General features: G+C 51.0%; 14 protein-coding genes across 29 annotated transcripts; 9 read left to right on the top strand and 5 right to left on the bottom strand.

Annotated features, from left to right (window-relative positions):
- Nucleotides 1–4502: 4502 nt before the first annotated feature.
- Nucleotides 4503–9841, bottom strand: LOC116408025 (zinc finger protein 45-like). Of its 3 annotated transcripts, XM_031894735.1 has the most exons (5): nucleotides 9162–9841; nucleotides 8235–8391; nucleotides 7117–7278; nucleotides 6920–7043; nucleotides 4503–6187 (listed from the first exon to the last, which is right to left on the bottom strand). In XM_031894735.1, exons 2-5 carry the CDS (start codon nucleotides 8310–8312, stop codon nucleotides 4626–4628), a joined length of 1926 nt encoding a protein of 641 aa, XP_031750595.1. In that variant the 5' UTR covers nucleotides 8313–8391; nucleotides 9162–9841; the 3' UTR covers nucleotides 4503–4625. The 3 variants fall into 3 exon arrangements, with proteins under 3 accessions (XP_031750595.1, XP_031750594.1, XP_031750596.1); XM_031894734.1 differs by lacking the exon at nucleotides 9162–9841 and having other exon boundaries at nucleotides 8235–9151; XM_031894736.1 differs by lacking the exon at nucleotides 9162–9841 and having other exon boundaries at nucleotides 7117–7353; nucleotides 8235–8316.
- Nucleotides 9842–46699: 36858 nt separating this feature from the next.
- On the top strand, nucleotides 46700–57996 carry ntsr1 (neurotensin receptor 1). The gene is made up of 3 exons (XM_031894587.1): nucleotides 46700–47415; nucleotides 53205–53418; nucleotides 56456–57996. The coding sequence occupies exons 1-3, from the start codon at nucleotides 46725–46727 to the stop codon at nucleotides 56706–56708; spliced, it is 1158 nt and encodes a 385-aa protein (XP_031750447.1). The 5' UTR covers nucleotides 46700–46724; the 3' UTR covers nucleotides 56709–57996.
- Nucleotides 57997–77440: 19444 nt separating this feature from the next.
- On the bottom strand, nucleotides 77441–79973 carry LOC101732705 (E3 ubiquitin/ISG15 ligase TRIM25). The gene has a single exon (XM_031894515.1). The coding sequence runs from the start codon at nucleotides 79918–79920 to the stop codon at nucleotides 77914–77916; it is 2007 nt and encodes a 668-aa protein (XP_031750375.1). The 5' UTR covers nucleotides 79921–79973; the 3' UTR covers nucleotides 77441–77913.
- Nucleotides 79974–82366: 2393 nt separating this feature from the next.
- On the bottom strand, nucleotides 82367–85643 carry LOC105946032 (E3 ubiquitin/ISG15 ligase TRIM25). The gene has a single exon (XM_012955205.3). It carries the CDS (start codon nucleotides 85325–85327, stop codon nucleotides 83648–83650), a length of 1680 nt encoding a protein of 559 aa, XP_012810659.2. The 5' UTR covers nucleotides 85328–85643; the 3' UTR covers nucleotides 82367–83647.
- A 5090-nt stretch (nucleotides 85644–90733) lies between these two features.
- Nucleotides 90734–93675, top strand: mrgbp (MRG/MORF4L binding protein). Its single transcript, NM_001030510.1, is given in 5 exon segments — nucleotides 90734–90911; nucleotides 91362–91483; nucleotides 91607–91688; nucleotides 91830–91904; nucleotides 92845–93675. Coding segments are annotated over 5 exon segments (603 nt in total). The 5' UTR covers nucleotides 90734–90772; the 3' UTR covers nucleotides 93030–93675.
- Nucleotides 93676–94777: 1102 nt separating this feature from the next.
- LOC116407969 (opioid growth factor receptor-like) lies at nucleotides 94778–103345 on the top strand. Of its 6 annotated transcripts, none has more exons than XM_031894511.1 (10): nucleotides 94778–94985; nucleotides 99130–99201; nucleotides 99505–99574; nucleotides 100018–100096; nucleotides 100357–100423; nucleotides 100508–100656; nucleotides 100762–101411; nucleotides 102405–102666; nucleotides 102721–102749; nucleotides 102858–103345. In XM_031894511.1, exons 1-10 carry the CDS (start codon nucleotides 94875–94877, stop codon nucleotides 103301–103303), a joined length of 1935 nt encoding a protein of 644 aa, XP_031750371.1. In that variant the 5' UTR covers nucleotides 94778–94874; the 3' UTR covers nucleotides 103304–103345. The 6 variants fall into 6 exon arrangements, with proteins under 6 accessions (XP_031750371.1, XP_031750373.1, XP_031750372.1 ...); XM_031894512.1 differs by having other exon boundaries at nucleotides 94779–94985; nucleotides 102405–102461; nucleotides 102633–102666; nucleotides 102721–103345; XM_031894513.1 differs by lacking the exon at nucleotides 102721–102749 and having other exon boundaries at nucleotides 102892–103345.
- LOC116407970 (uncharacterized protein DDB_G0290685-like) lies at nucleotides 101418–103347 on the top strand. 3 transcript variants are annotated; one of them, XM_031894518.1, is made up of 2 exons: nucleotides 101418–102047; nucleotides 102111–102411. In XM_031894518.1, the coding sequence occupies exons 1-2, from the start codon at nucleotides 101426–101428 to the stop codon at nucleotides 102380–102382; spliced, it is 894 nt and encodes a 297-aa protein (XP_031750378.1). In that variant the 5' UTR covers nucleotides 101418–101425; the 3' UTR covers nucleotides 102383–102411. The 3 variants fall into 3 exon arrangements, with proteins under 3 accessions (XP_031750378.1, XP_031750379.1, XP_031750377.1); XM_031894519.1 differs by having other exon boundaries at nucleotides 101418–102173; nucleotides 102282–102411; XM_031894517.1 differs by having other exon boundaries at nucleotides 101418–103347.
- Nucleotides 103348–105622: 2275 nt separating this feature from the next.
- On the top strand, nucleotides 105623–110399 carry LOC105945219 (opioid growth factor receptor-like protein 1). Its single transcript, XM_031894586.1, has 8 exons — nucleotides 105623–105790; nucleotides 107161–107232; nucleotides 107542–107611; nucleotides 107827–107905; nucleotides 108194–108260; nucleotides 108339–108487; nucleotides 108599–109436; nucleotides 110094–110399. The coding sequence occupies exons 1-8, from the start codon at nucleotides 105677–105679 to the stop codon at nucleotides 110397–110399; spliced, it is 1695 nt and encodes a 564-aa protein (XP_031750446.1). The 5' UTR covers nucleotides 105623–105676.
- Nucleotides 110400–116731: 6332 nt separating this feature from the next.
- LOC101733404 (opioid growth factor receptor-like) lies at nucleotides 116732–124826 on the top strand. The gene is made up of 7 exons (XM_031894516.1): nucleotides 116732–116944; nucleotides 119541–119600; nucleotides 120913–120973; nucleotides 121632–121710; nucleotides 123551–123617; nucleotides 123697–123845; nucleotides 123951–124826. The coding sequence occupies exons 1-7, from the start codon at nucleotides 116855–116857 to the stop codon at nucleotides 124636–124638; spliced, it is 1194 nt and encodes a 397-aa protein (XP_031750376.1). The 5' UTR covers nucleotides 116732–116854; the 3' UTR covers nucleotides 124639–124826.
- A 1072-nt stretch (nucleotides 124827–125898) lies between these two features.
- On the top strand, nucleotides 125899–137363 carry ogfr (opioid growth factor receptor). The gene is given in 8 exon segments (XM_002943198.5): nucleotides 125899–126110; nucleotides 126113–126292; nucleotides 133435–133509; nucleotides 133838–133898; nucleotides 134421–134499; nucleotides 134812–134878; nucleotides 134970–135118; nucleotides 135230–137363. Coding segments are annotated over 8 exon segments (2307 nt in total). The 5' UTR covers nucleotides 125899–125927; the 3' UTR covers nucleotides 136743–137363.
- A 4012-nt stretch (nucleotides 137364–141375) lies between these two features.
- Nucleotides 141376–179942, top strand: col9a3 (collagen, type IX, alpha 3). The gene is made up of 32 exons (NM_001127025.1): nucleotides 141376–141521; nucleotides 146177–146245; nucleotides 156295–156330; nucleotides 156772–156843; nucleotides 157095–157148; nucleotides 157363–157398; nucleotides 158825–158848; nucleotides 159628–159681; nucleotides 159991–160044; nucleotides 161602–161643; nucleotides 161995–162051; nucleotides 165738–165791; nucleotides 165938–165991; nucleotides 166525–166578; nucleotides 166797–166850; nucleotides 167102–167155; nucleotides 167467–167520; nucleotides 168822–168875; nucleotides 169406–169459; nucleotides 170215–170259; nucleotides 170518–170571; nucleotides 171137–171190; nucleotides 172284–172337; nucleotides 172455–172526; nucleotides 172887–172922; nucleotides 173799–173843; nucleotides 174195–174227; nucleotides 174519–174665; nucleotides 178352–178406; nucleotides 178614–178796; nucleotides 178889–178966; nucleotides 179111–179942. Exons 1-32 carry the CDS (start codon nucleotides 141459–141461, stop codon nucleotides 179290–179292), a joined length of 2031 nt encoding a protein of 676 aa, NP_001120497.1. The 5' UTR covers nucleotides 141376–141458; the 3' UTR covers nucleotides 179293–179942.
- A 5-nt stretch (nucleotides 179943–179947) lies between these two features.
- tcfl5 (transcription factor-like 5 (basic helix-loop-helix)) lies at nucleotides 179948–184919 on the bottom strand. The gene is made up of 6 exons (XM_031894410.1): nucleotides 184287–184919; nucleotides 183674–183806; nucleotides 183430–183598; nucleotides 182759–182999; nucleotides 181607–181748; nucleotides 179948–180898 (listed from the first exon to the last, which is right to left on the bottom strand). Exons 1-6 carry the CDS (start codon nucleotides 184829–184831, stop codon nucleotides 180827–180829), a joined length of 1302 nt encoding a protein of 433 aa, XP_031750270.1. The 5' UTR covers nucleotides 184832–184919; the 3' UTR covers nucleotides 179948–180826.
- A 3764-nt stretch (nucleotides 184920–188683) lies between these two features.
- Nucleotides 188684–229505, bottom strand: dido1 (death inducer-obliterator 1). Of its 5 annotated transcripts, none has more exons than XM_002943196.5 (17): nucleotides 229301–229505; nucleotides 220078–220261; nucleotides 219273–219386; nucleotides 215579–216353; nucleotides 214443–214740; nucleotides 213712–213966; nucleotides 212497–212710; nucleotides 198306–198828; nucleotides 197564–197723; nucleotides 197254–197370; nucleotides 196605–196706; nucleotides 196373–196508; nucleotides 195770–196292; nucleotides 194835–194988; nucleotides 194302–194391; nucleotides 193939–194134; nucleotides 188684–192575 (listed from the first exon to the last, which is right to left on the bottom strand). In XM_002943196.5, exons 3-17 carry the CDS (start codon nucleotides 219352–219354, stop codon nucleotides 189358–189360), a joined length of 6843 nt encoding a protein of 2280 aa, XP_002943242.2. In that variant the 5' UTR covers nucleotides 219355–219386; nucleotides 220078–220261; nucleotides 229301–229505; the 3' UTR covers nucleotides 188684–189357. The 5 variants fall into 5 exon arrangements, with proteins under 5 accessions (XP_002943242.2, XP_002943243.2, XP_004918671.2 ...); XM_004918614.4 differs by having other exon boundaries at nucleotides 189358–192575; nucleotides 229335–229505; XM_004918615.4 differs by lacking the exon at nucleotides 219273–219386 and having other exon boundaries at nucleotides 189358–192575.
- Nucleotides 229506–233085: 3580 nt separating this feature from the next.
- Nucleotides 233086–264652, top strand: gid8 (GID complex subunit 8). 3 transcript variants are annotated; one of them, XM_031894425.1, is made up of 5 exons: nucleotides 233086–233197; nucleotides 261440–261562; nucleotides 262213–262409; nucleotides 262670–262867; nucleotides 263695–264652. In XM_031894425.1, the coding sequence occupies exons 1-5, from the start codon at nucleotides 233086–233088 to the stop codon at nucleotides 263866–263868; spliced, it is 804 nt and encodes a 267-aa protein (XP_031750285.1). In that variant the 3' UTR covers nucleotides 263869–264652. The 3 variants fall into 3 exon arrangements, with proteins under 3 accessions (XP_031750285.1, XP_031750286.1, XP_031750287.1); XM_031894426.1 differs by having other exon boundaries at nucleotides 233170–233193; XM_031894427.1 differs by lacking the exon at nucleotides 233086–233197 and adding an exon at nucleotides 242318–242402.
- Nucleotides 264653–271775: the final 7123 nt, after the last annotated feature.

The following is a 271775-nucleotide window of genomic DNA, read 5'->3' as shown; positions in this document are numbered from 1 at the left end:
CTGGGAAGGGGAACTACCCCCTCTACAACTTATTTCCCCCTGCTTCATAAATTGTATAAAATCTCCATTGTGCAGGGTTCAGAGGCAACCATTTCACTGCTGCATTCCAGACTGAATGGACCACATGATCAGTATGAACAATATGGATTCCGTGCGCGTCACATGATCAGTATGAACAATATGGATTCTGCGTGTGTCACATGATCAGTATGAACAATATGGATTCCGTGTGTGTCACATGATCTATATGGACAGTATGGATTCTTTGTGTCACATGACCAGTATGAACAATATGGATTCCGTGCGTGTCACATGACCAGTATGAACAATATGGATTCCGTGCGTGTCACATGATCAGTATGAACAATATGGATTCCGTGCGTGTCACATGATCAGTATGAACAATATGGATTCCGTGCGTGTCACATGATCAGTATGAACAATATGGATTCCGTGCGTGTCACATGATCAGTATGAACAATATGGATTCCGTGCGTGTCACATGATCAGTATGAACAATATGGATTCCGTGCGTGTCACATGATCAGTATGAACAATATGGATTCCGTGCGTGTCACATGATCAGTATGAACAATATGGATTCCATGCGTCTTAATTACCCGCTCTATAGACAACTCCCTGCACCCTCTTCCCTCCGAGCCCCCCCCCCCCCCGCTCAGCAAACTCCCGAATGCATTTGCTCATATTTCTGCCTTTATCTTGCCTTTCCCTTTACAGGCACAGCTGTTCCGACTCGTGAATTTCTCAGTAATCACTAGCTCCTCCCACAAGCACTGCCCCTGAGACTGAGCGCTTGGGGATTTGTGACCCCTCCAGTCGTCAGAAGCTCAGCAAGTCCTGTAGGGAACTAACGGGTATCATTCTAGCTGAATCTGTTTTGCTTGCCCTTTAAATTAACTCTTTATTTTAACAAGTGGAATTATCCACATAAGGCTTGGATTGAGTTTTGTTGTTTTTTGTGTGTGGGGGGGGGGGGGTTACGGCCTTTGTTCTGCCCCCAATTCTCTCTCGTTGACAGAGGAACGTTGCAGTCTGTTATTGGCGCCTGTGCAATCCCAGGCTTCTGATTGGTGCCTGTGCAATCCCAGGCTTCTCATTGATTGGCGCCTGTGCAATCCCAGGCTTCTGATTGATTGGCGCCTGTGCAATCCCAGGCTTCTGATTGGCGCCTGTGCAATCCCAGGCTTCTGATTGGCGCCTGTGCAATCCCAGGCTTCTGATTGATTGGCGCCTGTGCAATCACAGGCTTCTGATTGGCGCCTGTGCAATCCCAGGATTCTGATTGGCGCCTGTGCAACTTTGTACTTATTGGGTCCCAAAACCTTCTTCAAAACTGATTGGAAGGATTTTATTGGACGATGTACCTTCATTTCCTTCCACGGCCCAACTGGACTGGGGGTGGGTCTGTATCGCTTGGAGAACCGGGCTGTAAATCAGACGAATAGCGCTGAAGCCGATGACTGATGGTTTATGATTGGCCCATTGAGGAGCAAGCGGCGCGTCGTTACACACTGACCCCCTCGAGTGAATGGGGGGGGGGGATAGGTATCTGTACAGCGTTTGGTTCCACTTTGTGTTTCATTTCAACTTGGTTGCTATGGGTTACTTCCCCAAGGCAGAAGGACATTAGCCGTACACGACCCCTATAAGGAAAACATGGTTTATTACCCCCAGGTCTTCCAATCTGCCCTTTCTGGGGTCCAACATCCACACACGGGACTGGGAGACTCCGGTCCTGACGCATTTCGCCTCTGTATTGCTCCTCCCCCACTGCCTGCATTGTGTCACTCACCCGTGTCCTGTAATGGCCGCTCCCCCGCGCCCCTGTAACATTCCTGTTTGTGTCACTGACTGTGTAAGCCTGCAGGGGAACGGCTCCGTAACTCACAATAATAAAACCGAAGTACAAACTCGTATCTGTCGCGTCTGTTACTGGGGGGCAGTGTGGGGGCGCTGGGGGTACAGGGGCCTTAGGCCTATTGGGAATAAGCACATAAAGCTGTCCGGCCCACCCCCAACAATGATTGGGCGCTGCTATGTGTCCTGGGGCATTAAACCCAAAGTGGGCACCACGTTCATTCTGTCACTGTGTATAGTGTGCCTGGGGGGCAATAATGCTTGGGGGCCACATTGTGCCATGAAATGTTGCATCCAATGGAACAAGAGAAAGTGAGGTGAAAAGGCGGGGTTACACCATCACAGGGCGGGGCCTGTGCCCACCCAGTCCTGGTACCCTGTGCCAGCTGGGTAGGGGCCCTGCCAAAATGGTCCCAATGGGGTCCCCACAGTTTCTAATACCGACCCTGGAAGAACAAACCTGCCCCGTTCCTTGTTTCCTGGTGCAAAAAGGCAACGGGAAGCTGGGCTGCTATTTGGCTTTTGTCCTCCAGGGGGCAATAAAGTTTCCAAGCTTTGTCCAGCTGCAGGGATCACTGTAAGACCCCCTGTGCATTGTGGGTGCACCGTAACCTCCCCAAGGTAGGTCTCATTCATTGGGGTCACTTCTACCCAACCTCAGAGTTCCTGGCGCTTTAATGGGAACCCGAGGGGCTCTAGCTTCTTGCCCAGGGGCTTTGGAAAGAATGATGAGGTTATTTGCCCTCAGAGGCAATGGGACAATATCCAATCATTTCTGTGCCCTAAGGTTGGCAAGGAAAATGGGCCCCTGTGGCCCTTACATGGCAGCGGCTACTTACAAACATTTCCCACATGTTGGCATGGACACCCTCTCTGTTTTGTACTAAAGAACATGGGAGCCCCCCCCCGGGACCGTTATACTACCAACAAGGCATATAGGGGCCAATCAGGCAGTTTTTATCGACCTGTGTATGGCCACCCATGGGCCAATAAGCTGGTAGAGGCAGCTACAATAGGGCAACTTCTACTGGCTCTTTACTCTACGAGCCCCCTTACCCCCAGCACCCCCTAAGGGTTCACAGCAAAAAAACATGGATGCCAAACACAAAAAAATGAGGTTTATTCATTGATGCCAGGGATGATGTTCAGAAGTTATTGCTTGTCTGGAAGTAGGTTTAGCCTGACCCAGGGCCGGACTGGCACTCTATGGGTTGTAGCAAATGCCAGGGGGGGGTTGTAAGTGCTATTTATTGGGCTGGGGGTTCTGTTTGTGCCTCTGGGTACTGGGAATGCCAGGGGGGCTGTAAGGTGCCACAGACAGTCACTATTTATTGGGCTGGGGGGGGGCTGTTTGTGCCTCTGGGTACTGGGAATGCCAGGGGGGCTGTAAGGTGCCACAGACAGTCACTATTTATTGGGCTGGGGGGGGGGCTGTTTGTGCCTCTGGGTACTGGGAATGCCAGGGGGGCTGTAAGGTGCCACAGACAGTCACTATTTATTGGGCTGGGGGGGGGTGTTTGTGCCTCTGGGTACTGGGAATGCCAGGGGGGCTGTAAGGTGCCACAGACAGTCACTATTTATTGGGCTGGGGGGGGGCTGTTTGTGCCTCTGGGTACTGGGAATGCCAGGGGGGCTGTAAGGTGCCACAGACAGTCACTATTTATTGGGCTGGGGGGGGGGGGCTGTTTGTGCCTCTGGGTACTGGGAATGCCAGGGGGGCTGTAAGGTGCCACAGACAGTCACTATTTATTGGGCTGGGGGTTCTGTTTGTGCCTCTGGGTACTGGGAATGCCAGGGGGGCTGTAAGGTGCCACAGACAGTCACTATTTATTGGGCTGGGGGGGCTGTTTGTGCCTCTGGGTACTGGGAATGCCAGGGGGGCTGTAAGGTGCCACAGACAGTCACTATTTATTGGACTGGGGGGCTGTTTGTGCCTCTGGGTACTGGGAATGCCAGGGGGGCTGTAAGGTGCCACAGACAGTCACTATTTATTGGGCTGGGGGGGGCTGTTTGTGCCTCTGGGTACTGGGAATGCCAGGGGGGCTGTAAGGTGCCACAGACAGTCACTATTTATTGGGCTGGGGGGGCTGTTTGTGCCTCTGGGTACTGGGAATGCCAGGGGGGCTGTAAGGTGCCACAGACAGTCACTATTTATTGGGCTGGGGGGGCTGTTTGTGCCTCTGGGTACTGGGAATGCCAGGGGGGCTGTAAGGTGCCACAGACAGTCACTATTTATTGGGCTGGGGGGGGCTGTTTGTGCCTCTGGGTACTGGGAATGCCGGGGGGGCTGTAAGGTGCCACAGACAGTCACTATTTATTGGGCTGGGGGGGGGCTGTTTGTGCCTCTGGGTACTGGGAATGCCGGGGGGGCTGTAAGGTGCCACAGACAGTCACTATTTATTGGGCTGGGGGGGGGCTGTTTGTGCCTCTGGGTACTGGGAATGCCAGGGGGGCTGTAAGGTGCCACAGACAGTCACTATTTATTGGGCTGGGGGGGCTGTTTGTGCCTCTGGGTACTGGGAATGCCAGGGGGGCTGTAAGGTGCCACAGACAGTCACTATTTATTGGGCTGGGGGGGCTGTTTGTGCCTCTGGGTACTGGGAATGCCAGGGGGGCTGTAAGGTGCCACAGACACTCACTATTTATTGGGCTGGGGGGCTGTTTGTGCCTCTGGGTACTGGGAATGCCAGGGGGGCCCTGAGCCATATGAATAACAAAAGTAACCAATCAGTGCGGAACTTCCTTCCTTACACCGCGGGCGGTTTCTCGGCGTGGGCCTGTAAGTGCCGACAGAGATACCGCTTGGACCTGAAATATTTGCCACATTCGGAACAAGCGAACGGTTTCAGCCCCGTATGAATGGTCTGATGATCGACCAGATTGGAGCTGGTGGTGAAACACTTGCCGCACTCCAGACACGCAAACGGCCTCTCCCCGGTGTGGATCCTCCGGTGCCGGCGGAGCTGGGAATTTGTGGCAAATGATTTCCCGCAGTCCGTACAGGTAAAGGGCTTCTCCCCTGTGTGAATTCGCTGATGCGCCGCCAGGTTCGATTTGTGCCAAAAACTCTTCCCGCATTCGACGCAAATGATAAATTTCTCCGGCTTGTGGTACCGCTGGTGCCGGACGAACCTGGACCGGTTGGAGAAGCGCTTCCCGCAGTCGGCGCACGTCAGCTCGTCCTGCTTGTGGGTAAACTGGTGTTTGCTGAGATCCGAGTCGGTGGTGAAACAAGCCTGGCACTCGGGGCAGCTGAACGGATCCTCGCTGCCCACGGGAGCTGGCACAGCCATACCCTTGTTAATAACATATAACACAGGGTAAAAGGGTAAGGGCGCTGACTGTGCCGGATTGGTAAATGTGTAACTGTCTGAGTGCAGGAGATTCCCTCCTTGGCACCGGGGCACTTTGGCTGCAGTCTCTCCTGCATGGTGGTGCCCTCCTTGGCACCGGGACACTTTGCCCGCAGTCTCTCCTGCATGGTGGTGCCCTCCTTGGCACCGGGACACTTTGCCCGCAGTCTCTCCTGCATGGTGGTGCTCTCCTTGGCACCGGGGCACTTTGGCTGCAGTCTCTCCTGCATGGTGTTGCCCTCCTTGGCACCGGGGCACTTTGCCCGCGGTCTCTCCTGCATGGTGTTGCCCTCCTTGGCACCGGGGCACTTTGCCCGCAGTCTCTCCTGCATGTTGTTGGCCTCCTTGGCACCGGGGCACTTTGCCCGCAGTCTCTCCTGCATGTTGGTGGCCTCCTTGGCACCGGGGCACTTTGCCCACAGTCTCACCAGCATGTTGGTTCCCTCCTTGGCACCGGGGCACTTTGCCCACAGTCTCACCAGCATGTTGGTTCCCTCCTTGGCACCGGGGCACTTTGCCCGCAGTCTCGCCTACACGCCGGCCCAAGCTCTTTGCTCGTTTTTTCCGGTTGGAGTGTTTGCCAATAGGGGGGGGACTGATTTCTGGTTTTTCCTCCTCGGATTTGATGCCACCGCTCCCTGCTTTACCCTGTGCCATGTCAGAGACCACCTCACCTGTATCGTTTTTGGTTTCATCCCGCGCCCCCCCAGTAGCCACCGCCTTGTATGCAAAGCTGCTGCTGTCTGGTTTATCCTGCAGTAAGTCAGAGGGTCCCACAGGTTTATAATCCAGTGATGAAGTGGATATCCCCTCGTACCGAAGGTCGCTGTTCTCAGGTTTAATTGGTGCCAAGCAGGATCCCTCCCTGGTTTTTGTGCCGCTTCTGTTGCTTCTACAGTCCTGGGCCTGGGACATTGCCGACGTCTCATACTCACTGGGTGTGGCCTGATCCAAATCTGTTGTGAAAAGTAGCACAATTTTACACATGCAGAATATATATTCCCTTCAGGGAAGTATTCTCTAGCACAGAACACGTTGTCATCTGAGGGGCCCTACGTTGCCTGTGTGTGCCATACTCTGCCTGCCTGTGTGTGCCATACTCTGCCTGCCCTACGCTGCCTGTGTGTGCCATACTCTGCCTTCCCTACCCTGCCTGTGTGTGCCATACTCTGCCTTCCCTACGCTGCCTGTGTGTGCCATACTCTGCCTTCCCTACGCTGCCCGTGTGTGCCATACTCTGCCTGCCCTACGCTGCCCGTGTGTGCCATACTCTGCCTTCCCTACGCTGCCTGTGTGTGCCATACTCTGCCTTCCCTACGCTGCCCGTGTGTGCCATACTCTGCCTGCCCTACGCTGCCTGTGTGTGCCATACTCTGCCTGCCCTACCCTGCCTGTGTGTGCCATACTCTGCCTGCCCGTGTGTGCCATACTCTGCCTGCCCTACGCTGCCTGTGTGTGCCATACTCTGCCTGCCCTACCCTGCCTGTGTGTGCCATACTCTGCCTGCCCGTGTGTGCCATACTCTGCCTGCCCTACGCTGCCTGTGTGTTCCATACTCTGCCTGCCCTATGCTGCCTGTGTGTGCCATACTCTAACTGCCCTATGCGGCCCTAGGTACCACAGAAGCTGGCCAGCACCGGAGCAGAGCAACTGACAAGCAGTGCATTGGCACAGAAAGTGGCACTTACCTCGAGAGGCGCCCGAGTGGCGACTGTGCAGCGTTACGGCCTCGTACAGCTCCCTGTGCCGCTCTACGTACTCCCACTCCTCCCCGGAGAAATGTACAGAGGTATCTTCATAGCGCACAGGAACCTGCCACACAATCACACCGTCAGTACTGGGGATGCTGGGAAATCACTTTATACAAATGGCGGCGGGCACTTACCTCTCCCGTTAGAAGGCGGAGGATTCTGTTGGCGAGTTTCAAGACCTTCCCCTCTGTATCTACTGATGAACCTGCCGCTGATTGGCTCTTGGTCAGCCGATTTAACCCTGGTGGGCTGCGGGCAGGCGAGGCACCATCGGGGGTCCGTACAACTGTACAATCCTGCCCAATGAGAAGAACCATCACACCAGGGGGAGGGGGGACTGTGCCCCCCACTCATCACTGAGCCTCCCCTCCCTGGGTGGGACAGTTACAGTTGAGCCAGAGATAAATGGTCCCAGGGTGACCCCTTCATTAACAGACGAAACTGACACTCAGATCCCTAACTGCCCCCTGGCAAACCTCTAACTGCCCCCTGGCAAACCTCTAACTGCCCCCTAGCCATCTCCAACTGGATGAGCCAACGGCCCCTCAACCTGAACCCAACGCTCAACTGATCTTCTTTCCACATGAACCTGCTCCTCCCCCAATCCTGTCTCTCCTGATGGGGGGGCTCATTAACCCTGTCAGCTTGGCACATTGTCTGGGGGAGTCTTTGGCTCCTCCCTCCCCACTTTCTCTGACCCTATTAACTCCTCCCACTCTTTCTCTGACCATATTAACTCCTCCTTCTCCATTTCCTTCTATGACCCTATTAACTCCTCCCACTCTCTGACCCTATTAACTCCACCCACTCTCTCTGACCATATTAACACCACTGTCAAAACCTGTCACTTTTCCATACACAATATTGCCTAAATCTGTCCCTTTCTTTCCCAAGCAACAGCTAAACCTCTCCTACATGCTCTCACCCTATCCCGACTGGGCTACTGTAACCTGCTACTAACTGCCCCCTAACTCCCATCTCTACCCCCTACAGCCATACTGCTGCCAGACTCCTCCTACACTCACCCAAGAGCCCCTCCCCTTATCATGGCTTCCCATTAAACAAAGAATAACTCACACCCCCCCCCCCCCAGTACTGCTATTTCCCACCTTAACCCTTTCAGCCCGGCTCTGGAGAGAATCCCCCCTCAGTCACAGACTCCCCCACTGTAACCGGCAGCACTTAATACCCTACATTAACCCTGTAAATACCCCTGACAAGTGACTTTATCCCTTCCCAGCATCCCTCTCACCTCTCCTGTCAGCCAATAGATGATCTCCAAGGTCAGATGTAGGATCTCCGTATGTATCTGTGTCCTCCTGTCGATCATTATTGGGCTCTGCCTCCTGGGGGTCCCTCACTGCTCCATGTGGTGCCCGGCGAGGGCACAGGGTGGGCACAGGCTGGCACTGTACATGGCAGGCAGGGAGGGCAGAATCAGAGGTGCCTCTGTGATTGGCTCCCAATGTTCTGGTTAAACCCCATGGGGCACCAATATAAACAACAGGGTTACAGGACTCTGATTGGACAAAGCTTTCTGGGGCGTGGCCGGGAGCAACTTAGCGGGGGCATTCATTAAAGGGGGTAATGAAGTGTCCTGGGATTCTATAGGAATATACATGGTTACACTGCACTTACTAATGCCCCATATTTGCCTGTGTGTGACCCCCACATAACGCACTGACCCCCAATTAATCATATTGATAAGTGTGAGGCACATTGTACAATCTGATTGGCTGAATTCTAGCGCTACTCTCTGCAGGGTCTGTGATTGGTTGACAAACCCACCCAAATATCCACACTACATGGCAGTGACTAGTGGCCCCCACAGCACATAAAGGGGGTTAAGGTACTGGGGGAGGGGCTAATATTGAGGGGGGCAGTATGAGAGTAAAGGCAAAAAGGGCAGATAGAAGTCAGGGAGTAAATAGAATGATCTATATATTTCCTACAATGGAACCCCCCCCCCATTCTAATATAACACTACAACTTCCAGCATCCCAACAGCACCAAGGACATAGTATGGAATTCTGGGAATTGTAGTTCTGTAGCACAAGGGCTGCTTCCCACTGAGAGTAAGCGCAGCCCCAGGCTGGGTAATCCCCCAATACCCTGTGAGAGGCCGGGCACTGCCCAGGACTGACCCCCAGCGCAACCAACCCTCACACCCCGCTCTTACCCGCTCTGTGGGAAGGCACTTTCCGCTACAAGCCCACACTGCGCATGTGCAAGGAGCCCCGTAACCAAGGAGAAGCAGAAGCTTCCGGAAATGCTCGGGAAGTTGTGTGGCCGCCATTATCGATTCGGGAATGATGGCGCTTTATGCCAGTAGTTACTTACATTGTATGGAATTGCAGTACTGACGCACACGTACCAAACGTTATTCAACAAGTTAGTGTTGTATGTCATGTTATATTGTGATATGAGCAGGATGGTGGGATCTGTGTGTGCCGGGGGGCTCCCTACACCCCTTGCAGGTTGAATCCAGCGATCAGGGGCTGATGGAGCAGCAAATGCCCAGTAGGTGGCGCCCTTGCCATTCATTGGAAGCCCTGGCATGGTCAGCAAATCACAATTAGTTGCCGTGTTATAGACTCTCCGGTTTCTAAGGTCAGTGACACCCGGCAACCAGAAAGAAAGTTATTTATTTATTGTTACTGTTATTCTCCTGTGTGAATTCCTGCTGCACATTTATTCCCAAGTTTGGTGTCGGGGAGGGCGGTAAGTTACACGGGCGAATCTTCATTCAGAGAAGCTGTGGTGTCTCATCAGAACCTTCTAACTGGGCCCAATAGTGATATGGAGCAGTAATGTCTGTGTAATGGGGCTCTGAAACATTCATAGAATAATAGTCTCCATCCTGCCCCCCTCTTTTCATTTTATCCTACCATCTTGTTGCCCTACTGCCTCCATCTTGCCCTGCTGTCTCCATCTTGCCCTACTGTCTCCATCTTGTCCTACTGTCTCCATCTTGCCCTACTGTTTCCATCTTTCCCTACTGCCTCCATCTTGCCCTACTGTCTCCATCTTGCCCTACTGTCTCCATCTTGCCCTACTGTCTCCATCTTGCCCTACTGTTTCCATCTTTCCCTACTGCCTCCATCTTGCCCTACTGTCTCCACCTTGCCCCACTGTCTCCATCTTGCCCTACTGTCCCCATCTTGCCCTACTGTCTCCATCTTTCCCTACTGTCTCCATCTTTCCCTACTGTTTCCATCTTGCCCTACTGCCTCCATCTTGCCCTACTGTCTCCATCTTGCCCTACTGTCTCCATCTTGCCCTACTGTCTCCATCTTGCCCTACTGTCCCCATCTTGCCCTACTGTCTCCATCTTTCCCTACTGTCCCCATTTTGCCCTACTGCCTCCATCTTTCCCTACTGTCTCCATCTTTCCCTACTGTTTCCATCTTGCCCTACTGCCTCCATCTTGCCCTACTGTTTCCATCTTTCCCTACTGCCTCCATCTTGCCCTACTGTCTCCATCTTGCCCTACTGTCTCCATCTTGCCCTACTGTCCCCATCTTGCCCTACTGTCTCCATCTTTCCCTACTGTCTCCATCTTTCCCTACTGTCTCCATCTTTCCCTACTGTTTCCATCTTGCCCTACTGCCTCCATCTTGCCCTACTGTTTCCATCTTTCCCTACTGCCTCCATCTTGCCCTACTGTCTCCATCTTGCCCTACTGTCTCCATCTTGCCCTACTGTCCCCATCTTGCCCTACTGTCTCCATCTTTCCCTACTGTCTCCATCTTTCCCTACTGTTTCCATCTTGCCCTACTGTCTCCATCTTGCCCTACTGTCCCCATCTTGCCCTACTGTCCCCATCTTGCCCTACTGTCTCCATCTTGCCCTACTGTCCCCATCTTGCCCTACTGCCTCCATCTTGCCCTACTGTTTCCATCTTTCCCTACTGCCTCCATCTTGCCCTACTGTCTCCATCTTGCCCTACTGTCTCCATCTTGCCCTACTGTCCCCATCTTGCCCTACTGTCTCCATCTTGCCCTAAGTCTCGGACAGTTCCCCCATTGGCCACATTTGCCCCCTCCTGCCCCTCAGTGGGGTTTGGATTCCGTTCAGTTTGAGGCTGAATCTTTTGTGGAAGATTTGGAATTCAGACAGCGGTTAAATCCGTGGATTAGGCGGATGTTTCTGTGCAGCCGGAGAGTCAGCTCTGGGGGCAATTTCTGTACATGTTTTTTTTTTATTAAAAATCCTTTCATTTCCCTTAAACCGCGGGTTCATCTGAGCCCATTTCTCTGTGTGAGTGGAAGCGGCAGCTCGGGGCAATAACAGCTCATAATCTCTCTGTCGCCCCCCAGGGGCAGTGCTGTCGGGGCGCAGAGGGACACGGGGGGGGGGGGGGGGCACAGGGATCTCTCGCTGGGAAAGACAATCAGCGCCGGCAGCTGCGACTTGAAGTTGATCGGTGGCGACAATTATCCTGTGTCTGTGACTTGTGTGCTGAATCCCTTCCCCTCGGCGCAAAAAGTAATAAATCCCATAATAACCGCAGTGCGGGGGTAGGAGGCCGGGGAATATTGTATTGGGGGGAATGGTCTCATTTCTGCACAAAAGCCTCTGCTTCGTATCCAACGGAACCCACATTCACTTACTGAGTATCAATTAAATCCCATTAGGATTTAGGGTCAAGAAACACAGAGCTACTTAGTAGCAGCTACTTGTAAGGGCTACTAAACAGCAGAAAATCCCCTGCCATAGACAATACTGAGAATTCCCAGTAAATGATCAGCATTGTCTGTTTCTGTAGCTGCTACTTAGTAGCTCCGTGTGGCTTCACCCATAGAAAGGGGAGTCGCAGAGCCCACAGAACTGAATCAGAGAATGGACCAGTGAATTCGCTGCTTCCCCCCCAGCCCTGCGCCGAGGTAGAGAGAGGTGTGAAGCTTTGTGACAGCTCCGTGACAGCCTGTAATTACGGCTGCTAAGCACAACCACGGGCTAAAAATTCCAGGGAGGGAGGGAAATAGCGCCGGGAAGAGAGGGGTAAGTGGAGACACTAAGAGCTGAATCAAATGGAGCCCAACTGGGGAGTCAGGAGTCAGAACCAGCAGTGCAGAGAAGGGAAAGGGACAGACACAGTGACAGTTACACATAACTATAAACCCAGTGAGAATGAGGGATGAATGGGTATTGGGGAGTTGTATCAGGAGTCAGAACCAGCAGTGCAGGGAAGGGAAAGGGACAGACACAGTGACAGTTACACATAACTATAAACCCAGTGAGAATGAGGAATGAATGGATATTGGGGAGTTGTATCAGGAGTCAGAACCAACAGTGCAGGGAAGGGAAAGGGACAGGCACAGTGACAGTTACACATAACTATAAACCCAGTGAGAATGAGGGATGAATGGATATTGGGGAGTTGTATCAGGAGTCAGAACCAACAGTGCAGGGAAGGGAAAGGGACAGGCACAGTGACAGTTACACATAACTATAAACCCAGTGAGAATGAGGAATGAATGGGTATTGGGGAGTTGTATCAGGAGTCAGAACCAGCAGTGCAGGGAAGGGAAAGGGACAGACACAGTGACAGTTACACATAACTATAAACCCAGTGAGAATGAGGGATGAATGGGTATTGGGGAGTTGTATCAGGAGTCAGAACCAACAGTGCAGGGAAGGGAAAGGGACAGACACAGTGACAGTTACACATAACTATAAACCCAGTGAGAATGAGGAATGAATGGATATTGGGGAGTTGTATCAGGAGTCAGAACCAACAGTGCAGGGAAGGGAAAGGGACAGACACAGTGACAGTTACACATAACTATAAACCCAGTGAGAATGAGGGATGAATGGGTATTGGGGAGTTGTATCAGGAGTCAGAACCAGCAGTGCAGGGAAGGGAAAGGGACAGACACAGTGACAGTTACACATAACTATAAACCCAGTGAGAATGAGGGATGAATGGATATTGGGGAGTTGTATCAGGAGTCAGAACCAGCAGTGCAGGGAAGGGAAAGGGACACAATGAATGGATATAGGGAAGTATACAGTATATATATATTTGCACTATGGCAGCTCCACTCTCCCTATCAGTGAATACCAGTCGGGGGCACAGGCTGAACATCACAGATCTGTATTAATAACAACCCGACTGTATAAAGTACAAGCGTCATTCAGCTGTCGCCTTGGTTACTGATGTACGAGTGCCCCTTATTGTACAATAATGTCTGACTTGTCCTTCATCTCTAATCTCTCCCGTAGCCCCCCCCCCCCCTTATATATATTATATCCACTCCGGCACCGTGTTCCTATGGAAATGTCAATATGTACTGCCCCCCCCCCCCCCCCCGCACTGCAATGTATTGTGCTTAGTACAGGGGAATCCCTATGTGCCATAGTTTTATGGTATCTCTCTGTACAGGCTATGGGCAAACCTAGGGGGCTGTTCCTGCTGAATTGTGCTTAGTACAGGGGAATCCCTATGTGCCATAGTTTTATGGTATCTCTCTGTACAGGCTATGGGCAAACCTAGGGGGCTGTTCCTGCTGAATTGTGCTTAGTACAGGGGAATCCCTATGTGCCATAGTTTTATGGTATCTCTCTGTACAGGCTATGGGCAAACCTAGGGGGCTGTTCCTGCTGAATTGTGCTTAGTACAGGGGAATCCCTATGTGCCATAGTTTTATGGTATCTCTCTGTACAGGCTATGGGCAAACCTAGGGGGCTGTTCCTGCTGAATTGTGCTTAGTACAGGGGAATCCCTATGTGCCATAGTTTTATGGTATCTCTCTGTACAGGCTATGAGCAAACTTAGGGGGCTGTTCCTGCTGAATTGTGCTTAGTACAGGGGAATCCCTATGTGCCATAGTTTTATGGTATCTCTCTGTACAGGCTATGGGCAAACTTAGGGGGCTGTTCCTGCTGAATTGTGCTTAGTACAGGGGAATCCCTATGTGCCATAGTTTTATGGTATCTCTCTGTACAGGCTATGGGCAAACTTAGGGGGCTGTTCCTGCTGAATTGTGCTTAGTACAGGGGAATCCCTATGTGCCATAGTTTTATGGTATCTCTCTGTACAGGCTATGAGCAAACTTAGGGGGCTGTTCCTGCTGAATTGTGCTTAGTACAGGGGAATCCCTATGTGCCATAGTTTTATGGTATCTCTCTGTACAGGCTATGAGCAAACTTAGGGGGCTGTTCCTGCTGAATTGTGCTTAGTACAGGGGAATCCCTATGTGCCATAGTTTTATGGTATCTCTCTGTACAGGCTATGGGCAAACTTAGGGGGCTGTTCCTGCTGAATTGTGCTTAGTACAGGGGAATCCCTATGTGCCATAGTTTTATGGTATCTCTCTGTACAGGCTATGGGCAAACTTAGGGGGCTGTTCCTGCTGAATTGTGCTTAGTACAGGGGAATCCCTAGGTGCCATAGTTTTATGGTATCTCTCTGTACAGGCTATGGGCAAACTTAGGGGGCTGTTCCTGCTGAATTGTGCTTAGTACAGGGGAATCCCTATGTGCCATAGTTTTATGGTATCTCTCTGTACAGGCTATGAGCAAACTTAGGGGGCTGTTCCTGCTGAATTGTGCTTAGTACAGGGGAATCCCTATGTGCCATAGTTTTATGGTATCTCTCTGTACAGGCTATGGGCAAACTTAGGGGGCTGTTCCTGCTGAATTGTGCTTAGTACAGGGGAATCCCTATGTGCCATAGTTTTATGGTATCTCTCTGTACAGGCTATGGGCAAACTTAGGGGGCTGTTCCTGCTGAATTGTGCTTAGTACAGGGGAATCCCTATGTGCCATAGTTTTATGGTATCTCTCTGTACAGGCTATGAGCAAACTTAGGGGGCTGTTCCTGCTGAATTGTGCTTAGTACAGGGGAATCCCTATGTGCCATAGTTTTATGGTATCTCTCTGTACAGGCTATGAGCAAACTTAGGGGGCTGTTCCTGCTGAATTGTGCTTAGTACAGGGGAATCCCTATGTGCCATAGTTTTATGGTATCTCTCTGTACAGGCTATGAGCAAACTTAGGGGGCTGTTCCTGCTGAATTGTGCTTAGTACAGGGGAATCCCTATGTGCCATAGTTTTATGGTATCTCTCTGTACAGGCTATGAGCAAACTTAGGGGGCTGTTCCTGCTGAATTGTGCTTAGTACAGGGGAATCCCTATGTGCCATAGTTTTATGGTATCTCTCTGTACAGGCTATGGGCAAACTTAGGGGGCTGTTCCTGCTGAATTGTGCTTAGTACAGGGGAATCCCTATGTGCCATAGTTTTATGGTATCTCTCTGTACAGGCTATGGGCAAACTTAGGGGGCTGTTCCTGCTGAATGTCACATTTAGACGGGCAGTGAGTATTGGGTCTGGTTGTGGATAAAGCTGTGGGGGGGCCCTTGGGTGAGGTGGGGGTTTTTAATCCCATAAGGAAAGCCGCCACAGCCTAAAATTCCTCATGAGTCACAGCCCTGAGGCAGAAGAGAAATAAATCTTCACCAAAAAGGGAATTCATCATCTTATAACCCCCCCCCCCCCCCCCGTATGTTACTGCTGGGAATAAACAACCAGGGCTGCTGGGAAATGTAACTCATTGGGACCCTGGACTCCTGGACTGCCCCCGGCAATGCCAACCCATTCACTGGTGGCCCTGTGACTAATGGGCTCCTGAGAAAAGTTCCAAAGGGGCAAATGTGTGAGGGGGGCTCTCAGCCAATGGGAGTTAGAACCTTATGTCAGAGTCAGACTCACTGGTCCTACTGACAAGTAGCTCTGTTTGCCCCTTAGCTCTCATGCTCTGATCTGATTGGCTACAGTTTTGTTTGGGTTGGTCCAGCCCTGGCAATGTTCTAATGCTCTGATTGGCTACAGGGTAGTTTGTGCCAATCCCACAGTTGGGCTCAAACCAATGACAGCAGTAGTAGCCTAACTCCTCCCACTAATCCAGCCCATCCAGCAGCTCACGATCCTAATTGCAATTTGCCTACTGCATGGAAATCAATGGGGATCGTTAGCTAATTGGCTGGCAATGCCATGTGTGCCCATAACAATGAGCAATCAGCAGGGTTACCACTGTAGAGTCACACTGTAACTGCACAGGGCAGCCCCGCAGGGGGCGGAGTCACACTGTAACTGCACAGGGCAGCCCCGCAGGGGGCGGAGTCACACTGTTACTGCACAGGGCACCCTGCAGGGGGCGGAGTCACACAGCCGCTGCCTTGGAGACTCCTGAGTGCAGTTTTGTGGATCGTGCCCAAAAGGGACAGAAATGACGCACAGGAGTCCGACGTGGCAGAGGGGGCAGCCAGTGACAGGCCGTGTATGGGCATCTTAGCAGTTACATAAGGGCACTTGTGCCACTCTGCCCGGCTGGGGCTCTAATGCGTTGCCATAGTAATTGATCATTGTGGGGATTTTTTTAATACCTGTTTGTGACATTCGCTCTCTATCCGGCTAAACCGATGCCACGAGGTGCCAGTCTGACACCAACATGCCCAGTGATACGGGGGGATTATGGAGCAGGCACCGCTGTACTACCCATAATGCACCAGAACTAACTGGATCAGTGTGGGTTATAATCTCAGCCATAAAGCAGGGCAGGACTGCTGCTTACAATGGGGGGGATCAGATAGGATCTGTGCCACTGTGACAGAATGCTCTGTTATACAGATAGCTAGAATCTCAGCCATAAAGCAGGGCAGGACTGCTGCTTACAATGGGGGGATCAGATAGGATCTGTGCCACTGTGACAGAATACTCTGTTATACAGATAGCTAGAATCTCAGCCATAAAGCAGGGCAGGACTGCTGCTTACAATGGGGGGGGATCAGATAGGATCTGTGCCACTGTGACAGAATACTCTGTTATACAGATAGCTAGAATCTCAGCCATAAAGCAGGGCAGGACTGCTGCTTACAATGGGGGGATCAGATAGGATCTGTGCCACTGTGACAGAATGCTCTGTTATACAGATAGCTAGAATCTCAGCCATAAAGCAGGGCAGGACTGCTGCTTACAATGGGGGGATCAGATAGGATCTGTGCCACTGTGACAGAATGCTCTGTTATACAGATAGCTAGAATCTCAGCCATAAAGCAGGGCAGGACTGCTGCTTACAATGGGGGGATCAGATAGGATCTGTGCCACTGTGACAGAATGCTCTGTTATACAGATAGCTAGAATCTCAGCCATAAAGCAGGGCAGGACTGCTGCTTACAATGGGGGGGGATAGGATCTGTGCCACTGTGACAGAATGCTCTGTTATACAGATAGCTAGAATCTCAGCCATAAAGCAGGGCAGGACTGCTGCTTACAATGGGGGGGGATCAGATAGGATCTGTGCCACTGTGACAGAATGCTCTGTTATACAGATAGCTAGAATCTCAGCCATAAAGCAGGGCAGGACTGCTGCTTACAATGGGGGGATCAGATAGGATCTGTGCCACTGTGACAGAATGCTCTGTTATACAGATAGCTAGAATCTCAGCCATAAAGCAGGGCAGGACTGCTGCTTACAATGGGGGGGGATCAGATAGGATCTGTGCCACTGTGACAGAATGCTCAGTTATACAGATAGCTAGAATCTCAGCCATAAAGCAGGGCAGGACTGCTGCTTACAATGGGGGGATCAGATAGGATCGGGGGGGGGGGGTGAGGGGAGGGGCTAGAGAGGAAGTAGGTGAGTAGGGAGCACCTTGTGCCTGGTACATAGTCACCCTATGGCTGCACCTCGTCTGGGCACGTTGGGTTCCTATTGCTGTTCGGTTGCTCATGGCAACTGTGCCCCCATCACACAAGAGGGAAGTGTCAGGGCTGCGGGGGGAGATGATTTTCAGACACACAGGAATTACAGACGGCAAATAAGGAACTTTACCTTTAGGGGGATTTCACCTAAAAAAATGATTTTATTGGCTGCTAATTAGGTTTTTGAGATGAAAGTGTGTGAGGACCCCCAGCATGGAGCCCCCCCCCCCATACAGGCCAGACTGACACCTAGAAATGTGTTGCCCACAGGCCAATGGGGCTGCCGACCCAGGGCCCCCACACCCTCAGGGGCTCCCACTGTGGCCCCCACACCCCCAAGGGGCCCCTGCTGCAGCCCCCACACCCCCAAGGGGCCCCTGCTGCAGCCCCCACACCCCCAAGGGGCCCCTGCTGCAGCCCCCACACCCCCAAGGGGCCCCTGCTGCAGCCCCCACACCCCCAAGGGGCCCCTGTTGTTGCCCCCACATCCCCAAGGGGCCCCTACTGCAGCCCCCACACCCCCAAGGGGCCCCTTTTGCTGCCCCCACACCCCCAAGGGGCCCCTGTTGTTGCTCCCACACCCCCAAGGGGCCCCTGTTGTTGCTCCCACACCCCCAAGGGGCCCCTGTTGTTGCTCCCACACCCCCAAGGGACCCCGGTTGTTCCCCCACATCCCCAAGGGGGCCCCTGTTGTTGCCCCCACATCCCCAAGGGGCCCCTACTGCAGCCCCCACACCCCCAAGGGGCCCCTGTTGCTGCCCCCACACCCCCAAGGGGTCCCTGTTGTTGCCCCCCCACCCCCAAGGGGCCCCTGTTGTTGCTCCCACACCCCCAAGGGCCCCCTGCTGCTGCCCCATACCCCCAAGGGGCCCCTGTTGTTGCCCCCACACCCCCAGGAGCCCCCACTGTTGCTCCCACACCCCCCAGGAGCTCCCACTGTTGCTCCCACACCCCCCAGGAACCCCCACTGTTGCTCCCACACCCCCCAGGAGCCCCCACTGTTGCTCCCAAACCCCCCAGGAGCTCCCTTTGCCCACCCAACCCCCACGTTGAGTACGTTATGCGATCAGGGGAGGGATCAGGTCTGGGTCAGTGGGGCCCCGAGGGCCCACCATGTTTTTTCCTTGGAGCCCTGTCAGCCTCGCCCGACCCTGGTTGCCCATTTGTGCCATCTATGTGCCCGGTGCCAGTATGATACTGTGGCCCCAAGGACTTGGGGGTTCTGCCCCAGTGCTGATTACTAACAGAGTCTCACAGCCTTTAATCAGAGGTTGAGGCATCATCACAAGCCCCCCCAGGCAGCAGTGCTGTACGTATAAAGTGATGCAGCTGTGACCCAGGGGCTGTAGGTGGGAAGACGTCCCCGTAGCAACGTTATCTCTCCGCTCATTTCCTCCTTATCCCCCGTCTCATCCTCAGAACCGGAAGTTCTGTTATCCAGGGATCTCAGTCCATTTCCCGGCTATGTGCCCCCCCCCGGGGGGGAATATGTAAGCACCATGGCAACTGGACCTTCATTTTAATTAACTTGCAGCGTCACAAAGGGGTTATCTTGGGCCCAGTTATATCAGTTCTGGTTCTGATTTAATGATCCCACTTGGATCCTGGGGAAGTAAACACTGGTATAGACTGGGGGGGGGGGGCCTGCAGGAAACTGGGGACCAGTAAGTGGGGGCCCTTAGAGTAAGAACAGGCAACTCCCATTGGCTACAGTGGCCCCTTATATTGTGCTATTACTGTACTTTTTGTATCATTTGTGATCCAGATCGTAGATTGTAAGCTCTGCTGCACAGGAGCTCTGTGTCTCATACAGTTTGCCCCCCCCCAGTACTTTGTACAGCGCTACAACCTATGGCGGCACAGTAATAAACTACAATAATACATTTATCTTCATTTCTGCCTGAACTTTAAACTGTGACTTCAACGTTAATTCACTTTTGTTTTCCTGAATCGAACGATTTCAATTGCAAATGAGATAAAACGATAAATATTTATTAGCGACTTTAGTAGGAGACGTTTCTGGGTCAGGAAGCCAAATTTCTATCAACCCCCCCCCCCACGTTTCTGCCAGACAACCCCGGCCCCATTCATTACTCAGGAAATGTTTTATTCCCTCATTTATTCCCAGTTCTGCTGTAATGAAGCGACGGCCCAGGGGCAACGCAGGGTTAATGCCCCGATCTGTATTTAAATTCATGCAGCGGCTGAAGCCTCAGAGATTCAGGGATCAACAGGTTAATTACTGTCACTAACTACTGAAATGTCCCCATGCAGCTCCGGAGACTTCTCTATTCAATCAGACACAGAGTTATCCGATAGCTAGAAATCACTTACAGGCAGCAGGTCTGCAACTGATCCTGTGTAATATATACCCGCCCCTGTCCCGCCCCCAGCCCCGCCCACCCTCAGTGTAACCCCCATATATATATGCACATAATGTAACTGTATAATATATAGGCACAGATATACCCCCCATCTTTCCCCCCCCCCACTGTCACAGTGTAACCCCCATATCATATATGCACATAATGTAACTGTATATATATAGGCACAGATATACCCCCATCTTTCCCCCAGCCCCCCCCACTGTCCACAGTGTAACCCCATATCATATATGCACATAATGTAACTGTATAATATATAGGCCACAGATATACCCCCATCTTTCCCCCCAGCCCCCCCCCCCACTGTCACAGTGTAACCCCCATATCATATATGCACATAATGTAACTGTATAATATATAGGCACAGATATACCCCCCATCTTTCCCCAGCCCCCCCCCCCCCCCACTGTCACAGTGTAACCCCATATCATATATGCACATAATGTAACTGTATAATATATAGGCACAGATATACCCCCCATCTTTCCCCCACCCCCCCCACTGTCACAGTGTAACCCCCCATATCATATATGCACATAATGTAACTGTATAATATATAGGCACAGATATACCCCCCCATCTTTCCCCCAGCCCCCCCCCACTGTCAACAGTGTAACCCCCATATCATATATGCACATAATGTAACTGGTATAATATATAGGCACAGATATACCCCCCATCTTTCCCCCCCCCCCCCCCCCACTGTCACAGTGGTAACCCCCATATCATATATGCACATAATGTAACTGTATAATATATAGGCACAGATATACCCCCCATCTTTCCCCAGCCCCACTGTCACAGTGTAACCCCCATATCATATATGCACATAATGTAACTGTATAATATATAGGCACAGATATACCCCCCATCTTTTCCCCCCCCCCCCCACTGTCACAGTGTAACCCCCCATATCATATATGCACATAATGTAACTGTATAATATATAGGCACAGATATACCCCCATCTTTCCCCCCCCCCCCCCCCACTGTCACAGTGGTAACCCCCATATTCATATATGCACATAATGTAACTGTATAATATATAGGCACAGATATACCCCCCCATCTTTCCCCCAGCCCCCCCCCCCACTGTCACAGTGTAACCCCCATATCATATATGCACATAATGTAACTGTATAATAATTAGGCAACAGATATACCCCCATCTTTCCCCCAGCCCCCCCCCCCACTGTCACAGTGTAACCCCCATATCATATATGCACATATGTAACTGTATATATATAGGCACAGATTACCCCCATCTTTCCCCCCAGCCCCCCCCCCCACTGTCACAGTGTAACCCATATCATATATGCACATAATGTAACTGTATAATATATAGGCACAGATATACCCCCGATCTTCCCCCCCCCTCCACTGTCACATGAAACCCCATATCATATATGCACATAATGTAACTGTATAATATATAGCCACAGATATACCTCAGCCCATCTTTCCCCCAGCCCCCCCCCCCCACTGTCACAGTGGAACCCATATCATTATAGTGCAAGATAAGTAATGCTAATATATAGGGCACAGATATAGCCCCCCATCTTTCCCCAGCGCCTCCCCCCACACTGTCACAGTGTAACCCCATAAATATAATATTGTGATCTTCGCTAGTGATTGGTCTTACGTTGCCCTTTAAATGTCAGAAAGTTTTGTGGCTGAGCTGAAAATGATAAGATTCAGACTGGTATGATATTTGGGTTAAATGGGAGAGTTTAAGACGCCTCGGTTTGGAATATTAACTATTCTGGTTCCCTGAAGTATATCAGCTTCACAGCATTTAAGCAGCGCACTTGTCCATTCGCTCTCCTACAGTTCTCTGCGTAGCTCTCCCTCTCTCTCTCTTCTCTCTCTCTCTCTCTCATCTCTCTCTCTCTCTCTCTCTCTCTCACATGCTTCCTTCTCGTCTCTCTCACTCCTCCTCTCTGCTCCACGAACAATCTCTCTCACTACTCTCTGTCTCTCCTCATACAGATCTACGTTTATCTTCTCCGTTCTCCTCTCTCTCTCACTCGACTCTCTCTCTCGTCAACATGCTCTTCTCCGATCACTCTTCTCTCATCACTCTCTCTGCACTCACCTTTCTCTCTCACTCTCTACTCTCATCACTGTTTCGCCAGGTCTGGTGTGAGTAGTTTGCTCACTCTCTCCTCTTCCCTCGCTTCTCTCCTTCTCACCTCACCTCTTCTCTCTCTGCTCTCTCTCGTCTCCTCTCGCTTCTTCCCTCTCTGGTGCATCACTGCCTCGTCTCAAGCTCCTCTACTGTCATCTCTTCATTCTCGGGACTCCTCTCGACTCTCTTCTCGTCTCTCGCTCTCTCTCGTGCTCTCCTCTCTCTCTCACTCACTACGTCTCGTTTCTCTCTGCTCTCTCATCAACCTCGTCTCTCTCTCCCGATGCTCCCCCGACATCCTCTCTCTCTTCCCTCTCTCTCCTCTCTCTCGATCTCTCGACTCATTTCTCCGTCAGTCCGTCTTCTCTTATCTTCCTCTCTCTCCACGATCTCTCTCTCTCCACTCTCTCCTCCTCTGCTCTCTCTCTTCTCTCCTCTCTCCTCGTCTCCTGCCTCTCTCTCTCACTCTCTCATCTCCTCATCTCCCTGTTCAAGCTCGTGTTTGCTGCTCTCTCTCAGCTTCTCTCTCTCCGTCTCTCTCTGTCCTGTCTCTCATCACTCCTCACTCTCTCCGTCATCTCTCTCCTCTCTCAGTCACTCGTCAGATCTCTCCTCTCTCTACTCTCACCCTTCTGTCTTCGTCGTCGTCACTCTCTCTCGACTCTCTCCACTGCTCATCTGCTCTTCCTCTCGCCTCTGATGTACTCAGTCTCTCTACTCTCTCTTCATCTCTCACTTATTGGTGGGGTCATCTCTTTCTCACTCTCTCTGCTATGCTCTCTCAGTCTGCTCTCTCTCGTTCTCTCTCTCTCCGTCATCTCTCACTCCTCTCCTCACATCCTCTCCACATCGTCTTCGTCACTCTCGTCTCTCTCAGTCACGCTCTCCTCGTCTCGTCACTCTCTCTCTCGACTCTCTCTCTCTCACTGGGTCTCTCACTTTCGTCTCACACTCTCTCTCACGTCTCTTTTCTCACTTCTCTCATCGACTCTCGTCTCATCTCTTCATCTCTTCACTTCTGTCTCTCTCTTTCACTCTCTCTCAACCCTCTCTCTACCTCTCTTCGTCACGTCTCCTCTCGTCTCTCTCCTCTCTCGGTCACTCACGTCGTCTCTCTCATCACTCTCTCTCCTCCCTCTTTCTCTCTCTACTCTCTCGTCTCATCCTATCTTCTCCGTCTCCTCTAGGTCTCTTCCCTCTCTCTCCCTCTCTCCTTCTCGTCTCGTCTCTCGTCTCTCACATCTCTCTCTCTCATCTCTCTTCACTCTCTTCTTCTCTCCGCCTCTCGGTGCTCTGTCTCTCTCTCTCGTCTCACTCTCACTCTCGTTCACTCTCTCATCTCTCTCTCTACGTTCTCTCTCTCTCACCTCTCATCATCTCTCTCTTCGTCTCTCTCACTCTCTCTCGTACGTGCTCTCTCTCACTCTCTTTCTCTCTCACTCTCATTCCTCTCTTCTAATCCTGCACTCGGTTCTCTGTCTCCTCACGCGGTATTTTTTTTTTTGATTTGTGTGATGTACTGGTGGTGGTGTGTGTTTGATGTGCGCTGATCTCCTCTCTCTCACCTCGCTCGAGACCCGTCTCTCAGTCATCTCTATCTCCTCGATCTCTCCTCTGCTCTCCTCCTTCTCTCTCGTCACTCTCTCTCTCCTCTCTCACTCTCTCTCTTCTCCGGTCTCTCACTCTCTCTTCACTCTCCTTCGACTTCTCCTCTCTCTGTTCTTCGCTCTCCGGGTCTCTCCTCTCGGAGTTCTCTCGCTCTCCTCTCTCTCACGTCTCCGGTTCGTCTTTCTCGTCACAACTTAGTATGTCACACGAGTCTCTCGTCTCTAGCACTCGCTCTCACGTCTTGTCTCTCTCCCTCTCTACACTCATCTCTCTCACGTCTTCTGCCTCTCATGCCTCTCTACATCTCTCTTCTACTCTTTACTCAACTCTCTCCTTTCTCATCGTCACGTCTCTTTTCTCTCGGTTCCTCTCGTCGACTCTTCATCGTCTCTTGTTTCGTATCACTCTCGTTCTTCTCTATCTCTTCTCTTTCATGGTCGTTCTCTGTCGTCACTCTTCATCTCTCTCACGTCTCACTTTCTCTCTCGCTCTTCTTCTCATCATCGTCTCTCTCGTACTGCACTTCCTCGTTCGTTTTCTGACTCCACTTCTTCTGTCTACGTCTGTCTTCACCTTCGTCTCGTCATTCTTACCTTCATTTCTCTCTTCGTCTGGGTCTCTCTCGATTGACAGTCTCGTTGTCTCGTTCTCAACGATGTCCTGCTCAGCGTTTGTCTCTTCACTCATGCTCTTCGGTCGTGACTCAAGACATCTCTCTCTCTCTCTGCTCTCTCTCATTCTCTCTCGTCTCTCTCTCTCGCCTCTCTCGTTCTCTACTCGTCACTGTCTCTCACCTCTCTCTCACTCCTCCGTCTCTCACTCTTCTCTGTCTCTCACTCTCATCGTCCTGCTCTTCTGTCGACGTTTCTCTCTTCCTGCTCTCTCGGCTCTCTTCTCTCTGTCTCTCTCTCTCCTTCTCACCTCTCGTCGGTCACTCACGCTCTCGTGCGTCTTCGACGGTCTCTCTCTCTCTTCTCTTCACGTCACGTCTCTCTGTCTCTCGCTGTCTTCTCCTGCTCTTCACCTCTTCATCTCTGCTCGGCTCCTCTCTCCCTGCTCTCCTCCTCTCTCGCCTCTCTCTATCTCTTTTTCTCGATGTCACTCTCTTCTCTCTCTCGGGTCTTTCTCTCGACTCTCTCTCTCTCTCCTCTCTGCCGCGTCTCTCCTACGCCCTCTCTCCTCATCTTCCCTCCTCGCTCGTCATCTTCTTCACTCTCACTCTCTCTCTTCTTCTCTCTCTCTCTCTCTCTCACTCTCTTCTCTCTGCACTCTCACCTCTCCTCTTCTACTCCTCTCTCTCTCAGTCTTCGTTCCCTGAGTAGAAGGTGAGTTGCCCCGTGACTGGGATGCGGGGGGGGGAGGGTTGGTGGTGGGGGCATGTTTGTGAGGGACCGGTGGTGTGGCGCCATAGCGATTGAGCCGAGCCATGTGGGAATACACGAGGGAGAATGTGTAAGGTGGGGGTGTAGTCAGCTAGGATAAGATGTTCGGGTTTGTGTCTGGGGGGAATATCAAGCTAGCACGTTTATGCGAGTGCAAATCTGGTTGGGTGTGAAGAGAAGAGCTCGTAGGTCATTTCATGGGAATGAGACAGGAAGTGAAAGGGATGTCGCTGAAGATGTGTGAGACGGCGCCTGATATGGGAGGGAAGGTGTGTTAAGGCGTTCAGTGGGGTCAAGATGGAGCAAGTGGCGGGTCGATCAGAATGAGTTGAGGCATGAGGGCAAGATGAGAGACGGACGTAAAGGGGCAAAGACGTGAGACAGTAGTAGCACGAGGTAGGAGTTCAGTAGAGCAAGATGGAGACAGTGGAAGGCAAGATGGAGAAGTAGGGCAAGATGAGACGGTAGGTGTCTAAGATGGAGACGGTAGACAATGGAGGAACGGTAGCGACAGAGATGGAGACAGTAGACAAGATGGAGATCAGTAGGTGCGATGGATGGAGACTCGTGGTAAGGGGGAAGATCGGGAGAATAGTAGGGGCAACGAATGAATATACAGTAGGGCAAGATCAGACAGTAAGGGGCAAGATAGAGAGTTCAGTCACGGCATAGCAGTGGGACAGTGGCAAGATGGGACAGTAAGGGCAAGATTGGAGTGCAGTAGTGGTCGGCTAAGGATGGAGGGTGAATCATGGTTAGGAGCCAAGTGAATTGTGGAGTACAGTAGGTGGTCAAGAACTGGAGACAGTAGGGCAAGATGGAGAGTAGGTCCAGATGGGAGTGAGCTAGTGTAGGGTGGCAATGATGGAGAAGTGGGCAAGGGATGGGGATAAGTAGAGGCGGCAGATGGAACAGTCGTGAGGCAATGATGAACGAGTGGGCCGTGCGCAAGATGGAGACAAGTAGGACAAGATGGAGATCATAGAGGAAGATGGAGAAGTAGGCAGATGGTGACAGTAGTGCAAGATGGAGACAGTAGGGCAAGATGTGAGACAGTAGCCAAGATGGAGACAGTAGGGCAAGATGGAGACAGCGTAGGTAGCAAGGGTGAGACAGCTAAGGGCAAGATGGAGACAGTAGGGCAAGGAGTGGAAGACATGTGGGCAAGCCATGGAGACAGTAAGGCGCAAGATGGAGAAAGTGAGGAAAGATATGGAGATCGTAGGGCAAGATGGTGAGTACAGTAGGGCAAGGATGGATACAGTAGGAAATAGATGGGAGACAGTAGGACAGGATGGAACAGTAGGGGCATGAGACTGGAAGCAGGTAGGGCAGAATGGAGAGACATAAGGGACGTGACACACACGGCCTCGCCTCATTCAGGGGGGTGGGATGTCATCTTTTTCTGATACGTCTGCTATTTTACCCCTGATGAGACCCTGGTAACATGCTCAGGGCTACAAACTACAATTTAAACAAGCACTTATTTTTCCAAGCTGGAAATTGTACTTGAGTAGAATTACAAAGGCTCATTGGCAGCCCTGTGGTTTTTACCCCTTAAGGAACTGTGCCCCTCGAAAAAGGAGGACTGGGGGGTCGTGGAACTGCCCCGCTGCTCCATTTGGCTTAAAGTCCAACTTATGAGAATAAGAGCACAACCATTATGCTGGCAGCGCCGTACAATACAAGGAAATGTACATGACAAAGACTGTGCAATTGTGTAGTTTGCCAGGGGTTTGTTTATACAGGGACACTCGCTAACCGCTTAACAACTGCCGCGCGCGCTCCATTTGACCGCCCTTATGACCCTGGCTGAGGCGGCCAGATATGGTTTCTTGCATAGTTTTCTTGCTGCCAGATAAGGTGATGCGGGCAGCTGCAGCTTCAATAGGAATAGTCTGCGTCGCATCGCCGGCTACGCCGGGAAATGGTGCCTTGATCGAGGGAATGTGGTTCTGACCGTGATTGACAGATGGTCTGATTTATTTATTCCAGCTCGGTTCCCCCTCGGCAGTGCAATAAAGAATTTTTCACAAAGCAGGTAGACTGTGCCCCTCCGGGGCCTCTGCCAATTGCCCGTGCGAATCATGCGCCCCCTGCTGTGCCTGAAAAGACACGGAAGTATGATATGAGGTCCTCTGATCAAGATCTGAGGAAGAGGAGATATCCCCCGCGGGGGGCAATGGACACGGTGGGGTACTTGGCTGGGATGAAGCAAACCCTTAACGTCTTACTGGGAGGGGTAGGGGGGGTTCTATGTCTATATAGATGGAGCGTTCCCATTGTGCTGATCCGTCTCATTCCTGCATACTAGAACTGAAAAAATTAAATTCCATTGACGTCTGGGAGGGTGGGCAAACACGACCCCGGAGGCTACCACAGTCGCGGGTATTTGTTTATTAAAATATAGTGGGTCTGTAAGCAAACACCCCCGAGGCTGATACCAGTGCAGCGAACGGCTGCCCGGGGAATACGCAGCGCGGTAATTTGATATGAGGAAACTATAGGGGTTTTCTGATGCAAACAACCTCGCGCGAGTATGCCGGGTGATGCAGGATATGGCTGCTCTCCGGGCTACAACACGTGGAGATATTGTATGTTAAAATCTGAATTGAGTAAGGGGTGTCTGGTATTGATCAAACGACACCCAGCGGTGTTACCGGTGGGTGCAGGAATGGCTGGCCGCGCCTGGGGCTACACATGCGGGGTATCTTTGTTATGTAGAATTAGGTAGTAAGGGTTTCCTGTAGCAAAAACATACCGAGCGTTGCTACCGTAGTTTGGACAGGAAGGCTGCCCCATGGCTGCATCAGACGGGTATTTATATGATGAGCTATAGTAGGGGTTTGCTGTGAGCTAAACACAATGTACGAAGGCATGTGACCAGTGTAGGACATGGTTCTTGCCCCCGGGCTACATCCAGGGGGTAATGTTATATACAAGCTATAGTATGGTTCTGTAGGCAAAACGACTCCAGTGTACCAAGTGGCGAGGAATTGGCTGCCCCCGGAGGCTACAATCTACAGGGGGTATTTATATAAACTATAGTAGGGCATTATAGTGAGTTGTGCCAGGGCCCGGGAGTGTTTATATGATCCAAGGGAACCGCTAATCCAAACACAAGGCGGCTGCTGAGCGGGTCGGACAGGTTTAACGAGCAGCCCCGGTACTGTCCAATAACAACGCAGCTTTTTGGTTTATTTCGGGGGAGACAAAGTGCAGTTAATCTCAACATTTACCCATAAAAACTCCTATTCGTATAACAGGTATCTGTCCCATCTCCTAGAGAAACCTCTGCTCCCCTTAATGCCCAGGGGGTCGGGCTCAGCTCACAAGCAGGAAGTAGAAGGCCGAGGCCGAGGGGGGGGGAAGAATTCGGCTCATAGAGAATATAAAATTCTAGTTATAAGGAGATTAGAAACGGCCAGTGAGTTATTATTCCCCTTATTCAGGCCATTCCTGAGCGACTCCGACCCCCTTGGGGCAAACCATTGTTACCCAAGACAGTTAACTCTTTATCTGCAGGTTCTGCCCATACTGTTTTGCCATTGGGGGGGCAGTTTTGTGCCGACGCTGTGCCACTGGCAGGGGGGGTGCCCTGTTCCAGCAGATCCCTGGGCACCCAAACGGGAACAGACGAAAGCCACAAGTACTTTCTGTGATTGCCAGCTCCTCGGTCGCCCCCGGCCTCCGGCTGCCAATCACTGCCATTCTCTCCATTCACAAGGAACAGACGCCTGGCAAGCCGACTGGCACCCAATAGGGGAACAGACGGACTCATTGAATAAAGTACAATGTGGGGGTACGGCTGCCCCCCCCCCTCCCATTCAGCTGCCACTGAAATACGGAAATGGCTTCTTTAACCTTTTCAGTTTTTCTTCAGCAGCAGTTTGGCGTTTCAGCAGCTATTTGGTTGCTAGGGTCCAAATTACCTTAGCAACCAAGGAGCGGTTTGAATATGAATAGGGGAGGGGCTGAATAGAAAGATAAGGAATAAAAAGTAACAATAATAATAAAACTGGAGCCTCACAGAGCAATAGGGTTTGGCTGCCGGGGTCAGTGACCCCCATTGGAAGAAGAAGGCAAATAATTCACAAACTATAAAAAATAAATAATGAAGACCAATTGAAAAGTTGCTTAGAATTGGCCATTCTGTAATATACCAAAAGTTAATTTTAGGGTGAATCTAAATTAGCGGATAGTGATGGATTCGCGGCCAATTTCTGCGTTTCGCCATCGGCGGATTGTTTCGCAAAATGGATGAAAAAATTCGCCACGGAAAAATTCGCCGCACGTCCAAAAATTGTCAACAAAATAATAGCCGCGCAACAAAAAAATAGCCGCGGGCAACGAAACAATAGCCACGCGACAAAAGAATAGTCACAGGCGACAATTTTTTTTGTCGCACATTTTCGCCGTTTCGCGAATTTTTTTTGAAAGATTTGCAAATTTTTCGGCGAAATGGAACAGATTCGCTCATCACTATTAGCGGATAAATAAAGCCACGGTCAGTGGTTAGAATTTGCCTCGTTACCCACCATTTGCACCCTACAAAGCGTGGGAATGGGGGGCTGTTACACGCCGATTGGTCCAACCCCCCCTGCGCCTTCGCTCTCACCCCGGGGCTCATACATTTCTCATGAGTCAGTGCCAGCAGTGCACATACCAGTAAATGACACAATAAACTCATATAAAGGGGCACATTGGGCACATTAGTAAAGTCGCCCTGTCATTTAAAGGGGAACTAAGCAGCGAGGCTGTTATTTCTCTATTTGCTTCAATTCAGCGCCCCCTTAGGCTGCAATGGGATCCCATTAAATGTACAGACTTGTTTATCCAGAACCCTCTGTGCACCTAGTCCTGCCATGGGGGGAAATGCGGAATATATGGGGGTTCAGATGGCCAAGCTAGTCTGAGCATTAGGCCCCTGGGGGGGGGGGGGTAGATCTCCACTAACTCAGAAGCACAGGGCCCTATGATTAGAATGGTGTTTGGGTGCAGTACTGTTCCTTTAATATATGTGATGTCACAAGTAGTATAATGATGTGATTGTGACATCACACCTGTTATATAATAGTAGCAATATTATGTACAAGTTGCCCCATATAGGGGGTCTTCTCTGCATACACAGAGGCCAGCAGGACGGGGTTAAATAGGACATTAGGGGGCACTAAATGAGAGAATTTAGCCCCCAGGATATAAGATAAGGAGATAATCGGATGTGGAACTGCAGCTTTCTGCATGGGGTCAAAGGGTAACTAATCCCCAGATGTTTGTGTGAGAGCGCTGAGTGGGCGAGACTGGGGCTAATACTGGGGTACAATCAGACATGTTTGTGGGGGACGTTTAACCTGCTGTTGGGAATTTAATCTGCACCCCCCCAGCCCCTAGTCTAGTAAGGCCAATAACTTCTATCCCTTTTACTAATTGACCTGCCCCAATGTACCTGCCCCAATGTACCTGCCCCAATGTAGCCACCCAATCGTACCTGCCCCAATGTACCTGCCCCAAGTATCCTGCCCCAAGGACTTGCCCCAATGTACCTGCCGCAATGTACCTGCCCCAATGTACCAATGGTACCTTGCCCCAATGTACGCAATGTACCCTGCGCCAAGTTACGTGCCCCAAGTGTCCTGCCCCAATTGTACTTGCCCCAATGTACCTGCACCAAGTGACCTGCCCAAATGTACCTGCCCAATGTACCTGCCCCAGATGTACAAAGTGTCGTGCCCCAATGTACAATGTACCTGCCGGCCAATGACTGCCCCAATATACTCTGCCAGTGACTGCCAGTGTGACCTGCCCGCAGATGTAACCTGCCCCAATTGACCTGCCCAATGTACCGTGCCCGAATGTACTCTGCCCCATATACCGCCCCATGTACCTGCAAAAACCAATGTCCTGCCCAATGTACCAGCCCCAATGTCCTCCCAATGTACCAGCCCCAATGTACCAGCCGCCAATGTACCAGCCCCAAGTACTGCCCCACATGTGACCAGCCCATGTACATGCCCAATGTACCCTGCCAATTGTACCAGCCCCAATGTACAGCCCAATGTACCAGCCCCAATGTACCACCCCAGTAGTCCTGCCCAAGTACCCACCCATGAACCTGCCAATGTCCCAGCCCAAATGTACAGCCCCAATGCAGACATTGCCCAATGTACCAGCCCCAATGTACCTGCCCCAATGTACCAGCCCAATGTACAGCCCAATGTACCTGCCCAAGTACCAGCCCCAATGTTACTTGCCACAATGTAACCAGCCCATGTACAGCCCAATGTACCTGCCCCAATGTACCGCCCCAATGTACCAGCCCCAATGTACCCGCCCCAATGTACCTGCCCAATGTACCAGCCCCAATGTACTTGCCCCAATGTACCTGCCCCAATGTACCAGCCCATGTACCTGCCCAATGTAACTGCCCAATGTTACTGCCCAATGTACCTGCCCAGTTTTTGATGTACCTGCTCGCTCATTTTTGTTTTAAACTGCCCAGATGTACCGCTCCAATGTACCTGCCCCAGTGTACCTGCCCCAATGTACCTGCCCCAATGTACCAGCCCCAATGTACCTGCCCCAATGTACCTGCCCCAATGTACCTGCCCCAGTGTACCTGCCCCAATGTACCTGCCCAATGTACCTGCGCCAAGGTGTGTCCGGATGAGCCAAATTCTAATTGGTTGTTGCCATAGATACAAGCAAACAGTCAATACACAATACATTTTCTTTAAATAGATATGAAGTCGCCTCTGTGTTATTGAATCATTGGTTTCTGGTATAAACTCCATATGAATGATCCAAGCAAATGGCCGGTTGCCATGGCGACTGCAGTGGAGCAAATGGTGCGTCATATTCACAAGCAAAAGTGTCTGAAAAAGAAAAAATATTTCTATATATATATACAGGGTATATTACATCATCTGTCTGTCTGTAACTCATCCTGTTACCCCCCCCCCCACGCACAGCAGGATGTACCAAGTTGCCCCGGGGGGGGTATTTGTACTGTAACATCCGGGCTCAGGCTGCATGGAGGGGGCAAACGGCACGAGTCCCTGATCGGAATAAAATCACCAGCAAAGTGAAATGGAAACATAAACACACAAATTCTTATAGCTGTAAGGGATGTGTCTTATACATTTCCTAATTAATGTGTTAATTAAACATAGGCAGTTACATAAACATCATTGGAAATAGTCATTGGTTGCATTACAGCCACTCCCCCCCCCATTGGTCATTGGGTCATCACCCTCCTCCCCCATTGTCATTGGCGCTCTCCCTGCTCCCCCAACCCATTAGGTCATTGGGCTCTCCCTCGCTCCCTCCCCCCATTTGGTCCATTTGGGTTCTCCCCTTCCTCCCCCCACATCTGGTCCATATGGGCTTCCCCTCCTCCCCCCCCATTGGTCCATTGGTCCCCCTCCTCCCCCCCCCCATTGGTCCCATTGGGTCTCCCTCCTCCCCCCCATTTGGTTCCATGGGTCTCCCCTCCCTCCCCGCACTATGGTCATTGGGTTCTCCCTCCTCCCCCATTGGTCCAGTTGGGTCTCCCTCCTCCCCCCCATTGGTCCAGTTGGTGTTCTGCCCCTCTCCCCCATTGGTCCATTGGGTTCTCCCCTCTCCCCGCCCATTGGGGTCCATTGGGTTCTCGTCCTCCTCCCCATTGGTCATTGGGTTTCGTCCGCTCCTCCCCCATTGTCCATTGTTCTCCCCTCCTCCCCCCCCACTGGTCATTGGGTTTCTCCCCTCCTCCGTCCCCCCATTGGTCCATTGGTGGTTCTCCCCCTCCTCCCCCATTGGTCATTGGTCTCTCCTCCCCTTCCCATTGTCCATTGGGTCTTCCCTCCTCCCCCCATTGGTTCCATTGGGTTCTGCCCCTCCTCCCTCCCCCATTGGTCATTGGGTTTCTCCCTCCCCCCCCATGTGGTCCAGTTGAGGTGTGACATATTATCCAGTAAATGATACTGGTCACTGTCTGTCTGTTGCCCGCAGACCATAGTGCTGCTACTAAGTAGCTCTGTGTGTCCCTAATGGCAAATATTGTACTCTGGGGGGCGGAAAGCGGAGATTAAGGGATTCGTCGGGCGCGGATGAAACATCTCAGTGAATCCAACTCATAGGAAACACAAATCCCATGATTAAACGGTGCCGCAATCTGCCCCCCACGGACCCCCCCCCAGAGCTTCTCCTGCCCCATCCGGGCCCTGGGGGATTAACTTAACTCTGAAAGAAAACAGAGATTTTGTGTCCTGTTCCAGGATTTATATCAACATGAAAGAGGCAGAAGCTGCCTAATTGTCTCTGAAGTTCTTGCTTTCCTGCGCCCCCCCCCCCGTTACTGCACCCCCCCCCTGTTACTGGCCGCCCCCACCCTGGTTAAGCTGCTGGCCCCCCCCCCCCCATAAGAAACACAATGGATTTAGTGTTACTGACTACATCTCAACTACTCCTGCGTGCGAGCACAAAGTTCCTGCCTTGCTTCTAGTGGCGTGTTAGAAAAGTTAAGAAGTTAATGAACAGAGATGGCTGTATAGTACCTAACTGAGAGATAAGTCCCAGGCAAAATCAAGATGGGCTGAGAGTAGTATAGACTGATCATCGGCTGAGCCCGAAACGACTAAGATGGCTGAAGTTACCATACTGATTTAGTCTGCAGCCAGAATACAAGATATGAGCTGACGATACGCTACGGGATTGAAATCCAGGCACACAATACGGAAAGAAGTGGATGAAGTGGACTTACGATATCCAGCCCAAACCAAGCATGGCTGACAGTTTTAATTACTGATAACCAGCCAAAACCAGATGGCTGAAGTACTTACTGATATCCAGCGCCAAACAGAATGGCCTGAGTGACTAGATATCCAGCCCAAAACCAAAAAGATGGCTGAAGTATTATCGATATCCAGCCCAACCAAGATGGCTAAGTACTTTCTGAATTCCAGGCCCAAACCAAGAGTGGCTGAAGTTACCTACTGGATATCCGAGCCAAACCAAGATGGTGAAGTACCTTATCTGATATCCAGCAACCAAGATGGCTGAAAGTACCCTACTGATATCCAGCCCAGAACCCAAGATGGCGTAAGTCAACCTTACTGATATCGACAGCCAAACAAGATGGCTGAAGTACTTACTGATATCCAGCTCCAACCAAGAATGGCTGAAGTACTACTGATATCCCCGAAAAGCAAGATAGGCTGAAGTACCGTACTGATATCCATCCAAACCAAGATGGCCGAAGTACTTATGAATATCCAGCCCAAACAAGATGGCTTGAATACCATACTGATATCCCAGCCAAACCAAGATGGCTGAAGTACTTACTGATATCCAGCCCAAACCAAGATGGCTGAAGTACTTACTGATATCCAGCCCAAACCAAGATGGCTGAAGTACCTACTGATATCCAGCCCAAACCAAGATGGCTGAAGTACTTACTGATATCCAGCCCAAACCAAGATGGCTGAAGTACTTACTGATATCCAACCCAAACCAAGGTGGCTGAAGTACTTACTGATATCCAGCCCAAGGGAAAGAGGCTGAAGTACTTACTGATATCCAGCCCAAACCAAGATGGCTGAAGTACTTACCGATATCCAGTCCAAACCAAGATGGCTGAAGTACTTACCGATATCCAGTCCAAACCAAGATGGCTGAAGTACTTAACGATATCCGTACCCAAGGGAAAGAAGGCTGGAAGTACTACCGATATGCCAGTCTAACCAAAGATGCTGAAGTAACTTAAACTGATATCAGTCCAAACCAAGATGGCTGAAGTACTTACTGATATCCAGCCCAAGGGAAAGAGGCTGAAGTACTTACGATATCCAGTCCAAACCAAGATGGCTGAAGTACTTACTGATATCCAGCCCAAGGGAAAGAAGGTGAAGTATTTACCGCGATAATCTCGTCCAAACAAGATGGGGTGGAAGGTACTTAGCCGGATATCCAGTCCAAACCAAGATGGCCTGAAGTACTTACGATATTCAGTCCAACCAAGAATGGCTGAAGTACTTACTGATATCCAGCCCAAGGGAAAGGGGCTGAAGTACTTACTGATATCCAGCCCAAGGGAAGGAGGCTGAAGTACTTACTGATATCCAGCCCAAGGAAGGAGGCTGAAGTACTTATTGATATCCAGCCCAAACCAAGATGGCGTAAGTACTTAACGAATCCGTCCCATTAACCAAAGATGGCTGAAGTATTTACCTGGATATTCCACTAACAAGGGAAGGAGGCTGAAGTACTTACTGATATCCAGCCCAAACCAAGATGGCTGAAGTACTTACCGATATCCAGTCCAAACCAAGATGGCTGAAGTACTTAACGATATCCAGTCCAAACCAAGATGGCTGAAGTACTTACTGATATCCAGCCCAAACCAAAAAGGCTGAAGTACCATTGCAGGCAGCTGAAGTGTCCATCTCAGTTCCCATGTTTGTCTGTACACCCCACCAGCCCCACAGTAGGTTCCAACCTACCAACAGTAAAGCGTCTCTCTCTGGGCTGTGATGTTGACTAATAGAGTTCCTTAACAGCTTGCAACCTAAATCTGTTCCACAACCATGTTTATTCCACCATTTGCCTTCTTGTGCCCTTTATAACTTACCATGACAACCCTCCAAGGAGCTTCCATACTAATGGCTGCCATTCAGGCATTGGCCACTAGGGGGAACTACTGAATCATCAAAGATCTTTCATGCTGCTTTCCCTGACTGACACAGCCCATAGAGGAGCAATAAGAAATGCACCGAATTCACTATTTTTGGGTTCGGCCAAACCCTGAACCCTTCATCAAAGATTGGGGCGAACACCAAACCGAATCCGAATCCGGATCCAAATCCTGCCAAAAAAGGCAGAATCTCAAACCGAATTCTGGATTTGGTGCATCCCTAAAGAAATCTCGTATATGATGGGACCCGACCCTTTGCTTGGCCATGGGAAAGAGAGCAGCCCAGGTAGAGAATCAAAGCTGTACAGAGGTGTATACTCCGAATCCGGATCCAAATCCTGCCAAAAACCGCAGAATCTCAAACCGAATTCTTCAAAGAAATCTATGGCCAACCTACTGTATATGATGGGACCCAACCCCTTGCTTGGCCATGGGAAAGAGAGCAGCCCAACTAGAGAATCAAAGCTGTTTAGAGGTGTAATTGCTGGAAGCAGCTGGCAGGGGATGCTGAGATTTATAGTCCAACACAGACACACAGTAGCTAAGGCTGAAGAAAGCCGTATAAATATAAATAAATATAATTTCCCAGATTTCCATTGGAGCAGAAGCTTATTGGGATCCCTTATGTCTCCGTAATTGCCCCTAGTGCTCAGATGATGCTAATCTGTAATTAAATATAATAATGATGATGATGATGATGGAGGAGGAGGAGGATGGAGTGGCAGCAGCCGGCAGCGCTTATGTAAGGTCCCCTGGTTCCGCTCAAGGACAGCGAGTGATTGTTCCCCGGTGCCTCTCTGTTCCCCGTCGCTGCTCTGTTCTCTGGATGAATAGAGAAAGGCAACAGGTACCCGGCGGTATCCAAGCGATGGCACACGTAGCTACACAACCCCCCCCACCCCTGGCAGAGGAAGGGTTAATCTCGGTGCAAGCTCCTCAAAATGATGCCGGCGCTCTCGCTCGCTGTCTAATTGCGCTCACTTGTCATCTCGCCCATTGAGAGGCTTCTGATGAGAGACCCGTGCCCCCCTACTGTCTCCATTACGATTTGCTGCATTTCCCCATAAACCTATATATACTGTATATATATATATATATATAATAATTCCACTCTGCCATTTGCTGCCCCTGGTACCGTCGTGCCACCAGGGGGCAGCTCCTCACTGTGCCCAATGGCAGTACCGGCAATGAATTCTCGGTGCCCGGGGCCACAGCACTAAAGTTTGGGGGGACTCGGCACAGGCACAATCAGGGTTACTGCCCCAGAGACCCCCCCCAGGACCCCCACCTGCCCCCAGCGAACACCCACCCCAGTGGGGATTGAGTCAGGGGTTTTTCCCAGTGCCCCCCGGCCCAGTCTGACCCTGGGCACAATGACATTTCAGTATGTGTCATTGGGCAATATCCAAGGAATTGTGCCTAGGTTGGGGCAAACTTGCCCTTACAGGGAGAACTACTGTACAGGTATGGGACCCATTACCCAGAATGCTCGGGACCTAGGGTATTGGATCTCAATACCTTAAGTCTACTAAAAGATTATTTAACCATGAAATAAACCCAATAGGGCTGTTCTGCCCCAATAAGGGGTAATTATATCTTAGTTGGGATCAAGTACAGGTACTGTTTTATTATTACAGAGAAAAGGGAATCATTTAACCATTAAATAAACCCACTAGGGCTGTTCTGCCCACAATAAGGGTAATTAATCTTAAGTTGGATCAAGTACAGGTACTGTTTATATTACAGAGAAAAGGGAATATTAACCATTAAATCAAACCCAATAGGGCTGTTCTGCCCATAAGGGGTAATTATATCTTAAGTTGGGATCAAGTACAGGTACTGTTTTTATTATTTACAGAGATAAAGGGGAATCATTTAAACAGTCAAATTTAAACCAATGGGCTGTTGTTGCCCAATAACAGGGTATTAATATCTTCGATGTGGGATCAAGTACCGGTACTGTTTTATTATTACAGAGAGTAAAATAAAAGAAATCATTTGTTAAAATTTGAGTATAATGGAGTCTATGGGAGACGGCCTTTCCGTAATTTGGAACTTTCTGGATAATGGGTTTTCCCGGAGAGTGATTCTGAGTATGAAACGCGGGAAAGTGAATCACTTGGTGGAAAGGAATGAGTGAATTGGGCTCAGAAAGGAAGGAAATCAGTTTTGTGGGAGGTGCGGGGCAGCAGTGCGGTGGGGGGGTCGACACAGATTGAACAGGAACTGATCGGGAAGAGGAAGCATCAATGATGAATATTTTGGAAATGTATTGTGTGGGGGCGTGTCCAGTGCTGAAGTGCCAATCAGGAGGCAGCGCAGTGGGGCCATGGGGGCTCTTGATTTAATGTGTGGGGCATTCCAGTAATCCAGAGGCACAAACAGCCCCCAGCCCAATAGAATAGTGACTGTCTGTGCACCTTAACAGCCCCCTGGCATTCAGTACCGCAGCAGGCACAAACAGCCCCCCCCCCTACAGCCAATAAATAGTCGACTGTCTGGGTGGCACCTTACAGCCCGCCTGGCCATTGACCCATGTACCGCCAGAGGCACAAATGGCCGCCTACCCCAAGCCCAATAAATAGTGACTGTCTGTGGCAGCCTTACAGCCCCTGGATTCCCAGTACCAAATCAGATGGCACAAACAGCCCCCCCAGGCCGCAATAAATAGTGACTGTCTGTGGCACCTTACAGCCCTCCTGGATTCCAGTACTCACAAGAGGCATAAAACAGCCCCCCCCAGCCCAATAAAGTAGTGACTGTCTTGTGGACCTTACGAGCCCCCTGGCATTCGCATATCCAGAGGCACAAACCACCCCCCCCCCCCCAGCCAATAATAGTGACTGTCCTGTGGCCATCCTTGAACAGCCCCCTGGCTATTCACCAGTACCCAGAGGCAGCAAACAGTCCCCCAGCCCAATTAGAACTAGTGTACTGTCTGTGGCACCTTACACGCCCCCTGCATTCCAGTACTCAGAGGCACAAACGCCCCCCCAGCCCAATAAATAGTGACTGTCTGGCCCTTACAGGCCCCTGGCATTCCAGACCGATGCACAGAACAGCCCCCCAGCCATAAATTAGTGACTGTCTGGGCACCGTTAGCAGCCCCCCGGCATTCCCAGTACGCCAGAGGCACCAACAGCCCCCACCGAAGCCCAATAAATAGTGACGTGGTCTGTGGCACGGCTTACAAGCCGCCTGGTATCCAGTACCCGAGCACAAACAGCCCCCCAGCCCAATAAATATGTGACTGTCTGTGGCCCGTTGAAGCCCCCTGGCTTCCAGTACCCAGAGGGCCAAACAGCCCCGCCAGCCCATAAATAGTGACTGTCTGTGGCCCTTACAGCCCTGGCATTTCCCAGTACCGGCAGAGGGACAAACACCCCCCACCAATAAATAGTGTGTTGTGGCACCTACCAGCCCCCCTGGCATTCCCAGTACCCCAGAGGCCAAACAGCCCCCCCAAAGCCCCACTAAATAGTGACTGCTGTGGCCTTAAACCCCCCTGGCCATTCCAGTACCTAGAAGGCAACAAAACAGAGCCCCACCACCAGCGATAAATAGTGACTGTCCTGTGAGCACTACAGCACCCCCTGGTATTCCCAGTACCCAGAGACACAACAGCCCCCCAGCCCATATAAATGAGTGACTGTCTGTGGACACCTTAGCAGCCCCCTGCAGTCCCGTAAACATACCAGAAAGGGCACAAACAGCCCCCCCAAGCCCAATAATAAGTGACTGTCTTGTGGCACCATTTACAGCCCCATGGCTATTCCAGTACCCCAGAGGCACAAACAGCCGACCGCCCTCAGCATCAATGAAATAGTGACTGTCTGTGGCACCTTACAGCCCCCTGGCATTCCAGTACCAGAGGAACAGAAGCGCACAGAACAGCCCCCCAGCCAATAAATATGTGACTGTCTGTGGCACCTTACAAGACCCGATGAGTTGCATACAGCCGGCTTCCCAGTAGCCCCAGAGGCACAAACAGCCCACCCAGCACCGACTAAGATAGTGACTGTCTGTGGCAACCTATTTATCAGTCCCCCACCGGCATTCAGTACCGCAGAAGGGCAAGCAAACAGCCCCCAGCCGCACCACATAAATAGGTACTGTGTGTGGCACCGTTACAGCCCCCCTGGATCCAGTACCCAGAGGCACAAACAGCCCCCCAGCCCAAATAAATAGTGACTGTCTTGTGGCAACCTTACAGCCCCCCCGGCATTCCCAGTACCAGAGGCGCAACACCCCCCAGCCCAATATATGTGACTGTCTGTGGCACTTAACACGCCCCCCGGCTTCCCAGTACTCAGAGGCCAAACAGACCCCCAGCCCAATAAATAGTGATGGTCTGTGGCACCTTACAGCCCCCCGGCATTCAGTACAGAGGCACAACAGCCCCCCCCCCCCCGCAGCCCATAATATGGACTGTCCTGTGGCACTTTACAGCCCCTGGCATCCCAGTATCAGAGGCACAAAGGCCCCCCCCCCAGCCAATAAAATAGTGACTGTCTGTGGCAACCTTACAGCCCCCCTGGCTATTCCCGTACCCAGCAGAGGCAACAAACAGCCCCCCAGCCCAATAAATAGTGACTGTCTGTGGCCCTTACAGCCCCTCCTGGCATTCCCAGTAGCCCAGAGGCACAAACAGCCCCCCAGCCCAATAAATTAGTGTTGGGCTGTCTGTGGCACTTAAAGCCCCCCCTGCATTCCCCAGTACCGAAGGCACAACAGCCCCCAGCCCCTTACCCCGATTTGCAATGAGACACCTTTCATGTGCAGGTACAGAATAGGAATAACTGACATATCATTTTATATGAGCAGCTGCCACACACAGTGATACGCAGAGCTTACAATCTAAATGCCATGAAGGATTATGTGTGTGGGGGATGCAGATCTGTCACAGAGAAGTTACTTATATCTGTATTTAGTTTGTTTTGATCATCACTCTGCGCATAGATCCGCACCCAAACGCATTCATGGTATCCATGGAATATACTGTGCTCCCGTCACTTCTGCCTGCCCGACAGTAAGGGCCCCCCCCCCAACTGCCGGTCCCCTGCGCCGTACCGATGAATATCATATATATGCACATAAGTAACTGTAACAATGATATGGGCACAGATAAGCCCCCCATCTTCCCCACCCCCCCCCAATCGTCACAGTGTAACCCCATATCATATATGCAACATAATGTACTGTTAATATATAAGTCCCCAGGATATCCGCCAATCTTTCCCCCCCCCCAACTGTCATAGTGTAAACCCCATATAAATATGCCAACATAAGTAACTGTATAATTAGTAGGCACAGGATTACCCGCCTGCTCCCCCAGCCCCCCCCCCACTGTCACAGTGTAACCCCCATATCATATATGCACAAATGTAACTGTATAATATATAGGCACAGATATACCCCCCCATCTTTCCCCCAGCCCCCCCCCCCACTGTCACAGTGTACCCCCCCATATCATATATGCACATAATGTAACTGTATAATATATAGGCCAACAGATAACCCCCCATCTTTCCCCCAGCCCCCCCCCCACTGTCACAGTGTAACCCCCATTCATATATGCACATAATGTAACTGTATAATATATAGGCACAGATATACCCCCCATCTCCCCACCCCCACGTCACAGTGTAACCCCCATATCATATATGCACATAATGTAACTGTATAATATATAGGCACAATATACCACCATCTTCCCCCCAGCCCCCCCCCCCACTGTCACAGTGTAACCCCCATAATCATATATACACATAATGTAACTGTATAATATATAGGCACAGATATAACCCCCATCTTTCCCCCAGCCCCCCCCCCACTGTCACAGTGTACACCCCCATATCATATATGCACGTAATGTAACTGTATAATATATAGGCACAGATATACCCCCATCTTTCCCCCAGCCCCCCCCACTGTCACAGTTTAACCCCCAATATCATATATGCACATAATGTAACTGTATAATATATAGGCACAGATATACCCCCCATCTTTTTCCCCCCCCCACTGTCACAGTGTAATCCATATCATATATGCACATAATGTAACTGTATAATATATAGGCACAGATATACCCCCATCTTTCCCCCCGCGCCCCCCCCCCCCCCACTGTCACAGTGTAACCCCCATATCATATATGCACATAATGTAACTGTATAATATATAGGCACAGCATATACCCCCCATCTTTCCCCCAGCCCCCCCCCCACTGTCACAGTGTAACCCCCATATCATATATGCACATAATGTAACTGTATAATATATAGGCCACAGATATACCCCCCATCTTTCCCCCGCCCCCCCCCCCCCCACTGTCACAGTGTAACCCCCATATCATATATGCACATAATGTAACTGTATAATATATAGGCACAGATATATAGTAATATAACGGAGTAGCACCACCTAGTGGTCAGCACTAGGCATCGTGGGTAAAACAACATGGCAGCTTTTTCCCCAGACAGACTGCCTTTCTGTACAGACCCAAGAATAATAAATCACAGTTAAAGGGTTCAGTTATTCCCTATTCCTTATGCTCAGATTTGTTTCTATTTGCCCAAACCCCCAGCTGACGAGCTGTAAGTAATCTGCCCTCCCCGGGGCCCTTGTAATAATTTAATTACACATCCCGGCGATAATGGAATTTTCTGGGAGGAATCGGTGACTTACCCATGGGTGAAAAAATCATTAGGAACAGAAACCAGTAAAGTGCGGAGAGATACTGAGCCCTGATTGGTTGGGGCGTCGCTCCTCTGACTCTTATAAAATAATCAGCCTGTGTTGCTGCTTAGGCAATCGCTCCCCATGTTGGGCTTCTCTGTTACATTCTACAGCCCAAGAGCTAACGCTCCACTATTCCCATCCGGGGCAGAGAAGCCTCTCAGAATCCAAACTCACATCTGATTAACATCATGGCTACTCAGCAGGGCTGCAGACTGTACTGCATTTTGTGCCGACATGCATCTGTGTAAGAGGTTTATTTACCCTTTAACCTGAAGTCTGACAGAATCCTGTATGAATTCCAATGACAGAGGCCGAGTGTTTCCCTCAGTGGGGGGGGGGGGGGAGAGTCAACGTCGTCATGTTAAATATTTACATTAATTATCACTAATGTGTTATTTAACTGCCCCAAGAAATGCCCCAAATATAAAGCACTCGGGTCTGGGCGAGCTCTTACCCAATATATACAGCGCTCTAATATATACAGCGCTCTAATATATACAGCGCTCTAACTGCCACGTTGGTCTAGAAATATTTGAACCCTTTGTCAAGCTGGGCACTCTGTATGCACAGTGGGGTAAAATGGAGACAGTAGGACAAGATGGAGACAGTAGGGCAAGATGGAGACAGTAGGGCAAGATGGAGACAGTAGGACAAGATGGGGACAGTAGGACAAGATGGAGACAGTAGGACAAGATGGAGACAGTAGGACAAGATGGAGACAGTAGGACAAGATGGAGACAGTAGGACAAGATGGAGACAGTAGGGCAAGATGGGGACAGTAGGGCAAGATGGAGACAGTAGGACAAGATGGAGACAGTAGGGCAAGATGGGGACAGTAGGGCAAGATGGAGACAGTAGGACAAGATGGGGACAGTAGGGCAAGATGGAGACAGTAGGACAAGATGGAGACAGTAGGGCAAGATGGGGACAGTAGGACAAGATGGAGACAGTAGGACAAGATGGAGACAGTAGGACAAGATGGAGACAGTAGGGCAAGATGGGGACAGTAGGGCAAGATGGAGACAGTAGGACAAGATGGAGACAGTAGGACAAGATGGACAGATTAGGACAAGATGGAGACAGTAGGCAAAGATGGAGACAGTAGGACAAGATGGAACAGTAGGGCAAGATGGAGACAGTAGGGCAAGATGGAGACAGTAGGACAAGATGGAGACAGATAGGGCAAGATGGGCGAAACAGTAGGACAACGATGGAGACCAGAGGCAAGATGGAGACAGTAGGGCAAGATGGAGACAGTAGGGCAAGATGGAGACAGAAGGGCAAGATGGAGACAGTAGGACAAGATGGAGACAGTAGGGCAAGATGGGGACAGTAGGACAAGATGGAGACAGTAGGGCAAGATGGAGACAGTAGGGCAAGATGGAGACAGTAGGACAAGATGGAGACAGTAGGGCAAGATGGAGACAGTAGGACAAGATGGAGACAGTAGGACAAGATGGAGACAGTAGGACAAGATGGAGACAGTAGGACAAGATGGAGACAGTAGGGCAAGATGGAGACAGTAGGGCAAGATGGGGACAGTAGGACAAGATGGAGACAGTAGGACAAGATGGAGACAGTAGGGCAAGATGGGGACAGTAGGGCAAGATGGAGACAGTAGGGCAAGATGGAGACAGTAGACGTCATAATTTGGACTCCTAAACATTGTATAAAAGCACAACCCCTGGCACTGCCCCAGACCTGCCCTATTACCCTCTTCTATTCAGTTTCCACATGTACATTACAGGTAACCCACCTCCCCTTGGCTCAGCCTGGCACCAGTTCAGCCCTTGGGTTACCCTACCCCCTACTAGTGATTGGCAAATCTGGGCATATTCAGGGGCAGGTTCAGTCTAAGGTGCATCCAAGGGTGTATATAAGCACGATTTACCCCAGGGGTATAAGTATAGGGGAAACATACCCTGCGTCTGCTGAGGGGCACAGGAGCTAAAAGGGGTCCAGGGGGGACATTGACTAATAAACCAGTAAGTTCCAATTACACTACTCACCCCAGATTTGCCCCTTGCTAGTGGGGAGTAAATAAAGGGGGCAAGAGAGGCATTTTCAGTATAGGGGGGGCATATCAAGAATGTGGGGGTAGGAGAAGCAGGGCAAATGCAAGGGTAATCAGGTAGCTAGAGGGGCAGGAGAAGCAGGGTAATTATAGGGGGTAAGTGTATGTACAATATTAACCATAAAGTGCAAGAAGGAGCCCAGGCGCTGTGCATTATGGGTAAATACCCCAGGGAGGATAAACATTATATACACAATAAATATATATATAAATACATAGAGAGAAAGTGCCACAGTAGGAAGGAGGTTCCTGTCCTGCAGAGCTAACAATCTAAAGATATATAGAGAGGGCACAGGGGTAAAAGGGTAACTACAGGGGGTACATTTAAGGGAAAGGTGCAAGAGGAGGAGGGTAAGTGCTGGGTATATAGAAGGGAGAGGGGTAGAAGATTGCGGGGTATTGGGGCAAATGTAGCAGATGCTGTGCTTGCTGGAGGGCAATAGAAGAGAGCTGGGGCAGTTGGCAGAAGGAGGGTATGAGCTGGGAAATAAGGTCTCGGAATGAATGGGGAAAGGAGCGCAGACCGGGAGGGGTCGGTGCGGGTCGGGGGCAGAATCAGGACCGGCAGGAAGGCGGTGAGTACGGGGGGGCGGGATATGAGGGGTTAAAGAGCTGCGGGGGGGTGAATGGGGGGGTGAATGGGAGGCACAGGGAGGAACAGACTGGGAGGAGGGAAATCTCACACACAGGGAAGGGATTCCGGCAGTTTCTCTCTTCCTACCGAGGTGCCGAGTCCGTCACTGCCCGCACCGTCCCGGCTGCCTGACTGCCTCCCAGCCTGACTGCCTCCCAGCCTGACTGCCACCCAGACTCCCTGCCCGGTCCGACTTACCGGCACCTCCGATTTGTGCTTCCAACCTGCTTGGCACCTTACTGGCATCTATACCGACGAGGTACCCACCTGCCTGGCACCTTACTGGCACCTATACCGACAAGGTACCCACCTGCCTGGCATCTATACCTACAGGGTACCCACCTGCCTGGCACCTATACCTACAGGGTACCAACCTGCCTGGCACCTTACTGGCAGCTATACCTACAGGGTATTCACCTGCCTGGCACCTATACCTACAGGGTACCCACCTGCCTGGCACCTATACCGATAAGGTACCCACCTGCCTGGCATCTATACCTACAGGGTACCCACCTGCCTGGCACCTATACCTACAGGGTACCCACCTGCCTGGCATCTATACCTACAGGGTACCCACCTGCCTGGCACCTATACCTACAGGGTACCAACCTGCCTGGCACCTTACTGGCACCTATACCTACAGGGTATTCACCTGCCTGGCACCTATACCTACAGGGTACCCACCTGCCTGGCATCTATACCTACAGGGTACCCACCTGCCTGGCACCTATACCTACAGGGTACCAACCTGCCTGGCACCTTACTGGCACCTATACCTACAGGGTATTCACCTGCCTGGCACCTATACCGATAAGGTACCCACCTGCCTGGCATCTATACCTACAGGGTACCCACCTGCCTGGCACCTATACCTACAGGGTACCCACCTGCCTGGCACCTATACCTACAGGGTACCCACCTGCCTGGCACCTATACCTACAGGGTACCCACCTGTCTGGCACCTATACCTACAGGGTACCCACCTGCCTGGCACCTATACCTACAGGGTACCCACCTGCCTGGCACTTATACCTACAGGGTACCCACCTGCCTGGCACCTATACCTACAGGTTACCCACCTGCCTGGCACCTATACCTACAGGGTACCCACCTGCCTGGCACCTATACCTACAGGTTACCCACCTGCCTGGCACTTATACCTACAGGGTACCCACCTGCCCGGAACCCCTAAACTTTATCCTACCCCGGCTCCTCTGAACCCACCATCCAATTGCCCCTGTTCAGCCCTGTATTTGCCCTTTCCGCACCCAGCTTGGCAGCTTCCATGTATTCCCCCTGCCCCAACCAGCCCTGGTACCCCAGCAGCCCGGCCCCTGTAACCCACCCCCTCAGCCCCCCAGCCTGGCAGCACTGACCGACTGTACCCCCAGTCCCCCCCAATCTATCACTATGCGATTTAACGCGACCCCCCGACTCTCCCAGGCAGGGGGACCCCTTTACCCTGATGCCCAGGAGCTGCTGTTCCCCAGTAACCTGTCCAACGTTTCGGACCCCCTGCCCAAGCCGATCATGTCGGAGGACGAGCTGGACGTGAACACCGACATTTACTCCAAATCCCTGGTGACCGTTATTTACCTGTCGCTGTTCCTGGTCGGTTCCACCGGCAACTCCATCACCGCCTACACCCTGGTGCGGAAGAAGTCGCTGCAGAACCTGCAGAGCACAGTGCACTACCACCTGGCGAGTCTGGCGCTGTCCGACCTGCTCATCCTGCTGCTCAGCATGCCGATCGAATTGTACAACTTCATCTGGGTGCATCACCCCTGGGCCTTCGGCAACTCGGTGTGTAAGGGCTACTACTTCCTGCGGGACGCCTGCACCTACGCCACCGCGCTGAATATCGCCAGCCTTAGCGCCGAGCGCTACTTAGCGATGTGCCACCCATTCAAGGCCAAGAGCATCATGTCCCGGAGCAGAACCAAGAAACTCATCAGCTTCATCTGGGTCGCATCGCTGCTCCTGGCCGCCCCCATGATCTTCACTATGGGGCAGATATACGGGCTGGGCACCGAGCACCCCAATAACCTCATTTGCACCAGGATCGTGGAGATGTCCACCTTCAAGACTGTCATCCAGGTAAGTACTTGGGGGGGGGGGGGCTGAGCTGGGGAGAAAAAATATGAATGATATATTATATAGGGCAGGGGGGCCCCAACCTTCCTTACTGGGGAGCCACAGTCACATGTAAAGAGGCTTGGGGGGCAACACAAGCACCATAACAGTTCATGTAGGAGCCAAATAAGGGCTGTGATTGGCTATTAGGGGCCTCTATGCACCCTATCAGCTTACAGGGGCTTTATTTGGTAGGAAATCTTGTTTTTATTCAACCAAAACTTGCCCCCAAGTCAGGAATTCAAACATAACTCCCTGGTTTGGGGGCACTGAGAGCAACACCCAAGGGGTTGGGGAGCAACATGTTCCCCCTCAGCCACTGGTTGGGGATCACAGCTGTAGGGTATAGGCTCAGGAGCTGACGCTCTGTATGATGTCATCCGCTACCCTGTGATGCAACAGGCCGACGTCACTGAAGGTTTGGGGCAGATTTGCCCGTAGGCTCGGGGATTTCAGTGCCAGTCTGTGTTCCAATCCGTGTTAAAAAGTTATGAAATCTGTGCCCCCCGGGAAAGGAATTTGTTAGGCGAGGGGCTGGGAGTTGGGCAATAATGGGCTCAGTGGCGCTCTGTCTGGCTTAGGGACTCGGGAGAAATGGCTGCAACTGTCACCCCCCCCCCCCCCCACATCCCAGCGCAGGGAGTTGAATGGAATTTATCATTTATTTAAGGCACTTTGCCCCCCCCCATTATTAATAATGTATAATGTACAGCGCTGGATATACTAGTGGCACCATGTCCATGCAATTGTTATTGGGTCCCATTCTGTGCCAGTAAGTGTGCCAGTCTGTGTGTCAGTAAGTGTGTGCCAATCTGTGTGTCAGTAAGTGTGTGCCAATCTGTGTGTCAGTAAGTGTGTGCCAGTCTGTGTGTGCCAGTCTGTGTGTCAGTAAGTGTGTGCCAGTCTGTGTGTGCCAGTCTGTGTGTCAGTAAGTGTGTGCCAGTCTGTGTGTCAGTAAGTGTGTGCCAGTCTGTGTGTGCCAGTCTGTGTGTCAGTAAGTGTGTGCCAATCTGTGTGTCAGTAAGTGTGTGCCAATCTGTGTGTCAGTAAGTGTGTGCCAGTCTGTGTGTGCCAGTCTGTGTGTCAGTAAGTGTGTGCCAGTCTGTGTGTGCCAGTCTGTGTGTCAGTAAGTGTGTGCCAGTCTGTGTGTCAGTAAGTGTGTGCCAGTCTGTGTGTGCCAGTCTGTGTGTCAGTAAGTGTGTGCCAATCTGTGTGTCAGTAAGTGTGTGCCAATCTGTGTGTCAGTAAGTGTGTGCCAGTCTGTGTGTGCCAGTCTGTGTGTCAGTAAGTGTGTGCCAGTCTGTGTGTCAGTAAGTGTGTGCCAGTCTGTGTGCCAGTCGGTGTGCCAGTCTGTGTGTCAGTAAGTGTGTGCCAGTCTGTGTGTGCCAGTCTGTGTGTCAGTAAGTGTGTGCCAGTCTGTGTGTGCCAGTCTGTGTGTCAGTAAGTGTGTGCCAGTCTGTGTGTGCCAGTCTGTGTGTCAGTAAGTGTGTGCCAGTCTGTGTGTCAGTAAGTGTGTGCCAGTCTGTGTGTGCCAGTCTGTGTGTGCCAGTCTGTGTGTGCCAGTCTGTGTGTCAGTAAGTGTGTGCCAGTCTGTGTGTCAGTAAGTGTGTGCCAGTCTGTGTGCCAGTCGGTGTGCCAGTCTGTGTGTGCCAGTCTGTGTGTCAGTAAGTGTGTGCCAGTCTGTGTGTGCCAGTCTGTGTGTCAGTAAGTGTGTGCCAGTCTGTGTGTGCCAGTCTGTGTGTGCCAGTCTGTGTGTGCCAGTCTGTGTGTCAGTAAGTGTGTGCCAGTCTGTGTGTGCCAGTCTGTGTGTCAGTAAGTGTGTGCCAGTCTGTGTGTGCCAGTCTGTGTGTCAGTAAGTGTGTGCCAGTCTGTGTGTGCCAGTCTGTGTGTCAGTAAGTGTGTGTCAGTAAGTGTGTGCCAGTCTGTGTGCCAGTCTATGTGTGCCAGTAAGTGTGCCAGTCTATGTGGTGTGCCAGTCTGTGTGTGCCAGTAAGTGTGCCAGTCTATTTGTGCCAGTAAGTGTGCCAGTCTGTGTGTGCCAGTCTATGTGTGCCAGTCTGTGTGTGCCAGTCTGTGTGTGCCAGTCGGTGTGTGCCAGTAAGTGTGCCAGTCTGTGTGTGCCAGTCTGTACCAGTAAGTGTGCCAGTCTGTGTGTATATATCAGTGTTGCTGGGCAGAGGAGCAAGGAAAGGTCGGGCATTTAAGTTGGGCATTTAACCCCTGAATCCCTTGCCCACCTGAGTGCTCCCTTATGCCACTTTCTGAACCCTGAGGGCCAAACCATAAAATCCAATTTGTTTCTCAGTTGGAGTTTCCCCAATGCCAAGTCCCATCTTCCTTCTTGCCCAGTTAACCCCTTCCTGCCCAGCCCATTGAATGCGGGTGCTCAGAGGAGCAGTCACCTCCTGCTTCCCCGTTTGAGTGTGAGTGAGTGTGTAGGGGGAATAACTAAAAACGTTACTGTTGTTCAATGTGGGGGGAATATAGAATATTGCTTTTCCCTTTAGAGCACCATTGGCCTGGGGGGAGCAGTCTGTCCCCTGGATTAACTCATAGGGGGAGACTTGGTGTCACTATTTCAACTCCCCCCAAAATGTAACAATGAGTTGTAGCTGAGGCTCAGTCCGACAGTCCGACCTGGGGGGGCAGTGTTACCCCAATAATGAGGGGCCCCCGAGGGTTCCACAATCACCTCCCCCCCGACCCCAATCTGAGCTTTGTGTTGTATAACCAGTGACTGGGGGCACTGGTGTCACTTTGCACTCTGGGAGAATTCCTGTGCATCCTGGGAAATATGGGGTCCCTGTCCCCTTTATGTAGATATCGGGGGGGGGGTATAAAGAATATGAGGTTTTGCTGATAATGATATTCCGGGGGCCGCGGTGGGAATGTGATTGAGGGAAAATGTCGGCAGCGCTGGGACTTGGTATTTCCCTGACATTTCATTCCCGGATATTTGGTAACATTAATCTTTTAATAAAAAGGGGCTGTGAGTAACTGTAAGCTCTTGGGTCTAGTAAACAGGGACATAACAAATTGTGCAGGGGCAGTCACTGGGCCGGAGCTTGTTTCTTCCCTTAGTAACTGTGAGTAACTGTAAGCTCTTGGGTCTAGTAAACTTTCGGGGGACGTAACAAATTGGGTCGCGGCATCAAATTCCAGCCCCCCCCATGTTGATTTAACCTTGATGGACATGTGTTTCAACTGCAGCTACTAGGTCAGTGTGGGGGGGCCCCTCTGTGGCTTATTGCCTAGGAATAAATGGCCCCGTAGGGTTGGATCCCACTTCCACTCAATGGAATAAAGGGGCCCCGTAGGGTTGGATCCCACTTCCACTCAATGGAATAAAGGGGCCCCGTAGGGTTGGATCCCACTTCCACTCAATGGAATAAAGGGGCCCCGTAGGGTTGGATCCCACTTCCACTCAATGGAATAAAGGGGCCCCGTAGGGTTGGATCCCACTTCCACTTGACATGCCTTTGTTACTCAGACAAGGGCAAATCACACTCACAGGCCAATCATTACAGGCTCTGACCTCCCCCATGGACTACATTTCCCAGCATCCCCCGGGACACACTAACAACCCTGGCAACACAATTCACTATGCACAATAAATATAATTCCATCCGCATTTAGTGTTATAGCCAAAAGGAAGGGGGACCCTGCCCCGCGCTGATAATGTCCTGTATCTACCGAGAGGCAACGTGCCCGGGGTAACAATGGGCTCTGTAATAACAAAGGCAAATAAATATGCATTTACGTATATATATATATATAATATATCCCCAGGGACACTGTCATGCATTAACTTATATCATCCATTGCCTGCGGATATAATGGATCAGAGAGGCTTTAATATATTCTCCCCCCGTCCTATCTGTGTCATAATCTGCAGATTCCTCTACTTAGTCCCAGCGTGAAGAACTGCCCCCCCCCCCCCGGGGCCCACAGAGAGGAACTCGGCTCCGAGCCAACAGACCCCCCCAACTGGGCTGGGCCCCCTTAGCCCATAACAAGGTTACAGATATATAGAAACATTGGGGTAACAGTCACCCCGCTATAGTTCCAGGGGTACCCAGGGCACAAATAAGCACTCACCCCAAATCCCCCCCTAACTGGCCTCAGGCTGGGCCCCCCTTAGCCCATAACAAGGTTACAGATATATAGAAACATTGGGGTAACAGTCACCCCGCTATAGTTCCAGGGGTACCCAGGGCACAAATAAGCACTCACCCCAAATCCCCCCCTAACTGGCCTTCAGGCTGGGCCCCCTTAGCCGCATAAAGGTTACAGATATATAGAAACATTGGGGTAACAGTCACCCCGCTATAGTTTCCAGGGGTACCCGGGGCACAATAAGCACTCACCCAAATCCCCCCCTAACTGGCCTTCAGGCTGGGCCCCCTTAGCCCATAACAAGGTTACAGATATATAGAAACATTGGGGTAACAGTCACCCCGCTATAGTTCCAGGGGTACCCAGGGCACAAATAAGCACTCACCCCAAATCCCCCCCTAACTGGCCTTCAGGCTGGGCCCCCTTAGCCCATAACAAGGTTACAGATATATAGAAACATTGGGGTAACAGTCACCCCGCTATAGTTCCAGGGGTACCCAGGGGCACAAATAACCACTCACCCCAAATCCCCCCCTAACTGGCCTTCAGGCTGGGCCCCCTTAGCCATAACAAGGTTACAGATATATAGAAACATTGGGGTAAACAGTCACCCCGCTATAGTTCCAGGGGTACCCCAGGGCACCAAATAAGCCACTCACCCCAAATCCCCCCTAACTGGCCTTCAGTGGCCCCCTTAGCCCATAACAAGGTACAGATATTATAGAAACATCATGTGGGTAACAGTCACCCCGCTATAGTTCCAGGGGTACCACAGGCACACAAATAAGACTTCGGTGGGCCGCCTAGCCATAAACGGTACAATTATACCCCAAACATTGGCCCCGTAACAAGTGCACCTCCGCTATAGTTCCGGCTTTACCCGGGCACATGGAATAGCATTTTCCTGGCCCCCAAAACCAAACACCACCTTACTCCTTATCGTCTCAACTGTTTGCACCACCAGCTTCTAGGAGCAACTTGATCCACTTAATATCCATTAATTGCCCAGATAAAGTTTGGACAAGAAAAACTTATATCCCGGTGTGAAAACAGCTCTTAAAATAGGACGCAGGGAGGGGGGACAATCTGTGTTAATTACTTCCTCAGAGTGGCCGCGAGTGACTACCAACAAGTTACAAAATACATGGTGTCATATCAAATCTATCTCCACACTCATTCACAGAACGCATTTCCATCTCTCTCGTTAGGGCAAGATGGGACAGTAGGGCAAGATGGAGACAGTAGGAAAGATGGGGACAGTAGGGCAAGATGGGGACGGTAGGACAAGATGGAGACGGTAGGACAAGATGGAGACAGTAGGACAAAGATGGGGACAGTAGGACAAGATGGGACAGTAGGACAGATGAGACAGTAGGGCAAGATGGAGACAGTAGGGCAAGATGGAGACAGTAGGACAAGATGGGGACAGTAGGACAAGATGGGGACAGTAGGGCAAGATGGGGACAGTAGGACAAGATGGAGAACAGTAGGACAAGATGGAGACAGTAGGACAAGATGGGGACAGTAGGGCAAGATGGGGACAGTAGGCAGATGGAGGCAGTAAGGAAGACAGATATTCGGGAGAGTCCTGCTTGCCCACTAATTGCTGTTTATTGATTGGGGGTAAATGCCAAATTCCAGCCAATGTTTGCACCCAATTTCTTTCTGTGGGGCGGGGCAACATCTGTATCATTGTCAGCACAGCCATAATCATTGCTCTTTTTTGTTTCCCCCCATTTATTCCCTCTTTCCCCCCTTTCCCAGGAGTGGTGGTGATCGCCTTCGTGGTGTGCTGGTTGCCGTACCACGTGCGCCGCCTGATGTTCTGTTACGTTCCGGAAGAGATGTGGTCGGAGTAAGTAGCAAAAATCAGCATTGCCCCCCCCCCCCTTTATTCTGATAGAAATCATTGCGAGGGGGCAGTTTTCTGTTGCACACGAATCAGGAAGGGGCAATTTCCCAAAATGTCATTGTTATCATTCCCTCCCTTAGCGGCTGCTATCTGTGGCGGGGCATGAGGTTACTGGTGGGACAGAGACATCATGAGAGCAGGACTGTGCCGATTGGCCGATCGCTACTCTAGTTTTGACCCAGATAGTTCTCCCTGTCCGGGTCCAAACTGAACAGGAGGCAACTGTAACTCAAACCCACAGAACAGGCCTGTAATGGGATTCGGAATAAGCCCCCCCCCCCCCATTCCCAGTACCCAGAGGCACAAACAGCCCCCAGCCCAATAAATAGTGACTGTCTGTGGCACCTTACAGCCCCCTGGCATTCCCAGTACCAGAGGCACAAACAGCCCCCCCCCAGCCAATAAATAGTGACTGTCTGTGGCACCTTACAGCCCCCCTGGCATTCCCAGTACCCAGAGGCACAAACAGCCCCCCCCCCAGCCCAATAAATAGTGACTGTCTGTGGCACCTTACAGCCCCCTGGCATTCCCAGTACCCAGAGGCACAAACAGCCCCCCCAGCCCAATAAATAGTGACTGTCTGTGGCACCTTACAGCCCCCCGGCATTCCAGTACCCAGAGGCACAAACAGCCCCCCCCAGCCCAATAAATAGTGACTGTTTGTGGCACCTTACAGCCCCCCTGGCATTCCCAGTACCCAGAGGCATAAACAGCCCCCCAGCCAATAAATAGTGACTGTCTGTGGCACCTTACAGCCCCCCTGGCATTCCCAGTACCCAGAGGCACAAACAGCCCCCCAGCCCAATAAATAGTGACTGTCTGTGGCACCTTACAGCCCCCCTGGCATTCCCCAGTACCCAGAGGCACAAACAGCCCCCCAGCCCAATAAATAGTGACTGTCTGTGGCACCTTACAGCCCCCCTGGCATTCCCAGTACCCAGAGGCACAAACAGCCCCCCCCCAGCCCAATAAATAGTGACTGTCTGTGGCACCTTACAGCCCCCTGGCATTCCCAGTACCCAGAGGCACAAACAGCCCCCCCCCAGCCCAATAAATAGTGACTGTCTGTGGCACCTTACAGCCCCCCTGGCATTCCCAGTACCCAGAGGCACAAACAGCCCCCCAGCCCAATAAATAGTGACTGTCTGTGGCACCTTACAGCCCCCTGGCATTCCCAGTACCCAGAGGCACAAACAGCCCCCCAGCCCAATAAATAGGGACTGTCTGTGGCACCTTACAGCCCCCCCGGCATTCCCAGTACCCAGAGGCACAAACAGCCCCCCCCAGCCCAATAAATAGTGACTGTCTGTGGCACCTTACAGCCCCCCTGGCATTCCAGTACCCAGAGGCACAAACAGCCCCCCCAGCCCAATAAATAGTGACTGTCTGTGGCACCTTACAGCCCCCTGGCATTCCCAGTACCCAGAGGCCAAACAGCCCCCCCAGCCCAATAAATAGTGACTGTCTGTGGCACCTTACAGCCCCCCGGCATTCCCAGTACCCAGAGGCACAAACAGCCCCCCGCCAGCCCAATAAAAAGTGACTGTCTGTGGCACCTTACAGCCCCCCCTGGCATTCCCAGTACCCAGAGGCACAAACAGCCCCCCCCCCCAGCCCAATAAATAGTGACTGTCTGTGGCCACCTTACAGCCCCCCTGGCATTCCCAGTACCCAGAGGCACAAACAGCCCCCCCAGCCCAATAAATAGTGACTGTCTGTGGCACCTTACAGCCCCCCTGGCATTCCCAGTACCCAGAGGCACAAACAGCCCCCCCAGCCCAATAAAAAGTGACTGTCTGTGGCACCTTACAGCCCCCTGGCATTCCCAGTACCCAGAGGCACAAACAGCCCCCCCCCCCAGCCCAATAAATAGTGACTGTCTGTGGCACCTTACAGCCCCCCTGGCAATTCCCAGTGCCCAGACGCACAAACAGCCCCCCCAGCCCAATAAATAGTGACTGTCTTTGGCACCTTACAGCCCCCCTGCATTCCCAGTACCCAGAGGCACAAACAGCCCCCCCAGCCCAATAAATAGTGACTGTCTGTGGCACCTTACAGCCCCCCTGGCAGCACAACTGCCCTGTGAGTTACTGAGCTGACAGATATAATGCACATAAATATAAACAGACGTTAAAAATCTTCCCCCAGGCCTTCGGGCTTATTTTGCTCAGACTCAGACCCATAATCCCTTGCTAAACTGAACACGCAGGGTTAACTGAGACCATGTCTTCTACTGTTTATAACACATTCCGCAGATGTAAAATGTCCTTGTTTTATAGTCATGTAAACAAGCAGCGCAAACAGCTGGGGTGTTAAGTGTAGTGAGTGGAACTGGTCTGCAGCTCCATCTTGTGGTCGGAGGTGGTATTGCATCAATGGTGCCCCGTACCCCAATACAACCGTGGGCTGGTTGTGGTGACTGCACCTTTATACCCACCATTGGCTGTTGGGAAATGAATTACCTTCAGCCAATCGCTCATTGAATGGGGTCGTTCCCCTTTAAATTAACTTATTCTGAGACAATTTGCAATTGGTCTTTATTTTTCATTATTTGAGGTTTTTGAAATTTCAGCAGCTATCTGGTTGTTAGGGTCCGATTTAACCTAGCAATCAGGCAGTGGTTTGAAAGAAAGACAGGAATATGAATAGAGAAGGGCTCACATAGAAAGATAAGTAAGTCAAATAACAAAAAAACTGGAGCCTCAGAGAGCAATAGATTTTTAGCTGCCGGGGTCAGTGACCCCCATTTGGAAGCTGAAGAGGAAGGCAAATAATTAAAAAACCATAAGAATTAAAGAGTGAAGGCCAATCTAGAACATTCTAAAGGTTAACCTAAAGTTGAACCACCCCTTGAATATATAAGTGTAGGAGCCTCCCTCATCCTCCATATGAAGTTGGTTTTCCAATCAAAAGTCTCATCAATAAGATTTTGCCCTTCTGTTTTATGTGGTCGTGACTTATTCATTGTTTCCCTCAACAGTGAACTCAATGATTTCTACCATTACTTCTACATGTTGACCAACGTGCTGTTCTACGTTAGCTCTACCGTCAATCCCATCCTCTACAACCTGGTGTCTGCCAATTTCCGTCAGATCTTCGTCTCTACGCTCAGTTTTTTATGCCCACCCTGGAAAAGGAAGAAGAAGCGACCCGCCTTCACCCGCAAATCCAACAGCATCTCCAGCACCAACCACACCTTCTCCACCCAGATCACCAGGGAGACCCCCTACTGAGGTCCCTTAAAGATGAAAGCCAACAGGCAGCGCTACACGTTGTCTTAAGTCCACCATACCCAGGTCACCAGGAAGACTTCCATACTACTATTCCACAAGGCTTGTAATCAACAAAGTCTTATTGTTTTCAAACCACTTCACCAAGATCTTAGATACCTCCAAACAGAGGTTTCACAAGGATAATGATCAACAGGCAAAGTTTTTTTTTATCTTCTAACCTATCCACCAAGGTCTCTTTGGAGACCTTCATACTAAGGATCCACAAGGATGGTGATCAACAGACAAAGTCCTATTATGTTCTTATGATTCTACCAAGGTCACTTTGGAGGCTCATACTAAGGTTCCACAAGGATATTGATCAATAGACAAAGTCCTATTGTCTAACCACTCCACCAAAGTCTCTTTGGAGACTTTATTCTAAGGTTCCACAAGGATGGTGATCAACAGACCTATTATGTTCTTACCATTCCACCAAGGTCACTTTGGAGACCCATACTAAGGTTCCACAAGGATTTGATCAATAGGCAAAGTCCTATTGTCTAACCGCTCCATCAAGGTCTCTTTGGAGACCTTCATTTTAAGGTTCCACAGGGCTATTGGTCAACAGGCAAATTTCTGTTGTTGTCAAACCATCCCAACCATCAAGGGTTATACTCAAAGTCAACATCCATATTGTATCTACTGCTGTATATAGCCAGAATGTTTATGAGGGCATGAAGGATCTCTGTCATGTAAATCCCATGGTTGTTCATGTTTTTTTGAGATTTCATGGCAGGAAATGATTTCATTTCTAGTAGATATTGCACCAGTTTATGGCGCCGCCCCTTTGTTGAAAAGGAACGTTGGCTGATACTATTTATTATTATGGATTTGTTTTGCTACTGAAAAGACAAACAAGGAAAAATCCACTTAAAATTCCAGAAAGCAACAGTGGCTTCGATCTATAGAACATTGTTCTTCTCCGAGGTTGCGTTCAACATTGACGAAAATCTGAAAGACTATAAAAATGTCAATATGTTGTGATACAGAGATTAGTGGAAACACCGTCTTCTTCCACCCGGGACTATTTGGACAACCATTGTGACATTGATTAGCAAGGGTTCCTCAGCCGTGAAATAACCCATTTGTTGCCGTAACGCCGATCCCTTGGGAGGGACTTGCCATAAAGGGGGTCATTGATAGTAATTGCCTGTGATTGGAAATGACTTCCACGTCTGGTGTCGGAACGACGAAGCCAATGAGGAGGATCGTTCATCTGACTTGAGACTAAAGGACACTTTTTATCATTCCCGTTGTGTTTTGTGCCAAAATATGTGCAACGTGCCAACTTCTAGAGAAGAATCATAGCAGGGAGGGACGGGGAGTTGAGTATTAGTACTAATAGGGGGAGAAACAGAGGAGGTGGAAATACTGTAGATTAATAGATGGAAATACAAATTAACTGCCCCCATGGCAGATATAGAGTAGGAACTCATTTGCTGTAGAAGTGGTGAAGGCCCAGTGTTCCCCCACGTATATTCCATTTGTTCTGTATCTGTCCCATGATCTGTAGTGAACCCACTATATCTGTAGGTCCTCTGGCTGCTGGGGGCTCTGAGTCTGTCTGTAGTAAGTAGGTGTTACCCCCAACCCCACTGCCACCCCCCAAGCCTAACGTAGCCCCCAACCCCACTGCCACCCCCCAAGCCTAACGTAGCCCCCAACCCCACTGCCACCCCCCAAGCTTAACGTAGCCCCCAACCCCACTGCCCACCTCCCAAGCCTAATGTAGCCCCCAACCCCACTGCCACCCCCAAGCCTAACGTAGCCCCCACAACCACTGCCACCCCCTAAGCCTAACGTAGCCCCCAACCCCACTGCCACCCCCAAGCCTAACGTAGCCCCCAACCCCACTGCCACCCCCAAGCCGAACGTAGCCCCCAACACCACTGCTACCCCCCAAGCCTAACGTAGCCCCCAACCCCACTGCCACCCCCCAAGCCTAACGTAGCCCCAACCCCACTGCCACCCCCCAAGCCTAACGTAGCCCCCAACACCACTGCCACCCCCCAAGCCTAACGTAGCCCCCAACACCACTGCCACCCCCCAAGCCTAATGTAGCCCCCTATTTGTGATACTGAGAAGCAGGTTAGTAGCGATTGGGTAAAACACATGATCCTACCTCTGAACTCTGAGCCATATCTACATCATCCAACTCAAAATGGCTGCCATCACCATCTCCTCCATTCCCAGGGTTCATTCACTTTATTACCAGAAGAACCTTTATGTTAAACTACCAAAATATGTCATGGGTCCATTTCTTCAGAGACACGTAGACCAGAGACCACATTCTGCCCATAAAGTGGCTGCTATCCCAATCTGCTCCATCTTGTGTATCTTTCTACACATAAAATGGCCGCCAACCCCATTTTATTCATCTTTATTCCCATTACAGATAAAATGGCCCTAATGATAAAATGACTTCCAAATCAACCTCCTTCATCTTGTGCCAAAGTGGCTGCCATTGGATCTCATATGGGCCCTCAGGCTACTCACAAGTTGGCTGCCAAACCAAACTCCTCCATTTTGTGCTTCTGAGACTGAACCCAACATGGCGGGATCTACTCTTGTGTTGGTTATTAAACCTAAAACATGTCCAGGGGCTTTCATTAGAATCTATGGTGCACGTAGTACTTCCACTGTAACTGAAATATGGCTTCCTAGGGAATCTGCAGGGGTAGGAGGGGTAGAAAAACATCTGGAACATTCCCTGAAAGCAAAGCAAAGGCCTCCATCCAGGCCCGGACTGGCAATCTGTGGGTTCTGTAGGGTTGCCACCTCTGCCGTCTTCTTTCTCCGGGCAGGGGCGGCCGGTGACATCACTGGGGGCAGTGATGTCATTAGGGGTGGAGAATGGGACGGTCAGTGGGTGGGGATGTTGTGATCAGCCTCTGGGTACTTGGAATGCTGGGGTGGGGGGGCTGTAAGGTGCCACAGACAGTCACTATTTATTGGGCTGGGGGGGGGGCTGTTTGTGCCTCTGGGTACTGGGAATGCCAGGGGGGCTGTAAGGTGCCACAGACAGTCACTATTTATTGGGCTGGGGGGGGGGCTGTTTGTGCCTCTGGGTACTGGGAATGCCAGGGGGGCTGTAAGGTGCCACAGACAGTCACTATTTATTGGGCTGGGGGGGGGCTGTTTGTGCCTCTGGGTACTGGGAATGCCAGGGGGGCTGTAAGGTGCCACAGACAGTCACTATTTATTGGGCTGGGGGGGCTGTTTGTGCCTCTGGGTACTGGGAATGCCGGGGGGGCTGTAAGGTGCCACAGACAGTCACTATTTATTGGGCTGGGGGGGGGCTGTTTGTGCCTCTGGGTACTGGGAATGCCAGGGGGGCTGTAAGGTGCCACAGTCACTATTTATTGGGCTGGGGGGGCTGTTTGTGCCTCTGGGTACTGGGAATGCCAGGGGGGCTGTAAGGTGCCACAGACAGTCACTATTTATTGGGCTGGGGGGGCTGTTTGTGCCTCTGGGTACTGGGAATGCCGGGGGGGCTGTAAGGTGCCACAGACAGTCACTATTTATTGGGCTGGGGGGGCTGTTTGTGCCTCTGGGTACTGGGAATGCCAGGGGGGGCTGTAAGGTGCCACAGACAGTCCACTATTTATTGGGCTGGGGGGGCTGTTTGTGCCTCTGGGTACTGGGAATGCCAGGGGGGCTGTAAGGTGCCACAGACAGTCACTATTTATTGGGCTGGGGGGGGGCTGTTTGTGCCTCTGGGTACTGGGAATGCCGGGGGGGCTGTAAGGTGCCACAGACAGTCACTATTTATTGGGCTGGGGGGGGGCTGTTTGTGCCTCTGGGTACTGGGAATGCCGGGGGGGCTGTAAGGTGCCACAGACAGTCACTATTTATTGGGCTGGGGGGGCTGTTTGTGCCTCTGGGTACTGGGAATGCCAGGGGGGCTGTAAGGTGCCACAGACAGTCACTATTTATTGGGCTGGGGGGGCTGTTTGTGCCTCTGGGTACTGGGAATGCCAGGGGGGCTGTAAGGTGCCACAGACAGTCACTATTTATTGGGCTGGGGGGGGCTGTTTGTGCCTCTGGGTACTGGGAATGTTAGGGCCTATTTTGACTGCCAGTCCGGGCCTGTCCCCCAATATATTCTGCATAAAATCCGCACCCCCATCCCCTTCATTTTATTCGCCCCCCCCGCCTGATGCTGACAATATTTGCACTTTATCTCGTTCTATTGTTCTGTACATAAATCAGAATGTTCCGATGTTACAGAGCCTATTGTATAAATGATATATATATCTGTGTGAGTAATATATGTACCTATTTATGTCGCCCAATAAAGATATCACCTCCCTGTGACAAACCCATTTCTGACCCGATACTTGTGGTACCAGACAGACAGACATTTTGCAGCTTTTGTCTCTCAGAATCCTCCAATCAGGGCTCAGTATCCCGTTACCTGCGTTACATCAGCATCAGGACCCGAGTTCTACATTATGCCCCATCCGTGCAGCTGCAGCCAATCACAGGATTCTGATAGACAGACCCAATATACACACAGATCGGCCATAGCTCGTTATATACCAGGAATCATAATGAGGGCACATTGTGCCAGAGGAAACGATGCCCCACAAATTACCCATTGGCTGGTTCCGCCCCCGGGGCCCATGGAGACCCCCCTCCAATCAGCTGCTCAATGGCGGTTAATGCTAAACAAACACTTGGTATTTGTATCAATTATGATTAAGGCACCGCTGTGTCCTACTTTGTGACTTAATTGCATTTCGCATGATGTCTTAGATGGGAACAGATTCTCATATTAGACGATGCCAGATGGTTGGCAGAAGCCGAGCGCACAATGTTTTTTCGCCAGGAATATTGGCAGCGAGCGCACGCTCCCGGGGAGAGGTTTTTAAAGGAACATTATAACTTTACAACTGAATATATGGGCGACTGAGCGGGTCTGGGCATTGCTGTCCCACTTACACACGGGCAGGTTTGCGTGTCTCCCAGGGGAAAGCCGCGGCCATTTTGTTGGTTTGTTAAAGTTGCAGTAACACTTTCCTGCCAGAAGGTGTCGTGTTTTCACTAACACAGAATGAACTGCTGGGCCTTTCCTGTGAGTAGAAACATTCTATGGCTTATCTAGTATAAATACATTTAAAGCAACTGGACTTGTTTGGTAATCATTGAAGACGTTTCACTACTCATCCGAGCAGCTTCTTCAGTTCAACGGCTTCTATGGCTTCATGGTAGGTGGGGTTTAGCGCACAAAGAGGGAGGATAGGGTAACGGTTGAGCTACTGTCCCCATCTTGTCCTACTGTCTCCATCTTGTACTACTGTCTCAATCTTGTACTACTGTCTCCATCTTGTACTACTGTCTCCATCTTGTCCTACTGTCTCCATCTTGTCCTACTGTCTCCATCTTGCCCTACTGTCTCCATCTTGCCCTACTGTCTCCATCTTGTACTACTGTCTCCATCTTGTCCTACTGTCTCCATCTTGCCCTACTGTCTCCATCTTGCCCTACTGTCTCCATCTTGTACTACTGTCTCCATCTTGCCCTTCTGTCTCCATCTTGCCCTTCTGTCCCCATCTTGCCCTACTGTCTCCATCTTGCCCTACTGTCCCCATCTTGTCCTACTGTCTCCATCTTGTACTACTGTCTCCATCTTGTCCTACTGTCTCCATCTTGTACTACTGTCTCAATCTTGTACTACTGTCTCCATCTTGCCCTTCTGTCTCCATCTTGCCCTTCTGTCCCCATCTTGCCCTACTGTCTCCATCTTGCCCTACTGTCCCCATCTTGTCCTACTGTCTCCATCTTGTACTACTGTCTCAATCTTGTACTACTGTCTCCATCTTGCCCTTCTGTCTCCATCTTGCCCTTCTGTCTCCATCTTGCCCTACTGTCTCCATCTTGTACTACTGTCTCAATCTTGTACTACTGTCCCCATCTTGCCCTGCTGTCCCCATCTTGTCCTACTGTCTCCATCTTGCCCTACTGTCTCCATCTTACCCTACTGTCCCCATCTTGCCCTACTCTCTCCATCTTGTCCTACTGTCTCCATCTTGTCCTACTGTCTCCATCTTGTCCTACTGTCTCCATCTTACCCTACTGTCCCCATCTTGCCCTACTGTCTCCATCTTGCCCTACTGTATCCATCTTGCCCTACTGTCTCCATCTTGCCCTACTGTCTCCATCTTGTCCTACTGTCTCCATCTTGCCCTACTGTATCCATCTTGCCCTACTGTCTCCATCTTGCCCTACTGTCTCCATCTTGCCCTACTGTCCCCATCTTGCCCTACTCTCTCCATCTTGTCCTACTGTCTCCATCTTGTCCTACTGTCTCCATCTTACCCTACTGTCCCCATCTTGCCCTACTGTCTCCATCTTGCCCTACTGTCTCCATCTTGCCCTACTGTCTCCATCTTGTCCTACTGTCTCCATCTTGCCCTTACTGTCCCCATCTTGCCCTACTGTCCCCATCTTGCCCTACTGTCTCCATCTTGCCCTACTGTCTCCATCTTGCCCTACTGTATCCATCTTGCCCTACTGTCTCCATCTTGCCCTACTGTCTCCATCTTGCCCCTACTGTCCCCATCTTGCCCTACTCTCTCCATCTTGTCCTACTGTCTCCATCTTGTCCTACTGTCCCCATCTTGCCCTACTCTCTCCATCTTGTCCTACTGTCTCCATCTTGTCCTACTGTCTCCATCTTACCCTACTGTCCCCATCTTGCCCTACTGTCTCCATCTTGTCCTACTGTCTCCATCTTGCCCTACTGTCTCCATCTTGTCCTACTGTCTCCATCTTGCCCTACTGTCCCCATCTTGCCCTACTGTCCCCATCTTGCCCTACTGTCTCCATCTTGCCCTACTGTCTCCATCTTGCCCTACTGTCTCCATCTTGCCCTACTGTCTCCATCTTGCCTTTCTGTCCCCATCTTGCCCTACTCTCTCCATCTTGTCCTACTGTCTCCATCTTGCCCTACTGTCCCCATCTTGCCCTACTGTCTCCATCTTGCCCTACTGTCTCCATCTTGCCCTACTGTCTCCATCTTGCCCTACTGTCTCCATCCTTCCCTACTGTCTCCATCTTGCCCTACTGTCTCCATCTTGCCTTTCTGTCCCCATCTTGCCCTACTCTCTCCATCTTGTCCTACTGTCTCCATCTTGCCCTACTGTCCCCATCTTGCCCTACTGTCTCCATCTTGCCCTACTGTCTCCATCTTGCCCTACTGTCTCCATCTTGCCCTACTGTCTCCATCCTTCCCTACTGTCCCCATCTTGCCCTACTGTCTCCATCTTGTCCTACTGTCTCCATCTTGCCCTACTGTCTCCATCTTGTCCTACTGTCTCCATCTTGCCCTACTGTCCCCATCTTGCCCTACTGTCCCCATCTTGCCCTACTGTCTCCATCTTGCCCTACTGTCTCCATCTTGCCCTACTGTCTCCATCTTGCCCTACTGTCTCCATCTTGCCTTTCTGTCCCCATCTTGCCCTACTCTCTCCATCTTGTCCTACTGTCTCCATCTTGCCCTACTGTCCCCATCTTGCCCTACTGTCTCCATCTTGCCCTACTGTCTCCATCTTGCCCTACTGTCTCCATCTTGCCCTACTGTCTCCATCCTTCCCTACTGTCTCCATCTTGCCCTACTGTCTCCATCTTACCCTACTGTCTCCATCTTGTCCTACTGTCTCCATCTTGCCCTACTGTCTCCATCTTGCCCTACTGTCTCCATCTTGCCCTACTGTCTCCATCCTTCCCTACTGTCTCCATCTTGCCCTACTGTCTCCATCTTACCCTACTGTCTCCATCTTGCCCTACAGGTATGGCCAGGTTTGGGCATCGGTACAACTGGCACTGGCTGAACCCCCTCAGCTGAGCCCTGGGTGCCATGTGGGTGCTGTCTGTGCCCCCAGGTCCGATAGCCTGGAGATATTTATGATTATCTGCCTCAAGTCTCCCCGGAACAATCTGTACAGCACAGAGTAGGCTGGGGGTTACATTGTGGGGCACAGAGTGGGAATTACTGCCACGTTCCCCCTTTATCCCACAGGGGGCGCCGAGGGGGCACAGAGTGGGAATTACTGCCACGTTCCCCCTTTATCCCACAGGGGGCGCCGAGGGGGCACAGAGTGGGAATTACTGCCACGTCCCCCCTTTATCCCACAGGGGGCGCCGAGGGGGCACAGAGTGGGAATTACTGCCACGTCCCCCCTTTATCCCACAGGGGGCGCTGAGGGAAACGTAGAAATAAACCGAATGACTTGGTACTTTATGTTCCTCGTTGCTCCCTGGGAAACAGTAACATAGTAACCGGCGCCGGGGCCGAGGGTGGGAAACAAACATCCATCGCCGTAACGAGACGCAGGCAAAGTAGCAAATAAATCTGAAGCCATTTCCTATGAGTCGGCTACGTGCCAGGAACGGCCATTACATGCCAACGGCAGCAGCCTGGCACCTTCCCTGGGCATCCGGCCCTTCCTTGTACCCATCTCAGGTACCTGCCCCACAATTCCCTGTAGCTAGGCCCCCCTGTAGCTAGGCCCCCCCTGTAGCTAGGCCCCCCCTGTAGCTAGGGCCCCCCTGTAGCTAAGGCCCCCCCTGTAGCTAGGGCCCCCTGTGTGGCTGCAGTGAGAGGCACAGGTTGCTGGGCTAGTGGCCAATTCTAGTCTAGGAGCCCAGTGGGCCAGAGGTACTGCAGCTACAGAACCCGGAGCTCCCTATGGAATTCCTCCCCCGGCACCACCCTCACTGGTGAGGGTCTTTCTTTCCATGGTCCCACTAGGGAAGCCCCCCCCCCCCCGGTACCCCCTCTCCCCCCCCCCCGGAGTAGCACCCCCCCCCCCCAGGCACCCCCTGTCCAAAACTAGGCAGCGGGTTCAGCCTCTCAGGCTTCTGTATCACATGTATAATTATTCCCTGTCCCTCTCTCTCCCTCTGTCTCTCCCCCCCCAGCCCTTTCTCTCTCCCCCCTCTCCTCTGTGGATCTGTTCAGCCATGACTGGTGCAGTCTCGCAGAGATGTCACTTGTGGTTCAATTAATAGAAAGGATTGCATTTTAATATTTCATTACATGTTGGAATCAGAATTCTCTTCCTTACAATCTATTTCTGTAGTAAGAGAGTGACCCAACTGTCTCTATCTTGCCCTACTGTCTCCATCTTGTCCTACTGTCTCCATCTTGCCCTACTGTCTCCATCTTGTCCTACTGTCTCCATCTTGTCCTACTGTCTCCATCTTGCCCTACTGTCTCCATCTTGTCCTACTGTCTCCATCTTGCCCTACTGTCTCCATCTTGTCCTACTGTCTCCATCTTGCCCTACTGTCTCCATCTTGTCCTACTGTCTCCATCTTGCCCTACTGTCTCCATCTTGCCCTACTGTCTCCATCTTGCCCTACTGTCTCCATCTTGCCCTACTGTCTCCATCTTGCCCTACTGTCTCCATCTTGCCCTACTGTCTCCATCTTGTCCTACTGTCTCCATCTTGCCCTACTGTCTCCATCTTGTCCTGCTGTCTCCATCTTGCCCTGCTGTCTCCATCTTGCCCTGCTGTCTCCATCTTGCCCTGCTGTCTCCATCTTGCCCTACTGTCTCCATCTTGCCCTACTGTCTCCATCTTGCCCTGCTGTCCCCATCTTGCCCTACTGTCCCATCTTGCCCTACTGTCTCCATCTTGCCCTACTGTCTCCATCTTGTCCTACTGTCCCCATCTTGTCCTACTGTCTCCATCTTGTCCTACTGTCTCCATCTTGCCCTACTGTCCCCATCTTGTCCTACTGTCTCCATCTTGCCCTACTGTCTCCATCTTGTCCTACTGTCTCCATCTTGTCCTACTGTCTCCATCTTGTCCTACTGTCTCCATCTTGTTCTACTGTCTCCATCTTGTTCTACTGTCTCCATCTTGCCCTACTGTCTCCATCTTGTCCTACTGTCTCCATCTTGTTCTACTGTCTCCATCTTGCCTACTGTCTCCATCTTGCCCTGCTGTCCCCATCTTGCCCTACTGTCCCCATCTTGCCCTACTGTCTCCATCTTGCCCTACTGTCTCCATCTTGCCCTACTGTCTCCATCTTGTCCTACTGTCTCCATCTTGTCCTACTGTCTCCATCTTGCCCTACTATCCCCATCTTGTCCTACTGTCTCCATCTTGCCCTACTGTCTCCATCTTGTCCTACTGTCTCCATCTTGTCCTACTGTCTCCATCTTGTCCTACTGTCTCCATCTTGTTCTACTGTCTCCATCTTGTCCTACTGTCTCCATCTTGCCCTATTGTCTCCCTCTTGTCCTACTGTCTCCATCTTGTTCTACTGTCTCCATCTTGCCCTACTGTCTCCCTCTTGTCCTACTGTCTCCATCTTGTTCTACTGTCTCCATCTTGTCCTACTGTCTCCATCTTGCCCTACTGTCTCCATCTTGCCCTACTGTCTCCATCTTGCCCTACTGTCTCTATCTTGCCCTACTGTCTCCCTCTTGTCCTACTGTCTCCATCTTGTCCTTCTGTCTCCATCTTGTCCTACTGTCCCCATCTTGCCCTACTGTCTCCATCTTGCCCTACTGTCTCCATCTTGCCCTACTGTCTCCATCTTGCCCTACTGTCTCCATCTTGCCCTACTGTCTCCATCTTGCCCTACTGTCTCCATCTTGCCCTACTGTCCCATCTTGCCCTACTGTCTCCATCTTGCCCTACTGTCTCCATCTTGTCCTACTGTCTCCATCTTGCCCCACTGTCTCCATCTTGCCCCACTGTCTCCATCTTGCCCTATTGTCTCCCTCTTGTCCTACTGTCTCCATCTTGTCCTACTGTCTCCATCTTGCCCTACTGTCTCCATCTTGCCCTACTGTCTCCATCTTGTCCTACTGTCTCCATCTTGTCCTACTGTCTCCATCTTGCCCTACTGTCCCCATCTTGCCCTACTGTCTCCATCTTGCCCCACTGTCTCCATCTTGCCCTACTGTCTCCATCTTGCCCTACTGTCTCCATCTTGCCCCACTGTCTCCATCTTGCCCTACTGTCTCCATCTTGTTGCCCTACTGTCTCCATCTTGTTGCCCTACTGTCTCCATCTTGTTGCCCTACTGTCTCCATCTTGTTGCCCTACTGTCTCCATCTTGCCCTACTGTCTCCATCTTGTCCTACTGTCTCCATCTTGTTCTACTGTCTCCATCTTGCCCTACTGTCTCCATCTTGCCCTGCTGTCCCCATCTTGCCCTACTGTCCCCATCTTGCCCTACTGTCTCCATCTTGCCCTACTGTCTCCATCTTGCCCTACTGTCTCCATCTTGCCCTACTGTCTCCATCTTGTCCTACTGTCTCCATCTTGTCCTACTGTCTCCATCTTGCCCTACTGTCCCCATCTTGTCCTACTGTCTCCATCTTGCCCTACTGTCTCCATCTTGTCCTACTGTCTCCATCTTGTCCTACTGTCTCCATCTTGTCCTACTGTCTCCATCTTGTTCTACTGTCTCCATCTTGTCCTACTGTCTCCATCTTGCCCTATTGTCTCCCTCTTGTCCTACTGTCTCCATCTTGTTCTACTTTCTCCATCTTGCCCTATTGTCTCCCTCTTGTCCTACTGTCTCCATCTTGTTCTACTGTCTCCATCTTGTCCTACTGTCTCCATCTTGCCCTACTGTCTCCATCTTGCCCTACTGTCTCCATCTTGCCCTACTGTCTCTATCTTGCCCTACTGTCTCCCTCTTGTCCTACTGTCTCCATCTTGTCCTTCTGTCTCCATCTTGTCCTACTGTCCCCATCTTGCCCTACTGTCTCCATCTTGCCCTACTGTCTCCATCTTGCCCTACTGTCTCCATCTTGCCCTACTGTCTCTATCTTGCCCTACTGTCTCCATCTTGCCCTACTGTCTCCATCTTGCCCTACTGTCTCCATCTTGCCCTACTGTCTCCATCTTGCCCCACTGTCTCCATCTTGCCCTACTGTCTCCATCTTGTTGCCCTACTGTCTCCATCTTGTTGCCCTACTGTCTCCATCTTGTTGCCCTACTGTCTCCATCTTGTTGCCCTACTGTCTCCATCTTGTTGCCCTACTGTCTCCATCTTGTTGCCCTACTGTCTCCATCTTGTTGCCCTACTATACCTGCTACAATCCATTTTTCTTATGTACAAGTTCTTTTCTGCAGGTCCCCACTATATGGGATTGAGGGAATGTGCCCGTATTTGCACCTAGGGCAGCCCAGACAGACAGACAGAGAGAGAGACAGAGAGAGAGACAGAGAGACAGACAGAGAGACAGACAGAGAGACAGAGAGAGAGACAGACAGACAGACAGAGAGACAGACAGAGAGACAGAGAGACAGACAGACAGACAGAGAGACAGACAGACAGAGAGACAGCAGTATAAAGAGCAGATCACACAGAGCTCTCCCCGCACTGCATGATGGTATTTCCCACATGCCCCTCCCTGCCAGGGGAGTGTAATTGGGACGTTCCTGATTGGCAGTTGCACTAATTGCCCATTCAGCTAATTGTTGCTCCACTTGTCGCTCTGCCTGCGGTTACTTTGCTTCTGTGCTGCCTGCGCTCCCCGGCGTCTCCCTCATTCCACTAATTAAACTCCATGCGCTGCGCTCCATTGGCACCTGAGCCGCTGCGCCCACAGACTGGCACCTACTGCAGCCACATCACTAATCACTTTATATGTGTATTGTAACCCTTTCATTGCCGGTGTGCTCCACCTGTAACCCTTTCACTGCCGGTGTGTTGCACCTGTAACCCTTTCACTGCCGGTGTGCTCTACCTGTAACCCTTTCATTGCCGGTGTGCTCCACCTGTAACCCTTTCACTGCCGGTGTGCTCCACCTGTAACCCTTTCATTGCCGGTGTGCTCCAACTGTAACCCTTTCATTGCCGGTGTGCTCCACCTGTAACCCTTTCACTGCCGGTGTGCTCTACCTGTAACCCTTTCATTGCCGGTGTGCTCCACCTGTAACCCTTTCACTGCCGGTGTGCTCCACCTGTAACCCTTTCATTGCCGGTGTGCTCCACCTGTAACCCTTTCACTGCCGGTGTGCTCCACCTGTAACCCTTTCATTGCCGGTGTGCTCCAACTGTAACCCTTTCATTGCCGGTGTGCTCCAACTGTAACCCTTTCATTGCCGGTGTGCTCTACCTGTAACCCTTTCACTTCAGATGTGCTCCACCTGTAACCCTTTCATTGCCGGTGTGCTCCAACTGTAACCCTTTCATTGCCGGTGTGCTCCAACTGTAACCCTTTCATTGCCTGTGTGCTCTACCTGTAACCCTTTCACTTCAGATGTGCTCCACCTGTAACCCTTTCATTGCCGGTGTGCTCTACCTGTAACCCTTTCACTTCAGATGTGCTCCACCTGTAACCCTTTCATTGCCGGTGTGCTCTACCTGTTACCCTTTCATTGCCGGTGTGCTCCAACTGTAACCATTTCACTTCAGATGTGCTCCACCTGTAACCCTTTCATTGCCGGTGTGTTCCACCTGCTCCACCGCCAGTGCTGATGTGCCCACCTGATTGCCAGCTCCTCTGTTCCCATGAGAGGCTTCTGGGAGCCCCCGCAGTGAGCCAGTTCTGTGTAGGGGAAGCAGTATGGCAGCACTAATAGACTAATACAGACTAATAGAGGGCATGGGCGGCTGAGCAGGTCACATGGTAGGAGATAGGGATAATTCTATGAATATTAATGGCTGCTAATATAAAGCATGGGGGGGGTATCGGGGGGGGGTATAAGTGGCAGATGTGGGGCAGCTCCACGCACTTTGTGGCTAAACTGACACCCATCAGCGCTCCCGTGTGAGACTATTCATTATACATGATGGCTTTATGGAGTTATTCCCAGGCCGGCTGATGAAATCTCCTCGGAGAAGAAATATTGCTTAATGGCCTCTGCCAATGTCACCTTGTGGCTGTCACTTCCACACAGCCCCCCCCCCCCCCCGGCACATACAGAACCCCCCCAGCTGGGGCAGTACCTGGCCCAAATCCCCAGGGGCCATTAAACAAGAATTTCCATTAGGGGTCCCCCCCCCTAGAACTTGTCATAATGTCAGCGCAAAGTGCCCTTACTGGGAACTGTATCTGCCCCCCGGGGGGGCTACAGTGGGACCAGAGACTCCCATTGGTATCAACAGAAACAGAGCCCTTAAGCTGTGTATTAAAGGGGAAATACAGCCTGGATTGTAACATTACCTTAGATGGTATTTAACCCTTAACTGCCAGAGTTTCTGTCTGCTGCCCCAGTTCTGGGCAATTAAAACATCCTTTGTGTTCTTACCCTCCCTGTTCATTTGTATGTTAATAACTGGGAGTTCCCATTGTTTCCATTACAGCCCTGCAGCCCGGAGGCACCCTAAGAAGAATGAAGTAGAAGAGTGGAGGAGACAGAGTTAAACGCAACCCCCCAGCTCTACCAGTCTCGCTTCCCCATTGGGTAAAAGAGTTTTTATTACTCCAGAAAGTTGGCAGCCCCCTCTAGTGGTCAGTACTGCACAGACAGCTCAGGGCAGAACCCAGCACCCACCCCTGTGTGTAGAAAGTACCACTTTGCACTCTCTCTCATGGTACCACTGCTTGATGTACCCACCCCTTCCATAAGCAATGTGCCCCATGCCCAAAGCTCCGCCCACTTCTGCCTTCTATATGCAGCAATTAACCCCTCCCACACTGAAGGCCACAGAATTTTGATGGCGGATCCATTAGACAGACAAGAGCACAAGATTATTACTTTCTGAGAAAATTGTTCTCCCCAAACAGCTGAACTCTATAGGCCATGTCATATACTTGGCTCCGCCCATCAGATTCATTATCACTTCTGTGTCTTGTTTAATTATCTACAGTACATCTCTATGTGCAATTAGCCCCCCATTGTACCCTGTGCCACCCTCAGTGCCACTAAGAACAGTTAATGGGCTGAACGAACTGGGCCCCAATCATAACAGGGGGTGGGGCCCCAGCTTGGTATCTTTACCAGTTTATAAAACCAGATATTGATGCCTGGATGGGGGGGGGGGGGGGGTAATGCCAGGGGCAAAGCAATGAAGCCTGGGGTAGGGCCATGATATCAGGGGGCAGAATTATAATGTAGTGGGTGGAGCCTGGGCAGATAGGGGAGTCCCACCATCTTTAGAACAAGACCAGCCAACCAGGGCCACCCATGGGGGCTCCATGGACTCATAGTGGGACCCCCCCATCTGGCCAGTAAGTACCAAGGAGACCACAAGAGCTCACTCCATTGTCTCCCCCACAGTCACCAGTGCCCCACCATCAGCCCCCAGTCTATCTGGTTGCCAAGCCAACACGTGGGGAGAAGGTTGGAAATATCCGCAGGGAGAGAAGATATTTCTACCCATTATCTCAGCCTTACAGCTGTTGTGGCACCTCAGGGTACAGAGTTCTGGACCCCTATGAGGTTGTTAGGGCCCCCTGAACCTAAAACAGAATGAGTGATATGTGTAATAAAGTAAATTTCTGAAGGGTTGGGTTCAGTCCACAAGCAGGAAGCACTGCAGGGTACTGGTTATTAGTAAATACTGCAGGGAGATTGTTGCTGCCAATCAAATAATGTTTGCTGCAGGCGCTGAGGGTTAACTTCCCCTTGGGTAAGAGTAGGAAGCACAAGCAGTCGCCTCAATACAATAGGTAGGATTTTATTCTGCTGGCAGCTCAGCATGGGCTGCTCTCCTCCCACTGACAAGAGACAGGGAGAGCAGGGGGGACGTATTGGTGGAGCAGGAGCTCCCTCTAGTGTCAAAGCTGCAAACTGCATCTTGAAATCAACACTCAGTGAAACCCCCATAGAGTGAAGAGCAGAGTGTGAGTGTGAGTGACAAGGTGAGTAAGGCCTTTCCCCCAGTCCTATATACGTATATACAATGTCAGGTCTCTCCTAGAGTTTACTGTCTCTTTAAAGGGGCGGGTTCACCTTTGGGTTAACTTTTAATATGTTATAGAATTGCCTGCTCTTAGCAACTTTTCAATTGGTCTTCATTTTTTATAGTTTTGCCTTCTTCTTATAACTCTTTGCAGCTTTCAAATGGGGGGTCACTGACCCCGGCAGCCAAACCCTATTGCTCTGTGAGGCTCCAGTTTTATTGTTATTGTTACTAATTATTACTTATTTGTCTATTTAGGCCCCTCTCCTATTCACTGCCTGGTTGCTAGGTTAAATTGGACCCTAGCAACCAGATAGCTGCCACAATTCCAAACTGGAGAGCAGCTGAACAAAAAGTTAGAAAACCGCAAATAATAAAAAATGAAGACCAATTGGCAAATTGTCTCAAAAATATTATATATATATATATATATATATATATATATATATATATATATATATATATATATATATAAATAAATGCAGAAGAAGTGACCAATGAGAATGCTGATTCCCAGCACTGTGTCAGGCCCCTTGCTGGTACCTTACATATAGAGATAATGATGGCATTTTTCCCGTCATTATATGGCACAGGAATCAGACATGGGGATAAAGGGACAGACTTGTTCAGCTGGGATTCTCATTGGGGGATTTCTTGCATTTTAATGCAGTTTTATTGCGCAATATTGCTTTAAGAATACAACCCTGATGGGCAGCTCTAGCCTTGTAATGCACAGACCTTCAGATCTTCACTGGACTCCTGGGGATGGCAAGAAACATGGCGTTAGGGGTCCCCTCCTACTCCCATGTAACTGGAGGAGTCCCAAGCCGGACTTGGATTTCTTACTATTGAGTGCTATTCTGATACCTACTGGGAGCTGCTATCTTGCTCCCTTCCCATTGTTCTGCTGATCGGCTGCTGGGGGTGAGGGGGGGGGGATATCACTCCAACTTGCAGCGCAGCAGTAAAGTGTGAGTGAAGTTTATCAGAGCACAGGTCACATGGCTGTGGCACCCTGGGAAATGAAGAATATGGCTAGCCCCATGGGAAAAACAGATTACAATGCAGGATACTGCTGGAGAAGCTCTATTAACTGATGGGTTTGTAACAAACAGGTTTCCCCACGACAGGATTCCTCTCAACGTTTTGTGAAGCTAGGGGCATATTTACTATTGTGTGTAAACCAACATCACTGGTGATATTGCCCATAGCAACCAATCAGATCTTTGCTTTTGTTTTCTAACTTGTAGGTGACCATTCAAACCGAGCTGCTGATTGGTTGCTATGACCAACAGCACTGGTGGTAACGCTGGCTTACACACTATAGTAAATATATCCCCCTTTCACAAAACGTTGAAAGGGTTTCTCACATACAGTAATGAGACAGCTGCCAATCTGCGCTCCCCCCATTTATGTGTGATGCCGGGGCCCCTGCGCTCCCCCCATTTATGTGTAATGCCGGGGCCCCTGCGCTCCCCCCATTTATGTGTAATGCCGGGGCCCCTGCGCTCCCCCCATTTATGTGTAATGTCGGGGCCCCTGCGCTCTCCCCATTTATGTGTAATGCCGGGGCCCCTGCGCTCTCCCCATTTATGTGTAATGCCGGGGCCCCTGCGCTCCCCCCATTTATGTGTAATGTCGGGGCCCCTGCGCTCTCCCCATTTATGTGTAATGCCGGGGCCCCTGCGCTCCCCCCATTTATGTGTAATGCCGGGGCCCCTGCGCTCCCCCCATTTATGTGTAATGCCGGGGCCCCTGCGCTCCCCCCATTTATGTGTAATGCGGGGCCCCTGCGCTCCCCCCATTTATGTGTAATGCCGGGGCCCCTGCGCTCCCCCCATTTATGTGTAATGCCGGGGCCCCTGCGCTCCCCCCATTTATGTGTAATGCCGGGGCCCCTGCGCTCCCCCCATTTATGTGTAATGCCGGGGCCCCTGCGCTCCCCCGATTTATGTGTAATGCTGGGGCCCCTGCGCTCCCGATTTATGTGTAATGCCGGGGCCCCTGCGCTCCCCTGATTTATGTGTAATGCCGGGGCCCCTGCGCTCCCCTGATTTATGTGTAATGCCGGGGCCCCTGCGCTCCCCCCATTTATGTGTAATGCCGGGGCCCCTGCGCTCCCCCCATTTATGTGTAATGCTGGGGCCCCTGCGCTCCCGATTTATGTGTAATGCCGGGGCCCCTGCGCTCCCCTGATTTATGTGTAATGCCGGGGCCCCTGCGCTCCCCTGATTTATGTGTAATGCCGGGGCCCCTGCGCTCCCCTGATTTATGTGTAATGGCGGGGCCCCTGCGCTCCCCTGATTTATGTGTAATGCCGGGGCCCCTGCGCTCCCCTGATTTATGTGTAATGCCGGGGCCCCTGCGCTCCCCTGATTTATGTGTAATGCCGGGGCCCCTGCGCTCCCCAGATTTATGTGTAATGCCGGGGTCCCTGCGCTCCCCCCATTTATGTGTAATGCCGGGGCCCCTGCGCTCCCCCCATTTATGTGTGATGCCGGGGCCCCTGCGCTCCCCCCATTTATGTGTAATGCCGGGGCCCCTGCGCTCCCCCCATTTATGTGTAATGGCGGGGCCCCTGTGCTCCCCCCATTTATGTGTAATGCCGGGGCCCCTGCGCTCCCCCCATTTATGTGTAATGCCGGGGCCCCTGCGTTCCCCTGATTTATGTGTAATGCCGGGGCCCCTGCGCTTCCCCCATTTATGTGTAATGCCGGGGCCCCTGCGCTCCCCTGATTTATGTGTAATGCCGGGGCCCCTGCGCTCCCCTGATTTATGTGTAATGCCGGGGCCCCTGCGCTCCCCCCATTTATGTGTAATGCCGGGGCCCCTGCGCTCCCCTGATTTATGAGTAATGCCGGGGCCCCTGCGCTCCCCTGATTTATGTGTAATGCCGGGGCCCCTGCGCTCCCCTGATTTATGTGTAATGCCGGGGCCCCTGCGCTTCCCTGATTTATGTGTAATGCCGGGGGCCCTGCGCTCCCCTGATTTATGTGTAATGCCGGGGCCCCTGCGCTCCCCTGATTTATGTGTAATGCCGGGGCCCCTGCGCTCCCCTGATTTATGTGTAATGGCGGGGCCCCTCCGCTCCCCTGATTTATGTGTAATGCCGGGGCCCCTGCGCTCCCCTGATTTATGAGTAATGCCGGGGCCCCTGCGCTTCCCTGATTTATGTGTAATGCCGGGGCCCCTGCGCTCCCCTGATTTATGTGTAATGCCGGGGCCCCTGCGCTCCCCCGATTTATGTGTAATGCCGGGGCCCCTGCGCTCCCCTGATTTATGTGTAATGCCGGGGCCCCTGCGCTCCCCCGATTTATGTGTAATGCTGGGGCCCCTGCGCTCCCGATTTATGTGTAATGCCGGGGCCCCTGCGCTCCCCTGATTTATGTGTAATGCCGGGGCCCCTGCGCTCCCCCCATTTATGTGTAATGCCGGGGCCCCTGCGCTCCTCAGATTTATGTGTAATGCCGGGGCCCCTGCGCTCCCCAGATTTATGTGTAATGCCGGGGTCCCTGCGCTCCCCCCATTTATGTGTAATGCCGGGGCCCCTGCGCTCCCCCCATTTATGTGTGATGCCGGGGCCCCTGCGCTCCCCCCATTTATGTGTAATGCCGGGGCCCCTGCGCTCCCCCCATTTATGTGTAATGGCGGGGCCCCTGCGCTCCCCCCATTTATGTGTAATGCCGGGGCCCCTGCGCTCCCCCCATTTATGTGTAATGCCGGGGCCCCTGCGCTCCCCTGATTTATGTGTAATGCCGGGGCCCCTGCGCTCCCCCCATTTATGTGTAATGGCGGGGCCCCTGCGCTCCCCTCATTTATGTGTAATGCCGGGGCCCCTGCGCTCCCCTGATTTATGAGTAATGGCGGGGCCCCTGCGCTCCCCCCATTTATGTGTAATGCCGGGGCCCCTGCGCTCCCCTGATTTATGAGTAATGCCGGGGCCCCTGCGCTCCCCTGATTTATGAGTAATGCCGGGGCCCCTGCGCTCCCCCCATTTATGTGTAATGCCGGGGCCCCTGCGCTCCCCCCATTTATGTGTAATGCCGGGGCCCCTGCGCTCCCCCCATTTATGTGTAATGCCGGGGCCCCTGCGCTCCCCTGATTTATGAGTAATGCCGGGGCCCCTGCGCTCCCCTGATTTATGAGTAATGGCGGGGCCCCTGCGCTCCCCTGATTTATGAGTAATGGCGGGGCCCCTGCGCTCCCCCCATTTATGTGTAATGCCGGGGCCCCTGCGCTCCCCTGATTTATGTGTAATGCCGGGGCCCCTGCGCTCCCCTGATTTATGTGTAATGCCGGGGCCCCTCCGCTCCCCTGATTTATGTGTAATGCCGGGGCCCCTGCGCTTCCCTGATTTATGTGTAATGCCGGGGGCCCTGCGCTCCCCTGATTTATGTGTAATGCCGGGGCCCCTGCGCTCCCCTGATTTATGTGTAATGCCGGGGCCCCTGCGCTCCCCTGATTTATGTGTAATGGCGGGGCCCCTCCGCTCCCCTGATTTATGTGTAATGCCGGGGCCCCTGCGCTCCCCTGATTTATGTGTAATGGCGGGGCCCCTGCGCTCCCCTGATTTATGTGTAATGGCGGGGCCCCTCCGCTCCCCTGATTTATGTGTAATGCCGGGGCCCCTGCGCTCCCCTGATTTATGTGTAATGGCGGGGCCCCTCCGCTCCCCTGATTTATGTGTAATGCCGGGGCCCCTGCGCTCCCCTGATTTATGTGTAATGGCGGGGCCCCTGCGCTTCCCTGATTTATGTGTAATGGCGGGGCCCCTGCGCTCCCCTGATTTATGTGTAATGGCAGGGCCCCTGCGCTCCCCCCATTTATGTGTAATGCCTTTGGAATAAATATTCTTAGAGGCAGAATGTCCTCTCCAATGAGTTTTATTATAAACACAAAAACATTCCCCCATTACCCACAATGCACAGTGTTACACCAACGCTTTATAACCCCGTATACTGCCCTGGGAAAGTTTATTTACATCCGTGCTAATTGCTGAATCTCCCCAAACCCCGCCCACTTCCTGGTAAGTCCCATCCTTTTTGGGATCAGTGTTTTGCTTCAATTGGGGCATCTACTAACCCCTGGATTGGGGGGTACAGGGCCCTCCAGGGCTGCTGCACCCCTCCCCCCTAGCAACCCTGCAGGGCCCCCCACCCTACATCCTCCCCTGAGGGCACATGATTGAACGCATCAGGGAAGGAGCGGTAAGCGGGGGGAGCGCTGGCAGGGTCGGGTCTGGGCCCACCGGGGTTTTTCCCAGTATCCTGGAGGCCCAGTCCGACCCTGCCCGTGTCATTAGGGCGGCAATGATCCAGTCATAACATGAAATAAGGTCTCACAATTGCCCGGCGTGGGTCATTATATCTCCATGAGCCTTAATGATTCTCACCCAAGTGCCAATCCAGACACAGAATGCGGCATGAAGGGGCTCAGTGAAGGAGGCAGTGAAGGTGTGTAAGTGCCTGATTGGCTCACTCAGCTCATAGAAGGACAGGCGTCCGGCCTCATAGTCCAATGAGATCCTGATTCTCCTGCAGGGAAGGACATCGGATAAATGGTACCCCGTGCTGTTGTGTATCACTGTATAGAGATTGTCCAGTTTGTACAAACACCAGGACTTCTTGTTATTGCCAATCATGGAATGTTTCCCTCCCCTCTCTATACTGGGATAGGCCACCCCGACCATCCAGCCCCCTGATTCGCTCCCCTCCACTTCCCAGTAATGTTGCCCCGAATGGAAACTCCTGGTGCTCAAAACCTGAGGAATCAGAAATCTTGTCAGGGATCTTGGGCCCCACTGGGTTCTACGCAAGTAAGTGGCGGTTCTCCGGTCCGCCGATACCGATACGTAACTTCCAGCCGTGTTTATATCCAGTAACAAGTCTGCCGGGTTCTGTCCAAACACAGAGATGGACCTTGTGTCTATGGCGGAACCAGACAGGGGAGCCCTTTGGGGACCCGGCAACTGTGAGGATTTGGGGAGACTTTCAGAACAATGCGCCGAGTTGTGACTGACGGTTTGTTCTTGTTTGATGTTCAAAGGAGGAGTTTTTCTTTTTTTAGTCGATGGGGCGCAAAGCTCCGAGTCTTCTGCCTCAATGGATCTGCCCTCGGGCTGAGGGGTAACTAATACAGGTTCCATTTCTGTCTTCACTATGTGTAAAGCTTCCCCAGCCGTGTTTGTATCCAGTTCCAGCTCTGTAGCCTCCTGCCCAGGGATTAACTTTCCCTTTAGCCCAGTCACAATCCCAGCTAAGCCTGTGAGTAATGTCTCTGAGATGCCACCCAGATCCAGATCCCCTACAGCCAGGTCATTTATATCCTCTCTCTCTCCGCCCTCAGTATCTGCCCCCTCAGTACCCCCTCTCTCTCTGCCCTCAGTATCTGCCCCCTCAGTACCCTCTCTGCCCCCATTATCTGCCCCCTCAGCCCCACAAAAGGCATCTGATTCCCATTGTTCCTGTAGGACAGTGAGTGGATCTGCCATGTTGCACAGCTCCTCAATGTGCCGGATCTTCCTGGACAGCTCGTCCTTCTTTATTTCCAGCTGTTGGATCAGCTCAGTGAGTGTGAGTGTGAGCTCCTCTTTCTGCCTGGAGATGTCACTCAGGAGTCGCTTCTCTAGGGCTTCCAGCTCTTCCCTGATGCCCCTAAACAGGGCAGTGACTCTCTCTGTCTCAATGGCGGCTTTTTCCTCTAATTCTCCCCTGCGCTCCTGCAGCCTCTGGGCTTCTCTCTCAGTCTCCTCTCTCTCTGGGCTCAGTTTCTCCAGAACTTTCCTCAGTTTCTCTTTCTTCTTCTCAGAGGCCTCACTCAGCAGCTCCACCCTGTGGCCCCGGTGCTCCCCGGCCAGGCAGCAGGACGCACAGATAAAGGCCCCATCGTCACAGCAGTGATACTCCATGAACTTTTTGTGGGCGGAGCATTTTCTGTCGCAGAAGGAAGCGGTAGGCTCGGTTAGAACGTGCGTCACTGATTGGTTGTGAGCAGCGAGATGCACGTCACACATGGAGGTCTCACACTGCAGACAGGATTTAGCGGCAGGGACAGGGGAATGGACACAGTAAGTGCAGAGGATCCCCGTCCCATCATGCTCTGGGTGAGTAGAAAGGAATCGCTCCGCTATGTTCCCCAGAGCTCTGTTCCTCTGCAGGGCGGGGCGCTCCTGGTACGCGGCTCTGCATTCAGGGCAGGAATAATCTCTTACTTGTTCCTGGGTATCCAGCAGCCCCCCAATGCAGTCCTGGCAGAAGTAGTGGCCACAGGGCAGGGACACAGGCTCAGTGTAAATATTGAGGCAAATGGAGCAGCTCAGCTCGTCTCTCAGATCAGCAGACGCCATGGCTGGGAGCAGGAAGGAGGAAATGGAACTGAGTTAGGCTCCACCCCCCACACACTTGGTTTCTTCCTGTTAACCCTCAGTTTTGTTAACCCCTTCACAGCTCTTACAAAAGACTAAACAAAGTGAAGCCGGGGGAGGGGGCCCTATTATCCCCTGAATGGCGGCTGACTTGCCCCAAACTTTCGCACAGGAGCCAATCTGTTTGCTTTGCTTTCAGTTCCTGAGAGGATTATATTTATTTACCTGGGAAACTGTATATTGTTTCTCTCAGGAGATTCTCACCTTTCTATATACGGCCCAGTTAGTGTGGGATTCCATGTCTCTGCCGCCATATATGGCCCTAAACACCAAGAAATATGTGGAACAACCTGTTTTTGTACTATAGAAATGTTTTATTTGGTAATAATATTCATTTATGTCAGTGAGAAACAAACAGTTGGGAAGCCCCACTGCCCCCCAGTACCGCTGCCCCCCAGTAGCACAACTCCCCAGTACCCCTGCCCCCCAGTACCGCTGCCCCCCTCAGTAGCACAGCTCCCCAGTACCGCTGCCCCCAGTACCGCTGCCCCCAGTACCGCTGCCCCCCGTACCGCTGCCCCCAGTACCGCTGCCCCCCGTACCGCTGCTCCCCAGTACCGTGCACCCAGTACCGCTGCCCCCTGTACCGCTGCTCCCCAGTACCGCTGCCCCAGTACCCCTGCCCCCCCAGTACCGCTGCTCCCCCAGTACCCCTGCTCCCCAGTACCCCTGCTCCCCAGTACCCCTGCTCCCCAGTACTGCTGCCCCCAGTACCGCTGCCCCCAGTAACCCGATGCCCCCAGTACCGCTGCCCCCCGTACCGCTGCTCCCCAGTACCCCTGCTCCCCAGTACCGCTGCCCCAGTACCCCTGCCCCCCAGTACCGCTGCCCCCAGTAACCCCTGCCCCCCCAGTACCGCTGCTCCCCAGTACCCCTGCTCCCCAGTACCCCTGCTCCCCAGTACCCCTGCCCCCCAGTACCCATGCTCCCCAGTACCCCAGTACCTCCCCAGTACCCCTGCCCCCAGTACCGCTGCCCCCCAGTACCCCTGCTCCCCCAGTACCCTGCCCCCAGTACCTGCCCCCCAGTACCTGCCCAGTACCCCTGCCCCCAGTACCGCTGCCCCCAGTACCCCTGCTCCCAGTACCCCTGCCCCCCAGTACTGCTGCCCCCAGTACCCCTGCTCCCCAGTACCCTACCCTGCCCCAGTACCCCTGCCCCCCAGTACCCATGCTCCCCAGTACCCCTGCTCCAGTACCCCTGCCCCCCAGTACACCAGTCCCTGCTCCCCAGTACCGCTGCCCCCAGTCCCCTGCCCCAGTACCCATGCTCCCCAGTACCCCTGCTCCCTAGTACCCCTGCCCCCAGTACCCATGCTCCCCAGTACCCCTGCTCCCCAGTACCCCTGTCCCCAGTACCGCTGCCCCCAGTACCCTGCTCCCCAGTACCACCCTGCCCCCAGTACCCATGCTCCCCAGTCCCCTGCTCCCAGTACCCCTGCCCCCCAGTACCCATGCCCCCAGTACCCCTGCTCCCAGTATGCTCCCCAGTACCCCTGCCCCCAGTACCACTGCCCCAGTACCCCTGCCCCCCAGTACCGCTGCCCCAGTACCGCTGCCCCCCAGTACCTGCCCCCAGTACTGCTGCCCCCAGTACCCCTGCTTCCCCAGTACCCCCTGTCCACCCCCAGTACAGCTGCCCCCCAAGTACCGCTGCTCCCCAGTACCCCGCTCCCCAGTACCGGCTGCCCCCCAGTACCCCTGCTCCCAGTACTCTGCCCCCCAGTACCACTGCCCCCCAGTACCCCTGCCCCCCAGTACCCCTTGCTCCCAGTACTGCTGCCCCCCAGTACCACTGCCCCCAGTACCCCTGCCCCCCAGTACCCCTGCTCCCAGTACCGCTGCCCCAGTACCACAGCTCCCAGTACCCCTGCCCCCAGTACCCCTGCTCCCTAGTACCGCGCCCCAGTACCACAGCTCCCCAGTACCCGTGCCCCCCAGTACCACAGCTCCCCAGTACCCATGCCCCCCAGTACCACAGCTCCCCAGTACCGCTGCCCCCCAGTACCAGATATGCGCAGATATACAAGACTTAAGGTGGCCATACACGCACCGATAATATCGTACGATAATCGGTGCGTGTATGGCATGTCGGCGAGTCGACCGATGTCGCAGGAAGCTGCCGATATCGGACGACTCGCCGATCGGACCAGTTGGAAAATTTTGATCGGGCGCCATAGAAGGGGCCTGATCAAGATTTCCCTTCAGAGCTGAATCGGCAGAAGGAGGTAGAAATCCTATTGTTTCTCCTTACCTGCCGATTCAGCCCTGAATGGTGTGTGGCGGATCTGACGATGTTTCGTGCGACCATGTCAGATAGCCACGTGTATGGCCAGATTTATACAGATAGAAACCCAAGAGCAAATTAGCAATGTGAAGCAGCACAAACACTTTTATTTGAGACCATAAAGCCAAAACATAGTGTAGGTTCCAAAGCATTTCCCCACAGCAGGTATTTTTTAAAGGTAGAATTTACAAATATTGCCACTTAATTTACCACAAAAAAATGATTTTTAGTAGCTTTTTACCACATACAGGGGCCCTTATATCAAACTGTGTAAAAACCATTGAGCACATTCGCCGCTTGTAGGTTCCTGGCGTCGCTGCATAAAATCCGGTGTATTTATATAAAGCTCTGCAATGATTTTAGGTGATTGTGTGAAAAGTAAAAACTGTGCAGTAAAGGCGTCTGCCGATAAAACCCACAGCTTTACAAACAGCCCATTTATCTTACAGAAATGTCACATTTACATTGCCCCAAACATAAGTGCCCTGTGTATGAGCCATAAGGGGACCCGTAGTGCTCTGGCATTGTGTCCATGGCAACTGTTTCTATTTACGACCCAACTCAGGGACAATCTAACATTCCCCGGCCCCATTAATTATTTAGATTCACTAAAACTATATAACATTTATATCAATAATCAATCCTGTTTCCAATTTCATGAATAACAATCACCTTCATACATATACACCCCAATATATACCAATATAGATATAACTCACCCAATAGGGCAGGGGACAGAGATATACACACACACATAGCTGTCAGTATTCTGAAATGTGAAACTGCTTTGCTTTCATCTGCCCCAGCCACGCCCACTTGCACCCAGATATGCCCCCAATACACCTGGACCCCACCTAGTTTCCAGTAAGGATATCTCTTCTGGGGTCAGCAATTCAGGACTGCCTTGCCTAAATAGGAAAAAGCAGATTCCCAACAAAAATACTATCATGTGTCTACAAACGGCAGATTCCATATACTAAGGCCTGTGACTATAAGACATGTAGCAGCTCAGGTACAGTCGGATATAAGAGACAATCCTTAAATGTTACCCCTCCTGACTGCACATTTAAGTGCAGATCTTTCTCTCTATCATTTATTTATGTACTTTCTATCTCTGTATATCTTAAAGTGTTTAAATGAAAAAGTGGGACAATATGGCCACACCCCTTATGCGCCATAGTCACGCCAAGACACCACCGATTTTCCTGAAACCTCATCCATTTTCCAGCTCCACCCATTTGATTGTTGGTGCCAGGATCATTCATTGCAGCCTACAGGGACCCATCACACAAGGACCACATCAAGGTTTTAAAAGCAAGAAATGTCATTCTCCCAGGGAGACACTGACTAACCTAAATTACTCTTAATCTCCTTTCCAGAAATCTAAGTATGGGTTTTCACACTTGATAGTGTCATTAGTAATGAATCTCACCCATGACTGAGCTTCCCACCCTACACAGAATGCAGCATGAAGGGGCTCAGTGAATTTGGCAGTGAAGGTGTGTAAGTGCCTGATTGGCTCACTCAGCTCATAGAAGGACAGGTGTCCGGCCTCATAGTCCAATGAGATTCTGATTCTCCTGCAGGAAGGGACGTGGGGTAACTGGGTTATGTTTGTGCCATGTGTTACTGAATATGTATTATTCCTCTGTCTCAACAAACACCAGGACTTGTTATTGTTCCCAATGATGGACTGATCCCCTCCCCTTTCTATACTGGGATAGGCCGCCCCTACCCCCCACTCCCCTAATTTACTGCCCTCCACTTCCCAGTAATGTCGCCCTGAGGGGAAATTCCTGGTGCTTAAAGCCTGAGGGTACTGAAATCTTGTTGGGGCATAATGGTGATGCTGGTTTTTCATTGAGTAGGAGGCAGTTTTCCCGTCCCAAGATTCAGATACATTATTCCCACACGTGTTTATATCCAGTACCAGCTCTGTAGCCTCCTGTCCATAGATCCACCTTCCCTTTACCCCAGTGACAATCCCAGCTAAGCCTGTGAGTAATGTCTCTGAGATCCGACCCACATCCAGATCCCCTACAGCCGGGACCTTTATACCCTTTCTCTTTCTGCCCCCATTATCTGCCCCCTCAGTACCCTCTCTGCCCTCAGTATCTGCCCCCTCAGCCCCACAAAAGGCAGCTCCATGGGATTCCCATTGTGCCTGTAGGACAGTGAGTGGATCTGCCATGTTGCACAGCTCCTCAATGTGCCGGATCTTCCTGGACAGCTCGTCCTTCTTTATTTCCAGCTGTTGGATCAGCTCAGTGAGTGTGAGTGAAAGCTCCTCTTTCTGCCTGGAGATGTCACTCAGGAGTCGCTTCTCTAGGGCTTCCAGCTCTTCCCTGATGCCCCTAAACAGGGCAGTGACTCTCTCTGTCTCAATGGCGGCTTTTTCCTCTAATTCTCCCCTGCGCTCCTGCAGCCTCTGGGCTCCTCTCTCAGTCTCCTCTCTCTCTGGGCTCAGTTTCTCCAGAACTTTCCTCAGTTTCTCTTTCTTCTTCTCAGAGGCCTCACTCAGCAGCTCCACCCTGTGGCCCCGGTGCCCCCCGGCCAGGCAGCAGGACACACAGATACAGGCCCCATCCTCACAGCAGTGATACTCCAGAACCTTGTGATGTACAGAACATTTTCTCCCCATAAAGGAAGCTGTGGGCTCAGTCAGTACATGTTCTGCCGACTGGCTGTGCCCCCTCAGGTGCTTATTACAGAATGAAGCCTCACACAGGGCACAGGATTTAATAGCGGGCACAGGGGAGTCACAGTAGGAGCAGGGAACCCCACTCCCATCATGCTCTGGGTGAGTAGAAAGGAATCGCTCCGCTATGTTACTCAGCTTCCTGATGTTCTGCAGGGCAGGGCGCTCCCGATACTCGGCTCTGCATTCAGGGCAGGAATAAGCCCCAGACCCCCCCTGGGTGTCCCATGCTGCCCCAATGCAGCCCCGGCAGAAGTAGTGGCCACAGGGCAGGGACACCGGGTCAGTATAAATGCTCAGGCAGATGGAGCAGCTCAGCTCGTCTCTCAGATCCGCAGCCGCCATCGCTCAGAGCAGGAACAGGGAAACGAAACAGAAAGTTCTTCTTTTCTCAGAAATCAGTGGAGCAGGGGGAGGGGAGTTTGTTTATCCACGGGCCAAGAATCCACCAGGTGTGGCAGTAGCCAAAGAATGTGTTGGGTGGTATTATATATATTTATAAATAAACCCATAATCCTTCAGTGTCTCCCTCCCTTGTAACTGCAGAAAGAGCCTTTTTATACTCATAATATTATTGTTTTTACCCAGTGATTTTGTCCCTGCGGAAGAACCAGCTTCTAAAAGAGACAAGAGCCATGGGAAGGGTGAGACGGGCACTGTAAGAACTTTACTCTGAAAGACCCTCTCCCTCATTGGTTGTGCCGGTGGAGCAGTCGCTGTCATACAGACAGACAAGAGCCCCTCTGCACCCCCCATTAGCAATATATATAGGGCATTAACCCATTCTGTGCATTAAGCTGCCAAGCAATACCCACAGCAGGGACTGTTTGCCCATATATTGCAATATATTCTGGCTGCCCAACTGACAGGTATACATGTCAGGCCCCATCAGCCAATGAATGGGCAGAGTTCTGTTACAGTTAGAGCTGCATCACTTCCTGTCAGCTGATCTCTGAGGCAGCACTCAGCCCATCACAAAATGGCGGCCCAAGGGAAAAAATGGAAAAGGGCAATATTTACTGATATTAAGGAGATCTTAAGTCAAGAATGGTTCCAGGGCCCTAAAAAAATCTCCTGTGGAAAATTGCTCAGTGATATCATTTCTCGTGGGAGACCCCTCCTACCGTTGTCCAACAACATCTATTTCCCTTCCTGTTCTAAATGAGCGACTGAGGAGCCAATCAGCATTCTGCTTTCTTATGTGACCTGTAAACCAGGTGTCGGGCCCTACAGAACCCTGGGCCCATCTTAGGCTCTAAACCTGCTGCCAACCAATCATCAATGGGAAGGGGATGTAGAACAGAGAGGGGGTGCAGGGGATTATGGGGGAGACACATGGCTGCTGGGAAGATTCAGTTACCAGATAAAGTTTATTTGGCACAAACTCAGGGGATTCTGAGCTCACCGAGTCACAAAGAAATCACTATAGTAAATAATGTACCCCCTATTTTACAATATAAGGATATTATAAACTATTGATATCCTCGTATTTTTCAACAGGGGGTATATTCGTTATTATAATACGCATGTTTCTTGTTTATTATATGGGATTTTACATGGGAAGGAGCACAGGAGTGACGGGGAGTTACAGGGGGACAGAGACCCCCCCACAGCCCAGAGAAACAACAAACTGCTGGTTCTGCCCCCCAGGCCGGGCAGCACTGACCAAAGCTTGGGGGGGAGAATCCTTCTGGTTTGGGCATCACAGGGAGAAGAACAGAGGGAAGAGCCGGGGGTTTGTGCCACATCTAAAGGCTTTCATGCCATGCTGGGCACATGGGCACATCTCCCTCTCAGTCTCACACCCCCCTACAGAATGCCGCTGCTGCCAGCTGGTGTTTGGGTATATATTCCCCTGGCATTATTATTATTGTAGGGACCCATAGGGTTAAACTGCCCCTGGGCCACTTACAGGCACCCCCCTACAGAATGCCGCTGCTGCCAGCTGGTGTTTGGGTATATATTCCCCTGGCATTATTATTATTGTAGGGAACCATAGGGTTAAACTGCCCCTATGGCTTTAACCCCTACCTCTTCCTGTTACTGGGCAGTCCAGTATCTTATTGGTTTAGTTGGTTGACCACACCCCTTGCAGTCTGATATAAAGTTTAGCAGGGGGGTGTGTCTCCCTCTTTGTCTGCCTCTGAGTCTCAGGAAAGCCCCACTGAGCCTGGGGTCAGAATAGGCCCCACTAAAGCCTTATTGCCCCAGAGATTAACATCCACTCTGGTAAAGTCGGGGACAGGGACCCCGTGAATGAGGACTATCTAGAATAGCAGAATATCCTAATAGCACTCTCTAGGGGGGTGAGGCAGATAGAACTAGTTAGTAAGAGCAGTTCTGGCTCCAACCAGGAAGTCAGCAGGAAGTACCTTCCATACAGGCAATGTTGCCTCAGCCTAGGGCCACAGTTAAGATGTAGGATACAGGTCAGTGTAAATCCCTGCTCCATAGTCGGCTGTAGGACCCATACCAGCTAAAGGTATTGAACCTGAGGATTGGGGTAACTATCCAGACTGCCCCATAGTGGGGTCGTGCTGATAAGTGCTTTACCCTGCCCAGTCTCCCAAAGAGGTGGGATAAACCGGTGGAACCCTCTGTTATTATCCTCAGAATGTGTCTGCTGTATCTGCATTGATCTATCCCTGCGCTACTACAACTTGTCTTGGACAATAAAGAGTTAAATATTTGGTTGACAAGAGCTCCTGGCGTCCATCTTATCCTTTGATCTAAGCAATTACACTACACAGTGGCAGTGGGACGTGCAGTTCAGCAACATCCTCCAGTAGTTCCTTCCACATAGCGAAGGCCCATCCTGTTTAAGAGAGTCGCACGTACCCCATGCCCTATCCATAGCTGGTCAATTTAACTATTTCAGCCAAATAGGGGTTATATTATTATACATGGAATGGGGAGTGGCCTATTGTGGGTGGGGCATGGGAGAGGTCTATTGTAGGTGGGGCATGGGAGTGGTCTATTGTAGGTGGGGCATGGGAGTGGTCTATTGTAGGTGGGGCATGGGAATGGTCTGTTGTAGGTGGGGCATGGGAGTGGTCTATTGTAGGTGGGGCATGGGGGTGGTCTATTGTAGGTGGGGCATGGGGTGGTGGTCTATTGTAGGTGGGGCATGGGAATGGTCTGTTGTAGGTGGGGGCATGGAGGTGGCCTATAGTGGGTGGGGCATGGGAGTGGCTTACTGTAGGTGGGGGCATGGGGGGGGGTGGCCTATAGTGGGTGGGGCATGGGAGTGGCTTACTGTAGGTGGGGGCATGGGGGGGTGGCCTATAGTGGGTGGGACATGGGAGTGGCTTACTGTAGGTGGGGGCATGGGGGGGTGGCCTATAGTGGGTGGGGCATGGGAGTGGCTTACTGTAGGTGGGGGCATGGGGGGGGTGGCCTATAGTGGGTGGGGCATGGGAGTGGCTTACTGTAGGTGGGGGCATGGGGGTGGGCTATAGTGGGTGGGGCATGGGAGTGGCTTACTGTAGGTGGGGGCATGGGGGGTGGCCTATAGTGGGTGGGACATGGGAGTGGCTTACTGTAGTTCGGGGCATGGGGGGGTGGCCTATAGTGGGTGGGGCATGGGAGTGGCTTACTGTAGGTGGGGGCATGGGGGGGTGGCCTATAGTGGGTGGGACATGGGAGTGGCTTACTGTAGGTCGGGGCATGGGGGGTGGCCTATAGTGGGTGGGACATGGGAGTGGCTTACTGTAGGTGGGGGCATGGGGGGGTGGCCTATAGTGGGTGGAGCATGGGAGTGACTTACTGTAGGTGAGGACATGGGAGTGGCCTATTGTAAATGGGGGTGGGATGCTTAAAACTGCCTACAGGCTCCTGCGATGTACATTTAGTCCTGGCTTCTTCCCTGCCCCAGCAGGAACATCCCCAGCTCCTCAGGGGTTCCGCCCTGGGTTCCCTTGTAACCCACCCAAACCTGCGCAGCGCAGCGCCCCTTAAAGGAACAGTAACACCAAAAAATGAAAGTGTATAAAAGTAATAACAATATAATGTACTGTTGCCCTGCACTGGTACAGCTGGGGTGTTTGCTACAGAAACCCTACTATAGTTTATATAAATACCCCGCTGTGTAGCCCCGGGGGCAGCCATTCCTGCACTGGTACAGCTGGGGTGTTTGCTACAGAAACCCTACTATAGTTTATATAAATACCCCGCTGTGTAGCCCCGGGGGCAGCCATTCCTGCACTGGTACAGCTGGGGTGTTTGCTACAGAAACCCTACTATAGTTTATATAAATACCCCGCTGTGTAGCCCCGGGGGCAGCCATTCCTGCACTGGTACAGCTGGGGTGTTTGCTACAGAAACCCTACTATAGTTTATATAAATACCCCGCTGTGTAGCCCCGGGGGCAGCCATTCCTACACTGGTACAGCTGGGGTGTTTGCTACAGAAACCCTACTATAGTTTATATAAATACCCCGCTGTGTAGCCCCGGGGGCAGCCGTTCCTGCACTGGTACAGCTGGGGTGTTTGCTACAGAAACCCTACTATAGTTTATATAAATACCCCGCTGTGTAGCCCCGGGGGCAGCCGTTCCTGCACTGGTACAGCTGGGGTGTTTGCTACAGAAACCCTACTATAGTTTATATAAATACCCCGCTGTGTAGCCCCGGGGGCAGCCATTCCTGCACTGGTACAGCTGGGGTGTTTGCTACAGAAACCCTACTATAGTTTATATAAATACCCCGCTGTGTAGCCCCGGGGGCAGCCATTCCTGCACTGGTACAGCTGGGGTGTTTGCTACAGAAACCCTACTATAGTTTATATAAATACCCCGCTGTGTAGCCCCGGGGGCAGCCATTCCTGCACTGGTACAGCTGGGGTGTTTGCTACAGAAACCCTACTATAGTTTATATAAATACCCCGCTGTGTAGCCCCGGGGGCAGCCATTCCTGCACTGGTACAGCTGGGGTGTTTGCTACAGAAACCCTACTATAGTTTATATAAATACCCCGCTGTGTAGCCCCGGGGGCAGCCGTTCAAGCTGGAAAAAAGGAGAAAAGGCACAGGTTACATAGCAGTTAACTAGTAGATAAGCCCCATATAGTGGGTGTTTATCTGTTATCTGCTTAGTAACCTGTGCCTTTTCTCCTTTTTTCCAGCTTGAACGGCTGCCCCCGGGGCTACACAGCGGGGTATTTATATAAACTATAGTAGGGTTTCTGTAGCAAACACCCCAGCTGTACCGGTGCAGGAATGGCTGCCCCCGGGGCTACACAGCTGCTTATTTATATAGTAGCTTTTCTGTAGCAAAAACACCAGTTTTTTGCAGAGCAACAGCACATTATATTTTAATTACTTTAAAACACTTTAATTAATGTTACTGTTCCTTTAATACTAAAGGTAATATATCAGCTGGGTGCAGTTACCAAACGTGCCCACTGGGTGCCGCTGTGTAAGTGCAGCGCTTACTGTTCCAGCCTGATAGCGCTCAAAGTAATAACATGTTTGGCTGCCGCTGGCCACAGAGAGTCGCTATGGAAGCTGCAGATGCGCGCAGTGCGGTTGGGGAACACTAGGTGGCGCTGCTCATGTGTAACATCAGTCGTTCGCTGCGCTGTCGTTTGGCTGAGTGCAGTACTGCTGGTGAGCACTAGATGGCGCTATTGCACTAGGCACAGTGCCGCTGCTGGATACCGTTATGAGCGGAAGAGGCTGCTGCCCAATAGACGCCCCCTGTTGTGCTGCTATAGATATTGCGCTACAGTGCAACACCCATGGTGTCCGCTAGGAGTCGCTGTCCCCCGCAGTTTCCCCCCATTGGCTGCAGAGATGGGGGATTTAGAGGCCGGGGAAACTACTGTGGAAAAACCCGAGCCTCCCCCTGCCCCCCCCGCGGAAGAGCCGGTGCTGTGGAGCCCGGAGGTTGAGGTGTGTCTGTTCCATGCGATGCTCGGCCACAAGCCGGTCGGTGAGTGGAGGCCGCGGCCCATCCCCGGACTCGCGTAATCTGGGAACCCGGGAAGGGGGGGCTTCCGGTCCGGGTGGCGTCGGGACATGGCGGCCCGGGGCGGGATGAGGGGCTCTGGGTGTCTGTACCTGGGGGGGTAGGGGCACTATATCGGGCACTTTGGGGTTATTGTACCAGTGAGTGTAATTACACCGCAAAAGTAAAGTCCTGGGCAGTAACCTATAGCAACCAATGGGATCTTTGTTTCTATTGTTCTCTGCGGCTGAAAGAGAATCGCTGATTGGTTGCTCTGGGCTTTTGCTGCAGATTTGCCCCCTGTGTATAAATACATTCTATTTGGGGGGTATTTGGGCAGAACTAGGGGGAACCCTAATAACCATGTGACTACGGGACTCATTAACCCTTTGGCAGACGCAGGGCACAACTGACTCTTCTTTTTGCCCCTCGCAGGCGTGAACCGCCACTTCCACATGATCTGCATCCGGGACAAGTTCAGCCAGAACATCGGGCGCCAGGTCTCATCCCGAGTCATCTGGGAGCACCTGCGGAGCATGTACGATATGCAGGCCTTGGTAGGTGGCCCCGGGGAATGGGGGGGGCATTTCCTTACACTTCCAGGTGAGGTAGCCCCGCCCCCTGCTGTTTGCTCCACCCCTGCGCCCCCCTAACCTCCTGCCGTTACTTTCCCGTTGCAGCACGAGTCTGAGATTCTCCCCTTCCCAAACTCGGAGAAGAACTTCATTCTCCCGGAGGATCTGATTCAGGAGGTGAAGGAGGGTGAGTGTCAGCCTTTGGGTCCAGTTGCCCTCTGGGTACTGACCTAATGCTCTCTGTACCCCATTACTAACCTTGTGCCCCCCCCCGGGGCCCCCATACAGCCGGGCCCTAAAGGTCTGTGTCCCCTCCTCCTCTCTGCAGGGAAGGTGACGTCGGAGGAGGAGCTAAAGGAGGAAGTAAAGGAGGAAGTGGAAATACACGGCGGCTCGGATGAAGGTGGGAAATATTGGGCTGAGGAGCTTGCAATCTGTTATTCAGCTTCCCAGCCTCGGCCCCTGAGGAGTCTGTAGGGGCAGCGCTTAAGGGGGCGGTTCCCCTTTAAGTTAACTCTTAGCATGCTACACAATGATCAGTTCTAAGCAACTTTTCAATTGGTCTTTATTTATTTTTTATAGTTTTTGAATTATTTGCCTCCTTTCAAGTTTTCAAATGGGGGTCACTGACCCCGGCAGCCAGAAACCTATTGCTCCGTGAGGCTCCAGTTTTATTGTAACGTTTTTGTAACTTTTTTTTCTATTCAGCCCCTCCTCCTATTCATATACCAGCCTCTCATTCCCTGGTTGCTAAGGTAACTTGGACCCCAGCAACCAATTAGCTGCTAAAATTCCAAACTTAAATAACTAAAAAACTACAAATAATAAAAAATGAAGACCAATTGCAAACTGTCTCAGAATATCCCTCTCTACATCGTACTAAACGTTAACTCAAAGGGGAACAACACCCGAAGGTGCAAGTTTTGGGTCTTCCAGAACCGTTTCAGCCCATTTCCGGAACCAAAAATACACCTCTATCATTGTCTCTATTGGAACACGGCAGGGGGAGGGGAGACTTGACCAATTCTTCCAAGTGCATTGTGGGTAATGGGTGGTTTCTTGGTGGCTTCAGGGGGTCGGAACTTCATCTCTGTTGCCATAGTAACATTTCAGTCATCGATATCCTCATTGTCAAGGGGAGGAGCTTCCTGTACCTGTATAAGTGCATTTAGCAGGGGGCAAACAGTATAGCCACCTGGGGGCAGCAAGTTTAGCAGTTGCCCCAGGCAGATAACATAACCTGGGTGGGGGCTTCTGTGGGGTATATACGTGAGGAGGGGTAGATTTAAGGGGCAACAGGCCCTGCCAGATGCCTCACTCATGGGTATTTCCTTCCTCTGCAGCTTTTGTCAACTCTGGGAATTCTGGGAAAGGGCTGGACAAAGCCCCCGGGAAAGAGCGGACCCTCTCGGAATCCAGCTCCAAGGAATCGGGGGACAAGCGCAAGCGGAGCCGGCTCACCGAGAAAGTGCAGAACGCAAACAGCAACCCGTCCAGCCCGAACGCCAACAAGCGCAGGCGCACATAGGGGCGGGGCTGAGAGAAGGGGTGTGGCTTCCCAAGGGGTCAGAACCGGCCCGCGTGTAACTGAACTAATGGGTTGTGTGAGAGTCAGAACATTCTGCCCCGGCTCTGGGGCAGTAGCCAGTAGACTGTAGATCTCAAGGATGTAAATATTTTTAGGGGGTATGTGGGGGGGGGGGGTAGTGAATCTACATCCGCGGGGGCTGGGCAGACTGTGGCCCAATCAAACCCTCGTTAATCTACTGATGAATAAATCAATTCATTTCCCAACCCCTCTAATCTATTAGCCACGGGCTGACCATCTTTTTTATACCCCCCCCCCCCCAAAAATCAGCTTTGGAACGTTCCACTTTGCTCTTTCATAATGAATTAGGCACAGTCAGCAGCCTGGGGCCCCCCCAGAAGGTTCCTCCAGGGAATGGGGGGCTCTGGCTGTTCCCCACTATAGAGTCTCGGGGGCTGTCCTGCGAGTGATTCAGGGAGTTCAATGAATTTATAATGAACTTTCAGCAGACGGACAGGGGATCGATTCCCGCCGAAGGATGTCGGGATTTTACCCTACAGGGGGCAGCAGAGGTCTCTCCGGGTATTTAAGGCAGTTTTTATAATAATATTTTTAATGGATTTTATACATAAAGTGTTGGACAATGTAATCGCCTCCTGTTGTGATTTATACACATGAAATCGTTTGCCCCCCCCCGGGGGCCCCATTAGGGGGCATTAGAGAATTTCACCTTCATCCTATCAGTGTTTTGTTATTCTACATTCTGGGTTCAAATAGTAAAAATTCAATATCCAGTGAATTCATAATGGAAATCATCTCAGGGGCTTTTGGGCAGGGGTGGGGCAATGGGCAATAGCAAGCGCTGCAGTCATGAAAAGGATTTCAGCGGGGGCGGGGCCTGGGCTCTTACAGAGGTGGAGGAGGAGTTTAGGAGAGAATGTAAAAATCCCCCCTCGGTAATAAAGATTTGGTGACAGACTAGGATTTTGGCAGTGACAGTGGTCAGAGAAGGAGTTAATATGGCCAGAGGTTAATGAAGGGGTTAATAAATATATTAGCAAATTATTAACATACAGATATTATTGAAAGTCAAATGAGTGTGAAATGTAAAACCTGCATGTATAGGGGGAGCTATAGGGAGTTGTCCCACCCCTAGGGGATGCCAGTGATTGGCTATGGAGTATGAGTGACAGGTATGTGGCCCTATCTGCCTTTGTCCCGCCTCTGAGTAGCCAGACCGCACCCTCGCTGAGCCCCATAGAGACACACAGGGAGGGAATCTAATCCCCCAGGTGTCAGGATTTATATATATATATATATATATATATATTAATAGGGCGGGGCCTGATGGGAGGTGTTTAACCCCTTCTGTACCTGCCAGGAATGTAACAGCCAAACACAAACTGCTCTGTCCTGAGAAAGGTGCTGCCCCCTAGTGGCCGGTACTGGGTTTGCCCTTGGGCATAGCTCTTACCCCTAGTAGGGTTCTCTTCTGCCTCAGCTGGGGGTCACTTCCAGGCACCCACCTTTAGTTTTGGGGTTACCCTGTACTCACTATTGTCCCCCCTGATTATATTATATCATTTGCCAACTCAGCCCCAAATGTGCCAGGCTTATTGCCATAGGGGTCACAGGAAGTTGCCATGGGAACAAGCTCAATGCCACATTCCCAAATAGTCGGTAACTGCCCCCTGTTATCCCTCCGCCCGGTGCCAGGGGGCGCCCTGTTCCAGCCAATCAGATCATTGGGTTCCCTGTATCCCCGGCCCAGTCCGGTTTCGCTTTCATTTCCCTTCGCAGCGAAACCCTGGGATCTGCCCCGCACTGCGAAACTGCCCCGGTGTCATGTTGTGGGGTCGGGAAGAGCGGTGGGACCCCCAGTGGGACTCTACCTGGGAGGAGGAGGAGGAGGAGGGGGAGATCCCGGAGTCGGACCTAAAGGGAAACTCCGGGCGGGTAAGTAGTTCTGACTCCGGTGGGAGCTGCCATGTTGCTTCCCGCACAGGGAAAGGCCGATCCGATCTTTGTGTCGCAAGGTTTGGGGTTCATGTGCGAACTTGGGGTTACATAGGGGAGTTACTCTGCCCTGCCCTGTGTGTGTCGGGGTGCTAGTGTATGGGGAACCAGGGGGGCTAAACTACAAGTTACTGGAACCCCCTAATCTGTAGGAATAAGATTTTGTCCGATCATAAACTGCTTTTTGGTCAGTGTCCCCGGGGCCCTTGGAAGTTTATTCCCCCCCATGTATTAAAGGGACAGTAACCCCCCCCCCCCCTTGTGCAACAGGAGTGCAGTGAGTGCGGCTTGTACTGATCAGTAAAGGGAAAGTAACCCCTCCTGTTTGGTCCTTGTGATAATTAGGTTTTCTGTGGCCAAAAGTCTGGCAGGAGCCAATATGTAGGTTATTATTGCCCTTACAGCCCCCCCCCCCGGCATTCCCAGTACCCAGAGGCACAAACAGCCCCCCCAGCCCAATAAATAGTGACTGTCTGTGGCACCTTACAGCCCCCCTGGCATTCCCAGTACCCAGAGGCACAAACAGCCCCCCCAGCCCAATAAATAGTGACTGTCTGTGGCACCTTACAGCCCCCCTGGCATTCCCAGTACCCAGAGGCACAAACAGCCCCCCCAGCCCAATAAATAGTGACTGTCTGTGGCACCTTACTGCCCCCCCCCCCTGGCATTCCAGTACCCAGAGGCACAAACAGCCCCCCCCAGCCCAATAAATAGTGACTGTCTGTGGCACCTTACAGCCCCCCTGGCATTCCCAGTACCCAGTGGCACAAACAGCCCCCCCAGCCCAATAAATAGTGACTGTCTGTGGCACCTTACAGCCCCCCTGGCATTCCCAGTACCCAGTGGCACAAACAGCCCCCCCAGCCCAATAAATAGTGACTGTCTGTGGCACCTTACAGCCCCCCTGGCATTCCCAGTACCCAGAGGCACAAACAGCCCCCCCCCCCAGCCCAATAAATAGTGACTGTCTGTGGCACCTTACAGCCCCCCTGGCATTCCCAGTACCCAGAGGCACAAACAGCCCCCCCCAGCCCAATAAATAGTGACTGTCTGTGGCACCTTACAGCCCCCCTGGCATTCCCAGTACCCAGAGGCACAAACAGCCCCCCCCCCCAGCCCAATAAATAGTGGACTGTCTGTGGCACCTTACAGCCCCCCTGGGCATTCCCAGTACCCAGAGGCACAAACAAGCCCCCCCCCAGCCCAATAAAATAGTGACTGTCTGTGGCACCTTACAGCCCCCCTGGCATTCCCAGTACCCAGAGGCACAAACAGCCCCCCCAGCCCAATAAATAGTGACTGTCTGTGGCAACCTTACAGCCCCCCTGGCATTCCCAGTACCCAGAGGCACAAACAGCCCCCCCCCAGCCCAATAAATATTGGACTGTCTGTGGCACCTTACAGCCCCCCTGGCATTCCCAGTACCCAGAGGCACAAACAGCCCCCCCCCCAGCCCAATAAATAGTGACTGTCTGTGGCACCTTACAGCCCCCCTGGCATTCCCAGTACCCAGAGGCACAAACAGCCCCCCCCCAGCCCAATAAATAGTGACTGTCTGTGGCACCTTACAGCCCCCCCTGGCATTCCCAGTACCCAGAGGCACAAACAGCCCCCCCCCCAGCCCAATAAATAGTGACTGTCTGTGGCACCTTACAGCCCCCCCTGGCATTCCCAGTACCCAGAGGCACAAACAGCCCCCCCCCCCAGCCCAATAAATAGTGACTGTCTGTGGCACCTTACAGCCCCCCCTGGCATTCCCAGTACCCAGAGGCACAAACAGCCCCCCCCCCCCAGCCCAATAAATAGTGACTGTCTGTGGCACCTTACAGCCCCCCTGGCATTCCCAGTACCCAGAGGCACAAACAGCCCCCCCAGCCCAATAAATAGTGACTGTCTGTGGCACCTTACAGCCCCCCTGGCATTCCCAGTACCCAGAGGCACAAACAGCCCCCCCAGCCCAATAAATAGTGACTGTCTGTGGCACCTTACAGCCCCCCTGGCATTCCCAGTACCCAGAGGCACAAACAGCCCCCCCCCAGCCCAATAAATAGTGACTGTCTGTGGCACCTTACAGCCCCCCTGGCATTCCCAGTACCCAGAGGCACAAACAGCCCCCCCCAGCCCAATAAATAGTGACTGTCTGTGGCACCTTACAGGCCCCCTGGCATTCCCAGTACCCAGAGGCACAAACAGCCCCCCCCCAGCCCAATAAATAGTGACTGTCTGTGGCACCTTACAGCCCCCCTGGCATTCCCAGTACCCAGAGGCACAAACAGCCCCCCCCAGCCCAATAAATAGTGACTGTCTGTGGCACCTTACAGCCCCCCTGGCATTCCAGTACCCAGAGGCACAAACAGCCCCCCCCCAGCCCAATAAATAGTGACTGTCTGTGGCACCTTACAGCCCCCCTGGCATTCCCAGTACCCAGAGGCACAAACAGCCCCCCCCAGCCCAATAATAGTGACTGTCTGTGGCACCTTACAGCCCCCCTGGCATTCCCAGTACCAGAGGCACAAACAGCCCCCCCCCAGCCCAATAAATAGTGACTGTCTGTGGCACCTTACAGCCCCCCTGGCATTCCCAGTACCCAGAGGCACAACAGCCCCCCCAGCCAATAAATAGTGACTGTCTGTGGCACCTTACAGCCCCCCTGGCAATTCCCAGTACCCAGAGGCACAAACAGCCCCCCCCCAAGCCCAATAAATAGTGACTGTCTGTGGCACCTTACAGCCCCCCTGGCATTCCCAGTACCCAGAGGCACAAACAGCCCCCCCCCCAGCCCAATAAATAGTGACTGTCTGTTGGCACCTTACAGGCCCCCCTGGCATTCCCAGTACCCAGAGGCACAAACAGCCCCCCCCCCAGCCCAATAAATAGTGACTGTCTGTGGCACCTTACAGCCCCCTGGCATTACCAGTACCCAGAGGCACAAACAGCCCCCCCCCCAGCCCAATAAATAGTGACTGTCTGTGGCACCTTACAGCCCCCCTGGCATTCCCAGTACCCAGAGGCACAAACAGCCCCCCCCCCCAGCCCAATAAATAGTGACTGTCTGTGGCACCTTACAGCCCCCCCCGGCATTCCCAGTACCCAGAGGCACAAACAGCCCCCCCCCAGCCCAATAAATAGTGACTGTCTGTGGCACCTTACAGCCCCCCTGGCATTCCCAGTACCCAGAGGCACAAACAGCCCCCCCCCCCAGCCCAATAAATAGTGACTGTCTGTGGCACCTTACAGGCCCCCTGGCATTCCCAGTACCCAGAGGCACAAACAGCCCCCCCCCCAGCCCAATAAATAGTGACTGTCTGTGGCACCTTACAGCCCCCCCGGCATTCCCAGTACCCAGAGGCACAAACAGCCCCCCCCCAGCCCAATAAATAGTGACTGTCTGTGGCACCTTACAGCCCCCCCTGGCATTCCCAGTACCCAGAGGCACAAACAGCCCCCCCCCCCCAGCCCAATAAATAGTGACTGTCTGTGGCACCTTACAGCCCCCCTGGCATTCCCAGTACCCAGAGGCACAAACAGCCCCCCCAGCCCAATAAATAGTGACTGTCTGTGGCACCTTACAGCCCCCCTGGCATTCCCAGTACCCAGAGGCACAAACAGCCCCCCCAGCCCAATAAATAGTGACTGTGGCACCTTACAGCCCCCCTGGCATTCCCAGTACCCAGAGGCACAAACAGCCCCCCCCCAGCCCAATAAATAGTGACTGTCTGTGGCACCTTACAGCCCCCCTGGCATTCCCAGTACCCAGAGGCACAAACAGCCCCCCCCCCAGCCCAATAAATAGTGACTGTCTGTGGCACCTTACAGCCCCCCTGGCATTCCCAGTACCCAGAGGCACAAACAGCCCCCCCCCCAGCCCAATAAATAGTGACTGTCTGTGGCACCTTACAGCCCCCCTGGCATTCCCAGTACCCAGAGGCACAAACAGCCCCCCCAGCCCAATAAATAGTGACAGTACCCCAGTCCGGGCCTCATTGCCAGAGTTGTGTTTCTCTGCTAAAGGGGAAGCTGTGCCATTAGCTTTATCCCCCCCCCCCCCCATTCTCACCCCTGGGCTTTGTGTTTCCCTATATAGGGGGCAAGTCGCAGTGCCAGGGCAGCCAGGGACCTGCAGAACTATCGGCGTGGGTATCCGGGTAAAGATCGGGTAAGTTATTTATTTATAGCAGCAAAGTCCCACAGCTGGGGGGGCACTGGGGGCAGATGTAGAGTTGCTGAGTCTGATGGCTCCCTAATCTGCCCCGCTGGTTTCCCCTATGGTGCAGTTGGCAGCTGAGCCGGTGACTGGGGCAGAGTAATAACAAACCTCATGTGAATATAAGGGCCCCCCCACACTGACATGGGGCCCCACCCAGAGCTATAGGGGCCACAGTGCCCAGGTTTGCTCTCCTGTGTGCCCCCCCCCCCCAATAGGTTTGAGTAAGTTTTTTTATTTGTCTCTATCCCACAGGACAGTGAGTATCTGGAGTTTATGCCCAATCTGGAATTCTACCAGAACCGGATCCCCTTTCAGCCATATGGTAAGTCCCAAAGAACTGGGAACCAGATTAAACACCCATATTAGTTCCTTATCATTTGGGGGGGGGGGGGTGGTCCATGCAAGTTTTTTTCCAGTTAAATGGGTTAATGGGAAGCACCATTAGTGACCCGTTAGCTGTCACGCAGGGTTAAACCAGTGCATCCAATTTGTGCTTATTCCCCTCACTGAGATGAGCTCAGACTCCTTCTTAGCATTTCCCATGAATCCACTTACCCAGCCTGGTCATGTGACTCCCCCCCCCCCCCCACCACTGGGCTGAAATGCCCCTGTCTGGGTAAGTGCCAGCTCTGCAGATACCAGTGGCAGAACCCAGACAGCAGGGCAAGCACAGAACTCATCCGAGCAAGCAGTTCCCTTGTTGTGCTTAGTTCTGGCTCCCACTAGTGGGGATCGGAGGTAATGCAGTGTTTGTGTTATACACAGGGGAATATATAGACACGATGCTTAGCGACTGGAGGGGAGATTATGTCCGACTGGAAGAGAACCATTCCTATATCCAGTGGTGAGTATGGGGGAGACGGGTTTGTGGGTTCAGAATAAAGGGAAAGAAAACAACAAAGAAACCCAACAAAGTTATTATCAGTACTTATTGGCTGTTAGATTTGGTAATTGGACTTATGGTCCTGTACAGCAAGGTTAGTTGGGGGCCTTTAGCAATAAATGAATGATCCCCCCAAACAATTTACCAGCAGCAGGAAGGGGCAGCCATGACAGATACCCCCCCCCAATGAAGGGTTAATACAGAGATGTTATTTGCTGCAGGCTGTTCCCGCTGCGGGAGGAGGGAGTGAATCCATACGCTGCGCCACTGACACTGCGGGAGATTGAGGTACCATATTGGCTGGGGCCCCACATAGAGACCTTACCCCCCCCCCCCCGGCCCCTCACTGTATGGTCTGTGTTTCCCTTACAGGCGCTGAGAGCAGATCCGGACGCCATGAGGAGGTTCCGTGAGGCCTACAGGCTTATGTTGGACTTCTATGGCATAGAATTGAGGGATAAGATTACTGGGGAAGTTGCCCGGGCCCCAAACTACAAGGAAAGATTCAGTAATCTCAATCGGTAAGTTCCATGGTCTCTGAATCGGGGGCTTCTGGGCACTGAGAGGGAAATGGCAGGAATATTCCCAACTGTTAATAAGTTGATATTTGCCCCATTCCCTTGCAGCCGGGGGCACAATAACCTGCGGATCACACGGATACTGAAGTGTTTGGGGGAACTGGGCTATGGGCGCTTCCAAGCTCCACTCGTCCGCTTCTTCCTGGAGGAGACGTTGGTGCATAAGGAGCTGCCCAATGTCCGACACAGCGCCTTGGACTATTTCATGTTTACTGTGCGGGACAGAGAGCAGCGCAAGGAGCTGGTACTATTTGCCTGGGAGCATTTCCCACACAGAGAGGGGTTTATATGGGGGCCCAGGAACTACTTCCAATATAGAGCAGCAAAGAATGCAGAGAGCAGCGCTGACCAGGAAATCACACAAGAAAATAGTGAGACGCCAGGCGAGGGGGAAGGGAATTGTGGGAACTCAGGAAGAGGAAGTGTAAATGAAGGGCAGAAAGGGATTGTGAAGGGAGAAAATGCTGCTGAAGGAAATTCTAGGGAAGATCTGCACAGGGCTGGGGGAGCAGAGAGTAAAAACACCAAGGGAGCAGGAAGTTCTGTTGGAGATTATACTGGGGAAGAATTGCAAGGGGACACTGGCACACAAGGAAGTGCTGAAGGGGAAGGTACTTGGGGAGAGTTTCAAGGGAAGGGCTTTGTAGGTAAGGAACCTGAAGGGGGGAAGTTAAATGGTACAGGGGGAAGAGAGGCAGGAAGTGCTGAGGGCATGGGGGAAGGAGCTAAGGACACTGGGAGACCAGGAAGTGCTGAAGGAAGAGATACTGGGGGAGACGTAGAAGGAAAGGGGTCTCTAGGAGGGGAGGAAACTGATAGAGGGAAGTTAGACAGTACAGACAGTACAGAGACTGGGAGACCAGGAGATGCAGATAAGGAAGACTTGGGAGAGAACGAAAGGGAAGGAGAGGACACTGGGAGACCAGGAAGTGCTGAAGGAAGAGATACTGGGGGAGACGTAGAAGGAAAGGGGTCTCTTGGAGGTGAGGAAACTGATAGAGGGAAGTTAGACAGTACAGAGACTGGGAGACCAGGAGGTGCAGATAAGGAAGGCTTGGGAGAGAACGTAAGGGAAGGAGAGGACACTGGGAGACCAGGAGGTGCCGATAAAGAAGGCTTGGGAGAGAACGTAAGGGAAGGAGAGGACACTGGGAGACCAGGAGATGCAGATAAGGAAGACTTGGGAGAGAACGAAAGGGAAGGAGAGGACACTGGGAGACCAGGAAGTGCTGAAGGAAGAGATACTGGGGGAGACGTAGAAGGAAAGGGGTCTCTTGGAGGTGAGGAAACTGATAGAGGGAAGTTAGACAGTACAGAGACTGGGAGACCAGGAGGTGCAGATAAGGAAGGCTTGGGAGAGAACGTAAGGGAAGGAGAGGACACTGGGAGACCAGGAGGTGCCGATAAAGAAGGCTTGGGAGAGAACGTAAGGGAAGGAGAGGACACTGGGAGACCAGGAAGTGCTGAAGGAAGAGATACTGGGGGAGACGTAGAAGGAAAGGGCTCTCTAGGAGGTGAGGAAACTGTTAGAGGGAAGTTGGACAGTACAGAGACTGGGAGACCAGGAGGTGCCGATAAGGAAGGCTTGGGAGAGAACGTAAGGGAAGGAGAGGACACTGGGAGACCAGGAAGTGCAGATAAAGAAGGCTTGGGAGAGAACGTAAGGTAAGGAGAGGACACTGCGAGACCAGGAAGTGCTGATATCCAAGAGGGCATGGGGGAAGGAGAGGACACTGGGAGACCAGGAAGTGCTGAAGGAAGAGATACTGGGGGAGACGTAGAAGGAAAGGGCTCTCTAGGAGGTGAGGAAACTGTTAGAGGGAAGTTGGACAGTACAGAGACTGGGAGACCAGGAGGTGCCGATAAGGAAGGCTTGGGAGAGAACGTAAGGGAAGGAGAGGACACTGGGAGACCAGGAGGTGCAGATAAAGAAGGCTTGGGAGAGAACGTAAGGTAAGGAGAGGACACTGCGAGACCAGGAAGTGCTGATATCCAAGAGGGCATGGGGGAAGGAGAGGACACTGGGAGACCAGGAAGTGCTGAAGGAAGAGATACTGGGGGAGACGTAGAAGGAAAGGGGTCTCTAGGAGGTGAGGAAACTGTTAGAGGGAAGTTAGACAGTACAGAGACTGGGAGACCAGGAGGTGCAGATAAGGAAGGCTTGGGAGAGAACGTAAGGGAAGGAGAGGACACTGGGAGACCAGGAGGTGCAGATAAGGAAGGCTTGGGAGAGAACGTAAGGGAAGGAGAGAACACTGGGAGACCAGGAGGTGCAGATAAGGAAGGCTTGGGAGAGAACGTAAGGGAAGGAGAGGACACTGCGAGACCAGGAAGTGCTGATATCCAAGAGGGCATGGGGGAAGGAGCTAAGGACACTGGGAGACCAGGAAGAGGAAGTGTAAATGAAGGGCAGAAGGATGCTGGGGGGCCAGAAGGGGGTCGTAGGGGAGAGGTGGAAAGGAAGGGGACAACAGTAGGTGAGGGAACTAGTAGAGATACGTCAGTAGGTTCTGTGTGGGTGAAAGAGAACATTGGGGAAAAGAATAAGGAGAATGGAGCAACAGGAAGTGGAACAGATGGGCGGGGCTAGTAGGGTTTTTGGAAAACTTTTCAATAAATCAGCCTGAAACCCTACTGTATAAAGCGCATTCCCTCGAATATTGTTTTTCATACAATGTCCCCTTGAAAATATTACTCTCTACATCATACCAAAAGATAATTTAAAGGTAAACAACCCCTTTAAGGCCCAAGCTCCAATCTAGAGCCCCACCATAAGCTGTAAATGTGGCCCCCCAGTCACCCTTTCAGCCACCAGAGTCTACAGGGGCCAATTCCAACACAGACGCGCAGGGCGCAATATGTAATAAAAATGGCGTCTACGCAGAATTCTTTAGTTTGGTGTCTGCTGCGCCCAGTGACACAGGCCTCTGTGGGACGCTGGGAACTCAATGCCACGGAGTGCGGGGCCCACATTTCTATTTTGCAGGGGGCCCAGGTGGCTCCAGGGTCCCACAGCAGCCTATACACATCCATTACATACTGCACATAGGAAACCTATAACATGGGCTCTCCTGCCTGAAGGCCAATCTCCAGCCTGAAGGCCAATCTCCTGCCTGAGGGCCAATCTCCTGCCTGAGGGCCAATCTCCTGCCTGAAGGCCAATCTCCAGCCTGAAGGCCAATCTCCTGCCTGAGGGCCAATCTCCTGCCTGAAGGCCAATCTCCAGCCTGAAGGCCAATCTCCAGCCTGAAGGCCAATCTCCTGCCTGAGGGCCAATCTCCTGCCTGAGGGCCAATCTCCTGCCTGAGGGCCAATCTCCTGCCTGAAGGCCAATCTCCAGCCTGAAGGCCAATCTCCTGCCTGAGGGCCAATCTCCTGCCTGAAGGCCAATCTCCAGCCTGAAGGCCAATCTCCTGCCTGAAGGCCAATCTCCAGCCTGAAGGCCAATCTCCTGCCTGAGGGCCAATCTCCTGCCTGAAGGCCAATCTCCTGCCTGAGGGCCAATCTCCAGCCTGAAGGCCAATCTCCTGCCTGAGGGCCAATCTCCAGCCTGAGGGTCGCTCTCCTGCCTGAGGGTCGCTCTCCTGCCCCTGCTCAGTTGGGAGCGATAACACTGCGCTAATTCTTAAGAAAAGCTTCAGACAAGGAATCAGTGCCAGGGAGCCCCCTAGCGGCCAAGGTACAAACTGCAGGGGACAAACAGTATGGCAGCAATTCCGGGACTGGGAGGCGCTTCTGGGGAATGAAATTTACTCCCAGGGGTTGTTTCTGTGATAAATCTTTTAACCTTTTCCCTCAGTTCTAGTGATACTTACCCTTTATTAATTGCTTCCTGAGACTCACAGCTAATTAATATGCATATAATGAAGGGAGGAGGGCGTGGCCAATAAACAGATATAACAATTACAGGGGCTCCCATACAGCTTGGCCCTAAAGGTCCGGGTATTTAAGGCAGTTTTTATAATAATATTTTTAATGGATTTTATACATAAAGTGTTGGACAATGTAATCGCCTCCTGTTGTGATTTATACACATTAAATCATTTGCCCCCCCCCCCCCGGGGGCCCCATTAGGGGGCATTAGAGAATTTCACCTTCATCCTATCAGTGTTTTGTTATTCTACATTTTGGGTTCAAATGGTAAAAATTCAATATCCAGTGAATTCATAGTGGAAATCATCTCAGGGGCTTTTGGGCAGGGGTGGGGCAATGGGCAATAGCAAGTGCTGCAGTCATGAAAAGGATTTCATCGGGGGCGGGGCCTGGGCTAGGTGGAGGAGGGGTTTAGGAGAGAACGTAAACTATATGGAGTTGTCCCACCCCTAGGGGATGCCAGTGATTGGCTATCGAGTATGAGTGACAGGTATGTGGCCCTATCTGCCTGTGTCCCGCCTCTGAGTAGCCAGACAGCACCCTAGCTGAGCCCATAGAGACACCCAGGGAAGGAATCTGATAGGACGGGTTTAACCCCTTCTGTACCTGCCACAGGAATGTAACTGTAACTGCTCCTGAGAAAGGTGCTGCCCCCCTAGTGGCGGGTACTGGGTTTGCCCTTGGGCACAGCCCTTACCCCTATTAGGGTTCTGCCTCAGCTGGGGGTCACTTCCAGGCACCCACTTTTCCAGCAAGGAATTAGTTTTGGGGTTACCCTGTCACTACTGCCCCCTGATTGGGGGTTATATTATTTGCCCCAAATGTGCCAGGCTTATTGCCATAGGGGTCACAGTGTTACAGATTACCGGGCAGTTGCCATGGGAACAAACTCAGTGCCACATTAGCCCCTTCCCAAATAGTCCGTAACTGCCCCCTGTTATCCCTTCGCCCGGTGCCAGGGGGCGCCCTGTTCCAGCCAATCAGATTGCTGCTCACTGATACTCATTGGGTTCCCTGTATCCCCGGCCCAGTCCGGTTTCGCTTTCATTTCCCTGGGATCTGCCCCGCACTGCGAAACTGCCCCGGTGTCATGTTGTGGGGTCGGGAAGAGCGGTGGGACCCCCAGTGGGACTCTACCTGGGAGGAGGAGGAGGAGGAGGAGGGGGAGATCCCGGAGTCGGACCTAAAGGGAAACTCCAGGCGGGTAAGTAGTTCTGACTCCGGTGGGAGCTGCCATGTTGCTTCCCGCACAGGGAAAGGCCGATCCGATCTTTGTGCCGCAAGGTTTGGGGTTCGTGTGCGAACTTGGGGTTACATAGGGGAGTTACTCTCCCTTGCCCTGTGTATGGGGCACCAAGGGGGGAATAGGGGTTATTGGGGTAACATCAGTACAGGGGGCGGTGCCTATTCAGCAGGAACCGAAAGGGAAAGTGTCTGTGTGTGGCCCCTGGAGGCACATTCTCTGTACCCCAATGGCTCATAGCAGGGGCTAAACTAGGAGTTACTGGGGCCCCTAATCTGTGGGAATAAGATATTTTATAATCATAAATTGCTTTTGGTCAGTGTCCCCGGGGCCCCATATACTGCTGCAACAGTCACAGGGTTGGCTTCCTACAGGTAAGGCCCCCATCCGTATTAAAGGGAAAGTATCCCCCCCCCTTGTGCAACAGGAGTGCAGTGAGTGCAGCTTCTACTGATCTGTAAAGGGAAAGTAACCCCTCCTGTTTGGTCCTTGTGATAATTAGGTTTCCTGTGGCCAAAAGTCTGGCAGGAGCCAATATGTAGGTTATTATTGCCCTTACAGCCCCCCCCCCCCCCCCCGGCATTCCCAGTACCCAGAGGCACAAACAGCCCCCCCCCAGCCCAATAAATAGTGACTGTCTGTGGCACCTTACAGCCCCCCTGGCATTCCCAGTACCCAGAGGCACAAACAGCCCCCCCAGCCCAATAAATAGTGACTGTCTGTGGCACCTTACAGCCCCCCTGGCATTCCCAGTACCCAGAGGCACAAACAGCGCCCCCCAGCCCAATAAATAGTGACTGTCTGTGGCACCTTACAGCCCCCCTGGCATTCCCAGTACCCAGAGGCACAAACAGCCCCCCCCCAGCCCAATAAATAGTCACTGTCTGTGGCACCTTACAGCCCCCCTGGCATTCCCAGTACCCAGAGGCACAAACAGCCCCCCCAGCCCAATAAATAGTGACTGTCTGTGGCACCTTACAGCCCCCCTGGCATTCCCAGTACCCAGAGGCACAAACAGCCCCCCCAGCCCAATAAATAGTGACTGTCTGTGGCACCTTACAGCCCCCCCGGCATTCCCAGTACCCAGAGGCACAAACAGCCCCCCCAGCCCAATAAATAGTGACTGTCTGTGGCACCTTACAGCCCCCCCGGCATTCCCAGTACCCAGAGGCACAAACAGCCCCCCCCCAGCCCAATAAATAGTGACAGTACCCCAGTTCGGGCCTCATTGCCGGAGTTGTGTTTCTCTGCTAAAGGGGAAGCTGTGCCATTAGCTTTATCCCCCCCCCCCCCCCCATTCTCACCCCTGGGCTTTGTGTTTCCCTATATAGGGGGCAAGTCGCAGTGCCAGGGCTGCCAGGGACCTGCAGAACTATCGGCACGGGTATCCGGGTAAAGATCGGGTAAGTTATTTATTTATAGCAGCAAAGTCCCACAGCTGGGGGGCACTGGGGGCAGATGTAGAGTTGCTGAGTCTGATGGCTCCCTAATCTGCCCCGCTGGTTTCCCCTATGGTGCAGTTGGCAGCTGAGCCGGTGACTGGGGCAGAGTAATAACAAACCTCATGTGAATATAAGGGCCCCCCACACTGACATGGGGCCCCACCCAGAGCTATAGGGGCCACAGTGCCCAGTTTTGCTCTCCTGTGTGCCCCCCCCCCCCCCCCCCCCCATAGGTTTGAGTAAGTTTTTTTATTTGTCTCTATCCCACAGGACAGTGAGTATATGGAGTTTATGCCCAATCTGGAATTCTACCAGAACCGGATCCCCTTTCAGCCATATGGTAAGTCCCAAAGAACTGGGAACCAGACTCCCCCCCCCACCACTGGGCTGAAATGCCCCTGTCTGGGTAAGTGCCAGCTCTGCAGATACCAGTGGCAGAACCCAGACAGCAGGGCAAGCACAGACCTCATCCGAGCAAGCAGTTCCCTTGTTGTGCCCAGTTCTGGCTCCCACTAGTGGGGATCGGAGGTAATGCAGTGTTTGTGTTATACACAGGGGATGATATAGATACGATGCTTAGTGACTGGAGGGGAGATTATGTCCGACTGGAAGAGAACCATTCCTATATCCAGTGGTGAGTATGGGGGAGATGGGTTTGTGGGTTCAGAATAAAGGGGAAGAAAACAACAAAGAAACCCAACAAAGTTATTATCAGTACTTATTGGCTGTTAGATTTGGTAATTGGACTTATGGTCCTGTACAGCAAGGCTGGCAAACTCATAGAAAGATACCAGTCAGTTGGGGGCCTTTAGCAATAGATGAATGATCCCCCCAAAGAATTTACCAGCAGCAGGAAGGGGCAGCCATGACAGATACCCCCCCCCCCAATGAAGGGTTAATACAGAGATGTTATTTGCTGCAGGCTGTTCCCGCTGCGGGAGGAGGGAGTGAATCCATACGCTGCGCCACTGACACTGCGGGAGATTGAGGTACCATATTGGCTGGGGCCCCACACAGAGACCCCCCCCCCCCGGCCCCTCACTGTATGGTCTGTGTTTCCCCTACAGGCACTGAAAGGAGATAAGGACGCCATGAGGAGGTTCCGTGAGGCCTACAGGCTTATGTTGGACTTCTATGGCATAGAATTGAGGGATGAGGATTCTGGGGAAGTTGCCCGGGCCCCAAACTACAAGGAAAGATTCAGTAATCTCAATCGGTAAGTTCCATGGTCTCTGAATCGGGGGCTTCTGGGCACTGAGAGGGAAATGGCAGGAATATTCCCAGTAGTTTCTGTTAATAAGTTGATATTTGCCCCATTCCCTTGCAGCCGGGGGCACAATAACCTGCGGATCACACGGATACTGAAGTGTTTGGGGGAACTGGGCTATGGGCGCTTCCAAGCTCCACTCGTCCGCTTCTTCCTGGAGGAGACGTTGGTGCATAAGGAGCTGCCCAATGTCCGACACAGCGCCTTGGACTATTTCATGTTTACTGTGCGGGACAGAGAGCAGCGCAAGGAGCTGGTACTATTTGCCTGGGAGCATTTCCCACACAGAGAGGGGTTTATATGGGGGCCCAGGAACTACTTCCAATATAGAGCAGCAAAGAATGCAGAGAGCAGCGCTGACCAGGAAATCACACAAGAAAATAGTGAGACACCAGGCGAGGGGGAAGGGAATTGTGGGAACTCAGGAAGAGGAAGTGTAAATGATGGGCAGAAAGATGCTGGGGGGGCAGAAGGGGGCCGTAGGGGAGAGTTGGAAAGGAAGGGGGCAGCAGAAGGTGAGGGAACTAGTAGAGATCCGTCAGTAGGTTCTGTGTGGACGGAAGGGAACATTGGGGCAGAGAATATGGAGAATGGAGCAGCAGGAAGCTTTGGTGGAGTAGATGATGGAAAAGAGTTGAAACTGGAGATTAAACCAAGTAGAGCAGGAGGTGCTGGGGATGGAGATAAAGGAAAAGAGTTGGAAGAGGACAGAAGGGGAGAGGATACAGAGGCTGAGGGAGCAGGAGGTGCTGGTGATGGAGATCAAGGAAAAGAGTTGGAAGAGAACAGAAGGGAAGAGGGTGAGGAGGCTGGGGGAGCAGGTGTCAGGAACTATAGGGATTCGAACCCTGGACTTTGTGCGGAACTCCGGGTGCACATGCTTACTGAGCCACAGGGGGCTCTTTGAGCTACATGGGATCGGTTGCTCTAATGTCCTTTCTGCCTTTCCACCAGTTTCCCTGTCTATATTGGTCATCACATGTGTGGCTGCTTTGGTAATCACCAGACTATATAAACCCTCTCCGGGCTAGACACAGTGCTCCATCATCGTTCTTGCTGAGCCTGGTCTTGCCACTTCTGATACCTGATTCCTATGTTCCCTGCCTGGTTCCTGTTTGGTTTGTGATATTGACTTCTGCCCGACTTTCTGGATTTGCTTGAACTCTGCCCGGACTGACCCCTGCCTGACTAACGGATCTGATAGAACTCTGCCTCAATCGACCCTTGCCTGATTATTGGACTTGCTAGAACCCTGCCCGGACTGACCCCTGCCTGACTAACGGATCTGATAGAACTCTGCCTCAATCGACCCTTGCCTGATTATTGGACTTGCTAGAACCCTGCCTGGACTGACCCCTGTCTGCCTTTGGATTCACCTGTTACTGGACTCTGTATTTATCACAGGCTTGTACTTTACTTTTATTTCCATTCTGTTTGTATTCATTAAAACTCCTTTGTTCATCTAACTTGGCTGTCTGGCCTTTTAAGGGAGTTCTGGGTTATCAGCACATAGGCTCCTACCTGCCAGCCACTCACCTGTGGTTGCACCTGACAGCAGGAGGTGCTGGTGATGGAGATCAAGGAAAAGAGTTGCAAGAGGACAGAAGGGAAGAGGATACAGAGGCTGGGGGAGCAGGAGGTGCAGGTGATGGAGATCAAGGAAAAGAGTTGGAAGAGCACAGAAGGGAAGAGGGTAAGGAGGCTGGGGGAGCAGGAGGTGCAGGTGATGGAGACCAAGGAAAAGAGTTGGAAGAGCACAGAAGAGAAGAGGGTACAGAGGCTGAGGGAGCAGGAGGTGCTGGTGATGGAGATCAAGGAAAAGAGTTGGAAGAGACAGAAGGGAAGAGGGTACAGAGGCTGAGGGAGCAGGAGGTGCTGGTGATGGAGATCAAGGAAAAGAGTTGGAAGAGAACAGAAGGGAAGAGGGTACAGAGGCTGGGGGAGCAGGAGGTGCTGGTGATGAAGATCAAGGAAAAGAGTTGGAAGAGGACAGAAGGGGAGAGGGTACAGAGGCTGGGGGAGCAGGAGGTGCTGGTGATGGAGATCAAGGAAAAGAGTTGGAAGAGGACAGAAGGGGAGAGGGTACAGAGGCTGAGGGAGCAGGAGGTGCAGGTGGAGTCAATAATGGGAGAAAGCTGGAAGAGAAGAAGGCAGCGGGATGTGGGGAGAGTGGAGGGGTATTAAGTGAGGGAGCTGGGGCAGAAAACAGCATAAAGCCAAATGGAGCAGACTGTGGGGTTAATATATTAGAGGGAGAGACCAGACTCGAGTTGCACCGTACGGAAAGGAAAAGTCAGAAGAGAAGCACTAGGTGTTCCTGTCGGCTCTTATGATGGTTTCCTCATAGACTTGAAGCTCAATGAAGGCGGATGATCCGGTGCAACTGTGGGAATATGGGGCGGGAATATGGCGCAGGAATATGGGGCGGGAATATGGGGCAGGAATATGGGGCAGGAGTGGGGGCAGGAATATGGGGCAGGAGTGGGGGCAGAAAGGGGAAAAGGAAAACAATGTGATTTGGAGATTTTCTCCCCAGTATGAGAAACTGGGGGGCTCTTTCTCTTGGGGGGGCACAACTCAGGGTAATTGGAAAGTGTGGAGCATTTAGAGGCACAGGGTGTTGGTTGGGGAATGGAACTCATTCACCCCAGTGTCTCAGCATAAATGTAATGGCAACGACTCCTGGTTATGCACCGCCCCCCGAGCCAACGTCCTCCCTCGGCTGCCTGTGCCCCCCTAAACAGTGCCCAGCCTTTCTACCCATGAGCCTCACTAGCCCCGAGCCCTATTACCTATGAGTCTCTCTAGCCCAGAGCCATACTACCCATGGGCCTCTCTAGCCCAGAGCCCTACTACCCATGGGCCTCTCTAGCCCAGAGCCCTACTACCCATGGGTCTCTCTAGCCCAGAGCCATACTACCCATGGGCCTCTCTAGCCCAGAGCCATACTACCCATGGGTCTCTCTAGCCCAGAGCCATACTACCCATGAGTCTGTCTAGCCCAGAGCCATACTACCCATGAGTCTCTCTAGCACCTATGAATTCCACTAGCCCACGTGGTGATGAGGAGACTGCACCAATAACCATTAGCTGTACCCCCCCACCCTCACTGAATACAAAGGGCTGATTAGCAGACAGGGGGCAATAAGCTGGTGTTTCTGTGGGCAGGAGGGGTAATAAGCTGCAGCCTCTGATCTCCTGGGTAGTTGGACTTGGAGCTGGTACTTCAGGGAATGTTCTGTTTGTTATGTTTTTGGACTAAATAAATAAATTGAGATATTCCCAGAGATTTCATGTTATTCCTGTACATGGGGGGGGGGGGGGGGGCACAGAACCAGGTCACCCCCATGGTTATCAGGCCTCAGGGCTGTTTGGTCTCAATGCGCATTTGCTGGGCATGGTAATGGGCTACCATCCTGGGTTCAAAAGGTTCCCCCAGTCCCACCAGAGAAGCCGCCTGGCTAGTCAGTTGCTGGGCATGGTAATGGGCTACTATCCTGGGTTGAAGAGGGTGCCCCAGTCCCACCAGAGAAGCCGCCTGGCTAGTCAGTTGCTGGGAATGGTAAATGGCTACTATCCTGGGTTGAAGAGGGTGCCCCAGTCCCACCAGAGAAGCCGCCTGGCTAGTCAGTTGCTGGGCATGGTAATGGGCTACCATCCTGGGTTGAAGAGGGTGCCCCAGTCCCACCAGAGAAGCCGCCGGGCTAGTCAGTTGCTGGGCATGGTAATGGGCTACCATCCTGGGTTGAAGAGGGTGCCCAGTCCCACCAGAGAAGCCGCCTGGCTAGTCAGTTGCTGGGCATGGTAATGGGCTACCATCCTGGTTGAAGAGGTGCCCCAGTCCCACCAGAGAAGCCACCTGGCTAGTCAGTTGCTGGGCATGGTAATGGGCTACTATCCTGGGTTGAAGAGGGTGCCCCAGCCCACCAGAGAAGCCAGCCTGGCTAGTCAGTTGCTGGGCATGGTAATGGGCTACTATCCTGGGTTGAAGAGGGTGCCCCAGTCCCACCAGAGAAGCCGCCTGGCTAGTCAGTTGCTGGGCATGGTAATGGGCTACCATCCTGGGTTGAAAAGGGTGCCCCAGTCCCACCAGAGAAGCCGCCTGGCTAGTCAGTTGCTGGGCATGGTAATGGGCTACCATCCTGGGTTGAAAAGGGTGCCCCAGTCCCACCAGAGAAGCCAGCCTGGCTAGTCAGTTGCTGGGCATGGTAATGGGCTACCATCCTGGGTTGAAACGGTTCCCCAGTCCCACCAGAGAAGCCGCCTGGCTAGTCAGTCGCTGGGCATGGTAATGGGCTACCATCCTGGGTTGAAGAGGGTGCCCCAGTCCCACCAGAGAAGCCAGCCTGGCTAGTCAGTTGCTGGGCATGGTAATGGGCTACTATCCTGGGTTGAGAGGGGTGCCCAGTCCCACCAGAGAAGAAGCCGCCTGGCTAGTCAGTTGCTGGGCAATGTAATGGGCTACTATCCTGGGTTGAAGAGGGTGCCCCAGTCCCACCAGAGAAGCCGCCTGGCTAGTCAGTTGCTGGGCATGGTAATGGGCTACCATCCTGGGTTGAAAAGGGTGCCCCAGTCCCACCAGAGAAGCCAGCCTGACTAGTCAGTTGCTGGCCATGGTAATGGGCTACCATCCTGGGTTGAAAAGGTGCCCCCAGTCCCACCAGAGAAGCCGCCTGGCTAGTCAGTTGCTGGGCATGGTAATGGGCTACCATCCTGGGTTGAAAAGGGTGCCCCAGTCCCACCAGAGAAGCCAGCCTGACTAGTCAGTTGCTGGCCATGGTAATGGGCTACCATCCTGGGTTGAAAAGGGTGCCTCAGTCCCACCAGAGAAGCCGCCTGGCTAGTCAGTCGCTGGGCATGGTTAATGGGCTACCATCCTGGGTTGAAAAGGTTCCCCAGTCCCACCAGAGAAGCCGCCTGGCTAGTCAGTCGCTGGGCATGGTAATGGGCTACTATCCTGGGTTGAAAAGGTCCCCCAGTCCCACCAGAGAAGCCGCCTGGCTAGTCAGTCGCTGGGCATGGTAATGGGCTACTATCCTGGGTTGAAGAGGGTGCCCCAGTCCCACCAGAGAAGCCGCCTGGCTAGTCAGTCGCTGGGCATGGTAATGGGCTACTATCCTTGGTTGAAAAGGTGCCCCAGTCCCACCAGAGAAGCCGCCGGGCTAGTCAGTCGCTGGGCATGGTAATGGGCTACTATCCTGGGTTGAAAAGGTGCCCCAGTCCCACCAGAGAAGCCGCCGGGCTAGTCAGTCGCTGGGCAAACAGGGAGTTGTTCCGGTGCCAGAACTAGAGCAGAAGGGGAGTTTCCTCTCTCTGTTTCTAATGAAGACAAAATCATGTGACTTTGGACCTTATAAAGTTTATAAAGACAATTTCTGATTGATCCAATTGATCTGGTCCTTTGTTCCAGTTCTAAATCCAAGTGATCGGTTGGTCAAGATGAACTTTAGAGATGCTTATTGCATGTTCCCATTCCAGCGCTGCCTGGTTGCTAGGGTAAACAAGACCCTAGCAACCGGATAGCTGCTGAACAAAAATCTAATTCCCAAACTACAGATAATAAAAAATCAAGACCAATTGCAAATTGTCCTAAAGGATAAATGAAAAGAAAACCTTAACCCTAACCCTTTGGGCTAAACATTAACCCTATCTGTAATAATGACAGGGTCCCACAGCGGCCTATACACATTATACATTACATAGGAAACCTATTACATGGGGGTATATATATATAATATATTTACCCCTGGGGTTCCTGCCTCAGTTCGCTCAGTTGGGAGCGATAACGCTGCTAATTCTAAAGAAAAGCTTCATAGAAGGAATCAGTGCCAGGGAGCCCCCTAGCGCCCAAGGTACAAACTGCAGGGGACAAACAGTATGGCAGCAATTCCGGGACTGGAAGGCGCTTCTGGGGAATGAGATTTACTCCCAGGGGTTGTTTCTGTGCCAAATCTTTAAAATGTTTCCTCATTTCTAGTGATACTTACCCTTTATAATAGACAAATATAACAATAACAGATGATTATATAAGAGCGAGTTACTGCCCCAGCCCCATTATTAGCCAATCAGGTGACAGCCCCGCTCCCCTTTCATTTTCACTTTGAAACTCCCTGGCGACTTGGGCTCCGTCCTTCTACCCGGAAACTTGCCCCACATACCCCTCTACCTGCCCCTGTACCCGGAAACTTGCCCCACATACCCCTCTACCTGCCCCTCTACCCGGAAACTTGCCCCACATACCCCTCTACCTGCCCCTCTACCCGGAAACTTGCCCCACATACCCCTCTACCTGCCCCTCTACCCGGAAACTTGCCCCAGGTACCCCCCTACCTGCCCCTCTACCCGGAAACTTGCCCCAGGTACCCCCTTCTACCTGCCCCTCTACCGGAAACTTGCCCCAGGTACCCCTCTACCTGCCCCTGTACCCGAAACTTTGCCCCACATACCCCTCTACCTGCCCCTCTACCCGGGAAACTTGCCCCAGGTACCCCTCTACCTGACCCTGTACCCGGAAACTTGCCCCACATACCCCTCTACCTGCCCCTCTACCCGGAAACTTGCCCAGGTACCCCTCTACCTGCCCTGTACCCGGAAACTTGCCCCACATACCCCTCTACCTGCCCCTCTACCCGGAAACTTGCCCATATACCCCTCTACCTGCCCCTCTACCCGGAAACTTGCCCCAGGTACCCCTCTACCTGCCCTGTACCCGGAAACTTGCCCCACATACCCCTCTACCTGCCCCTCTACCCGGAAACTTGCCCCAGGTACCCCTCACCTGCCCCTGTACCCGGAAACTTGCCCCACATACCCCTCTACCTGCCCTCTACCCGGAAACTTGCCCCAGGTACCCCTCTACCTGCCCCTCTACCCGGAAACTTGCCCCAGGTACCCCTCTACCTGCCCCTCTACCCGGAAACTTGCCCCAGGTACCCCTCTACCTGCCCCTGTCCCGGAAACTTGCCCCACATACCCCTCTACCTGCCCCTCTACCCGGAAACTTGCCCCAGGTACCCCTCTACCTTGCCCTGCTACCCGGAAACTTGCCCCACAACCCCTCTACCTGCCCCTCTACCCGGAAACTTGCCCCAGGTACCCCTCTACCTGCCCCTGTACCCGGAAACTTGCCCCACATACCCCTCTACCTGCCTCTACCCGGAAACTTGCCCATATACCCCTCTACCTGCCCCTCTACCCGGAAACTTGCCCCAGGTACCCCTCTACCTGCCCCTGTACCCGGAAACTTGCCCCACATACCCTCTACCTGCCCCTCTACCGGAAAACTTGCCCCAGGTACCCCTCTACCTGCCCTGTACCCGGAAACTTGCCTCCACATACCCTCTACCTGCCCCTCTACCCGGAAACTTGCCCCAGGTACCCCTCTACCTGCCCCTGTACCCGGAAACTTGCCCCACATACCCCTCTACCTGCCCCTCTACCCGGAAACTTGCCCATATACCCCTCTACCTGCCCCTCTACCCGGAAACTTGCCCCAGGTACCCCTCTACCTGCCCCTGTACCCGAAACTGCCCCCACATACCCTCTACCTGCCCCTCTACCGGAAACTTGCCCCAGGTACCCCTCTACCTGCCCCTGACCGGAAAACTTCCCCACATACCCCTCTACCTGCCCCTCTACCCGGAAACTTGCCCCAGGTACCCCTCTACCTGCCCCTGTACCCGGAAACTTGCCCCACATACCCCTCTACCTGCCCCTCTACCCGGAAACTTGCCCATATACCCCTCTACCTGCCCCTGTACCCGGAAACTTGCCCCACATACCCCTCTACCTGCCCCTCTACCCGGAAACTTGCCCATATACCCCTTACCTGCCCCTGTACCCGGAAACTTGCCCCCATATACCCCTCTACCTGCCCCTCTACCAGAAACTTGCCCCATATACCCCTCTACCTGCCCCTCTACCCGGAAACTTGCCCATATACCCTCTACCTGCCCCTCTACCCGGAAACTTGCCCCAGTACCCCTCTACCTGCCCCTCTACCCGGAAACTTGCCCCACATACCCCTCTACCTGCCCCCTCTACCCGGAAACTTGCCCATATACCCCTCTACCTGCCCCTGTACCCGGAAACTTGCCCATATACCCCTCTACCTGCCCCTGTACCCGGAAACTTGCCCCAGGTACCCCTCTACCTGCCCCTGACCCGGAAACTTGCTTCCCAGGTTACCCCTCTACCTGCCCCTGTACCCGGAAACTTGCCCATATACCCCTCTACCTGCCCCTGTACCAGGAAACTTGCCCCACATACCCCTCTACCTGCCCCCGCCCCACAGAGACTGGCAGCGCTGCCCGGGACATGGCCGGAGAGTGGGACCCGGAGTGGAACTCAACCTGGGAGGACGAGGCGGCACTGAGGGAGCGAAGGGGAACCGTGAGCCCCGACTGGGTACGTACCGCCCGGTAACACTGACACCTGTGGGGCTGGAACTGTGAGTCGGGCCCCCGAACTACTTTCCCTGGGGGGGGGGGGGGGGGGGGTGACTAACAATTCCTATCCCATTCCCATCAGTCCTGCCCAGTGAGCTTACAATCTAAGGTCCCTATCCCATTCCCATCAGCCCCTGCCCCAGTGAGCTTTACAATCTAGATCCCTATCACATTTCCCATCGAGTCCTGCCCCAGTGAGCTTACAATCTAAGTCCTATCCCATTCCCATCAGTCCCGCCCAGTGAGCTTACAATCTAAGGTCCCTATCCCATTCCCATCAGTCCCTGCCCAGTGAGCTTACAATCTAAGGTCCTATCACATTCCCATCAGCCCCTGCCCCAGTGAGCTTACAATCTAAGGTCCCTATCCCATCCCATCAGTCCCTGCCCCAGTGAGCTTACAATCTAAGGTCCCTATCACATTCCCCATCAGTCCCTGCCCCAGTGAGCTACAATCTAAGGTCCCTATCCCATTCCCCCATTCAATACAATCTAAGGTCCCTATCACATTCCCATCAGTCCCTGCCCCAGTGAGCTTACAATCTAAGGTCGCCTATCACATTCCCATCAGTCCCTGCCCCAGTGAGCTTACAATCTAAGGTCCCTATCACATTCCCATCAGTCCCTGCCCCAGTGAGCTTACAATCTAGGGTCCCTATCCCATTCCCATCAGTCCCTGCCCCAGTGAGCTTACAATCTAAGGTCCCCTATCACATTCCCATCAGTCCCTGCCCCAGTGAGCTTACAATCTAAGGTCCCTATCACATTCCCATCAGTCCCTGCCCCAGTGAGCTTACAATCTAGGGTCCCTATCCCATTCCCATCAGTCCCTGCCCCAGTGAGCTTACAATCTAAGGTCCCTATCACATTCCCATCAGTCCCTGCCCAGTGAGCTTACAATCTAAGGTCCCTATCCATTCCCATCAGCCCCTGCCCCAGTTGAGCTTACAATCTAAGGTCCCTATCCCATTCCCATCCAGTCCCTGCCCCAGTGAGTTACAATCTAAGGTCCCTATCACATTCCCATCAGTCCCTGCCCCAGTGAGCTTACAATCTAAGGTCCCTATCCCATTCCCATCAGCCCCTGCCCCAGTGAGCTTACAATCTAAGGTCCCGTATTCCATTCCCATCAGCCCCTGCCCCAGTGAGCTTACAATCTAAGGTCCCTATCCCATTCCCATCAGCCCCTGCCCCAGTGAGCTTACAATCTAAGGTCCCTATCACATTCCCATCAGTCCCTGCCCCAGTGAGCTTACAATCTAAGGTGCCTATCACATTCCCATCAGTCCCTGCCCCAGTGAGCTTACAATCTAAGGTCCCTATCACATTCCCATCAGTCCCTGCCCCAGTGAGCTACATCTAAGGTCCCTATCACATCCCATCAATCCCTGCCCCCAGTGAGCTTACAATCTAAGGTGCCTATCACATTCCCATCAGTCCCTGCCCCAGTGAGCTTACAATCTAAGGTCCCTATCCCATTCCCATCAGTCCCTGCCCAGGAGCTTACAATCTAAGATCCCTATCCCATTCCCATCAGTCCCTGCCCCAGTGAGCTTTACAATCTAAGGTCCCTATTCCCATTCCCATCAGTCCCTGCCCCAGTGAGCTTACAATCTAAGATCCCTATCCCATTCCATCAGTGCCCTGCCCAGTGAGCTTACAATCTAAGGTCCCTATCCCATTCCCATCAGTCCTGCCCAGTGAGCTTACAATCTAGAGTCCCTATCCATTCCCATCAGTCCCTGCCCCAGTGAGCTTACCAATCTAAGGTCCCTATCCCATTCCCATCAGCCCCCTGCCCCAGTGAGCTTACAATCTAGGGTCCCTATCCCATTCCCATCAGTCCCTGCCCCAGTGAGCTTACAATCTAAGGTCCTATCCATTCCCATCAGTCCGCTGCCCCAGTGAGCTTACAATCTAAGGTCCCTATCACATTCCCATCAGTCCCTGCCCCAGTGAGCTTACAATCTAGGGTCCCCTATCCCATTCCCATCGAGTCCCTGCCCCAGTGAGCTTACAATCTAGGTCCCTATCACATTACCATCAGCCCTGCCCAGTGAGCTTACAATCTAAGGTCCCTATCACATTCCCATCAGTCCCTGCCCCAGTGAGCTTACAATCTAAGGTGCCTATCACATTCCCATCAGCCCCTGCCCCAGTGAGCTTACAATCTAGGGTCCCTATCCCATTCCCATCAGTCCCTGCCCCAGTGAGCTTACAATCTAAGGTGCCTATCACATTCCCATCAGCCCCTGCCCCAGTGAGCTTACAATCTAGGGTCCCTATCCCATTCCCATCAGCCCCTGCCCCAGTGAGCTTACAATCTAAGATCCCTATCCCATTCCCATCAGTCCCTGCCCCAGTGAGCTTACAATCTAAGGTCCCTATCCCATTCCCATCAGTCCCTGTCCCAGTGAGCTTACAGTCTAAGGTCCCTATCCCATTCCCATCAGTCCCTGCCCCAGTGAGCTTACAATCTAAGGTCCCTATCCCATTCCCATCAGCCCCTGCCCCAGTGAGCTTACAATTATTGCTGAAATATTTTTATTTCTTCAGGGATCTCCCAGGGCAGATCTGTGTAACTACCGGCGTGGATATCCGGGCAAAGTGGAACCGGTAAGTTATTCAGGCTCCTCCCACTACTGCAGGGGGTTATTGCAATCAAGGTACAGTAAGTCCCTTTTCAGTAGCCGTTTCACAATATAATAACATCCAGTCAGTCCCTCTGGGAGTAGCTCTGTGTTTCCCTGAATATTCGGTTCATACTCAGGGGCTGCCGCTTGTGCCCCTACACCTAGTGGGGCCCCCAGGGGAGCAGCTGTAGTTGGTAAGGGCAGGGTGGTAGCAGGGAGATACTTACCATATAGAAACTTGCATCAAAATACAGTGACAGAGCCGAAAGGGGGGGTACCTGTCTCTTCTGAGATTGGCACAGTGTAGCGGGACCCTCACTAAGCACTGTGCCCTCACTAAGCACCAATGGAAAGGGGCAACAGACATTAGGGAAGATGGAGACAGTAGGGCAAGATGGAGACAGTAGGGCAAGATGGAGACAGTAGGGCAAGATGGAGACAGTAGGGCAAGATGGGGACAGTAGGGCAAGATGGAGACAGTAGGGCAAGATGGAGACAGTAGGGCAAGAAGGGGACAGAAGGGCAAGATGGAGACAGTAGGGCAAGATGGGGACAGTAGGACAAGATGGAGGCAGTAGGGCAAGATGGAGATAGTAGGGCAAGATGGAGACAGTAGGGCAAGATTGAGACAGTAGGACAAAATGGAGACAGTAGGGCAAGATGGAGACAGTAGGGCAAGATGGAGACAGTAGGGCAAGATGGAGACAGTAGGGCAAGATGGGGACAGTAGGGCAAGATGGAGACAGTAGGGCAAGATGGAGACAGTAGGGCAAGATGGGGACAGTAGGGCAAGATGGAGACAGTAGGGCAAGCTGGAGACAGTAGGGCAAGATGGAGACAGTAGGACAAGATGGAGACAGTAGGGCAAGATGGAGACAGTAGGGCAAGATGGAGGCAGTAGGGCAAGATGGAGACAGTAGGACAAGATGGAGACAGTAGGGCAAGATGGAGACAGTAGGACAAGTTGGAGACAGTAGGACAAGATGGAGACAGTGGGGCAAGATGGAGACAGTAGGGCAAGATGGAGGCAGTAGGGCAAGATGGAGACAGTAGGGCAAGATGGAGACAGTAGGACAAGATGGAGGCAGTAGGGCAAGATGGAGACAGTAGGGCAAGATGGAGACAGTAGGGCAAGATGAAGGCAGTAGGACAAGATGGAGACAGTAGGGCAAGATGGAGACAGTAGGGCAAGATGGAGACAGTAAGGTAAGGTGGCACTGCCAGTTACTGTGCCCAGTCCTACGCTTGGTGCCCTGTCAGACCATTCCCACTGAGTTTATATCCCTATCCCACAGGACAGCGAGGAGATGCCGAACCTGCAGTTCTACCAGAACCAGTGCCCCTTTAAACCAAATGGTAAGTGCCAGATATTTGGCAATGAGTTTTCCTCAGCAGCCTGTTACTAATACCCCCCCATGTGGTGCCCACTCTGACCAGTGTAAGGAACGCCTGGGGGCCACTTCCTACCCATTCACAGCCAATGAGAAACCGCCATTGACACTCATGAGTAACAAAGAATCCAGGGTGTGGCTATGCACCAAGGCTCTGGGGGGTCACATTATACAACTATGCCTGTGTGCCAGGTATCCCCGTGCCAGCGGCTGTTACTGACAGATACTGGGTACAGATGCCCGGCTGCCATTTTCCCTGCAGTTCTCTTGTTTCCCCAACTTTAGAAACCTGCAGAGGTCCTGCCCTCTAGCGACACCCTCAGTCTGGGGCCTAGGGTTGCCATGTGGCTGGTATTGTATCAGCCTGGTTGGTACAAATGAGCCTTAAAGGAGAAGGACAGGCATTTGGCATTTTATTTGCCACATTAGTGCCACCTGGAACTTATTCTGCAAAAGCTTTACCTGCCTGAGTAACAGCCCTAGAAGCTCCCTCTGAAGAACATGTGACACAAAAGGAGACAAGTAACCCTGTGTTTCTTTTGATAGTTGTTTATGGCTGTATTTTAGTTTTTACCTTACCTTTCCCCCCATAATCCCTAATGGAGTGTTTGTGTTGTACGCAGGGCTGCGCATAGAGGCGGTGCTGAAAGAATGGAGGGGGGATTATGCCCGGCTGGAACAGAATCATTCCTATATCCAGTGGTGAGTGTGTTTCTGAATTCTGCAGCAGTAGGGGGCACTTTTGTTACAGTAGGGGAGTAATGTACCCCCTACTGTAAATGATAAGGATATTAGAAGTCACTGAGGGGTTCTGTGCCCCCCATATAAAGGCACAAGGCTGCAGGCTGAGTTATACAGGGAACTCTGAGTATCACTCATGTATTATAAGGGATACTGTACCCCCTACTGTAAATGATAAGGATATTAGCAGTCACTGAGGGGTTCTGTGCCCATATAAAGGCACAAGGCTGCAGGCTGAGTTATACAGGGAATTCTGAGTATCACTCATGTATTATAAGGGATAATGTACCCCCTACTGTAAATGATAAGGATATTAGCAGTCACTGAGGGGTTCTGTGCCCATATAAAGGCACAAGGCTGCAGGCTGAGTTATACAGGGAATTCTGAGTATCACTCATGTATTATAAGGGATAATGTACCCCCTACTGTAAATGATAAGGATATTAGCAGTCACTGAGGGGTTCTGTGCCCATATAAAGGCACAAGGCTGCAGGCTGAGTTATACAGGGAACTCTGAGTATCACTCATGTATTATAAGGTATAATGTACCCCCTACTGTAAATGATAAGGATATTAGCAGTCACTGAGGGGTTCTGTGCCCCCCATATAAAGGCACAAGGCTGCAGGCTGAGTTATACAGGGAACTCTGAGTATCACTCATGTATTATAAGGGATAATGTACCCCCTACTGTAAATGATAAGGATATTAGCAGTCACTGAGGGGTTCTGTGCCCCCTATATAAAGGCACAAGGCTGCAGGCTGAGTTATACAGGGAACTCTGAGTATCACTCATGTATTATAAGGGATAATGTACCCCCTACTGTAAATTATAAGGATATTAGCAGTCACTGAGGGGTTCTGTGCCCATATAAAGGCACAAGGCTGCAGGCTGAGTTATACAGGGAATTCTGAGTATCACTCATGTATTATAAGGGATAATGTACCCCCTACTGTAAATGATAAGGATATTAGCAGTCACTGAGGGGTTCTGTGCCCCCCATATAAAGGCCACAAGGCTGCAGGCTGAGTTATACAGGGAATTCTGAGTATCACTCATGTATTATAAGGGATAATGTACCCCCTACTGTAAATGATAAGGATATTAGCAGTCACTGAGGGGTTCTGTGCCCCCCATATAAAGGCACAAGGCTGCAGGCTGAGTTATACAGGGAACTCTGAGTATCACTCATGTATTATAAGGGATAATGTACCCCCTACTGTAAATGATAAGGATATTAGCAGTCACTGAGGGGTTCTGTGCCCCCCATATAAAGGCACAAGGCTGCAGGCTGAGTTATACAGGGAACTCTGAGTATCACTCATGTATTATAAGGTATAATGTACCCCCTACTGTAAATGATAAAGATATAAGGATCTGAAATGGTTTCAGACAGGTCATGTAGCAGTAGGTGACCAGGGTTGCTTCTGGGCCTGACCAATTACATAATTACAGATGCGAGAGGATTCACCAATGAGAATGCCAGATACAAGTAATAGTTAAGCCATCTTGATAATCTTACATGCAGAGGTTATTGTGTCATTTTGGCTCCAGTTGCAGGAACAAATAAAATGGAGCCAGATTTACACAGATAAGGTTGCATTCTCATTGAAGGATTCTTTTGGATTTTAATCAAGCAATGTTGTTTAAAAAAAATACAGCCAAATGCTGCTGAGCTACAGCTCCCAGAATGCTTGAACCCTTAAGAACATGGTAAAGCATGCTGGGAAATGTAGTCCAGCAACAATAAATATATGTTTAGATCCCCTTCAATAGGTAAATGTTTGTGTTATTTGCTGCAGGCTGTTCCCGCTGCGGGAGAAGGGAGTGAATCCATACGCTGTGCCACTGACACTGCGGGAGATTAAGGTACCATATTGGCTGGGGCCCCACACAGAGACCCCCCCCCCCCCGGCCCCGCACTGTATGGTCTGTGTTTCCCTTACAGGCGCTGAGAGCAGATCCGGACGCCATGAAGAGGTTCTGTAAGGCCTACAGGCTTATGTTGGACTTCTATGGCATAGAATTGAGGGATGAGGATTCTGGGGAAGTTGCCCGGGCCCCAAACTACAAGGAAAGATTCAGTAATCTCAATCGGTAAGTTCCATGGTCTCTGAATCGGGGGCTTCTGGGCACTGAGAGGGAAATGGCAGGAATATTCCCAACTGTTAATAAGTTGATATTTGCCCCATTCCCTTGCAGCCGGGGGCACAATAACCTGCGGATCACACGGATACTGAAGTGTTTGGGGGAACTGGGCTATGGGCGCTTCCAAGCTCCACTCGTCCGCTTCTTCCTGGAGGAGACGTTGGTGCATAAGGAGCTGCCCAATGTCCGACACAGCGCCTTGGACTATTTCATGTTTACTGTGCGGGACAGAGAGCAGCGCAAGGAGCTGGTACTATTTGCCTGGGAGCATTTCCCAGACAAAGGGAGGTTTATATGGGGGCCTAGAGATCTCTTGAGGCGTAGGGCAGAAAGGGGCTCAGAGAATCACGGTGCCACAAATGTCGGTCAAGAAAGGGAACAAGTTGCAAGGGTTGCTGTGGGCAAGGAGGCAGGAAGTCATGGGAATCTGGCGAGTGACAGAAAAGGCAGAGAGCATTATGGGAAAGAGACGCGTGATAAAGATGAGGGGATCAGGGGACGCAGGAATGGAGAATCTTTAGATGTAAAGGATGAGAGAGACAGAGAGCAAAAAAAGGGAAAAATAGAATTCTTAGAATGCCTGCCCTGCACAGGAGGAAAGAGAGGAAAGCACTTACATAAAAAGGATATTGGGGGGCAGGAGGGGCATTTGTCAGTTAAAGGGGGACGGGAAGGCTCCTTCAGGGACAGACTGACAGGAAAGAGCACAGCGAAGAAAAAGCAGAAGAAACCGTGGCGGTAAATTTACCCATTAGATCTCTTTAGTTAGAGACACAGCAGCCATGTTGCCTAATCTTCTTTGGTGCCTGAGGCCTTTAGTCCCGCCCCTATCAGGGTAACTGTCTTTGATCTAGGAAGTGGTGCTAGGAATTCTGGGAGTGGTCCACATGTGTTTACTCTGGGCCAAATAAATAAATACATGTACAGTAACATGTTCCTCCTGTAATAATTGCGGTGCTGCTGGTGAATCCGCTGGCTGGAGATGTGGGGAGTCTTACAGGGTGGGGTCACTGTATAAGGATGTTATTGGGGGGCTGAGGGAACATGTAGCTTCGTATAAATATATGGGGAAGCGGAACGGTTTTACTTTAGTAACATTTTATTAACTCTTTGTGTAGCGCTTTCTCCACAGGAAGTGACTACAAACAGGTCTGTGCCTGTCGTTATGGCGCCGTGTGGTGATGGTGCCACTTTCACAAGTTGCTGTAAAGGCGGCCATACATGCAGGGTCGGACTGGGGGGTGCAGGGCCCACCGGGGCTATTGCCCTAGGAGCACTGCCCCCCCCAAGGTGCCTCCCCCCCCCCCCCGTCCGACGTCCTCCCCTGAATGCGCATATATATGTGAAACGCGTCAGGTGAGGACATTGGAGGCCAGAGGAAGCGGCAATAGGGTCAGGTCTGGGCTGCTGGGGTATTTTCCCAGTGTCCTGGCGGGTATTTTCCCAGTGTCCCGGCGGGTATTTTCCCAGTGTCCCGGCGGGTATTTTCCCAGTGTCCCGGCGGGTATTTTCCCAGTGTCCCGCGGGTATTTTCCCAGTGTCCCGGCGGTATTTTTCCCAGTGTCCCGGCGGGTATTTTCCCAGTGTCCCGGCGGGTATTTTCCCAGTGTCCCGGCGGGTATTTTCCCAGTGCCCGGCGGGTATTTTCCCAGTGCCCGGCGGCCCAGCCTGACCCTGCATACATGGGCAGATTTCCGCTGCTGATTTCCTTCAGATTCATGTATGGGCACCCCCGACAGGCCTCGCTGAATTGTTTTTGTTCAGCCAAACCCTTTGCACATTAGGAATGGGAAACAAGTAGTTTATGTGGGGAATTCCTCACATGTAGGGAATTGTTCCCTCACAGATTCAACTGTACCATGTGACACAGATTAGCCAGCAAGGGGGTGGGGCCTGTGACGTTTATTTGTGTTTAGAATCCAATGTACCATGTGACACATACACACAGACTGATGGGTAAGTGGGCGGGGTCTATGTGGGGTTTGGGGGCGACTAATTGGGTTCAGATACACAATTGCCCCCCAAAAGGAGATGCAGCGGATGGGCGGGGCTACAATTGGACTGTTTCGGCAGATTGAGACACGTTTCCATAGCAACAGCGGCCTGCGTGATGACCTCACTTCCCCTCGCTTCCCGGTAAGGCTCCGCTACTTCCGCCCGCTTTCAGTTTCGGTTCCTGACACGGGCGGAAAGTGGGCAGCACCCCGCACTCTGTGACTCGCCCTGTGGCCCTCGGCACCCTGCTGCCCTGCCTGGCCTTCCCCCGCTTCTGGCTGCCCAGTGACAGCGGGAACATGTCCTGCGAATGGGAAGAGCGCTGGGAGCGGGAGTACGACTCCACCTGGGAGGGAGAGGAGCAATTCAGGAGCGACTGTCCGGAGAGAGAGGCCAGGCGGGTAGGTAACGGGTAACCATGGCAACTGGGGGGGATGGGGGGGGGCTGAGCTTGGGGGACATGGAACAGTAAAGGGGCCCTTCCCTATTCCCCAGGCAGGAGTGAGAGAGCCCAACCCTTAGTATTTATCCCCGAGCATTAATACCCGGGAAATGGTTCCACTGTGCCCCGAGCATTAATACCCGGGAAATGGCGGCTCTGTGCCCCGAGCATTAATACCCGCGGAAAAATGGCGGCCTGTGCCCGAGCATTAGATTACCCGGGAAATGGTTCCACTGTGCCGCGGCATAATACCCGGAAATGGCGGCGCTGGGCCCCGAGCATTAATACCCGGGAAATGCGCGGCTCTGTGCCCGAGCATTAATTACCCGGGAAATGGTTCCACTGGCGCCCGAGCATTAATAGCCCGGAATGGTCCACTGCTGCCCCGAGCATTAATACCCGCGAAATTGGCGGGCTCTGAGCCGCCGAGCATTAATACCCGGGAAATGGTTCCACTGTGCCCCGAGCATTAATACCCGGGAAATGGCGGCACTGTGCCCCGAGCATTAATACCCGGGAAATGGTTCCACTGTGCCCCGAGCATTAATACCCGGGAAATGGTTCCACTGTGCCCCGAGCATTAATACCCGGGAAATGGCGGCTCTGTGCCCCGAGCATTAATACCCGGGAAATGGTTCCACTGTGCCCCGAGCATTAATACCCGGGAAATGGTTCCACTGTGCCCCGAGCATTAATACCCGGGAAATGGTTCCACTGTGCCCCGAGCATTAATACCCGGGAAATGGTTCCACTGTGCCCCGAGCATTAATACCCGGGAAATGGCGGCACTGCTGCCACGGAGCATAATACCCGGGAAATGTCCACTGTGCCCCGAGCATAATACCGGAAAATGGTTCCACTTGCCCCAGCATTAATCCCGGGAAATGGCGGCTCTGTGCCGCCGAGCAATTATACCGGGAAATGGCGGGCTCTGTGCCCGAGCCATAATACCGGGAAATGGCGGCTCTGATTGCCCCAGCATTAATACCCGGAAATGCGGCTCTGTGCCCCGAGCATTAATACCCGGGAAATGGTTCCACTGTGCCCCGAGCATTAATACCCGGGAAATGGCGACTCTGTGCCCCGAGCATTAATACCCGGGAAATGGCGGCTCTATGCCCCGAGCATTAATACCCGGGAAATGGCGGCTCTGTGCCCCGAGCATTAATACCCGGGAAATGGCGGCTCTGTGCCCCGAGCATTAATACCCGGGAAATGGCGGCTCTGTGCCCCGAGCATTAATACCCGGGAAATGCGTTCACGTGCCTCCCGAGCATTAGATACCGGGAAATGAGTTCCACTTGTGCCCCGAGAGCATTAATCCGGGAAATGTTTTCCAACTGTTGCCCCGAGCATTGAATACCCGGGAAATGGTTTCCACTTTGCCCCGAGCATTTAATACCGGAAATGGCGGCCTCTGTGCCCCAAGCATTATACCCGCGGAAATGTGGCTCTGTGCCCCGAGCATTAATACCCGGGAAATGGCGGCTCTGTGCCCCGAGCATTAATACCCGGGAAATGGCGGCTCTGTGCCCCGAGCATTAATACCCGGGAAATGGCGGCTCTGTGCCCCGAGCATTAATACCCGGGAAATGGCGGCTCTGTGCCCCGAGCATTAATACCCGGGAAATGGCGGCTCTGTGCCCCGAGCATTAATACCCGGGAAATGGCGGCTCTGTGCCCCGAGCATTAATACCCGGAAATGCGGCTCTGTGCCCGAGCATTAATACCGGAAATGGCCCGGCTCTGTGCCCGCAGCATTAATACCCGGAAATGCGCTCTGTTGCCCGGCATTAATACCGGGAAAATGGTTCCACTGTGCCCCGAGCATTAATACCCGGGAAATGGTTTCCACTGTGCCGCGGCATTAATAACCCGGGAAATGGTCCCACTGTGCCGCCGAGCATTTAATAACCCGGGAAAATGAGTTCCACTGTGCCCCGAGCATTTAATCCCGGAAATGGCGGCCTGTGCCCCAAGCATTAATACCCGGAAATGGGTGGCTCTGCTGCCCGAGCATTAATACCCGGGAAATGGCCGCTCGTGCCCCGAGCTTAATACCCGGAAATGGCGCCTCTTGCCCGAGCATTAATACCGGGAAATGCTTCCATGTGCCCGAGCCATTAATACCCGGGAAAGGCGGCTCTGTGCCCCAAGCATTAATACCCGGGAAGATGGTGGCTCCTGTGCACCCGAGCATTAATTACCCGGAATATGGCGGCTCTGTGCCCCGATCATTTAATACCCGGGAAATGCGGCTTCTGTGCCCCGAGCACTCTAATACCCGGGAAATGGTTCCACTGCTGCCGAGCATTAATACCGGGAAATGGCGGACTCTGTGCCCCGAAGCATTAATTACCCGGAAATGGCGGCTCTTATGCCCCGAGCATTTAATACCGGAAATGGCGGGCTCTGTGCCCCGAGCATTTTAATACCCGGAAATGGCGGCTCTGTGCCCGGAGCATTAATTACCCGGAGAATGGCGGCTCTGTGACCCCGAGCTATTTAAACCTGGGAAAATGGCGGCTCTGTGCCCCGAGCATTATACCGCGGAAATGGCGGCTCTGTGCCCGAGCATTAATACCGGGGAAATGGTCCACTTGTGCCGCCGAGCATTTATACCCGGGAAATGTGGCTCTGTGCCCCGAGCATTAATACCCGGGAAATGGCGGCTCTGGCCCCGAGCAGTTAATACCGGGAAATGGCGCGCTCTGTGCCCCAGCATTTATTACCGGGAAATGCGGCTCTGGCCCCCGAGCATTAATACCGGGAAATGGGCTCTGTGCCCCGAGCATTCAATAGCCCGCGGAAATTGCGGCTCTGTGCCCGGACATTAATACCCCGGGGAAATGCGGCTCTGTGCCCGAGCATTAATACCCGTGGAAAATGCGTTCCACTGTGCCCGAGCATTAATTACCCGGGAAATGGTTCCACTTGTGCCGCCCCCGAAAGGGGCATTAATACCCGGAAATGGCAGGCTCTGTGCCCAAGCATAAATACCCGGCGAAATGTGGCTCTGTGCCCAGCAGTTAATAACCCGGAAATGGCGGTTCTGTGCCCCGGCATTAATACCGGGAAATGGCGGCTCTGTGCCCGAGCATTATACCCGGGAAATGGTTCCCACTGTGCCTCCGAGCATAATACCCGGGAAATGGCGACTCTGGCCCCCGAGCAGTAATACCCGGGAATCCGACTCCTGGCCCCGAGCGATTAAAATACCCTGGGGGAAATGTGCGACTTCTGTGCCCGAGCATTAATACCGAGGAAATGGCGACTCTGTGCCCCGAGCATTAATACCCGGGAAATGGCGACCTCTGTGCCGCCGAGCATTTAATACCGGGAAATGGCGACTCTGTGCCGCGAGCTATTATACCGAAATGGCGACTCTGTGCCCCGAGCATTAATACCTCGGGAAATGGCGGCTCTGTGCCCGAGCATTAATACCGGAAAATGGGGCTCTGTGCCGTCCGAGCATTAAACCCGGGAAATTGGCGGCTCTGTGCCCCGAGCATTATACCCGGGAAATGGCGGCTCTTGTGGCCGCCGAGCATTATATACCCGGGAAATGCGGCTCTGTGCCCCGCAGTCATTAATACCGGGAAATGCGGCTCTGTGCCGAGCATTAATACCCGGGAAATGGCGGCTCTGTGCCCCGAGCATTAATACCTGGGAAATGGCGGCTCTGTGCCCCGAGCATAATACCTGGAAAGGCGGGCTCTGTGCCCCGAGGCCATTAATACCTGGGAAATGGCGGCTCTGTGCCCCGAGCATTAATACCTTGGGAAATGGCGGCTCTGTGCCCGAGCATTAATACCTGGGAAATGGTTTCCATATGTGCCCCGAGGCATTAATACCCGGGAAAATTGGTTCCATTGTGCCCCGAGCATAATTACCCGGGAAAGGTTTCACTGTGCCCCGAGCATTAATACCCGAATGTGGCTCTGGCCCGAGCATTAAGACCCGGAAATGGTTGCCACTGTGCCCCGAGCATAATACCCCGGGAAAATGGCGTCTTGTGCCCTGAGCTTAATCCCGGGAAATGGCGGCTCTGTTGCCCGAGCATTAATACCCGGAAATGCGCGGCTCTGTGCCCCGCAGCATTAATACCTGGAAATGGCGCTCTGTGCCCCGAGCATTAATCCTGTGGAAATGGCGGGCTTCTGCTGCCGCCAGGCATTAATACCTGGGGAAGATGGCCCGGCTCTGCTGCCCCGAGCATTAATACCTGGGAATGGCGCTCTGTGCCCCGAGCATTAATACCTGGGAAATGGCGGCTGTCTGTGCCCCGAAGCATTAAATACCTGGAAATGGTCCTATTGTGCCCCGAGCAATTAATTACCCGCCAGGAAAGGTTCCATTGTGCCCCGAGTCATTAATACCGGAAATGTTTCACTGTGCCCCCGCAGCATTGATCCGGGAAATGGGCTCTGTGCCCCGAGCATTAATACCCGGGAAATGGTTCCACTGTGCCCCGAGCATATATACCCGGGAAATGGCGTCTGCCCCGAGCTTACATACCCGGAAATGGCGGCTCTGTTTGGCCCCGAGCATTAATACCGGGGAAATGCGGCTCTGTTGCCGCGAGCAGTAAACCTGGGAAATGGCGGGCTCTGTGCCCGAGCATTAATACCCGGAAATGGCGGCTCTGTGCCTCCGAGCATTAATACCTAGGGAAATGGCGGCTTCTGGCCCGAGCATTGATCAATAACCCGGGAAATGTTCCATGTGCCCCGAGCATTTAATACCCGGGAAGGTTTCAACTTGTGCCCCGGCATTAATACCCGGGAATGGTTCCATTGTGCCCGAGCATAATACCGGGGAAATGGTTCCGATTGTGCCCCGAGCATTAATACCGGAAATGTTTCACTGTGCCCCGAGCACTTAATACCCGGGAAATGGTGGCCTGGCCCCGAGCATTAATACCCGTGGGAAAGGCGGCTCTGTGCCCCGAGCATAATACCGGAAATGGTGGCTTGTTGCCCGAGCAAATTATACCCGGGAAATGGTTCCATTGTGCCCCGAGCATTAATAACCCGGAAAATGGGGCTCTGTGCCCGGCATTAATACCCGGGAAAATGGTTCCATTTGCCCGAGCATTAATACCCGGGAGATTCCCACTGTGCCCGAGCATTAATACCCGGGAAAATGCGCACTTGTGCCCCGAGCATTTAATACCCGGGAAATGTTCCACTGTTGCCCCGAGCATTTTAATTACCGAGAAATGGCGGCTCGTGTGCCCCGAGCATTAATACCCGGGAAAATGGCGGCCTGTGCCCCAAGCATTAATGACCCGAAATGGTTCCATTGCTGCCCCGAGCATTAATACCCGGGAACTGGCGGCCTCTGTTGCCCCGAGCATTAAAGAACCGGGAAATGTTCCACTTGGTGCCCGAGCATTAAACCGGGAAATGGCGCCTGCTGCCCAGCATTAATACCCGGGAAATGTTCCACTGTGCCCCGAGCATTTCAATACCCGGAAATGGCGGCTCTGTGCCCGAGCATTTAATACCCGGAAATGGTGGCGCTGTGCCCCGAGCATTAAATACCGGGAAATGGTGGCTCTGTTGCCGCCGAGCATAATACCTGGGGGAAATGGTTCCACTGATGCCCCGCAGCATTAATTACCGGGGAAATTGGTTCCACTGTGCCCCGAGCATAATACCCGGGGGATATGGTTCCACTGTTGCCCCGAGCATTAATGACCCGGGAAATGTTCCACTGGCCCCGAGCATTAATACCCGGGAAATGGTTCCATTGTGCCCTTGAGCATTAAATACCCGGGAAATTGGTTCCATTGTGCACCCGAGCATAATACCCGAGGAAATGGTTCCATTGTGCCCGAGCATTAATACCCGGGAAATGGTTCCATTGGCCCCGAGCATTAATACCCGGGAAATGGTTCCAGTTGTGCCCCGAGCATTAAATACCGTGAAAATGGTTGTGGCTCTGGCCGCCGAGCATTAATATCCGGGAAATGGTTCCACTGTGCCCCGAGCATTAAACCAGGAAAGGTTCCATTGTGCCCTGAGCCATTTATATACCCGGGAAATGGTTCCACTGTCCTCCGACATTAATACCCCGGAAATGGCGACTCTGTGCGTCCGAGCATTAATACCCGCGGAAATGGCGACTTGTGCCCCGAGCATTAATTACCCGCGAAATGGCGGACTCTGTGCCCCCGAGCTTAGATATACCCGGGAAAATGCGTCTCTGTGCCCGCCGAGCATCATACCCGGGAAAATGCGGGAGCTCGTGCCGCCGAGCATTTAATACCCGGGAAATGGCGGCTCTATGTGCCCGAGCAATTGAATACCCGGGAAATGTTCCCTCTGTGCCCTGAAGCACAATACCGGGAAATGGTTCCGCTGTTGCCCCGAGCATTAATTACCCGGGAAATGGCGTTCACTTTGCTCGAGCATTAAACCGGGAAATGGTTTCCACTGTTGCCCTGAGCATTAATACCCAGGAAAAGGGCTCACTGTGCCCCGAGCATTAGTACCGGGAAATTGTTTCACTGGTTGGCCGGCTGAGCATTTTAATACCCAGGAAATGGCGACTCTGTGCCCCGAGCATTAATACCCAGGAAATGGCGACTCTGTGCCCCGAGCATTAATACCCGGGAAATGGCGTCTCTGTGCCCCGAGCATCAATACCCGGGAAATGGCGACTCTGTGCCCCGAGCATTAATACCCGGGAAATGGCGACTCTGTGCCCCGAGCATTAATACCCGGGAAATGGTTCCTCTGTGCCCTGAGCATCAATACCGGGGAAATGGTTCCGCTGTGCCCGAGCATTAATACCCGGGAAATGGCGTCACTGTGCCTCGAGCATTAATACCCGGGAAATGGTTCCACTGTGCCCTGAGCATTAATACCCAGGAAATGGCGGCTCTGTGCCCCGAGCATTATTACCCGGGAAATGGTTTCACTGTGCCCTGAGCATTAATACCCAGGAAATGGCGACTCTGTGCCCCGAGCATTAATACCCAGGAAATGGCGACTCTGTGCCCCGAGCATTAATACCCATGTTAATACAGTGTTTAATCTGAACCCCCCCCCCCCTTTCATTCTCACACCCCAGTCGTGTGTTTCCCTTATATAGGGGGCATGTCGGAGTGCCAGGGCAGCCAGGGACATGCAGAACTACCGGCACGGGTATCCAGGCAAAGAGGAACAGGTAAGTTGCTCTGTATTTTGGCTGAACTCACAGCTGGAGGGCACTGGGGGCAAATGTAGTTACATGCCAGGGCAGGTGGCACCCCAGTGTACCCCCCTGGGTTCCCCTACAGCTGCAGCCAGAGGTTGCTGAGACACTCGCTGGGGAAATCTTTCATTACAAACCTGATGTAAGATACCCAAATAGATCTGAGAAAGTACCCATAGTGCCCAGTGGTGCCCCCCTTCCTGCTGCCCCTGTCGGTCTCACTGACTTCCTGTCTCTGTCCCCCATTCCCCTCCCTACCGTCGATCCAGTTTGTATTTGACCTGTTGTCTCTGTGCCACAGGACAGTAAGGAGATGCCAAATCTGCAATTCTACCAGAACCAGAACCCTTTTCAGCCCAATGGTGAGTCCCAGAAAAATGTGATCCAGATTATTCCAAGGTGGAAAAAATGGGAAATTTCTGTTTTTAAAGGAGCAGTTCACCCTAAGGTTAACTTTTACTATGTTATAGAATGGCCTGTTCTTAGAAACGTTTCAATTGGTCTTCATTTTTTATAGTTTTTGAATTATTTGCCTCCTCAAATGGGGGTCACTGACCCCGGCAGCCAAACCCTATTGCTCTGTGAGGCTCCAGTTTTATTGTTATTGTTACTTTTTATCTCTTATCTTTCTATTCAGCCCCTCCCCTATTCATATACCTGTCTCTCATTCAGACCACTCCCTGGTTGCTAAGGTAATTTGGACCCTAGCAACCAGATAGCTGCTGAAAATTAAAACTGTAGAGCTGCTGAACAATAAGTGAAATAACTTATAAAAACTGCTAATAATAAAAAAAAATGAAGACCAATTGCAAATTGTCTCAGAATTTCCTGCAGGAACCATTGGGCAGTACTTGGGATATAATGCAGCTTTTTGTTGCACGCAGGGGAATACATAGATACGATGCTTAGCGACTGGAGGGGAGATTATGTCCAACTGGAAGAGAACCATTCCTATATCCAGTGGTGAGTATGGGAGGGGGGCACAGGGGTAAAAGGGGTAAAGGCACAGGGGTAAAAATACAGAAACATGAGAAATCCAACACTATTATCTGCTCTTATTGACTTCTAGGAGCCTCTTATGTGGGTTGGGAGCAATAGACACAGTTGGGTTTAGTACTAACAGTCTCTCCGGGTTCTGTTACTCAGATTATATGTCCTACTCTTGGATTTAGAGCAACAGTTACTCTTCTTCTTGTACAGGGTGGAGGGGGGATGTAAGGGGATATATATATTTATCCTATATATTTATATAGAGATCTTTCTTATTTTCTGCAGGCTGTTCCCACTTCGGGAGAGGGGGATGAATTGGTGTGCGGAGCCACTGACACTGCGGGAGATTGAGGTACCATATTGGCTGGGCTGGGACCCCACATAGAGACCTTACCCCCCCCCCCCCCCGGCCCCTCACTGTATGGTCTGTGTTTCCCTTACAGGCACTGAAAGGAGATAAGGACGCCATGAGGAGGTTCCGTGAGGCCTACAGGCTTATGTTGGACTTCTATGGCATAGAATTGAGGGATGAGGATTCTGGGGAAGTTGCCCGGGCCCCAAACTACAAGGAAAGATTCAGTAATCTCAATCGGTAAGTTCCATGGTCTCTGAATCGGGGGCTTCTGGGCACTGAGAGGGAAATGGCAGGAATATTCCCAGTAGTTTCTGTTAATAAGTTGATATTTGCCCCATTCCCTTGCAGCCGGGGGCACAATAACCTGCGGATCACACGGATACTGAAGTGTTTGGGGGAACTGGGCTATGGGCGCTTCCAAGCTCCACTCGTCCGCTTCTTCCTGGAGGAGACGTTGGTGCATAAGGAGCTGCCCAATGTCCGACACAGCGCCTTGGACTATTTCATGTTTACTGTGCGGGACAGAGAGCAGCGCAAGGAGCTGGTACTATTTGCCTGGGAGCATTTCCCAGACAAAGGGAGGTTTATATGGGGGCCTCGGAGTTACTTAAGAAATAGAGCAGCAAAGGCCCCACAGAGCAGAGAAAATAGTGAGACACCAGACGAGGGTGAAGGGAATTGTGGGAACTCAGGAAGAGGAAGTGTAAATGAAGGGCAGAAAGGGATTGTGAAGGGAGAAAATGCTGCTGAAGGAAATTCTAGGGAAGATCTGCACAGGGCTGGGGGAGCAGAGAGTAAAAACACCAAGGGAGCAGGAAGTTCTGTTGGAGATTATACTGGGGAAGAATTGCAAGGGGACACTGGCACACAAGGAAGTGCTGAAGGGGAAGGTACTTGGGGAGAGTTTCAAGGGAAGGGGTTTGTAGGTAAGGAACCTAAAGGGGGGAAGTTAAATGGTACAGGGGGAAGAGAGGCAGGAAGTGCTGATATCCAAGAGGGCATGGGGGAAGGAGCTAAGGACACTGGGAGACCAGGAAGTGCTGAAGGAAGAGATACTGGGGGAGACGTAGAAGGAAAGGGGTCTCTAGGAGGTGAGGAAACTTATAGAGGGAAGTTGGACAGTACAGAGACTGGGAGACCGGAAGGTGCCGATAAGGAAGACTTGGGAGAGAACGTAAGGGAAGGAGAGGACACTGGGAGACCAGGAAGTGCTGAAGGAGGAGATACTGGGGGAGATGTAAAAGGAAAGGGGTCTCTAGGAGGTGAGGAAACTGATAGAGTGAAGTTAGACAGTACAGAGACTGGGAGACCAGGAGGTGCCAATAAACAAGGCTTGGGAGAGAACGTAAGGGAAGGAGAGAACCCTGGGAAACCAGTAAGTTCCGATAAGGAAGAGAACACAAGGGAAGAAGAGAAGGAAACTGGGAGACCAGGAAGTGCTAAAAAAGGAGATACGGGGGGAGAGTTAGGAGAGGAGAAGTTATTAGGTACAGGGAAAGGGAGTGAGGGGGCAGGAGACAGTCTAGAGATGCATGGGGGAGACAGTGGGGTTAGTGTATCAGAGGGGGCAGGAGACAGTGGGGTTAGTGTATCAGAGGGAGAAGGTGCAGTGCAGGCAGTCGGTACAGACAGTGCAGGGGAGCCGCACCATACAGGGAAGAAAGGAGGGAAGAGAGAGACTGACTGTTCCCTTAATGACCCCAAGAGAATGAAGATGAATGAGCCACACAATATCGACCTGCTGATTAACATGCGCAACTGCAACATTAACCCAAAGGGCGGCAGCAGTGGGAACACAGGGCAGGACTGTCAGCTGCAAAGGAATATGGGAAACGACTTATCCAATGATCAGGGTTCTTAGGGCCAGAGCACAGGCTGGCATAACGCAGATATAGGCTGGAGAATGGCAAGATGGTGGGTTGGCAGTGAATGTCACTGTGCCATGGGGGCCTCCTTGTATGATATATAGTAAGGAGATGATGCAGGAGTTGGGGGGTGCCCAGCTGTTGGAATGAATGAGACGTATAATGAAGGGGATATCGGGGGATGTTGGCAGAACTGTGCCAGGATTAAGGGCACAGACTCTTCAATGAAAGGGACATTTTTGTTCAGCTGGTACCCCATTTGGGATATGAACTGCTGGGGAGGATTTGCCCCCCAGTCCTGGAATATAATGGAGTCTCTGGCAGTGCTATGGCTTGGCCCCCCTGTTCGCTATTCACTAAGAAACTCCCAGCAACCCTTAGCAACAGTGGTTCTGCTAAAACTTCATGGCCTGGAGCCATTGGACCTACCGCACTGGGCACAGTTCTGCTCTGGTGCTGGGAATTCTGGGAATGTTCCATATGTTTCTATGTTTGTTCCCTTAATGGCGGGGCTGAATTTACCCTCTGCCTCATTTCATAGAGATTTGTACAAAATGCCGTTTGTATCATGGGTTTTCTCTCTGACGGAGTTTCTGTAATAAATTCAACTAAAAGCTGCTGTGCGTCGGGATTTGTAGCAACGTTTGGTTGTGTGGCCCCTATACATTACAGGGGGGCAGCTTCACAGCCTGTGGATTGGGTTAGAATTACCCACAAACAGTAATTATTTTGTTTTTCTGCCATTTAGTAGATAAAAAGCCTGGCTCCCCAGCCGCCACTCACAGAGGCAGCCGTACTCTTTACTCCCTGCAGGGGGCGACAGAGAAATGGGAAGAGTTATGGCCTAAATGTCACATCACTGCAATGTATTATTATTAACATTTATTTATAAAGCGCCAACATATCCTGCAGCGCTGTACAATAAGTGGGTTACATACATTGGCCATACAGAGTAACATATAAAGCAATCAGTAACCGATACAGGAGGGGAAGGGAGCCCTGCCCAAAAGAACTTACACTCTACAAGGAGTAACATATACAGCAATCAGTAACCGATACAAGAGAGGAAGAGAGCCCTGCCCAAAAGAACTTACACTCTACAAGGAGTAACATATACAGCAATCAGTAACCGATACAGGAGGGGAAGGGAGCCCTGCCCAAAAGAGCTTACACTCTACAAGGAGTAACATATAAAGCAATCAGTAACCGATACAAGAGGTGAATAGAGCCTTGCCCAAAAGAGCTTACACTCTACATTGGGTACTTGTGTCTAAATGGCTCCTGCTATATATACAGAGGTGTATTAGTGTAATGTAAAGAGTAATGTTCTGAGACTATTTGCACTTGGTCTTCATTTTCTTTTTTTATTCAGCAACTCTCCATTTTGGAAATGCGGTTATCTGGTTGCTAGGATCCAAATTACCTTAGTAACCAGGGAGTGGTTTGAATGAGAGACTGGTGTATGAATAGGAGAGGGACCCAAATAGGGACATAAGTAATAAAAAGTAACCTAAAAAATATGATAGCTTCACAGAGAAAGAGTTTTTAACTGTTGGACAATTTGCAATTGGTCTTCATTTTTTATTTGTAGTTTTTTAGTTATTTCAGTTTTTGTTTAGCAGCTCTCCAGTTTGGTGTTTCAGCAGCTATCTGGTTGCTAGGGTCCAAATTACCTTAGTAACCAGGGAGCGGTTTGGATGAGAGACCGGTATATGAATAGGGGAGGGGCTGAATAGAAAGATAAGGAATAAAAAGTAACAATAAAACTCCAGTTTTTTTTGCCTCACAGAGCAATAGGGTTTGGCTGCCGGGGTCAGTGACCCCCATTTGAAAGCTGCAAAGAGTCAGAAGAAGAAGGGAAATAATTCAAAAACTATAAAAATATTAAAAATAATGAAGACCAATTGAAAAGTTGCTTATAACTGGACCATTTTGTAACACAGTAAAAGTTAAGTGAAAGGGGATCCGTGCCTTTAAGTCAAAGCGGTGAGAATGCGGCCGGGACGGTTGCTAGAAATTCCTCAGATTTCCCACCGAGTGTTTGTGTTTGTCTCTCCTCCCCTGAGTGTGAGTGTGTGATGTGTCAACACTGCCATATGGGCTGCGAGTGCAACACAAACAGAATGTGGCCCCGGGTGTGAGGGCTGGCAGTGCAACAGGAAACCCTTGCCCAGGGAGCTGGCAATCTAGGGGCACAATAGGGGGCCCTGCCACTAACCACTAACAGACTTTCATCTGATTCAGTTGAGATCTGGATTTGGTTTGGGCTACAGAATGTCCAACTTCTAAGACCTTACAAGCACTGGGCCAAAGAACTTACACTCTAATAGGAGACATTTCCATAGAAGCTTCCATAGAGTTACATGGTGCCAGCGGTGTATTCAGGGGCAGATTTGCCATTTCTGTCCCACCGGGCCGATCCTTTGTGCCACCCAAACCCTCACAGTCACTTACAGATACTCAGCATTAAAGGGAAAGTCCAACCAAAAACTGTTCTTTTTTGCCTAATGAAAGAAAATATGATTCTAAGCAACTTCCCAATATCCATTCCTTCTTCATTGCTACTGACTGCAGTCCCTCCTCTGCTTTCCCGACTACTCACTCACCAGTAGTCACGTCTCCTCCAGCTCAGGCCCAAGTTCCCATAATGCCTGGAGAGGAATGAATGGATATTGGGGAGTTGTATCAGGAGTCAGAACCAGCAGTGCAGGGAAGGGAAAGGGACAGACACAGTGACAGTTACACATAACTATAAACCCAGTGAGAATGAGGGATGAATGGGTATTGGGGAGTTGTATCAGGAGTCAGAACCAGCAGTGCAGGGAAGGGAAAGGGACAGACACAGTGACAGTTACACATAACTATAAACCCAGTGAGAATGAGGATGAATGGTATTGGGGAGTTGTATCAGGAGTCAGAACCAGCAGTGCAGGGAAGGGACAGGGACAGGCACAGTGACAGTTACACATAACTATAAACCCAGTGAGAATGAGGGATGAATGGGTATTGGGGAGTTGTATCAGGAGTCAGAACCAGCAGTGCAGGGAAGGGAAAGGGACAGGACACAGTGACAGTTACACATAACTATAAACCCAGTGAGAATGAGGGATGAATGGGTATTGGGGAGTTGTATCAGGATCAGAACCAGCAGTGCAGGGAAGGGAAAGGGACAGACACAGTGACAGTTACACATAAACTATAAACCCAGTGAGAATGAGGAATGAATGGATATTGGGGAGTTGTATCAGGAGTCAGAACCAGCAGTGCAGGGAAGGGAAACGGGACAGACACAGTGACAGTTACAACGACATAACTATAAACCCAGTGAGAATGAGGGATGAATGGGTATTGGGGAGTTGTATCAGGAGTCAGAACCCAGCAGTGCAGGGAAGGGACAAGGGACAGACACAGTGACAGTTACACATAACTATAAACCCAGTGAGAATGAGGAATGAATGGGTATTGGGGAGTTGTATCAGGAGTCAGAACCAGCAGTGCAGGAAAGGGAAAGGACAGACACAGTGACAGTTACACATAACTATAAACCCAGTGAGAATGAGGAATGAATGGGTATTGGGGGAGTTGTATCAGGAGTCAGAACCAGCAGTGCAGGGAAGGGAAAGGGACAGACACAGTGACAGTTACACATAACTATAAACCCAGTGAGAATGAGGAATGAATGGGTATTGGGAGAGTTAGTATCAGGAGTCAGAACCAGCAGTGCAGGGAAGGGAAAGGGACAGACACAGTGACAGTTACACATAACTATAAACCCAGTGAGAATGAGGGATGAATGGATATTGGGGAGTTGTATCAGGAGTCAGAACCAGCAGTGCAGGGAAGGGAAAGGGACAGACACAGTGACAGTTACACATAACTATAAACCCAGTGAGAATGAGGAATGAATGGGTATTGGGGAGTTGTATCAGGAGTCAGAACCAGCAGTGCAGAGAAGGGAAAGGGACAGACACAGTGAAGATGGCTGGGTAAAAACAAGGAACTATGGGAAATTAACATGGATGGTGGGGCAGATGTGGACTGCATTGTGGGAAAAGTTCACAGAGCTTAGTAAGTGGATCCCTGACCCACAGAGCTTGCAATCTAAAGATGGTGACTGCTGTGGTGGCTCCAGCTGTTCTCTACCTGGTCCGACTCCCCCGTTCCACCCCCCCCAGATCCAGTCTCTGGGCTAATAAGCCAGTGCTGCTTTGCCAGGGTACCGCTGGCCATAGGGTGGCACAGAGTGTATGAGGACCCGGACTGGATTGGGACTGGGTTCTGCCGGTGCCTGTGGGTCAGTACCAGATGCTGCTCCCAGCTGTGTGTGCGCTCCCTACTGCTATAGGGTGGCACAGAGTATATGAGGACCCGGACTGGATTGGGACTGGGTTCTGCCGGTGCCTGTGGGTCAGTACCAGATGCTGCTCCCAGCTGTGTGTGCGCTCCCTGCATTCCAGTGGCCCAGCTGCCAATCATTAGTGTAAATGAGTGGCTCATTCATAGGTGGGCTCTGGCCACCCCTCCCTCTGTGCTCCCCTTACTCTCCTCCTCCTCCTCAGCCCTGAAGCCCCTGAGCTCTCGGAGTCCCTGGACCTGCAGACTGAGCTGTATCTCCATCAGGCACCTCCACTCAGGGGCTCCCCACTCACACTCAAGGAGGGACATTGGGGCAGCTCAGTAAGCCGGCCGGAGGACACGGTACTGGGGGGACCATGGCCCGAATCCCAACTCTTGGCCTCCTATTACTGTTACACCTGGTGACTTCCCAAGGGCAGGTAAGCGGCTCCCACTAACCCTCTCTCCTCCGCTATCCTTACTGCCACTGCCTGGGGGCAAAGCTCCTGCTAAGCTGGGGGAAAAATCATTTCAGGTTTTTATTGGCCCAAGGGAAGGAGCTTCCTCCCAACTAGACTGGTCCTTTACTAAATATATAGAGAGACTTTGGGGTCCTTTCCCCCAAGCAGTACAGAGACCCCCCTGCTGCCCCCCCGTAACAATCAGAACTGAGCAATATTCCCTTTATTCCTATTCTGCTGCCTTCTTAGTATGTTACCCTGTTATTAGATAGAAAGGTGTATGCCCCTAGATATTAGGGGGGTACATACCCCTCACCCCCCCCCCCAGCATTCCTGTGGCCCCCAACACATCCCCGCTAAGTGCTGCTGTTTGTCCCACCCAGGTGTCAGAGTCACAGTTGGCTGTGAGTACAATGGGACAGACCAAGTATCACACTTACAGGGAGGGAGTCAGGGAATGGGGTCCGTGGGCAATAATGCACCCCGTGTTTTCCAGTCTAAATGGCGGATATTCCAAGTAATTACCCCCCTGGGGCATCAGCAGCCAAACTCTCCTTTATTTACTCAGCAGAACATTCCTACTGATTGCGCTGCCCGACGAGCAGAAAAACAGCCACTTTCCAGGAAAGAAGGGGGTTTATTTTAGAGCTGGGGGGGCATGTGGAAGGACACGGGGGGGGGGTATTATAGAGAAAAATGGAACTGTTTTTATGTGTCCCTAGGGCAAATGTTTGGGCTCCTCAAATGGGCCCTTTTTATGAGCCACAGAACCTCTTTATATTGGGGGGGGGGGGGACATACAGTTCTGGCAGAGGAGAATATTAGATAAAATAACTGGGGTTTATAGCAAATTTGGGGCAAGATAAGGGCAAAATCATAATTTTTTTGTTTGGTTCCGCCCCAAATGCCCCCAATATCCCCCAGGCTGTATGTAAGGCTGCACTGTACTGTACGGCTACTGGTAGGACACTGTCCTCTGTGTTTCTGGCACCTCTCCCCCCCCCCCCCGGCCCACCTTTGCCCCCCCTCCTGAGTGAGGAATGCCATCGATAGGCCGGTCTGGGCTCACACAAAGAGCCCCTTGTCCTGCGCTTTTGGGCTGATCACTCGCTGCCTTTGTAACCCAAAGCTCCTGTGGGAGAACCTTGCGCTTTATTTACACTGACTGTATAATAAATTCAGCTCCGGCTCCGCCACATGTGAGCAATGTGTGCCCCTGTGGCGCTGTGCCCCCTCTCGCTGCTCATGGAGCCCTGTTGCAAGGCTGGGAGCGGGAGGTTAGCTGAACTGCACCCATAGTATCTCTCCTCCTGGGGCCGGGCCCAGACTGGCAACCTGTGGGTACTGGGAATGCCAGGGGGGCTGTAAGGTGCCACAGACAGTCACTATTTATTGGGCTGGGGGGCTGTTTGTGCCTGTGGGTACTGGGAATTGCCAGGGGGGCTGTAAGGTGCCACAAGGACAGTCACTATTTATTGGACTGGGGGGGGGGGGGCTGTTTTTGTGCCTCTGGGGTACTGGGAATGCCAGAGGGGCTGTAAGGTGCCACAGACAGTCACTATTTATTGGGCTGGGGGGGGCTGTTTGTGCCTCTGGGTACTGGGGAATGCCAGGGGGGGCTGTAAGGTGCCACAAGACAGTCACTATTTATTGGGCTGGGGGGGGGGGCTGTTTGTGCCTCTGGGTACTGGGAATGCCAGGGGGCTGTAAGGTGCCCACAGACAGTCACTATTTATTGGGCTGGGGGGGGGGGGCTGTTTTGTGCCTCTGGGTACTGGGAATGCCAGGGGGGCTGTAAGGTGGCCACAGACAGTCACTATTTATTGGGCTGGGGGGGGGGCTGTTTGTGCCTCTGGGTACTGGAATGCCAGGGGGGGCTGTAAGGTGCCACAGACAGTCACTATTTATTGGGCTGGGGGGGCTGTTTGTGCCTCTGGGTACTGGGGGAATGCCAGGGGGGCTGTAAGGTGCCACAGACAGTCACTATTTATTGGGCTGGGGGGGCTGTTTGTGCCTCTGGGTACTGGAATGGGGGGGGGCTGTTTGTGCCTCTGGGTACTGGGAATGCCAGGGGGGCTGTAAGGTGTCACAGACAGTCACTATTGTATTGGGCTGGGGGGGGGCTGTTTGTGCCTCTGGGTACTGGGAATGCCAGGGGGGCTGTAAGGTGCCACAGACAGTCACTATTTATTTGGGCTGGGGGGGGGGGGTCTGTTTGTGCCTCTGGGTACTGGAATGCCAGGGGGGCTGTAAGGTGCCACAGACAGTCACTATTTATTGGGCTGGGGGGGGGGGGTTGTTTGTGCCTCTGGGTACTGGGAATGCCAGGGGGGGGCTGTAAGGTGCCACAGACAGTCACTATTTATTGGGCTGGGGGGGCTGTTTGTGCCTCTGGGTACTGGGAATGCCAGGGGGGGCTGTAAGGTGCCACAGACAGTCACTATTTATTGGGCTGGGGGGGGGCTGTTTGTGCCTCTGGGTACTGGGAATGCCGGGGGGGCTGTAAGGTGCCACAGACAGTCACTATTTATTGGGCTGGGGGGGCTGTTTGTGCCTCTGGGTACTGGGAATGCCAGGGGGCTGTAAGGTGCCACAGACAGTCACTATTTATTGGGCTGGGGGGGGGCTGTTTGTGCCTCTGGGTACTGGGAATGCCAGGGGGGCTGTAAGGTGCCACAGACAGTCACTATTTATTGGGCTGGGGGGGCTGTTTGTGCCTCTGGGTACTGGGAATGCCAGGGGGGGCTGTAAGGTGCCACAGACAGTCACTATTTATTGGGCTGGGGGGCGGTTTGGGCCTTTGGGTATTTTAAATGCCCCAGGGCCTATTTTGAATCCCAGTCTGGACCTGCCTGGGGGCATTATAGGTTCTGTTGCTTATGACACTCTAGTTTTGGTGTTCCACAGAGCTTGTATCCTATTTAATTGGAGAGTTCTGCCTTAAGCACTGTCTGCACCCCCTGCCCCCCACACCTGCCACTGATTGTACCCTTCCACTACACCCTGCCACTAATTGTGCCCTCCCACTACACCCTGCCACTAATTGTACCCTCCCACTACACCCTGCCACTGATTGTACCCTCTCACTATACCCTGCCACTAATTGTACCCTCCCACTACACCCTGCCACTAATTGTGCCCTCCCACTACAGCCCTCCCACTACACCCTGACACTAATTGTACCCTCTCACTACACCCTGCCACTAATTGTACCCTCCCACTACACCCTGCCACTAATTGTGCCCTCCCACTACACCCTGCCACTAATTGTACCCTCCCACTACACCCTGCCACTAATTGTGCCCTCCCACTACACCCTGCCACTAATTGTGCCCTCCCACTACACCCTGACACTAATTGTGCCCTCCCACTACAGCCCTCCCACTACACCCTGACACTAATTGTGCCCTCCCACTACACCCTGACACTAATTGTACCCTCCCACTACAGCCCTCCCACTACACCCTGCCACTAATTGTGCCCTCCCACTACACCCTGACACTAATTGTACCCTCCCACTACAGCCCTCCCACTACACCCTGCCACTAATTGTGCCCTCCCACTACACCCTGCCACTAATTGTACCCTCCCACTACAGCCCTCCCACTACACACTGCCACTAATTGTGCCCTCCCACTACACCCTGCCACTAATTGTACCCTCCCACTACACCCTGCCACTAATTGTGCCCTCCCACTACACCCTGCCACCCATCTTAAAGTCCCTGCCCAGCCCCCTCATAACTGCCAGTACCCCTACCCCTGTGTGTACCCTCCTTCCAAAAATGACTCCTCTCCACTCCCCCCTCTTCTGTACCCTCCTTCTGTTTCAAGCTCCACCCCCTGTACTATTGCCCCCATTGCTGTGTGTTCCCTCCTGCCCTGTGCCAGTTGTATTATAGCCCCCTATTTCTGCTCTTGCTAGTTGTACTATTGCCCCCATTGCCCTCTGCTTTGTGCGAGCTGTATTATAGCCCCCTATTTCTGCCCCTGCTAGCTGTACTATTGCCCCCTGCTGTGTGCCAGTTGTATTATAGCCCCCTATTTCTGCCCCTGCTAGTTGTACTATTGCCCCATTGCCCCCTGCCCTGTGCCAGCTGTATTATAGCTCCCTATTTCTGCCCCTGCTAGCTGTACTATTGCCCCCATTGCCCCCTGCTGTGTGCCAGATGTATTATAGCCCCCCTTTTCTGCCCCTGCTAGCTGTACTATTGCCCCCATTGCCCCCTGCCCTGTGCCAGCTGTATTATAGCTCCCAATTTCTGCCCCTGCTAGCTGTACTATTGCCCCATTGCCCCCTGCCCTGTGCCAGCTGTATTATAGCTCCCTATTTCTGCCCCTGCTAGCTGTACTATTGCCCCATTGCCCCCTGCTGTGTGCCAGATGTATTATAGCCCCCCTTTTCTGCCCCTGCTAGCTGTACTATTGCCCCCATTGCCCCCTGCCCTGTGCCAGCTGTATTATAGCTCCCAATTTCTGCCCCTGCTAGCTGTACTATTGCCCCATTGCCCCCTGCCCTGTGCCAGCTGTATTATAGCTCCCAATTTCTGCCCCTGCTAGCTGTACTATTGCCCCCTGCTGGATGCCAGTTGTATTGTTATCCCTTTATGACAATTTCCTTTTGTCACTTTGCAGAGAGCTGGCCCACGCGGACCCCCAGGACCACCAGGACCCCCAGGAATAAATGGAAAGGATGGAATAGATGTAAGTGATGGGACCATGTTGGGGGCTGACAGGGTGGGGGGGGGGGTAGTAGGTGGGACAGGTTGGGATCTGACCGATGGCTGAATATATACCCGCTGGACATGTTGCTCTGTGTGTAATTAGCCCCTGAAACAATGAATGGGTTAAAGGATTCCTGAGATCGACAGTAAGCCCAGTGTTTCCTGTAAGGTATAAAGGGTCCTGTGTGTGAGCCCCCCCCCAGCCCCATCCCATACACACGCAAGCACAGTGAGCCAGCAGCCTTTCCGCACACACAGCCTGACCCACCCATACACACTGTTTGACCCCCCCATACACACTGTTTGACCCCCCCATACACATTGTCTGACCCCCCCAATACACACTGTCTGAACCCCCCCATACACACTGTCTGATCCCCCCCATACGCACTGCCTGATCCCCATTGACACCACCCGCCTTATCCGCCCCATACAACACTGTCTGAGAACCCCCCACTATCACACTGTTATGACCCCGCCCCTATAACACTGTCTGCACCCCCCCAATAACCACTGTTCATGAACCCCCCATAACCTGTCTGATCCACGCACCCATAAACGCACATTGCCTGATCCCCCCAAAACACAACCGCCTTATCCGCCCCATACACACAGAGAACTCCCATTCACACCTGCTAACCCCCCGCCAATTCACACCTGCCCTTTATACCCCCCCATAACATGCTGCTGATCCCCCCATACAACGCAGTGTCTGATCCCACCCCCCCACCCCCCCAACACCATTAGCACGACTGCCTTCAGACCTCCCCAAACAATAAAACACCACACTGCGCATATGACCACATCGCACCACATACACACAACTGAGTCTGATCCCCCACATATCAACCACACTGCGAATTAATCCCCCATACACGACGCCTTATCCCTCCACTACACATCTGGCCTGAATCCCCCCCCATTACACTGCCTTATACCACCATACACACTGCCTTAGCTACCCCCCCATACACACTTGCACTTATACACCCCCCATAGCACACTCCTGATCCCCCCATACTACACTGCTTCATACTCACGCCCATACACACTGCCTGAATCCCACCCCATACACACATCCCTGATCCCCCCATTACACCATGAGCCTAACGTATACTAATACCATAGAAAACTCAAGTCATAACAGTTCCCATCTTGCCTGCATCCCCCAGTAACGTCACATGCTTGATCCCCCCCATCCACGAACACTCTACCGAGGCTTTTACTCCCCACGTATCATAACTTACTAAACGAAGCCACACCTGACACAACTCACCACACGAGAGCGACCCGCGCCAAGCAGCAACTGCCTGATCCTCGCCCATTCACACTTAAAGCACTTATCCCCCATCACGCCCTTCCAGCCATATACCAACCCATGGACATGCTGCCTGACTCCCTCCCCGATTACAACACATGTCTGGAAGATCCCCCCATCTGCACACTGCTTATGCCCCATACACACTGCCTGAAATAGCCCCCATATCACAAACTGACTTAGATCCCCCCATACACTGCCTTATACCCCCCCCATACACATGCCAATGAATCCCCCCCCATACCATAGGCGCTAAAAAAAACAACACTGCCATATAAACCTCACCATAACAACTCACGCCTGATATTCTCCACCCCATACACACTTCCGTCTGATATCCCATCCCCCATATACACTCCTCTTTATCCCCACCCCATACAACACTGCCTTATACCCATAATAGAGACACACATTAGCCAGTTACTATCAATCCCATTACCACACTTGCAATTAGCCATCCCATACACACTGCCTTATCCCCCATACACACTGCACATTATATACCGCCACACATATTACCCCATCACATCGCCTTTATCCCCCATTCACCACTGCCATTATACCCCCGCATCCCTCCATACACACTAGCGATGATAACCTCTACACCACATACAGCCTTATACCCCCCCATCACACTTAAGACTCTCGTCAATCCGCTCCCCAAAATTCAACCTAGCACTTTCCATAGGCACTGTAACTACCCGCCCATACACTAACACTGCCCTATCACCACACTCACCCTATACCAACACACATCCCTCGATCCCCCCCATTCACACTGCTGAAATCCCCCATACACACTGTCTGATCGCGCCGCCATATTAAAGCACTTGCCTTATCTCACTCTCTACACACTGGGCCTTTATCCCCCAACACAACTGCCTTACCCGCCATACACACTGCCTTATACCCACGCCCCAATACCACACTGCTATATACCCCCACTACACATGACTGATCCCACCCGCATTCACACTGCCCATTATACCCCCATATCACACTGCTTTAAACCCCCCATAACAACTGCAATTATAAAAACCCCGCATAGACACATAGCCTATAGCCGACCCCATACACACTGCCTTATAACCTCATCTTCGTACGCCCCATACACATCTTGGCCTATCACCCCCCATACACACTCCTGTCCCCCCCATTCACACTGTGCCCCTATACTGACCCCATAACCACACTGCCTGATCCCCACCCATAACACACTTGTCTGATCCCCCCACATATACACGCCTTATCCCCCCCCATCACACCTGCTTATACCCCCCCATCTCAAGCGACTGCCTTAAACCCCCATACACACTGCCATTATAACCCCCCCATAAACACTGCTTATACCACCCATACACACTGCTTATCCCGCCCATCCACACACTGCCTTATCCCCAATACAACCTGCACGATCCCCCCATACACACTGCCTCATCCCCCCATATGCACCACTGATCGCCGCACCCATGATGCACCACCTGATCCCCCACATATCACACTGCTGTAATTCCCTCCCCCCAAACACAGCGGCCTGGTCCCACCCTGAACAAACCTGTCATAGATCCCCGCCATACACACTGCCTTATACCCCCCCCATACACAGCTACCTTAATCCCCGCCCATAAACACACTAACAGATCCCCGCCCTAAACACTAGCCTCATCCCCAGCCATATGCAATCGCAAACTGAGAAATCCCCCCCCATACACAAAGCAACTGATCCCCCCCCATACACACTGCCTGATTCCTCCCCGCCCAAACACAGCGCCTGGTCCCCCCAATACACACTGTCTGAACCCCCCCCCCCCCCATACACACTGTCTGACCCCCCATACACACTGCTTTATCCCCCCTACACACTGCCTTATCCCCCATACACACTCCCTGATCCCCCCATAGCCAAGTATATAACTCCCCCCATAACACTGCCTCATCCCCCCCCATACACACTGTCTGATCCCCCCATACACACTGCCTTATTCCCCCCATACACACTGCCTTATCCCCCCATACACACTCCCTGATCCCCATACACACTGCCTCATCCCCCCCATACACACTGTCTGATCCCGCCCATGACTACACACTGCCTTATCCCCCCCATACACACTGCCTTATCCCCCCATACACACTCCCTGATCCCCAGTCCCCCATACACACTGTCTGATCCCCCCATACACACTGCCTTATTCCCCCCATACACACTGCCTTATCCCCCATAACACACTGCCCTTATCCCCCATACACACTGCCTTATCCCCCATACACACTGCCTGATCCCCCCCATTCACACTGCCTGATCCCCCCATACACACTGCTTTATCCCCCCTAACACACTGCCTTATCCCCCCATACACACTGCCTTATTCCCCCCATACACACTGTTTCCCCCATTACACTGCCTGATCCCCCCCATACACACTGCCTGATCCCCCATTCACACTGCCTGATCCCCCCCGCATACACACTGCTTTATCCCCCCTACACACTGCCTTATCCCCCCATACACACTGCTTTAATCCCCCCTACACACTGCCTTATCCCCCATCAAAACGACAACGCACACTCCCTGATCCCCCCCACACGCACCGCCTGATCCCCCCCCATAGCACACTGCCTGATTCCTCCCCCCCCAAAACAACAGCGCCTGATCCCCCCCATACACACTGCCTGATCCCCCCCATACACACTGCCTTATCCCCCCCATACACACTGCCTTATCCCCCGCCATACACACTCCCTAATCCCCCCATACACACTGCCTGATCCCCCCCATACACACTGCCTGATCCCCCCATACACACCGCCTTATCCCCCCATTCACACCGCCTTATCCCCCCCTCACCACTGCCTTATCCCCCCATACACACTGCCTTATCCCCCCCATACACACTGCCTTATCCCCCCCCATACACACTGCCTTATCCCCCACCCATACACACTGCACTATCCCCCACGCCATACACACAGCTGCCTTATCCCCCCATACACACTGCCTTATCCCCCCCATACACACTCCCTAATCCCCCCCATACACACTCCCTAATCCGCCCCCATACACACTGCCTGATCCCCACCGCAATACACACTGCCTGATCCCCCCCATACACACTGCCTGATCCCCCCATACACACTGCCTGATCCCCCCCCCATACATACTGCCTTATCCCCCCATACACACTGCCTTATCCCCCCATTCACACCGCCTTATCCCCCCATCACATACTGCCTTATCCCCCATACACACTGCCTTATCCCCCATTCACACCGCCTTATCCCCCCATACACACTGCCTTATCCCCATACCACACACTGCCTTATCCCCCCCCCATTCACACTGCCTTATCCCCCCATACACACTGCCTTATCCCCCCCATACACACTGCCTTATACCCCCCATACACAAATCTGCCTGATCCCCCCCATACACACTGCCTGATCCCCCCCATACACACTGCCTGATCCACCCCCATACACACTGCCTGATCCCCCCCATACATACTGCCTTATCCCCCATACACACTGCCTTATCCCCCCATTCACACCGCCTTATCCCCCCATACATACTGCCTTATCCCCCCATACACACTGCCTTATCCCCCCCATTCACACCGCCTTATCCCCCCATACACACTGCCTTATCCCCCCATACACACTGCCTTATCCCCCCCATTCACACTGCCTTATCCCCCCATACACACTGCCTTATCCCCCCCCATACACACTCCCTAATCCCCCCCATACACCACTCCCTAATGGCCCCCCCATAGCGACACTGCCTGGATCCCCCCCCTATGACTACACTGGCCTGGATCCCGTTCCAGGGTACGACTCCGCCTTATCCCCCCCCATTCCCACGACTGCCTTAGGTCCCCCCCGATGACCACACTGCCTTATCCCCCCCATACACACTTGCCTTATCCCCCCCATACACACTGCCTTATCCCCCCCCATGACACACTGCCTTATCCCCCCATACACACTGCCTTATCCCCCCCATACACACTGCCTGATCCCCCCCATACACACTGCCTTATCCCCCCCATTCACACTGCCTTATCCCCCCATACACACTGCCTTATCCCCCCATACACACTGCCTTATCCCCCCCATACACACTGCCTTATCCCCCCCATACACACTGCCTTATCCCCCCCCCCATACACATGCCTTATCCCCCATACACACTCCCTAATCCCCCCCATACACACTGCCTGATCCCCCCCATACACACTCCCTAATCCCCCCCATACATACTGCCTAATCCCCCCCATACATACTGCCTGATCCCCCCCATACACACAGCCTTATCCCCACCCATACCTATGCTGCCTGTGTGCCAAACTCTGCCTGCCCTATGCTGCCTGTGTGTTCCCACGCAGGCAGAGAATCAGGCCGGGGGGCTGTAGCCTAAGGGACTATACCTGGTATGTGACTGTGAGCAATGTAGTTGCCGGTAATTTTGTAATAATTTGTCCTCTGCCCCCAGCCCACCTCCTCTGATCTGCCCCCAGCCCACCTCCTCTGATCTGCCCCCAGCCCACCTCCTCTGATCTGCCCCAGCCTCCTATCCCCTCTCCCAGCTCCCTTTCTAGCCGCCCCCAATCTATTGCCCCTTGAATGAGGCCCACTGACTACATGCCCCACCCCCCATTAACATCATTGTTCCGCCCCTGACATTATAGACCTGCCCCTGTTGCCCCTCCCCCCTGCCCTGGCCAGTAATAAGAAGCCTGAAAGGTGGCAACCGAAGCGAAAATCATGTAGCTTTTCTATTGTTCTATCAGTATCTGGGACTGCGACTGCCAATCAGATGCCCCCATTGCCCTCATTGTTGGACTCTGGGTCTGTTTGGGCAGCGCCAGTTGGGCCAATCCCTGTTGAGTGACACTCTAGGGAGTGAGTTTGCCTTCCAGTGAATGAGACAACCTGTATGAGTGAGAGCTCCTTCTGGTGAGTGAGGCCTCCTTACTGTGAGTGAGTGAGACCTTCTGTCATGCAGTGAGTGAGACTGCTTTTCAGTGAGTGAGTGAGACCACCTTCCAGGCTGGGGAATGAGAACTCCTTTCAGTGGAGTTAAAGGAACAGTAACACCAAAAAATGAATGAGCTTTAAATTAATATAAATAGAATGCACTGTTGCCCTGCACTGGTACAGCTGGGGTGTTTGCTACAGAAACCCTACTATAGTTTATATAAATACCCCGCTGTGTAGCCCCGGGGGCAGCCATTCCTGCACTGGTACAGCTGGGGTGTTTGCTACAGAAACCCTACTATAGTTTATATAAATACCCTGCTGTGTAGCCCGGGGGCAGCCATTCCTGCACTGGTACAGCTGGGGTGTTTGCTACAGAAACCCTACTATAGTTTATATAAATACCCCGCTGTGTAGCCCGGGGGCAGCCATTCCTGCACCGGTACAGCTGGGGTGTTTGCTACAGAAACCCTACTATAGTTTATATAAATACCCCGCTGTGTAGCCCGGGGGCAGCCATTCCTGCACCGGTACAGCTGGGGTGTTTGCTACAGAAACCCTACTATAGTTTATATAAATACCCCGCTGTGTAGCCCCGGGGGCAGCCATTCCTGCACTGGTACAGCTGGGGTGTTTGCTACAGAAACCCTACTATAGTTTATATAAATACCCCCGCTGTGTAGCCCCGGGGGCAGCCATTCCTGCACCGGTACAGCTGGGGTGTTTGCTACAGAAACCCTACTATAGTTATATAAATACCCCGCTGTGTAGCCCCGGGGGCAGCCATTCCTGCCACTGGTACAGCTGGGGTGTTTGCTTACAGAAACCCTACTATAGTTTATATAAATACCCCGCTGTGTAGCCCGGGGGCAGCCATTCCTGCACTGGTACAGCTGGGGTGTTTGCTACAGAAACCCTACTATAGTTTATATAAATACCCCGCTGTGTAGCCCCGGGGGCAGCCATTCCTGCACTGGTACAGCTGGGGTGTTTGCTACAGAAACCCTACTATAGTTTATATAAATACCCCTCTGTGTAGCCCGGGGGCAGCCATTCCTGCACTGGTACAGCTGGGGTGTTTGCTACAGAAACCCTACTATAGTTTATATAAATACCCCGCTGTGTAGCCCCGGGGGCAGCCATTCCTGCACCGGTACAGCTGGGGTGTTTGCTACAGAAACCCTACTATAGTTTATATAAATACCCCTCTGTGTAGCCCCGGGGGCAGCCATTCCTGCACTGGTACAGCTGGGGTGTTTGCTACAGAAACCCTACTATAGTTTATATAAATACCCCGCTGTGTAGCCCCGGGGGCAGCCGTTCCTGCACTGGTACAGCTGGGGTGTTTGCTACAGAAACCCTACTATAGTTTATATAAATACCCCGCTGTGTAGCCCCGGGGGCAGCCGTTCCTGCACTGGTACAGCTGGGGTGTTTGCTACAGAAACCCTACTATAGTTTATATAAATACCCCGCTGTGTAGTCACGGGGGCAGCCATTCCTGCACTGGTACAGCTGGGGTGTTTGCTACAGAAACCCTACTATAGTTTATATAAATACCCCGCTGTGTAGCCCCGGGGGCAGCCATTCCTGCACCGGTACAGCTGGGGTGTTTGCTACAGAAACCCTACTATAGTTTATATAAATACCCCGCTGTGTAGCCCCGGGGGCAGCCATTCCTGCACTGGTACAGCTGGGGTGTTTGCTACAGAAACCCTACTATAGTTTATATAAATACCCCGCTGTGTAGTCACGGGGGCAGCCATTCAAGCTGGAAAAAAGGAGAAAAGGCACAGGTTACATAGCAGATAACAGATAAGTTCTGTAGAATACAATAGTGTTTTATCTGTTATCTGCTATGTGCCTGTGTCTTTTCTCCTTTGAATGGCTGCCCCCATACTACATAGCAGCTTATTTATATAAATTATAGTAGACTTTCTGAAGTAAACACACAACTTTTACCAGTGCAGGCAGCAGCACATTATATTTTAGTTACTTTTATACACTTTCATTTTTTGGTGTTACTGTTCCTTTAATGAGACCTCCTTCCAGTGAGTGAATAAGACCTCTTTTCAAGCTCTCAGTGAGTGAGAGCTGCTTTCAGTAATGAGTGAAACTGCCTAGAGATTAGACATCCTTCCAGGGAATGACTTCAAATGAGTGCATGACACCTCCGTTTAGTGACTTTGTCAAACCCCCTTTCAAGAGATGAGTGAAGTCTCCTTCCAGTGAGTGAGTGAGGTAGGTCTCCTTCCAGTGAGTGAGTTAGACCCTCCTCAAGAGTGTGAGTGAGACCTCCTTCTGGGGGTGAGACTTCCTTACAGGGAATGAGTAAGACCTGCTTCTCAAGAGTGTAGTGAGACCTCCTTGAATTGAGGAAGTGAGACCTTCTATCGGTGACTGAGTGAGACCTCCTTCAGGCCTGAATGAGACCTCCTCATAGGGAATGAGTGAGACCTCCTCATAGGGAATGAGTGAGACCTCCTCATAGGGAATGAGTGAGACCTCCTCATAGGGAATGAGTGAGACCTCCTCATAGGGAATGAGTGAGATTTCATCATAGGGAATGAGTGAGTCCTCCTCATAGAGAATGAGTGAGACCTCCTCATAGGGAATGAGTGAGACCTTCTCATAGGGAATGAGTGAGACCTTCTCATAGGGAATGAGTGAGACCTCCTCATAGGGAATGAGTGAGATTTCCTCATAGGTAATGAGTGAGATTTCCTCATAGAGAATGAGTGAGACCTCCTCATAGGGAATGAGTGCAACCTCCTCATACGGAATGAGTGAGACCTCCTCATAGGGAATGAGTGCGACCTTCTCATAGGGAATGAGTGAGACCTTCTCATAGGGAATGAGTGAGATTTCCTCATAGGGAATGAGTGAGACCTCCTCATAGGGAATGAGTGAGACCTTCTCATAGGGAATGAGTGAGATTTCCTCATAGGGAATGAGCGAGACCTCCTCATAGGGAATAAGTGAGACCTCCTCATAGGGAATGAGCGAGACCTCCTCATAGGGAATAAGTGAGACCTTCTCATAGGGAATAAGTGAGACCTTCTCATAGGGAATAAGTGAGACCTCCTCATAGGGAATGAGTGAGATTTCCTCATACGGAATGAGTGAGACCTCCTCATAGGGAATGAGTGCGACCTTCTCATAGGGAATGAGTGAGACCTTCTCATAGGGAATGAGTGAGATTTCCTCATAGGGAATGAGCGAGACCTCCTCATAGGGAATAAGTGAGACCTCCTCATAGGGAATGAGCAAGACCTCCTCATAGGGAATAAGTGAGACCTTCTCATAGGGAATGAGCGAGACCTCCTCATAGGGAATAAGTGAGACCTTCTCATAGGGAATGAGTGAGACCATCTCATAGGGAATGAGTGAGACTTCATCATAGGGAATGAGTGAGACCTCCTCATAGGTAATGAGTGAGACCTCCTCATAGGTAATGAGTGAGACCTCCTCATAGGTAATGAGTGAGACCCCCTCATAGGTAATGAGTGAGACCTCCTTACAATTTGTGAGTGATACCTCCATTCAGTAAGTAATTAAGAAGAATTCCTTCCAGTGACTGAAACAGACTTCAGGAGAGAATGTGAGACCTCCTCTTAGTGACAGTGTGGGATAGCCTTAATGTGAGTGAGAGCAGTCTCCTACAAATGAGTGAGTGCCACTGCCTCACTACCCACCTGAGACTCACGGCCACTCCCTCTCTGTCTCTCCTGCAGGGCGAACAAGGACCAGCTGGATTACCTGGCCCCCTGGTAAGTATGTACCCAAAAACTCAAAGGGGGGTTATGTCTAAGCTGCGCCATGGTAATGGGGCACATAAATTGGGGGATGTAGATGGTTCTGCTCACAAGAGCTTACAATCTAAACATTAGAAGAACAGGTGATACAGGGGAAATAATTATGATACAGGTATGTTGGCTTTGAAGAAGCCTGGGGGGTGGGGGGGGCAGATAGACTGCCATATAAAGTGGGGCTTCAGTTGGCTTCTGAGGGTTTGGGGGGGGTAGAAGGGAAGAGGTAGACAGTCTCCCTTATACAGGTGGGAGTTGGACTCAAAGGGGGAGTTGGATGGTCCCAGAGCAAGTGGAGATGCTGATAGGTCACATTGTGCTGTGGCACTTATGGGGGCACTTAGGGGCACTTATGAAGGTGGCACTGCACTGTTCCATGAATCCTATTTCTTCCCATTACAGGGTCCCAAAGGAATCCCTGGAAAACCCGGAGAAGCAGGAAAGGCAGGCTTGGCGGGACTGCCGGGCATTGATGTAAGTGATATAAAACCACATAAAAACCCTACAAGGAGGGCATTTTAACTTGGTTCTCAGACTCTGGTGGCCAGAAGATGTCTGAAGGTTCTTTAGGGGTGCTAAGTGTTATTGTTTGTGTATTTTGGGGGGTCACCTGCTGCATTGTTCTGGGCCCTTCTAATGGGATGTCCCAATGCATCATGTGACTTGCAGTGGTCCCCGGCTGCTCAGCGGTGTTGCCCAGTCTTACCTTCTTCTCTCTCCCCTAGGGACTGACCGGACCAGATGGGAAAGCTGGACCAGATGGACCACCAGGAGAACGGGTGAGTTGATGAATGTCATGTGACCCAAACTGTGCCCTTAGACTGGTTCAGGGAATCGTGACATGAAATGAAACCTTACTTGGTGTTGCCCCCCTAAGCCTCTTCCCATACTCCCACCACTCTCCCCATCCATAATGGCAGCTCATAGGGAAGCAGGAACCCACTTATCTCAGAGACTTCCCCAGCAGCATATCATTTTCTATTATTTTTTCAGGGAGACGTTGGCCCCTCAGGACCAGACGGAGCCCCAGTAAGTATAACGACCCCACTAATTCCTTTGGGCTCACTAGGGTGAATGTACTACTGTCTGTGCTCGTAGGGGTATTAGGCCTCTGGCTGTGCTCTTAGGGGTATCAGGCCTCTGGCTGTGCTCGTAGGGGTATTAGGCCTCTGGCTGTGCTCTTAGGGGTATTAGGCCTCTGTCTGTGCTCGTAGGGGTATTAGGCCTCTGGCTGTGCTCTTAGGGGTATCAGGCCTCTGGCTGTGCTCTTAGGGGTATCAGGCCTCTGTCTGTGCTCTTAGGGGTATTAGGCCTCTGTCTGTGCTCTTAGGGGTATTAGGCCTCTGGCTGTGCTCTTAGGGGTATTAGGCCTCTGGCTGTGCTCTTAGGGGTATCAGGCCTCTGGCTGTGCTCTTAGGGGTATTAGGCCTCTGTCTGTGCTCTTAGGGGTATTAGGCCTCTGGCTGTGCTCTTAGGGGTATTAGGCCTCTGTCTGTGCTCTTAGGGGTATTAGGCCTCTGGCTGTGCTCTTAGGGGTATTAGGCCTCTGGCTGTGCTCTTAGGGGTATTAGGCCTCTGGCTGTGCTCTTAGGGGTATTAGGCCTCTGTCTGTGCTCTTAGGGGTATTAGGCCTCTGGCTGTGCTCTTAGGGGTATTAGGCCTCTGGCTGTGCTCTTAGGGGTATCAGGCCTCTGGCTGTGCTCTTAGGGGTATTAGGCCTCTGGCTGTGCTCTTAGGGGTATTAGGCCTCTGGCTGTGCTCTTAGGGGTATTAGGCCTCTGTCTGTGCTCTTAGGGGTATTAGGCCTCTGGCTGTGCTCTTAGGGGTATCAGGCCTCTGGCTGTGCTCTTAGGGGTATTAGGTCTCTGGCTGTGCTCTTAGGGGTATTAGGCCTCTGTCTGTGCTTTTAGGGGTATTAGGCCTCTGGCTGTGCTCTTAGGGGTATTAGGCCTCTGGCTGTGCTCTTAGGGGTATCAGGCCTCTGGCTGTGCTCTTAGGGGTATTAGGTCTCTGGCTGTGCTCTTAGGGGTATTAGGCCTCTGTCTGTGCTCTTAGGGGTATTAGGCCTCTGTCTGTGCTCTTAGGGGTATTAGGCCTCTGGCTGTGCTCTTAGGGGTATTAGGCCTCTGGCTGTGCTCTTAGGGGTATCAGGCCTCTGGCTGTGCTCTTAGGGGTATTAGGTCTCTGGCTGTGCTCTTAGGGGTATTAGGCCTCTGTCTGTGCTTTTAGGGGTATTAGGCCTCTGTCTGTGCTTTTAGGGGTATTAGGCCTCTGTCTGTGCTCTTAGGGGTATTAGGCCTCTGTCTGTGCTCTTAGAGGTATTTGGCTCCCCCTGCAGGCAGAGGCACATTGGGCTGGCAGCAAATAGAACTAAATATTCCCTCGGATCTCTGCCTGTAATTTACTGTAGGTCTCTCCTTGTTCCTAATGTATTTATGTTCCCTTTAACCCCTAGGGACGAGGACCACAGGGAACCCCTGTAAGTACCTGGAACATTCTCTTCTGTTTGTTCTGCTGAGAAGGCCGGAACCCCCTCACCCGCGAGGGCCGGGAGTCACATGACAATTTCAATAATAATAATAATTATAGAGTAACCAATAGCAACCAGCATGTTTGTTTCTTGCAGTTATGGCCACAAACAGGTGAGTGGTTGCCATTGGTTACAAGACTAAGGCCAGCCTATCCCATGTGATCCAATGTGTAAATCTGTCTGTGTCCCTGTCGTAGGAGCTTCATGTGTAACTCTGGGAACAGGGATTTTTAGTACGATGTAGTGAGGAATATTCTGAGACAATTTGCAATTGGTCTTCATTTTTTATTATTTGTAATTTTTTACAATTATTTCAGTCTTTGTTCAGCAGCTCTCCCGTTTGGAGTTTCAGCAGTTATTTGGTTGCTAGGCTCCAAATGATCTTAGCAACCAGGGTGAATGAAAGACTGATATATGAATAGGGCTTAATTAGGAAAATAAGTAATAAAAAGTAACAATAACAATAACAATAACAGAGCAATAGGGTTTGGCTGCCGGGGTCAGTGACCCCCATTTGAAAGATGGAAAGAGTCAGAAGAAGAAGGCAAATAATTAAAAAAGTATAAAAGATAAAAAATGAAGACCAATTGAAAAGTTGCTCAGTTGGCCATTCTATAAAATACTAAAAGATTTAAGATTTTGGGTGGCTTTGGCCCCAGTGAGTAAGAATGAGATCCTCCCCGTGTAACTCACAGATGTTCTTTGATATTGGACTTCTTTCTGATTAGGGCCTTGCCGGACCGAGTGGATTAACGGGCGGAGTTGGACCCCAAGGAACAGCGGTAGGTGTTTCAGTTGCCCCATTTGGCTCTGATATTATGATATTGGGCTAAAAACCAAAGCTGGGGGCCCCCGTGCCGGAATATTCTGGGACCCGTCTCACTGAAAATGACCAGAACATCATATGTAAAAGTGTCTGTAGCCAAACGTATCCGGCACCAGTGGTGGCTCCGCCCCTGAGGAACAATGGGGATGGTTATTAGCACCCAGGCACCCGGGATTTATCCAATTATGCACTAAACCGCCAAAAGGCAAAAAAATAATAGAGGGCGCATTGCATTGTGGGTCATACAGTAATTTCTGTTTTACAGGGACCTGCTGGCCAACCTGGACTTCCTGGGCCACCAGGCCCCCCAGGCCCCCCAGTAAGTATTCTTATACACTTATTTACTCTGAGCATTTCTTATTCACACCAAACTATGGAAATATCATTCACTGTCCCATAGCAACAATATATCATACCGTATAGCATTCCCTCACCCAAACACTCACTCACTGACTCAAACCAACCTTAATCATTCACTCACTCACACACCAACCATATATCATTCACTCACACACCAACCTTATATCATTCACTCACCCACATACCAACCTTATATCATTCACTCACACACCAACCTTATATCATTCACTCACACACCAACCTTATATCATTCACTCACACACCAACCTTATATCATTCACTCACACACCAACCTTATATCATTCACTCACTCACATACCAACCTTATATCATTCACTCACTCACTCACCAACCTTATATCATTCACTCACTCACTCATCAACCTTATATCATTCACTCACTCACTCACCAACCTTATATCATTCACTCACTCACTCACTCACTCACCAACCTTATATCATTCACTCACTCACCAACCTTATATCATTCACTCACTCACCAACCTTATTTCATTCACTCACACACCAACCTTATATCATTTACTCACTCACTCACACACCAACCTTATATCATTCACTCACATACACACACACACACACACACACACACCAACGTTATATCATTCACTCACTCACACTCCAACCTTATATCATTCACTCACACACCAACCTTATATCATTCACTCACACACCAACCTTATATCATTCACTCACATATCAACCTTATATCATTCACACACACACCAACCTTATATCATTCACTCACTCACCAACCTTATATCATTCACTCACTCACTCACACACCAACCTTATATCATTTACTCACTCACACTCCAACCTTATATCATTCACTCACACACCAACCTTATATCATTCACACACACACCAACCTTATATCATTCACTCACTCACCAACCTTATATCATTCACTCACTCACTCACACACCAACCTTATATCATTCACTCACTCACACACCAACCTTATATCATTCACTCACTCACCAACCTTATATCATTCACTCACTCACTCACACACCAACCTTATATCACTCACTCACTCACACACCAAGCTTATATCACTCACTCGCTCACTCACACACCAACCTTATATCATTCACTCACTCAAACACCAACCTTATATCATTCACTCACTCACACACCAACCTTATATCATTCACTCACTCACACACCAACCTTATATCATTCACTCACTCACACACCAACCTTATATCATTCACTCACTCACACACCAACCTTATATCATTCACTCACTCAAACACCAACCTTATATCATTCACTCACTCAAACACCAACCTTATATCATTCACTCACTCACACACCAACCTTATATCATTCACTAACTTACACACCTACGTTATATCATTCACTCACACACCAACTTTATATCATTCACTCGCTGACACTTCTCATACACAGGAATTATATCATTCAGTCGCTGGCTCTGAGGAACAAGAACACTTGACATTTATTTTCTTTTTTTCATTGTCTTCTCACAGGGCCTCCCGGGAGTTGCTCCTGATGGGAATGGAGACCTGCAGGTAAAGACCCCCTCACTGAGACAAACAGCACAGTGGACCCCATTAAGTGTCATGTGACTTTACTGTGCCCCATGAAAAGCTGGTTTGTACCAATGGGTTCCAGCTGCCCAGGTGTTTCTGGGACAGACTTGCCAGAAAGGCAATAGACACCCTATATATCAGCTTTGGGCTATAAAATAACGTATGGGGAGAGGGGGGCTGCTGTACCAGGGTGCCTGTATTTATCAGCCATAGAATTCAGTAAAACAGCGCCCCCTAGGTATGAGACACGGGGGGGGGCTGTGTGTACATTTGGCATCACTCATTGTATGGGTATTTGGTCCCTTTAACCACAAGTCTTGTCTTCCTCAGTGCCCAGCTGTTTGTCCCCCTGGGCCGGCCGGACCCCCTGGGATGCCAGGATTCAAGGTGAGAATTTGGGGGTTATGGTGGGTGTGGTCTGTACAGTCACCTGGGGGGCAGGAGGACTACTGTCTCTATGTTGCCTTGAAGTCTACCTCTTGCCTATTGCCTCTATCATTGCCCTACTGTCTTCATTCTTCATTCTTTCTCCATCTTTCCTACTGTCGCCATCTTGCCCTACTGTCTCCATCTTGCGCTACTGTCCCCATCTTGCCCTGCTGTCTCCATCTTTCCTACTGTCTCCATCTTGCCCTACTGTCTCCATCTTACCCTACTGTCTCCATCTTGTCCTTCTGTCTCCATCTTACCCTACTGTCTCCATCTTGTCCTTCTGTCTCCATCTTGCCCTACTGTCTCCATCTTTCCTACTGTCTCCATCTTGCCCTGCTGTCTCCATCTTACCCTACTGTCTCCATCTTGTCCTTCTGTCTCCATCTTGTCCTACTGTCTCCATCTTGTCCTACTGTCTCCATCTTGCCCTACTCTCTCCATCTTGCCCTACTGTCTTCATCTTGTCCTACTGTCTCCATCTTGTGCTACTGTCTCCATCTGGCCCTACTGTCTCCATCTTGCCCTACTATCTTCATTCTTCATTCTTTCTCCATCTTTCCTACTGTCTCCATCTTGCCCTGCTGTCTCCATCATGCCCTACTTTCTCCATCTTGCCCTACTGTCTTCATCTTGTCCTACTGTCTCCATCTTGTGCTACTGTCTCCATCTTGTCCTACTGTCTCCATCTTGCCCTACTGTCTTCATCTTGTCCTACTGTCTCCATCTTGCCCTACTGTCTCCATCTTGTCTTACTGTCTCCATCTTGCCCTACTATCTCCATCTTGCCCTACTGTCTCCATCTTGCCCTGCTGTCTCCATCTTGCCCTGCTGTCTCCATCTTGCCCTGCTGTCTCCATCTTGCCCTGTTGTCTCCATCATGCTCTACTGTCTTCATCTTGTCCTAGTATTTCCATCTTGTCCTACTGTCTCCATATTGCCTTACTGTCTCCATCTTGTCCTACTGTCTCCATCTTATTCTAGTATCTCCATCTTGCCCTACAGTCTCCATTTTGCCATACTGTCTCCATCTTATCCTACTGTCTCCATCCTGCCCTACTGTCTCCATCTTTCTCTACTGTCTCCATCTTGTCCTACAGTCTCCATCTTGTCCTACTGTCCCCATCTTTCTCTACTGTCTCCATCTTGTCCTACTGTCCCCATCTTTCTCTACTGTCTCCATCTTGCCCTACTGTCCCCATCTTTCTCTACTGTCTCCATCTTGTCCTACTGTCTCCATCATGCCCTACTTTCTCCATCTTGCCCTACTGTCTTCATCTTGTCCTACTGTCTCCATCTTGTGCTACTGTCTCCATCTTGCCCTACCGTCTCCATCTTGCCCTACCGTCTCCATCTTGCCCTACTGTCTTCATCTTGTCCTACTGTCTCCATCTTGCCCTACTGTCTCCATCTTGTCCTACTGTCTCCATCTTGCCCTACTGTCTCCATCTTGTCCTACTGTCCTCATCTTGCCGTACTGTCTCCATTTTGCCCTGCTGTCTCCATCATGCTCTACTGTCTTCATCTTGCCCTAGTATTTCCATCTTGTCCTACTGTCTCCATATTGCCTTACTGTCTCCATCTTGTCCTACTGTCTCCATCTTATTCTAGTATCTCCATCTTGCCCTACAGTCTCCATTTTGCCATACTGTCTCCATCTTATCCTACTGTCTCCATCCTGCCCTACTGTCTCCATCCTACCCTACTGTCTCCATCTTGCCCTACTGCCTCCATCTTGTCCTACTGTCCCCATCTTTCTCTACTGTATACATCTTGTCCTACTGTCTCCATCTTGTCCTACAGTCTCCATCTTGTCCTACTGTCCCCATCTTTCTCTACTGTCTCCATCTTGTCCTACTGTCTCCATCTTGTCCTAGTTTATCCATGTTGTCCTACTGTCTTCAGCTTGGACTACTGTCTCCATCTTGCCCTATTGTCTCCTTCTTGCCCTACTGTATCTGTCTTGTTCTACTGTCCCTATCTTGTCCTACTGTCTCCATCTTGCCCTATTGTTTCCATCTTTCCCTACTGTCCCCATCTTGCCCTACTGTCTCCATCTTGTCCTACTGTCTCCATCTTGTTCTACTGTCCCCATCTTGCCCTACTGTCTCCATCTTGTCCTACTGTCCCCATCTTTCTCTACTGTATACATCTTGTCCTACTGTCTCCATCCTGCCCTACTGTCTCCATCTTGCCCTACTGCCTCGATCTTGTCCTACTGTCCCCATCTTTCTCTACTGTATACATCTTGTCCTACTGTCTCCATCTTGTTCTACTATCCCCATCTTGCCCTACTGTCTCCATCTTGCCCTACTGTCTCCATCTTGCCCTACTGTCTCCATCTTGTCCTACTGTCCCCATCTTTCTCTACTGTATACATCTTGTCCTACTGTCTCCATCTTGTTCTACTGTCCCCATCTTGCCCTACTGTCTCCATCTTGTCCTACTGTCCCCATCTTGCCCTACTGTCCCCATCTTGCCCTACTGTCTCCATCTTGTCCTACTGTCTCCATCTTGTTCTACTGTCCCCATCTTGCCCTACAGCCTCGATCTTGTCCTACTGTCCCCATCTTTCTCTACTGTATACATCTTGTCCTACTGTCTCCATCTTGTTCTACTGTCCCCATCTTGCCCTACTGTCTCCATCTTGCCCTACTGTCTCCATCTTGCCCTACTGTCTCCATCTTGTCCTACTGTCCCCATCTTTCTCTACTGTATACATCTTGTCCTACTGTCTCCAACTTGTTCTACTGTCCCCATCTTGCCCTACTGTCTCCATCTTGTCCTACTGTCCCCATCTTGCCCTACTGTCCCCATCTTGCCCTACTGTCTCCATCTTGCCCTACTGTCCCCATCTTGATCCACTGTCTGCATTTTGACCTACTGTCTTTACTTTTCCTACTTTCCCTTATCCTGATGTGCCCCTTTCCCTACTAGGCTGCCCCTGAAGCTGCTGCCCCAGATGATGCACTGGATACAATCGCCTGGGATCTGGGCGCCACCTAAATACTCTGCCCTTGACTGAGCCATAATAAACCTGATCCCTTATACCTGCTCGTAGGAACCATTCCCCGCCCCTCTGTGTGAGTGCTCCATGCACATTCCCTATAGCAGCTCCACCCTAGAGCACTCCTTTATTTTCCCATCACAGTGACCCATATGCCCTGCAGATGTTTCTCCTTGGGGGGCCCCTGCCCTGCACCTGGGTAATTGTACCCCACATTAACCCCCTCTCAGCCTCCTCTGCTCTCTGTATAAATAGCCTGTATTTCTGTATCATTTGCTGGGATCTAATGGATAATAATAATAACAGCAATACATTCTGCTACATGAAGTGTTGGCTCCTCCCCTGGTGCCCTTGATTGTAAGTTCTTCTGGTCCCTCAGATCCCATGATGCAGTTTGTTGGGGTCTGTTGGATACCCTGATCCAGTGCTGTTGGCCGACTCCTGCATTCTCTTGGGAGTCACATGGGGCCACAGGTTACTCATTGACTGCATCTGATTGGCCGATTCTGTCCATATGACTGGCCAGTGCATTCCCTATATTGGGCACTGTTGGTATCGGGATCTCCTGGTCCATCTCATGGGGATGAAGTGAACAGAACCCCCTGCAATTACTTTAATAACTGTCTTTTCTTTTCAGGGCCACACCGGGCACAAAGGGGAAAGGGGGGAGACTGGAAAGAATGGACAGAAGGTAAGGAATATTGGGGTTTGCATTGTTGTTCTTGCGGGGCAATCAGCCTTTTGATTCGCTGATCTGAGCCCAGTCTGGGAGGGGTTGGGGCACAGGCCCGAATTCATGTTCTGCTCCAACATGTATTTCCTTTCTTTTATTTACAGGGAGACCCCGGCCCCCCCGGACCCTCTGGGATCCCTGGCAGTGTGGGCTTACAGGTACAGTTTAGATTCCAAAACCAGTTTTGATTGGACTCAGCCGATATATCCTTCAAAATGTGAAAGAACCGTGCCCACAGGAGAGACCCTGTTCCAGCTATGCCAGCTATGGGGCATTATACAGCCAATAGCCAATCACAAAACCAGGAAGTAAATATTTCTTGCCCAGGGCCAATTACAGACCAGGAAATTTGGCACATAAAGGTTTCTCAACCAATAAAATACCAGAGACCTTGGTTGAGAGGATTAACAACTAGAGCCAATCAGAAAACAGAGAACTTGGCAGACTAGATTTCAGTATCTGGGCCAATCACAGGGCAGTAAGCATGGTGCCAAACACTGCCCTGCCAGCCAATGAGCAGAATGTCCCCAATGCCTATGCGCTTTGTCTGTGTCAATGTGACAGAGGGTCATCCCCCTCCGACCCCTCACACTTATATATGCTCAGCAATTGGCTGGAATCAAATGCCCCTCAGGGCCTATCAAGTTCTCCCCCCGCCCCCCATCTGATCCAATTTACTCTTCTCTTCCAGGGCCCAAGAGGTCTAAGGGGATTAACTGGGCCCCAAGGAGCTGCAGGAGACAGGGTGAGTGACCTCTTCTTTCTCTGCATGGGGGTTTAGCACTCACACTCAAACTCACACTCAAATGCACACACTCACACTATGCACACACACATACTTTTCAAACACACATTTGAATGCCTACACTCACACTCACAAAGTTGAATGTAGGTTTTTCATTGGCTTTTCCTGATCCCATGACTTTGCACCAATAGATTTAACTGCTTGTTTCCTGCTTACAGGGCCCCACTGGAGTCCGTGGCCCTCCAGGACCTCCTGGACCCCCTGGTAAAGCTGTAAGTATCTGATGGATAATCTCCCCGTGGGGGTTACAAAGGGTGGGAAAGCCAGGCAGAACTGGGGACAATATAAAGCCAATTGAGCTTTACATTGCGAGTGTGGCGCCGGTGTGCACTGCTCTGATATAGCCCCTCCCACGGCGCACACTGCTCTGTTCTGACTCCTGCACAGCCCATACTTCTGTGTATCAGTAATGAGGGGAAACCTATGCTCTGTGACAACATTGTGAATCTTCTGTGTATTTTAGGGGGATCAAGGAGAAAAAGGGCACCCGGGATACCGAGGACCCAAAGGAGACACGGTAAGTAACGGGATTCGCCAGCGCCAAACAATATAAGTGCTAGAAATGCTAAGAAGCGACAGCACCGTAATGTTTTCTGTACTTAATAGGCCAGTTCCCCAAGGAGGCGGAGTGATACACACTGTGGGTATCTGTGTCTGTACATAAAGTCACTTTGTATAGTGCTCTCAAGCTGAATTCTGACCTATAGTGGGCACCCACAGACTGCCCTATAGCCCTGGCACCGAGTCGGCATTAGATTAACCATGGGTGGCCCTGACTCCATCTTTACAACCGCAGCCTCTCAACCCTCTCATGTGTTTCTGTTTCAGGGTAAAGCTGGCCCTAAAGGAATGCCCGGCGGGCCTGGCCCCATTGGGGAACCGGTAAGTGACTGTTGGCCTTTCTGGGTTTGTTTACAGAACTACAAAAATGACTTGGCACAAAGGCTGACTCTCTAGATTGTCAGATACCCCTCTCAGAGGGTAACATGAGCTGCTTCTGCCCTTCCTTCCTCACTTTGTGGTGTCGGCTGTCAGGGAGATGAGCCGCTGCGCCACACAGTTTATGGGTTAATCTGTCCGTGACACTGGCACAATCTGAGAGCCCTGGCAGGAAAGTGGCTAATCCAGAACAGGCCATTTTGTACCTCAGTGAAGGGAAAAGATCAGATACTGAATAAACTTTCCCTCACTGAGTAACAGCCAATGATATAATGCGGATTTATGAAGCTCACACTAAGGGCAAGGCATGATGGGAGCACTCAGTAGGGGAAAGCACTTCCTTCCTGTCAGTAACACACAGAGCAGGGCATGATGGGAGCTTGGGAGAGGATTCACTTCCTTCCTGTCAGTAACACACAGAGCAGGGCATGATGGGAGCTTGGGAGAGGATTCACTTCCTTCCTGTCAGTAACACACAGAGCAGGGCATGATGGGAGCTTGGGAGAGGATTCACTTCCTTCCTGTCAGTAACACACAGAGCAAGGCATGATGGGAGCTTGGGAGAGGATTCACTTCCTTCCTGTCAGTAACACACAGAGCAAGGCATGATGGGAGCTTGGGAGAGGGGATATACCTCTTTTACCTCAGTAATACTCAGAGCAAGGCATGATGGGAGCTTGAGGGAGGGGATATACCTCTTTTACCTCAGTAATACTCAGAGCAAGGCATGATGGGAGCTTGAGAGAGGGGATATACCTCTTTTACCTCAGTAATACTCAGAGCAAGGCATGATGGGAGCTTGGGAGAGGGGATATACCTCTTTTACCTCAGTAATACTCAGAGCAAGGCATGATGGGAGCTTGGGAGAGGGGATATACCTCTTTTACCTCAGTAATACTCAGAGCAAGGCATGATGGGAGCTTGGGAGAGGGGATATACCTCTTTTACCTCAGTAATACTCAGAGCAAGGCATGATGGGAGCTTGGGAGAGGGGATATACCTCTTTTACCTCAGTAATACTCAGAGCAAGGCATGATGGGAGCTTGAGGGAGGGGATATACCTCTTTTACCTCAGTAATACTCAGAGCAAGGCATGATGGGAGCTTGGGAGAGGGGATATACCTCTTTTACCTCAGTAACACACAGAGCAGGGCATGATGGGAGTCCTTTAGGGAATAAGCCCCTTCCCCATTAATGGCTAATGGTAGCTAATATGGCTGATGTTGTTTGTTCTGTTGCTGCAGGGCATGCCAGGCCAGGACGGGCGCGACGGGATCCCAGGACTGGATGGTGAGAAGGTTTGTACTGCTGGGAATGGGCTCTGGGCAAGAGGAGGCAGTTGATAGATTTGCTCAGATTTCATTCAGGCCCCAAATGAGCCCCAAGGCCGGGATTAGTGTGAGCGCCAGTCTGTGTTACACTGGGACCCAGGGCCGCCATCAGAAACTGTAGGGCCCCACACAAGTTATTTAGATTGTAAGCTCTGCGGGAGCTCTGTCCTCTTGTCTCTTTGGTTCTGAACTTATTGCAACTGTACCGTGTATTCATTTGTTTTCCGTACGTTTCTAGGCATTTTTGCCGTAACTTTATACGTAACTTACGTCATTTTTATAACTTTCCTGACCGGGCCCCCAAGCTAAAGAAGATTTCTCGGGGGCCTGGCACTACTGTACCCCCTTTTCCTCCCTTATGGCGGCTCTGATGGGACTGGCCAGTATTATGACCCACGGGGCATTATGATGGAGTGCACACTGGCAGCAAATGGGGTTGGGTACAATGGGCACCTTGGTGTCTGCGCCTTCTAATGACTCCTCTTTCTTCCCATCAGGGTGATCCAGGCAGAGTGGGAGTTCCAGGAGAAAAGGGACCCAATGGCCTCCCTGTAAGTATTGGATGTGACAGAGGGTCAGGCAGGGGAAGTATTCACTGGGGCATTCCCATACGGGTACAGGTGCCATACGGTTATAGGTGCCATAAGGGTACAGGTGCCATACGGGTACAGGTGCCATACGGTTATAGGTGCCATACGGGTACAGGTGCCATACGGTTATAGGTGCCATACGGGTACAGGTGCCATACGGTTATAGGTGCCATAAGGGTACAGGTGCCATACGGTTATAGGTGCCATACGGGTACAGGTGCCATACGGGTATAGGTGCCATACGGGTACAGGTGCCATACGGGTACAGGTGCCATACGGGTACAGGTGCCCATACGGGTACAGGTGCCATACGGGTACAGGTGCCATACGGTTATAGGTGCCATACGGGTACAGGTGCCATACGGGTACAGGTGCCCATACGGGTACAGGTGCCATACGGGTATAGGTGCTATATGGGTATAGGTGCCCATATGGGTACAGGTGCCATACGGGTACAGGTGCCATACGGGTACAGGTGCCCATACGGGTACAGGTGCCATACGGGTACAGGTGCCATACGGGTACAGGTGCCATACGGGTACAGGTGCCCATACGGGTACAGGTGCCCATACGGGTACAGGTGCCGTACGGGTACAGGTGCCGTACGGGTACAGGTGCCGTACGGGTATAGGTGCTGTACGGGTATAGGTGCCCAAATGGGTACAGGTGCCATATTATAGTGTCAGGCTCTGACTTTCTTATCCGTGTCCCTGCAGGGCCTGAATGGCAAAGCCGGAGCCAAAGGAGAGAAGGGCCAGTTGGTGAGTACCAGCCCTGTGGGCTACGGGATTGTCAGTTGGAAACCTAAACAGGCTGCGGCACTCAGTGTCCTTACAGACCTGCCATATACATTTCCCCCCGCCGGGGTTATAATGGCTCTTTGTTCTGACACAGGCAGTGTTGCATCATGGGAAGCCCCAGAGCTCTGAGCTGGGCACTGTGTTCCTGTGAATGGGGGGCACTGTTTAAAGGCTGTTGGGGGTCAGCTTGCGCTAACCTGAGTGCATTTACTTCTACAGGGAAGCCCGGGAGAGCTGGGAGAAGCAGGACCCTCTGGAGAGCCAGGTATCCCCGTATGTATCCCCCCAACACCCAACAAACTTTCACCTGGTGCTCAATGCCACCCCCTAGTGGGGACCAACTGTTTAAGGAGCAGTGACTATAAAGGGAAACATTGCCTTCTACGTAATGTTTTGTAGGTTGCAGACAGATGTAACCAAACCAGCATTGCAGTTGGTCATTTTCTCTTTTTGTGGTTTCAAAGTTCTTTGCTGTTCTGTTTTGCCTGTTTCCAGAGTGAAACTTTGTCCGGCAACCAAAAAAAACCATTAAAATGTGACCTTCCCCTTCCCCATATTAACTCTTTGTTGGCCAAGACACATATATCTGCATTCCTGGCCTAGTGGGAAGTGTCTTTAGCTCCGTAACATAAAGATGAAAAAGAGGTGGAATACAGGAGGACCCTGCCTGAACCCCCTCGACAGCGGAACCCCATTTCTCTTGTTATTGATCCTAGGGGCCAACACTGTCTCTGCCTCCCCCAGAAAGTTCAACCTCCCCCCAGCTGCCAAGACTATAAGATAAACAGATGAGACTGTATGTGTCTTGCTGACCAACACCATGGGTTTTCTGTTACAGGGTGAAGCTGGACCCCCAGGAGACAGAGGGGAAGCAGGACCCAGAGGAACTGCTGTAAGTTTTGATGTTACTTCTTATGTTATTGTGTTATTGTTCCTCATTCCCTGCACCTTGGGGACAATAAAGTAAACTTTAGGGCACAATGCAAGTGTCCTAGAACACAAGAATGATCTAGAACTTTACGAGAGACCTAGGAATCCAAAACATCAGAACAGAGACATGCATGTAGTACCTCACAATACTAATGTAGTACATCACAAAAGAGACCTAGAACTTTTCAAAAAATAATTTGATATTTACTGTAGCTAATCCTTCAAAAGAGAGAGACCTAGAACTTCAAAATACAGAGAACACCAAAATAGAGACAGCTTTTCACAATAGTGAAACCTTGGAAGCCTAGAACTTTACAAGAGACCTAGAACTTTACAAGAAAGAATTTGATATTTAGAATAGCTATCTAGTCCTTCAAAAGAGAGAGACCTAGAACATCAAAAGACTGAAGACATTAGAATAGAGACAGCATTTCACAAACCTTGAGCTTTCAATGATGACCTAGAACTTTACAAGAGAGAGACCTAGAATTCCAAAACTTCAGAATAGAGACTTACATGTAGTACCTGACAATCTACTAATCTACAACGTCACAAGTGAGAACTAGAACTTTACAAGGAAGAATTGGGTATTCACAATAGCTATCTAGTCCTTCAAAAGAAAGAAACCTAGAACTTCAAAATACTGAGAACGCCAAAATAGAGACCGCATTTCACAATATTGAAACCTTGAGTTCTTAAAGGAAACCTAGAACTTTACAAGATTAGATTTTCACAGTAACAACCGAGAACAAGAAATGAACACCTTGACAATGCGACCAAGAACAACAGAAGAGAGACATAGTACCTCAGAAGAGTGAGACCTAGACCTTCACAAGACCTAGAACATTTAGAACTTTACAAAAGTGGCGCTGTTACTTGTAGCTAGATTGGGCATGGGGTGTTTGGGGGTGGGCAGATCCTAAACATGGTGTCTATTCTACATGATCACATTGTGCGGAGGGACAAACAGATAGAACCCTGCCTGATTGGCTGTTACGTTCCTTTCAGCTGAATGGTCCTGTCCCAACTCTCAACTCTTATCTTTGTCTTCTCAGGGCGGCGTTGGGCTGCAGGGACCAATAGGAGGCCCCGGAGTCCGTGGATTTCAGGTCAGTATTTGTGGATTGTGGTGTCTCCTGAGCCAATATGGCCGCCCCTGTGCTGGGCCCATAGACACAACAGGCCTATGATACTAATGTTCCCTGCCTGTTCTCTCCTTGTCCCAGGGAATTAAAGGCAGCATTGGAGATCCCGGCTTACCTGGCCCCACTGGAATTCGAGGTGGATTTGGAGAGCGGGTAAGTGCACCGTCATGGCAGCTTCAGAGAGCAACAGTAGCAACCAATGGAGAGCCACTGTCCTTGTAATTGTGCTGGGGGTACCGTATTTATTATCGCTCCAGTTGCTGGGCCAGTTGGGTCAGTGGAATGTGATCCCACTGGGCAGTTCCCAGAACACAGAGAGGGGGTCGGGGGCTCAGGTCAGTATCACAGTGGGAGGCTCCACATACATCCCCCAAAGGCCTCTAATCCCACAACAGAATCTCCAATTAGTGGGCAATTAGAGGAGCAGCGCCCGGCGCCGGGCTGGAGTCTGGCACATTAGGGGTGCAGTAGGGGGAAGGGATTATTTCAGCATCTCATTCTTCTCTTTCCCAGGGTCCCATTGGAGCTGCAGGTCCCAAAGGCAACCAGGTGAGTACGGAGATATTACAGGGGGCATCAGAACAAAACTGCAGCTGCAATGCCGCTACTCCCAGCGAGGATTGTGGGAGTTGTAGGCTGGTATTTGCGGCTGGAGTCATGTGGGCGGGGCATATCTAATCTACTGTATAATTAATTACATGAGCCGGGGGCCATCTTGTATTCCAGGGATACATATCATTCTGCTTCTCATATTGCCACCCCCCCCCCCCAGGGCCCCGGGGGCCATCTTGTATTCCAGTGATACATATCATTCTGCTTCTCATATTGCCACCCCCCCCCTCAGGGCCCCGGGGGCCATCTTGTATTCCAGTGATACATATCATTCTGCTTCTCATATTGCCACCCCCCCCCCTCAGGGCCCGGGGCCATCTTGTATTCCAGTGATACATATCATTCTGCTTCTCATATTGCCACCCCCCCCCTCAGGGCCCGGGGCCATCTTGTATTCCAGTGATACATATCATTCTGCTTCTCATATTGCCACCCCCCCCCTCAGGGCCCGGGGCCATCTTGTATTCCAGTGATACATATCATTCTGCTTCTCATATTGCCACCCCCCCCCAGGGCCCGGGGGCCATCTTGTATTCCAGGGATACATATCATTCTGCTTCTCATATTGCCACCCCCCCCCCCCAGGGCCCCGGGGCCATCTTGTATTCCCCCCCCAGGGGCCCGGGGCCATCTTGTATTCCAGTGATACATATCTTTCTTCTTCCCACCCCCCACCCCATTGGATTCTGGGTAACTGTAGCCTTCATATTGTACATGGGAGCCCCCCACTCTGTGCCCCTGCATTGGCTGAATGGAAACCCCATACTTACCCTGGCCTGAGTGTGTAACAAAGGGTTTCTGCTTTCTTCCCAGGGCATTGCTGGATCCGATGGACTCCCAGGGGATAAGGGAGAGATGGTGAGTCCCGGGGGCCACAAGGCTTGAGGTATTGTAGCATAGGGCCACGGAAGTGCTGCTGTCCCCTCGTGGGCTGTGAATATTGGGGTTACATGTATTCCCTACCCCAGGCCTAAGACCATAATAATATCCTTATACATTCCAGTTGGGGGTACAATATCCCCCGTATTTGTGTATGCTGTACCCTTATTGACAGTATTCCGGCTCTTCTAATGTATTTAATGGGGATTCAAAGTTAAATATCCCAATTCTGTCATTAACCCCTTGCTGATTCCCCTGTAATCTTAGTTTGACCCCCTGAATCATTTATTATCCCGTTTGTGAAATGTGACGTCTTTCTTTCCCCCCCAGGGACATTTTGGCCCAGTCGGACAGAAAGGAGAGGTAAGTTGTGGCCCTTTGTGGAACATTACTCGCTGAATTACCCATCATGCTAAGCGCCATGGAGTGAGAATTTGTATTGGCTGTGCTGCCAGTTTGCCAATTGGTTGCTACGGGTTACTGGACTTGGGCAGTTAGAATAATGAAAGTCAACATCTAATTGGTTGTTATGGGTTAATAGCAATTAGTATAATCAAAGCAGCATCTGATTGGTTCCTGGTAGAACCATCTGGCCCATTTCAGCTTAGCGTGGATATTCAGCTTTGGTATTTAACTTGTGTTTGTCTATTCCAGCCAGGTGTGCGGGGCGAGCTCGGACCTAAGGGCGTGGCCGGGCCCAATGGTACTGCTGGTGTCCCCGGTATCCCCGGCCCCCCAGGTGCAATGGGTTTCCAAGGAGAGCAGGGAGTCCCTGGAATTACCGGGAAGCCTGGCGTTCCTGTGAGTATTGGGTTTCTCTAATTGTGTTTGGCTTGGAAAATAAACAGCGAGAAGTCATTTCCCTTTAATGTTGCCTTTAACTCTCTCTGTGCCACATGTCTCAGCTCCCCTGCCTCGAGCCTGAGAGCAATCTATCAGCACCCTCACCCCCACCCACCATTAGGGACTTGCTCAGCTTGTTTGGCTAAGGAACAATTGCCTTCCCTCTTTCCTATTAGCCACGTTGTGCTGCTCATGGGTACTTACCTTCTGGGTCACGATGTCTCCATTTAGTGACCCAATAAACATGGTACTGACTGCCCTGCATTTACAGTATATACGGTACAGTACCCAAAGTACATGGTACCGACTGCCCTGCATTTACAGGATATACGGTACAGTACCCAAAGTATATGGTACCTACTGCCCTGCATTTACAGGATATACGGTACAGTACCCAAAGTAATGGTACCTACTGCCCTGCATTTACAGTATATATGGTACAGTACCCAAAGTACATGGTACCAACTGCCCTGCATTTACAGGATATACGGTACAGTACCCAAAGTACATGGTACCAACTGCCCTGCATTTACAGGATATACGGTACAGTACCCAAAGTAATGGTACCTACTGCCCTGCATTTACAGTATATACGGTACAGTACCCAAAGTACATGGTACCAACTGCCCTGCATTTACAGGATATACGGTACAGTACCCAAAGTACATGGTACCAACTGCCCTGCATTTACAGGATATATGGTACAGTACCCAAAGTACATGGTACCAACTGCCCTGCATTTACAGGATATATGGTACAGTACCCAAAGTACATGGTACCAACTGCCCTGCATTTACAGGATATACGGTACAGTACCCAAAGTAATGGTACCAACTGCCCTGCATTTACAGGATATACGGTACAGTACCCAAAGTACATGGTACCGACTGCCCTGCATTTACAGGATATACGGTACAGTACCCAAAGTACATGGTACCAACTGCCCTGCATTTACAGGATATATGGTACAGTACCCAAAGTAATGGTACAGTATATAAAGTACATGGTACCAACTGCCCTGCATTTACAGGATATACGGTACAGTACCCAAAGTACATGGTACCGACTGCCCTGCATTTACAGGATATACGGTACAGTACCCAAAGTACATGGTACCAACTGCCCTGCATTTACAGGATATACGGTACAGTACCCAAAGTACATGGTACCGACTGCCCTGCATTTACAGGATATATGGTACAGTACCCAAAGTAATGGTACCAACTGCCCTGCATTTACAGGATATACGGTACAGTACCCAAAGTACATGGTACCGACTGCCCTGCATTTACAGGATATACGGTACAGTACCCAAAGTACATGGTACCGACTGCCCTGCATTTACAGGATATACGGTACAGTACCCAAAGTACATGGTACCGACTGCCCTGCATTTACAGGATATATGGTACAGTACCAAAAGTAATGGTACCAACTGCCCTGCATTTACAGGATATACGGTACAGTATATAAAGTACATGGTACCGACTGCCCTGCATTTACAGGATATACGGTACAGTACCTAAAGTACATGGTACCGACTGCCCTGCATTTACAGGATATACGGTACAGTACCCAAAGTACATGGTACCGACTGCCCTGCATTTACAGGATATATGGTACAGTACCCAAAGTACATGGTACCGACTGCCCTGCATTTACAGGATATACGGTACAGTACCCAAAGTACATGGTACCGACTGCCCTGCATTTACAGGATATACGGTACAGTACCCAAAGTAATGGTACCTACTGCCCTGCATTTACAGGATATACGGTACAGTACCCAAAGTACATGGTACCGACTGCCCTGCATTTACAGGATATATGGTACAGTACCCAAAGTACATGGTACCGACTGCCCTGCATTTACAGGATATACGGTACAGTACCCAAAGTAATGGTACCTACTGCCCTGCATTTACAGGATATACGGTACAGTACCCAAAGTACATGGTACCGACTGCCCTGCATTTACAGGATATACGGTACAGTACCCAAAGTAATGGTACCTACTGCCCTGCATTTACAGGATATACGGTACAGTACCCAAAGTAATGGTACCTACTGCCCTGCATTTACAGGATATACGGTACAGTACCCAAAGTACATGGTACCAACTGCCCTGCATTTACAGGATATACGGTACAGTACCCAAAGTACATGGTACCGACTGCCCTGCATTTACAGGATATACGGTACAGTACCCAAAGTAATGGTACCAACTGCCCTGCATTTACAGGATATACGGTACAGTACCCAAAGTACATGGTACCGACTGCCCTGCATTTACAGGATATACGGTACAGTACCCAAAGTACATGGTACCGACTGCCCTGCATTTACAGGATATATGGTACAGTACCCAAAGTAATGGTACCAACTGCCCTGCATTTACAGGATATACGGTACAGTATATAAAGTACATGGTACCGACTGCCCTGCATTTACAGGATATACGGTACAGTACCTAAAGTACATGGTACCGACTGCCCTGCATTTACAGGATATACGGTACAGTACCCAAAGTACATGGTACCGACTGCCCTGCATTTACAGGATATATGGTACAGTACCCAAAGTACATGGTACCGACTGCCCTGCATTTACAGGATATACGGTACAGTACCCAAAGTACATGGTACCGACTGCCCTGCATTTACAGGATATATGGTACAGTACCCAAAGTACATGGTACCGACTGCCCTGCATTTACAGGATATACGGTACAGTACCCAAAGTACATGGTACCGACTGCCCTGCATTTACAGGATATATGGTACAGTACCCAAAGTACATGGTACCGACTGCCCTGCATTTACAGGATATACGGTACAGTACCCAAAGTAATGGTACCTACTGCCCTGCATTTACAGGATATACGGTACAGTACCCAAAGTACATGGTACCGACTGCCCTGCATTTACAGGATATACGGTACAGTACCCAAAGTAATGGTACCTACTGCCCTGCATTTACAGGATATACGGTACAGTACCCAAAGTAATGGTACCTACTGCCCTGCATTTACAGGATATACGGTACAGTACCCAAAGTACATGGTACCGACTGCCCTGCATTTACAGGATATACGGTACAGTACAGTACTGCCCTGCGTTTACTGTATATACGGTACAGTACCCAAAGTACATGGTACCGACTGCCCTGCATTTACAGGATATACGGTACAGTACAGTACTGCCCTGCATTTACAGTATATACGGTACAGTACAGTACTGCCCTGCGTTTACTGTATATACGGTACAGTACCCAATGCACATGGTACCGACTGCCCTGTGTTTACAGTATATACGGTACAGTACCCGATGCACATGGTACTGACTGCCCTGTTTACAGTATATATGGTACGGTACCCAAAGAGCATGGTACCAACTGCCCTGCATTTACAGTATATACTGTACAGTATCCAAAGCACATGGTAGCAGCTATCTGGTTGCTAGGGTCTAATTTAACCTAGCAACCAGGCAGCAGTTTGAATATGAATAGAGTTGGGCCCAAATAGACAGATAAGAAATTGATAAGAAAGCCTCACAGAGCAATAGGGTTTGGCTGCCGGGGTCAGTGACCCCCATTTGAAAGCTGCAAAGAGTAAATAAATGAATATGTTTCCTTTTTCCTTTCAGGGCAAACTGGCAAGCGAACAGCACATCCGGGAGCTCTGCGGGGGCATGATAAGCGGTGAGTTGGCCTGGGCATCTGGGTAGCACTTTATACCTATGCCCATTGCCATTGGGTTCTGAGGCTGAGGGGGCGGAGCCATTGTATGGAGCATAAACACAGTGCAACTCTAGGCCCCAGACCTGAGCACAGACGGCTGTTCTCGGGCCCCAGGGGGTTCTGGGATATCACTGTATGAAATCCAATGCCCTTGCGTTTCTCTTCCAGACCAAATCGCACAGCTAGCTGCTAACCTCAGAAGGCCCTTGGCTCCAGGCTTGGTGGGACGTCCAGGTCCTGCTGGACCACCGGGACCCCAAGGAGCCCCAGGTCGGATAGGACATACTGGTTCTCGAGGCCCATCTGGATACAGGGGTCCAACTGGAGAGCTCGGCCATCCTGGTCCAAGAGGTAAGAACCGAGTGCTGATTGGTGTAGAGAGGAGACCATGACAAACACAGTATTGTGACATGAATGTCTGACAGGTATTTCCTTTTAACTAGGGGACCAGGGTGTGAAAGGAGACAAGGGATTGGTCGGACGAGGCGTTGATGGACCATTTGGAGACCAAGGACTTCAAGGTAAGTGATAGGCCGGCTGGGTATGAGGGTCATTCTGTGGCCCCTCTAGGTCTCTATGAATACAGAGGGGTAAGAGGGGCATTTATACACCCACCCCCTTACATGCTTGTGATTGGCTGACGTTAAACCATTGTTACTTCTCAGGGCCACAGGGGGGACCCGGCACGAGCAGAGATGGGCGAGATGGGGCCCACGGTGAGCCCGGATTCCCTGGAGAACCCGGAAGAGCGGGATCGATAGGGGCACAGGGCACTCCCGGAATATGCGACACGTCAGCTTGCCAAGGTGCCATGGCCGCCGGGAAATCTAGCGCCAAGAAATCCTAAGCGGTTCCACATTGCAACCAATAGGAGCTGAGTATTTCCTGCAGCGCCCAGGTGCCCTCACAATTACCCCGAGACAGACAATTGTTTTACCACAGACATTACGAGGGGAGACAGCGCCCCGCCGGCTGCGCCAACCAATGGAAACATCTGGTAGAAATATCCTAGAATCGAGTTGTTTTTTTACTTTGTGTATGTTTAACCCCCGACCTCCCCCATGTGTTACCTCTGTGGGAAGATCCCCCCCCGTTCCCTATAGACTCACCCCGTACAGATGCTTATGTTTCCCTGCTGGATTTGCCCCCGGTCTCAACACGAACACTGAGCCCCTCGCTAGAGGTAAGTGTATAGAGAACTGCCCCTGGGCTATACCTCTGCCCCCCCTACAGTTACAGAAAAGGAAATAGAAGCAGCGAATCTCTGTCACCCTGAGGGATTTCCAGCCGTGATCTTGTACACGGAACATGCGTGTAATAACACCCTGTCTCAGCACACGCCATGCCGCCCCTCGGGGGGGCAAATAAACAGCTGCACCCTTGTGAATATCCAGGAGTTACATTTAGTATTTATTTTGGTGACTTGTATGTACAATAAAGCCTCCTGTGGCGCCACCTGTTGGAATGAATGAATAAAGCCACTTCCAGTCCACACAACAGAAAACAGATATTTGCAATTTATTAACAACTGAGAACCGAGTTACACACAGTCAGGTAGGCGGAGCCCCAGGGGCCCCCAAAGTGCCGACACCCCTTCCTTGCTCAGCACTATATATACCCCCAGCGCAGACTGGATCCCCTGCCGGCCACTTACAGGGCACTTTCTGGGGCAAACACCACTCTCGGCACTTTCCTTTACACACTCAGCCCCTTTAACCACATATAAAGGGAAACACACATATAGCAGCCTGTGCCCAGATTGGCACAACTCTGCCCCCACTACCCTGCCCTCTTGCCCTTCACTCTGCCCTCTTGCCCTTCACTCTGCCCCCACTACCCTGCCTCTTGCCCTTCACTCTGCCCCCACTACCCTGCCCTCTTGCCCTTCACTCTGCCCCCACTACCCTGCCCTCTTGCCCTTCACTCTGCCCCCACTACCCTGCCCTCTTGCCCTTCACTCTGCCCCCACTACTCTGCCCTCTTGCCTTTCACTCTGCCCCCACTACTCTGCCCTCTTGCCCTTCACTCTGCCCCCACTACCCTGCCCCTTTTACCCACTTGCCCCAATGATGCCTCCACGGCTGTGGAGGGATGGGAGGGGCAGAATAAGAGCCCTGAGCAACAGACACCCTATTGGCTTCACTGGGCCCCCGCCTATTCCTTATCATACAAACCTACAGCACAGAACCAGGAGGGCCCGGTACACACAGGGGCCCAGTCACCAACTCTTTTTGGTATTTTGCAAAGTTCATTCCCATGTCAGTCCCGCGGCTCAGGTGCCGGTGCTGCAGCCAATAAGCACATTCCTTCCTGCTGTGACTCCTCCTCCTCCGGTGCATGGAACCTCCCCTGAGGGCCTTTATACCCGGCAGGAAGTTGCTCTATATAATTTCCTGCGCTGCGTCCGGCTGTGCGACTCCCCCTGTCCTGCTGCAAAACTCACTTTCAAACTCCTGAAAGTCACAAACCATTCGCTGTTATTTATGCGCAGATATTGGGGCTCATTTACAGACCCAAGGGCAGAGCTTGAGGATGTGCCCTTATGTGCCCCTAGCAACCTGTGTGCCCCTAGCAACCTGTGTGCCCCTAGCAACCTGTGTGCCCCCGGCAACCTGTGTGCCCCCGGCAACCTGTGTGACCCCAGCAACCTGTGTGACCCCAGCAACCTGTGTGTCCCTATCAACCTGTGTGTCCCTATCAACCTGTGTGCCCCCAGCAACCTGTGTGTACCTATCAACCTGTGTGTCCCTAGCAACCTGTGCCCCCAGCAACCTGTGTGTCCCTAGCAACCTGTGTGTACCTAGCAACCTGTGTGTCCCTATCAACCTGTGTGTCCCTATCAACCTGTGTGTACCTATCAACCTGTGTGTCCCTAGCAACCTGTGCCCCCAGCAACCTGTGTGTCCCTAGCAACCTGTGTGTACCTAGCAACCTGTGTGTACCTAGCAACCTGTGTGCCCCCAGCAACCTGTGTGTCCCTAGCAACCTGTGTCCCTAGCAACCTGTGTGCCCCCAGCAACCTGTGTGTCCCTAGCAACCTGTGTGCCCCCAGCAACCTGCGTGTCCCTAGCAACCTGTGTCCCAAGCAACCTGTGTGTCCCTAGCAACCTGTGTCCCAAGCAACCTGTGTGTCCCTAGCAACCTGTGTGCCCACGACTTACCGCTTTGAGAGAATCGCCATGCTTCCCCCGGAGATACCGCAGGAACGCCGCGGTCCACTGGAGCGTCGTGGCTTTGTCGGTGTCGCCATCACAGAACGGAACCAGCAGGTTGAGCTCATCACAGGAAACCCTAATTCTGCGCCTGCAGTCGGAACAGACGGATAATTCCAGCGGAACAAATCAGGGACGTTTGCGCTAACAACGCAGCGAGTAACGAGGCTAATGAGGCGCCGCACACGCATCACTGGGAGACAAACACAATCCCCTTGCGCCCCCAATATCCACCTTACTCCATAACTGGGACTAGAGTGATCTTTTAAAGGGGAAATATTCCCTCACTTTTATAAAAGCTCATTCTGCACATGTAATAAATAATGTGGGAGCTGCCATACTGACTAGGAGTCACAGAAGCACCCATCTTCTCTGGGCACTAGGGGGCACTGCTGCTCAGAGACAGGACTTTCCATTTTGTTTCATATCATAGGCAAAACCCCAGAGTCCTGACTGCCCCAAGTAAACCTAGAACAGAAGAGGAAGGTGAGCAGAACCCACTGGCAACAGAACCAGCCAGTGACCATTTGCAATTGGTCTTCATTTTTTATTATTTGTAGTTTTTTTGGTTATTTTACTTTTTGTTCAGCAGCTCTTTGGTTTGGAGTTTCAGCAGCTATCTGGTTACTAGGGCTCCAAATGACCTTAGCAACCAGGGAGTGGTTTTAGAGAGAGACTGGTATATGAATAGGGGAGGGGCTGAATAAAAAGATAAGGAATAAAAAGTAACAATAAAACTGGAGCCTCACAGAGCAATAGGGTTTGGCTGCCGGGGTCAGTGACCCCCATTTGAAAGCTGCAAAGAGTTGGAAGAAGGCAAATATTTTAAAAACTATAAAAGATAAAAACTAAGACCAGTTGAAAAGTTGCTTAGACTTGGCCATTCTATAACATATTAAGAGTTAACGTAAAGGTGAACCCCCCCTCCCTTTATCAGACACAGAATAGCCCCAGGGTGGCAACAACTGACACTCTCTCATATTGCTGGTTATATTGCCCAGTGGGGGCGGAGCAGAGTGAGGGACCAATCACTGAATTACAGATTATTATCTGATACATACAGAGCTGCAGGGAGTTGCAGTTGCAGGGAATCCCACTCACCTCCTGTCTCTTTCCATGCGATTGTGCTTTTCTCTGCGCTGCGAGAGCCCCCCCTGCTGGCCGCTCAGTTCCGGCTCACTAGCCCTGGGGTGTGTGGGTAACCAGGACGTGGCCTCAGGGGCCCCCCCAGGGTCACAGGCATCTCCTACAGCCTGCAGGTCTCTCAGAGCTCTCCGTTCTGCCCTGGGCTCCGCCTTCTGGGCGTGGCTTCTCTTGCCTGGGCGGCGCCTACATGAGGCATCTTTGCAAATAGAAGGGAAAAAGCCTGTTAGTAACCATGGCAATCTGTTTGGTCTCTTCATAACTCTTTGCAGCTTCCAAATGGGGGTCACTGACCCCGGCAGCCAAACCCTATTGCTCTGTGAGGCTCCAGTTTTATTGTTACTTTTTATTCCTTATCTTTCTATTCAGCCCCTCCCCTATTCATATTCCAGCCTCTCAATCAAACCACTCCGTGGTTGCTAAGGTAATTTGGACCCTAGCAACCAGATAGCTGCTGCAGCCCCCAACCGAAGAGCTTCTGAACACAAAGTGAAAAAACTAAAAAAAAACACAAATAATAAAAAACGAAGACCAATTGCAAGTTGTCTCAGAATATCCCTCTCTCCATCATACTAAGAGTTAACTCAAAGGGGAACAACCCCATTTAAACAAGTCTCAGGGCCACTTACCCCCCACTTTCACGCAGCCTTGCTCAGGGGACGTCCTACTGCTGCTCCGTGGTGTCTGATTGGCCGGTTCTGCCCCCTGTTGGTAACACAAAGAGACTGCCCGGGGCAGGGAGATTTCCTGGTGCCTTGTTGCCTCCAGTAACGGGCAGGAACTCCCAGAAGTCTTTGCCTGAAACATAAAGGGAAAGCTATAAGGATTATGTGGGGGCGGAGCTCAGAGCCACACACCTGGGAGTTACTGTACCTGTGCCTGGGAGGAGCCACTGTCTGCAGGTAACACTAGGCGGCAGCCTGGGGCGGCAGTGGGGTTCCCTATGGCTGCGCACTTGCCCTGGGCCCCTGGCGCCCGTTGAACGTGGCAGATGAGAGTCATCAACCTGGAAGGTAAAGGCAAAGTTAGTCCTGCTGATCGCTGGGGGCAGTACCCAGGGGCCACACATTAATTGCCCTACACTGACACCTACAGGAAGCAGTCTACCATGCAGCCCTGTAGCCAGTGCTTCTAGAAGCAACCAATCATTGCCAAGGAAAGCTTTAGGGCCGGCCAATGAGGGGCCCTAGGGGCCACTGGTGTAAAAAAATCTTACACTGGATGAAAGTAACATTGTGAGTATATGCCTCAGGGAGTTGGGGGCCACAGCTTTCCCATAATGCATTGCCCAATATTGATAACGGAGCTGCCCACTAGTAACCGCAACTATGGGCAAGACACATACTAACATGGCTACAAGAAATCATCTTTGCATGTGTCACTTCCTGTTGCTAAACCATTGCCCACCGGCCAATCACAGTCCCACAATACAGAATGCCCCTTATATAAACCATTCCCAGAGCCGGGAGATAAGTGAGGAACCTACCTTCTCCCTGGAGGGTCTGATTCTTGTGGCCCTTGGCCCTGGGGCCCGTCACTGGCGATACCATCGAACCTCTCTTCCAGACTGACTCGGACTGCTGACTTGGAACTGCCCACAGACGCCAATCCCATCATCTCATTTTCTTTATTGGCCGCCTGGTGCCCTAGTACCGCCCCCGAGGAACGTCTGTTGGGGTTACATAGGGTTTTCTCACTTGGCACCATCACTCCGAGCCCCCAGGATTCTGACTGGTCATGGCCACACCGGGTCCCTGAGGTGCCACATTGGCCGGTTATATTCACGGCCTGATACTGGGGGAAACTGCAACTGAAGAACACCGGCTTGAGCTTGGCCGCTATTGGCCCTTGGTTAGGGGGCCCCTCCATGTGGGAATAGAGGATCTGCTGGAGCTGCCTGTACTCACTCTCACTCATCCTCATTATGTTGCAGTCGGTGCTGGTACTGGTGTGGCCCCCAGACTCGCTTGGGCCCCCAGGCCCTTGGCCAAACGAGGTTTGTTGCTCTTTCTTTACTGATCTGGACATCATGGTATCTATTACTTCAAGGGTTAATATCACAGAGGCCCAAGTACCCCACAGGCCCAAGTACCCCCACAGGCCCAAGTACCCCCACAGGCTCAAGTACCCCCACAGGCCCAAGTACCCCCACAGGCCCTAGTACCCCCACAGGCCCAAGTACCCCCACAGGCCCAAGTACCCCCACAGGCCCAAGTACCCCCACAGGCTCAAGTACCCCACAGGCCCAAGTACCCCCACAGGCCCAAGTACCCCCACAGGCCCAAGTACCCCCACAGGCCCAAGTACCCCCACAGGCCCTAGTACCCCCACAGGCCCAAGTACCCCCACAGGCCCAAGTACCCCCACAGGCCCAAGTACCCCACAGGCCCAAGTACCCCCCACAGGCCCAAGTACCCCCACAGGCCCAAGTACCCCACAGGCTCAAGTACCCCACAGGCCCAAGTACCCCCACAGGCCCAAGTACCCCCACAGGCCCTAGTACCCCCACAGGCCCTAGTACCCCCACAGGCCCAAGTACCCCCACAGGCCCAAGTACCCCCACAGGCTCAAGTACCCCACAGGCTCAAGTACCCCACAGGCCCAAGTACCCCCACAGGCCCAAGTACCCCCACAGGCCCTAGTACCCCCACAGGCCCAAGTACCCCCACAGGCCCAAGTACCCCCACAGGCTCAAGTACCCCACAGGCCCAAGTACCCCCACAGGCTCAAGTACCCCCACAGGCCCAAGTACCCCCACAGGCCCAAGTACCCCCACAGGCCCAAGTACCCCCACAGGCCCTAGTACCCCCACAGGCCCAAGTACCCCCACAGGCCCAAGTACCCCCACAGGCTCAAGTACCCCCACAGGCCCAAGTACCCCCACAGGCTGATATTCACCCCTGGGGGGGCGGAGTCTGCCAACCCTACAGCTCAATGTGCACAATATCAGTATATATATATATATATCAGTATATACAGGTAACAGCAGCTAAAGATACTGAGCGCCTGAGGGGCCCAGTGAGGAATTAGTTCCTATGCGCAGAGACCCAGCGGGGGAGGGACTTTCAAACTCCTTCAACTGACGGCTGACGCCACGGGGGGCGGGGCCTTGACGCAGAGGCGGATAGGGGGGCGGGGATTCGACTCCCTAAAGCCCAATAAGAAGGGAGCAACTGTGTGACGTGCCGCGCCCCGCCTGTAGCGTTACGTCGCCCTCTGATGCGGAAGTGACGTTTTAAAAAGGCGACAGTGGCCATTTCCCTGATGGGTTTAGCCTTAACCCTAGAGTGACTGCTGGGGTGCCTGTGCCATTGGGTTACATTACAGTCGGGCTCCCAGGGAACCAGCCAGGCACATTATGGTTGCTATGGTTACTGCATCCAACTCAAGGCCCCGCCCCTGTGTGTGATATTCACCAATCAGATAGTGATGTGATTATTAATCAGTAATTATTAAAGTTATAATGGGGGGGGGGGGGGGGGGCCCAGCTCTGTGACGTCACTGCCCCACCCCAAGGTTTCTGATTGGCTATAAATATAAGGGCGGCCCATGGCCTGTCTGTACTGCTAGGGTTCTGATCCAATGGGCCCAACTCCTTCCTACAGCAGAACAGATTCACTCATTGGAAAAGTATGATTGGCACTGTAGGATAGGAGCCAATCAGCAGCCGGGCTGACCTGATAGGGAACTGAAGCCTGTCTGTGCTTGTGTGAGTGCAGGGCTGTGATTGGCTCTCCCCCTCCTACTGTGCTTCTGGCAGGGACCGTTAGGACACGCCCACCCCTCATGTGAAACCCAGACAGGGACCTGAGAGGATCTATAGGGAGCCCCAATAAAGGGGCCATTGTTACAGATAGGGTTAATGTTTAGCCCAAAGGGAAACCAGCACCGGGTATTATTCATAATTGCCTACAGGGTTAGGGGGTTCATTCATTACCCAATATGTCTCCGTTAAGGAACCCAGGCCCAGTTACAAGCCGTACGTTGGGCCCACATGGCCGGTCAGTACCACGAGTCGAGGGGACATTAGTGGCACTAGTGGGTCCCCTTGTTGGAAAGTTCTGCCCCTCGGTGCCGGCACCATTACAGAATACCAGACTCCCTACACCTTCTGGCCGCCTCCTTAATGGGAACAAATGGGATATTTTCAGGCATCTATACAAGTAACTACTGGCCCAGAGTCGCTGCACTACAGCCCGGTGCCACAGTACCAGCAAAGTCCAATCCCAGTGGGGTCTGTGCTCTATACATGGGGGAGGGGGTTATACTCTATAAATTTATGATACCCAAACCCAAATCCAGCCTATGGGGAGGGGTCTATACTCTATACAACAGCCATTGTGATACCCAAACCCAGCTCATGGGGGGAGGGGTCTATGCACTATACTTTGGGGGTACCCAAACCCAGCTCATGGGGGGAGGGGTCTATGCTCTATACTTTGGGGGTACCCAAACCCAAATCCAGCCTATGGGGAGGGGTCTATACTCTATACAACAGCCATTGTGATACCCAAACCCAGCTCATGGGGGGAGGGGTCTATGCACTATACTTTGGGGGTACCCAAACCCAGCTCATGGGGGGAGGGGTCTATGCACTATACTTTGGGGGTACCCAAACCCAGCTCATGGGGGGAGGGTTCTATGCTCTATACTTTGGGGGTACCCAAACCCAAATCCAGCCTATGGGGAGGGGTCTATACTCTATACAACAGCCATTGTGATACCCAAACCCAGCTCATGGGGGGAGGGGTCTATGCACTATACTTTGGGGGTACCCAAACCCAGCTCATGGGGGGAGGGGTCTATGCTCTATACTTTGGGGGTACCCAAACCCAAATCCAGCCTATGGGGAGGGGTCTATACTCTATACAACAGCCATTGTGATACCCAAACCCAGCTCATGGGGGGAGGGGTCTATGCACTATACTTTGGGGGTACCCAAACCCAGCTCATGGGGGGAGGGGTCTATGCACTATACTTTGGGGGTACCCAAACCCAGCTCATGGGGGGAGGGTTCTATGCTCTATACTTTGGGGGTACCCAAACCCAAATCCAGCCTATGGGGAGGGGTCTATACTCTATACAACAGCCATTGTGATACCCAAACCCAGCTCATGGGGGGAGGGGTCTATGCACTATACTTTGGGGGTACCCAAACCCAGCTCATGGGGGGAGGGGTCTATGCTCTATACTTTGGGGGTACCCAAGCCCAAATCCAGCCCATGGGGGGAGGGGGGGGTCTATGCTCTATTCTTTGGGGGCACCCAAATCCAGCCATACTCTACGACTGCCATGTTGATAACCAAACCCAGCCCGTAGGTAAGGGGGTCTATGCTCTATTCTTTGGGGGTACCCAAACCCAGTCCAGTCCATGGGGGGGGGGGGGTCTATGCTTTATTCTTTGGGGGTACCCAAACCCAAATCCAGTCCATGGGGTGAGGGGGGTCTATGCTCTATTCTTTGGGGGTACCCAAACCCAAATCCAGTCCATGGGGTGAGGGGGGTCTATGCTTTATTCTTTGGGGGTACCCAAATCCAGTCCATGGGGTGAGGGGGGTCTATGCTTTATTCTTTGGGGGTACCCAAACCCAAATCCAGTCCATGGGGTGAGGGGGGGGGGGTCTATGCTCTATTCTTTGGGGGTACCCAAACCCAAATCCAGTCCATGGGGTGAGGGGGGTCTATGCTCTATTCTTTGGGGGTACCCAAACCCAAATCCAGCCCATGGGGTGAGGGGGGTCTATGCTTTATTCTTTGGGGGTACCCAAACCCAAATCCAGCCCATGGGGGGGCGGGGTCTATGCTCGATACATCTGACCATTGTGGGCCAGATACAAAACACGGAGCAACATCAGCCCCCCAGGAATGAGCAGGACCCCAGAGTAGATGTAGAGATTTATTCTACTTAGAAAAAAGAAAACATTATTACGGATTTTATGTACAGTGACAATTTGCAGTAAAAATGCAATTTATACAAACGTCTGCGGTGCCGCCGACATCTCTGCGATCCAGGTTTCTCCTGTGTGCGAGCAGTTGGGGAACCGCACATCTCTGCACAGGGCTTGCTCTCGGGGGGGCCCCACGTCAGTACTGGGGACACCTGCAACCCCCCAATTGCACTCGGGGAAAATGAAATCTATCAACATTTGACCAGTCCAACAGACTTTGCAGTGGGCTGAGAAATAGATCCCCCCCCTCACCAAAACAAACAAAACCCCCCCAAATCAATTAATAGTTAATCACATGACACGAGTCACCAATGAAATGCAACACATTTATGTTTCAGTCATTTACAGTGTCTCCATTGTTCCAGTGCGGCCGGCAGACTCGCCGGATCTCTTGGCTTAGGGGGAGGAGCCACAGTCGGTTGGTTGCGGAGGAGGAAGAGGCCAATGGATGTACAGGGAGGAAGGTCTAACGCGGTGTAAAATCATCCCAAACAGGAGCGATTCCGGGGGCTTATTCTCTTTATAAAATAAAACTATTATTATATACAAATATATACAGAAAGTACACGGTTCTGTCGGACCCCCCTATAAAAACCCAGATGCCGTTGGTCACGTTGAGGGAGCAGAAGCTGCTGAAGAGTCTTTGGATTTATCAGATTTGGAGTCTCTGTTGCTCTCTTTGCTCTTGGAGTCACGGTCTTTGCCTCTCTCTCTGTCTCTGGTTCTGTCACGGTCTCGGTCTCTATCCCTCTCTCTGTCTTTATCTCGATCTCGGCTTCTGGACCGGTCTCGTCGCCTGTACCCTTCCCTCTCTCGTGCCCGCTCTCTCTCCCTGTCTCGGTCACGCTCTCTCTCCCTAACCCTGTCTCGCTCCCTGTCCCTCTCTCGCTCCCTCTCCTTCTCTCTATCACGGTCCCGGTTCCTCTCCAACTCTTTTTCTTTATTTGCATCTCGGTCCCTATTTTTGTCCCAGTCTCGACTGGATTCGTTTGATTTCTGCCAGTCTCTATTTTTGTCCCAATTTCTCTCTCTGTCTCTGTTCCAGTTTCTGCCTCTCTCTCTATCTCGCTGCCCCTCAGGGTCTCCCTCCCTTCGCCGCTCTTCAAACCCTCTACCCTGCATATTATCTGGCTGATGAGGTTCTGACTGGTCAAATTTCTCATTGCGCCCTTCGTAGCGCTCCCTGGGCCTTCCTTCAGGGAAGGGAGGGTTCCGGTGGTCCTTGTTTTGTCTCAATTCATTGGGTTCCCAGTGCTGCTCTGAGTTTTGCCTTTGATCAGAGTAATTCTGAAAGGAACCTGGGGGCCCTGCTTTGTCCCAATTCTCCCCCCTATGGGGCGGAGCAATAATTGGTATTTCAAGGAGAGGCCGAGGTTGGGATGGCTCTGAAAACCTAATTGGGGCAGGTCCCCTTTGCCCTCCAAACTGGTGCGGACCTGGACCTTGTTGATTATGAAACAAGGGTGATGGACTTGCTCCGTGATCCTCAAATGGATGGGGCGGAGGACCTCTTGCTCCACCATAGTGACCGGGTACTGGTCCTCTAGGGCCTTCTAGTTCATTTGGAAAAGGTCCCCGAGGGCCAACAAAATGATTTGGTCCTGATATTCTTGGACCTCCTCTGTGGAATTTAAATTGAGGTGGAGGCGGTCTCCTTGGACCATCAAAATTAAACAGCTGTCCTCTCATTCCCATAAAGTTTGCTGGCCCTGGACCTCTTGGTCCATCAAACCTAGGTGGACCACCAGCCATGCCACCAAAATGGGGCTCCTGTATTTCTAAATGTGGATCGATTTGTTTTTCAAACATTGGAGGCGATTGGCCTCTTTGAGCAAAGGGAGGTGGGCCGGGCATTCTTTCGCCAAATAAGGGTTGAGGAGGAGTAGGTCCAAACTGTCCAGACAACAATGGCACAGGTCCCCTTTGCTCCCCAATTCTCTCAGACATGGGTCCTCCTGGCCCATCCATGATTAGGGGACGAATTTCACCAGTGAAAGGAGCGGAATGTCTGGGTCCCAGATGGCTGGGCATTTGTATTGGTCTTTGCTCATTAAACACTGGCCCTTGATTTTCAAATGGCATATGGGTAGGTCCTGGACCTGGAAATGGTGGAACAGCCCTAGAGTCCTGATGTAAAAATTGCCCATCCCCATGTAAACCAATCGGTTTAATTTGCTCTACAAACGGAGGTACTTGGGTATTAACTGGGTCTTTATGTTCTACAAAGGAGGCGTGGTCAGTGGGAGGCCCGTAATTCAATGCCATGTCTGGGTGTACGACTGATGGACCAGGAAACTGAGGTCTAACGCTCACTGGGTCGCAGGGCTGAGACTCCGGAGCCCAACCACGTTCATGTGAAAGAGGCAAATTACCACTTCCCACATTAATGAAGTTCTGTTGCAAGGGGGCATTTATTTCTGGAGTTGGCAGCAACACTTTCCGGGAGGGTCTTGTCGTTTCCAAGGTCTCTTGGGGGGATTCTGACTGCGAGTTTTCATGCTGAACGTGCCAAGCCGCCATTTCAGGTTTGTTACCTTTCAGATATGTCTCAGCTGGGTTCAAATGGGCTGCAGAGCTTGCACTTTCTTCACTGGCTAACTTGACTGAACTATCTTGATCGGTGGTATGGACTTCAGGTGTCTGCACGTGTTTTTCATCATGTGGGGTTTGGTTAAGGGGTTCATTTTCTGGATGCGCCATCTTTGATGATGCTTGCCGAGGATCTCTGGACTGCCTTGGGTCGCGGCTAGAATGAATCACTTTCTCAGGTACCGAGGGAGACAATATCTTTATTGGGCCCGGCTCTTGCGGAAATAATTCACTTTTTAGGAGCGATGATTTGGGAGGGGGCGACATCAGGGCATCGGACACAGAGAAGTGAGCCATGGACACCCCAACTGCCGCCCTTTGTAGTCTCAGCGCCTCCTCCTGTTCCTCCAACTGACGCTTTTGTTCTTCAATTTGTTTATTTAACTCTTCTAGCATTTTCTTTTGTTCTACGAGTGATGAGGAATCGGAGATGCCTTGCAGGTATTCTGCGGTCATTTCAGGTTTCAGTTTATTCAGAGCCGACATTCTATTGGGCAGGTCTTCTACTGAAACCTTCGCTTCTTCCAATATGGTTTCATCCTCAGGATCGTAGGCCTCATCATCTTCTAAGCTTTCACAAGGTTGTTCTGGCTCGTAAGGTTTGTCATTATTGGTCACCATGGTTGTACCAAAGGCCTTTTCTGGATCATACTCTTCTTCAGGGTCGTACGGCCTATCATCCTCCTCCTCTATGGCTTTGTCTTTGGATAACAGACCAAACTGCTGTACTATGGGGTCTATCAGAGGAAGGCCAACAAGCCCTTTGTCCTTGGGAGGATCTACTTTCGGAGCACTGGGGTTATCATTTTTATTGTCTGATTTACCAAAGAGAGTCTTAAGAATATGCTCCAGTGGGGTGGCACCTTTAGAAGCGGAGGAGGCACTTTCGGCCGTAGGCGAGTGGGGGACTGCGCTATGAACAGGAAGGACACCTTCTGCTTTGCCGAGGGCGATAACTGGAGCAACTACTTTTGCAAGTGCTTCTGGGAGAGGAGGTGGGGAACCTGGAGGAGCCGTACTTTTGACAGATTCGCCGGCATAGGGTTGATATTTATGAGGCATCTTTTCTGCCTGAGACGACAAAGCCCCTTTAGTGACATTCCCCACCTCCGTATCCTCCTGGCCTCCACTTTTCGTTCGTTTATCTTCCAACTTTTCCGTCTCGCTGGTAACTGGACGCTTGTTCCTCTGACAAATGACAAGGCCCAAAATGAGGTTCGGACGCGTCGCTTCGAGCCCTAGAAGAAAACGAGAAAATTTTAAGATTCGGGAATGCAACAAAGTGTCGGCATCGGGGGGGGGGGGGGGGGGATGTACATTTCATGAGCAAACAGATCACAGATATTACTGTTCGGCTGAATCTTTGCTTCCAAACTGAGATGTGATTGGATCCTGGACTGCTACTAAAAATACTTGAATAATAATAAATTACAGGAACATTCATTGAAGGGGTTTCTCTAATAAAGGTAGGAGGTGCTGGTTCATGACCTATAGGGTGTCTAAAGTAACATTTACCCCAACGGCTGAAGCCCTTCTTGCCCCACTATATTCCTAAACCCTGGGACCAAGCAGCATAGACTAACCTGCCCCGAGACCAATGTACGAGTGTATAAACATGGAGCAGCAGTTATATATTTGCTGGACGATAATCCACAGGTATCAGTGTGGAATGTACCGACACCACTATATACCCCAAGGCTGTGCAGCTGGGAACCAGGGGGGGCTTTCTATGGTTCATTATTGTCCCACCCATGAAATCTCTGCCTTCTGCATGGAAACCATTGGATAGAACTAGTGTAAACTTCCTGCAATTGGGATAATGGGCTGCAAAACAGACCCTCTTGCCCCCCTACCCAATCAGGGGAGCTTTACTTCTGTGTGGTCGAAGTGCCAACAACGCTGTGTGGCTTTGGGGGTTGCCTCCTTATGTGTGCAGCCAGTTGTTATTAACTTAACTAGGTTATGGGTGAAAGTGTATACAGGGGGATGACACACAGAGCTACATAGTAGCAGCTACTTGTAATGGCTATAAACCCCAGTAAATCCCCTGCCATAGACAATAGTGAGAATTCCCTCTGCTAAAACACATGGAGAGACAATTATCAATAATCGATCAGCATTGTCTGTTTCTGTAACTGCTACTAGTAGCTCTGTGTGTCTTCAACGTTACTGGGACCTATGGGGCTGGTGAAGGTGGAATAATCCTGGCCTATAACGATGAGCCCAATGTAACGCCATTTTATCAGCTGGGAATGGAGTTTTCTGGAGCGAATGGATGATTCTGTGCCAGATGCATTTCATTGTATGTGGAATCTGCCTCATTCTCCCGTAGGCCACGGAGATGCTGGGATTTCTGTAGAAGTTGGGCTTCCGTATCTTCCTTCTGCTTCCGGGATATTCCTTTCCATGCTGTGCAGCATCCCCCATAAGTCTAAAAGCCCTCAGACGCCCGTTGGAATGTATAAAGAGTATAATTCATCCGAAGAAAACAATCACCAGTTTTCAGAAAATGCTTTATTTGTGTGTAGGAAGCAGGGAGGGGGGAGCATTCTGGGTTGCAACACGGATTAACGGTTCTCTCTTTTGTACCGAGCAACTCACCTGGTCCATCAAAGGGCAACAGTTTGGAGGGAATTGGGTCCTTGGCACTGAGTGGAATCAGATACAGGTCCTTGACGTGACGGTTATTGTTGGCTACGACTCCGAATCGGCAGCGGCTGCTGAAATAGGAGTATAGGGATATGTAGGCCACCTCCTCCTCTTCTGTGGCCGGATGGAAGCGGATCAGCGACAACTCCTATAGAAACACACAGACAGAAGTCTCACACTTGTATTTGGCATCAGAAGCTCCAGATCATTAGGCAACAAAGGGTGATTGAGCACGGATGCCAGGTACCAATCACTGCTCCGAGGGTATTTGCCTTGGGCAGTATAGAGACAGGGAGGGGGGCTTCAGACATTTACCTTTGACTGAGAGGACTTCAGCTTCCCAACGTAATCCCAGACGGTCTTCGGAGAGATCCTTCCGCCTATGTGGATCGTGTCTGGTAAATCCTACAGAAAAAAATTAACCATTAATCCACTTGAAAAAAAATAATAGATCTTTCTACACAAATAAATCTGGACTTGTTGAGTAATCGTTGAAGACGTTTCACTACTCATCCGAGCAGCTTCTTCAGTTCAACTGACTGGTATGGGGAGCCCTCAGCATATATACTCTTGGCACTTAGTGCCATTGTGATTGGATTAGTGGAAGAGTATATATGCTGAGGACTTCCCATACCAGTCAGTAGAACTGAAGAAGCTGCTCGGATGAGTAGTGAAACGTCTTCAGTGATTACTTAACCAGTTAAGTTGCTTTAGATTTATTTATACTAGATAAACCATGACCTGGATGAATGCAAATCTTCATAGTCAACTTTCTACCCAGTGAGTTCACAATGAATTGGCCCAGATATTTATGGGGGGGGGGGTCGTTATTAATAAGGGGAACAAACCTCATTGAGATATTCCACAGAGCCGGACACCGGGTAGGCTTTAGTGACAAACTTGGCCACGGACTGCATGTTTATGAATCCTTTCCATATGGGGTTCAGACGAGAGAGGAAGAGAGACGTATCCCCTTCTTTGGGTGGCCGCATTTCTGTCAAGCTGCGAAAAGTAAACGATGGAAGTTTAAGAAAAAAAGAAAATTCCACTCAATCCAATATTTGTGGATCTACTAAATATCCCACAGCTGACAAAATAACGGTCCACGTTAGATCATTTGGCAACTTTGTCATTTCACATTATTCTTCTTAAGATAGTATCTGATACTGTGATTGGCTAGGACTTGTGCTGGTTCTCAGGGCTGTTCTAATTGGCTACTGGATGTTACATGTACGAGTACCCCCCAAGCAGAATGGCTCAGACCTAGGGGCGGCCCTAGGCAACCCGGCCGGCCACCTCGCCCCTGCACCTTCCTGATCCCCCCCGTGCGCATGTGCAGTCACAGGGAGGGGGGTGGAGTTCGAGATGCGATTCGATGGTTCATTGCCCCCACCACATAAGGACAAGCGGTGGGGGCAATTACTAAAGAGAGCAGACTAGGGGTAGGCAGGACAGGCTCCTGTCTGGTGCCCCCTAATTGTTGCGCCCTACGCAGCTGCCTCTCCTGCCTACCCCTAGTTCCGGCCCTGGTCAGGCCCAGTCAGGGTTATAAATCCCAAATGTATTGCTGTAATCCATAATAAGATTGCTTGAGGTACAGCAGTGGCAAAAAGCACCCCAGCCCCCCCCAAACTTTTCTATCTACTGTATAACCTGTGAATATGGAAAAGGATTGTGTCTGAGGTACCCATTTGATTGCAAGCCTACAGGACGTGTATATAACGGACAGTATTGTTGGCCCTTGGGAGTAAAGTGGCTAAGAGAGCAGGCTAAGCTTACGCACTTGATGTTTGGCGATGCGGACGCTAAGTATCGGCTCTCCGAGGGAAGTGGCTTGGAGAGAATAGACTTGGGCATAGAGAAGACTTGAGGAAGAAGAGGCTTGGGTGGTTCCGTCGGCGCCTCTTCGTTCTCGCGTGAAGACCTTGCACCGATGTCTGGGTTGGAAGAGACGGTCAGAGGGCGCTTGATGGCTGTTCTAGGGTCTCTGCCCGATACGGTGACAGTGGTGACGGGAGCAGGAGAGGGGTACACGGGGGCGTGACTGGAATATATTGGGTCGGGGAGAGTAGGGGATTCAGAGGGTAAGGGCACAGGTAATGGGGCTGCCTCTGGGATATTCTCTGCATTATCACAGATTTCCATGGGTGGATTGGACTCTGTATTTTCAGCTGGTTCTGGGGGAGGGGGTATAACGCTGCTCTCCTCTTTGGGCTCCGGCTTGGAATTCAGGTCGGGCTTCTTGGCAGCTGCAGTGGTGGTTTTCGGTCGCTTATAGGGAGGCTCATCATCCGCAGGAATCTGGCCTGTAAATACATCAGTACGGGTCACAAACAATGTCTATTGCGTATACACTCCAGTTACCCATTGGTACAAGTCTGCTCACCTGTACAGATCTTGCACTTAAGGTCGAAAAGATGGGCACGATGCTGGCTCGTAGTGTCGCTCAACATGCTGCTGAATATGTCCGGAAGAACCGAAGTATTAGTCTCCGGCGGGGCCTGCGCCGGCTCCTGCTGCTCCTGTGGAACACACGCAAGGCAACACTGTTAGGGAACGTCCTACAGAGGAACCCCAAAGACTTCTATAGTATAGTGGACTTATAACCCATAACTTACCGTGTCTGTATCGGACATCGGCGGGGACTCCTCCATGTCAACCGCTTGATTCATCGAAGGAATTTTATTCTCCATCCGAGCCTTGCTTTTGAGGACCAAACCCTTTTTTTCAAAAGAGGAAAAGAAAAAGGAATTATTACTAAAAAACCACGTCACTATGACAACTGTGGCCTTGGCCTTAGGATAGCAGATTACAGGTTTATTTCAAGGTAGGGTAAAGGGGGCCATACATGGGCTGATTGTAGCTGCCGATATCGGTCCCTTGGACTGAGTTGGCCTGTGTAGGGGCAGGAACGAGGGGCATGCCCGACCAATATCTGGCCTGAAATTGGCCAGATATCGATCAGGCAGGTTAAAAGATTTAGTCGGATCTGGGACCGTATTGGCTCGTTGATGTGGTCCCCGAACAGACTGCCCCATTGCCGCCATTATAATTAGCCTACATTCTCCCCCATATCGCCCACCCATTGGTGGGGATATTGGGAGAAGATCCGCTCGCTTGACGACCTCACCAAGCGGATCTTCACGTATATGGCCAGCTTTAGGTAACCCACAACTACTGTCTGTGCAAGACACCCTCATACTGTGGGTTTGCGGAACCTTTGCCCATATAAAGATCAGGTGCTTTAGAAAAGAAAAAAAAACGTACTGATCTGGATCCAGTCTCTTTCCACGATGATAACTTTCTAGACGCGAGTTCCTCGGGTTTTAGCCGCACAAGCTTCGCCAAGGGAATCTCTTCTTTGAGGACTCGGTGGTACAGACCCTAGGAGTAAAAACCATTGGACAATTTAGAAAATGACGAAATGACAAAAGCTCAGATGGGTCGCTGCAGTGCTGAGAGGAACTGGCAAGGGTTAAACAGCATCACTAAATGCCAATGAGCATCGGCGAGGAGACGGCAACGGTGCCGCCCTAGATACACACACACACACATCAGTAAATAGAGTGCCACAAACCTGATTCTTTGGGTCCTTGAGGTTAAACATGATGTTGCGGTACTTGGCCTTGTACCTGCTGTCCGTATCCCGATACAGATTGAACATTTCCCTTTCGATATTTGTGGCGATCCTCGCAACCTCGTTCTCCACCATCACCAGGTCATCGCTGTCAATGACTCTGGAAACACAAACAGACACTTATTCACAGGGAACAGCCAATCACACGTCTCGTTACATTATAACTAGTTGGATTCTGCCGTTTATGGGTAATTATATTCATATTTAACATTTCCTTGTATCTTTGATGGGTGTTTCGGAACGTTCGGATATTGGTTGATCGATCTACTCATGTTGAGCCTGATATTGTAGGATAAAGCCCTAAATATAACCAATGGGAGGATGTTCTGAATGTGAAATAGTTACAGGCACCAATCGTACGATAGTGACTCCCATTGTAGGGCCCTTAAGGGCAGATATACAATAATACGCTGATTTTTTCCTTATCCCACTGACATTTTCTAACCTGCCCCATCGACTAAACGGCCAATCCCCATGGTATTGGGATAATTCTGAGCTCAGACAGTCTGGAAATTGCACGAAATGCATGTATGGGTGCATTACTTTGTATATTGCCTTAAACTAATATAACCAGAGTGTAATTCTGTTTACTGTGGGCACAGGGGACCTTTAGGAGGGTCGTACACTGACTGTCCAATAAAACAAATATGGAAAATGACTAAAAATCATCCATGAAACACACCTCTTCCATAAGATCTGTTTCAGAGACCTCCGGATGTTCTGCCGGATCTGCATGTTGGGCACAGGGTGTGAGGAACTCTGGGCAGACTGTGGGGTGCTGGACGTAGGCTGTGAGGTGTTGGCTGTGGGTCTTGGGGGTGGGTTTCCCATTGCAACTTTAGTAGATGGGGAGGGGGCAGCTGACTTCTTCTGACCCAAAGGCAACTTGGAGGGAATGGCTTTCTTCTGACTCGGTGCAGAAGGCAGTGATGGAGCCGGAGGCTTTTTGGGAACAGGAGACGGCTTGGAGTCGGCAGGCTTAGTGGGCTGACGGACCCCTTTGTTCTGTATGGGGCTTTTGGAACTAACAGCAGGTTTAGGCAGCGGTTTGATGGGGGTTGTGGAGTGGGAATCCTTCTTGGGTATCCTTGGGAGCGAGGAGATTGGCTTCATCACCATGCTGGTGTAAGGGCAAGGGACGGACGCTTTGGCCGGAGGAGAAGCAGGAACTTCGGGCTTCTTTTCCACTTCCTCTACCTTTTCAGCTGCAACAGAAGAACAAAAGGGAAAACCCGGTTACACATTATACTCAACTGTGTCATCTTTTCAGCAAATCCACCTGCACACACAATAGGGCGTAAAATGGAGGAAAGGAGGTTTTTATTGCAGTGTGTTTGGTTGCTGATCAGTCACCGTGACGGCCAGGGTGGCATTTGGGTGGAGCAGGAAAAAAAAATAAAATAATGATATTGGGCAACGGAGAAGCTGAATAGATCCATCAATGACATTACAAGTTATTGTAAAGGCAACACTGCTTTGCTGATGAATTTGCCCCCAGGTTACAGACCCCTTTGCCCAACACAGACTGGGTAATTCTGCCAGCAGGATTTGCTAGAGATATGTAATCAAATATTTCAACACATCTTTATTTTACAAGTGATTATGGGCCACTTGTGCTCTACATTGACCGATTGCCGTTAGTGGGTGGAGTCGGCTTGATGGAGATGTAATGAGTGCTTGAGGTGGGTGCTTAGTGAATGGGTGACCCATAGCGAAGCCCTGTTTGACTGGGGTGGGTGCTTAGTGAATGGGTGGCCCATAGCGAAGCCCTGTTTGACTGGGGTGGGTGCTTAGTGAATGGGTGACCCATAGCGAAGCCCTGTTTGACTGGAGTGGGTGCTTAGTGAATGGGTGACCCATAGCGAAGCCCTGTTTGACTGGAGTGGGTGCTTAGTGAATGGGTGACACATAGTGAAGCCCTGACTGACTGGGGTGGGTGCTTAGTGAATGGGTGACCCATAGCGAAGCCCTGACTGACTGGGGTAGGTGCTTGAGGTGGGTGCTTAGTGAATGGGTAACCCGTAGTGAAGCACTTACTGACTGGGGTAGGTGCTTGAGGTGGGTGCTTAGTGAATGGGTGACCCGTAGCGAAGCCCTGACTGACTGGGGTGGGTTCTTGGTGAATGGGTGACCCATAGCGAAGCCCTGTTTGACTGGAGTGGGTGCTTAGTGAATGGGTGACACATAGTGAAGCCCTGACTGACTGGGGTGGGTGCTTAGTGAATGGGTGACCCATAGCGAAGCCCTGACTGACTGGGGTAGGTGCTTGAGGTGGGTGCTTAGTGAATGGGTAACCCGTAGTGAAGCACTTACTGACTGGGGTAGGTGCTTGAGGTGGGTGCTTAGTGAATGGGTGACCCGTAGCGAAGCCCTGACTGACTGGGGTGGGTTCTTGGTGAATGGGTGACCCATAGCGAAGCCCTGACTGACTGGGGTGGGTGCTTGGTAAATGGGTGACCCATAGCGAAGCCCTGACTGACTGGGGTGGGTGCTTAGTGAATGGGTGACCCGTAGTGAAGCACTTACTGACTGGGGTAGGTGCTTAGTGAATGGGTGACCCGTAGCGAAGCCCTGACTGACTGGGGTGGGTGCTTAGTGAATGGGTGACCCGTAGCGAAGCCCTGACTGACTGGGGTGGGTGCTTGGTGAATGGGTGACCCATAGCGAAGCCCTGACTGACTGGGGTGGGTGCTTGGTGAATGGGTGACCCGTAGCGAAGCCCTGACTGACTGGGGTGGGTGCTTGGTAAATGGGTGACCCATAGCGAAGCCCTGACTGACTGGGGTGGGTGCTTGGTGAATGGGTGACCCATAGCGAAGCCCTGACTGACGGGGGTGGCTGTACATAGGAATCTGACACATAGAGGTTACTTGCCCGTCCCTATAAAGGAATGTGTGGGCCAATTGCCCTAAATGCAGGTTCCTTTATGGCATTTTAAAGTTACCTGTCCATTTTCAAGGCCAAGCTTCGTCTACTAAGAGGGTCCCTTCCCCAGAGGGGATCAGGGGAGTCACTGGCACAGTTGGGGGACATTATGCCAGTACCAAACTGTATGATGGGGTCTCCATGATGTTGCTGTAATGTGGGACCCCTACATTATAGGAACCTTCCTCTCACTATGACTCCATCAGAATGGGATGGGGGGGGGGCTCTAATGGTCAGATGAGCGGTGCTCTAACACCCATAGGTGAGCTCAGCTCCAACGCATGTGGGTGTAGAATCAGCAAACAGAATGTGCCCCCGACTAAATGAGGAAAAATATCTACTCCCGGAACAGCAGGTAAGTCTTGCCTGGCTTGCTCGTAGCCACAGGGCATTATAGTGCCAAGGGCAAGGCCTTCGTGCATCAGTATTATATGGCTTAGGACATAGGCATTTACGCGTTTCTCTTGTGCCCTTAGTGTGCCACCGTGCCAGTTTGTATTGAATAGAACACAGAAGTAGCACATAAGGCAACTAGTCAGCCAAACAGAATGCCACAGTGGCTTTAGCCCAGCACACAAACATGGGGGGATTAGGACTTAGAAGGCAACTGTTTTACCCCCCCAGCTGCCCAAGTTACAGATACAATTGCATGTTATGGCCAGATCCTGCACAAGTAAAAAGTCAACTTCTTGCAATATGTAGTGGCTTAGAGAGGTTAGATGGGCCTTCAGAAACGGTGGTTTTGCCCCTATGGTCACCTTCCCACCTCAAGGGCTGTACAGGGGCAGTTGGATATGGGCTGAAGTGGTCAAACAAGGTGCACAGGCAGGGCAAGGGGTACATCTGGGTCGCTCTTTGGTTCCCAGTCAGTAGGTTTCCTCTCCAGCCATCTGAGGACTTCTCAGGAGCTTCTGATACAAGGAGAACTCAGGTTCTACACATAAAGGCTCTGTAGGGTTCCATCCCCAGGGAATACTGCCCCCCTGCTTGATAGTGGCCCAGCCACGGGCCCGCAGTCTGTACTTCTCGGGTTCCCAGTTAGTGCAACTTTTATAAAGAACAATACTCGCTCCTGGTCTGTAGTACAGATTGATTTGTCCTTGCCATGAAGCATGACTAGCGCCCAGATGGAGCCACAGGGCACAACATGCACACGGAACCAAAGAGGAATGTTCTAGGTCTAACAACGAGGAATGGAAGGTACAGAATTGCCTCCTAGTCGCAGTCGTGGAAACTCAATTCTTGGGTCAGTGCACAAACAACTCATCTTCAACTTAGTTCATTTAACCCCGCCCCCTTTATCATCATCATATAAAGCTGCAGAATCTTAAAGGTTAATGTGTAACCCCTCAGGCTATGGAATGGCCCTTACAGAATAGGCAGAATATGCCATATACTGTACTGCTGGGAGGTGTTCCCCTCCCAAATGTACTAATCCAACAGAATGATTTGTCTCAACTGGTTATACCCACAATGCACTGTGACTGTTCATCATCTATATCTTCATATTGTACTCTAATGAGAGCACTTTGGCAGCTCCCACTTTATACTATTTATACAAATACAATTCCTTTATACTGAATTCTAAATACAGTCTCAATTCACATCTATCAATACAAATATACAGAGAAGGAATGTTCTGGGCACACAATAAGCTGTACCCCCATACTGTACTGTCTAAGGGAAACACTATGGCACCTCCCACCCATATGTATAAATACAAATATACAGAGAGGGAATGTTCTGGGCACACAATAAGCTGTACCCCCATACTGTACTGTCTAAGGGAAACACTATGGCACCCCCTACCCATATGTATAAATACAAATATACAGAGAGGGAATGTTCTGGGCACACAATAAGCTGTACCCCCATACTGTACTGTCTAAGGGAAACACTATGGCACCTCCTACCCATATGTATAAATACAAATATACAGAGAGGGAATGTTCTGGGCACACAATAAGCTGTACCCCCATACTGTACTGTCTAAGGGAAACACTATGGCACCCCCTACCCATATGTATAAATACAAATATACAGAGAAGGAATGTTCTGGGCACACAATAAGCTGTACCCCCATACTGTACTGTCTAAGGGAAACACTATGGCACCCCCTACCCATATGTATAAATACAAATATACAGGGAAGGAATGTTCTGGGCACACAATAAGCTGTACCCCCATACTGTACTGTCTAAGGGAAACACTATGGCACCTCCTACCCATATGTATAAATACAAATATACAGAGAAGGAATGTTCTGGGCACACAATAAGCTGTACCCCCATACTGTACTGTCTAAGGGAAACACTATGGCACCTCCTACCCATATGTATAAATACAAATATACAGAGAAGGAATGTTTCTGGGCACACAATAAGCTGTACCCCCCATACTGTACTGTCTAAGGGAAACACTATGGCACCCCCTACCCATATGTATAAATACAAATATACAGAGAGGGAATGTTTCTGGGCACACAATAAGCTGTACCCCCATACTGTACTGTCTAAGGGAAACACTATGGCACCCCCTACCCATATGTATAAATACAAATATACAGAGAAGGAATGTTCTGGGCACACAATAAGCTGTACCCCCATACTGTACTGTCTAAGGGAAACACTATGGGCACCCCTACCCATATGTATAAATACAAATATACAGGGAAGGAATGTTCTGGGCACACAATAAGCTGTACCCCCATACTGTACTGTCTAAGGGAAACACTATGGCACCTCCTACCCATATGTATAAATACAAATATACAGAGAAGGAATGTTCTGGGCACACAATAAGCTGTACCCCCATACTGTACTGTCTAAGGGAAACACTATGGCACCTCCTACCCATATGTAAAAAAAAAAAAAAAAAAGGAGGGGTTCAGCACGGATAGGCAGGTATCACAACTATCTTAAAAGGGAAACTACATCTGCAGAATGAAAAGAAATCTTAACAGACTTGTTGAACAATTACCCCACCCCCTTAGGCTCAGTGTGTCATGTAACCCCTCCTACACCTTGTTCTATTGGAATCTGGCAGATCCTGGAACTTGAATTCCCCCTGCTTGCCGTAGTGGGTGGGGCTCAGATTCTTTGGGGAGGGACTTTAAGTCCCAGAATCCATTACCCCACAGTAGAACAAGGGGTAGGAGGGGTTCCATGGCACAAGGTAGCTGAATGGTTCCTACGAGTTGGATACAGTTATGGCTTCCGTTCAATCTGTGGAGTCACGTAGGTCTTCATAAGACAAATAATACTTTTATACTTATTTCTAGGAAGTTTTGCACCTTTTCTATAAAACCCAAATGTATATGTGTATGTGTATATATATATATATATATATATATATATATATATATATATATATATATATATATATATATATATATATATATATATAATATTTATATATATACATATACATACACATATATATATATATATATATATATACACATATATATATATACATATATATACACACACATATATATATATATATACACATATACATATATATATATATATATATACACACATATATATATATATATACACATATATATATATATATACATACACATATATATACATACATACATATATATACATACACATACAGTCATGGCACCCCAGAAATGTTTCCAGAAAATCAAGTATTTCTCACAGAAAAGTATTGCTGTAACACATGTTTCACTATACACATGTTTATTCCCTTTGTGTGTATTGGAACAGAACAAAAAAGTGAGGGAAAAAAGCAAATTGGACATAATGTCACACAACTCCAATAATGGGCCGGACAAAATTATTGGCACCCTTTCTAAATTGTGGATAAATAAGATTGTTTCAAACATGTGATGCTCCTTTAAGCTCACCTGGGGCAGGTAACAGGCGTGGGCAATATAAACATCCCACCTGAAAGCAGATAAAAAGGAGAGAAGTTCCCTTAGTCTTTGTATTGTGTGTGTCTGTGTGTGCCACACTAAGCATGGGCAGCAGAAAGAAGAGAACCGTGTGAGGACTTGAGAGCCAAAACTGTGGAAAAATATCAGCAATCTCAAGGTTCCAAGTCCATCTCCAGAGATCTAGATTTGCCTTTGTCCCCAGTGCGCAACATTATCAAGAGGTTTGCAACCCGTGGCACTGTAACTAATCTTCCTGGGCTCCGGCGGGAGGGAAACATTGCTGAAAGGTTGCAGGATAGTCCGGATGGTGGATAAGCAGCCCCAAACAGGTTCCAAAGAAATTCAAGCATCAAGGAGCATCAGTGTCAGCGCAAACTATCCATCAACTTTAAATGAAACGCTATGGCAGGAGGGCCCCACTGTGGCACAGAGACATAAAGCAAGACTACAGTTTGCCAAAATGTACTTGAGTTCCTTCTGGTAAAATGCCTTGTGGACAGATGAGACCAAGATAGAGCTTTTTGGTAAAGCCCATCATTCTACTGTTAACCGAAAACGGAATGAGGCCTACAAAGAAAAGAACACAGTACCTACAGTGAGTTATGGTGGGGGTTTAATGATGGTTTGGGGTTGTTTTGCTGCCTCTGGCACTGGGTGAATGTGTGCAAGGCATCATGGAATCTGAGGATTACCAAAGGGTTTTGGGTCGCACTGTAGAGCCCAGTGTCAGAAAGCTGGGTTTGCGTCCGAGATCTTGGCTCTTCCAGCAGGACAATGTCCCCCAATGATCTTGGCTCTTCCAGCAGGACAATGTCCCCCAATGATCTTGGCTCTTCCAGCAGGACAATGTCCCCCAATGATCTTGGCTCTTCCAGCAGGACAATGTCCCCCAATGATCTTGGCTCTTCCAGTAGGACAATGTCCCCAATGATCTTGGCTCTTCCAGCAGGACAATGTCCCCAATGATCTTGGCTCTTCCAGCAGGACAATGTCCCCCAATGATCTGGGCTCTTCCAGCAGGACAATGTCAACCAATGATCTTGGCTCTTCCAGCAGGACAATGTCCCCTAATGATCTTGGCTCTTCCAGCAGGACAATGTCCCCCAATGATCTTGGCTCTTCCAGTAGGACAATGTCCCCCAATGATCTTGGCTCTTCCAGCAGGACAATGTCCCCAATGATCTTGGCTCTTCCAGCAGGACAATGTCCCCAATGATCTTGGCTCTTCCAGCAGGACAATGTCCCCCAATGATCTTGGCTCTTCCAGCAGGACAATGTCCCCCAATGATCTTGGCTCTTCCAGCAGGACAATGTCCCCCAATGATCTTGGCTCTTCCAGCAGGACAATGTCCCCCAATGATCTTGGCTCTTCCAGCAGGACAATGTCCCCCAATGATCTGGGCTCTTCCAGCAGGACAATGTCCCCCAATGATCTGGGCTCTTCCAGCAGGACAATGTCCCCCAATGATCTTGGCTCTTCCAGCAGGACAATGTCCCCCAATGATCTGGGCTCTTCCAGCAGGACAATGACCCCAAACATTCATTAAAAAGCCCCCAGAAATGGATGGCAACAAAGCGCTGGAGAGTTCGGATTGGCCAGCAATGAGTCCAGATCTAAATCCCATTGAACATCTGTGGAGAGATCTTTTGCTGTTGGGAAAAGGCCCTTCCAATAAGAGAGACCTGGAGCAGTTTGCAAAGGAAGAAGGTCCAAAATTCCCGCTGAGAGGTGTAAGAAGTTTATTGATGGTTATAGGAAGCCACTGATTTCAGTTATTTTTTCCAAAGGGGGTGCAACGAGATATTAAGTTACGGGGGCCAATAATTTTGTCCAGCCCATTATTGGAGTTGTGTGACATTATGTCCAATTTGCTTTATTCCTCCCTTTTTTGTTCTGTTCCAATATACACAGAGGGAATAAACATGTGTATAGTGAAACAAGTGTTACTGCAATACTTTTCTGTGAGAAATACTTGATTTTCTGGAAACATTTCTGGGGTGCCAACAATTTTGGCCATGACTGTAACAAATAAATATATATATATATATAAATATATAACAGATAGACATTCCCTGCACAAAGCTGCCCCAAATTAGCCCATTAATGCCACTCATATCACCCCCCCCCCCCCAGACACTGTCAAGGCTTTGAAACAATTTTTCATCATCATCACAGGAAATTTTTAAGCTGGTTTGTGATTGGAGAATGTGTGTGTGTGTGAGGGGGGGGTAGTTTGTATTTCCATGTTATCCATGGGAGAACCAAGCAATCATATTAACATTCTGTGATAAACTGTATGGCCCTTGAGTTTTCCCATCTAATTCCCAACCAAAGTGGGTTAATATTAAGTTGCCCCTCCTCTTGCTGCTATAACTGCCCCTGCCCTTCTGGGAAGGTTCCCACTAGATGGTGGAACAGTGTTGCTGGGAGTTGCTCCCATTCAGCCACAAGGGCATTAGTGAGGTTGGGCAGTGATGTTGGGGGTCAGGCTCACAGTTGGGGTTCCATCCCACAGGGGGTCAGTTGGGTTGCCCCTCCCTTTGCCGCTATAACTGCCCCTACCCTTCTGGGAAGGTTCCCACTAGATGCTGGAACATTGTTGCTGGGAGTTGGTCCCATTCAGCCACAAGAGCATTAGTGAGGTTGGGCAGTGATGTTGGGGGTCAGGCTCACAGTCGGGGTTCCATCCCACAGAGGTCAGTTGGGTTGCCCCTTCCTTTGCTGCTATAACTGCCCCTACCATTCTGGGAAGGTTCCCACTAGATGGTGGAACAGTGCTGCTGGGAGTTGCTCCCATTCAGCCACAAGGGCATTAGTGAGGTTGGGCAGTGATGTTGGGGATCAGGCTCACAGTCGGGGTTCCATCCCACAGGGGGTCAGTTGGGTTGCCCCTCCCCTTGCTGCTATAACTGCCCCTGCCCTTCTGGGAAGGTTCCCACTAGATGGTGGAACAGTGTTGCTGGGAGTTGCTCCCATTCAGCCACAAGAGCATTAGTGAGGTTGGGCAGTGATGTTGGGGATCAGGCTCACAGTCGGGGTTCCATCCCACAGGGGGTCAGTTGGGTTGCCCCTACCCTTGTTGCTATAACTGCCCCTGCCCTTCTGGGAAGGTTCCTACTAGATGTTGGAACAGTGTTGCTGGGAGTTGCTCCCATTCAGCCACAAGGGCATTAGTGAGGTTGGGCACTGATGTTGGGGGATCAGGCACAAAGTCGGGGTTCCAGTTCATCCCATAGGGGTTCAGTTGGGTTGAGGTCAAGGATCTGTGCAGTCAGGTTCTTCCCATCTCAGCAAACCCATTCTGCATTGGAGAGTGTTTGTACTGAAGCAGGAAAGGGCCGTCCCTAAATGCCAAACTCTAAATTGCCCCAGCTCATTACTCCCCTCATGCAATTACACATTTGGGCAAGTAGCTGTAAAGCCCTAATAACTTAGACTCGGCCGATGGACTTCAAGATGGTGACGTGACCATCAATCCAGAGGACACATTTGACCGCTCCAGTTGATGCTCAGCATTGTGCGGGGGGTAAAGTTCCACTTCTCCGTGGAAAAGCCTATGATAATGCTTGTGCTGAAGTTTCTTCCATAGAAAGTTGAACAGGACAGGGATCATTCCTACTGGGGGCACGAGGTCTCTCCCCCCCCCCCCCCCATTCTTTAAGCCCCACCACCCTGCAACTGAACTGTCTCACCTACGTTTCCACTCATACGGAACCCAGGCATACATCCGAATGGGCTTTTTGGAAATGGGACACCCTACAATTGCACCACTGTACCCATGTGCCGCCACCCCCCCAGGCTGGGGGAGAAACCCCCAATTTACACAGCGAATAAGGGGACGTCGTACAGCGGTTTCATTAAGTTTGTTCTGTATTAATCCCGGTTGTACCGCCCGTTATAACAATAATAACAGCTCGCAAGGTTTATAAAATGAAAAAACAAAAACCTGAAATGTAACTTTTTGCCATAGCAAACTTACACCCAGCCTCCATGTTATATATCTATTCCCATTCAATATTGAAGCAGCAGCAGTTGTCTGGGGGTTAATACTGTAGATACAGCAGTGGGCAGTAAATGAGAGCTCAGATGATAATAGTAAGCAGGGTTCAGACCAGACAGTGGGTGTCTCAGAAGAGACAGCCCCGTGCAGAGCATGAATAGGCTGTTAGCTGGGAATTAAATGGCTGCCGTATGCTCTGTACTTTCCCAATAAAATGGGTGCCTGTGAGGGGGAATTAACTGGGAAAGCCCAGGCTTCATGTATGGCTTTCTCACTGGAGGAGCAATTTAATAATCTCTATCAAAATGTAAATGCTGAGCAAAACCAAAGAGGGGAAAAGGAGGGATGTTGGCATCTGATAGGCTGAATTTTGATATGAGAGGGGCCCCATAGAATATAATGGCAATATACAAGCCCATTATCTGGTGTGGGAGGCTATAGAGGCAGGATCCGGTCTGGCAGAGCAGCGGGGAAGGTAACATGGGCCAGAATTTGTATTCTTGGTGGTGAGCTGGGGCCGGGCTGTATAATCTCTGGTCCAGGTTCTTGGCCGCCAAACCACAACAGGGTCGATTCATTACGGAGGGCAACAGCCGTTCCAAGGGGCTACCTGGTGCGGATACTTGGCAATAACACCCCCCCCCCCCCCCCAAACTACAAAGGGCCATATATAAGCACAGGCACATTAAGGATTAGGCCTCCGGTTACTAAATGGGGCATCAAAGGGTTCATGGGGGGCTGAATCCCAAAATAAATGTAGAGTGCAGCTGTTCCTTGGCAGCCCATAAAGGCCTTAATGCATGGGGGGGCTGCCCGGGGGCCAGAATAATACTGCTATACTGTATTCTCCACATACAGTGCTAGGGAGGCTTAAGTGCCCCTGTAACAATCACAGGGGAACCCATCTTCTATTAATACCCCAGAAATAGTGCCAAGCTCCATAACAAGAGGTACCAGTTACAGTACTATAGCTGCCTCGGCCCTATTCCCAGCCCGATGCCTGTATCCCTCCCGTTAGTCAGGGACTCATAAATACCCAACTGACCAGCCGACCTTATAACACAAACGGACTCACTGCTAAATATTGTAAAACACGAATACAAGGACATGTTCGCAGGCAGCTTAATCTTCCAGTTTAGCCCAGTACTTTCATTGGGAAAAGAGCGAGGGCTCCCCCTGCTGGCCAGAAACCAGGGATTCTTTGCAGCTAAATTACTTTTATGCCCAAATAACGTTTCCAATTATGGGTCAGGGTTTTAAAAATTCATATGCTTCATTTTCATTCATACTGCTGGGTCATAGATTTTACCATTACGTTGGGGGGGGATATATGTCAACAGCTCGGTATCTGCTGCTATAATGCCACCCTCCTGGGGGAAGTGGTAGTTTCTGAGTTTTAGGAATCTCCCACCTTAAGAAAAACTACCCCTCTTTATTTATAAAAGCCTTTTGCTACAGCTTAATCAGTATTCTAGGGAAAATAAGATGAACTAGCAGAATGCAGGCAGCATACAGAGCTTTATAGGAAGCCTGGCAGTGTTGCTATGAGCAGGCCAAAGGGCTGTATGGGCAATGTCGCCAAGATAAAGGCAGAGACGCCCCATTCTGCCACTGACTGGCATTTAACACACAAGGTGAGAGACTAAACTACAGAGCCAAGGTAGCAGCACAGGAACAGTGTATCAGCCCAACAGGTCTATACAATGCAGCAAATACTCATGGCGTTACCTACTCCCCCGGAGCAAATAAACAGAACATTTATGGCAAAAGGGGCCCAACTGTGCCTAAAGCAACGTATTATTACTGTGATCCAACAGAACCTCCCAATTCTGCTAATAAATACAGAAAACCCTTAAGTTGATTTTAAAGTTTCGTTAAATTACTACCCCCCAAACCCCCCATATTCAGTGTTAAACTTGCCAAGGGGTTGAACCACGTTCCAGTGGGGCCCCATGGGGGGAGCTTTACACGCTAGTGATTAAATTACTGAATAAATGACAAACCTTTACCTTCCCACATCTTCTCTCTGACACATCCACTTGCTGAGAGATTTGCACTGTATATATTCATGGTACAGAAATGGATGCAAATAATCCCCTCTTTGCTCTTCAAGCTTTTCTCTCGGGATTCTGCCACGGAGACTTCCGCCGCCGCCGCCATGTGAAGAGCATCATCGCCAGGGGGAGGAGCGTAACGGACAGGAGACCACGCCCCATGGGTAACAAGATGAAGGAACCGACTGTGTGGCCCTTCAGGTTGTCAGACACCCCCACCAGTCTTACTTAGGGTTCATGCAATGCACCTCTAACTCTGCTACTGTTTATCAATGATCTTATCTCCCCAACCCCCTAAGTACAGAATATGGAAGGGTAAGAGATTCCCATTCAGCGGCAGGTTTGCCAAAATGTGGCCCCGCAGGTTGGAGGCAATGAAGGGCCCCTATAACCTTGATAAAGAGACATTCTCAGGGAGGTTAAAGGTCCAGCCCATATACCTGAAAAAGAAATGTACCTTCTTATGCAGCTTTACTTTGGGGTTACCCCTCCCTTCCTATGCAAGATTCTACGACTGCATCACGAGCAAGACCCTCCGTCAGATCCTAATGCCAGACCCCCCCCCCCCCCCCCCATTAGCAAACAGTGGGACCAAATGACCAATGGAATAATAGAAGAGTGTGTGCCCTCAACAGCACAAGACAGGATTCTGGGAGCCAATGTCAGACCCCCCCCTGGAACATGCAGCCAAACCCTCGCTGGGGGGGAACAGTGCGACACAATGTGAATGGAGAAATGTGGAGCAAGTGTAGACAAATTAAGAGCATTCTGCCATCCAGCAAAACACCGGAATACAAACTGAACTTCACATGAAAGATTCGTTTTTTTGAGTGTGTTTTTTTTTTTTTTAATTATTTCTTGTGAAATCATGACAAATTCAAGTCCGTTATAGAGTTCCGTTACCACTTACCTGAGGCGCCACTTCTGCGGTTATAGAAAGATCTTCGAGCAAATCATGTTAAGGGTGCAGCAAAAAGAAAACATTCGGTAAAGCCCATTAAAACTGGGGGGGGGGTGGCCAGACTATTTTCGCCCGCGATCGACCGATGAAGCCGGGGATGCGGAAGTGTGGCGTGAATGTATACATACGCATTCACGCCGCACTTCCACATCCCCGGCTTCATCGCGGTCCACCAGAAATCCACGGGGGATCGACTGGTGGACCACGATCAACATATTGCCCACCCCTGGTCTACACCCACCAAGGGTCCCTACCCTTTTTCATGCTTGTGTTGCTCCCCAATATTTTTTATATTTAAATGTTGCTCAAAGTAAAGTTCCTAGGGGGTGATTGGTTATTTGGTAGCCCAATAGGGACTGGCAGACTACAGGAGGTTCTGTTTGGCAGTACACATGGCTTTATGCCTCCACAATGTGCCCACAAAGTCAGAAATTAAAAAAATGGCCACCTGCTTTGAAGCCACTGGGAGAAACATCAAAGGTTGGTGAGAAACATGTTGCCCCCGAGCCAATGGTTGGGAGCAGAGCATTCATAAAATGGGCCACCCAACAGCTAAAAAAGGCAGATGCCTGATTCTAGGTGCTAGCCACTCTATTCTGCACAAGCTAAGGGCAGCAGATACCCTATAAGGCAGGGGAATACAGACTAGAGGGGGTAATTAATAAGTGGCAATGTAGAATCATGTATATAACTGCTACTGATAGTGTTACCCTATCACAAGGGCACCCCTATTCCTTCACCTGGTTCACCCCTTCACACCCGGGGACCATGGGTACTGGCCCTTTAGGGTTGGTCATTATGAGCATACCTACACACAAGGGATGATACTTACCTGTCAAAGGCACGGGCAACAATGGAATTACAAAAAAAGCATAATTGGCTACTGTAGTAAAACCATTGGTTGAAAGCAAACATGTGACTTCTCCTACAAACCAAAAATGCTGATGTTAAAGTGTAGGGTGTATGCTTAGGTGTGACGAGGCTGTGTAGTGTTACTGATAATATCCCTAGGAGATACATACATTTGTAAAATAGTGTAGATGATATGGCAGCAGTCTTTTCGGGCTTTACTGCAATGTAATTATGGTCACTCTCCCAGGAAGGCGTGCTGCTGCCCTCGGCCCTCGGCTCATTGGCTGCTTCCACCTTCACGTTCATATCTGGGACTCTCTTTGCTACAGATTCTTTTCTCTCTGAAACCGGCTCCATTGGAGACGTCGGCGGTTTGGCGGATGCCTGCAGCAGAGGGAAACATATATATTATGCCTTATATTACTTACCTGTCCTGTATTTATACCTGACACACAGTGCAACACTGGCGCCCACAAACGGCCATTTTATTCTGAGCAACTTAGTCTTTCTGTAGTTAAAGTGACAGGACATATTATATGACATTATATATATATATGTTATATAATATTATATTATATGACAGGACTGCATATTTACTGCCTTATGAATAGGAGGCAAAGTCATTTATATAGCAAACATTAGAATCATATATACAATATAGAATCATGAACTGTCCTACCAGTGCGGCACTGAGAAGCCTTAATTAAACAAAATGATAGGGAAAATAATTATATTTCTGCGAACTTTCTTAGCGTGCATAAAAAATACGTTCAAATGGAAAACAGTTTATCTTCAATAAACAGATTTATGGTCTTTAAAGGGAAACTATAACCACAAACATAGCAGGTCTCTCTATAATATATTACATAAAACACGACTTCATATAAATAAATCATTTTCATAAAAATGAACTTTTGTAGATAATGTGCCTTTACGCAAACCAACGGCACGCATACATGTTAGGGCACATCAGCCAATGAATTAACAGCTTTTACTCCCAACACTGCTTCCTGTTACAACGGAATTATTTCCTGTCAGGTGATCTGAAGGAGTAAACAGACCATCAAAAAATGACGATCTGAGGTAAAATGATATAAATGTCAGGGAAGGGTTAGTTTTCCTTTAAAGTAAGCAACATTTATGCAGTAATATTAGGTGTATGTCTAAAGAACTTCCCCCACAACACTAACTTTCTTGATATAGGCAATAATGATAATTGATAATGATATTGGCAAACTGGGTCACTTTAATAAAAACATTTTACTTAAAAAATAATTATCTTGCTAATAGTTAGCATGACCCGATCTAGTCCTAAACCAGAATTGATACCGACCCAATTAACCCCAAGTTGAAATAGTAAAGCAATGGGAGTTAACCCCTCTTACCTGGGGCTTGGGCTGGATTCTCTTCTCTGTTTTTACCTTGATCTTCTCTTTCGGCTTGACGTCTTTGGCCACGTTGAGGGATTTCATTGCAGCCGCTGCATGTTTCAGGATGCAGTCGTGACTACAGTAGACAGAATCTGGCAGGGCGAGGTTGGAACACCCAGGGCCAATGCATCGGGCCACCTCAGAGGAGTCGGACGCTTCTGAAGGTCCAGACAAGGGTGGAGGTTCTGATACTACGGTGGATTGAGGCACCTAAAGATTCAAGTTTAATGTATCAGCTTCCATACGGCACAATGCCAGCACAACAGGAGGTAGATTGGTCATTTCCAGCTTCGACAGACAGGGGCAGGCTGTCTATACAGCGCTCTGGGATAAGCAGATGCTATATACAGAACCACCACTACTGACTACAAATCAAGCAACAATGCAGCATCCAATAATTCTACTAAAATGCACTGATCGTCTGTAACGAACCATGCAGCAAAGGTCCCTTAATGGAGAAAAAACTTCAGCTAACCTACTGTTTCTCCTACTCCCATGTAACTGGAGGAGTCCCAAGCCGGACTTGGATTTCTTACTATTGGGTGCTATTCTGATACCTACTGGGAGCTGCTATCTTGCTCCCTTCCCATTGTTCTGCTGATCGGCTGCTAATTTTATTAATTAAATTTAATAAGTGCCATTGGTTCAGTGTCCCCACAGCCAAACACGGAAGACGAGGTACTTACAGGATGAAAAATCTTCAGTTTCTTTTTCCCACTGGAATGTGCTGCTTTCTTCTCAATTCTCCCTTTAATTCCCTGATCGTCGGAGCTCTCCGCAGTTTCAATACGCATTTCACTATTATACTGGGGATCCTCTTTCTGATCGCTATCGGTTGCGCTCTCGGCTTGGCTCTGCTGGATGGTGCAGTTGGGGCAGATATAATCTTCTCCGTTTCTTTCCAAGAGTCGCCCCCGGGCTTCAGGAATCCCCACGCAGTCTCCGTGGAACCACTCCTCGCATCTGTCACAGCAAATCATAAACCTGCGGCGAACCAGAAAGGGAGATTTACAACATTGCTGCTAAAAATAAAGCTGTGTTTCTATGTATGGGTTACTGTGGGGCAACTGCTTACACTGACAGGGGAAAAACACCCAGTAATTAAGCAGAGACCGAGCTGCAACAGCCTTCTGTACATAACATACCTACACATTCCTCTCTGGGGCATAATGCTAATTTAGGACAGAAGCAAATGGCATTTAGATGCCCCTTATAGGTCACTCAGTATGGGGGCTGGAGAGAGCACTAAGGCTGGCTGACCTTGCAGATTTATCTTCTTGGGTAAAGGTGGCCATACACGAGCCGATTCTAGCTGTAGATATCTGCCCTACAGACCAATTCAGCAGCTTAGCTGCCCTTTAGCGCCAAACTGGCCTAAAGGGCAGCTAAGGCGCCAAACTGGCCTAAAGGGCAGCTAAGGCGCCAAATTGGTCTAGGCCAATTCGGCAGCTTATCTGCCCTTGTATGGGCACGAACGATGGGCCTGTCTGACATTGGCCAGGTCTGATTTTTCCGTCGGATCGGGGACCGCATTGGATTGTTGATACCCGCCTTTCTAATTCGATCTTTGGACAAACGACTGAATTAGGCTGATATCGCCAACACGTAGGTGGGGATATCGGGAGATGATCCGCTCATTGGTGATCTCGGCAAGCGAGCGGATATTACCATGTATGGCCACCTTAGGACATGGTCAGTGTTTTCATTCTCTACATCAGTAATTATTAAGATAAGAGTATAACTATCAAGGGACACTTTGGAACCCCAAAATGTTTGACCCGCCCCATGCTAAGCAATACCATAAAGCACAGCAGAACCCTACCTGTTGTTATGCCTCTGGCGACATATACAGTAAAGTGCATTTGGATCATAGATTTCCGTCTCGGATCTACGTTTTGGGGATATGCTGGTCTCCTCTTGCTTCTGCTCTTCTGAAGGAGGGGGGCTTTCTGGTTCCTGCTTTATTGGGGACTTTATAGGAGTCTGCTGCTGCAGCAGAGCGGCACGGTTAGCGCTCCTAGTGCGCACTGTACACTCTCCGGTACTGCCAGGTTCACTTTTGGGTGTGCCAAGAGCCTGAGTTGGAACACTTGCGGTGCTGGTATGATCGGAGCGCCTGCTCCGCAGTCTATTCTGCAGCTCCTTTAACGTCATGCCGTCACTATCAGAACTGTCGTCCTCTTCTTTCTTAATTTCTGCCTTACAAGTCAATTCATTCTTGTACTTAGGATCTGAACTCTGGCTGTCGCCCTTTACATCCGGGGTGCTCTCTACACTTCCTTCAGAGGCAGTTTCGGCGTCGGTGACCGGGCACGATCGGTCACTTGAATCTTCCAGGGGGGCGCTCTTCCTCCCTCTATTCCTCCTGACTGTTGTGAGGAATTCCTCCACCCTCTCTGTGCGTTTCGGCTGCCGCCCACTGCGCCTAAGGGAGGGGCCCGCCTGATTACCGGATTCCTCCATATCAGCGTCGGAGGCAACTTCACGCTTAGCAATCGTGGTCTTGCGGAAACCCCAAGTTTTCTTAAATTCCTTGCTTGTGGGTTTAATGGCCCTTAAGGAGTCGTCATGAATCTGGTCTCCATCAAAAGGGGAGGCTGATTTGGGGGGAAAAAGGCACATAATTATGCTTCATTGGCACAAATCTCACTTTCACACACTAAGAAGCCACTCACTATTTTAAAAGCTGCACATTTTACATTAGCAACATATTTAAAAAATAACAAAAAACAAATACAGTAATACCTTAATGCTCCTAGTTACTGTAGCCATTACAGGATACTATATATTAAATATTATATGATGTATAGAGTTTATTACCATAATGAAACAAGACCCCAAATAATTATAATAAATAATAATCTAGCCTAAACCACTACCATAACAGTAAATATTCACCTTAATGAGTATATAATAAACTGCTACATTCTGGTACAGACCTCTCATTACCTGGCTAGTTACTGCAATATGTTTGCCACAATTTCCCTGCTTGATGTGACGAGGCTGCCAAATAAGCTGAACTTTACCCAGGAGGCTCTATGGAGACCCAATGGAAGACGACTACACCCATGACCCACTGCAGTCTTAGCCAACTGACTTTTCAGGCTTCCCAATCAATACAAGATTGTTTTGCAACAGATTTGGGCAACATTTCGGCAGCCAATGATGAACAAACCCATCAAAGAATTGTAGTTACCCAGCATCCAACACCAAACATGCCTCTGTCCGAGGGCAAAAAATCCAGCCAGTGACAATCAACAGTTGAGGGTAAGTGTAGCAGCCAACCCAAAGGCACCGTTAGTGCTTTACTCCTTCCAATCAATCAGCTAGCCACAGGGCTGGTCAGTCAGTCAAAAATGTACAATGTGGCTACTGCTATATAGAGCTGTATGCATATACATTGTAGCATTGCATAGTATATATCCAAATACATTTCCCACCTTTCTCAGGGTATAAAGCTAATTGATTTCTCCCTGCTGTATCTAAAACCTGTTTAGTTCCTTAGAACAGCTTTGAGGTTAATAGTCTGGCCAAAGAACTTAAGTTGGGATCAAGTACAGGTACTGTTTTATTATTACAGAGAAAAGGGAATCATTTAACCATGAAATAAACCCAATAGGGCTGTTCTGCCCCAATAAGGGGTAATTATATCTTAGTTGGGATCAAGTACAGGTACTGTTTTATTATTACAGAGAAAAGGGAATCATTTAACCATGAAATAAACCCAATAGGGCTGTTCTGCCCCAATAAGGGGTAATTATATCTTAGTTGGGATCAAGTACAGGTACTGTTTTATTATTACAGAGAAAAGGGAATCATTTAACCATGAAATAAACCCAATAGGGCTGTTCTGCCCCAATAAGGGGTAATTATATCTTAGTTGGGATCAAGTACAGGTACTGTTTTATTATTACAGAGAAAAGGGAATCATTTAACCATGAAATAAACCCAATAGGGCTGTTCTGCCCCAATAAGGGGTAATTATATCTTAGTTGGGATCAAGTACAGGTACCGTTTTATTATTACAGAGAAAAGGGAATCATTTAACCATGAAATAAACCCAATAGGGCTGTTCTGCCCCAATAAGGGGTAATTATATCTTAGTTGGGATCAAGTACAGGTACCGTTTTATTATTACAGAGAAATGGAATCATTTAACCATTAAATAAACCCAATAGGGCTGTTCTGCCCCCAATAAGGGGTAATTATATCTTAGTTGGGATCAAGTACAGGTACTGTTTTATTATTACAGAGAAAAGGGAATCATTTAACCATGAAATAAACCCAATAGGGCTGTTCTGCCCCCAATAAGGGGTAATTATATCTTAGTTGGGATCAAGTACAGGTACTGTTTTATTATTACAGAGAAAAGGGAATCATTTAACCATTAAATAAACCCAATAGGGCTGTTCTGCCCCAATAAGGGGTAATTATATCTTAGTTGGGATCAAGTACAGGTACTGTTTTATTATTACAGAGAAAAGGGAATCATTTAACCATGAAATAAACCCAATAGGGCTGTTCTGCCCCAATAAGGGGTAATTATATCTTAGTTGGGATCAAGTACAGGTACTGTTTTATTATTACAGAGAAAAGGGAATCATTTAACCATTAAATAAACCCAATAGGGCTGTTCTGCCCCAATAAGGGGTAATTATATCTTAGTTGGGATCAAGTACAGGTACTGTTTTATTATTACAGAGAAAAGGGAATCATTTAACCATTAAATAAACCCAATAGGGCTGTTCTGCCCCAATAAGGGGTAATTATATCTTAGTTGGGATCAAGTACAGGTACTGTTTTATTATTACAGAGAAAAGGGAATCACTTAAAGGAGAACTATACCAGAACTAAAAAGCCTCCAAGCAAGGCAAACCTATATATTCTCAGCAGAACTCCCCTTTAGCCTAGCCGCTCTTCATCCTACCCAATATATGTAACATAAATGAGTTTTATTGAAAATACAAGCAATGTCAGGGCTGTACTGTAGCCTTAAACATTGCACGTAATTGGAGCGCGGTTTACCTTTAAGCTTTTATTATGTTATAGAATGCCCTATTCCTAGCAACCTTGCAACTGGTCTTCATTATTTATAGTTTCTGAATTATTTGCCTCTCTCTTCTGACTTCAGCTTTCCAATAGGGGTCACTGACCCCGGCAGCCAAAAACAACTGCTCTGTGAGGCTCCAGTTTTATTGTTACATTTTATTACTTTCTATGCAGCCCCTCTCTACTATTCATATTCCCATCTCTCCTTTAAACCACTGCCTGGTTACTAGGGTAAGAAAGACCCTAGCAACCAGATAGCTGCCAAAATACCTAATGGAGAGCTGCTGAACAAAAAGCTAAATAACTGAAAAACCATAAAAAGTAAAAAAAATGAAGACCAAGTGCAAATTGTCTCAGAATATCAATGTCTACATCATATTAAGAAGTTAATTTAAAGGTGAACTACCCCTTTACCGATCCTAACTTGGAGGACTAAGTAATGAAAAGTTACATAAACTGCAGCCTACCAGGAGAACTGCTCTCCATGTTCTCAAGGTTGGTTTCAGATTCATAGGTCACAGAGGATTGAGAAGTTGCAACTTCATCCATTATGGGGTGGCTATTGCTCCTGCACTGCAACGCTGAAAATAAATATGCGGTATTGTAAGAGCAGCGGTAGCGATGCCTTACAGAGCAAGAACGGAGCCAGCGACTGAGGGGTTAATGCCATGGGCTAAGCAGTGCCACTGTGGGGTGAGAAGGAACAGCTGTCTCTCTGCCAACAGGCAGCCACGGGTCTCTGATCACTTTGGTTTTCCCCTTCCCAATGTATTTACTCACCCTGGCCAAACGGCACCCTAGGGGCAGATCTACAAGCATACTTGCCCCCTTCATACAAGTGATCAGGGGCAAATAATCTGCCCTATATGCAATATAAATGTACAGTTAGTGTTCTTTCCATCCCACTGTAGGTGCACGCGGGAAGAGCAGAATGAGATTGCACATCTGGTTAAAGGGGTAAATGCAAAACAAAGTGGAAAGCCGAACTGAGGAGTAATAATGCAGATGGGGCCTTCTGGGTAAACAGGATCTGGGGGGCTACAGATAGACAGAGGGAGGTTGGATGGGGGGGGCCCAACAGACACAGGGAGGTTGGTTGGGGGGGGGGGGGGCAACAGACAGACAGAGGGTGGTTGGGGGGGCCAACAGACAGACAGAGGGTGGGTGGGGGGTTGGGCTACAGACAGGGCAGAAGTATGAAGCAATGCAGGAGCGCTAGAAAGCCAAAGAAACACACGTACAGAAGCTGAAGCGGTACAAAGGGTGATTTACCTATGACGGGTGCAGGTATTGGGTGCAAATCCGCGGTGCAGATCTAAATGGAGATTAATTTGGTGTAGGGATACGAGGTGCTCAGCATATCAGGCAAAGCTCATGCTGGCGAGGCTGGGAGATCTGCCAATGACATGCTCCTGCGAATCCAGCACAGACTAACAGCACCCCTAGGGGTGAGCTCCTAGAAACAAAAGATAACATTGCTTAATGATTTGCCAAAATCCATATTGCTTGGGGTTCTATGCACACAAACAGTAAGCGGCTGCCTGAAGAGCTAGCATTTTAAAACTGGGACCATATGTATGTTTCTACTACCAACCAACCTTATGTGCCATAACCCTAACAATAAAGTCACATGTATTCTCACTGAACTTAAACAGTACCATATATAATATATATATATATATATATAGGCAGAATTCTTTGATCTCTAGATGACCCTGTTACACGGCAAATATTTCCCTCTGCAATTTAACCTTTTATTCTTGAACCAACAAATGTATTTGTAGCTGTAATATTGGTGTGTAGGCGCCATCTCAGTGCATTGTGCCCGAGTCTGAGCTTTCAGCCAGCGCTACCCATTAGAACTGCTTTCAGCTAACCTATTGTTTCTCCTACTCCCATGTAACTGGAGGAGTCCCAAGCCGGACTTGGATTTCTTACTATTGAGTGCTATTCGGATACCTACTGGGAGCTGCTATCTTGCTCCCTTCCCATTGTTCTGATGATCGGCTGCTGGGGGTGAGGGGGGGGATATCACTCCAACTTGCAGCGCAGCAGTAAAGTGCAAGTGAAGTTTATCAGAGCACAGGTCACATGGCTGTGGCACCCTGGGAAATGAAGAATATGGCTAGCCCCATGGGAAAAACAGATTACAATGCAGGATACTGCTGGAGAAGCTCTATTAACTGATGGGTTTGTAAAAAACAGGTTTCCCCACGACAGGATTCCGCTAAGGAAAATCAAAAGTGCACTGAGACATAGAAACTAAGACACAAATAACAACCATGGCTCAATGTTGCACTCAAATGCCCCATGATCAAAGAACAATTAATTACCAATTCAGTGAGAATGTAGCAGCCAGTTCAGGCACGGGTAACTAATTAACATGACACCCTATGCCACATTCTCAATGGTATATAAAATAAAAATAGGAAAGAACATGGAAGAACATAACAAGCCTGTAGTGTGAATGAGCCTCACTGATGCCATAAAGTGAGACTTCTGTGCTGGGGTGATAGGTTGGAAGGCTGGGAACTGGTTATTCTCCAGATGACATACCTATATCAGTAATGTAAGCCCACAGCCTGGGAAGACCCAGCATGCCCTGGGTGTATCACTTTATAACACAAAATGCCTATTGGGCAACTCCCCATTGCCAGTAAGGAACCCAGAGCAATGACAGCCTGTTGCGTACTACACAAATCTGCATTAAAGCACATAGAGATGTATATAGATTATTATCAGAAGCCTACTAGCCCATAATACAGAGGAGTTACCTTTAATATATGTATAACAGCCCCAGCAAAGCATTAACCCCTACTATGCCATAACTGCTTAACACGTTAGGCCGTGGAAAGCAAAGGGGACTGAGCAGGGCACTGAGACAGACAAGGCTGCACGTTCTGCTCATTAGGGAAAATGGAATATCCGTGTAGCACACAGGTACCCACATAGTAATATACAGCAAGATCTCATCCCATCCCATATAGAACTGCTTACAAACCCCAGCCTTCATTAAGTGCCCACCAATTGTATGGGAGGCACCCAATGCTTACAGCCAAACTCTGGCAGAAAGGTAAAAATCTGCTAAACTACACGTACCTCCCTGTAACGGCTTAGATATTAGGTCAGTCAGGGCAATAAAAACCCGAGAGCTGCTGTTCACATTCCAAAAAACGTCAATAAAACCGCCTTTATTTCCCACATATGGCACGTAAAAGGTGTAAAAGGGTAACATTGTAAAGTGCTAATGTTAAAGGGATGTGCTGTGGTTACTTTGTTTCAAACGCTATACAACTGGGTATGAGCCACTAGGGGGCAGTGTTACACACACACGTAATGATACTTTGCTAGCTTGAGAAAGGACCAAGAGGTTGGAAACGTTGCCGTATTTTGTCATATGTGAAATACAGGTGGTTTTATGTTCAGACAGCCCTTCCCCGACGTATCCAAAGATAAATGTACCAAGGGAACCCTCTGTGTGAGCTGTAAATACGTATATAAGCTGTAATGTGTAGGGAACCTGAGGCAAAATGCAGGAATAGTCTTGGCTGGGAGCTTACACTTCTATTACACAAACCTAAACAGGCACTCAAACCTAGTGGCAGCGCCCCAGGGCTATAATGGCCTAAACTCAAGCTGATTTGACACCCAGAAAACTTGAGATTCTCATACGTTTCACTGAAAATCAATGGGGTCCCTTTACCTGGCAGCAAATAACTAGGTGCTGACACCCACTAATGGCGGCCCATAAACAGGAACATTTGACTGTTTGGCAGGGTCGCCAAGTGAGCAGATCTTCTCCCAATAAGTCCGCCTAAAGGTGGGAGATTTCAGGTTAATTTGATCATTTGGCCCTAGGGCGCCGTCTGATTGGGGACTGTATTAACACTGTATTAACGAGCCAACAAAGTCCCAGATCCAATGGAAATCAAAACCTGCCCAATTTTAGGTCAGATGTTGGTTGGGAAGGCCCGTCGGGGGGACCCATACACAGGCAGATAAGTTACTGAATTGGTCAAACGAATGTATGGCCCCCTTAAAGCAAAAGTTACACTAAATTTATTTAAGTAATATAGCTATTCTACCCTGCACCAATAACTGCCCTATCCTGCAAACCACTTAGTATTTTAAATGCTTTAATAGAAAATACCTGCTAAAACTTGGCTTCCTGTCAATTGAACTACGGCGAAGGAAGGAGCATCCACTATGCGACGATCTATTGATTGAGCCTAGCCTGACTTCTTCCTATGCAGAAAGAAGGCTAGGCTCGATCAATCGATCGTTGCACAGTGGATGCTCCTTCCTTCTCCGTATCACCGTAGCTCAATTGACAGGAAGCCAAGTTTTAGCAGGTATTATCTATTAAAGAAATAGGGCAGTTATTGGTGCAGGGTAGAATAGCTTTTTTACTTTTCCTTTAAGAACAGAAAAAGGCTTTTTGGGCAAAATGATTCCCCAGTCAGAGGCAGCCCCATTACTAATATAATTACTAAAGATGGAGCCCAAACAAGTGAAGGCAGGACTCCCTACAGGCTCACGTACATTCTCTCTGAGCTGGTTGCTTCATATTGTGGCTGCTTACAATCAGTAGTAAGTGACTAGTTAATAAATGGCTAGCAGCAGCTATAAATACATCAGGCTGAGTAACTGGTCATTGGGTTTTTATTAACAAGAAAACACAAGTAACTCTATCCCTATGATGTACATTGGGAATCAGAGGTTTATTTTGCTCCCAACATACCCTATTACACCAGTAACAAGCCCACTGCACAGATAAACGTTCCCTGTAAGGGTTAATACAAGCACTGGTTACACATTACAGAGATATGGAATTTGCAAGAGCCAAAAATAAAGCTAAATGCATTACATAAGGCAATGGCACGGACTGGGGCCTGAGTGATACACACAATATGGAACCTTGTCAACACACATTTTTAATAAGCATTTATAGGTCTGAAGTAAATACTGCAATATTCTTTAGTCCCATTAGAAAAGATCAAACCATTTTATATTTCTGAAGAATTAACTATAAGCTGTATAGGCAATACAGAGGGTGAGCCTGTGTGAATATTCCTCCATTAAATACAATATAACAGTATGTGGTAAAAGCTAATGATCCCTGAATGAACCTTGGGCTCAGTGGTACCAGAACCACAGCATAATATACTGGGCTATAGTGGCCTAGATGTACTGTTGGTTCCGTGTGTGCTTATTATATGTAGTGTATAATTGGGGTAACATACACGAGTGTATAAATAGGACTGTATATAGGTACATGTGTATATATGTGAGTGTATAGATGGCATAGGGGCTCTCCAATCCCAGTGGCCGTTAACAAAACAATAGGCTGTTGTGGTGGGGAAAGGGTTACTATGGCACTACTGCAAACAGACGATCAAATAATTCAGTTCAGCCAACACTGCAGTCTATACAGAAGATGGGATCGGTTATCCGGAAACCCATTATCCAAACAACGGGGCAGGTGTAACCTCACCAAATCCCACCGGATCATGCCGAACAGACTGCCCGGTAAGCCCCACTAAGCCTATAAGGCATGTGTAACCTCAGTAAGCAGCTTAGATTGGTCGCTTAGTGCAATGAGTATTTATATAGCAGCACAGTTGTACCCAGGGCTTTACATGGGGTATAAATATCAACTCTGCTTATCAACATTTTTTTTTTCAAGTAAATATAATTGCCCTATAGAGGGCAGGGAAATCCTGATTCCTGAGGCACCGCCCAGTTGCTGCTCATAGGAAAAAATTGCACCGGCCCAGGGAAAAAAAGGAATGTGCCGCCATTTTTTTTTATTTCTAAAGGTACTCCTAGCACAGATTTGCCCCATACAGTAAAGGTGGCCATACACGCTATCCATTGGCTTGGCGAAGTCGCTAAGTGAGCGGATCTTCTCCCGATATCCCCACCTACGGGTGCGAGATATCGGGCTAATTTGGTCATTTGGCCCTGGGGTATAAGTGTCCATCGGTTCAGGGACCGCATCAATAAGCCAATGCGGTCCCCAATCCGACTAATTTCCAAACCTGCCCGATTTCAGGCCAGATGTCGGTCGGGCAGGCCTGTTGTTAGTGCCCATACACGGGCTGATAAGTTGCCGAGTCGGTCTAAGGGACTGATAACGGCAGCTAGAAAGGGCCCGTGTATGGCCCCCTTAAGGGACTGATAACGGCAGCTAGAATGGGCCCGTGTATGGCCCCCTTAAGGGACTGATAACGGCAGCTAGAATGGGCCCGTGTATGGCCCCCTTAAGGGACTGACATCGGCAGCTAGAATCGGCCCGTGTATGGCCCCCTTAAGGGACTGATATTGGCAGCTAGAATCGGCCCGTGTATGGCCCCCTTAAGGGACTGATATCGGCAGCTAGAATCGGCCCGTGTATGGCCCCCTTAAGGGACTGATATCGGCAGCTAGAATCGGCCCGTGTGTGGCCCCCTTAAGGGACTGATATTGGCAGCAAGAATTGGCCGTGTGTGGCCCCCTTAAGGGACTGATATTGGCAGCTAGAATGGGCCCGTGTATGGCTCCCTTAAGGGACTGATATCGGCCCGTGTATGGCCCCCTTAAGGGATTGATCTCGGCCCGTGTATGGCCCCCTTAAGGGACTGATCTCGGCCCGTGTATGGCCCCCTTAAGGGACTGATATCGGCAGCTAGAATCAGCCCGTGTATGGCCCCCTTAACAGCGATTCTAAACCTGGACCTGTAGGGCAGTCATATTCATGTTAAATGAACAGAAGCCCCCCCCCATTCATAATCACCAACAACCAAAAAATAAGGACAGGTTGGTTTGGAACACAGTACAGAAATATAAAGGGAAACCGTTAACAAAACACTTTTCTTTGAGCAACTACAGTAGCAGAAACTGAAAGACTGGAGTAAAAAAATATTTTAACGTCTTTTTAGATTTGGGCTCCTCACACCAAGTTCCCATTAGGACTTGTAAATAAGCTACTAATGTATTTCTTTCTGTTTGCAGAGATAAATAATGAACCTTCAATACACCGGGGCCGGACTGTAACTGTATGTCTGTATTGTTCAAATAGTTACTGTATATTTCTGGTAACCGTGAGTAACGTTACATGGTTACTGGCACAACCAATAGGAACAAGTTTCTATGGAACTTTAATTCACATAGAGAAATCTATACTTACACCCCTTTCTGTAACTTGTTCCCTACCTATAATACTTCAAAAACACAGTGCCGGGCAAGAGTGGCCATTATTGCGCACCCCAAATTGCCCCACTAAAAACTACAGTTGCATTTTCAGTTAAAAACTGGCTAAAGGGGTTGATCTCCCCATTGATATTCTTAGGCAATTTGCAATTGGTTTTATTGTTTTGTATAGCAGCTCTCCAGTTTGGGATATCAGTATCCATCTGGTTGCTAGGGTCCTGTTTGACTTAGCAACCAGGCTATAGGTTAAATGAAAGATTGGAATATGAATAGGAGAGGGGCTGAATAGTAAAGATAAGGAATAAAAAGTAACAATATTCATATATTTTAAAGCGCACAGAGCAATCATTTCTGGCTGTCAGGGTCAGTGACCCCCACTGGAAAGCTGGTAAAATGAAGGCAAATAGTTTGAAAACTATAGAAAATAAAGACCAATTGTGAAGTTGGTAGGACAGTCTATAACATACTAAGGGTGAAGACACACTGAGCTACTAGTAGCAGCTACTTGTCACGGCTACTAAACTCCAGAAAATCCCCTGCCATAGACAATACTGAGAATTCCCTCTGCTAAACACACATAGGGACAGTTATCAGTGAATGATCAGCACTGTCTATGTTAGTAGCCACCAAAAGTAGCTGCTACTAGTAGCTCTGTGTGTCTTCACCCTAAAAGTTAATCCAAAGATGAAGCACCATTTAAAGCATAACAGGTAATCCATAAAAATGCAGTAAATAAGTAGTGAGAATATTAGTAAGAGGCAGAAGCATGAATACCAGGTGGCACCGAAAGCCCCGGGAATGTGCCAACCCACTAGCCAACATGGCACAGATGCACTAATACTGGGTGTGTGGCACCGACAGCCCCGGGAATGTGCCAACCCACTAGCCAACATGGCACAGATGGACTAACACTGGGTGTGTGGCACCGACAGCCCCGGGAATGTGCCAACCCACTAGCCAACATGGCACAGATGGACTAACACTGGGTGTGTGGCACCGACAGCCCCGGGAATGTGCCACTAGCCAAAACGGCACAGATGCACCAACACTAGGTGTGTGGCACCGACAGCCCCGGGATTGTGCCACTAGCCAACACGGCACAGATGCACCAATACTAGGTGTGTGGCACCGACAGCCCTGGGATTGTGCCACTAGCCAACACGGCACAGATGCACTAATACTGGGTGTGTGGCACCGACAGCCCCGGGAATGTGCCAACCCACTAGCCAACACGGCACAGATGCACTAATACTGGGTGTGTGGCACCGACAGCCCCGGGAATGTGCCAACCCACTAGCCAACACGGCACAGATGCACTAATACTGGGTGTGTGGCACCGACAGCCCCAGGAATGTGCCAACCCACTAGCCAACACGGCACAGATGCACTAATACTGGGTGTGGGGCATGGACGTCCCTCGTGTAACAAACATAGGAGTGTCGGCTGCTGCACAACATCACAACAAACAGTCTCTGCCCTCGTCTAAAGGCCCTTCCCTAATGCACATCCCATAATGCAACACTACTCTGGCCTGGAGCAAGGCACCAGTAACAAAGGGCAACCTATCCCTCTACTGACGCTCCGACTGGATTCATAGTGGGACCTAGTAACAGGGTATATGGCTACACCCCGGCCCTGCCCACTGACTGACTGACTGGGAAATCTTCAGTTACTGGGAGAGAATAGGGGTCAGGCCCCCCACTGATGATTAGGGTGGGCCTGTGTGGCGCTGTGCATGCTGGGAGTCTGGGGGAGACCATTACTAACACACAGGGGTCAGGCCCCCCACTGATGATTAGGGTGGGCCTGTGTGGCGCTGTGCATGCTGGGAGTCTGGGGGAGACCATTACTAACACACAGGGGTCAGGCCACCCCCCCACTGATGATTAGGGTGGGCCTGTGTGGCGCTGTGCATGCTGGGAGTCTGGGGGAGACCATTACTAACACACAGGGGTCAGGCCACCCCCCCACTGATGATTAGGGTGGGCCTGTGTGGCGCTGTGCATGCTGGGAGTCTGGGGGAGACCATTACTAACACACAGGGGTCAGGGCCCCCCACAGATGATTAGGGTGGGCCTGTGTGCCGCTGTGCATGCTGGGAGTCTGGGGGAGACCATTACTAACACACAGGGGTCAGGGCCCCCCACTGATGATTAGGGTGGGCCTGTGTGGCGCTGTGCATGCTGGGAGTCTGGGGGAGACCATTACTAACACACAGGGGTCAGGGCCCCCCACAGATGATTAGGGTGGGCCTGTGTGCCGCTGTGCATGCTGGGAGTCTGGGGGAGACCATTACTAACACACAGGGGTCAGGGCCCCCCACTGATGATTAGGGTGGGCCTGTGTGCCGCTGTGCATGCTGGGAGTCTGGGGGAGACCATTACTAACACACAGGGGTCAGGCCCCCCCCCCCACTGATGATTAGGGTGGGCCTGTGTGGCGCTGTGCATGCTGGGAGTCTGGGGGAGACCATTACTAACACACAGGGGTCAGGCCCCCCCCCACTGATGATTAGGGTGGGCCTGTGTGGCGCTGTGCATGCTGGGAGTCTGGGGGAGACCATTACTAACACACAGGGGTCAGGGCCCCCCACTGATGATTAGGGTGGGCCTGTGTGGCGCTGTGCATGCTGGGAGTCTGGGGGAGACCATTACTAACACACAGGGGTCAGGCCCCCCACTGATGATTAGGGTGGGCCTGTGTGGCGCTGTGCATGCTGGGAGTCTGGGGGAGACCATTACTAACACACAGGGGTCAGGGCCCCCCCCCACTGATGATTAGGGTGGGCCTGTGTGGCGCTGTGCATGCTGGGAGTCTGGGGGAGACCATTACTAACACACAGGGGTCAGGCCCCCCACTGATGATTAGGGTGGGCCTGTGTGGCGCTGTGCATGCTGGGAGTCTGGGGGAGACCATTACTAACACACAGGGGTCAGGGCCCCACTAAACGCTGCAATACAATAACATTACGCCCTACTACAGAGAAGCCCCAGTAAATACCATTCCCCCTGGGCCCCAGGCCTATCCCCAAGGCGAGCCCTGCCGGACTGACCGAGCCCTCGGTACCTACACCCGCCCCTGGGGGCCCTAAAGCTGCGGTTCAACAGATACGGGAGGGAAAGGGGCACAGACCCCCCAATGGCACCCATTCCCATCAGCTCCACCCGCCTCTCCAACCCCCTCCCCACAAACGAGCCTCCCTCGGCCTCTCTTTCCCCCCAACCGCTCCCAATTCCCGCCCCAAACGGCGGGCAGGTGTATTTTCCCGCTCCCCGGCCGCAGCCATTCCCCGGGGCCCGCTCACCTCACCGTCCGTCTCCCTCACGCACGTAACTCACCGCCATTCGCAACCGACCCGCGGGGTCTCTGAGCCTCTCTTGCAGGGGTAATGACGTAACGGGCGCCGAACCCAGCCGCTCCTGTGCGCACACTGTATACTGAGCAGTTTCACGCATGCGCAGAAGCCTTGTCCCTGAGTCCCTCACTGATCTGCAGCTCAAACACAGGACTGCGCATGCGCCTCCTCCATCAACTGTTCCCAGTGCGGCCTCTGCTGTGGCAGGCAAAATGGCCGCCGTTTTATCCGTATGAGGTGAAATAAGCCTGGGAATAAGAGAGGTGCAGTTATTAGCTGGGTGATAAAGATTCCTCAAACTAAATTTGTTACCCACAAACTGGAGAGTTTATTCTATTGTACCATGTGTCATTCACTGGGAAACTACTTGTCCCTGATGGTGATGTGAATCAGGTTAAATAAGGCCAAGTAGCCAATGAGCACTACCCCACGGTGTCTGTATTGCCCCTTGTGCGACATCCATAGCGCCCACCCCTGAGTCTCTGGCCCAAGCGCCCACCCCTGAGTCTCTGGCCCAAGCGCCCACCCCTGAGTCTCTGGCCCAAGCGCCCACCCCTGAGTCTCTGGCCCAAGCGCCCACCCCTGAGTCTCTGGCCCAAGCGCCCACCCCTGAGTCTCTGGCCCAAGCGCCCACTCCCTGAGTCTCTGGCCCAAGCGCCCACCCCTGAGTCCTCTGGCCCAAGCGCCCACCCCTGAGTCTCTGGCCCAAGCGCCCACCCCCTGAGTCTCTGGCCCAAGCGCCCACCCCTGAGTCTCTGCCCAGCGCCCACCCTGAGTCTCTGGCCGCAAGCGCCCACCCCTGAGTCTCTGGCCCAAGCGCGCCACCCCTGAGTCTCTGGCCCAAGCGCCACCCTGAGTCTCTGGCCAAGCGCCCACGCCCTGAGTCTCTGGCCCCAAGCGCCCACCCCTGAGTCTCTGGCCAAGGCCCACCCTGAGTCTCGCCCAAGCGCCCACCCTGAGTCTCTGGCCCAAGCGCCCACCCCTGAGTCTCTGGCCCAAGCGCCCACCCCTGAGTCTCTGGCCAAGCGCCCACCCTGAGTCTCTGGGCCCAAGCGCCCACCCCTGAGTCTCTGGCCCAAGCGCCCACCCCTGAGTCTCTGGCCCAAGCGCCCACCCTGAGTCTCTGGCCCAAGCGCCCCCCCTGAGTCTCTGGCCCAAGCGCCCACCCCTGAGTCTCTGGCCCAAGTGCCCACCGCCTGAGTCTTGGCCCAAGCGCCCACCCCTGAGTCTCTGGCCCAAGCGCCCACCCCTGAGTCTCTGGCCCAAGCGCCACCCCTGAAGTCTCTGGCCCAAGCGCCCACCCCTGAGTCTCTGGCCAAGCGCCCAACCCTGAGTCTCTGGCCAGCGCCCACCCCTGAGTCTCTGGCCCAAGCGCCCACCCCTGAGTCTCTGGCCCAAGCGCCCACCCCTGAGTCTCTGGCCCAAGCGCCCACCCCTGAGTCTCTGGCCCAAGCGCCCACCCCTGAGTCTTCTGGCCCAAGCGCCCACCCTGAGTCTCTTGGCCCAAGCGCCCACCCCCTGAGTCTCTGGCCCAAGCGCCCACCCCTGAGTCTCTGGCCCAAGAGCCCACCCCTGAGTCTCTGGCCCAAGCGCCCACCCCCCTGAGTCTCCTGGCCCCAAGCGCCCACCCCTGAGTCTCTGGCCCAAGCGCTCCACCCCTGAGACTCAGACCCAAGCGCCCACCCCTGAGTCTTCTGGCCCAAGCGCTCACCCCTGAGTCTCTGGCCCAAGCGCCCACCCCTGAGTCTCTGGCCCAAGCGCCCACCCCTGAGTCTCTGGCCCAAGCGCCCACCCCTGAGTCTCTGGCCTAAGCGCCCACCCCTGAGTCTCTGGCCAAGCCCACCCTGAGTCTCTGGCCCAAGCGCCCACCCCTGAGTCTCTGGCCCAAGCGCCCACCCCTGAGTCTCTGGCCCAAGAGCCCACCCCTGAGTCTCTGGCCCAAGCGCCCACCCCTGAGTCTCTGGCCCAAGCGCCCACCCCTGAGACTCTGGCCCAAGCGCCCACCCCTGAGACTCTGGCCCAAGCGCCCACCCCTGAGTCTCTGGCCCAAGCGCCCACCCCTGAGTCTCTGGCCCAAGCGCCCACCCTTGAGTCTCTGGCCCAAGCGCCCACCCCTGAGTCTCTGGCCCAAGCGCCCACCCCTGAGTCTCTGGCCCAAGCGCCCACCCCCTGAGTCTCTGGCCCAAGCGCTCCACCCCTGAGTCTCTGGCCCAAGCGCCCACCCCTGAGTCTCTGGCCCAAGCGCCCACCCCTGAGACTCAGACCCAAGCGCCCACCCCTGAGTCTCTGGCCCAAGCGCTCACCCCTGAGTTCTCTGGCCCAAGCGCCCCACCCTGAGTCTCTGGCCCAAGCGCCACCCCTGAGTCTCTGGCCCAAGCGCTCACCCCTGAGTCTCTGGCCCAAGCGCTCACCCCTGAGTCTCTGGCCCCAAGCGACTTTCACCCCTGAGTCTCTGGCCCCAAGCGCCCACCCCTGAGTCTCTGGCCCAAGCGCTCACCCCTGAGTCTCTGGCCCAAGCGCTCACCCCTGAGTCTCTGGCCAAGCGCCCCACCCCTGAGTGTCTGGCCCAAGCGCCCACCCCTGAGTCTCTGGCCCAAGCGCCCACCCCTGAGTCTCTGGCCCAAGCGCCCACCCCTGAGTCTCTGGCCCAAGCGCCCACCCCTGAGTCTCTGGCCCAAGCGCCCACCCCTGAGACTCTGGCCCAAGCGCCCACCCCTGAGTCTCTGGCCCAAGCGCCCACCCCTGAGTCTCTGGCCCAAGCGCCCACCCCTGAGTCTCTGGCCCAAGCGCCCACCCCTGAGTCTCTGGCCCAAGCGCCCACCCCTGAGTCTCTGGCCCAAGCGCCCACCCCTGAGTCTCTGGCCCAAGCGCCCACCCCTGAGTCTCTGGCCCAAGCGCCCACCCCTGAGACTCTGGCCCAAGCGCCCACCCTGAGTCTCTGGCCCAAGCGCCCACCCCTGAGTCTCTGGCCCAAGCGCTCACCCCTGAGACTCAGACCCAAGCGCCCACCCCTGAGTCTCTGGCCCAAGTGCCCACCTCGATACTCTGGCCGAAGCGCCCACCCCTGAGTCTCTGGCCCAAGCGCCCACCCCTGAGTCTCTGGCCCAAGTGCCCACCCCTGAGTCTCTGGCCCAAGCGCCCACCCCTGAGTCTCTGGCCCAAGTGCCCACCTCGATACTCTGGCCGAAGCGCCCACCCCTGAGTCTCTGGCCCAAGACTACACCACTCATACTGGCCACTTTTAGTATAAAATGCAACTAAGCAACTTTTCATTATTTATTTTGTATGTGTTTTTAACTATTTGCTATCTTCTGATGGTTTCCAGCTTTCAGAAGGGGGGGGGGGGGGGGTGAGGTCACTGACCCCGGAACCCAAAAAATGATTTCTCCATGAGGCTACTATTTTATTGTTGTTGGTTATATCTTTTATTTCTATTTATGTCCTTTCCTTTTCAAATGTTAGACTCTCATTTAATCAGCCCCTGGTTACTAAGGAAATTTGGACCCTAGCAACCAGGTAGCTGCTGAAACTCAAACTGGAGAGCTGCTGCACAAAAAGACAAAAAACAACTACAGATAATAATAAAATACCATTTGCAAATTGTCTCAGAACACACACTCTGCATTATACTAAAGGTTAGCTCAAAAGTGAACAACCCCTTTAAACCACTGGCACTTTAATCCATTAACCCTGCTGTACACCCCACCCCCACCTCTCAGGGCTGAGTTCCGCACATGCGCACTGCGCAGCACAAACACCGCCGATCCCGTTGGTACTCTCGCGAGAGCCCGTCAGCTGACCCGGGCAGAGAACTCGCAGCGCCGGTGACGCAGCCGCCGGAAGTAGGTGAGTGTTAGTTACCGGGTGACTGGGTTTCCCACTCTGGGGGGGCCGGGGGGGGGGGTCTCCTGGCGGGATTGGGCCCGGGGGGGGGGGCTGTGACAGTAACTTCTGGGTCCTTAATAATGTCCCCCAAGCCCGGAGCCCCTTCCCTTTATCCCTTCCCGCAACCCCGGGACTCGGCGCCTGTTATTCCCTTCCGTGTTCGTTATCTTACTGTCAGCGCCATGTCCCCCCCCCCCCGGGCCGCCCGGGCCTCAACCGTTACCCCAACCCATATCCCCTAGTGTCCCATCATCCTCCCCTAATAAACCCTTCCCTACCCCAGTGCCCCATATCTTCCCCTAATAAACCCTTCCCTATACCCAGTGCCCATCATCCCCCCCTAATAAACCCTTCCCTATCCCAGTGCCCATCATCTCCCCTAATAAACCCTTTCCCTACCCCAGTGCCCATCATCCCTCCCCTAATTAAAATCCTTCCCTACCCCAGTGCCATCATCATTCCCCTAATAAAACCCTTCCCTACCCCAGTGCCCATCATCCTCCTAAAAATCCTTCCCTACCCCAGTGCCCCATCATCTTCCTAATAAACCCTTCCCTACCCCAGTGCCCATCATCTTTCCCCTAATAAACCCTTCCCTATCCCAGTGCGCCCATCATCCTCCCCTAATAAATCCTTCCCTACCCCATGCCCATCATTTCCCCTAAATAAACCCTTCCCTACCCCAGTGCCCATCATCCTGCCTCCTAAAAATCCTTCCCTTACCCCAGTGCCATCATCTTCCCCTAATAAACCCTTCCCATTTCCCCAGTGCCATCATCATGGTCCCTAATAAACCCTTCCCTACCCCAGTGCCCATCATCTTCCCTAATAAATCCTCCTATCCCAGTGCCCATCATCCCCCCCCTAATAAAGCCTTTCCCTACCCGCATGCCATCATCCCCCCCTAATAAACCCTTCACCTACCCCAGTGATAACCCATCATCCTCCCCTAATAACGCTTCCTACCCCAGTGGCCCATCCATCTTCCAATAAACCTTCCCTATCCCATGCCCATCAGTCCCTCCCCTAAATTAACCCTCCCTACCCCGGAGTGCCCATCATCCTCCCCTAATAAACACCTTCCCTACCCCAGTGCCCATTCATCCTCCCCTAAAAACCCTTCCCTTATCCCAGTGCCCATACATCCTGCCCCTAATAAACCCTTTCCCTATTTCCCAGGCCCATCATCTTTCCCTAATAAACCTTCCCATCCCATGCCCATCATCCTCCCTATCTCACGACCCAGTGCCCATCATCGCCCCCTAATAAACGCCTTCCCTACCCAGTGCCCATCACCGCTCCCTAATAAACCCTTCCCTACCCCAGTGCCCATCATCTTCCCCTAATAAACCCTTCCCTACCAGTGCCCATCATCCTCCCCTAATAAACCCTTCCCTACCCAGTGCCCAATCATCTCCCCTAAAACCCTTCCCTACCCCAGTGCCCACCATCCTCCCCTAATAAACCCTTCCTACCCAGTGCCCACATCCTCCCCTAATACCTTCCCTACCCAGTGCCATCATCTTCCCCTAATAAACCCTTCCCTACCCAGTGCCCATCATCTCCCTAATAAACCTTCCCTATCCCAGTGCCAATCTTCCCCTAATAAACCCTTCCCTATCCAGTGCCCATCATCCCCCCTAATAAACCCTTCCCTATCCCAGTGCCCATCATCCCCCCTAATAAACCTTCCCTACCCCAGTGCCCATCATCTTCCCCTAATTAATCCTTCCCTACCCCAGTGCCCATCATCCTCCCTAATAAACCCTTCCCTATCCCAGTGCCCATCATCCTCCCCTAATAAATCCTTCCCTACCCCAGTGCCATCATCTTCCCTAATAACCTTCCTATCCCAGTGCCCATCATTCCCCCAATAAACCCTTCCCTACCCAGTGCCATCATCCTCCCTAATAAACCCTCTCCCTACCCCAGTGCCCATCATCCCCCCTAATAAACCCTTCCCTATCCCAGTGCCCATCATCCCCCCTAATAAACCTTCCCTACCCCAGCCCATCATCCCCCCTAATAAACCCTTCCCTATCCCAGTGCCCATCACCCCCTAATAAACCTTCCCTACCCAGTGCCCATCATCCTCCCCTAATAAACCCTCCCTACCCCAGTGCCCATCATCCTCCCTAAAACCCTTCCCTACCCAGTGCCATCATCTTCCCCTAATAAACCTTCCCTACCCAGTGCCCATCATCCCCCCAAAAACCTTCCCTTCGCCAGTGCCCATATCTTCCCCTAATAAATCCTTCCCTACCCCAGTGCCCATCATCCCCCCCTAATAAAACCCTTCCCTATCCCAGTGCCCATCATCCCCCCTAATAAACCCTTCCCTATCCCAGTGCCCATCATCCCCCCCTAATAAATCCTTCCACCCCAGTGCCCATCATCCCCCCTAATAAACCCTTCCTACCCAGGCCCATCATCCCCCCTAATAATCCTTCCTACCCCATGCCATCATCCCCCTAATAACCTTCCCTATCCCAGTGCCCATCATCTTCCCCTAATAACCTTCCCTACCCAGTGCCCATCATCTCCCCTAATAAACCTTCCCTATCCCAGTGCCCATCATCCCCCCTAATAAACCCTTCCCTATCCCAGTGCCATCATCCCCCCCTAATAAACCCTTCCCTATCCCAGTGCCCATCATCCCCCTAATAAACCCTTCCCTATCCCAGTGCCCATCATCCCCCCTAATAAACCCTTCCCTACCCAGTGCCCATCATCCTCCCCTAATAAAACCCTTCCCTACCCCAGTGCCATCATCCTCCCCTAATAAACCCTTCCCTACCCAGTGCCATCATCTCCCCTAATAAACCTTCCCTACCCAGTGCCCATCATCCCCCCAATAAATCCTTCCCTATCCCAGTGCCCATCATCTTCCCCCTATAAATCCTTCCCTCCCCAGTGCCCATCATCCCCCCTAATAACCCTCCCTACCAGTGGCCCATCACTTCCCCTAATAAACCTTCCCTATCCCAGTGCCCATCATCTCCCCTAATAAACCCTTCCCTACCCCAGTGCCCATCATCTTCCCCTAATAAAGCCTTCCCTACCCAGTGCCCATCATCCTCCCTAATAAACCCTTCCTATCCCAGTGCCCATCATCCTCCCTAATAAACCTTCCCTTCCCAGTGCCCATCATCCCCCTAATAAACCTTCCTATCCCAGTGCCATCATCCTCCCTAATAAACCTTCCCTATCCCAGTGCCCATCATCCCCCCCTAATAAATCCCTTCCCTACCCCAGTGCCCATCATCTCCCCTAATAAATCCTTCCCTACCAGTGCCCATCATCTCCCCTAATAAACCTTCCCTATCCAGTGCCCATCATCTTCCCCTAATAAACCCTTCCCTATCCCAGTGCCATCATCTCCCCTATAAACCTTCCCTATCCCAGGCCATCATCCTCCCCTAATAAACCCTTCCCTATCCCAGTGCCCATCATCCCCCCTAATAAACCTTCCCTATCCAGTGCCATCATCCTCCCTAATAAACCCTTCCCTACCCAGTGCCCATCATCTTCCCCTAATAAATCCTTCCCTACCCCAGTGCCCATCATCCCCCCCCCTAATAACCCCTTCCCCTATCCCAGTTACCCATCATTTCCCCTAATAAATCCTTCCTACCCAGTGCCCATCATCTTCCCCAATAAACCCTTCCTATCCCAGTGCCCATCATCCTCCCTAATAAACCCTTCCCTATCCAGTGCCCATCATCTCCCTAATAAACCCTTCCCTATCCCAGTGCCCATCATCCTCCCCTAATAAACCCTTCCCTATCCCAGTGCCCATCATCTCCCCTAATAAACCTTCCCTACCCCAGTGCCCATCATCTCCCCTAATAAACCCTTCCTACCCCAGTGCCCACATCTCCCCTAATAAACCTTCCCTATCCCAGTGCCCATCATCCTCCCCTAATAAACCCTTCCCTATCCAGTGCCATCATCCTCCCCTAATAACCTTCCCTATCCCAGTGCCATCATCCCCCTAAAAATCCTTCCCTACCCCAGGCCCATCATCTCCCTAAAATCCTTCCTACCCAGTGCCCATCATCTCCCCTAATAAATCCTTCCCTACCCCAGTGCCCATCATCTCCCTAATAAACCCTTCCCACCAGTGCCCATCATCCTCCCTAATAAACCCTTCCCTATCCCAGTGCCCATCATCCTCCCCTAATTAAATCCTTCCCTACCCCAGTGCCATCATCCCCCCTAATAAATCCTTCCCTATCCCAGTGCCCATCATCCTCCCCTATAAACCTTCCCTACCAGTGCCCATCATCTTCCCCTAATAAACCTTCCCTATCCAGTGCCCATCATCCTCCCCTAATAAACCCTTCCCTATCCCAGTGCCCATCATCTTCCCCTAATAAATCCTTCCCTACCCAGTGCCCATCATCTTCCCCTAATAAACCCTTCCTACCCAGTGCCCATCATCCTCCCCTAATAAACCCTTCCCTATCCCAGTGCCATCATCCTCCCCTAATAAACCCTTCCCTATCCCAGTGCCATCATCTCCCCTAATAAATCCTTCCTATCCCAGTGCCCATCATCCCCCTAATAAAATCCTTCCCTACCCCAGAGCCATCATCCCCCTAATAAATCCTCCCTACCCAGTGCCCATCATCTTCCCCTAATAAATCCTTCCCTACCCAGTGCCCATCATCTCCCCTAAAAACCCTTCCTACCCAGTTGCCATCATCCTCCCCTAATAAACCCTTCCCTATCCCAGTGCCCATTCATCCTCCCCTAATAATAACCTCCCTACCCCAGTGCCCATCATCCCCCCTAATTAAATCCTTCCCTATCCAGTCCCATCATCCTCCCCTAATAAACCTTCCCTATCCCAGTGCCCATCATCTTTCCCTAACTAAAAAACCCTTCCCTATCCCAGTGCCCATCATCATCCTCCCCTAATAAACCCTTCCCTATCCCAGTGCCCATCATTCTTCCCCTAAAAATCCTTCCCTACCCCAGTGCCCATCATCTCCCCTATAACCTTCCCTACCCCAGTGCCCATCATCCTCCCTAATAAACCCTTCCCTATCCAGTGCCCATCATCCTCCCCTAATAAATCCTTCCCTATCCCAGTGCCCATCACCCCCTAATAAATCCTTCCCTACCCAGTGCCCATCATCTCCCCTAATAAATCCTTCCCTATCCAGTGCCCATCATCTCCCCTAATAAATCCTTCCCTATCCAGTGCCCATCATCCCCCCTAATAAATCCTTCCCTATCCCAGTGCCATCATCTTCCCCTAATAAATCCTTCACCCCAGTGCCATCATCTTCCCTAATAAATCCTTCCCTACCAGTGCCGCATCATCTTCCCCTAATAAACCCTTCCCTACCCAGTGCCCATCATCCTCCCCTAATAAAACCCTTCCCTATCCCAGTGCCCCATCATCCTCCCTAATAAATCCTTCCCTATCCCAGTGCCCATCATCCCCCCCTAATAAATCCTTCCCTATCCCAGTGCCATCATTCCTCCCCTAATAAACCCTTCCCTATCCCAGTGCCCATCATCTCCCCTAATATAACCCTTCCCTATCCCAGTGCCCATCATCCTCCCCTAATAAACCCTTCCCTATCCCAGTGCCCATCATCTTCCCCTAATAAATCCTTCCCTACCCCAGTGCCCATCATCTTCCCCTAATAAATCCTCCCTACCCCAGTCCCATCATTCCATCCCCTATAAAACCTTCCCTATCCAGTGCCATCATCCTCCCTAATAAATCCTTCCCTATCCAGTGCCCATCATCTTCCCCTAATAAATCCTTCCCTACCCAGTGCCCATCATCTTCCCCTAATAAACCCTTCCTATCCAGTGCCATCATCCTCCCCAATAAACCCTTCCCTATCCCAGTGCCCATCATCCTTCCCTAATAAATCCTTCTCCATCCCAGTGCCCATCATCCCCCCTAATAAATCCTTTCCCTACCCAGTGCCCATCATCTTCCCCTAATAAATCCTTCCCTATCCAGTGCCATCATCTTCCCCTAATAAACCTTCCCTATCCAGTGCCATCATCCTCCCCTAATAAACCCTTCCCTATCCCAGTGCCCATCATCTCCCCTAATAAATCCTTCCCTACCCCAGTGCCCATCATCCCCCCTAATAAATCCTTCCCTACCCAGTGCCCATCATCCTTTATTCCCCTAATAAACTTCACTCTTCCCTACCCCAGTTGCCCCATTCATCCTCCCCTAATAAATCCTTCCCTATCCCAGTGCCCATCATCTTCCCCTAATAAATCCTTCCCTATCCCAGTGCCATCATCCTCCCTAATAAATCCTTCCCTATCCAGTGCCCATCACCTTCCCCTAATAAATCCTTCCCTACCAGTGCCCATCATCCTCCCTAAAAAATCCTTCCCTACCCAGTGCCCATTCATCTCCCCCCTAATAAATCCTCCCTACCCCAGTGCCCATCATACTTCCCTTAATAAACCCTTCCCTACCCCAGTGCCCATCATCCTCCCCTAATAAATGCCTTCCCTATCCATGCTGCCCATCATCCTCCCCTAATAAATCCTTCCCTATCCCCAGTGCCATCATCTTCCCCTAATAAACCCTTCCTATCCCAGTGCCCATCATCCCCCCCTAATATAAACCTTCCCTATCCCAGTGCCCATCATCCATCCCCTAATAAATCCTTCCCTATCCCAGTGCCCATCATTCCTCCCTAATAAATCCTTCCCTACCAGTGCCCATCATCCCCCCCCTAATAAATCCTTCCCTATCCCAGTGCCCATCATTCCCCTAATAAATCCTTCCCTATCCCAGTGCCCATCTCCTCCCCTTAATAAACCCTTCCTATCCCAGTGCCATCATCTTCCCCTAATAATCCTTCCCTATCCCAGTGCCCATATCCCCCTAATAAATCCTTCCACCCAGTGCCCATCATCTTCCCCTAATAAATCCTTCCCTATCCCAGTGCCCATCATCTTCCCCTAATAAATCCTTCCCTATCCCAGTGCCATCATCTCCCCTAATAAATCCTTCCCTATCCCAGTGCCCATCATCTCCCCTAATAAATCCTTCCCTATCCAGTGCCCATCATCCTCCCTAATAAACCCTCCCTATCCCAGTGCCCATCATCTCCCCTTAATAACCTTCCCATCCCAGTGCCCATCATCTTCCCCTAATAAACCCTTCCCTACCCCAGTGCCCATCATCCCCCCTATAAATCCTTCCCTACCCAGTGCCCATCATCTTCCCCTAATAAATCCTTCCCTATCCCAGTGCCCATCATTCTCCCCTAATAAACCTTCCCTATCCAGTGCCCATCATCCTCCCCTAATAAATCCTTCCCTATCCCAGTGCCCATCATCCTCCCCTAATAAATCTTCCCTATCCCAGTGCCCATCATCTTCCCCTAATAAATCCTTCCCTATCCCCAGTGCCCATCATCCTCCCCTAATAAACCCTTCCCTATCCCAGTGCCCATCATCCCCCTAATAAATCCTTCCCTACCCATGCCCATCACTCCCCTAATAAATCCTTCCCTATCCCAGTGCCCATCATCCTCCCCTAATAAACCCTTCCTATCCAGTGCCCATCATCTTCCCTATAAATCCTTCCCTATCCCAGTGCCATCATCTCCCTAATAAATCCTTCCCTACCCAGTGCCCATCATCCTCCCTAATAAACCTTCCCTATCCCAGTGCCCATCATCTTCCCTAATAAATCCTTCCCTATCCCAGTGCCCACATCATCCCCTAATAAACCCTTCCCTATCCCAGTGCCCATCATCTTCCCCTAAATAACCCTTCCCTATCCAGTGCCCATCATCTCTCCCTAATAAACCCTTCCCTACCCCAGTGCCCATCATCCTCCCCTAATAAATCCTTCCCTATCCCAGTGCCCACATCTTCCCTAATAAATCCCTTCCCTTACTCCCAGTGCCCATCATTCCCCTAATAAATCCTTCCTATCCAGTGCCCATCATCTCCCCTAATAAATTCCTTCCCTATCCAGTGCCCATCATCCTCCCCTAATAAATCCTTCCCTATCCAGTGCCCATATCCTCCCTAATAAACCTTCCCTACCCCAGTGCCATCTCCCCCCTAAAAATCCTTTCCTATACCAGTGCCCATCATCCCCCCTTAATAATCCTTCCCTACCCAGTGCCCATCATCTCCCCTAATAAATCTTCCTACCCAGTGCCATCATCCTCCCCTAAATAAATCCCTTCCCTATCCCAGTGCCCATCATCTCTCCCTAATAAACCTTCCTATCCAGTGCCATCATCTCCCTAAATAAATCCTTCCTACCCAGTGCCCATCATCTTCCCCTAATAAACCTTCCCTACCCCAGTGCCCATCATCTTCCCCTAATAAACCCTTCCCTATCCAGTGCCATCATCTCCCTAATAAATCCTTCCCTACCCAGTGCCCATCATCTCTTCCCTAATAAAACCCTTCCCTATCCCCAGTGCCCACTCCATCCCTCCCCTAATAAATCCTTCCCTATCCAGTGCCCACTCTTCCCCTATATAAACCCTTCCCTATCCCCAGTGCCCTATCATCTTCCCTAATAAATCCTTCTCATCCCAGTGCCCATCATCTTCCCCTAAAAATCCCGCCTACCCAGTGCCATCATCTCCCCTAATAAACCTTCCCTTATTCCAGTGCCCACTCATCTTCCCTAATAAATCCTTCCGCTATCCCGAGTGCCCATCATCTTCCCTAATAACCTTCCCTATCCCAGTGCCTCATCATCCCCACTAATAAATCCCTTCCTATCCCAGCTGCCCAATCCAGTGCGATCTTCCCCTAATAAATCCTTCCCTACCACCAGTGCCCATATCATCTTCCCTAATAAACCTTCCCGTTCCCAGCTTGCCCATCTCTTCCCCTAATAATCTTCCCTACCCCAGTGAACTACAGATAATAATAAAATACCATTTGCAAATTGTCTCAGAACACACACTCTGCATTATACTAAAGGTTAGCTCAAAAGTGAACAACCCCTTTAAACCACTGGCACTTTAATCCATTAACCTGCTGTAACCCCACCCCACCTCTCAGGGCTGAGTTCGCGCACATGCGCACTGCGCAGCCACAGAACACCGCCGATCCCGTTGGTACTCTCGCGAGAGCCCGTCAGCTGACCCGGGCAGAGAACTCGCAGCGCGGTGACGGCAGCCGCCGGAAGTAGGTGAGTGTTAGTTCCGGTGACTGGGTTTCCCACTCTGGGGGGCCCGGGGGGGTCTCCTGGCGGGATTGGGCCCGGGGGGGGGGGCTGTGACAGTAACTTCTGGGTCCTTAATAATGTCCCCAAGCCCGGAGCCCCTTCCCTTTATCCTTCCGCAACCCCCGGGACTCGGCGCGCTGTTATTCCCTTCCGTGTTCGTTATCTTACTGTCAGCGCCAGTCCCCCCCCCCCCGGGCCCCCAGTGCCCAACCCTACCCCAGTGCCCATCATCCCCCCCTAATAAACCCTTCCCTACCCAGTGCCCATCATCCTCCCCTAATAAACCCTTCCCTACCCCAGTGCCCATCATCTTCCCTAATAAACCCTTCCCTATCCCAGTGCCCATCATCCCCCCCTAATAAACCCTTCCTATCCCAGTGCCCATCATCTTCCCTAATAAACCTTCCCTACCCAGTGCCCATCATCCTCCCCTAATAAATCCTTCCCTACCCAGTGCCCATCATCTTCCCCTAATAAACCCTTCCCTACCCCAGTGCCCATCATCCTCCCTAATAAATCCTTCCCTACCCCAGTGCCCATCATCTTCCCCTAATAAACCCTTCCCTACCCCAGTGCCCATCATCTTCCCCTAATAAACCCTTCCCTATCCCAGTGCCCATCATCCTCCCCTAATAAATCCTTCCCTACCCAGTGCCCATCATCTTCCCCTAATAAACCCTTCCCTACCCAGTGCCCATCATCCTCCCTAATAAATCCTTCCCTACCCCAGTGCCCATCATCTTCCCCTAATAAACCCTTCCCTATCCCAGTGCCCATCATCTTCCCCTAATAAACCCTTCCTACCCAGTGCCCATCATCTTCCCTAATAAATCCTTCCTATCCCAGTGCCCATCATCCCCCCCTAATAAATCCTTCCCTACCCCAGTGCCCATCATCCCCCCTAATAAACCCTTCCTACCCCAGTGCCCATCATCCTCCCCTAATAAACCCTTCCTACCCCAGTGCCCATCATCTTCCCCTAATAAACCTTCCCTATCCCAGTGCCCATCATCCTCCCCTAATAAACCTTCCCTACCCCAGTGCCCATCATCTCCCCTAATAAACCTTCCTACCCCAGTGCCCATCATCCTCCCCTAATAAACCCTTCCCTATCCCAGTGCCATCATCCTCCCCTAATAAACCCTTCCTATCCCAGTGCCCATCATCTTCCCCTAATAAACCCTTCCCTATCCCAGTGCCCATCATCCCCCCCTAATAAACCCTTCCCTATCCCAGTGCCCATCATCCTCCCTAATAAACCCTTCCTACCCCAGTGCCCATCATCCTCCCCTAATAAATCCTTCCTACCCAGTGCCCATCATCTTCCCCTAATAAACCCTTCCTACCCCAGTGCCCATCATCCTCCCCTAATAAATCCTTCCCTACCCCAGTGCCCATCATCTCCCCTAATAAACCCTTCCCTATCCCAGTGCCCATCATCTTCCCCTAATAAACCCTTCCCTACCCAGTGCCCATCATCTTCCCCTAATAAATCCTTCCCTATCCAGTGCCCATCATCCCCCCTAATAAATCCTTCCCTACCCCAGTGCCCATCATCCCCCCCTAATAAACCCTTCCCTACCCCAGTGCCCATCATCCTCCCCTAATAAACCCTTCCCTACCCCAGTGCCCATCATCTTCCCCTAATAAACCCTTCCCTACCCCAGTGCCCATCATCCTCCCCTAATAAACCCTTCCCTACCCCAGTGCCCATCATCCTCCCCTAATAAACCCTTCCCTACCCCAGTGCCCATCATCCTCCCCTAATAAACCCTTCCCTATCCCAGTGCCCATCATCCTCCCCTAATAAACCCTTCCCTATCCCAGTGCCCATCATCTTCCCCTAATAAACCCTTCCCTATCCCAGTGCCCATCATCCCCCCTAATAAACCCTTCCCTATCCAGTGCCCATCATCCCCCCTAATAAACCCTTCCCTACCCCAGTGCCATCATCCTCCCCTAATAAACCCTTCCTACCCCAGTGCCCATCATCCTCCCCTAATAAACCCTTCCCTATCCCAGTGCCCATCATCCTCCCCTAATAAATCCTTCCTACCCCAGTGCCCATCATCTTCCCTAATAAACCCTTCCCTATCCCAGTGCCCATCATCCCCCCCTAATAAACCCTTCCCTATCCAGTGCCCATCATCTTCCCCTAATAAACCCTTCCCTCCCAGTGCCCATCATCCTCCCCTAATAAACCTTCCCTACCCCAGTGCCATCATCTTCCCCTAATAAACCCTTCCCTACCCCAGTGCCCATCATCCCCCCCTAATAAACCCTTCCCTACCCCAGTGCCCATCATCCTCCCTAATAAACCCTTCCCTACCCCAGTGCCCATCATCTTCCCCTAATAAACCTTCCCTATCCCAGTGCCCATCATCCCCCCTAATAAACCCTTCCCTATCCCAGTGCCCATCATCCCCCCTAATAAACCCTTCCCTACCCCAGTGCCCATCATCCTCCCCTAATAAACCCTTCCCTACCCCAGTGCCCATCATCCCCCCTAATAAACCTTCCCTACCCCAGTGCCCATCATCTTCCCCTAATAAACCCTTCCCTATCCCAGTGCCCATCATCCCCCCTAATAAACCCTTCCCTACCCCAGTGCCCATCATCCTCCCTAATAAACCCTTCCCTACCCAGTGCCCATCATCTTCCCCTAATAAACCCTTCCCTACCCCAGTGCCCATCATCCTCCCTAATAAACCCTTCCCTACCCCAGTGCCCATCATCTTCCCCTAATAAACCTTCCCTACCCCAGTGCCCATCATCCCCCCCTAATAAACCTTCCTACCCCAGTGCCCATCATCCTCCCTAATAAACCTTCCCTACCCCAGTGCCCATCATCTTCCCCTAATAAACCTTCCTATCCCAGTGCCATCATCCTCCCTAATAAACCCTTCCCTATCCCAGTGCCCATCATCTTCCCCTAATAAACCCTTCCCTATCCCAGTGCCCATCATCCCCCCTAATAAACCCTTCCCTATCCCAGTGCCATCATCCCCCCTAATAAACCTTCCCTACCCCAGTGCCCATCATCCTCCCCTAATAATCCTTCCCTACCCAGTGCCCATCATCCTCCCCTAATAAACCCTTCCCTATCCCAGTGCCATCATCCTCCCCTAATAAATCCTTCCCTACCCAGTGCCCATCATCTTCCCTAATAAACCCTTCCCTATCCAGTGCCCATCATCCCCCCTAATAAACCCTTCCCTACCCAGTGCCCATCATCCTCCCTAATAAACCCTTCCTACCCCAGTGCCCATCATCCCCCTAATAAACCCTTCCCTATCCCAGTGCCCATCATCCCCCCTAATAAACCCTTCCCTACCCCAGTGCCCATCATCCCCCCTAATAAACCTTCCCTATCCCAGTGCCCATCATCCCCCCTAATAAACCCTTCCCTACCCAGTGCCCATCATCCTCCCCTAATAAACCTTCCCTACCCCAGTGCCCATCATCCTCCCCTAATAAACCTTCCCTACCCCAGTGCCCATCATCTTCCCCTAATAAATCCTTCCCTACCCAGTGCCCATCATCCCCCCTAATAAATCCTTCCCTATCCCAGTGCCCATCATCTTCCCCTAATAAATCCTTCCCTACCCAGTGCCCATCATCCCCCCCTAATAAACCTTCCCTATCCCAGTGCCCATCATCCCCCCCTAATAAACCCTTCCCTATCCCAGTGCCCATCATCCCCCCTAATAAACCTTCCCTACCCCAGTGCCCATCATCCCCCCTAATAAACCCTTCCCTATCCCAGTGCCCATCATCCCCCCTAATAAATCCTTCCTACCCCAGTGCCCATCATCCCCCCTAATAAATCCTTCCCTATCCCAGTGCCCATCATCTTCCCCTAATAAATCCTTCCCTACCCCAGTGCCCATCATCCCCCTAATAAACCCTTCCCTATCCCAGTGCCCATCATCCCCCTAATAAACCCTTCCCTATCCCAGTGCCCATCATCCCCCCTAATAAACCCTTCCCTACCCCAGTGCCCATCATCCCCCCTAATAAACCCTTCCCTATCCCAGTGCCCATCATCCCCCCCTAATAACCCTTCCCTACCCCAGTGCCCATCATCCTCCCCTAATAAAACCCTTCCCCTACCCCAGTGGCCATCATCCTCCCCTAATAAACCCTTCCCTACCCCAGTGCCCATCATCTTCCCCTAATAAATCCTTCCCTACCCCAGTGCCCATCATCCCCCCCTAATAAATCCTTCCCTATCCCAGTGCCCATCATCTTCCCCCTAATAAATCCTTCCCTACCCGTGCCCATCATCCCCCCTAATAAACCCTTCCCTATCCCAGTGCCCATCATCTTCCCCTAATAAATCCTTCCCTATCCCAGTGCCCATCATCTTCCCCTAATAAACCCTTCCCTATCCAGTGCCCATCATCTTCCCCTAATAAATCCTTCCCTAACCCAGTGCCCATCATCTCCCTAATAAACCCTTCCCTACCCAGTGCCCATCATCCTCCCCTAATAAACCTTCCCTATCCCAGTGCCCATCATCCTCCCTAATAAACCCTTCCCTATCCCAGTGCCCATCATCCTCCCTAATAAATCCTTCCCTATCCCAGTGCCCATCATCCCCCCCTAATAAATCCTTCCCTACCCCAGAGCCCATCATCTTCCCCTAATAAATCCTTCCCTACCCCAGTGCCCATCATCTCCCCTAATAAATCCTTCCCTATCCCAGTGCCCATCATCTTCCCCTAATAAACCCTTCCCTATCCCAGTGCCCATCATCCTCCCCTAATAAACCCTTCCCTATCCCAGTGCCATCATCCTCCCCTAAATAAACCCTTCCCTATCCAGTGCCCATCAATCCCCCCCTAATAAACCCTTCCCTATCCCAGTGCCCATCATCTTCCCCTAATAAACCCTTCCCTATCCCAGTGCCCATCATCTTCCCCTAATAAATCCTTCCCTACCCCAGTGCCCATCATCCCCCCCCTATAAAACCCCTTCCCCTATCCCAGTGCCCATCATCTTCCCCTAATAAATCCTTCCCTATCCCAGTGCCCATCATCTTCCCCTAATAAACCCTTCCTATCCCAGTGCCCATCATCCTCCCTAATAAACCCTTCCTATCCCAGTGCCCATCATCTTCCCCTAATAAACCCTTCCCTATCCAGTGCCCATCATCCTCCCCTAATAAAACCCTTCCTATCCCAGTGCCCATCATCTTCCCCTAATAAATCCTTCCCTACCCCAGTGCCCATCATCTTCCCCTAATAAACCCTTCCCTACCCCAGTGCCGCATCATCTCCCCTAATAAACCCTTCCCTATCCCAGTGCCCCATCATCCTCCCCTAATAAACCCTTCCCTATCCCAGTGCCCATCATCCTCCCCTAATAAATCCTTCCTATCCCAGTGCCCATCATCCCCCCCTAATAAATCCTTCCCTACCCCAGAGCCCATCATCTTCCCTATAAATCCTTCCCTACCCCAGTGCCCATCATCTTCCCCTAATAAATCGCTTCCCCTACCCCAGTGCCCATCATCTTCCCCTAATAACCCTTCCCTACCCCAGTGCCATCATCCTCCCTAATAAACCCTTCCCTATCCCAGTGCCCATCATCCTCCCCTAATAAATCGCTTCCCTACCCCAGTGCCCATCATCCCCCCCTAATAAATCCTTCCCTAATCCCAGTGCCCATCATCCTCCCCTAATAAACCCTTCCCTATCCAGTGCCCCATCATCTTCCCCTAATAAACCCTTCCCTATCCAGTGCCCATCATCCTCCCCTAATAAACCCTTCCCTATCCCAGTGCCCATCATCTTCCCCTAATAAATCCTTCCCTACCCAGTGCCCATCATCTTCCCCTAATAAACCCTTCCCTACCCCAGTGGCCCATCATCCTCCCCTAATAAACCCTTCCCTATCCCAGTGCCCATCATCCTCCCCTAATAAACCCTTCCCTATCCCAGTGCCCATCATCCTCCCTAATAAATCCTTCCCCTATCCCAGTGGCCCATCATCCCCCCTAATAAATCCTTCCCTACCCCAGAGCCCATCATCTTCCCCTAATAAATCCTTCCTACCCCAGTGCCCATCATCTTCCCCTAATAAATCCTTCCCTACCCCAGTGCCCATCATCTTCCCCTAATAAACCCTTCCCTACCCCAGTGCCCATCATCCTCCCCTAATAAACCCTTCCCTATCCCAGTGCCCATCATCCTCCCCTAATAATCCTTCCCTACCCCAGTGCCCATCATCCCCCCTAATAAATCCTTCCCTATCGCAGTGCCCATCATCCCTCCCCTAATAAACCCTTCCCTATCCCAGTGCCCATCATCTTCCCCTAATAAACCCTTCCCTATCCCAGTGCCCATCATCCTCCCCTAATAAACCCTTCCCTATCCCAGTGCCCATCATCTTCCCCTAATAAATCCTTCGCCTACCCCAGTGCCCATCATCTTCCCCTAATAAATCCTTCCCTACCCCAGTGCCCATCATCCTCCCCTAATAAACCCTTCCCTATCCCAGTGCCCATCATCCTCCCCTAATAAATCCTTCCCTATCCCAGTGCCCATCATCCCCCCTAATAAATCCTTCCCTACCCCAGTGCCCATCATCTTCCCCTAATAAATCCTTCCCTATCCCAGTGCCCCATCATCCTCCCCTAATAAATCCTTCCCTATCCCAGTGCCCATCATCCCCCCCTAATAAATCCTTCCCTACCCCAGTGCCCATCATCTTCCCCTAATAAATCCTTCCTACCCCCAGTGCCCATCATCTTCCCTAATAAATCCTTCCCTACCCCAGTGCCCATCATCTTCCCCTAATAAACCCTTCCCTACCCCAGTGCCCATCATCCTCCCCTAATAAACCCTTCCCTATCCCAGTGCCCATCATCCCTCCCCTAATAAATCCTTCCCTATCCCAGTGCCCATCATCCCCCCCTAATAATCCTTCCCTATCCCAGTGCCCATCATCCTCCCCTAATAAACCCTTCCCTATCCCCAGTGCCCATCATCTTCCCCTAATAAACCCTTCCCTATCCCAGTGCCCATCATCCTCCCCTAATAAACCCTTCCCTATCCCAGTGCCCATCATCTTCCCCTAATAAATCCTTCCCTACCCCAGTGCCCATCATCTTCCCCTAATAAATCCTTCCCTACCCCAGTGCCCATCATCCTCCCCTAATAAACCCTTCCCTATCCCAGTGCCCATCATCCTCCCCTAATAAATCCTTCCCTATCCCAGTGCCCATCATCTTCCCCTAATAAATCCTTCCTACCCCAGTGCCCATCATCTTCCCCTAATAAACCCTTCCCTATCCAGTGCCCATCATCCTCCCCTAATAAACCCTTCCCTATCCCAGTGCCCATCATCCTCCCCTAATAAATCCTTCCCTATCCCAGTGCCCATCATCCCCCCCTAATAAATCCTTCCCCTAACCCCAGTGCCCATCATCTTCCCCTAATAAATCCTTCCCTATCCAGTGCCCATCATCTTCCCCTAATAAATCCTTTCCCTATCCCAGTGCCCATCATCCTCCCCTAATAAACCCTTCCCTATCCCAGTGCCCATCATCCTCCCCTAATAAATCCTTCCCTACCCCAGTGCCCATCATCCCCCCCTAATAAATCCTTCCCTACCCCAGTGCCCATCATCTTCCCCTAATAAACCCTTCCCTACCCCAGTGCCCATCATCCTCCCCTAATAAATCCTTCCCTATCCCAGTGCCCATCATCTTCCCCTAATAAATCCTTCCCTATCCCAGTGCCCATCATCCTCCCCTAATAAATCCTTCCCTATCCCAGTGCCCATCATCCTCCCCTAATAAATCCTTCCCTACCCCAGTGCCCATCATCCTCCCCTAATAAATCCTTCCCTACCCCAGTGCCCATCATCCCCCCCTAATAAATCCTTCCCTACCCCAGTGCCCATCATCTTCCCCTAATAAACCCTTCCCTACCCCAGTGCCCATCATCCTCCCCTAATAAATCCTTCCCTATCCCAGTGCCCATCATCCTCCCCTAATAAATCCTTCCCTATCCCAGTGCCCATCATCTTCCCCTAATAAACCCTTCCCTACCCCAGTGCCCATCATCCCCCCCTAATAAATCCTTCCCTATCCCAGTGCCCATCATCCTCCCCTAATAAATCCTTCCCTATCCCAGTGCCCATCATCCTCCCCTAATAAATCCTTCCCTACCCCAGTGCCCATCATCCCCCCCTAATAAATCCTTCCCTATCCCAGTGCCCATCATCTTCCCCTAATAAATCCTTCCCTATCCCAGTGCCCATCATCCTCCCCTAATAAACCCTTCCCTATCCCAGTGCCCATCATCTTCCCCTAATAAATCCTTCCCTATCCCAGTGCCCATCATCCCCCCCTAATAAATCCTTCCCTACCCCAGTGCCCATCATCTTCCCCTAATAAATCCTTCCCTATCCCAGTGCCCATCATCTTCCCCTAATAAATCCTTCCCTATCCCAGTGCCCATCATCCTCCCCTAATAAATCCTTCCCTATCCCAGTGGCCCATCATCTTCCCCTAATAAATCCTTCCCTATCCCAGTGCCCCATCATCCTCCCTAATAAACCCTTCCCTATCCCAGTGCCCATCATCTTCCCCTAATAAACCCTTCCCTATCCCAGTGCCCATCATCTTCCCCTAATAAACCCTTCCCTACCCCAGTGCCCATCATCCCCCCTAATAAATCCTTCCCTACCCCAGTGCCCATCATCTTCCCCTAATAAATCCTTCCCTATCCCAGTGCCCATCATCCTCCCCTAATAAACCCTTCCCTATCCCAGTGCCCATCATCCTCCCCTAATAAATCCTTCCCTATCCCAGTGCCCATCATCCTCCCCTAATAAATCCTTCCCTATCCCAGTGCCCATCATCTTCCCCTAATAAATCCTTCCCTATCCCAGTGCCCATCATCCTCCCCTAATAACCCTTCCCTATCCCAGTGCCCATCATCCCCCCCTAATAAATCCTTCCCTACCCCAGTGCCCATCATCCCCCCCTAATAAATCCTTCCCTATCCCAGTGCCCATCATCCTCCCCTAATAAACCCTTCCCTATCCCAGTGCCCATCATCTTCCCCTAATAAATCCTTCCCTATCCCAGTGCCCATCATCCTCCCTAATAAATCCTTCCCTATCCCAGTGCCCATCATCCTCCCCTAATAAACCCTTCCCTATCCCAGTGCCCATCATCTTCCCCCTAATAAATCCTTCCCTATCCCAGTGCCCATCATCCTCCCCTAATAAACCCTTCCCTATCCCAGTGCCCATCATCTTCCCCTAATAAACCCTTCCCTATCCCAGTGCCCATCATCTTCCCCTAATAAACCCTTCCCTACCCCAGTGCCCATCATCCTCCCCTAATAAATCCTTCCCTATCCCAGTGCCCATCATCTTCCCCTAATAAATCCTTCCCTACCCCAGTGCCCATCATCTTCCCCTAATAAATCCTTCCCTATCCCAGTGCCCATCATCTTCCCCTAATAAATCCTTCCCTATCCCAGTGCCCATCATCCTCCCCCTAATAAATCCTTCCCTATCCCAGTGCCCATCATCCTCCCCTAATAAATCCTTCCCTACCCCAGTGCCCATCATCCCCCCTAATAAATCCTTTCCTATACCAGTGCCCATCATCCTCCCCTAATAAATCCTTCCCTACCCCAGTGCCCATCATCTTCCCCTAATAAATCCTTCCCTACCCCAGTGCCCATCATCCTCCCCTAATAAATCCTTCCCTACCCCAGTGCCCATCATCTTCCCCTAATAAACCCTTCCCTATCCCAGTGCCCATCATCTTCCCCTAATAAATCCTTCCCTACCCCAGTGCCCATCATCTTCCCCTAATAAACCCTTCCCTACCCCAGTGCCCATCATCTTCCCCTAATAAACCCTTCCCTATCCCAGTGCCCATCATCTTCCCCTAATAAATCCTTCCCTACCCCAGTGCCCATCATCTTCCCCTAATAAACCCTTCCCTATCCCAGTGCCCATCATCCCCCCCTAATAAATCCTTCCCTATCCCAGTGCCCATCATCTTCCCCTAATAAACCCTTCCCTATCCCAGTGCCCATCATCTTCCCCTAATAAATCCTTCCCTATCCCAGTGCCCATCATCTTCCCCTAATAAATCCCTTCCCTACCCCAGTGCCCATCATCTTCCCCTAATAAATCCTTCCCTATCCCAGTGCCCATCATCTTCCCCTAATAAATCCTTCCCTACCCCAGTGCCCATCATCTTCCCCTAATAAACCCTTCCCTATCCCAGTGCCCATCATCCCCCCTAATAAATCCTTCCCTATCCCAGTGCCCATCATCTTCCCCTAATAAATCCTTCCCTACCCCAGTGCCCATCATCTTCCCCTAATAAACCCTTCCCTATCCCAGTGCCCATCATCTTCCCCTAATAAATCCTTCCCTACCCCAGTGCCCATCATCTTCCCCTAATAAATCCTTCCCTACCCCAGTGCCCATCATCTTCCCCTAATAAACCCTTCCCTATCCCAGTGCCCATCATCCCCCCTAATAAATCCTTCCCTATCCCAGTGCCCATCATCTTCCCCTAATAAACCCTTCCCTATCCCAGTGCCCATCATCTTCCCCTAATAAATCCTTCCCTATCCCAGTGCCCATCATCTTCCCCTAATAAATCCTTCCCTACCCCAGTGCCCATCATCTTCCCCTAATAAATCCTTCCCTATCCCAGTGCCCATCATCTTCCCTAATAAATCCTTCCCTATCCCAGTGCCCATCATCCCCCCCTAATAAATCCTTCCCTATCCCAGTGCCCATCATCTTCCCCTAATAAATCCTTCCCTATCCCAGTGCCCATCATCTTCCCCTAATAAATCCTTCCCTATCCCAGTGCCCATCATCTTCCCCTAATAAATCCTTCCCTACCCCAGTGCCCATCATCTTCCCCTAATAAATCCTTCCCTACCCCAGTGCCCATCAATCTTCCCCTAATAAATCCTTCCCTTTCCCAGTGCCCATCATCCCCCCCTAATAAATCCTTCCCTATCCCAGTGCCCATCATCTTCCCCTAATAAATCCTTCCCTATCCCAGTGCCCATCATCCCCCCCCTAATAAATCCTTCCCTACCCCAGTGCCCATCATCCTCCCCTAATAAATCCTTCCCTATCCCAGTGCCCATCATCCTCCCCTAATAAATCCTTCCCTATCCCAGTGCCCATCATCCCCCCCCTAATAAATCCTTCCCTACCCAGTGCCCATCATCTTTCCCCTAATAAATCCTTCCCTATCCCAGTGCCCATCATCCTCCCCTAATAAATCCTTCCCTACCCCAGTGCCCATCATCCCCCCTAATAAATCCTTCCCTATCCAGTGCCCATCATCCCCCCTAATAAATCCTTCCCTACCCCAGTGCCCATCATCCTCCCCTAATAAATCCTTCCCTATCCCAGTGCCCATCATCCTCCCCTAATAAACCCTTCCCTATCCCAGTGCCCATCATCTTCCCCTAATAAACCCTTCCCTATCCCAGTGCCCATCATCCTCCCTAATAAACCCTTCCCTATCCCAGTGCCCATCATCTTCCCCTAATAAACCCTTCCCTATCCCAGTGCCCATCATCTTCCCCTAATAAATCCTTCCCTATCCCAGTGCCCATCATCTTCCCCTAATAAATCCTTCCCTATCCCAGTGCCATCATCTTCCCCTAATAAATCCTTCCCTATCCCAGTGCCCATCATCTTCCCCTAATAAACCCTTCCCTATCCCAGTGCCCATCATCTTCCCCTAATAAATCCTTCCCTATCCCAGTGCCCATCATCTTCCCCTAATAAATCCTTCCCTACCCCAGTGCCCATCATCCTCCCCTAATAAATCCTTCCCTATCCCAGTGCCCATCATCCCCCCCTAATAAATCCTTCCCTATCCCAGTGCCCATCATCTTCCCCTAATAAATCCTTCCCTATCCCAGTGCCCATCATCTTCCCCTAATAAATCCTTCCCTATCCCAGTGCCCATCATCTTCCCCTAATAAATCCTTCCCTACCCCAGTGCCCATCATCCTCCCCTAATAAACCCTTCCCTACCCAGTGCCCATCATCTTCCCCTAATAAATCCTTCCCTATCCCAGTGCCCATCATCCCCCCTAATAAATCCTTCCCTACCCCAGTGCCCATCATCCTCCCCTAATAAACCCTTCCCTATCCCAGTGCCCATCATCCCCCCCTAATAAATCCTTCCCTACCCCAGTGCCCATCATCCTCCCTAATAAACCCTTCCCTACCCCAGTGCCCATCATCTTCCCCTAATAAATCCTTCCCTACCCCAGTGCCCATCATCCTCCCCTAATAAACCCTTCCCTACCCCAGTGCCCATCATCTTCCCCTAATAAATCCTTCCCTATCCCAGTGCCCATCATCCCCCCCTAATAAATCCTTCCCTATCCCAGTGCCCATCATCTTCCCCTAATAAATCCTTCCCTACCCCAGTGCCCATCATCTTCCCCTAATAAATCCTTCCCTATCCCAGTGCCCATCATCTTCCCCTAATAAATCCTTCCCTATCCCAGTGCCCATCATCTTCCCCTAATAAACCCTTCCCTATCCCAGTGCCCATCATCTTCCCCTAATAAATCCTTCCCTATCCCAGTGCCCATCATCTTCCCCTAATAAATCCTTCCCTATCCCAGTGCCCATCATTCCCCCCTAATAAATCCTTCCCTACCCCAGTGCCCATCATCCTCCCCTAATAAATCCTTCCCTATCCCAGTGCCCATCATTCCCCCCTAATAAATCCTTCCCTATCCCAGTGCCCATCATCTTCCCCTAATAAATCCTTCCCTATCCCAGTGCCCATCATCTCCCCTAATAAATCCTTCCCTATCCCAGTGCCCATCATCTTCCCCTAATAAATCCTTCCCTACCCCAGTGCCCATCATCCTCCCCTAATAAATCCTTCCCTATCCCAGTGCCCATCATCCTCCCCTAATAAATCCTTTCCTATCCCAGTGCCCATCATCCTCCCCTAATAAATCCTTCCCTACCCCAGTGCCCATCATCTTCCCCTAATAAATCCTTCCCTATCCCAGTGCCCATCATCCTCCCCTAATAAATCCTTCCCTATCCCAGTGCCCATCATCTTCCCCTAATAAATCCTTCCCTACCCCAGTGCCCATCATCTTCCCCTAATAAATCCTTCCCTATCCCAGTGCCCATCATCCTCCCCTAATAAATCCTTCCCTATCCCAGTGCCCATCATCCTCCCCTAATAAATCCTTCCCTATCCCAGTGCCCATCATCCTCCTCTAATAAATCCTTCCCTATCCCAGTGCCCATCATCTTCCCCTAATAAATCCTTCCCTATCCCAGTGCCCATCATCTTCCCCTAATAAATCCTTCCCTATCCCAGTGCCCATCATCCTCCCCTAATAAATCCTTCCCTATCCCAGTGCCCATCATCTTCCCCTAATAAATCCTTCCCTATCCCAGTGCCCATCATCCTCCCCTAATAAACCCTTCCCTATCCCAGTGCCCATCATCTTCCCCTAATAAACCCTTCCCTATCCCAGTGCCCATCATCTTCCCCTAATAAACCCTTCCCTACCCCAGTGCCCATCATCCTCCCCTAATAAATCCTTCCCTACCCCAGTGCCCATCATCTTCCCCTAATAAATCCTTCCCTATCCCAGTGCCCATCATCCTCCCCTAATAAACCCTTCCCTATCCCAGTGCCCATCATCCTCCCCTAATAAATCCTTCCCTATCCCAGTGCCCATCATCCTCCCCTAATAAATCCTTCCCTATCCCAGTGCCCATCATCTTCCCCTAATAAATCCTTCCCTATCCCAGTGCCCATCATCCTCCCCTAATAAACCCTTCCCTATCCCAGTGCCCATCATCCCCCCCTAATAAATCCTTCCCTACCCCAGTGCCCATCATCCCCCCCTAATAAATCCTTCCCTATCCCAGTGCCCATCATCCTCCCCTAATAAACCCTTCCCTATCCCAGTGCCCATCATCTTCCCCTAATAAATCCTTCCCTATCCCAGTGCCCATCATCCTCCCCTAATAAACCCTTCCCTATCCCAGTGCCCATCATCTTCCCCTAATAAATCCTTCCCTATCCCAGTGCCCATCATCCTCCCCTAATAAACCCTTCCCTATCCCAGTGCCCATCATCTTCCCCTAATAAACCCTTCCCTATCCCAGTGCCCATCATCTTCCCCTAATAAACCCTTCCCTACCCCAGTGCCCATCATCCTCCCCTAATAAATCCTTCCCTATCCCAGTGCCCATCATCTTCCCCTAATAAATCCTTCCCTACCCCAGTGCCCATCATCTTCCCCTAATAAATCCTTCCCTATCCCAGTGCCCATCATCTTCCCCTAATAAATCCTTCCCTATCCCAGTGCCCATCATCCTCCCCTAATAAATCCTTCCCTATCCCAGTGCCCATCATCCTCCCCTAATAAATCCTTCCCTACCCCAGTGCCCATCATCCCCCCCTAATAAATCCTTTCCTATACCAGTGCCCATCATCCTCCCCTAATAAATCCTTCCCTACCCCAGTGCCCATCATCTTCCCCTAATAAATCCTTCCCTACCCCAGTGCCCATCATCCTCCCCTAATAAATCCTTCCCTACCCCAGTGCCCATCATCTTCCCCTAATAAACCCTTCCCTATCCCAGTGCCCATCATCTTCCCCTAATAAATCCTTCCCTACCCCAGTGCCCATCATCTTCCCCTAATAAACCCTTCCCTACCCAGTGCCCATCATCTTCCCCTAATAAACCCTTCCCTATCCCAGTGCCCATCATCTTCCCCTAATAAATCCTTCCCTACCCCAGTGCCCATCATCTTCCCCTAATAAACCCTTCCCTATCCCAGTGCCCATCATCCCCCCCTAATAAATCCTTCCCTATCCCAGTGCCCATCATCTTCCCCTAATAAACCCTTCCCTATCCCAGTGCCCATCATCTTCCCCTAATAAATCCTTCCCTATCCCAGTGCCCATCATCTTCCCCTAATAAATCCTTCCCTACCCCAGTGCCCATCATCTTCCCCTAATAAATCCTTCCCTATCCCAGTGCCCATCATCTTCCCCTAATAAATCCTTCCCTACCCCAGTGCCCATCATCTTCCCCTAATAAACCCTTCCCTATCCCAGTGCCCATCATCCCCCCCTAATAAATCCTTCCCTATCCCAGTGCCCATCATCTTCCCCTAATAAATCCTTCCCTACCCCAGTGCCCATCATCTTCCCCTAATAAACCCTTCCCTATCCCAGTGCCCATCATCTTCCCCTAATAAATCCTTCCCTACCCCAGTGCCCATCATCTTCCCCTAATAAATCCTTCCCTACCCCAGTGCCCATCATCTTCCCCTAATAAACCCTTCCCTATCCCAGTGCCCATCATCCCCCCCTAATAAATCCTTCCCTATCCCAGTGCCCATCATCTTCCCCTAATAAACCCTTCCCTATCCCAGTGCCCATCATCTTCCCCTAATAAATCCTTCCCTATCCCAGTGCCCATCATCTTCCCCTAATAAATCCTTCCCTACCCCAGTGCCCATCATCTTCCCCTAATAAATCCTTCCCTATCCCAGTGCCCATCATCTTCCCCTAATAAATCCTTCCCTATCCCAGTGCCCATCATCCCCCCCTAATAAATCCTTCCCTATCCCAGTGCCCATCATCTTCCCCTAATAAATCCTTCCCTATCCCAGTGCCCATCATCTTCCCCTAATAAATCCTTCCCTATCCCAGTGCCCATCATCTTCCCCTAATAAATCCTTCCCTACCCCAGTGCCCATCATCTTCCCCTAATAAATCCTTCCCTACCCCAGTGCCCATCATCTTCCCCTAATAAATCCTTCCCTTTCCCAGTGCCCATCATCCCCCCCTAATAAATCCTTCCCTATCCCAGTGCCCATCATCTTCCCCTAATAAATCCTTCCCTATCCCAGTGCCCATCATCCCCCCCCTAATAAATCCTTCCCTACCCCAGTGCCCATCATCCTCCCCTAATAAATCCTTCCCTATCCCAGTGCCCATCATCCTCCCCTAATAAATCCTTCCCTATCCCAGTGCCCATCATCCCCCCCCTAATAAATCCTTCCCTACCCCAGTGCCCATCATCTTCCCCTAATAAATCCTTCCCTATCCCAGTGCCCATCATCCTCCCCTAATAAATCCTTCCCTACCCCAGTGCCCATCATCCCCCCCTAATAAATCCTTCCCTATCCCAGTGCCCATCATCCCCCCCTAATAAATCCTTCCCTACCCCAGTGCCCATCATCCTCCCCTAATAAATCCTTCCCTATCCCAGTGCCCATCATCCTCCCCTAATAAACCCTTCCCTATCCCAGTGCCCATCATCTTCCCCTAATAAACCCTTCCCTATCCCAGTGCCCATCATCCTCCCCTAATAAACCCTTCCCTATCCCAGTGCCCATCATCTTCCCCTAATAAACCCTTCCCTATCCCAGTGCCCATCATCTTCCCCTAATAAATCCTTCCCTATCCCAGTGCCCATCATCTTCCCCTAATAAATCCTTCCCTATCCCAGTGCCCATCATCTTCCCCTAATAAATCCTTCCCTATCCCAGTGCCCATCATCTTCCCCTAATAAACCCTTCCCTATCCCAGTGCCCATCATCTTCCCCTAATAAATCCTTCCCTATCCCAGTGCCCATCATCTTCCCCTAATAAATCCTTCCCTACCCCAGTGCCCATCATCCTCCCCTAATAAATCCTTCCCTATCCCAGTGCCCATCATCCCCCCCTAATAAATCCTTCCCTATCCCAGTGCCCATCATCTTCCCCTAATAAATCCTTCCCTATCCCAGTGCCCATCATCTTCCCCTAATAAATCCTTCCCTATCCCAGTGCCCATCATCTTCCCCTAATAAATCCTTCCCTACCCCAGTGCCCATCATCCTCCCCTAATAAACCCTTCCCTATCCCAGTGCCCATCATCCCCCCCTAATAAATCCTTCCCTACCCCAGTGCCCATCATCCTCCCCTAATAAACCCTTCCCTATCCCAGTGCCCATCATCCCCCCCTAATAAATCCTTCCCTACCCCAGTGCCCATCATCCTCCCCTAATAAACCCTTCCCTACCCCAGTGCCCATCATCTTCCCCTAATAAATCCTTCCCTACCCCAGTGCCCATCATCCTCCCCTAATAAACCCTTCCCTACCCCAGTGCCCATCATCTTCCCCTAATAAATCCTTCCCTATCCCAGTGCCCATCATCCCCCCCTAATAAATCCTTCCCTATCCCAGTGCCCATCATCTTCCCCTAATAAATCCTTCCCTACCCCAGTGCCCATCATCTTCCCCTAATAAATCCTTCCCTATCCCAGTGCCCATCATCTTCCCCTAATAAATCCTTCCCTATCCCAGTGCCCATCATCTTCCCCTAATAAACCCTTCCCTATCCCAGTGCCCATCATCTTCCCCTAATAAATCCTTCCCTATCCCAGTGCCCATCATCTTCCCCTAATAAATCCTTCCCTATCCCAGTGCCCATCATTCCCCCCTAATAAATCCTTCCCTACCCCAGTGCCCATCATCCTCCCCTAATAAATCCTTCCCTATCCCAGTGCCCATCATTCCCCCCTAATAAATCCTTCCCTATCCCAGTGCCCATCATCTTCCCCTAATAAATCCTTCCCTATCCCAGTGCCCATCATCTTCCCCTAATAAATCCTTCCCTATCCCAGTGCCCATCATCTTCCCCTAATAAATCCTTCCCTACCCCAGTGCCCATCATCCTCCCCTAATAAATCCTTCCCTATCCCAGTGCCCATCATCCTCCCCTAATAAATCCTTTCCTATCCCAGTGCCCATCATCCTCCCCTAATAAATCCTTCCCTACCCCAGTGCCCATCATCTTCCCCTAATAAATCCTTCCCTATCCCAGTGCCCATCATCCTCCCCTAATAAATCCTTCCCTATCCCAGTGCCCATCATCTTCCCCTAATAAATCCTTCCCTACCCCAGTGCCCATCATCTTCCCCTAATAAATCCTTCCCTATCCCAGTGCCCATCATCCTCCCCTAATAAATCCTTCCCTATCCCAGTGCCCATCATCCTCCCCTAATAAATCCTTCCCTATCCCAGTGCCCATCATCTTCCCCTAATAAATCCTTCCCTATCCCAGTGCCCATCATCTTCCCCTAATAAATCCTTCCCTATCCCAGTGCCCATCATCTTCCCCTAATAAATCCTTCCCTACCCCAGTGCCCATCATCTTCCCAAGCCCTGTGTCCTAATAAATTCTTCCCTATCCCAGTGCCCATCATCTTCCCCTAATAAATCCTTCCCTACCCCAGGGCCAATCATCTTCCCAAGCCCTTTGTCCCTAATAAACCCCTCCACACCTAGTGCCCCTGCCCACACCCAGGTGGCATAAATACTTTATACTCCAGCCTGTGTCCCCCAAACCCATTGCCACTAATACACAATCCTTTCCCAGGGCCCATTAACTCCCACACACTGTCTATAATCAAACTTACCCCTCCAAGTGCCCCTGTCCACATTCCAGTGCCACAGATACCTCATTCTATTCCTGTGCTCACTATTCCCTAAAGTCTGTGTCCGTAATAAATCCTCCCCTGTCCCAGTGCCCATCATTTCCCCCAACCCATTGTTCCGTATAAAATCTCTCCCATCCAAGTGACCATAATCCTTTTTCGTGTCACCAGTATTTCATCCAGCCCTGTGCCCTACATCCCCCAAGTCTTCTGTTATTTATAAACCCTTTCACATTCTAGTGCCTGATGCTTCTTCCTACCATAGCCCCTGCCCCCCCCCAGTCCTCTGACCCCACCTGTCTCTCTGCATTTGTGTCCCATATGCCCCGTCCCAATCAAGTGACTATAATTGTACCCTTCATGTACTGTGTCCCTAAAGCCTCCCCTGCTACCGAGGGTCCCTTGTCTTTCACAACCTCCTTACAATTCCGTCTGACACCTCGCTAATATGGCAAGTGGCTTTTTGTCTTATTTCATTTTCTTTTTTCAAAGTGACAATGAGTTACACAGAGAAGCCAGAGGAGATTACAAAAGAAGAATGGATGGAGAAACTGAACAACTTACATATCCAAAGAGCAGACATGAACCGCCTAATCATGAACTACCTTGTTACAGGTTAGAGAGGCAGTGTTAATGCTTTACCTTTAAACCTTCCTCTGTGTCCCCAGCCTTTAGGGCACCTTGGAAGGTCGCATATATATAGCAGCTTTGTTTATATAAACTATAGTAGTCTTTCTGATGCAAACACACAGCTTTAACCAGTGCAGGGCAACAGTAAATAATCTGTGAATAACTGATATACGTTCATCTTTTGGTGTTACTATTCCTTTAAAGGAGCACCCCTTTTCCTTTTGATGTATATAGACTGCTGAGTCTTGCTCTGAGGAGTTACCCTTCTATGTTGGGTCTTTCTCTTACTGAGCAGTTGTTTTGTACTTTGGCAGTTTTATAGCCTTTTATAGTCTTTTACACAAAACTGTTGGGCAATGGGATGGGTTGCAGCCACATATAGGTGACTGGGAACAGTTTTATGTCCAAGAAACATAGAATTAGCAAACTGTGTCCTATAGGGATCCTCGATACACCTTTGTACAAATGACTGTTCATGATTTAATGGGAATCATCAGTTTGCACTGGGGTTAGTATTGTAGGTAACTTATCTGCTCTCAAAATGCCGCTATATGGGACCCCTTACAACAAACCTCTTTAGACTCTTTAGGTTCTTACGAACCATGGCTGCTCATCTCACTCTTTTCCTCCCTCAGAGGGATTCAAAGAGGCGGCAGAGAAGTTCCGGATGGAGTCTGGAATCGAACCCAGCGTCGATCTGGAGAGCCTGGATGAAAGAATAAAGATCCGAGAGATGATTCTGAAGGGCCAGATTCAGGAAGCCATTGCTCTGATCAATTCCCTACACCCTGAGCTTTTGGATACCAACCGTTACTTGTACTTTCACTTGCAGGTTAGACCTTTGTGTTTGGGGCAGAGGACAGGGTAGGGTTCTGGTTGTTGGGGGTCTGACCATTCACCTGAATTTCTGTTATGTAACACTGCTGCAAGGTTCTGTTTGCTGTTAGACTTACATTTGCCCCGTGGGGGTCACTGGGCAGCTGTCTCACAGCATACACAGACACATGGGAAACTAAGGGAAGCATTCAGCACAGTTGGTATTCCTGAAATGTGTAAGTAATGGGTGGCTTTCTCTGCATTTGTGTTTTTCAGCAACAGCACCTTATTGAGCTGATCCGGCAAAGAGAGACAGAGGCAGCTTTAGAGTTTGCCCAGACCCAACTGGCAGAGCAGGGAGAGGAGAGCCGCGAGTGCCTGACTGAGATGGAGCGGACGCTGGCACTGTTGGCATTCGATAACCCAGAGGATTCTCCCTTTGGCGACTTGCTCAACATGATGCAAAGGCAAAAGGTGAGCAGCATAGTATCCCCTGCCACAGAATGATCTGTCAGATCAGTGTAATTGGTAATGTGTGGGTACATTGCACTGGTATCCCTCCCCTCCATACACTCTGGCTGAGACAAATGGGTTCAATTCTACTGGCAGAGACTGAATAGGCAAATATAATTCCCTTTTTAACACCCCTTCCTGCATTTGTTATTTCTTCTTGCCCCTTCCCTCTCACCCAGGACCACAAGGGGGCAGTATCCGCTCCAAGCAAACTGAATGCAGTTCCGCACTTCTATTATCTGAAAACAAACAAGTGACATTGATTTTTGCCTTGAAGGCTGGGAGAGAATGCAAAGTAGGGAGGAAGCAATACCTACATAACAAGTTAACAGTGAAATTCCAAAATCTATAATCATACTATCCCAAACAACATATGGGTGCATCCCAGTGCCACATGATCCCCATGCTCCGCCCTCCTTATGAGTTTTACACCTTTGGGTGCTTCATCAGAGGAGGTGAGGCATTATTTGAGTCATTTTCCTTATATACCCTCCACTTATAGTTTTTATATATATTCAAATACAACAACTTTATTAGGAGGTGTATAATAAGGCAAGAGACTATAATACAATTAGTGTGTTTTTGGTTTTTTGCCTCATTATAGTTATTGTTATGTAGTTTATGTATAGTCAGGGCCTTGCATTAAATGGCTTCCTTCTCTATCATATATTGTTTTATAGGAAGCAATAAACATGTCAGTCCTACTGTTTAACCCCATTTAACCCCCATAATACAATATTTCTAACTATATAACAGCGCCAGTAACCTGAAGTCCCCTTCTCTGGCAGGTATGGAGCGAAGTCAACCAAGCCGTCCTGGATTATGAGAACCGCGAGTCCACCCCTAAACTGGCAAAACTGCTCAAGCTGCTCCTCTGGGCTCAGAACGAACTGGACCAGAAGAAAGTTAAATACCCCAAGATGGCTGACCTCAGCAAAGGGACAGTGGAAGAGCCCAAGTAACGCCCGATTTGACGTCACAGGAACTCACGGAACATTTGCCTGTGCGCCCCACGTATTCTCAGTCTGTGACGTTTGTACTCCACGCACAGCGACAGGGAGAAACCTCTCACTCCTTGTCCTTTTTCTCTCACATCCCTCCCTGGTACAGGAGGAAATAGGCTGTGAGGCAGGTTCACTCAGTATTTCCCATCTCTGCTGTGCCAGGGGGCAATTGCTTTGGCTGCTGGTCTATAAAGGAATTAGCGAGCAGTCTAACTATGCACCAAGACCTCCTTGCAGTCTACTCATATGGTTTGTAGTAACATCTCCCATTATGTGTTGGGTCCTGAGTGCTGAAACTTTTTATATCAGTTTTTGCTTTCTAAAACACTCTATCCGGTGCCGAATGCAAGTGATCCTAGAGGCAATTACCCTTCCTACACCAGTTATTGCCCCATCCTGCAGTGCTCGCACAACTACAAGATTAACGTGCAGTCTGGGGGGGGGGGTTATATTCATGTTTTCTTTCTTCTGCCTGTTCTTGGTAGTGAGCGTGTTAACCAGTCGTGCAAGCTTTCTGCCCCGCGGCAAATGTAATACAGTTTAATAGACGCAGAGTTGGTTGGACTAATATGTGTTTGGGAGGGTGGATTTGGGCAGGTTGTGCCAATCGGTTGTTTATACAGAAGTTTCCCAAAGTAAATGTCATGTTTGATGTATTGGCTGTGAGCCCTGCTTGCTGGGAGGGATTTCTGTCTATCTCTCCTGGAAGGCATTTGATTTTTATTAAATAGAGTAAAAACACCTTTTATTGTAAGGATCATATAAAGCAGGGGTCCTCAAGCTACAGCCCACGGGCCAGATACGGCTCCCCCCAAGGTCATTTACCTGGCCTCCGCTGCATCCTCACCCCTTGCTATTACCTCTTTGCCTCAGAGTGGCCCTCTACCCCAGTGTGTCACATCACTGCGCCCCACAGGCGGACTTGTCCAGCGCCGGTAATGTGAAGTCCCCTTCTCTGGCAGGTGTGGAGTGAAGTCAACCAAGTGTCCAGCGTCATTAGCGTTGGCCGGTGGGATGCGGTGACATTATGCACTGGGGCCGAGGCAGACAGGTAGTACCCGGGGTGAGAACATGCCAAGCTGGGGTAGTAGCCAGGGGTGAGAACATGCCGAGCTGGGGTAGTAGCCAGGGGTGAGAACATGCCGAGCTGGGGTAGTAGCCGGGGGTGAGAACATGCCGAGCTGGGGTAGTAGCCGGGGGTGAGAACATGCCGAGCTGGGGTAGTAGCCGGGGGTGAGAACATGCCGAGCTGGGGTAGTAGCCGGGGGTGAGGACATGCCGAGCTGGGGTAGTAGCCGGGGGTGAGGACATGCCGAGCTGGGGTAGTAGCCGGGGGTGAGAACATGCCGAGCTGGGGTAGTAGCCGGGGGTGAGAACATGCCGAGCTGGGGTAGTAGCCAGGGGTGATGACTCTCTGAGCTGAGATAGTAGCCAGGGGTAAGGAGACGCCGAGCTGGGGTAGTAGCCAGGGGTGAGGACTCTCTGAGCTGAGATAGTAGCCAGGGGTAAGGAGACGCCGAGCTGGGGTAGTAGCCAGGGGTGAGGACTCTCTGAGCTGAGATAGTAGCCAGGGGTAAGGAGACGCCGAGCTGGGGTAGTAGCCAGGGGTGAGGACTCTCTGAGCTGAGATAGTAGCCAGGGGTAAGGAGACGCCGAGCTGGGGTAGTAGCCAGGGGTGAGGACTTGCTGAGCTGAGATAGTAGGCAGGGGTATGGAGACGCCAAGCTGGGGTAGTAGCCAGGGGTGAGGACTCTCTGAGCTGAGATAGTAGCCAGGGGTAAGGAGACGCCGAGCTGGGGTAGTAGCCAGGGGTGAGGACATGCCGAGCTGGGGTAGTAGCCAGGGGTAAGGAGACGCCAAGCTGGGGTAGTAGCCAGGGGTGAGGACATGCCGAGCTGGGGTAGTAGCCAGGGGTAAGGAGACGCCAAGCTGGGGTAGTAGCCAGGGGTGAGGACTCTCTGAGCTGAGATAGTAGCGAGGGGTAAGGAGACGCCAAGCTGGGATAGTAGCCAGGGGTGAGGACATGCCGAGCTGAGTTTTTTTTTTTAACTATAGTCTGGCCCCCAACAGTCTGAGGGACCGTGAACTGCCCCCCTGTTTGAGGACCCCTGATATAAATTAACACTGCCCACTGAGACTTTTGTAACCCTAAGCCTATTCCCTTGGCCAGCGGAGGGGCGGTGCTGGCTGAACCCCCTGTGTGTGTGAGACCTGGGCATTATACAAAATGTTCTTTAGTGTTAGCCTTATTTGCCTTCATTGTACATTTGGGGATATTTCAGGTTACAGTTGCCCCTCGGGGCTCGTTGGAGAGACACTTAACAAAGATTTCTGTGCAATTCTGTGGCTCCCGGGTTCCAGATTGTACGAAAGCTTAGCGCCATTTAGTAAAATGAGCCCCGTGTTTAGTTGCTGCTGTTACATGGAAATAAGTGTATGCTGTTTGTTTACATAAATATTATAAACAACAACAATGTAATAATGTGAGTTTTCAGCCATTAAAGGGGCGGTTCACCTTTCAGTTAACATTTAGTATGTCAAAGAATGGCCTAAGCACCTTTTCAGTTGGTCTTCATTATTTATTTGTGATTTAAATGATTTGCCTTCTTCCGATGGCTTTCAAATGGGGGTCACTGACCCCGGCAGCCAAACCCTATTGCTCTGTGAGGCTCCAGTTTTATTGTTATTGTTACTTTTTATTACTTTGCTTTCTGTTTAGGCCCTTTCCTATAAATATATCAGTCTCTCATTCAAAACAATGCCTGGTCGCTAAGTTAATTTGGACCCTAGCAACCAGATAACTGCTGAAATTCCCAACCGGAGAGTTGCTAAACAAAAAGTGAAATAATTACAAAACCACAAATAAAAAAAGACCAATTGCAAATTGTCTCAGAATATCACTCTCTGCATCATACTAACAGTTAACTCAAAGGTGAACAACCCCATTAAGGATCATCACTGGGCAAAAAAATTCAATATAAATACATCGTCCCAGATTTGATGCCTATAAAGTCGTACCCCAAAACTATGGGGGGGATGCTGTAAAAATATAATTAGGCTTGTTAGTGATCACAGTGATGAAGGCTTTAGAAAGAAACCTATAGCGCCCCCAGAGGGCTCTGCATTTATTACACCTTGAAGGCTCCTCTTAGTAGTGGCATTGCAACTGGAGCAAGTTATACTCACGCCATTGGGCTGCTATATGAGATCCTAGGTAAAGCAGCCCAATGGCAGTACTGTTACTTGCCCTTTAAACCTTGCAAATCCTGATGCTTCTAGATGGGAGCTGCTTCCATAGGGAAGTGCTGCTTACTGGACCAGAATCAAATGTTGAACATCCTCTTGGACCAATAATGTTCGGGTTCCTCCAGCGTCCTTATGGGCCAGACTACACTATACGTATATAGAATGTTACACGGGGGCTTTGGCACGGTCCCGCAGTTGGGGCACAATGCCACCTCGAGTTTTAGAGTTTAAAGGGACAGTAACGCCAAACAAAAATGTATCAAAGTAATTCAATATAATGCACTGTTGCCCTGCACTGGTACAACTGGTTTACTATTACTACTATAGTATATATAAATACCCCGCTGTTTAGCCCTGGGGGCAGCCGTTCCTGCACTGGTACAGCTGGGGTGTTTGCTACAGAAACCCTACTATAGTTTATATAAATACCCCGCTGTGTAGCCCCGGGGGCAGCCATTCCTGCACTGGTACAGCTGGGGTGTTTGCTACAGAAACCCTACTATAGTTTATATAAATACCCCGCTGTGTAGCCCCGGGGGCAGCCGTTCCTGCACTGGTACAGCTGGGGTGTTTGCTACAGAAACCCTACTATAGTTTATATAAATACCCCGCTGTGTAGCCCCGGGGGCAGCCATTCCTACACTGGTACAGCTGGGGTGTTTGCTACAGTAACCCTACTATAGTTTATATAAATACCCTGCTGTGTAGCCCCGGGGGCAGCCATTCCTGCACTGGTACAGCTGGGGTGTTTGCTACAGAAACCCTACTATAGTTTATATAAATACCCCGCTGTGTAGCCCCGGGGGCAGCCATTCAACCTAGAAAAAGGAGAGAAGGCACAGGTTACATAATGGATACTCTGTAAAATACAATGGTGTTTTATCTGTTCTCTGCTATGTAACCTGTGCCTTTTCTCCTTTTTCTAGCTGGAACGGCTGCCCCCGGGGCTACACAGCGGGGTATTTATATAAACTATAGTAGGGTTTCTGTAGCAAACACCCCAGCTGTACCAGTGCAGGAATGGCTGCCCCCGGGGCTACACAGCGGGGTATTTATATAAACTATAGTAGGGTTTCTGTAGCAAACACCCCAGCTGTACCAGTGCAGGAATGGCTGCCCCCGGGGCTACACAGCGGGGTATTTATATAAACTATAGTAGGGTTTCTGTAGCAAACACCCCAGCTGTACCAGTGCAGGAATGGCTGCCCCCGGGGCTACACAGCGGGGTATTTATATAAACTATAGTAGGGTTTCTGTAGCAAACACCCCAGCTGTACAGTGCAGGAATGGCTGCCCCCGGGGCTACACAGCGGGGTATTTATATAAACTATAGTAGGGTTTCTGTAGCAAACACCCCAGCTGTACCAGTGCAGGAACGGCTGCCCCCGGGGCTACACAGCGGGGTATTTATATAAACTATAGTAGGGTTTCTGTAGCAAACACCCCAGCTGTACCGGTGCAGGAATGGCTGCCCCCGGGGCTACACAGCGGGGTATTTATATAAACTATAGTAGGGTTTCTGTAGCAAACACCCCAGCTGTACCAGTGCAGGAATGGCTGCCCCCGGGGCTACACAGCGGGGTATTTATATAAACTATAGTAGGGTTTCTGTAGCAAACACCCCAGCTGTACCAGTGCAGGAATGGCTGCCCCCGGGGCTACACAGCGGGGTATTTATATAAACTATAGTAGGGTTTCTGTAGCAAACACCCCAGCTGTACCAGTGCAGGAATGGCTGCCCCCGGGGCTACACAGCGGGGTATTTATATAAACTATAGTAGGGTAATTACTTGAGTACATTTTCATTTTTTGGTGTTACTGTTCCTTTAAGGTAATTTAGTTGTTTATGGTATTTAAGCCCAGATATATTTGGGCCTGTGTGTGTGTGTATGAGGGCACCCTTCTCCCTGTTGGGTTGGTAGAGGCGCCAGTATGGGGTTTGCCCCTTTCTGTACATGACTGGTTGCTGCTCTGTAGGACTCCGGGGCCCAAGCGTTGGTGTTTCAGGTTACAGTGAGGGGCCCCAGCTAGGATGCCCACTATAGCTCCACATCTATCATTCAGATCTGCTTCTGGGGGCTTGGCTAGGGGGGGGGTCCTGTCTGCTGCACCCACTCTCCTTGAACTTAAACACCCAGGCAAACACTTTTATTTGGGGTTAACTTGTCCTTTAAACACGCAGCCAGCAGCCGGTTGGGTTTCCCTAGCTACAACGTTATGGTCACCTCTCCTGGAGTCGGGGGGGGGCACGGGGGCAGCCATTCGTAGGCACCCAGTAACCCGCAGCAGCATTAACCCTATAACTGCCAGGGGTGGCAGCGGGGGGGGGCAATTTGGGGGTACAACACACACGTGTGTAAATAGCCGCTTGCCTTTGTACATAGTTTTACATTCCTGTTCCGCAGGACTCGAGTGCATGGGGGGGGGGGGGGGGGTTTGGGGAGATTTGGAAATTAAAATTTACAAAGATGTGGAATCTTTTTGTGGCTCTTTGTTTTCTGTATTTCTGTTCTTGCACCAAATTAGCTGAATTTAACCCTGTAGCTACTGCACCCGCCTCTAAGCAGTGTTCCTACTGGGAGTAGCGTCTCAGCTACTTAGCCTTGGTTCCTACTGGGAGTAACGTCTCAGCTACTTGGCCTTGGTTCCTACTGGGAGTAACGTCTCAGCTACTTGGCCTTGGTTCCTACTGGGAGTAGCGTCTCAGCTACTTAGCCTTGGTTCCTACTGGGAGTAACGTCTCAGCTACTTGGCCTTGGTTCCTACTGGGAGTAACGTCTCAGCTACTTGGCCTTGGTTCCTACTGGGAGTAACGTCTCAGCTACTTGGCCTTGGTTCCTACTGGGAGTAACGTCTCAGCTACTGGGCCTTGGTTCCTACTGGGAGTAACATCTCAGCTACTTGGCCTTGGTTCCTACTGGGAGTAACGTCTCAGCTACTTGGCCTTGGTTCCTACTGGGAGTAACGTCTCAGCTACTTGGCCTTGGTTCCTACTGGGAGTAACGTCTCAGCTACTTGGCCTTGGTTCCTACTGGGAGTAACGTCTCAGCTACTGGGCCTTGGTTCCTACTGGGAGTAACATCTCAGCTACTTGGCCTTGGTTCCTACTGGGAGTAACGTCTCAGCTACTTGGCCTTGGTTCCTACTGGGAGTAACGTCTCAGCTACTTGGCCTTGGTTCCTACTGGGGAGTAACGTCTCAGCTACTTGGCCTTGGTTCCTACTGGGAGTAACGTCTCAGCTACTGGGCCTTGGTTCCTACTGGGAGTAACATCTCAGCTACTTGGCCTTGGTTCCTACTGGGAGTAACGTCTCAGCTACTTGGCCTTGGTTCCTACTGGGAGTAACGTCTCAGCTACTGGGCCTTGGTTCCTACTGGGAGTAACGTCTCAGCTACTTGGCCTTGGTTCCTACTGGGAGTAGCATCTCGGCTACTTGGCCTTGGTTCCTACTGGGAGTAGCATCTCAGTTACTTGGCCTTGGTTCCTACTGGGAGTAGTGTCTCAGCTACTTGGCCTTGGTTCCTACTGGGAGTAGCTTCTCGGCTACTTGGCCTTGGTTCCTACTGGGAGTAGTGTCTCAGCTACTGGGCCTTGGTTCCTACTGGGAGTAGTGTCTCAGCTACTGGGCCTTGGTTCCTACTGGGAGTAACGTCCCAGCTACTTGGCCTTGATTCCTACTGGGAGTAGCGTCCCAGCTACTTGGCCTTGGTTCCTACTGGGAGTAGCGTCCCAGCTACTTGGCCTTGGTTCCTACTGGGAGTAGCATCTCAGATACTTGGCCTTGGTTCCTACTGGGAGTAGCGTCTCAGTTACTGGGCCTTGGTTCCTACTGGGAGTAGCGTCTCAGCTACTTGGCCTTGGTTCCTACTGGGAGTAGTGTCTCAGCTACTTGGCCTTGGTTCCTACTGGGAGTAGCTTCTCGGCTACTTGGCCTTGGTTCCTACTGGGAGTAGTGTCTCAGTTACTGGGCCTTGGTTCCTACTGGGAGTAGCATCTCAGCTACTTGGCCTTGGTTCCTACTGGGAGTAGCGTCTCAGTTACTGGGCCTTGGTTCCTACTGGGAGTAGCGTCTCAGTTACTGGGCCTTGGTTCCTACTGGGAGTAGCATCTCAGCTACTTAGCCTTGGTTCCCACTGGGAGTAGCGTCTCAGCTACTGGGCCTTGATTCCCACTGGGAGTAGTGTCTCAGCTACTGGGCCTTGGTTCCTACTGGGAGTAGTGTCTCAGCTACTTGGCCTTGGTTCCTACTGGGAGTAGCGTCTCAGTTACTGGGCCTTGGTTCCTACTGGGAGTAGCATCTCAGTTACTGGGCCTTGGTTCCTACTGGGAGTAGCATCTCAGCTACTTGGCCTTGGTTCCTACTGGAAGTAGTGTCTCAGTTACTGGGCCTTGGTTCCTACTGGGAGTAGCGTCTCAGTTACTGGGCCTTGGTTCCTACTGGGAGTAGCATCTCAGCTACTTGGCCTTGGTTCCTACTGGGAGTAGCATCTCAGCTACTTGGCCTTGGTTCCTACTGGGAGTAGCGTCTCAGTTACTGGGCCTTGGTTCCCACTGGGAGTAGCGTCTCAGCTACTGGGCCTTGGTTCCTACTGGGAGTAGCGTCCCTTTTCTCTGTAAT

The sequence above is a fragment of the Xenopus tropicalis genome, chromosome 10 (genome assembly GCF_000004195.4).
Source record: "Xenopus tropicalis strain Nigerian chromosome 10, UCB_Xtro_10.0, whole genome shotgun sequence".
Classification (NCBI taxonomy): domain Eukaryota; kingdom Metazoa; phylum Chordata; class Amphibia; order Anura; family Pipidae; genus Xenopus; species Xenopus tropicalis.
This window is presented reverse-complemented; position numbering and strand designations above follow the sequence as displayed.

Coding starts and splice junctions, on each gene's coding strand:
- LOC116408025 (XM_031894735.1), bottom strand. CDS start 8,312: ATGATCGACAGGAGGACACAGATACATACGGAGATCCTACATCTGACC. Junction 7,279..8,234: donor TCTATTGGCTGACAGGAGAG/GTGAGAGGGATG, acceptor CTCATTGGGCAG/GATTGTACAGTTGTACGGAC. Junction 6,188..6,919: donor CCACTCGGGCGCCTCTCGAG/GTAAGTGCCACT, acceptor TTTTCACAACAG/ATTTGGATCAGGCCACACCC.
- ntsr1 (XM_031894587.1), top strand. CDS start 46,725: ATGCGATTTAACGCGACCCCCCGACTCTCCCAGGCAGGGGGACCCCTT. Junction 47,416..53,204: donor CAAGACTGTCATCCAGGTAA/GTACTTGGGGGG, acceptor GCCAAATTCCAG/CCAATGTTTGCACCCAATTT. Junction 53,419..56,455: donor CCGGAAGAGATGTGGTCGGA/GTAAGTAGCAAA, acceptor TTCCCTCAACAG/TGAACTCAATGATTTCTACC.
- LOC101732705 (XM_031894515.1), bottom strand. CDS start 79,920: ATGGCGTCTGCTGATCTGAGAGACGAGCTGAGCTGCTCCATTTGCCTC.
- LOC105946032 (XM_012955205.3), bottom strand. CDS start 85,327: ATGGCGGCTGCGGATCTGAGAGACGAGCTGAGCTGCTCCATCTGCCTG.
- LOC116407969 (XM_031894509.1), top strand. CDS start 94,875: ATGTTGTGGGGTCGGGAAGAGCGGTGGGACCCCCAGTGGGACTCTACC. Junction 94,986..99,129: donor TAAAGGGAAACTCCGGGCGG/GTAAGTAGTTCT, acceptor TTCCCTATATAG/GGGGCAAGTCGCAGTGCCAG. Junction 100,424..100,507: donor TGACACTGCGGGAGATTGAG/GTACCATATTGG, acceptor TTTCCCTTACAG/GCGCTGAGAGCAGATCCGGA.
- LOC116407970 (XM_031894517.1), top strand. CDS start 101,426: ATGGGGGAAGGAGCTAAGGACACTGGGAGACCAGGAAGTGCTGAAGGA.
- LOC105945219 (XM_031894586.1), top strand. CDS start 105,677: ATGTTGTGGGGTCGGGAAGAGCGGTGGGACCCCCAGTGGGACTCTACC. Junction 105,791..107,160: donor TAAAGGGAAACTCCAGGCGG/GTAAGTAGTTCT, acceptor TTCCCTATATAG/GGGGCAAGTCGCAGTGCCAG. Junction 107,233..107,541: donor GGTATCCGGGTAAAGATCGG/GTAAGTTATTTA, acceptor TCTATCCCACAG/GACAGTGAGTATATGGAGTT.
- LOC101733404 (XM_031894516.1), top strand. CDS start 116,855: ATGGCCGGAGAGTGGGACCCGGAGTGGAACTCAACCTGGGAGGACGAG. Junction 116,945..119,540: donor GAACCGTGAGCCCCGACTGG/GTACGTACCGCC, acceptor TTATTTCTTCAG/GGATCTCCCAGGGCAGATCT. Junction 120,974..121,631: donor GTGCCCCTTTAAACCAAATG/GTAAGTGCCAGA, acceptor TGTTGTACGCAG/GGCTGCGCATAGAGGCGGTG.
- col9a3 (NM_001127025.1), top strand. CDS start 141,459: ATGGCCCGAATCCCAACTCTTGGCCTCCTATTACTGTTACACCTGGTG. Junction 165,792..165,937: donor CTGGAAAGAATGGACAGAAG/GTAAGGAATATT, acceptor TTTTATTTACAG/GGAGACCCCGGCCCCCCCGG. Junction 178,797..178,888: donor CGGCCATCCTGGTCCAAGAG/GTAAGAACCGAG, acceptor CCTTTTAACTAG/GGGACCAGGGTGTGAAAGGA.
- tcfl5 (XM_031894410.1), bottom strand. CDS start 184,831: ATGATGTCCAGATCAGTAAAGAAAGAGCAACAAACCTCGTTTGGCCAA. Junction 183,807..184,286: donor TCAGACCCTCCAGGGAGAAG/GTAGGTTCCTCA, acceptor TTTACCTTCCAG/GTTGATGACTCTCATCTGCC. Junction 183,599..183,673: donor GTGGCTCCTCCCAGGCACAG/GTACAGTAACTC, acceptor TTTATGTTTCAG/GCAAAGACTTCTGGGAGTTC.
- dido1 (XM_002943196.5), bottom strand. CDS start 219,354: ATGGATGAAGTTGCAACTTCTCAATCCTCTGTGACCTATGAATCTGAA. Junction 213,967..214,442: donor AACTGAAGATTTTTCATCCT/GTAAGTACCTCG, acceptor TTGAATCTTTAG/GTGCCTCAATCCACCGTAGT. Junction 212,711..213,711: donor GAATCCAGCCCAAGCCCCAG/GTAAGAGGGGTT, acceptor CCTCTGCTGCAG/GCATCCGCCAAACCGCCGAC.
- gid8 (XM_031894425.1), top strand. CDS start 233,086: ATGCGCACTGCGCAGCACAAACACCGCCGATCCCGTTGGTACTCTCGC. Junction 262,410..262,669: donor ACTTGTACTTTCACTTGCAG/GTTAGACCTTTG, acceptor TGTGTTTTTCAG/CAACAGCACCTTATTGAGCT. Junction 262,868..263,694: donor ACATGATGCAAAGGCAAAAG/GTGAGCAGCATA, acceptor CTTCTCTGGCAG/GTATGGAGCGAAGTCAACCA.